At 31.8% G+C, this 288358-nt stretch overlaps 7 protein-coding genes across 16 annotated transcripts; 5 read left to right on the forward strand and 2 right to left on the reverse strand.

Annotated features, from left to right (window-relative positions):
* The first annotated feature begins 58737 nt into the window (after positions 1–58737).
* Positions 58738–74165, forward strand: LOC143062598 (uncharacterized). Its single transcript, XM_076234263.1, has 14 exons — positions 58738–59507; positions 60836–60953; positions 63987–64184; positions 64510–64546; positions 65230–65520; positions 65817–65861; positions 66146–66300; positions 66859–67060; positions 68230–68346; positions 69917–70071; positions 70321–70434; positions 71385–71499; positions 72303–72396; positions 72898–74165. Exons 1-14 carry the CDS (start codon positions 58738–58740, stop codon positions 73049–73051), a joined length of 2565 nt encoding a protein of 854 aa, XP_076090378.1. The 3' UTR covers positions 73052–74165.
* Positions 74166–88906: 14741 nt separating this feature from the next.
* LOC143065299 (calcitonin receptor-like) lies at positions 88907–173720 on the reverse strand. 5 transcript variants are annotated; one of them, XM_076238800.1, is made up of 14 exons: positions 173680–173720; positions 147453–147536; positions 143831–143992; positions 111116–111226; positions 110665–110750; positions 109938–110050; positions 104845–104971; positions 100047–100200; positions 98246–98312; positions 97355–97418; positions 96356–96435; positions 95863–95998; positions 92181–92222; positions 88907–89597 (listed from the first exon to the last, which is right to left on the reverse strand). In XM_076238800.1, the coding sequence occupies exons 3-14, from the start codon at positions 143907–143909 to the stop codon at positions 89451–89453; spliced, it is 1206 nt and encodes a 401-aa protein (XP_076094915.1). In that variant the 5' UTR covers positions 143910–143992; positions 147453–147536; positions 173680–173720; the 3' UTR covers positions 88907–89450. The 5 variants fall into 5 exon arrangements, with proteins under 5 accessions (XP_076094915.1, XP_076094914.1, XP_076094913.1 ...); XM_076238799.1 differs by having other exon boundaries at positions 173676–173695; XM_076238798.1 differs by lacking the exon at positions 173680–173720 and adding an exon at positions 167013–167067.
* Positions 168260–207722, forward strand: LOC143065297 (actin-related protein 5-like). Of its 5 annotated transcripts, none has more exons than XM_076238793.1 (20): positions 168260–168421; positions 186150–186272; positions 186911–186999; positions 188013–188117; positions 190510–190621; positions 191229–191324; positions 192102–192295; positions 192955–193071; positions 193442–193540; positions 194070–194153; positions 194628–194753; positions 196412–196564; positions 199497–199580; positions 199816–199924; positions 200714–200790; positions 201223–201317; positions 202256–202333; positions 202794–202911; positions 206643–206754; positions 207546–207722. In XM_076238793.1, exons 1-20 carry the CDS (start codon positions 168406–168408, stop codon positions 207719–207721), a joined length of 2163 nt encoding a protein of 720 aa, XP_076094908.1. In that variant the 5' UTR covers positions 168260–168405; the 3' UTR covers position 207722. The 5 variants fall into 5 exon arrangements, with proteins under 5 accessions (XP_076094908.1, XP_076094912.1, XP_076094911.1 ...); XM_076238797.1 differs by lacking the exon at positions 168260–168421 and adding an exon at positions 174961–175063; XM_076238796.1 differs by lacking the exon at positions 168260–168421 and adding an exon at positions 179868–180069.
* A 9382-nt stretch (positions 207723–217104) lies between these two features.
* Positions 217105–226263, forward strand: LOC143062599 (uncharacterized protein in xynA 3'region-like). Its single transcript, XM_076234264.1, has 8 exons — positions 217105–217302; positions 219087–219120; positions 219618–219840; positions 220477–220757; positions 221060–221200; positions 222074–222286; positions 223845–223960; positions 226095–226263. The coding sequence occupies exons 2-8, from the start codon at positions 219100–219102 to the stop codon at positions 226261–226263; spliced, it is 1164 nt and encodes a 387-aa protein (XP_076090379.1). The 5' UTR covers positions 217105–217302; positions 219087–219099.
* Positions 226264–227213: 950 nt separating this feature from the next.
* On the forward strand, positions 227214–232254 carry LOC143065300 (uncharacterized). The gene is made up of 3 exons (XM_076238803.1): positions 227214–228234; positions 229832–230123; positions 230817–232254. The coding sequence occupies exons 1-3, from the start codon at positions 227306–227308 to the stop codon at positions 231207–231209; spliced, it is 1614 nt and encodes a 537-aa protein (XP_076094918.1). The 5' UTR covers positions 227214–227305; the 3' UTR covers positions 231210–232254.
* A 4455-nt stretch (positions 232255–236709) lies between these two features.
* On the reverse strand, positions 236710–253894 carry LOC143065303 (uncharacterized). The gene is made up of 2 exons (XM_076238806.1): positions 253876–253894; positions 236710–238717 (listed from the first exon to the last, which is right to left on the reverse strand). The coding sequence occupies exon 2, from the start codon at positions 238713–238715 to the stop codon at positions 236892–236894; it is 1824 nt and encodes a 607-aa protein (XP_076094921.1). The 5' UTR covers positions 238716–238717; positions 253876–253894; the 3' UTR covers positions 236710–236891.
* On the forward strand, positions 240620–269575 carry LOC143065301 (uncharacterized). 2 transcript variants are annotated; one of them, XM_076238804.1, is made up of 15 exons: positions 240620–240688; positions 241347–241463; positions 253318–253419; positions 254564–254620; positions 257382–257459; positions 258100–258174; positions 258642–258722; positions 259106–259159; positions 262523–262582; positions 263314–263370; positions 263907–264285; positions 264656–264835; positions 265662–265951; positions 266475–267082; positions 267843–269575. In XM_076238804.1, the coding sequence occupies exons 2-15, from the start codon at positions 241396–241398 to the stop codon at positions 268214–268216; spliced, it is 2463 nt and encodes an 820-aa protein (XP_076094919.1). In that variant the 5' UTR covers positions 240620–240688; positions 241347–241395; the 3' UTR covers positions 268217–269575. The 2 variants fall into 2 exon arrangements, with proteins under 2 accessions (XP_076094919.1, XP_076094920.1); XM_076238805.1 differs by lacking the exon at positions 259106–259159.
* Positions 269576–288358: the final 18783 nt, after the last annotated feature.

The following is a 288358-nucleotide window of genomic DNA, read 5'->3' on the forward strand; positions in this document are numbered from 1 at the left end:
AGCCCATTTTACCGTCACCTGCAGTGAATGTGACGACGTTTCAGTAGTACTAGAGGTCGGTCAATTTAAAACGTACCCAAAATATCAAAATACAAATGTTTTCCCCTATATTAGCGCTGATGTTGTTTTATAGGAAAAGGGGGTCTATCACTGAGGGGTAGTACGATATACGACAATGATTTCCATTATTTTCTTTAAAAACAGAATTCCGAGAAATTTATGCGATTGGGATTTATTTTCGCAAATTCCCTTAAATGCGTACACGTGAACGTATCGGATACATTGTGTATTTTTAAATCGATCGACTTTTATAAAACAACATATACTTATTCAGCTATCAGCAATCCCTAGTTTCCTTGTACCGTATTAACATGGCTTGGTCAGATAAAACATTAACTGACTTTCCGTAACGAAGAAGACGGTCGTAATTTATAAAATGGAACTTAGTTTTGTTTAAAAATGTTAATTGATGTTAAGTTATAAGTTCATTTGTTATACTTTCCATGGAGCATTCGTCATAAATATATATATTCATTTTTGGCTCACCTGGCCCGAAGGGCCAAGTGAGCTTTCTTCATCAGTTTGCGTCCGTAGTCCGTTTTCGTCGTCGTCTTCGTCGTCGTCGTCGATCGGCGTCGTCTGTTAACTTTTACAAAAATCTTCTCCTCCGAAACTACTTGGTCAAATTTAACCAAACTTGGCCACAATCATCATTGGGGTATTTAGTTTAGAAAATGTGTCCGGTGATCCGGCCAACCAAGATGGCCACCATGGCTAAAAATAGAACATATGGGTAAAATGTAGATTTTGGCTTATATCTCTGAAAATCTGACAGGGTGTAAACTTGTTAATCAGGTCAAGATCTATCTGCCCTGAAATTGTCAGATAAATTTGACAACCCGTTGTTGGGTTACTGCCCCTGAATTGGTAATTTTAAGGGTTTTTTTCTGTTTTGGGTTATTATCTTGAATATTATTATAGATGAGATACACTGTAAACAGCAATAATGTTCAGCAAAGTAATATTTACAAATAAGTCAACATGACCGAAATGGTCAGTTGACCCTTTATAGTCAATTTTTAACAATTTTTCGTAAATCTTTGTAATCTTTTACAAAAATCTTCTCCTCTGAACCTACTGGGCCAAATGATACAAACTTGGCCACAATCATCTTTGGGGTATTTTGTTTTAAAAATGTGTCCGGTGATCCGGCCATCCAACGAAGATGGCCGCCACGGCTAAAATAGAACATGGGGGGTAAAATAATTTGTGTGTCTCATAACTCAAAGACCAAAGCATTTAGAGCAAATCTGACGAGGTAAAATTGTTTATCAGGTCAAAATCTATCTGCCCTGAAATTTTCAGATGAATCGGACAACCCGTTGTAAGGTTGCTGCCCCTGAACTGGTAATTTTAAGGACATTTTGTCGCTTTTTGTTATAATCTTGAATATTATTAAAGATAGAGATAAACTGTAAACAGCAATAATGTACAGCAAAGTAATACCTAAAAATAGGTCAACATGTCCAAATGGTCAATTGACCCCCTAAGGATTTTTTGTCCTTTATAGTAAATTTTTAACAATTTTCATAAAATTTGTAAATTTTTACTTACATTTTCCACTGAAATTACTTGGCCAAGTTCATTATAGATAGCGATAATTGTAAGCAGCAAGAATGTTCAGTACAAACACATCACAATCACCAAAACACAATTTTGTCATGAATCCATCTGCGTTCTTTGTTTAATATTCACATAGACCAAGGTGAGCGACACAGGCTCTTTAGAGCCTCTAGTTTCTATTTGACAATTGTTTTATTGTTCTATAAAGTAGGATCAACACTTCACCAGGCAACTTCGTATCAACGTCATGAATAATACACCATGGTCTCGAAGACTTAGTATAGATCCTGCGTACTGACGTTGTTTATCATCTGAATAACGTGTTATAGTATTCTTCTGTGTTTTTGTTAGATGTAGTTCTATTTGTTTAAATCTGATGAGTTAATATAAGATAGAACATGACACAGAAATTAACACCTATAGGTCACCGTACAGCCTTCACCAATGAGCAAATCCCATACCTCATAGTCAGCTATAAAAGGCACGAGATGAAAATATAAAACAATTCAAACGAGAAAACTAACTGCCTGATTTATGAACAAAACATGAACGAAAAACAAATATGTAACACATAAACAAACGACAACCACTGAATAGCAGGCTCCTGACTTGGTACAGGCACATGTATGCCTTTTTGTGCTACTTTGTTACATTTGTTGTTTATGTAGTGATATTAAGATGATAACACAATATTGACTGTTGTACCCCTATTTTTGACATTTTTACTCTTTGAGTATGTTTGTTTTGTTCATGCATCGTTGACAATGTAATGGAATTTGATGCGACTGTCATACAAGTGAGAGGTTTAGCTAGCTATAAAACCAGGTTCAATCCACCATTTTCTACATTAGAAAATGCCTGTACCAAGTCAGGAATATGACAGTTGTTATCCATTCGTTTGATGTGTTTGGACTTTTGATTTTGCCTTTTGATTTTTGATTTTCCTTTTTGAATTTTCCTCGGAGTTCAGTATTTTTGTGTTTTTACTTTATACATAGAGAATGTGGCGAGTTAACATGTTAGCGGGATCCCAACCCTTCCCTAACCTGGGACAGTGGTGTAATAGTACATCATAAGAACGAACTATATAAATCATTTGAAAAAGGCTTAACTCGTCCTAACCTGGGACAGTGGTGTAACAATGTAACATAAGAACGAACTTTAAACATCATTTAATTAGTCTTAACTCAGCAGATCATTAAGCCATTTTCATTTGGTACATAAATTTATACATAAATAAGGCCGTTAGTTTTCTCGTTTGAATGTTTTGCATTTTGATATTTCGGAGCCTTTAATAGCTTGCTGACTTTTTGGGCCATGGGCTTTGCTCCTTGTTGAAGGTCGTACTGTGAACCATATTTGTTAATTTCTAAAATCATTTGTCTCTTGGGGAGGGTTGTCTGAATGGTAATCAAACCACATCTTCTTTTTTTATATTTATTTGTCTTTAATGATATTACTTTTACTATTGAGCCTGTTTTTTGTGATATCCATTTGTCTTGACTCTGTACTTAGGCATTCATTCATACATTGAACGACACAATTATTTTGTTTCTACCTCTGTAACGTCAGACGCTTGATTTTACGTTAAAGTTAATGTTAATCTAGCCATGTGTCTGTCAGGGTAAGGATTTTTTCAAAGTACTTAAAATCTTTCAATTCTTTATGGGTTGATTTTACATATATAAATAAAATCGTATAATAAAAAAGGAAAATTAGTTTGTTAGAATTGATGTAGGCCTTTTCGTGCTTCTTTGTTACATGTGTCTGTTTTTATTGTGATTAAGATGATACCGCAATGTTGACTGGTTTATCCCTTTTTTTTTAATTTTTACCTATTGTGTCTGTTTGTTTTGTTCACGCATTGTTGTCAATATAATGCAATTTGATGCGGCTGTCATACAAGTGAGAGGTTTAGTTAGCTGAAAAATCAGGTTCAATCTATCATTTTTTGCATAAGAAAATGCCTGTACCAAATCAGGAATGATAGTTGTTATCCATTCGTTTAATGTGTTGAAGCTTTTGATGTTGCCATTTGATTAGGGACTTTCCGTTTTGAATTTTTGAGATAAATATTTTTGTGATTTCATTTTTTTTTTACTTCATTAAGCTCTATTTGGTGTTGATGCTATTATTCATGTTATTATTGATATTCAACTTTACTTAAAAATCTAATTATCTCATGTAAACTTGTTGATGTCCTAAAACAATTAAAAGAGGGACGAAAGATACCAAAGGGACAGTCAAACTCATAAATCTAAAACAAACTGACAACGCCATGGCTAAAAATAAAAAAGACAAACAGAAAAACAATAGTACACACGACACAACATAGAAAACTAAAGAATAAACAACACGAGCCCCACCAAAAACTAGGGGTGATCTCAGGTGCTCCGGAACGGTAAGCAGATCCTGCTCCACATGTGGCACCCGTCGTGTTGCTTATGTGATTACAAATCCGGTAAATAGTCTAATTCGGTAGGTCATATTCATGAAAGGGAAAGGGATTGTAGTTACGACGTAAGGAACATATCCGATATCATTTGTGAAACGGTTATTCCATAACGGTCAACCAACTCGTGATGGCGTCCGTAAAATTTACGAAGGGATGATTTCAACTTCACCATTTGGAATTCTTGGTTTAATAGCTTCCTTGTGAGCAGCAAACCTATTAAATTAAGTGTCATGCGCCCTGAAACTAGTATCATACACACATTTTTTTTGGCACAACATTCGTCGTTTACGTTTAATAACGCTATGCAATTTGGCTCCTTTTGATGAGAGCTTCTCTGAAGAGTCTTATGTAGACGAAACTCGCGTCTGGCGTATCGTTTTATAATCTTATAGTCTTGAGATATTTTAAACACTGCCACTTTTGGGGACGACTCGTAAAGTTTTTGGTCAAGGTAGTTTTTAATGAAGTTGAAGTCCAATCAACTTTAAACTTAGTACACATGTTCCTTATGATATGATATTTACTATTTTAATGCTAAATAAGAGTTTTACCCTGATTTCACAGTCCACTGAACATAGAAAATGTATCTGTCCCGTTAAAGAGATAACTGTATTGAATTTTCATAGTATATCAGTAGCCAAATAGTCATCAACTTTTTGCCATTTTCTGTTAGTAAACGGTAAAATACTCAACACATTTTTTTTCTTACCCCGGGTAGAGATTGCCATAGTCTATTTTGGAACACATTTGGGGGATTGTCAGTTTATAGTTCTCATCAACTTTGTTTTTTATTTGTCTTTGCAACACAAAAGCAACTGATAAATTAATGAGGATTAGTTGATATCCTTTTCGTAAAAAAAAAAAGAAAATAGTGTTGTTTTGTATCACATTTTTTTGTTTTGGTTCAACCAATTTATCTTTTCAGGTTATCATTTGCATCAAAGGACGATCACAGTGGTGTCCCTTTAGTTACGCTGAAAATAGTAACACAGTCCGGTGAAATAAAATATGAACATAGATACAAGGGTGCTGATTTGATTGTGGTAATTTTTCTATTTCATTATATCATTGTAGCTGCAAAAACGTTTCTAGTTTTTGATTTTAAACATCATATTACGTTAACAGCAGCTCAGTGCTCAGCACTCTGATGTTGACATGAATATCAATTATATGGTAATTTTTTTTATAAATTTAGTCTTCGCAAAAGTATGAATTATTAGACCTACTAAGGATTGTCTTATCCCCGGCGTATATTACTTTAGCTGTCATTGGCAAAACCTTTTGGAATTATCGGTCCTCAATGCTTTCAACTTTAAACTTGTTTTGCCTTCTAACTATTTTGATCTGTGCGTCACTGATAAAGTCTTATCTAGACGAAACACGCGTCTCGTGTATAAAATTATGAACCTGCTACCTTTGATAACTATTTACACCACGGGGTAAATGCCGCTGCTTGTAGACGTTTCATCCCCGAGGGTATCATCAGCCTAGTAGTCAGTACTTCGGTGATCATATGAGTATCAATTGTATGGTCATTTTTATATATTTTCTCTTTTCAAAAGTATGAATTATTCGAAATACTAAAGGTTTTTTTTATCAAAGGCATAACTTACCGTAGCTGTATTTAGCTTAACGTTTTGTAATGTTTAGTCCTCACGGCTCTTACGTTTGTACTTGTTTGGCTTTCTAAATATTTTGATCTGAGCGTCACTGATATGTAATATCTGGCGTATCAAATTAAAAGTCTGGTACTTTCTTTTGATAACTATTTTCAACAATTGATAAAAAGAAATAGGGCATTCTAATGAGAACCACCGATGACCCCCTTTTTGCCGACTTCTTTGTTAAATTTTATGAAGCAGAATTTATACAGAACTTACTTGGGAGGAATGAAAGTAAAACGTCACCAGTGTCTGAGCAGAAAGTTGATGAACCAGGAATATGTCAAGAACGTCTCGTTCTTTTTTCTGAAAAAAAAGTCATCGGGAGGCACCAAGATCTTGTTGATAAATTTTCGTATCAACTTCACAAATAATACAAGATGGTCTTGAAGTATAGATTATGGGCACTGACGTTGTATTATATTAACATGTCATAGTTATTTATTTGTCTTTACGAAAATTATTTTTACTGTTTAGTCTGTTTTTGGGTCCTCAATGCTCTTCAACTTTGTATTTGTTTGGCTTTTTAACTATTTAGATCTGAGCGTCACTGATGAGTCTTATGTAGACGAAACGCGCGTCTGGCGTATAAAATTATAATCCTGGTACTTTTGATAACTATTTGGTGAAACCATTTGACGGGACTCTCTACCTATGATAACTTTTTTATATATGTCTTTCATTTTTTGTAATGTGCTTTGTCTATATGCCTTTTGTGTTTCTTTGTTACATATGATGTTGTTCTGTATTTTTGCATCACGTCATTGTGTTATTGTTCTATACATTTTGTGCTTATGTGCTTTGTCTACTAAGTATATGCCTTTTTGTGCTTCTTTGTAAAATATTTCTTTGTTTAAATAGTGATTAAGATAATGTTATATTGTTGACTGCTATACCTGTATTTTTACCTATTATGTCTGTTTGGTTTGTTCGCACATTTTTATCAATATAATGAAATTTTCTGCGACTGTCATTCAAGTAAGAGGTTTAGCTAGATATAAAACCAGGTTTAATCAACCATTTTCTACATAAGAGAATGCCTGAACAAAGTGAGGAATATGACATGTGTTATGTTTTAGCTTTTGATTTTGCCATTTGATTTGGGACTTTCCGTTATGAATTTTCCTTGGAGTTCAGTTTTTTTTGTGATTTTATTAGTATTACCTGCTGTATAGGTGATTTCCTCTTAATAGATAATTCAATTTAAGTGACTATGTTGATCTCATCTATCAACATCGAACTTTAAATAGGGATACACCACAGACTTTTTAGTGTACCTTATATCTTGTCTTACATATAGAAATTGACAGTGATAGTTGGTTGTAGACATATTTAACGACAAAAGAAATTATATCTCCAGATTGATTTGCTATTCCAGAGCCTGCAATTTAAGTCATGACTTTCTTGATAGAGCGTTGCTGCTTGCAATGACGCTATTAATCCAAGAGTTCCAAGAGGTGAGATTGAAATTGTCCTTTCGAAACTTTAGAGATACCGTTACGAGTTGATTGACCGTTATGAAATATATGCTTAATAGATACACAATCCCGTCCTCTTTTAGTCATTTGACAAACCAAATTAGACTAATCGCTGGGTTTATTCTAATATGAGTATTCCAACTGTACCATGACGGAGTACCTGAGTTTTTCCGATTTTTTGGCGAGGTTTGTGTTTCGTAGTTTTTGGTTATCTGTGTTTTGTTTTGTATACTGTTGTATGCTGTTTTATCCCTTTGCATTTTCAGTTTGTTTTGGACTAACTAGTTTAAATACCCCTTTGGTATTTTTCAGCTCTCGCTTGAGTCTTTTCAAATCTTACGTCCTTAATAATTTTGAAAGTAGGACTTTATATACCATGGTGTTAAATTTAAAAAGTCTTTTTTATCGGGCTTGTGTTATGTTGGTTCATACAAATGTGTTCAGTATTAAGGATTACTCGTTCTAAGACTTCAAGTTATCGGGTGAAAGTCAAAATCACATGAACAACGAAAAAACAATTAAAAATTACCGGATTTCAGTACTTGTGACGAAATATTTGTCACTAAGATCTTATAAAAATTAATTTCCATCTAGTTATCTTTTATCATTATAAAATTGTCGTTCACATGAAACTACTTTTGAATGTCGTTTCTTTTTCTATTATTTCAGAATGCTAGTGATTGTCAAAACATAGTAGAATGCTACTGTTCGGAAGCAGATCGTAACAAATGTTACATGTCAACTTTAAGGTTGGATATAGACAATTGTTGGATGGGAGTCGCTATGAATGCTACAACAATCGAGACGTACAAGTTGGAAATAACATCTTACAATGGTGCCATGTTATCTAGAAAAACAATTAAAGAAGTTTGTACTTTCATTTATTTTTTGTGACCTAAAAAAAATACCAACAGTTTTAACTAAAGACGAGATCTGGCTGTTTTAATTATGCTTATTCAGTTCAAATTGTAGAATTTAAGTATTCTTCAATACACAATGTTGATGAGACGTATCAAAACTAGATCCTACTGTTAACGTTGATAATCTAAAATTTTAAATAAGTAATAATTATTTTCAATTATGTTGTATTAGTTTTGCCAGCAGTAAGTTTTTGAGAACACATATCAATGACTGTTTTAATTTAAACATAAATTAAGTATAACAACGAATGTTTTAACGATTTATTTTCTAATATTTTAGATAATAAAAGTGACAGATCTCAGTGGTATTCAAGAATGTAAGAAAATTTAAGATAAAGTATATTGTGTATGTCGACTCTATTACTAGTTGCTTTCTCATTCTGAGATTGAGGTGACTACTATTGATAATAAATACATTTATCAAGATTTATAAATATTTTGCACTGCTAATTTTAACTGATAAAAACATGTTAGTAAGGGTTCGAGTTAGGTCAAGTCTTTTAGAATATTTACAATTGGCAGAAATACATTAATTTTCAGAACCGTTGATTGTAAAAAATAATTCAATTTATCATTGCTAGAATTTTATGAATAAACGATGAAATCCTTTTGAAAGATACAGTAATAAAGTTCATAAAGAAAATATTAGTTATCTTGGTAAAAAAATAAATAGAGATTGATTAGGAAAGAAATATTTTTATCATATGGTCAATATCATTTTTTTTTCGACATCGTATTCTTGACTAGATAAACTTTATTGGCAAAAATGCCAAAATAATTCCGATAGGATGAAGATAACTAGAACGAAACACCAATGATTCAGGAGGATTAAAAATAATAGATTTAATATAAATGAGATGTTTTCCGGGCAAATTGTATAGTTCGTGGGGACAGAGAATCTACGTGCGATTGTTCGTCCGTCCTTGTGTCCGTCCGCTTTTATTCGTGGACTATTTTTACAAAATCTAAATTAAAAGAGGTTTATATAGGTAATGTCTTGAATGAGTTTGCAAAATAATGCCGATAAACTTTGTATATTTAGAACTTTAAAATGCGATGATATTCAAAAGTGCGATAGTCTACGCTAAAATACGATGGTGTCCTATGCTAAAGTGCGATGGTTGTTTGTTTGCTAAAGTTATATGGTATATCATACTTTTGAATTATTTTAAAGCACTAAACTTCATTTTCTAATCACTACGCATGAATCTCATTCTTTGTGCAGGTCTCTTTTTTATTAACTTTTTGTGTAGACCAAATGATAATGTCTAGTAGAATTGGTTGTCCCAACAATGTTTCATTCAAATTTTTCAAATACTCATATGGCAAGGTCACCAAATGTTCAGAGCAACCAAGATCTTTCAACAGATTTTTTAAAGGATTATTTGATTTTATGAAGTGTTACATATGTAAACCAAATTTCAATGTCCATTTAGAATGAGTCACTTTTTGCATTATGTAATTTATTTATTGAATACTGTAAATTCAGAAATTATTGCGATGTTTTTATTATTGCGAAAAATGCGACAGGGTTATAATCGCAGTAATTTAAACTCGCATTTTGATTTTTTGTATATGAATTAAAAAGGATTTTTCTCGATTTCGCAAAGATAAAATTTGGCAACATTCCAGCAGCACCTGCATACGGGGTATTTATCTCCCAATTGATATGATATTCCCCTGCTTGCATTTCCTATCATGATTTTCTTGATAGAGGGTTGCTGCTCACAAGGAAGCTATTAAACCAAAAGTTCCAAATGGTGAAGTTGAAATCATCCCTTCGTTAATTTTACGGACGCCTTCACGAGTTGGTTGACCGTTATGGATAACCGTTTCACAAATGATATCGGATATGTTCTAACGTCGTAACTACAATCCCCTTCTCTTTCATGAATGTGACCTACCGAATTAGACTATTTACCGGATTTGTTATAAAAGAAGGACGGAAGATACCAAAGGGACAGTCAAGCTCATAAATCGAAAATAAACTGACAACGCCATGGTTAAAAATGAAAAAGACAAACAATAGTACACATGACACAATATAGAAAACTAAAGAACAAGCAACACGAACCCCACAAAAACAAGGGGTGATCTCTTATAACATAAGCAACACGACGGGTGCCACATGTGGAGCAGGATCTGCTTACCCTTCCGGAGCACCTGAGATCTCCCCTAGTTTTTTTGGGGGGTTCGTGTTGCTTATTCTTTAGTTGCCTATGTTGTATCATGTGTACTATTATTTTTGTATGTTTATATATAAAAGAAGATGTGGTATGATTGCCAATGAGACAAGTATCCACAAAAGACCAAAATGACACAGACATTAACAACTATAGGTCACCGTACGGCCTTCAACAATGAGCAAAGCCCATACCGCATAGTCAGCTATAATAGGCCCCGATAAGACAATGCAAAACAATTCAAACGAGAAAACTAACGGCCTTATTTATGTAAAAAAAAATGAACGAAAAACAAATATGTAACGCATAAACAAACGACAACCACTGAATTACAGGCTCCTGACTTGGGACAGGCACCTACATAAATAATGTGGCGGGTTAAACATGTTAGCGGGATCCCAACCCTCCCCCTAACCTGGGACAGTGGTATAACAGTACAACATATGAACGAAATATAAAAATCAGTTGAAAAAGGCTTAACTCATCAGATGGACAAAAATACAAGTAGACGTGGCCGGGAACTTATACATCCCGACACAAAAAGACGCAATGAACAGATCTGAGAGTACTCGCAGTTATCTGACAGCTAGTTCAAAGCCACTCACAACTAATAAAAAATCATGCATCTAAGACTAAACAATCAATCCGTACACATCCAACATCCAATGGATTTAGTGTAAAGACATCATAAACAGCCAGAGAAAAACATGACATTGTGCAATGCCAAGTAACAGGTATCGACAGATTGTAGATCCATGAATATATATATATATGTATATAACATACTAGTAATATTTAGTTAGCTTTTAATTTACTGATAACAAAATCAATATTTATACCAATAAAAACAATATTCAATGATGTTGTTCGTGTGATTCTTTGTCAATTGTGTTCTCCTATTTATTTATATTGTAGTCATGTGTTGTCATTTTGATGTTATATTTCACATGGCCATAAAAGTGCGAGGTTTGGCATGCCACAAAACCAGGTTCAACCCACCATTTTTTCCTTTAAAAATGCCCTGTACCAAGTCAGGAATATGGTCATTGTTATATTATAGTTCGTTTCTGTGTGTATTACATTATAACGTTGTGTCGTTTGTTTTCTCTTATTTTTTAGTGTAAATTCACATTGCGATAAGACGTGTCACGGTACTTGTCTATCCCAAATTCATGTATTTGGTTTTGATGTTATATATATGTGTTATACTTGTTATTCTCGTGGGATTTTGTCTATGTGTGTTACATTTTAGTGTTATGTCGTTGTTCTCCTCTTATATTTAATGCGTTTCCCTCGGTTTTAGTTTGTTATCCCGATTTTGTTTTTTGTCCATGGATTTATGAGTTTTGAACAGCGGTATACTACTGTTGCCTTTATTTACTACAGTGTTGAATAGGTAACCTTTTAGAATAAGTTTATTTATTACATTGGTTGCAATAAATTACATTGATTTCCCAGTTAAATAAAAACCGATAATTTCACATGTGAACTAAACGTGGTTATTTCACTCTCTGACGTCATACAACGATAGTCGTTGTCAAGACATCGATAACGTCGGATCAAAGCAAATTGTGAATGCGTAGAAAAAAAAACATATAGTTCCTTACATTTTCTACATTAATTTCATAAAAAAGCCATTAGCCAATGTAATAAAAAGTATAACTAATCGAGGTATTTAAATATCAAAAATAAGACAACTTGTGACCGAAAGCCGCTATGGATGCAGCGCACTCGTTTAATCCATGCGTCGTTCGGTCACGCGTTGTCTTATTTTTGATATTTAAATACGGCGATTAGTTATACTATAATTAAATGAGCGACAAGTTTACATGGATCATTTTTTTTGTCTTTTTTTTTTTTGTTTTTTTTTTATTTTTAGCCATTGTGTTGTCAGTTTATTTTCGATTTATGAGTTTGACTATCTCTCTGGTATCTTTCGTACCTCTTTTATGACTGACAATAAGTCTTTTGTAGACAAAATGCGCGTCGAAGATACAAGATATAATTCCTCATAAACATGAGTAAAATTATTAAAAGGTGTGACAAGAAAGATGCCTAAAACGTGATCTTTTTCAGAAATATGACTTCACCTATAAGACAGAACGTAAAATTAAACAAACGAACTTGTGCTTGGTTTTTTTTCCGTTATCTTTTGACAGGTGCTTGTATTAGGTCTCCCTCAAAAATAGTAATAAAAAAAAGGAAATAAGTAAGTCACCACTTCTTCATAGTTATTACATGTTCCACTATGAATACGGATTGCCTGCTAATAAATAAACACCGCTAACCAACAAAGAAGTTAGTTATACTCTATCTGAATTGTGAAAAGGATGTCTGAAAAATGTTACTCTTTCTTTCAGATAATAGAGTTACAAATTTAAAAGTTGAAATTGTAACAGAATACAGTTTTAAAATAACATGGAAACAGCCAAGGTCTTGCTATGAAAGACTTGGAATGAAATTAATTGTAACAAATGAGGCAGGCCATTCGCAGGAACACAAAGTTTTCAAAGATGCAACATCATACACTGTTGGAGGTTTAAATGCATCTGCTACTTACATTATACATATGTTCACAAAGTATGGAACAGACGATTATTTTGAAATGAGTGACTCAGTTAACGCAACTATCTCGCTGACAATACCAATCAAAGGCTAGTATATTTTTCTATTTTCATATTGTTCACTGTTTTCATTAAAATATGTTTACGTTACATGTAAACAGTTTTGTATAGTTTATCAGTACTGTTAATGTATGGAACTATGTATAAAGAAGTTTTATAAAAGATTAATGTCCGTTTTAATTTCATATATTATGCTGACGTAAATACTCAAACATTTAAATGTGTTCATAGAATGTTAAAAGGGGACTTTGTTATTGGACTAGATGTCGTGTAGATAATGGTAACGTTTTGTCCTGCTAATAGTTATCAAAGGTACCAGGATTATAATTTAGTACGCCAGACGCGTGTTTCGTCTACATAAGACTCATCAGTGACGCTCATATCAGAATAGTTATACAGCCAAACAAATACAAAGTTGAAGAGCATTGAGTATCCAAAATTCCAAAAAGTTGTGCCAAATACGGCTAAGATAATCCTGGGATAAGAAAATTCTTAGTTTTCGAAAAATTCAAAGTTTTGTAAACAGGAAATTTATAGAAATGACCACATAATTGATATTCATGTCAACACCGAAGTGCTGACTAAAAGATTCATTATTTTAATTGTCTTTGCTATGACATTAAGCTTATTGACTTTTTCTTGCTATCCATAATAATATTGCTTCATTTGTATTTATTCATAATAATATTGCTTCATTTGTATATAGTTATATTTTAATAATAGTGCACCATTTATATCTATCCATAATAGTAGTGCTATATTTGTGTTTATCCTATTTATAATTTTTCATTTGTGTTCATCCATAACAAGTGTTTTGTTTGTTTTAATTGACTTTTTTTTGCTTAATTTGATCTTTGGAAAATTAGATGATATGATTCGTAAATTATTCACAAGAGAAATGTCAATATATCTTATTTTTCTTGAAGAATAAAGGCAACAGTAGTATACCGCTGTTCATATAGAAAACAGTTTATATCAAAAATAATTATTTTAAATGTTATTATTTTAACATTTGTATTATTTATACATGTGCATGCTTGCAGATATGCTATGATAAATGATGATTGTATTGATTTGTACCTATAACTTAAAATCCAAGTAAGATAAGTTATGCCGAATGAAATTTTACAATTGTGATAATGGTTATTATTGCATTTATCTATTTACAAAAAGCTTCGTTGAGTTTAATTGGTGCATATGTGTTTTCATACAAGATAATGCTATCAATAACAAAGTTTTGCTATCGGTCTATTTGATATTCAAAATAATTTCGGTTGTATTAATGCAATTATATTTTTGTTTTATTTATGATTCTTTACTTAATTTATGTTAGTTTCTTTCAAGGTACAAAGGAGTAAAAGGACAACAAAATAATATTCATATTTACAGAACCAGATTGACTCCTATATTGGAGGTGTTGCTAAAATAGTTTGGTAAGGATATGATTTAATAAAGTCAGACTATTTATTGAACGTGGAGATGTTAGATATACATCAACTGTGAAAAAGCAAGTAAATAAAATAAAATTATATGACCACAAGACATTTAACTGTATACTGTGTAACATCAAAAAGGTAAGAACATATAGTCATTGGAAAAATCTAACAAAACTCATAAAGATTAAAAAACATTACACAGAAAGCTAAAGATTGGAGAGAATGAAGGGAAGAGGCAAAGTCCTATGTATATAAGGTTTGAGTGCTCATATGAATCAAGCTACTATAACGTTTACTTATAATGATTAACTTTTTACAAATTGTTATTTAAACGGATTGTAACTCATGCCACATCTTCTTATATCTTTATGATATGAACCCGTATTTCAGTAAGTTCTTGCATCTCATTTATCGTAGTCCGAGATTACTCTGACGTCCAACGGCTGTTTTGCCAGACAGGCTGCGGCATTAAGACGTCAGAGCTCGTCACATATCAAAAAGTGGATATTTGCCCGTCCAAAATAGATGCGCTGCCATGTTGCTTCTGGTGCCAACCAACAGCCTTGGAATTATATAAATTGGGTATCAATTTCCATATTTAAACAGTTTTGACAGTGACCCATCGATTTCTGCATTTTGACTTTCATTTACAAAGATTATCACCTGACCGCGAGAAAAAAGTGATGATTTATGACCATAATCTAACACCTCGTTCATTTTCGATGCAAGTAATCTAAATGTCCGAGAGCTTCCGACTGTTATCTTGGTTTCTACTAAATGCTTAATATCGATCTCCTTTAAAGGAGGTGAAAATCGTGGTTGGTTACTAAATGTTAAATGCCTTAAATACCGATCTCCTATAAAAGAGGTAAAAAAAGCATAAATATTTGCATATTTACGTCTCGAAGACTTGGAACTCTATGTCCAATTGAAAATAAAAGTAAAAATGTCTGAAACGATGGGTCACTGTTAAAACTGTTTATATATAAGAAAATAAAGGGTGACGGTTAGGTGAAACTTACATAAGTGAAGAGAAAAATAAAAAATAAACACATTGATACCCGATTTATATAATTTCAAGGCTGTTAGTTGGCACCAAAAGCAACGAAGCCGCGCATCTATTTTGAATGTTAAAATAGCTCTTATTCTATTGTATTCTATTGTATTAAAACCTACCTCTAAAATATGCCAACTTTTCCATTTTATACTGTTACATTAATATAACACTCAAACATAAGATAAATTAAGAATGTGCTATATAATATAGCTTGTATTTGCCTGTGGAATTTCAGGGGAAATAAATCTTAATTACAAACCGTTCGTTACAACGGTTACTAGCAACGGTTTGTTAAATTTTTAAAGCATAATCGAGTACACACAATATCGTTTGTTATGAATAGGTAACATATCTACATAAAAATTATTCCAAGTTGTAGCTAAAAATCATCCAAACACTATTTATAATGATCATAAAAAAAAATTGGCATTAAAGACATATATGAATTAATTTCAAAAGATCAATGACGGCTCCCAGTTCGTACTACGGATGGTACGGTAGCAAATCGGGAAACCTCTAATGGGGGGGGGGAGGGTCTCTAATGCAAGTGTGTCATTTACGTATTTACAAGGACAACCAAGGATCAAAACATATGTCTTGTGTGTGATTTGATGGACTGATCTGTCTTTCTAGTGTGTTGTAAACAATGTGTTTTTCGTTCTTGTTCAATTATCTGTGACACCTAGTTTCTTTCCATGTCTCATTTGGGGTTTTTTGTCGTGAAAAGCATATTCAATGGACGTCATATTATAATTTTGAAAAACTGAGACAAGGTGATTTAATTACTGATTATAATTAAAAGTAACCAATCGGATTACGATTCAGGAAAATATATACAATAAATAATTGTATAAACATATGGAGCTATCAAAATCTTATCTTGAGATTAGAACTGTCAGAAAATTCCTAGGGAATAACAATCAGAAATGTTCAAAACTGTTCTAAGGTGTCAATACATATTTTCCTGGGTAGAAATGTAATACATAATCTGTTTTACGGTTAATCATCACAATCAGTTCAAGGTTTCAAATGCCTAAAACGGTTCCTAAATAAAATGAATAGCTGTTCGACCTGTTCGGATAAATTTGTATTATTTGTATATTACTCAGTAATCATTAAGAATAGAGATTCAAATAAGAATGTGTATCTAGTACACGGATGCCCCATCCGCATTATCTATGTTCAGTGGACCGTAAAAAAGGGGATAAATCTGTAATCTGGCATTAAAATTAGAAAGATCATATCATAGGGAACATGTTTACAAAGTCTCAAGTTTACTGGATTTCAACTTCATCAAGAACTACCTCGACCAAAAACTTTAACATGAAGCGGGACGAACGGACGGACGGACGAACGGACGCACAGACCAGAAAACAAAATGCCCATAAATGGAGCATACTAATAGTTATCAAAGGTACCAGGATTATAATTAAGTACGCCAGACGCGCGTTTCATCTACATAAGACTCATCAGTGACGCTCAAATCAAAATATTTATAAAGCCAAACAAATACGAAGTTGAAGAGCATTGAGGATCCAAAATTTCAAAACGTTGTGCCAAATACGGCTAAGGTAATCTATGCCTGGGATAAGAAAATCCTAAGTTTTTCGAAAAATTTAAAGTTTTGTAAACAGGAAATTTATAAAAGTGACCACATTATTGATATTCATGTCAACAACGAAATGTTGACTACTGGGCTGGTGATACCCTCGGGGACGAAACGTCCACCAGCAGTGGCATCGACCAAGTGGTGTAAATAGTTATCAAAGGTACCAGGATTATAATTTAGTACGCCAGACGCGCGTTTCGTCTACGTACAAATACTAGTATACATTGAATTCTGATTTGATTTGTACAAGATTGTGATAAATAAAAATCATAAGTCTTACATATATACTAATACATACATAATAGTTATCAAAGGTACCAGGATTATGATTTAATACGCTAGACGCGCGTTTCGTCTCAACAAAACTCAACAGTGACGCTCAGATCAAAATAGTTATGAAGCAAAACAAGTACAAAGTTTAAGAGCATTGAGGACCCAAAATTATAAAAAGATGTGCCAAATACGGCTTAAGTAATCTATGCCTGGAATAGGAAAATCCTTAGTATTTAAAAAAAAAACTTCTTTTGTAAACAGAAAATTTTAAAAATGACCACATAACTGATAATCATGTCAACAACGAAGTGCTGACTACTGGGCTGGTGATACCCTCGAATACGAAACGTCCACGAGCAGCGTATGAAAAAAGTGTAACCGGAAATAAAATATATGAAAAACCATAGTATTACACCAACCATGGAAGTATTATATTGACGCCATATAATACTTCCATGCACCAACCAACAATACCAAACTCCTCCAAGTGAATGTTCATTTCTTTTCTTTGTAGTTGAAGGAGACACACAGTACGCTTCCCACGGTTTCAAGACTGAAACAAGAAGCACAAAGAAGTGACACGAAGTCTGTTAAAACAATGTTTTAAATAAACTCGTTTATATGGCATTCATAAACATGCTCCTTCCAAAAATGCTTCCATGATGGACGAGAGTTATACCCGTAACGGGTAACAAACAATTTGATTTGATCTTCCAACTGGCCATGCTAATTAATTCTAATCAACTATACACACAACACTTCCATTACAAAACATTATCGTATCATCGAAAGAAGAACGTTTCATAAAATAATACCTCAGAAATGCGATTCATTGATAAAGTACGAAAATAACTTCAAACAGATATTGTCGTAGTTCTGAACATCACGATAATTTAAATTAACAAAACATATGAATAACGTTAGATTATTACAAAACAACGAATAGATGCTAGTGCAGGAAGACCGGACATATTTTAATTATACAGAACCAGAACATTAAATATGAAATGAACCCTTAACTGTGTGTAAAAAAGCATTTCAATTTTATACCATATCTCTTTGGTCGGTTTAGTTTGATTTTGTTGTAGTTTTTAGTTGTATTTTCTTTTCTTTTTTTATTGTATAAATTTTCTTTTTATCATTTCAAATATGTTTCAATAGCGATCTTTGTCTTGAAAACAATTTCATTTTTTCAATCGTTCATGTTTGTGTGTGTATATGTAAAATAATGCTTTCATGTTAATAATGGGATATACATATAGACATACCTATGGAACGCCAACACTGTCTTGTTATGACCATTTTCATTATATGATGTGCATTTACCTTTATATGATGTGCACTTGTCATTATATGATGTGCATTTACCTTTACATGATGTGCACTTGTCATTATATGATGTGCAAACACCTTAATATGACGTGCAAATATGCTTATATTATGTGCAAGTATCTATATATGATGTCCAAACATCTTTATATGATGTGCAAATATACTTATATGATGTGCATATATACTTATATGATGTGCATAAATACTTATATGATGTGCAAATGTTCTAATATGATGTGCAAACATACTTATATGATGTGCAAACATTCTTATATGATGTGCAAATATCCTTATATGATGTGCACATATACTTATACTATGTGCAAAGGTACTTATATGATGTGCAAACATCCTTATATGATGTGCATTTTCCCTTATATTATGTGTAAACATCTTTATATGATGTGGTTGTGTCATTATATTATGTGCTTGGCATGTCAGTTAACTGCTAGTAGTCTGTTGTTATTTATGTATTATTGTCATTTTGTTTATTTTCTTTGGTTACATCTTCTGACATCAGACTCGGATTTCTCTTGAACTGAATTTTAATGTGCGTATTGTTATGCGTTTACTTTACTACATTGGTTAGAGGTATAGGGGGAGGGTTGAGATCTCACAAACATGTTTAACCCCGCCGCATTTTTGCGCCTGTCCCAAGTCAGGAGCCTCTGGCCTTTGTTAGTCTTGTATTATTTTAATTTTAGTTTCTTGTGTACAATTTGGAAATTAGTATGGCGTTCATTATCACTGGACTAGTATATATTTGTTTAGGGGCCAGCTGAAGGACGCCTCCGGGTGCGGGAATTTCTCGCAGTGGCGGATCCAGAGGGGGGGTTCCGGGGGTCCGCACCCCCCCTTTATTTTGGCCGATCAATGCATTTGAATCGGGACATATGTTTTGCACCCCCCCTGCACCCCCCCTTTGCCCTGGGCTAGCACCCCCCCCTTTCGAAAATTCCTGCATCCGCCACTGTCTCGCTACATTGAAGACCTGTTGGTGACCCTCTGCTGTTGTTTTTTAATTGGTCGGGTTGTTGTCTCTTTGACACATTCCCCATTTCCATTCTCAATTTTATTGTAATCTTATATCATGTGGTTCGGTTAACTCCATTATATGATGTCGAAACGTCATTATATGATGTGCTTGCATCGTCGTTATGGTCAATGAACATGATTACGATTAGAATGATTACTGTCTACGTCATAACTGATTCCGATCTGCTTCTGCAGAATTAATATAAACCCGGATCAAATCTGTAGCTATCGTTTGGAAAATGGTTGAGATGTAAAAAGAAAAAAACCTTGACATGTTTGTTCCTCGATTTAAGATGAAAAAATACCACCAGATATTATTGGAAAATTGTCAAATTGTGAATTGCAAGGTTTAGTTTTTATCAAAGGGTCTACAATAATGAACATACGAGGTCTGCAATAATGAGCATACAGTTAAAGTTATTAATTTAAAGAAATGATTATTTCATACCATGCTCTATGCTCATTGTACTAGGCTTATATTTGACAATATCTTTATATCTAGCGTTAGCGGCTTTTTTTTTAAAGAAGTAAATACATGAATTTCCAGTATGTTCATTGTTTTGTAATTGATTTGCTGATCATTTTAGCTGTGGAAGTTTGTCTTTATATATCACTTTTCTGAAGAAAGACACAAAAATGGACAAAAACCGGACATTGATAGGGTAATGACTAATATAAAGGACCGGTCATTTGCAACCCTCATAAAGAGGGGATAGGGAGAAATTAGGGGAGACTTTAATTTTGATTTTTTTTTAAATAAAATGGTGGTATTCAATTGTTTATATTTATAGATTTGACGCAGTATAATGTTTTTGCGATGTGTTCGTTGTCCGTAAATACTTTGTTGCCAGATAAAAACTTTTTAGAAATAAGGGGCCAAAACGGCACTTAAAACAAGCAATTCTTAGGGTTTTTTGATATGCTGAATCTAGCAATATATTTAGATTTCGGATATTGGACAATATAATAGGTAATTGCCCAATTTCAACTTTTGAAAATCTTAGACCACATTTAGTATGTGTCACAAACCTATGATGTGTCAGATATTGAATAATAAATTAATTCAAATTCAGACCTGTATAAAGCTTGAATGGTTATATCCATACTTGCCCTAACTGTTTAGGGTTCGACCCTCATCGTACTCTTCCCCCCCCCCCCCAAACCCCCGTAAAAATTAATAGTTGACTCGAATGACGTCAATTTTACGCCTAGATCCGCTAGCCTCATCTGCTAAAATCTGAATCCTTATTTTTTCAACAAATAATTTCTTCTAGCAGAGTACGGTTTCATCTGAAACTAGTAATATTGAATAAAGGTGTGATAAATATCAATGAGACCATAACCGGCATATCCAAATTAAATTACAAGTCGCAAACAACTTCCACACTTGAAGTTCTAGATCCACTATTGACGTGCTATTTTAAACTTATATAATGCAAAAGGAATTTAATGCGGTTTTTTTGTTATTACGAACAAATGTATTGAGAAAGGTGTGTGTAATTGTTCTCTGGTGGGTTTTTTAGGGGGGGGGGTGAAAAGTTTCTGTCTTTGGAACGATTGTGTTTTTTTTCCCTATTTCACGGTAATAACTTGAAAAAAAAAATAGAGGAATTCCCATCTTTCCTACCCCGTCCGCACCACCAATGATGAAAATGACAATAATTATTATTTACTTATTTTTTAAATCTGTTCTTATAATATAAAAAAAGAAGATGTGGTATGATGAAAACTCTCCACAAGAGACCAAAATGACACAGAAATTAACAACTTTAGGTAACCGTGAGGCCTTCAACAATGATCAAAGCCCATACCGCAAATTCAGTATAAAAGGCCCTGAAATGACAATGTAAAACAATTCAAACGAGAAAACTATTTTGCTTTAGAAAAGGTTTCTCTATAAATAAGTATCAAGATAATAGGCAATAAAACAACAAAACTCATAAGAGCCAAAATGGGACCTTAAAATTTACCATAGAATATATTCGGACACATTGCACTAATATTTTTTTTTAATCTTTTGTAGTTTTAAAGATAAACACAAAATATTAAAAGTCACCGCCGTAAATCTTCACTTAGAAAAATTTAAAACACAACTCTCTATCTGTCAGAGACCACCTGGCCTCAGTAAACAAAAAATAAATACAGTGTTTAACTTTAATGTTCATTCAGACACAAATCTAATTAAATAACAGATATTGTGTGTCCAAGCTATGCACTCTTATACGCGGATCTGAAACCGATCCATTCTATTTTCTGTTTAAAGACCACTAGGATTCTCGGTTTTGTCGGATTTCTATACACCTTCAAAATTGTGAAGGCTGATTTTTATTGGCTGATATCTATCTAATATTTACTAGAACAGAAAGTATCAAAGGACTGAAATAATGAACATCGGATGACCGCAAGTTCTCGTGAATGGTCACACGCACTTGTCTAAAAGAACATCACATCTCAATACCTGTAAGTGAAGTTAACTTACAGAAATATATTTATTTCTGAGACAAGTTCGTGCGTGGATGATGAATAAATGACAGGGATTTCATCCTTATCGTAATCACAATTATATTGAAGGGATACAAATTAGTATACTCTGGTTTGTTGTTATATATTAAATTAATATTTGTATATAACAGTTACATGTATACATACTTTTGATCCAAATGCTATAGCATTCTTTTCTACTATTCTTATAATAGTGCAGTGCAAGTGCATGGTGAAAACTCTTCTGTAATAATTCGGATTTTCTAATAGTGTGGATTTATGTAGGCATTCATTTTTCCCGCATAAACGTTCTTGAGATATTCTTCCGCATGTGTTAACACAATTGTTCTGTACGTGTGCATAGATATTACTTACAAATGTATAAATATATTTCGTACGACGCAACATTTTCATATTATTAATTTAATATGTTTAACAAAAATGTTTTTATGAGTATTACTTGAAGCCGACAAGGACTGTTATTTTGCACTCGATTATGTCTGCGTTTTATACGATCGGTTACATGTACCAGTCAAAATCGAAAGTCAAATCTCTGTTGCGACAATACATCGAAATGCCCTCACGGTCATCGTGATGTGAACATGAAGTGTGGGCAGGAGGACGTGTTCTTCCTTGTTCCAGGACAAACATATTTTTCGACTTTAATGGAAAAAACTCTTTTAAAAATGATATGGTTATTTTTTTTTAATTTCATTATTGTTTTATTGTTTCTCTAATTTTCAACGGAAACAATTATTTTGATTCCCTTCTGAAAAAGATAAAATATCTTTCAAGAAACTTGGAATCAAACATTTACAAAAAAACATCCCCCCCTTCCCCCCGCAATCACCAAAAAAAATCAATGGTCAGTATATTAACCCTGTTTACGGAGTTGTATATCTGAACGGCTTTCCTTTTATATTACGGGTAACTGTTTAGTGGCGGTGCTTTCATGGTAGCATGTTAGCCTCTAGTGTTGCTGTTCGTAGGTTCGAATTCCGGCAGGGTCAAAACCAAAGATTTTAAAGTTGGTATTTGCTGCTTCCCTGCTAAATTAAGGAGTAAAATCAAAGACTTGTTCGGCTCGGAATCAGAATAATCTGTCCAGGTAAGGTGAAATGGATTTTTGTGAAGTAGCATGTTAAAAATCCTACTCAGGGTGTCGGTCTATTACAAAACAGGGTTAATATTCATTTCACATTAATATGTTCCCGTACAAATATGCACCTGTCCCCAGTCAGGAGACTGTTATTCAGTGATTGTCGTCTGTTGATGTGTTACATATCGGTATTTGTTTTTCGTTAATTTTTTCTGTACATAAATTATGCCGTCAGTTTTCTCGTTTGAATTGTTTACATTTGTCATTTCGGGGCTTTTTATAGCTGATTATGCGGTATGTGCTTTGCTCAATGTTGAAGGCCGTACGGTAACATATAGTTGTTAATTTCTGTGTCTTGTGGAGAGTTGTCTCATTTGCAATCATGCCACATATATATATAGTCTTTTATATATATATATCAATTTTCCGCTGGATGCAACCATACATTTATAATCATGTAAGTGTGCAATAAATGCATGAAAACATAATAAAAAGATGCAGCAAATGGCATGCACCGAGTTGAAGGTCCTCCCATATCTCCTCTTTTTTTTTGGGGGGGGGGGGGGCTCGGTGGCTGAGTGGTCCTAGTATCTAGCCTGTCAACACTTACATGTAGGTTGTGAGTTCGAATCCCACACTTGGCAGGTAAGCACGACTCAAATCTCAATTGAATAGAATTATTAGTTTTTCCTACCGAAAGTTCCTTCCGGGGACTTCGGCTTCCTCCATCAATATAAACTCACTGCCACGAATTAGCATGATACTGTTGAAAGTGGCGTGAAAAAGCAATCAATCAACAAATTAATCAACCAATTATTCATACCGGTATAATTAAATATGCAAGAGAGGATAATTTTGTAGCTATCGTTATAAAATATTTTTTAAATTGACTTTGAGATCATTGGTGTCTTTTGCCAGGAATAGAAATAAGAAGATATGATATGAGTGCCAATGAGATAACTCTACATCTAAGTCATAATGTGTAAAAAGTAAACAATTAAAGGTTAAACTACGGCCTTCAACACGGAGCTTTTACTCAAACCGAACAGCAAGCTATAAATAAGAGCCACAAACAATTTGTTTTATCATATTGTTAAAATGCACTGTCTCACTTTATCTTAAAAATGCACTTTCGCTTAAAAGATTAAAGATCTATTTCTAAAACGTAATAAGTTAACTGTATGCTCATTATTGTAGATCCCGTGTATTCAATATTGTAGACCCATCGATTAAAAAGGTTTGATCCGGGTTTGTATTAATTCTGCAGAAACAGAACGGAATCAGTTATGACGTAGACAGTAATCATTCTAATCATAATCATGTTCATTGACCATAACGACGATGAAAGCACATCATATAATGACGTTTCGACATCATATAATGAAGTTAACCGAACCACATGATATAAGATTACAAGCACATAATATATGACACAAGCACATAATATAATGACACAACCACATCATATAAAGATGTTTGCACATAATATAAGGGAAAATGCACATCATATAAGGATATTTGTACATCATATAAATATATTTGCACATCATATAAGGACATTTGCACAACATATAAGCACATTTGCACATCATATAAGGATATTTGCACATCATATAAGTTTGTTTGCACATCATATAAGTATATTTGCACATCATATAAGTATGTATGCACATCATATAAGTATGTATGCACATCATATCAGTGTAGTTGCACATCATATTAAGATGTTTGGACATCATATAAAGATACTTGCACATAATATAAGCATATTTGCACGTCATATAAAGGTGTTTGCACATCATATAATGACAAGTGCACATCATATAAAGGTAAATGCACATCATATAATGGCAAGTGCACATCATATAATGAAAAATGGTCATAACAAGACAGTTTTGGCGTTCCATACATACCTAATAAATGTTTATTAGGTATGTAGTTATCATACTGTCTTTCAAGGAATTAATGCGAAAGTTTAGGCTTTTTTATTAACAAAATGAAGATGTGGGATATGATTGCTGACGAGACAAAATATACACCAGGGTTCAAACAGATTTCAAATAACGTGAATGTATGCATTATAGGTCACCGTCTGAGAAAGACCCAAATCACACTGTGCATTCGTGTTTAAACGTCTATTTTAAATTGTGATTTTGATGGAGAATTGTCTCATTGGAACTCATATCACATCTTCCTTAATTTGTCTATTTACTGACATGAAAAATGTCAAACAATTCAAACGTAAAAACTAACGACTTATTTGTGACAATTTAGTTTACGAAAAACAAATATGATAGACATTAATCGTCGACAACCACTGAAATACAGGGTCCCGGATAGAGACAGATGTACAATTCTAATATGACGTGCTTCTTTAGCTTTGTAAAGAAACCATACTTTATTATCCAATAAAATTAGTTTACACATGCGAATATTGACTACGGCAGAAAAATGAATTTTATCAAATTGGTATACGCATTTAATGTATTTCATTAACTTGGGACACTTTCAAACACTAAAATATGATACACATTTTGTTACTAATACTTTTACAATGACAACAATGTGTTATAATTCGAAATTGACATATTTGACCTAGAAACCGAAACGTTCATTTTGGCTGTTTTAACTTCAAACCCCCTCCCTCTGAAAAACACGTTTCATCTATCCTGTTTAATAAAAAGGCATATATATAATAATTTCATTGAAAAATATGATCTGACGATAAAGTAGAAAATAAAGTATAGGTTAATATAACTGTTGTACTGAAATGACAAAATTGTTTCATATTTATGATAAAATGGATTGACCCTAGCAGGGAATTGAACCCCATTCTCCTATAAAAACAAAATAGGCGTAATTACCAATATACCACCAAGGTTTCCAATCCATTTTACAAATGCAACAAGATTTTCACTCAGTATTAATGTTAATCATCATGTAATACAGCATTTGAAATCGTCAGATGCACCAGAGACATATGTATATGGAAATATGTACATATGTCTCTGGATGCACAAAGGCGTGTCCTTTCATCAACTTTATAGGGTGTAGCTACCGCAAGTATAGTCCAAATAATTATGGCGTCTGGCAAGGCTATTTTTTTTTTTGGGACGCCGTTGTAGGAAGGCGTCCCAGAAAAAAATTAAAATAGCCTTGCCAGACGTCGTAATTATTTGGACTACCGCAAGTATAAATGAATCTCTGTCAAAGGGCCCCAAGGGCCAAGTCTCAAATGTCAGCACAACTTTTTCAAGGAATCCTCTATCAGATATGAACATATTTACCAAAGCTACACTAACCGGCGGAACATTTACAATTAATTTAGTAAATAAAGAACCTACCCGATTCTCCTTGTGCGTCAACCGCCATTGACAACTGACTTGAAAATGTGCGTGTCAGAAATTGACCTCAAAGAAAAAGACGTTGAATTATAACTTTTCTGTTATATTGTGACACAAATATTGTTTAAGTTAATAAATTTGTTAATTTCTGTTTCAATTTTAAATTTTAGAAATACAACTTTGCGAAATTAAACTGGTTTAAACTAGTTGGATAAAAATCGACAGGGAGGTTGATGGAAGAGCCTACACAAATACTGTACACCTTATACACAGCGAACATAGAAATTACCGTAATTGTCCTAATCAGAATCGAAATAATTGATGTCAGCTATACTTTATTTTAGTTTTAACATGGGTAGGCATTATATTCGTGTTATTTTAGCCCTCGCTATCGCTCTGGCAAAAATAATCACGAATATAATGCCTACCCATGTTAAAACTACAATAAAGTATAGCTGGCATCAATTATTTCTTAATTAATGTGGTTATAGACTATTAAGTGGCACAAAAGTAACTGAAACTCGTTTTGTAAATACAATTGTCAAAAGTGATTTACTGTATTGTTCAAAATGTTTATAATTTAACTATAATTTAACCTCTGGTGTTGAACGTAACACTTTGTCCTGTTCAAATAAAATTTAAAAAATGTATGTATACCTTACCTTTACCTTATTTTTTTAATCAATTTATTCCTAGAGCTCCGGTGCACATCAACGGGAAATTTTGTTTTATTTTCCTAACTATGAACAGCATTGCATCATGCAATTATGAACAACATTGCATCATGCTTTGAACAAACTATATACACTCATTTTAAGATCATTGTTCTTATTGAAGCTAAAAATGAATGCATAAAACCGAAAGATTTTTATCAGTTGTCCGTTGTTTGCCGAAGATGTTTTACTGGTAAAATCGTTTATACAAAAACAAATGTAACTAAATGTGGATAACCAAACTTTTCAAACACAGGCTTTTATTAAGTAATATTGACCGTGCATGCCAGCTACCAGAAAATCATATGATCAATTTGAACAAACTCGCAATTATAAATGGTAGAATCTTTCAAAAAGACTTCTTCAGTTTTAATGTTTATTTGGATATATTCAAGTGAACGATAATAGATTTGAGAGATCATTGTACATTCAAAACAAAAACAAACCCTACGCTACTTATTCAGAGGCGGATTCTGTCATTTTAAAAAAGTGGGTCTCAACCCAGGATAAAAGCATTTAAATGCATTGATCGTCCAAAAAAGGGGTTCCAACCCACGGAACATCCTCCAGCCCCCAACACCTGGATCCGCAACTGCTATTTAGGCTTCAGATTGTAGTAGGATGATATGAACAGTCAAACCGCATTGTACACAGTCAGTGTAATAACAATGAACTTGAGAATGCATTTACACTATTAAAATGTTATTCATTATTGATTAAAAACATTGTACCTTGATGGTTTCTTTTCAATAGATATATTTGTACATGCTTTTACACTATAAAAGAGGGACGAAAGATACCAAAGGGACAGTCAAACTCATAAATCTAAAACAAACTGACAACGCCATGGCTAAAAATGAAAAAGACAAACAGAAAAACAATAGTACACATGACACAACATAGAAAACTAAAGAATAAACAACACGAACCCCACCAAAAACTAGGGGTGATCTCAGGTGCTCCGGAAGGGTAAGCAGATCCTGCTCCACATGCGGCACCCGTCGTGTTGCTTATGTGATTACAAATCCGGTAAATAGTCTAATTCGGTAGGTCAAATTCATGAAAGGGAAGGGGATTGTAGTTACGACGTGAGGAACATATCCGATATCATTTGTGAAATGGTTATTCCATAACGGTCAACCAACTCGTGATGGCGTCCGTAAAATTTACGAAGGGATGATTTCAACTTCACCATTTGGAACTCTTGATTTAATAGCTTCCTTGTGAGCAGTAACCCTCTATCAAGAAAATCATGATAGGAAATGCAAGCACGGGAATATCGTATCATTTGAGAGATATATACCCCGTATGCAGGTGCTGCTGGAATGTTGCTACTTAGAAATGGAAATGTACATATTAATTTCAACACATTGTTTTGTCTACATAAATACATGTTCTAGCTCGTTTACGGTGAGACTTGTCCACATGTGAAACTGGGTTAACTCGAACAACACTTTGAGTATGTACGGAATCAGGCTATTAGGATTAGGACCAAAGTCTGGTCAGCTCGAAGTAAGAATATATAAAATGTCCGGGTAGGTTGACAGACTGTGAACTATAGCATGTAGGTCTAGTACAACACAGTGCATATCACATTTACATGTAGTTTGGTTATTGGTAGTCAAAAAAATCTGTCATCATCAACTGATCAAGAAAAAGGGCTGTCTGTAATATATTTGACTGCAATTTATTTACCAAAGCCCTGAAGTAGTAAGTTACATCACTCACAACTTAATTATACTCGAGCAAGTAAACGCTTGACATGATATTGTACAGATACAATGTAGCTGTCATTTGTAAAAGATCGTTCTGGTTATCTCTAGGCTTCAGTCCCTTATCGCAAATTGCTGTATATCTATCAAAATTAATATGTTTACTTCTTAGATATACCAATTTAATCTAAAAATCATAAGATGTGGTATGCTCGCCAATAAGACAACCGTCCACAAGAGACCAAATGACACAGAAATTAACAACTATCGGTCACCGTTGACTTCAACAATGAGGAAAACCCATACCGCATTATCAGCTACAAAAGTCCGCGAAATGACAAATGTAAAAACAATTGAAAGAGAACACTAACGGCTTAATTCATGCACACAATAATGAATGAAAAACCACAATGATACACAGAAACAAACGACAACCACTAAATTACACGCTAATGCGGTCTTTTACCTTATAGTAAGCATTGCCATAATTTGGGTATCAAATCGTAAGAAAAAAATCTGGTGTCTGCTTAAATTTTTGTAAAGACCTTTTCATGAGCCATTAAAGTCTTCTTTAAAAAGAAAAGTTGGAGCTATTCGAAAACATGATTTTCCCTGAATCGTAGAAAAACAGGAGTACACTCATCTGACCCACATTCATAAACCTGACCTGAGTACATCTTAAATACAATATTGCTTGGAATAAATTGGACTATTGCTGCATACAGAACAATTGAAAAGTTTAGAAATTATTTTTTGAGTATTGATGTTGTATAAGATGTGTTTGCTGGAAATACCTTCAAGAGTGTCTAAAGTATTTCCAACGACTGTATATTTTGGACTTCTATAATCAAATATGAATATTTAAACTTTACCTCCGAATGAAAAATAAAGTGGGGTATGATGTTTTTACATCTGTCTGTCCGTCCGTTCGTCCATCCACCAGTCAGTTCGTTCGCCCCATGAATATTTATTGTCGCATTTTTCTAAGGAACTACACTACAAGGATTCATCATTCAACAACTTTCTGTTTACCGAACACTGACATTGGGCAGTGGGGGTATCATCATTTTTTTATATGGTTCAAAAGTGTTTCTTGTTTATCGATCTGTTATACACATAAGACCGTTGGTTTTCCCATTTTAATGGTTTTACACTAGTCATTGTATGGTCCTTTTTAGCGTGCTGTTCGGTGTGAGCTAAAGCTCCGTGTTGAAGCCGTACTTTGAACAATGATTGGTTTACTTTTACAAATTGTGACTTGGATGTAGATTTGTCACATTGGCACTCATACCACATAGTCTTATATCTATGTAATTGCTGCAGTACTTCAGTTCGAATTTAAGTTTTTTTTTCTTCTATTAATAGCTTTAAATCATTCAGTGTACAATTAGAATAATAAATTAAAACTACTAGTATGAAATTTAAACAACTGTGAAAACGAAAATCAAATAAGGAAACATGTTGTATTTTCTAATTTTAGAATGGAACAAAGACTTGGTACTTTTATAATAGGGTAACAAATAAGGAAATAAAAACAGCAACTAAGCATACTAACAAAGTATTTGATCATATCTGAATACCAAAAAAGGAAACATTGTGGTCGATTCACATATACAGTATCGCTTCATGAATGGAACTATAATAACAAGGATATTGCTTTATCTAAGAGAACGTATACCTAATCGTGCTTATATATAAGATACATGTTTTAGTTAGATAAATGTCATGCATCTGTGCAGGGGTAGCACTGAAAGCATGGGATATAAAAGTAACATTAGAAGGAAGCATATTGAAACTGGACAAAACCAAAATTGAAATTCTCTATTTAGTTATCGTTAATTTTTATCTTCTCCATAGAACAATTAAATCAAGTTCTGTTTAAAATTTATGGATTAGTTTTTGAAAATGAAAGATGCGAGTGTTTAAACCGTAAAGACAAATTAGATGTTTATTTTATAACATGTAATGCAATTGACTTTCGAATTTCTAAAAATCAATCTCGAAATTAATGACTATTAAAACGTAAAATGACCAAAACATAAACAACAGTCAATAAAACATAACTTCGAAAACTAAAGCCTACGCAACACGAACTCCACCGAAACCTCGTGTTATTTTGATTGCAGATCCTCATCAATATGTGACACTCGTCGTTTTGCCTATCCAAGTACAAACCTTACAAGTCTCTATCGGTCGGTCATATTTTAAAGAAAGAACAGACACGGCTTCCTCTGCCTCATTTTTAGATGTATTCCTCGAATTTTACATACAAGGTCAACTCAGTACCAGAATCTACGACAAAAGAGGCGATTTAGATTTTGATATTATCAATTTCACCCGCCATAGTAGCAAATTACCAACACAAAACCATAAATAAGATGTGATGAATGCATACACAATGCTTACATATTATATATATAGCGTAAAATTATTATGCAAACGTATTCTGTCGTCATTACATCTGTACAATGTATAAATATTTACCCAATATATATATAATTGAAAATATTAGCTGCTTCGATAATTTTTTGAAAGGTTTAAATATAATACTATAGATCAAATTCTAGGTCAGTTTAGTTCCCACGGTGAACATATTTTCAACTTGTAATAAAGTTAAACACAATAATCATAGAAACTAATGTCATGTTTTATTATTAAAAAAACGATGTAATAAACCCCATAAGGAAGTATAAGTAGGAAAGTGAAGATCCATACAAGTGTCAAATGACTAGCAATATAACATTTCATTTTGAGAAAATTGCAAAGTATTAGTATATATGATCCTCATACATATAACCTTTTCATTTAAAGTTTTGTTTGAATATTACTGTTTTAAACGTATTCATGTTCTTGTCCCAATTGTAAATTGTAAAATTGTTAAATGATTTATTTGGTATGAAAAACGACCTGACTAATTGGATTAAATTGATTGAATGATATTGCACTAGAGTGAGTAAAGCGCTAGCAACATTTCTGTAATAGATCATTAGGCCTGTTGTAAAACTAAAATGTTGTCCCTATGCAATTCCAAATGCCCTGTCCTTCATCCCGGTTGGCCTTAAACTTGTCAAACCTGTTGTACAGATTAATGATTTCTTTCCAAAAATATTATGTTACAGTTGACACTGACCATACTAGCAACAATGAAATACATACTTTTTAGAATTTTCATATTTTAATACCTTTTTATATAATATGTGACGTATTGGGAAAATTATAACACAAAGCCACCCGAAAAAATGACGAAATCGAAGTGTAATTTTAAAGTATCGGAAAACAGGAAGTAGCTGCATATGGTAGATTTACGGTTATCAAGCTTCAGACCAGAAATGATATCATTCTTTTTCATAGAAGCCAAGAAAACTTTGACCAACATTGTCATTATCCAATGTCTTCCATACGGATGGTGTTGAAAGCCTAGTATACATGCTTCGCCGTTAGCTACGCAGGTTAAAAAAGTAAAATGTAAATACAAATATCAATGAATATTACAAATTGCATATGCCCTTAATCGGTGTGGTGTATGCTAAGTTTCACAAAAAGTCAAAAAGTTTTGAAAGCATTACTTCAAATTAAGAAATAACCACGTTTGTTTATAAATTTTAAAATATGTAACTTCATGCAAAAAATGTTTGCAATATGTTTGCATATGTATGTATCCTAGTTAAAATAATAAGTCTTCATTATATATTATGTATTATCAATCTACGTCGATCTGAGGTAATCAAAAGTCATATAAATTACCTTTAGAAACAACCAATTTCGGTTAAAAATTACTTACCGCATTAAGCATACCGTCGATAAATAAACTTTTTTATTCATAAAGAGGTATGTTCAATTTGTCCTGGATTAATTTTGCAAACGGAATCAATTAGAAATATTACAGATTTAAATATTTTAAATAATTTAGATGTATAAGGTGACGTAAGATAAATTCTATAAACTTATAATTAAGATGTTGACATTTGTCTTTTGGTTTTGAATGTTGTTGTGATGCCACAAATCTTATTTTATCTATATTGCATATTTATAGAAATACACACATTAGGATCAACAGAAATGTACCTCCAACACTCATGCAGGGAGGAATCAAATCCAATCATTTACAGTAGTTACTGTAAGCCATAATTATTGCAGTTTTCCTTACTTATGGTTTTGCATAGAGGTCAATTATGATGATACATCTTCAGAAATTTTCACTATTAGGCCATATTTTCAAATTCAAATAGCATGCTCAGACTGATATGAGTGTACATGGATAAATCATGTCACGGATTAAAAACTAGAACTTTAATTTTGAGTGAAACTTCCTAGTTGAGGAGTCTTCCAGTAGATTGGTGTCCAATACTATATAATCTAAATATAGAACATAAATAGAATATTAAAGAGTCCCGATATTTCAACAAAAGAAGTTGTGGTGCATTGAATTATTATTCGGATTAAATGTCCCTCCTACCTACATATAGAATTAAATACTTCCTGGTTACACCGAAAGCAGCTCTAGTATATCATAACCAGTGCAGTTCGAATGATAGACAACAATGAAGCCTCACATACTTCTTGTATCTAGTCTTATTTTCATAGTGATTTTTCAAAATGTTTCTTCATGGAGTGGGTAAGTGATAATATATAATAGATCATTTCAATAATAAAAATTATAATTCTCCGTAAACTTGATTCTCCAAAAAAATGTAAACAAATCATGTAAAAACTATGAAAACATTTATCTGCAGACATTTGTTTTACTGTTCAGAAGCAACATAAACACCTACCAATGATATAATATGATAATTAACAGACTCATTTGTCTTTGACATTTTTATTTTGAAACTATAAAACTATAACATTTTGTATAACGAGAAGTCATCACAAAAAGGAAGCTTAAAGGAAGGAAAGTAATAAAGAAAGACAATGCTGCTGTTTATTGGAGAAGATTACAAATATATTAAATACCCTCTTTTCCATCAATAGGAAAGCATACATGTAACATTACTTTCGTAAAACAGTTTCGTTACTTTCTAAAATCTTTTCACTGGCGTCAAAGTGCGTCATGAATGTGACAGCATTTGTCTGAACTTTTACAGTCAAATTTAGGGAATTCTATGTCTTTGTCTAAAATATTGTGTTGATAAACTTGTATAGGTCAAATGCTACATTTAAATTTATTCATATTACTCTTACTTTATTCTTCATTAACTTTCTGTTTTTAGTGTTTCCAGTTACATTCAAATTTATTCAACTTTTCAGGATATCGAAAAAAGATTCTGTGTAATTAATAAATAAATGTTTGGTACAAATAAACCTATTCTTCTGTTTAAAATCACCTAAAACCTCCTGATGAAATTAATTGGTTGAAGCGTGACCAGAAACGATTTATATATAAATACCTTTTCTCAAATCTTGTCGTTTAAAGGCTGATCATATGGAAAACAGTTGTTTTGTATCGTAGTAAGTTTATCAATTCAGAATTGTTATTTCGCATATTAAATGTAGTGTGGTATTTAATCCTGGACGAGATGAAAGGACAATAACCTTATTGAGGTTGGATCATGCTATTTTGGTTTGCGTGATTCAATTATAAACGCATGAAAGGCAAACCACTTGCGTTTACATCTTTTCCGCAATTCGTTTACGATTTGTAGGTGTTTTGTTTTTTTCTATGGATAAAACATTTTCGGCAGACATTTGATTTATTTTCTGTGGTGTTTTTCTTTTATCCTGACCGTGTGCGAAACGAATGGTCATTTTATTTTGTGGCGATTTCCTTAAAAGAGTATATATAGGAAATTTGTTGGACATTGAAATGTAATAAAATAAAAAAGAATAATAATCACCTTTAACAAATATCCTTTATATAATATTATAAATGGAAGTGTTTCTCTTTCAATAAATTTTTATGTTTGCTGTTTTTGCTAAATTATGTTTTCTTTAAAATTGTTACGACCAATGATTAATTCAATTAATCCTTAAAACGGCTAATAGTTTACTGATTGTATGTGATAAATGCCCTATATCAGAGGTAGGTTGATTGTCGATGAACATGAATGACGTGGAATAAAAAGAATAATAAAAGGGGGTCGGGAGATGAGGCACATAATAGATATTGAGAAATGATCAAGAATACATAGCCTCACTAGAAGATTTTATAAATGATAGCATTGGGAATTGAGCAGGAAATGTATAAAAACAGTACAACCCGACAAAAGAGCCTAAAATGATTTTGTCTTTCATTAACACAGAACGCCCTTAAAAATGATAAAATGTTTAAGTAAAGTAAAAAATAAAAACTGCTTCAAAATAATAATTTTAGAAAGCACAGAAGCTTCATAAGCTAAGATATCATGTGGACCAATTGATGGCCTTCGGCTGTTATCTGCTCTTCGGTAGGGTTGTTGTCTCTTAAATTTGACACATTCCCCATTTCCATTCTCAATTTTATTATACAAATTTTATCTGTAAACTTCGATTATCCATAATATATGAAAGTCGTCTAGAAGTCATAAAATAAAAAGACGGAGGTGTGGTATTATTGCCATTGAGACAAGCACCCACCTGAGTGAAAATGTGGATTTTAGCAGGTATAGGTCATCTTATGACCTCAAAAGATTAAATGTAAACGTTTGTATTTGGCACTCATGACACCCTATAATAAGCTGTACAATAAAGTTTTATAATCACATATAAAAGATTTGATATTGATAGCATTTATCAATTTTGACAGTTAAATAAGTGATCTTTAACAATTAAAGTCACATATGACCTACAACGTATATATGCATGTAAACGGTGTCTTAATTCTATTCTGTACTTCTACAAAGAACTAAATTTCTTTCCTTACAATAATGAACCTAAAAAAAGGCTAAAACAAATAATATTAAAAATTATCCTCTACCGACATTAATTATATTGGTTTGTATTATTAATAACATGATTTAGGAGAAATTGAACCTTAAGTTAATAAGAAGTTTAAGGTTTTACCCCTGACTCATATCTTAAAGTATCGATGACCCCTGTTTGATAACTGTTTTGTAATCAAACGAAGATCTGGAAGGTAATCATGCAGGTATAAATTATTCAAAATTTGTCCTGATACAGAAATGAAGAAATTCATATGGGAATGCGAAAATGAGTCAATGCTATCTCTTATCATTTTGATAGTGTCGTTGCGTATCAGAATAGAAACTACAAATACATTGTAACCTCTGTTTTAGCCCTGAGGGACAATATCCTTCCTTGGTCAATTTGGTTTCAACTATGATGTTATATTTCCTTACATTAGATAACTATAAAAATATAATCATATCAGTTTTATCTTGTACTAGTTTTACAATATATCACTATTTAAAAAGAGACTCGGAAATTTAAGTTGCATTTCTAACAGTGGGAATTCCAAAAATACAAGACTATTTGACACGTTGAAACAATATATCTATCTAAGTGTTTGAATTTTGGTTAAAACTTCCTTGTGATAGTTTACAACTATTACATAACACTCCAATAAACTGTTAACCAACATGTGAAACTATAGTATAATAAATTAATAAAATTTGCATCAATGCAGTATGTATGCATATTGTAACCATGCTCTACAATCGCATAGCACTATAATTACCTCATGTGGCCACCACATTCAAGATGAACCGATTGATCTTGTGGATTAAAGTGTGGCCTGTCAGAAAGCAATAATTCCTTTTTTAATTTTAAGATGGCAAACGCAGGAAGTTTCTTCAATCTTTAAAACTATATGGTTATTCTTCATAATAAGCAGTACGATGATGTTAGTTACATACTTTTATACAACAATAAAGAATAAATAAATGTAATTTTGAAAACAAAAACTAAGTGCCATTTAATTTATAACTTATTTGTTCAAGATTATGGCCGCATTTCTTTCTCACCAAAATTTTATTAACGTTGTGTCGCGTTTGTTTTTGTTTTCTAAATGCTACAAAAGTAGAAACACATACATCGTGTAATAATTCTTTACTGACCCTGTTTGAACTTTCAATAATGCATGCACATGTTGTTGGTAAACAGACTTTTTACAAATGTAGAAACAAATACTTCGATTAATCAGGTTAAAGTTGAAACAAATGTAGCGTGTATACTAACAAAAGTCAAACGACAAACTGCAGACGCATTTTAATCGTTTGCACAGTTTGTCAACGTTTATGTAAACTTTGCAAACGTATGTTTGAAAGAAACGATCAAAACGTGTGCGCTTAGCCGTTTGCATCGTTTGTGTTAGAAAGATATGCTTAGAAAGAAAGCTCATGAATAAAGTTTTAAGTAATGGCACAGAACAAAGGTGCATCCTATTTATATTTTAAAATGCTGATTAACGATTCAACAGGGTTTTCTTAAATACAAAATGTATATAAAAGAACATTAGACCCCGATAACATTCCTTAATAATCAAGAAAGTGTCTGTAAAATCAGTGTAATCACAGAAAATGGAGATTTGATTTACGTTTGTTCTTTGATATTTTATTTATTTATAGATATCGAGGCAATCTGCTTTTAAAAATGCGTTTCAATACATAAAGATATATTCCTATTGCTTACTGTTTAAAATACTGTATGCGTTTTTAATATTACTAGTAACATGGAAAATAATTGATTCATTGTTTAATTTAAGCGCCGTTTATTCCCCTTCATTGCAATCTGCGGATATATTACTGGACATTCCTGAGTATTGGCATGTAGGGCAGCAACACAGGTTCTCTATTTCGGTCTGTCTTTGCCATCTTTTCTATTGTTCCCCATGTTTTATTCATGGTCTTCAGTTCTCGTTCAACAGTACGTTACCTTTTTTTTTTTGGTCTTTCACGCTTCCGCCTTCCACCAGGAGTCCAATGTAACGCTTGTCTCAGGCACCCTCAGGAAGTACTTGATGGAAAATTGATTTCCCAATGAAAAACTAACGTCTGTAATTCGACCAAGGAAGTAGATTCACTTTGGTGATTTAATACAGGCATGCTTATATGGAGAAACATTCTTCGTATTGGTCATATTCTATTTAAAAAGATGTGCTTACTTCTCCGATTAAATGATATTATGTCCAATGTAACGCTGTTCTAGTAACGGAATTTCTATCTCCTCTTATGTCAAATCTTTTCCAACGCCTTCTCACTAATATTTTACCCATGATATTATGGTGATACTGTCTTAAAAGGTTTTCATTTTATACTTTGTTTGGGCAGAAAATGCAACGGATTCTTCTTAAGCTTTTGGTATGGAAATCTGACAGTTTGTTTAGATCGATTTCTGTCATCCTCCAGCATTCCGATCCGAACAAACAAGTAGATAACACACAACTCTAGTACAGTTTTAGTTTGGTCTGCTTACTGTACGTTGCAGGACATTTGTAGTCAGCACTTCGGTGTTGACATGAATATTCATATATGGTCCCCTTCTTTTAAATTTACTATTTCAAAAGAATAAATTTTAAAATACTAAGGATTTTCTTATCCCAGACATAGATTACCTTAGCTATATTTGGTACAACTAATTGGAATTTTAGGTCCTCAATGCTCAACAACTTATTACTTGTTTGGCTTTATAACTTTGTAGATCTGAGCGTCACTGATGAGTCTTATGAAGACGAAACGCGCGTCTGGCGTAATAAATTATAAGCCTGGTACCTTTGATAACTATTTGGTAATATCCGTTTGTCGTGACTCGGTACTTGTAAATCTCTTCGTTGTGTCGTTGTAAAATATTTTTTTGTATTCTCGTCTTTCATTTAAGCTAATGTGCTCTGTGTATATGCCTTTATGTGTGTTAGTTTTTGTTGTTGACATATGTGTTTGTTGTTACATTGATTAATATTATAGCACCATGTAGACTGCTGTATCCTTATTTATTTATTTTTTTAAATATTTACTAATTATGTCTGTTTGTTTTGTTCACATATCGTTGTTTATAAAAATGATATGTTAAGACACTATCATACTAGTGAGAGGTTTAGCTAGCTATACGATCAAGGTTTGTTCACCATTTTCTACTTACAAAATACCTGTACCAAGTCGGGGATAGACAGTTCTTATCCATTAGTTTGATGTGTTTGAGCTTTTGATTTTGCCATTTCATTAGGAACTTTCTGTTTGAATTGTCCTCGGAGTTCTGTATTTTTGTTAACTTACTTTTCATTCCTTAATGTCAACAATATAAAATTAGAACAAGTGAAACACAGCTCTAAGATCGTAACAAGGCTTTGTATTTTCTATTTAGGTTCCTCAAGAGTTTTATTCTCGTGTTTCGACCCCTCTTTTATTATGTTTTTGTTTTCTTTTTTCATTTTCAAACAAGCAAACAAACAAAAATTACTTAACCTAATCCAAATCCTGAGCATCACACGTACAACAGATAAACTATGTTATATGATAGAATATGCCATTGATATGGTCATAATTAAACTACTCATTGATAAACGTAATATATAAAAATAAAGTTTTTAAAACAGAGGTGTAAACGTACTGAAACCATAACCTAGCACAGACGATATGAATAATGTCCTGTTTTTCTCGATAGAATTTTAAAACAAATCCACAATTATTTTCATTTTATATTAATACTGTATCATATCCAATATTCGTAATTAGGAGATTAATTGGACGTTAAATAAAGGCAGCAGTAGTATACCGCTGTTCAAACTCATAAATCCATGGACAAAAAACAAAATCGGGGTAACAAACTAAAACTGACGGAAACGCATAAATATAAGAGGAGAACACCGACACAACACTACAATGTAACTATCACACACAGAAACGGACCAAGCATCAGACAAAATCCCACGAAAATAACAAATATAACATCAAAACCAAATACATGAATTTGGGATAGACAAGTACCGTGACACGTCTTATCGCAATGTCAATTTACACTCAAAAATAAGAGAAATCAAACGACGCAACGTTAAACTGTAACACACACAGAAACGAACTATAATATAACAATGACCATATTCCTGACTTGGTACAGGACATTTTTAAAGGAAAAAATGGTGGGTTGAACCTGGTTTTGTGGCATGCCAAACCTCGCACTTTAATGGCAATGTTAAATATAACATAGAAATGACAACATAATATTACAGGACTACAATACAAATAAATAGGAAAACGTATTAGACAAAGAAACACATGATTAATGAATAACAAAAAGCATCAGGTTTAAAATTTAATACGCAAAAAACGCGCCTCGTCCACACAAGACTCACCAGTGACGCCCAGATATAAAGATCGAAAGCGAAAAAAAGTACAAAGTTGTACAGCACTGAAGATCAAAAGTTGAAAAAGGTTGTGTCAAATACGGCTAAGTTTGTATGCTTGGGATAAGAACATCCTAATTATTTAGAACAATTAATGCTATTGCAAACAGTAAATTTTATCAAATGAATATAACAGATATACATAATGAAACTAAAGTATTAACTCATTACATAAAACAAACACGAATACATAATGAATGACCAACACAGAATAGACACACCCGACTCAGTCCAGGCCTCAACGCAGTAAATTATGAAAATGACGTCACATACGACGGTGAAAAGGCATTTAAAATTACGTCACATACGATGGTGACATACGATGGTCACATACGAAAGTGACAACAATATACAAAACAATGTATAGCTGTTTCGTATGGTGGCCGGTTAAGGCCATTTCGCGTTTTTCGCCTTTCATATTCTATAGGGCGCAATCGCGAAGTCGAAAATTCGAAAACGCGAAAAGGCGAAGTCGAAAACGCGAAAACGTGAAGTCAAAAACGCGAAATGGTGAAATTTTGTTTTTCTTTCCGATTGCGCGTTTTCGACTTCGTGAATACACATTTTCGCCTTTTCGCCTTTTCGCCTTTTTCGCGATTTCACGTTTTCGCTATTTCGCGATTTCGCGTTTTCGCTATATACATGTTATAATAACATAACATTTTTAATATTATTGGAGACAAGACTACAAAGTATAAGTCTTTTAAATGATTGTCATATACATTTCATGTCTGTGGTTTACTTTAAATATTTTCATAAATTAGACAATTCCTTTACATTCTTTGTTTCAAATACTCTTATACATTGTAGTCATCTAAAAGTCATTATATTTTTAAAAGTGTCAAATTTATTAGTTAAGCCACATTGTAAACTATAGGTTGTTTTTGTTGCTGTAATTATTAATATTTTGTTTATATACATCTATTGTTAACATGTGTATATTAGTAGATTAATTGTTTTATTCATGTAGTTGATATTGTATGTAGAGAACCTTATTGCAAATTAGTTTAATCTAAATGAGTTACTCTCTTTAAATAAAGATATTATTATTATTATTATTATTATTATTATTATTATTATTATTATTATTATTATTATTATTATTATTATTATTATTAATATTATTATTATTATTATTATTATTATTATTATTATTATTATTATTATTATTATTACTGAACAAATTTAAAAACAGATGCATGCGTATAAAATGCCTTTCAATATACAATTTGCTTTCTTTGTTAATCTGGTTTTGACATGGGGAGGATCGTTGTTTTTGTCTACCACATTCAACAGTATCTCCCTTGTCCCTTGGTGTCTTCTGTAGAGGAACAAATTTCTATCTTTGAAAATTTGAAAAATGGGAAACACATACTACATTTAGATGAATTTTCCCTAAATCCTGGTTACTTTTTGTTTAAATTAAAATAACATGCGACAGGTTTAGGATATCTTTGCTAAGATAAACCTACGACAGTTTTGAGGCGAGGTCTGGGATAGAGAATCATAAGACATGTCATTAGATATTGTAGTATCTTATGACAGGTCATAGGATTGCTTCGCAAAACCGTCCAAAGTTTTATTTAACAAAAATCTTATCTCTGCAATGTATTAAATTTTAATTTTTTTTCACACAGGCTAATTTAAATATAAACATTTTTAGATTCACAAAAAAAGAGCATGAAATGAAAGATTATGTATTTTAAGTAACCATGGCGATAATAATGATTTTCATTTATTTTAAGATGTCCAAACTATAACTTCCAGCAAATTGTATATTCAAAGGCATTTAATACAAATGCATCTGTTTTTGAATTTGTTCAGTAATTGTCAACAAAGAATGTAAAGAAATTGTAATAATTTATAAAATATTTAAAATACGTTACTGATATGAAATTTACATGAAAATCATTTGAATAACTTTTACTTTGTAGTATTATCTCCAACTATATTCAAAATGTTATGTTATAATAACACGTTTATTGCGAAAACGCGAAAAGGCGAAATCGCGAAAAGGCGAAGTCGAAAACGCGAAATGGGAAAGAACATGTTTTCGCCTTTTCGCGTTTTCGACTTAGCGATTTCGCGTTTTTTACGTTTTCGCACTATAGAATATGTACTAAGGCCGAAACGCTAAATGGCCTTAACCGGCCAAAATAGTTCCCTTCGCTCTTAAAAGATATAAATGAGCTTCTCATATATATCTTCGTGTTTCTTGTCACCACAATTATTAACTTTTTTGTTTTCCATACATTGTGCTTAATATTTGTCTTCCAGTGCATTCGATTTTGAGTATAAACAGTATATTTTATTTCTTTCAAGTTTTGACATATCTGGTCGTATATATACTATATTTATCTGTAAAGGTCTGTATATGTACGGAAAGCTTCTGTAGTATATGTCATAATAAATATAGCAAAAACACTTTTCCAGAATAGTACAGATACATTCACATACTAAACATATTGTTGTGTAATTCAATATGAGATCTTGTTGGTTGACAAATTCTAGCGTCTGATTTTGTCAGTGCTTATGGGGTTCTGTTTTTTTAGAAGGTTTTATGAACATTATATATGGAAACAATGTCAAGTTATGATCATTGTTTATATCAAATTTCAAATTTATTACCACATAAACTTCGGTTATCCCATACAATTTTATTTAAACACGTCGAAACAAATCTGCTTGAGTAGGACACATAAATAGAACAAGGGTTACACGTCAATATAACAATTTTAACTTTTTAAATCTCTTTGTTACTGTAAGATATCATCGTCAACGGATAAGTAAGCACATCTTTTTTAAATAGAATATGACCAATACTTAGATGTTTTGTACATATTAGCATGCCTGTATGAAATCACCAGAGTGAATCTACTTCCTTGGTTGAATTACAGATATTAGTTTTCCATAAAGAAACCAATTTCCATCAAATACTTCCTAGTCTTGATATAGTTGACATGAGACAGTGATATCCGAAAAGAACTGTCATATATGTCGTCTTAAATCTTGGAGTTCGATATTGTTTTTGATATGATAATTGATTTATTGGTCTTAAGTTGTTGCAATAGCCTTGTTGCTACAGCTTTCACAAACAAGATACCCTTATATATTAAGAATTTTTGTTTCATTTTTACAACGTTTTCATGAAATGTGGTATATTCTAGAAAGTAACTGTACAATTATCTTTTATTTAAAGACATTTATTTCACGTGGTCGGTTTTGATATGGTAACCTGTTATCTGTACAAAGCCTAAACGTAAGATTCGTTACATACCAGTTCTTTGCTATATATTACATATTAAAATCAAAATATTACCTTTTATGCACTTGTGCATGTTTATATGCCAGGTTACAAAGTTTTATGATAAGTTCTTTGGGTGTATAGTTAGGAAATTGGTTAAAAGAGATGAAAGTTTATGATGGATAACTATTTGGCCATCTGTGGAGTGCACGAATCTTTAATTTCATTCTTCAGAAATTCCGTGTAGCATTTAGTCAGACCACCTCCACATGGTTAGCTGCCTTGTCAGGCGGTAAGAACACAAACATAATTCTCTTTTGAAGTACATTACTTAATCTAGCAATAGACATAAAATGTATCCTGTTATTAGTTTGTAGATTTTTTTTTTCAAATGAGATATTCGCTTATCCACAATATTCATACATTTATTTGAGTATTCAAAAGATTTTTTTATCAGATATTTCCCGTTTACACCCGTATTTTTAATATATTGAATGTGCATTTTTAATCACCTGAGTCTTCGTTTTCAAACTTATTTCGAAGGAAAACGATATTATGTTTTTTTCAGATGTTGAGGTAATTGATAGTATTATTTTGTAAAAAAAAATGAGATAGCGACATTTAATCTGTTAATATCATGAGTATGTCATCATTTAAAAACGAGTCTTACCACGCATGTATATTTGCTTTAAATGTTGAGATGCGTGAATCCCGAAAAATTATCATATCTTATTTGCTTGACTTTTACTTATTTTTATTTTTTTCAGAAACGTTTGTAGCCGTCGTATTTGCGCTTGGAGATTGGAACGAAGATGTAAATATCGGACATGGAACGCGTAAGACAATCTTGTAAAACATAGCATTATGCATTTGCCCCATAATCAAGATAAGGTTTCAAAGCTAGGATGAGTATATATGAAAATCAGTATCTTTCAAAAGTCATATTATGACCAAATCATACTTATAAACAAACAAAACTTAATAATAGTTAATATTAGTAGTTTTTCTCTTATTCAGATTCCAATACTCTTTGAAATATGAAGCCTCATGATTCAAATATGAAACGTTATCAGTCTCGAGTGGAAAAATATCGTATCACACCAAAGCAGTGGAAGAATCTATATTTGAATTTTCTCTTAAAGTATGAACCTCTTATCAAAAAACTTTTTTTCTTATTGTTAGCCGAATTACCATAATCCTGAACTACGGATTATTTTTAGAATAGAGTGAGGTTCGTTTGATCGCATTTCTTCATTGGTCAATATTCAATGGACGTATTAAAATTTGTATGCTTTGTCAGCCATTACTTTAAAAAGAAATAGTAAGTTTATGTTATTATGAAATTTAATTGTCTAGTTATCTCTGGAATTCGCATTTGAGACGAAAATGGGCGACCCTGTCTGATGACGCCACATCGAGATAGAACACATCTTATTTGCAGAAGATGAGAATCAAAGGATTAATTTGTCTACGTAACATATCTTCTAAATATCATTAGAAAACAGATTTCTTCATCAAATCAGGCGCAAGACGTTACGTCTACACTGTCAACAGTTAAACTTTATCATGCTCGTTGTAATATATAAGTCTAAGAAACCAGTCCTTTGGTATTAATTGAGTAAGGTGATTCTAATAACACTGAAATTATATCAAATGATTTTCGTTTTATAAAATATTTTAAAGCAAAATATGGAGTTCAATAAGGACGAGTCTATCAAAGATTTGTCTTTCTAATTCGTTTTTCTAACACTATATAGGTAAATTAAAAACTATGTTGAAAGTAGGCTTCTTTTTTCCACGGTTTAATTTTACGCATAACTATGACATCTCATTTGTAATGTATCTATTGTGCCTGTTAGTTATATTTGATAAAATCTCAACTGTATCGTTGTCTTTACGGTTTTTTGTAGTCAATCAAGAATCATATTATGTATTGGTTGGACAAGTTGTGTGTAACTTTTATAATGTTTGATACTATATAGATACGTCTAAAACTTGAACATTAATTGTATCGAAAATGAATTTTGTACAGTGACTGTTAATTGTTTATAATTGTTTAATTTGAGTTTTGATAAATAAAGAGAGTAGCTTTAAGATTTTTTTGATATTCAGATGTTGTGCCTGGAAAACGGTGTGGGTCAGTTACTATCGCTATCAAAATTACTGTTGTAACGGCTGGACTACAAGTAATTATCAGAACTGTAATAGAGGTAATATAATTAACAATATGACCGCGGTTTGCAATACTGTTTTTGTTTTGTTGTATTTAAAGGTTTTTTATTTGCAGAATTATACATGTTGTATCTATGAACTTTAGGAAAACATTGCTGTTTTCGTAAGGGAAATGTGATCTTCGTAGGTACAACGGATATGAACAAGTTTCAGGCTTAAAATATTCAAACCAGAAATTATGTTTTTCCTTATTTATACTATGTAACAGAAAGTAGTTTTGTCACTATTGGGCTATTTATTAAAAATACCAAGGGACAATCAAAAACCATAAGTCGAATAAAAACTAGTACAATATACCTGGTATTGTCATTCGAGATAAATCTGTCCCTATAGATCTGCAGGTAAAGGATAGATAATTGCGGTATTGAATCGTGCGCTTTACAACGCGAGGTCAAATATCAATAAAAAAATAATGATTTTCAAACTTAACCAAAACAAATTATTTCAAAATGCCCGATATACATTCAGATGTTGTATTATTGCCAACTATCCAAAACAGTCCAAATAACATGGGTATACGCAATATTAGTTTGGCCGTCAACAATAAGCAAAAACCATGCCATTCAGTCAGCCGTCAAAGGCTCTGACATGATACAATTTGAAGCAACTCAAAAGAGAGAGAAATAAAGGCCTGATTTATGACAAAATAATGAATTAATTCAGATATACACCACATCTTCCTATACCTATATACAACAACCAACCACAACCATGGATTTACTGGCCTCTAAATTTGGACAGGCACACAGTTATTACCATCTCATTTGAACATAACATATGAACTGAAATCAACTGAAAATTCACAAACAATAAAAAATGTAAAACAAATGAAATAAAACACAATTCACATTAAGACAAAAGACGCACGGTACCGATTTTAAGACATCCTTTACAGTCTGGGAAAAAAATGACCTCAGATTATGACCCGAGAATAAATATTGTCACTCTTCTCTCGGTTACCCTCTCAGCTAGGTGTATTTATATTATAAAATTATTGAATCATGATGAAGTTGATACAATGACTTATCAACGCCAGAGATGTGCTATTCACCGAAGCTGACGACCGAGGATGAATGCCATATCTTTGGCGTTGATAAACCCGTTGTATCAACTGAAATCAAAATTTTAATATTAAACCTATCATGTGCTTTTGCAGATGCTAATTTTCATAAGTTGAAATATTCAATAAAGTTAACAAAAAAAATACATCAAAAACAAGAAGAAACTTCACATCAGTTGACAATGCTTTCTTCGGGACCAATCTTCTTTTTTACACTCTCAGCTATCTATTATTTTTTATATATTTAATATATGCAATACAACATCTTCGCCATTATGAAAGGAAGTTTTATAAATATTATATTGCAGCAATCTGTAGACCAAAATGTGGAAATGGAGGACAGTGTACTTCCCCAAACGTATGTAAATGTCCTGATGGTTTTGCAGGGGACCGTTGCTATGGAGGTACACATTTAAAATAAGATAATATTTTTAATAGAAATTCAATAAGTTTCACATGTTCTTGCATTGCATGTTGGTTTACTCCTTGTTTGTATTTAATTTAACAATTTTTGACAATGCAACTGTCTACAATTATGTGTCAATTACATTTTACCGTTTGTTTTTTAAAGCTGCTTTATGCTCGTATAATTACCCCTGCTACCCAGGAGACTGTCGAGGATCAAGTGGTACTGGATCATGTGTCTGTTCTACTGAATTTTCCGGAGAATCGTGTTTGAAAGGTAAGTTCTATTGATAAGTTATACCTCTTGGATTACGGCTTAATGTCCCGTGCATCTTTGTATCAACGACCTCCCGTATACGAGACAAGAACGCTCTACTTTTAGGTTTACCACGAGACCATCTCGTCTTATTTTCCTTTTTTTATACCCCCGCTTTGAAAAAAGGGGGTATACTGTTTTACCTCTGTCTGTCCTTCCGTCAGTCCGTCAGTCCATCAGTCCGTCAGTCTTTCAGTCAGTCCGTCCGTCCCATGAATATTTTTCGTCACATTTTTCTCAGGAACTACACTACCAGGATTTCTGAAATTTGGTTTCAGACTTGATATAAGTCAGCTATACTGTGTTATGCGTTTTCAGAGTCATCACTCAACAACTTCCTGTTTACAGAACACTTGCATATTTTAAAACTAAAAATTATCCACTTGCGGCGGGGGTATCATCAGTGAGCAGTAGCTCACAGTTTCACTTGTTTTATTACATGTACATGTATATAATTTCATATATTTCAATGTGAAATACATGTAGGCAGCTCAGTGACACTCTACCAGATTAAGTTAATAATCAAACATTTTTCAAAAGTAATATAAAAAATATCAAAGATACCAGGCTTGTTATTTGTTATGGCAGACGATCGTTGCCTCAATAAAAGACAATCTTTTATGATGTAAGGTGATTTTTACCATAGCTTGGGTTATTGTGCATACTGTCTTGTAAACTACTGTCCATAGAGAGAAATTTTAATAAGCAAAAAAAAATAAGTAAGATAACATCTCCAAAAAGGTAAATATAATGAAATCATCAGTTGATTTTTAGAAGTATTGCCCTAAAAAAAACTTTTTATGTTTTGGGCATAACTATTAGACGATGGAAAGAAACTGTAAACGATCAAAATCACCAGCAAGACACGATCAACAAATAGTTCATCGAATCCAAAATTGCCAGTCCACTTTTAATTCGAGTTAATGCATTTGAAAAATGATTTTACCCTTTTTTGTGCTTCGGGAAAAATTTAACAGAGTAAAAATTATTAGCAAAACGAAATGAAGATAAAAAAGAAATTTATGCATGAATTCTACCGTAGTCTTCTATTAAGGAGAGTAGCCATTGTCGAAGATGCACTCAGATCCAGATGAGCGACACAGGCTCTTCAAAGCCTCTAGATTTATGTTCGAAAAATATTGTATAAATAAGCAGTCTTTACCGTAATACATTAGTATCTCCTTTTTCAGTTGAAGAAGTGTCATTTAAACCTAGAATCAATCGCTGCAATGCAACATTTACCTTACACATGTACAATGAAGATCCAGAAAAAGCCATGGATAAGTATAGTTATTTTGGAGATGCTACGGAACTAGATGAGCCTTACATATTGTGGTCTAATCAACTAGATTTCAATATTTTGGATATGGCCATGGAAGTTCAGTATGATACAGACTATGATGGTACTCAACGTTTGCCAGATTATGTTTCGAGCATGGAACTTGGAATCATCAGTGCTAAAGTCGAAACTGAACATTTCAAATTAGGATCAGGTAAAGACATTTTAGTTTCATGTTAAGCCGTAGCAATGTCGGGAAACCTCATTTTTACAACGGATTACCGTGGAGGCATTCCGTTGTATTGTTGAAAGAGGAATTTCTATAACGTAACACTGGTAACCGATCTTTAATCTATAAATACGCAGACATCATCGAGTGCAAAATAATAATCCTTATCGCTTGTTAGTAATTCATTTCTACAATGAATACTCATAAAATATTCTTTTTAGAACATACATTGATAATATGAAAATGTTTTGTGATATAAACAACTCGTCTAAACATCAACCCAACAATGTTAGATCTGTCAATTTGCTTTCGCAAATTTTTTGTTCTTCCCTCGCCGGGATTCGAACCCATGCTACTGAGATATCGTGACACCAAATCGCCTCGCTGTAGCCGTCCCGCTAGACCACACGACCACCTGGGCTTCACAATAATAAAGCTTCCAGTGGCCGTGTGTTACCTTTCCTCGTCAGTTTTAATCTAGCGTCGTACTACAGTACATGATATATAAGGCATGGAGATGTTATAATTACAGATCAGCTCAATTATCTATAGTAAAGGATCCCACAAATTAATGCAAGATTTCTATAACGTAACACTGGTAACCGATCTTTAATCTATAAATACGCAGACATCATCGAGTGCAAAATAATAATCCTTATCGCTTGTTAGTAATTCATTTCTACAATGAATACTCATAAAATATTCTTTTTTGAACATAAATTGATAATATGAAAATGTTTTGTGATATAAACAACTCGTCTAAACATCAACCCAACAATGTTAGATCTGTCAATTTGCTTTCGCAAATTTTTTGTTCTTCCCTCGCCGGGATTCGAACCCATGCTACTGAGATATCGTGACACCAAATCGCCTGCACTGTAGCCGTCCCGCTATCAGTGATAACTCTACAACAGATTTATCCATCGGATCACCAGCAATGATGGTGATACATGGCTGTGTACATAATGTATATACAACTCGTCTAAACATCAACCCAACACTGTTAGATCTGTAAATTTGCTTTCGCAAATTTTTGGTTCTTCCCTCGCCGGGATTCGAACCCATGCTACTGTGATATCGTGACACCAAATCGCCTGCACTGCAGCCGTCCCGCTAGACCACACGACCACCTGGGCTCTAAAAAAAAGAGCTTTCGCTGGCCGTGTGTTACCTTTCCTCGTCAGTTTTAATCTAGCGGCTTACTACAGTACATGATATATAAGGCATGAAGATGTTATTGTAACAGATCAGCTAAATTATCTATAGTAAAGGATCCTACAAATATATATATGTAGGACTCTAAAGTGCGATAGAAACGCTAAAGTGCGACGGGGATGCTAATGTACGATGGTCACGCTAAAGTGACCATCCTCAAGAACTTGCGGTCATCCGATGTTCAGTACTTCAGTACTTTGATTATCCTTTAATGTTTACAAATTAAAAAGAACATATTACGTGTAACGTCAATGAGCATAACAAAAACTAATAATGATTCGCTTAAATTCATCAATGACAATTCAATTCATAATTTTTAAACTAGACAAAGTCCTTACTTGCTTGATGAAGAAAAAAAACACCTTTTCGTTTCAAAACATTTAAAGTGGGAATATAAAATAGCCTCAATAGTTGCATAAGAAAATATAACATACAAATCTAACCGAGGGCAGACTTGTCAATACGATAGTGTATTCAAATATATGATAAAGTGACATTTCAAAGTAATCTTAAAGGTGTTTTCGTATAAAACCTTTTTGAAATGGGAACAAGTTTTCTTCTACACATGTGCTAATCTTTGTTATTTAGAAAAAAGCTCAAATGATGTAGTTTAACATGAAAGTTACGTTCTGGTTAAATCATATTTTGTTGTGCTAGTAATAATTTAGCGTGTGATTTATGGTGAATACACAGCGTTCTGATATCAATATTAAAATCTTTCGAGTGTAATAAAATGATATACAAGACAATTTCTTTGCGTTTTCAAACAAGGGAAGTAGAAGATGTATTTGAAAGAACGACAAAATGGATGTTTTTTTATTCACAATTGTTAATCGTTTGACGGTGATGTTTGTTTGGAACCATCTTACCGTGTTAATATATCATGACACGTTCGCTATGTCCGTGTCTGTTTTGATGTTTTTAATTGACCTAATATATGTATTACTGGTATGTAATTAAGTCAGGTATTACTTTAAACCTTTATTTAATTCTTCCTCCAATACAAAGGTTTGGTTTGAAAGTTTATTTTAAACGGGACAGCTTATACTGGTTTTCAAAGGAGATGTTTTTTTACCGAGAAATACATACACGATCCTTTAAAATAAAATTATCCTAAAAGGTTATCAATTCAACATAATTATATCTTTGAATATTGCTTTAATTGATATCAATATTGATTTCGTTTTTAGTAAATAAAACAAACTAAATATTTTTTTATATATACATATGCATATTCATGGCTCTACAATCTGTTGATACCTATAACTGTGCATTCACACGGTTATATATTGTCTTGGACTTTAATGACGACTTTACACTAAATACATTGGATCTTGGATGTATACGGATTGATATATTATAATTCTTAGATGCATGATTTTCATATAGGTTGTTATTTGCTTTGAACTAGTATTTATGAGTACTCCCAGATATGTACTATTATCGCTATTTTGTGCATTTTTCTTTTGAACTTTTTTTGTGATAATTTTCATATCATGCTTCTCGCTTGAGATGGAAAAATTATCACTAGAAACTAAGGAGGCCACGTGGCGTTGCTAACGAAATTGACATGAAATTGACAACGTCGTCATAGTTAAAATAGCGATAAACATATTATCATTGGTCATCTCAACTCGATTGCTTTTCTCACTTTCGCTGTACCAGCTCAAGCGAGAAAATCAATCTCGTTGAGATGATCAACGATAATCTATAAATATAAGTTTGTTTTTTGTGTTGTTGGGTTGTATAAGTACCCTGCCACATTAATTATGTGTTTATGTTGGATGTATTTATGCTTTGTATCAATCTGATAACTAAAGTCCTTTACAACTGATTTTTATAGTAGTGTGTTATTATGTTGTACTGTAACACCACTATTGTCCCTATTCCAGGTTAGGGGAGGATTGGGATCCCGCTAACATGATTTGTCTTTGACACATTCCGCATTTCCATTCTCAATTTTATCTTGTTAAGAGTTTTTTTCCACATATTTTTGTTTCAACTAGTTGATGTTCAAATAAAACAAAAACAAACGCTGAATGGATTCCACATAAACACGATACAAAATAGAAGATAATAGAAAAGAAAAGATGAGTTACTTGTTCTAAGACCTCAATTAAACTTGGAATCGTCATGACAAACTAAATTTAAATGTGCTCCTTCACACAACAAATGTTATTTTTATGCGCAAAATCTCAATATAAATAAAGGCATCAGTAGTTTACCGCTTTTTGAAAATCATAAATCGATTGAGAGAAAACCAATCCGGGTTACAAACTAACATAAACTATACTGGAAACAAATCTAATATATTTCCAAAGAACATTTACACAACAGACAAATCTGTACAAATATACTGTAACTATGTACTGCTTCAAGAATATTAATTCGAAATTGTATAGCATAATGGTAGATTATGATTTTCAATATATAATTTCACAAAAATTGATTCCATTTAAGCCATCATTTAAAGACTTACTTTTAAGTGTATGCCAAATGCAAAATTTATGTCAATGAATTAAAAATACAAAATAAAAATATTCAATTGAAATTATAAATCTAAAACAAGAAAAAGAAAACTATTTTTTTTTATTTTTTATTTATTTGCATAACTTTTGCATTGGCATTCTTTGCACCAAACTAACAAAATCAGTATCGTCATAAAAACCATCCATACTGTTCATTCGATCATTTATTTTACATTTTCTTAATTAATGACATTCATTTTGAACTATTGCACAAAATTATTGTTATGCAAGATATAAAAATTAACGCTGTGATAATATAAAACCGAAGCAAGAAATATAGATGTAATATAATTCAAATGAGTGAGATAGTAGGATATAATGTATTTTTTAGGTGGTGTGTATAGTCGCGATAATAATGAAACATATACATGCAATGGACCAACACGCAACAACCCGATCAATAAAGAGGTGTTAGAGTGTAAGATGAATGGAACAAATATTATCAGAATCGATTCAGCTGACAGGTAATTGAATCTCTCTTTTCTTAATAAAACTAATGTATATTTTTTAGATTTCATCAGTTGCCATGTAAAAGGAAGGGTTAATATCTGAAATATGATTGCAACCGGTTTTTAAGTGTGTTGGTCATTAATATTTTCTAATTGGTCATTAATCATTAATTAGTCTAAGAAACAATTGTTATTTGAAATAAATATCCGTTTTCAATAGTTTTATATAATCAAATAGTATATCAAAACAGATTGTTTTGTTTATATAGGAAATAGATAAGGCCGAACATACACTAAATACTTTTATAATTACTCAGTTAGAATTTTCGAGATAATAAGTACACAATAGTTTGACTATTTTTTAAATTTCAAGCGTTTAACTTTTTGACCGGTCAATAGTTTCCAAATATTGGACCTTGATTAAACTATTATAATTCAGTAAAATACCGCGAAAGCCACACCATCGCGTTTCATCTTTTGTATCTAGGGTTGACGTGTCGTCCGTGCAAGGACGTAGCCTTAGCTTTTAAGAATATTTATTTAAGTAAACGTTAAACACTTTGGTTGGGTTTATGCTTTTTAGCTCACCGGTTTCGGGCCAATGTGAGCTAATGCCATCACTCGGCGTCCGTTGTCGTAAATTATTTCAAAAATCTTCTCCTCTGAAACTACAGGGCCAAATACATTCAAACTTTAACTAAATGTTCCTTAGGGTATCTAGTTTATAAATTGTATCCGAAGTTTTGATCCATCGACAAACATGGCCGCCATGGCTAAAAATAAAACATAGCGGTCAAGTGCAGTTTTTGGCTTATATCTCAAAAATTAAAGCTTTTATAGCAAATATGACATGGTAAAATTGGTCAATTGCTCAAGATCTATCAGTCCTAATTTTTTTAGACGAATCAAACAACCCATTGTTGGGTTGCTGGCACTAAATTGGTAGTTTTAAGGAAATTTTGCGCAAACTATTTAAAAAATCTTCTCCTCTAAAAAACTACTGGGCCAAATACCTTCAAACTTAAAATCAATGTTCCTTAGGGTACCTAGTTTATAAATTTATTCGAAGTTGTGATCCATCCACAAACATGGCTGCCATGGCTAAAAATAGAACATATGGGTCAAATGCAGTTTTTGGCTTATATCTCAAAAACTAAAGCATTTAGAGCAATTGTGACATGGGGTTAAATTGATGAATTGGAAAAGATCTATCAACCCTGATACTTTCAATCGAATCAAGCAACCCATTGTTGGGTTGCTGCAAATAAGTTTGTAGTTTTTAAGGAAATTTTTGCAGTTTTATATTATTATCTTGAAAATTAGATACTGTTGATATAATCTGTAAACAGCAATTATGTTCACCAATGTAAGATCTACAAAAAAGTAAAAATGACCAAAATTGTCAATTGATCACTTAAGGATTTATTAAAACCTTTAAAGACAATTTTACACAATTTGTTCATCAAGTTTGCTAACATTTAAAAATCATCTCTGAAACTATTGTGCCTAATACTTCTTAACTTTAAAAGAATGTTCCTTTTGTAATTGATGAATTGTATTCGAATTTTTTATCCATAGATAAACATGACCGCCATGGCTTAAAATAGAATATAGGGGTCAAATGCAGTCTGTGGCTAAAATATCTCTGAAACTAAAGCATTTAGAGCATATCTGTCATGGGGTAAACATGTTTAAAAGATCAAGATCTTTCATGACGGTAATTGTCAGACAAACCGAAAAACCCAACAAGTGGTTGCTGCCACTAAATTGTTTTTTTTTAAAGAAATTTTGCAGTTTTTGGTTATTATCTTGAATATAATGGAAGATAAAGATAAACTGTAAACAGCAAAAATCTTCAGCAAAGTTCTACAAAACAATTTATAATGACCAAAATTGTCAGGAACTTTTGCCCTTTAAAGACATTTTACACAAATTTTTTATGTTTTTTAACTTTAAAAATCTTCTCAAATGAATCTAGAATAAATTTTGTATTTTATTTCCTTGTACGTCAAGAAATATAGATAATGTGGTTAAAATGGAACATATGGGTAAAATGCATTTATTTGCTTTTGAAGAAAATATGACAGATACAATGATCATTTAAATGGCATTTTTAAGCCACTCATTAATATATATTGAAAGCAAAAATAATCATTGATGAAAGATTTAAGCAAAACAATAAGAGGTGAGCGATTCCGGCTCTTGAGAGCCTCTTGTTATATTACGATTATTGATGTATCCCCGTCATTTATTGCCTGTCGTCTTTTACGATTGTTCGATATAATAATACAGTTACTCACTGGATATTTTTAGAATAGTAAGTTTATGGTCCCCTTGGTTACAACAATTGCCCTCGGCTACGCATCAAGACAATAGTTGCACATCGGGGAAAAACACTAACTACAATGTATTTCACTCATACCCAGTCAATATGTATTCACATGTTGTCCATAAAGACATCACATTGTTTCTAAAATGTTGTTCTCACGGAACAAACATAGACATCGATATTTTCTATACACCAACTGATTCCAAACAATATCTGCTTTTTACATCATGTCATTCAAAACATACGAGAATGAATATACCATATAGCCTAGGTAAATATAGATTCTACCACTGCATCGACTGTGGTACGATATTTATCCACTCGCGACAGTTAAATTTTCAAATCTGTGTTGACATGTCAGCAAGTTGACAGGTCAATACGTCAGAATGACGATCGGTCCATAAGTCAACATCTAAATTGATAAGATGTCCGACAAGGCATGTAAACAGGAAAGCAAAAGTCGACGTGCAGACTCAGCGATGTGCTGGCCTGTTGACCTGGCGATCTGTTGACTTCTCAACCTGTTGACCTACTGACCTACATCCTGTCTACTCACTGGCATGCTTATTTAAGATTTATTGTCAACATGCTACTCTGTAGGCCTATCTATCTACTGACCTGTCAACCATCTGACATACTATGATGTCTCGACCTGCCGACGTGTTTACCTACGAGAAGTTTTCTTGAAAACAATCTATAAAAATGGATAATGTGTCAAACTATCGACATTACATCCTGTCGACTTGCTGACGAGTTGAATTTTTTATCCGTTAACATATCGACCGACTGATCGACATCCCCTGTCAATTCCTTGATCTGCGGATCAGTTGACCTAATGATCGATAAACCGATGAGCTTGTCTACCTACCAATCTTTTTCAAAATATTAATTATCAAACAACACAATACTACAATGTTGTGTTCATTAAACACCAGGATTCTTTTCATCTTATTAAAATTTATAAATATCATTTGCATTACTCTAATTAATTAAATAACATATATATATATATAGGAATACGCCACATCTTCTTATCCGTATATTATACTTGGGTCGCACTTTTGAAAAATATTTATCCCTAGTTACACTAGTTATTGTTTAGATCGCTTTCTATGAAGTAGAATACCAGCTAGGGTTACCCCAACATATAATTAAATGAACAAATCATTCAACCTTGAAAGCATCACTGAACATTGTATATCACGCGAAAACAGCCGTCATCCTTGAGGAGCGAATAATACGTTACAAGCTAAACTAACTGTCATTCAATTCAAAATATAATGTATACATTAGTTATTTTGTCACTTGAAATAAGATTAATTTTGGGATATATCACAAGCGTTATTATTCACGGAAATTTAGATCAGAAAGTATATATGTAGTATTTTAACAGAAAGATTTTAAAGTGTCGAAGAGAATCTATTCGAGATCGAGGTCGAAATTCACTATTATTCCATATTTGTATTATTTTAGTAGGTTTCTCCATATGAATTGGATTTTGAATAAAAAAGCATATTCACCTGAGAAATTGTTATTCACCGCGCTTAACGTCACGCGCTTTTACATGCAACGTTATGGTAAAATGTTGCATGTAAAAATTGTTTTGGTATATGTTTGTCATTAAATACATTTTTTTTCTCTCGGAATATGGAATAAAACAATTACTGTCTTTTGTATTGGTAAATATGGGGTTTCATTTACTTTTGAAAAACTGATATTCACTGAGGCCGACGGCAAAAGACTATTTACTGAAAATAAAATAAATCAAAATCTTGATTTATCCTTCATTTACGTATTCAAAAGCACTATTATAGTTATGTTGGTTAATTAAAAACAGCTAACATAATGACATAATTTATTACATATGACTGGAATACCTAAATATATTAATGTCTCTAAAACCAATGGTACTACAAATGACTGAAATGAGTGAATTGTGAAAATGGGAATATTGAAGCAATCTAAAGAATACTTTGAAGACTTGTCCCGTTATTTGTCATAAAAGTCTACTGTCAATGAGCAAAACCCATATCAAATAGTCAGCTATAAAAGGCCGCGAAATGAAAAATCTGTAAAACAATTTAAACGAGAAAAATAACGGCCTAAGTAACCCTCTTTGATATATTTCAGGTTTGTATTAACATTCAGTGCTACAGCAGGAGGATTTAGAAGACTACGCCATCGTGACACAGCTGAAATATATCCATATCAGTATTACAGTGAGAAAACTACGTCCAGTATAATACAATTTAATTTTGACTACGAGAGCCCAAACCATTGCATTGAAGAAAGTACACCATGTTCCGACAGCCCATTACACATGTCAGAGGATATAACAAAGGTAAAAGAGCAGCTTATTTAAAGATTAAACAGTAGAAGATATAGGCTTTTGGTATTTGAATTAATGAAAAATCAAGGTAACAACTCCAATCATGATATTTTCTTTAATATGTCTCTTATAAGCAAACAATTCAAAAGTATTATGCCCATATTGTTTTATTAAGGTAGGTGCAGAATAGCAAATCAAATACATAAAATTCTCTTGCACTCATTTGAAGCCGATGCTGATACAGTTTTTAAAAGTACCCGACGATTTCATCAACTCAGTATTTAGTTCTTCGACAATTACCATAAGCGACACATCAGTTTCACATTTTAATTCAAACCGAAATTGACCCCTATGTTCTACATTCGACACTATCAAACAGGGTATTTACTTTAGTTGCATTTTACTGTTTGAACGGGGAAATTCATTTCAATCTATATTCAAGTCAACCTTAATTAAATGAAAAAATGTTTTGACCTTTCAGTTGCCTTTTTTCTTTAAATATTTAGTATGAATAAGAAACAATTTTGAAATTTAGTACATTTGAAACTTAATCTTTACGTCAGCATTAATCAACTTCTAAACTTTGCCATTAAAACAATGGATGACATTAGACCAATTATATATCTTATTTACAATAAAAAAAAATAGTTGCAAACTAATGTTTTATTTTCTAATGTGTTACCTCTCAGTAAAACAAACTTAAATATTGAAGTTGAATGAAACATACTTTATATCAGAACAGTTTGAATCCAAGGTGGAATGGTTGGTCAGATGAACTGTCTGGGGTAATGAGGTATTCTTTTGAGGTTTGGAAAATGGAATATAGCAAAGACTTTAAAAATCTGAGAGAACCTTTAATTACCACAACAATCAATCCTGTGCCTGTTTTTATTCGAGAAGTTAACGTCACCAACCAAATTCAATATCCAACATTTCCACCAACAGAACCTGGAGTATATTCATGTATTCTGGAAGTCAGTGATAATGCAAATAATACACGATACGCAAGAAGATTTGTTTTATACGATAAAACATCGACAGTAACAACACAGCACGATAAACCAATAAAATGTACTACTGCTTCGTCATCAACTGGTTATACATGGCAAACTAATGGTGAAGACACTGTACAAATTTCCTGGAAAGACCATTTCATTAATACTGTACATGCAGACGGCCATTTTCTCAGTCCAATTAGTGCATATGAGCCACGATTAACTGATGGTGGTCGGAGAGACGACTACAAGAACATTGAGAACAAGTTTGATGATTACGAAGGCAAAATAACTAGAAATGGAATTGACAACGTTAATGGTATAGTAAAGTTTGAGTTTGCATACCAATCACCTACAGCAGATGTTTCTAATTTGAAATGGACGGATCTAAGTTTATCAGAGAATAGAACTGTGACGTTATCAAGTAGTCAAGACGGATTTTCACAAAAGTTTTGGGTTCGAGCAAGAGATGTTATCGGTAATATAAAAGAAGATGCAACAATAGTTTATTTTGATGCATCACCTCCTACAATAAGTCCCCCGTCTATTAAATATAATCTGGAAAACGGACGTTACGATTTTTCAAGCAGGCAAGTATTTTTTATTCTTCGTTATAGGTTTGCGACACTACAATGCATTCTATTACAAATTAAAGCAAAATGAATTAGCACAATACGCGTAAGCAACAGTACTCTCCTATGTATATGCGTCGGACAGCATGTGCATAATTTCAGTGTTTTCATTGATTATAGTGAGAACACAAAATATAAGATTTAATAATATCAGCGCTCTTTAACTTCGATGTACTTTCCAACCATGATGTATCCTGATTTGATTTTCATAACTATTTTTTCTTAAAATGTCCTGTACCAAGTCAGGAATATGGGAGTTGTATCTAATAGTTCGTTTCTCTGTATATTGCATAGTTGTTTGATTTTTGTTGCACTTCAGTGTTCTGTTGTTTTCTTGTTTTCCTCGTATAGTTTATTTTCCCCCTAAGTTTTAGTTTGTAACCCTGATTTGTTTTGTCTCAATCGATTTTTTATTTAAACAGCAGTATACTACTGTTGACTTTATTTAAGTTGGCTCTTTGTGTTTATCTTTACTAATTAACTTATATTTGTGCTTACAGTTTTAGGCAAATGTCATACTTGATAGTGACTAACTACAGATTTGGGAATGATAAACTGTAACGTTTAACTAGAAATACATGAAGAATATCACTTTCAAATTGTTATAATACTTTTAAGCTTCTTCGTTAGTTCTCAGGTGAGAAAAGAAAGACGAAAGATACTAGAGGGACAGTTAAACTTATAAATCGAAAATAAACTGAAAACGCCATGGCTAAAAATGAAAAAAAACAAAAAATAGTACACATGGCACAACATAGAAAAGAATAAGCAACACGAACCCCACCAAAGACTAGGGGTGATATCAGCTGCTTCGGAAGGGTAAGAAGATCTGCTCCATATGTGGCACCCGTCGTGTTGCTCATATTATAACAAATCCGGTAAATAGTCTAATTCTGTAGGTCACATTCATGAATAGGGAGGGGATTGTAGTTACGACGTAAGGAACATATCCGATATCAGCTGTGAAACGGTTATTCCATAACGGTCAACCAATTCGTGATGGCGTCCGTAAAATTTACAAAGGAATGATTTCAACCTCACTGAATGTCAATGAGTTGTCTCATTGACATTATAACCCCCATTTTATATCCTTATATCCGTATGGTAGAAGTTTTGAAATCGGTGTTTGATGTATAATTTTTTATATGCGTTGCCTATACCAAAATCCCGCGGTGTGAATACTATATATATTATACCTCTCAATCACATTTCAAAGTGTGTTTGATTTTGTATTCATTTTGAAGTTTTGATTCTAGTTATCTTACGTCTTCGTTTTTGCTTTTTAGGTTAACGTTTGTATCAAAGGATGACAATAGCGGTGTTCCCTTAGTCAAACTAAGAATAGAAACAAAGTCCGGTGAGCTAAAATACGAACATAAATACAGGGATGATGAATTGATTGTGGTAATATATCTTCATTACTTGATAAAATTTGCGATCAGAAGGTTTTTTGTTTATATTTTTGGCAAAATAGAATAATGGCATAGAAATTAACATGTTGCTATGAAACTGGGCATCCCGTTTGAATGGTTTTACACTAGTAATGTTAGGGGTACTTTATAGCTTGCTGTTCGGTGTGAGCCAATGATTTGTGTTGAAGATCTTACTTTGACATATAATGATTTACTTTTATAATTGTGACTTGGATAAATAGTTCTCTCATTGGCACTCATACCGCATCTTCTTATATCTATGAATTGGTAATTTGGGTTTATAAGATTGTAATTCTAAGTGCTTGGAATTATATTTTTAATTAGATTTGTGAAATTGTTCTTTACAGCTATATCAAAAAGTGATATAAATGTGTGTGTTTTAGAGTGGATTAATTATCATTAGATAGTTGGTGGAGTTATTTCCCTTAAAATTAAATGTCAATATAGAGGAAATACATCTTAAATCTAGCATAATATAATGTTAGGCAAAACAGCTTACAAAAAAAATCACGTAACTTTACTCTTACTTTAAAAATGAACACGTGTCTATTTAATTTTCGATGGAATCCCAAACGTAAGTAATCATATAAATACATTGTTAGAAATGTTACTCTCAGTACAAAAAAAAAATACAAAAAAAACAATGATACTGGTCAAGTATAAGCAATCCAGTAAAGCAAAAAGCTTTTATTTTTTGTTGAAATCAAATAAGTTTCATTATGGAACTTTTGGACCCTGATAAGTACAATTTCTAACAAATGATAAAATTTTAAAACATTATTAAATTAAGCATATTGAAATCGATCAAAGTTCAACTTTGCTGAAGTCAATGATCTCCTTAGTGTTTCAAACTAGTCAAAAACATTTTTATTAAAAATTTTAGCATTTGCTGCTTTAAGTTGGTTCACCAGAGAAAACATTATTACTTGGATAACTTTTGAGATAATAATACAATATCAAGCATATTTATTGAAAAATTAAATAACAAAACTACCATTTTATTTATAAAATTATAAAACATTCTTAACCATTTCGTAAAAAGGTTTTTAATCTATATCCGCAATAAGACATATGATCATCATATAGTTAATCTATCTTAAATAATCATGTTTAAATTCGTTAAGATTCAAGTGAAACCAGGGTTTGATATTAACTTTTCATAATCAGTCTACTGAAGAAAAAAAAAATTCAAATGAACTTTGTTTGGATTGATAAACTAGTAATTGTTTGCGCTTTATTGCTTGCAGTTCGGTGTGAGTAAAGGGTTCGTGTTAAAGGTCGTACTTTAGCCTATAATTGATTACTTCTTTTGCTTACCTTGCTCAAAGGGTCAAGTGAGCTTTTCTCATCACTTATTGTCCGTCGTAGGTACTTTTACAAAAATCTTCTTCTCTGAAATTATTGGGAAAATTAAACCAAACTTGACAACTATCATCATTTGGGTATCTAGTTAAAAAAATGTGTCCGGTGACCCGGCCAACCAACCAAGATGGCTAAAAATAGAACATAGGGGTGAAATGTAGATTTTGGCTTATATCTCTGAAACAAAAAGCATTTAGAGCAAATCTGACATGGGGGTAAAATGGTTTATCAGGTCAAGATCTATCTGCCCAGAAATTTTCAGATGGATCGGAGAACCCTTTGTTGGGTTGCTGCCCCTAAATTGGTAATTTTAAGGAAATTTTGCCGTTTTTGGTTATAAGCTTGCATATTATCATAGATAGAGATATACTGTAAACAGCAATAATTTTCAGCATAGTAAGATCTACAAATAAGTCAACACGACCAAAATTGTCAGGAGTTATTGCCCTTTAAAGTCAATTTTTAACATTTTTTTTGATTTAAGGATTTTAGGATTCTCTTACCCCAAGGAGTAGATTACCTTACCCGTATTTGGCACAACTGTTTGGAATTTTTGGTCCTCAATGCTCTTCAATTTTGCATTTGTTTAGCTTTTTAACTGTTTTGATCTAAGCGTCACTGAGGAGTCTTATGTAGACGAAACTCGCGTCTGGTGTATTAAATTATAATCCTGGTACCTTTGATAACTATTTTGTAAATTTTTGTTATCTTTTACAAAAATCTTCTCCTCTGAAACTACAAGGACAAATTTAACCAAACTTGTCCACAATCATAATTAGGGTATCGAGTTTAAAAATGTGTCCGATGACCCTGCCCGCGAACCAAAATGATGGACATGGCTATAAATAGTACATAGGGTGAAATGCAGTTTTTGACTCATATCTCTGAAACCAAAGCATTTAGAGCAAATCTGCTGGGAACAAAATTTTTCATTAGGTCAAAATCTATTTGCTTTTAAATTTTCAGACCAATCGGGCAACTTGTTGTTGGGTTGCTGCCCCTGAATTAGTTGCAGCTTTTGGTTATTATCTTTAATATTATTATTGATAGAGATAAACTGTAAACAGCAATAATATAAAGGAAAGTAAGAGCTACAAATAAGTCAACATAACAAAAGTGGTCAATTGACCCCTTAAGTAGTTATTGCCCTTTATAGTAAATTTTTAACAATTTTCAGAAATTTTTGAAAATTTTTGTAAATTTTTACAAAATATTTTCCACTTTCACTTCTGGGCCATGTTCATTATAGGTAGAGATAATTGTAAGCAGCAAAATTGTTCAGTAAAGTAAGATCTACAAATGCATCACCAACACCACCAAAACACAATTTTGTCATGATTCCTTCTGTGTCCTTTGCTTAATATGCATAGACCAAGGTGAGCGACACAGGCTGTTTAGAGCCTCTAATTAGTTTATACAGTATTTTTTTATTAATGAAAACTACTGCGATAAAGTATAACAATGTTACATGAAATTCAAATATGGTATTCGTTTTGGAAAAACTTTTATTTATCCGTCTCAAATTGTTTACCAGTTTATCTTTAAACATTGTGACTTGGATGAAGAGTTGTCTCATTGGCACTCATACCACATCTTGTTATTTTTGCTAATTTTGAATGTCGTTTTGATTCTTTTTGTTTAGAGCGCTGGTGATTGTCAAAACATTGGAGAATGCTACTGTTCGCAAGCAGACCGTAGTAAATGTTACATGGCAACGTTAAGGCTAGATATAGACAATTGTTGGATGGGGGTTGCTATGAATGCGACAACAACGGAGATGCACAAGTTATTGATAACTTCATACAATGGTGCCATGTTATCAAAAGAGGCAGTTGTGGATGTAAGTCATTTACAGTGGCAACACACCAACATCGACTGTTAAATATTGCCGACACTTGGTTGTTATATGCTTATGTAATATATACAACCAAATGTAATGTAAACAGCTAAATGCAAATCGAAAATAAAATTCAGATTTTAAACTAGGCACCAATGTTAGTGTTGTGTAACTAGTTTTTATTTTATTTATATGGAAATATTCATTTGTCACTTGCTATAAAACAGTTTCAAATATATTTTAATTAATTCTTAAAATTGTTTTAAACATGAAACTTAAGTATTGATATTAATAAGATATTATTGTAATACATTATAAAACATTACAGATCGAAAGCGTGACAGAACTCAAAGGTATACAGGAATGTAAGTATACACTAAAGTATACTGAGTATGTCAACGATACTTCAGTTGCTGTATTATTTTTCTATTGTTAATAATATTATTATTATTATTATTATTATTATTATTATTCAGATCGATGACGGCTTATACCTGTTTTTAAATTACCGTTTCAGAGTTTAAAAAGATAGATACAGATATTTAAAATATTTTAATGTTGTTTTGTTTATAGACTGTATCTGAAGAATGCATATATGCCATTTGGTTTTGATATAGTGTTTTTTTTTATAGTGATTAAAGTATTAACACAATATTGACAGCTACACCCCATTTGTTTCACATTTCTACCCCTCTTTTAAATTTGATCACACATCGTTGTCAATATAATGAAATCCTTTTCGACTGTCATACAAGTCAAATGAGAGGTTTTATTTTTCTGTTTGTCATGGCCATGGCGTTGTCAGTTGGTTTTTTTTCTATTTATGGGTTTGATTGTCTCGTAAGTTTCGTTGGCCCCTTTTTGATGCGTTTGTGATTCGAATTTTGCCATTTAATTAAATATTTTTGTTTGGAATTTTCTTCTTCTGAGTTGTTTATTGTAGTGATTTTCTTGAGCAGCATTAAAAACCCGATATTCATACCTGCTAAGCGAAATAACTTTTCTGCACTTTTACAAAGATATCTGTAAAACTTTCTTTTTATTATAGATTACGGTGTTGCAGATTTACAAGTTAATGTCTTAACAGATACCAGTTTTAAAGCTACCTGGAAACAGCCAAAGTCTTGCTATGTTAGACTCGGGATAAAACTAATGGTAACAAATGAGGAAGGCCATTCACAGGAATACCCAGTTTTCAAAGATGCAACATTCTACACGGTTGGAGGTTTAAATGCATCTGCTACTTACATTATACATATGTTCACAAAATATGGTACAGACGATTATTTTCAAATGAGTGACTCAGTGAACACAACTATCAAGCTTATAGGAAAACCAGGCTAGTATCATTATTCAAAAATTATTCAGAACTTATATCTCTTTAGTGATGCTTGAAGTCAAATTGTCTAATAATCCAAGAAACAATTACATTTAAAAGCGATGTATTCGAACGTTGTTAGAAATATATAAAAAAAAGATTACTGATAGAAAAACAAAAAAAGAATGAAAGTGTAAAATAGTTTTAACTGGCAGAGACGGGTCTAGTAAAACCTTTTGAAGAAACAGCTCACCGTTGTTTGGTTTCATATGAACGTATTAACGAAGATATTTTAACTTTTAATTTAATATTTACAGAATCTGGAGGAATAGGTGCTGGAGCCATAGCTGGAATAAGTGTTGGTAAGCATTATGTTTCATTCCACTCAATGGGTTTAATTTGAAACTACAAATGTAATAACAAAACAAAAGCAGTTGTTTATGTGTAGTGATTTATTATATTCTGGGTTAATCCTTCTGAAATTTCGTTTACTGCCTTATACTGAAGCTACACATTGATCTAGATGAGCAAGACATGTTCTTCAAAGCCTCCAGTTCAATTTAATACGCTTAGTTAAACCTTTTTTTCTATAAAATAAATATCGTATAGAAGTCGTGACTACCATGAATTATTTTGTCTATTGCAGGATTTATCTTGCTCATCCTAATTTTCATTATCGTCCTGATCATTTTGCACCGAACTGGACGTCTGACGAAGGCAAAGGAACAAGTTAATACCGGGTTTACCAAGATCAGAAATACTATAAAACTAAGAGATCCGGAATCGAAATCAGGTTATAACGTGAGTAAAGATTTGGAAATTTATAGTATGAATGACAGAATTATTTGAATTAAAACTGAATTAAAATACGAAAAGGTTTAAATTTCAATGAAGAAAACTTATGTCATACATGAGATGTTTTATTCCGAGTATTTTTCATTCAGGTATGTATTACTATATAAGTACATATATGAAAACTCATTATCTTACATCATGTCGATACTATATCCATTCTATTTGTACTGATTGATACTTAAGTCTGACTTAAGTCTGTTACAATCTGTTATATGTGTATGTTACTCAGTCGAGGAAAAGTCGGGGTTTTTTTTGTGATATAATTTTAAGCCGGTATGATTTTGTTGGCAATCCGGTAAAATCCTTACAAATACAAGTATAGGATTTATTTTCTCGACAAAATACGAGTGGCCACATTGCATTATATACGTTATTTATGTTATTATTATTATTTTTTATGCTTTTTATTTGTAAGGAATGCGTTAAACAATAATTCTTAGATTTTAGAAAGTTCTATGACAAATAACAAATTAAGACAATTTGTTCTAAATTATATTTTCACAGAACCGAGCATATTCTGGAGTTAACGAGGATGAATATTATATAGAGGGTGGCGTACATATTTCAACGAGCCAAGCACCTCTATCACGAAAGTCGATATCGCTTGAGTCAGAAATAACTCGTGGAAGATTTGCTATAATTTTTAAAGCTATTTATTATGGTAATAACAGAGACGCCGAGACTGTTGTTGCAAAGACCCTTAAAGGTAATATTAATAAGGTATCTCAGAGTAATAAATAGAAGACAGATTTTTTTAGTTATTCAAAAAACATCAATTTATCTTGAAAGAAGGAGATCATATATGGTTTTTGGAAAGAGAGAAAAATCTGATCAACGGAAAGTAACATTAGTAATCTGTCGCAGTATATTTTCGCAAAAATAATATTTTTTTTACAATTAAAATTATAAAAAGTTGATTCAAGTGTATTCTTTTAAAAATAAATCCAAGAGTTACCCGACAAATCACAATCATTGTATGCCTATGACCTTTTTTAACAAACCTGACAGGCTTAGTTTTGAACTTATAAGATTTAATTTTTCTGTCCATATTTACCCTTTCATTGGTCAATCATCAAAATGGAGAGCGACAGTCTATGCAATGTTCCTTCAAATGTACATATTGCACGTACATACATATTAATCTTGTGTCTGTCTATTCTAGTCACATTGCAAATACGTATCGCATGATTTATCTGATAATCGCAGATTATGTATTTCAATATTTAGGATAAGTACCCTCCTCTCCTCTATTACATACCCTGAAATTACGTGTGTTCGTTCTTTTGGAAAAAAAATGTAAACAATATATATCAGTTGTTTGTACTGCTTTTGATTCCATATGAATATACATCTTTTACTTTCTGAGCTTTAGAAAAATATGTTCTACTTTGATGGCTTATCAAAGGCACCAAGCTTATAATTTGATACGCCAGACTTAGAAATAAAAAAACAATATTTTGCTTGATTTTGCTTTGATTTTTAAAATAAATATATATATATATAATTCTGTTGGGGAAATATAATCAAACAAATTGCAAAACCACTACCTTCACCCTTGAATGTAAACAGTGAGTGAAATTAGAATTATGAATATTTATATACTGATTTTGCTATCGGTACATATAATTGCGTGTCAGTCAGCTCATGATAGAAATTTACTATTATAATACACATATCCTTTGACAATATAATTGTTCTGCGCATACACAATAATAGAATGAAGCATTGACTTGAATATTCATGATAGTTTGATGCCTAAAAAGTGTTTTCTCACATGAAAGAAATAAATTAATGTTGAAGACTGTTTAAAATGTATTTATTTGTGTTCGACTGCATATCATATTTTTCTAAGCCGACATTAATTTGAAATTGTAGACCAAGCAAATGATGATGATCTTAGAAAGATGAGGACAAAAATAAATTTCTATTCAACAAAAGTTGGTCATCACAAACACGTACTTGATTTTAAAGGATTTGTTGAAGACGAAGTTCGTAAGTTTACCATTTTTAATTAGTAAATCAAAGTAGTTCAGACAGCTTATGTGCTAAATATTTAAAGGTATGTGGAACTGCAACACTTTTAAAACATTTTGATTCTTCAGAAATGGCAAAAAGACAGAATGTAGTTAAACATGCAGTGTCAATTTTTAAATGGTTTACCATTATTTTATTTTAAAACGTCTCAAAAATATTTTACTGAAATTACCTCATATACACACATTGTTTTAATCAGTAAAGTATTTACAATTCTAATATGACGTTCTCCAAACACTTTGAGTATACACATGTGGTAAAATATGAATAAATTGTTTGGACTGTTCTAAGTGTACATCCATTTCATTCGGTCTTTCATGAATGAGCTACCCGACGTTATAGAACGATGACGCAAGAATATAAACATTTTACTGGAAACTGCAATAGTGCGTTTTTTTACGAAAACGGCTAATATTTACCCCCATAGGGCGCTTCGATCAAAAGAAAGTGTGGTATTTGTCTTATTAGAAAGAAAATAATTCATGGGGACTTGAAATTATACTGATTTGACCTTTATGCCGATAGTTTACCCCTGACTGTCGTTTGTGGTAAAATATCTAGCATAAAGTACCAATCCGTGGTAAAATCAGTATAAAGTCATGCCCCCATGAATTATTTCTTAAGTAAATAGAGTTTTAAATATCATTCAAGTCTTAATACACATTTACATTGAATGTTTAACTTAGTTTACTGATTTTTTTTTGATTTTTTTTTTCTTAAATATACAAATTTTATTTGTCATCATTTACAGTGCTTAGTTTTGGAACATTTTTAATATGTAATTGGCCATAGCAATATAATTACAAATGCACCCAAACTTTCAATAAGTATCTAACTGCATATATATGTATTTCGAATTCTGTTATATTTTCGACTGTTTAAGGTAGATCATAGGTAGATCATAGGTATATGTTTCTGGAGATAGAATTTTCTTATACTTTGGCAAAATGAAAATTTTGCTATGCTCCTTTCAAAAATATAAGGGATGGGTCACCGTGCTATTTTTTCAAGGTATGAGTTATTGGAAACTATCTTAGTTTACTTAAAAACACATTGTGCGCATGAAAAGAAAATGTTTTTTACTGAAAATATTACCTCAAATTTCTAAGTTAAAATATTTTTGATATTGCAATAACACTAGACTGATTGTGTATTGCGATAGTATAATCCAAGTTGGCAGTATACCATGAATCTACCTGAAATTAAGTTTTGTCTTCAGTTTTAGTAAAAAAAATATTTTCAGATTGTTGACCTCTTAATCTATGAATATGTTATTTGATCGTTGTTTTATTCTAATTTAATATATCTTTTTTGTTAATTTTGAGAATGTGTAACCGGCTTATTTAATATAGTCACATTTTCCCTTATTGAACAGAACATAACCAAACGAAATTCAGTCACTCCTTTTTAAATTGTCAACGTGACCTCGCTGGTCTCACTGACCACCGTTATAAAGCAAAAGTACATAAAGTCTCTAATCAACATTAAAAAAAAATGATCAATTAAATTGTGTATACTTAATACACAGGAGGGCCCTTCATGGTGCTAGAGTTTTGTGAGAATGGAAGTTTGAAGGATTACCTCAGAGATAATAAATCCAAAGTTAATGACGATATGACGGAGAGATTGTATCGGATATCATATGGAACTTGTATGGGCATGGACTATTTAGCCACAAACGGAGTAAGTGTTTAATTCATATCACTAATCGAAATTTTTGAATGAATAAACAATATTTAACATTTATGAACTGTAAATTCTATATAAATGCGTTAATCATGGTACCACTGACTTATGCAAACATGTAAATGGTTCCAGAAGAATTCTGAGATTTAGAGATTATTAAGGGCTGTATCAATACGCACCTGTTCATATACTAAATAATGTTACATGGCTTTTATTTGTCTAACGGTAGTATCATCTGTTATTTAGATTGTCCACAGAAGACTTGCAGCAAGAAATATTCTTCTTAACTTTTTATTAGAACCAAAGATAACAGGATTTGGACCAGACCCAGATGCTGATAAGGATAACGACGATGCTGGTGTAAGTGCATGCATTTATTTACATATGAAAGGATAACAGACAACGTCATTCAGTACTTGTAGCCTGAAACAGCAGGGTTAACTCTTTTTAATTAGGAACACAGTTCACAGGAAACACATAATTGAATACGGAAGACAAAATTCCAAACGATAAATGGAATAGATGAAAATAAATAATTAATGTTAATTAATACTTTCCGCTTTCAAATTGTCTTACATACATATTTATTGAATTTAAATTACATTGGGGATTGCTAAACCTAGATGAATAAAACGTCATGAAATCTAAAAAAAGATGTCAATATTAAAAAGAAACTATCATACAACTGTCATTAAAGTAAATTCTCAAAACTACACATACTACAATAGACATTTATTTGATATCAACTTTCGAGGTTCAACATTAAACACACTGCTTCCATTGTCATCTCATACAGTGGAAAAACAAAATCATGACAAGGTACACATTAGAATATACAAGAAAAGTTAGCACTTAACTGTACAACGATATCATAGATAACACAAATACTGTGCAGACAAAATATATTAAACGTTGTTTCATGGTATTAGGGAAACCCTAGCACTGAATGGCAGTGTGTGCAACTTTTATATCGTTTATTTTATGCAAATCATGTCAGCTTTTTCTTCTTCATTATATAACATTTTCATTGCCATATCTTAAAAAAGGGTAAGCTTTCTGTATCCGAAACTACTGACTTGATTTCAACGAAACGGTTCAGGCAACTCTCGTACATAATGAAGATATGCACCTTCATTTTATTATTGAAATGTTTTCTTTGAGAGAACATATTGCAAAACATTGAACTTTTCTACATCTGTTTACATTTGGAGGAAGTGTATATGTGATCTTTTTTGCTTTTGTTTTAATTGTTATTCCAAGTCTTCGAAAAAAGACTGCAGTATTAAAAACGTTCCTTTTAATATTTATAGGAAAGAATTCCTGTGAAATGGATGGCTCCTGAATGTATGTCAAGTACAAAGAAAGCAACAGAGAAGAGTGATGTTTGGTCTTATGGTATAGTCCTGTGGGAAATTTTCTCTATGGGTAACCTTGTTTTTCTTCTGTTAAAACGTTAAAATGAAAACATACTTATTACAAGGGTAAAACTGCCTTAAATGATAAAAAACTGAAACATAAAAGTTGTACATTTCTAAAAATAAAATAGAAACTTGATGGCTTGTACATTTTTGTTTTTAGAAATATAAACTAAAAAAAATATAACACAGAAATCTTGAAAAGAAATAGAAGAAGAATGAAAATCATACATTGTTGGGCTTTTTCCTTCAATAACGTATTCGCTATAACTAAAAGTCAATATATATTAGACTATGAAGTATATTCTTGATTTTACTTGTAATCAACATTTCATGCAGTTGATATTCTGACAAAGACAGATAAAAATGACATAAGAAACTTATTTTGTTATCAAAATTGTACATGTATAGAAGCAAATTATTAATGGAACAAACCAATATGATAGCAGTAAAAATATCTAAAATAAAAAATTAGTAATAAACAAATATTTATTAATATAATCAGTAGCGCAGAAAACAGCTGGAACCCCGTGAATCCCATATTGTCATTAAAACAAAGATAAACAACAGATACAGATATTGTATATATATTTGTTTTTTTATCCAAATAGCATTTGTCTTGCAATCATATTTTGCAATATGCCAAACTATCACAGTTGTGTCTTTCTAATATCTTGTATATCTTCTCTGTATATATTATAACTATTGCCCCAAAAAGGGTTATAACTTTTGATGTTCATGTGCAAAAATAAATCATCATAAAAAATAAATGTTCGCATTGAGATTTCAATGTACAAGTTTTCTTTTTTGAAGGCGAGACCCCATACCCTGATGTAAAAGGCCCACGTCTGCCAGACTGGCTCAGACAGAATAATAGAATGACTAAGCCGGAATACTGCGATGATCAGTAAGTAATGACATTTATGTGCATACATATTTTTGTCAACCTTTGACCTATTTTTTAAATATATTGCCATTATATCAGTACAATTAAGGTCATATTACTCACTCCTTGGTTAAAATCGAAAATAACATTTGTATCATTCACTCGGTAATGGCCTGACCACTAAGCATTACCGACGATTGGGTTCATTTTAATGTTCCTTTGGTATTTATTTTCTCTCTTATGTCTGTTTACTGAATACTTATAATAGGTTATAATTAATGGAATATGGCTCTCGGTCCATCTTATCAAGTCGAAATTTCCATAACCAAGTGTTGTCAAATTAGCATTTAAATCTGATGTTTTAATTGCAGATGTATCACAAATTCAGAGATTCAAATTTAAATATAAGGTTTTATTTATAGGTTTATCGGAATCGTGATTTAGATGTTATGTACTTTCCTACTGTGTTTGAACTATTTATTAAACATTTTGATATCATTTTGTTGTACTTTTATTATCCAGGTTTTACAAAATGATGAAGAAATGCTGGCAGTATGAGCCGAACAAGAGACCAAACTTCAAAAAGTTAAATACTGACTTAGCAAAGATGTTTTCGGAGGGCCCGGACGAGGAGTATTATTACAGATCATCCCGAATCTACGATAACAGAACATAGTTAAAGACGTTTAAAGAACTCTTTATCCCATGCTTGATAGATGAATTACGAAGAATTGAGATATACTCCTGACATGTGATATCTGATATACACTGTGATAGGATGATTTAAAAAATATAGACTTTGGTAGTGAAAAACAATTGTCAGAAATTTGACCTAATTGGAATAAAGCATGACAGTAGTATGATTTCCAATAACATTAGAAGACATCATCGTGTAAATAATGTTTGTGTAGACAATTTATCAGATCATATTGTAGAAGCTAACTATATACGGCCATTGTTCTATGATTAACATATACTATTACTACCTGTAACTTCTCTCAAGTCAAAGTAAAACTTGACAATAATCCTTTATTCTGTCTTGTTATATCAAATACATGTACTCCAAAATAAGCTGCTTGACAGAGTCGTAAGAAAGATAGACTTGAAATAACACAATATGCAATTGTGTTCTTTAAATTCAAATGAAGATGACATTAATACATGATGGAATGCCCAGCATTCAAATAACAACGACAAGTATGTTAAAAGTAAGATTCTGCTATAAAATATGAAATAATTTCAATATCTAAATACAGAAAAACAGTTTAATTGTGATTTATCCACGTGAACATGAAGAAATATGCAACAGTGTGGCTTTGGTTTGTTATATTTTTTTTCCAAGAATAGATGCTATTATTTAATTCATATTATCATTAGCATTATCAATATTGTTACTTTACTAATGTCTAATTGTAATCGTTATATGTAGCATACCCTTTATGGGCTAATAATTGATTTAATAGTATTTTTATATAAATAACGTTAAAGTATATAACATGACATATTTTGACAAACGTTGATTTGTAAATAAATAGAAGTTGTGTTTGATAGGTTAGTAATTTTTCTGGTAATGACCAGCGCATAACTAAAAGATATTTCAAATGTACTAGGATTTAAATGAGAAGATAATTTATTAAACTTGCTAAAATTTAATGCTTTTTAGTATTTAGAATTGTGTTGTAAGCCCAGTATGTAGAACTCTACTTTATGCGTTGTTTGTTTTATTTAGATAATCAAATGTTGTATTTAATTTTAGCATACATTCAACAATAAAGCTTTACTATAGACAATAGGTAATTTTTCACTCTTGTTTGCATGATATCTGTCATTTAGTCCAAATATACATATCCATATATAAATACATTTCCCCCACCTAAGTAGCAATATACCAACTTCACCTGCATATCGAATAAACATTATCCAACTAATTCGGTATTTAAGAGCTTGCATCTCCTATCCAGACTTTGTTATCGTTAGTGTGTGAGCAGAAAGTTAACAAACCAGGGATATATCAGAAAAAAACACTTCCCCTTTTCCTAAAAAAATTCATCGGAAGGTACCAAGACTGTGTTGATACATTTTCCGTATTAACTTAACAAATAATACCAGAAAGTCTTGAAGTATTCATTCTGTGTACTGATGTTGTTTATCATCTAAGTGACGTGTACTAGTGTTCTTTTTTTTTGTCCTTCGTACGGTTGCTTCTACTGTTTGGTCTGTTTTCGATGATATCAATTTGACGTGGCTCTGTACTTATGCATCCAGTCATTGAGTTGTTTGTATTATCTTTCATGTTTGCTTTACATATGTTCTTTATCCGTGTGTATTTATTGTTTCTATGATCTGACTCTGTACTTAAACATTCCGCCATTGTGTTATTGTTCTATTATATTTTTTTTGTATTCTTATCATTTATATTTACTAATGCTTTGTCAATATGCCCGTTTGTGTTTTGATGATTCATAATGACGTGACTCGTTTTAGACGATATACACAATAAGCATATAGACAATCCACAAGAAGTACAAGGTAAACTCTAATTTACATTCTGCCGAGGATATACATAAAACAAGTATAGACTATATTCTGTCATAATTGAAAGACAAAATTATTTTATATCTCTACCTGTGTGACGTTTACATTCTGATGTCGAACGCACGATTCTACAACAGAGTTAATGTGAATGTAACCATTTGGTTCCAGTACTGAATATGTCAATCCTTTATGGGTTGATTTAACATACAAATAAATACGAAAACAAAGAAGCATTAAAGGAGATTGTTAAATTTGATATGTGCCTTTTTGTGCTGCTTTGTTTATATTTAATTGTTTGTTTTTATTGTGAATGAGGTTATAACGCAATGTTGACTGCTGTACCCCTAATTTTTTACCCTTTATGTCTAATTGTTTTGTTTTGTTCATGATGCATTGTCAATATAATGGAATTTGATGTGACTGTCGTACAAGTGATAGGTTTAGCGCTTTAACGTCAGGTTAAATTAACCATTTTATACATAGACAATGCCTGTACAAGTCAGTAAAATGGCAGTTGTTATCTATTCGTTTGATGTGTGAGGGCTTTTGATTTTTCAATTTGATTAGGAACTTTCTGTTTTGAATTTTGCACGAAGTTTAATAATTTTGTGATTTAACTTGTTAATCTGCCTTTGTATGGAGTTTTATAACAGGGGAAACCGTAATTGTTCGATTATTCCTAAAAGCTTTGACGAATAGGTTTTCATGATAGATTTTGTACACAATATTGAATTAGCCAAATATCATCATTTTCACATTGTAGTTCGGATGTTGAAGACGGTATATAATTTTGATAGAAGGGTAGAAGTAGGATCCCTATTATCGTGAACTATTAACAAAATAAACACTGGTTAATATGCCGCAAAGAAAAAGAAAACTGAAGCAACGTTCTTGACGGGTCTAATGAAGTCTGCTATGACGACGGTGTTTTGTTTTTAACTACCTTGGTCACACATGAGGGTGTAGTACGGTTGGTAAGGTCTCATTATAAAGTTTTATTGTAATTGACCGAATGTAATAGAGGAACACATCTTAACTTAGATATCCAAAGAATTTGAACACTCCATAAATAGTTTATCTACATGTATTTTATGAGAAGGAATACGATCAAAACATAATGATTACAGAAGTATTAAAGTGAATTGTTGCAAGAAAAAGTATTCGTGTGTTGAATAAAGGCAACAGTAATATACCGCTGTTCAAACTCATAAATCCATGGACAAAAAACAAAATCGGATAACATTTGATGAAAAATTCAGCTAAACCCAGATCAAATCAAATCCCAGTATAACTTGTACAAAGTCTTTGTACGAAGGACGTACCGGTTCACTACTTTCACTTTCTTTTCCCTTCACTTGGTAGTCCGTCATTGTGTGCTTTAACTTTAGCCTCTGAAAAGATATACACCACGACAATATTTGGGCATGATCTAAAAGAATATTTGGGGTATGCAATACCGATACCAGTAGCAAAAAAAACCAGAGTACATTTACAGGTCAACGTTTACTCTATAACACATATGATATACAATATGTCAAAGTAAGTCGTCTTGAGTCAGGAGGATGAGTTTGAACTTTTTATGTTAAACTATAATGTGTCTTCATTAACAACTTTAGGAGAGAACACTTCAAGAGCTATGAAACGAATGATGCATTTGATTTTAGACAGACAGAATAAAAGAGCTTTAAGGTCAAAATTTGGGAAATTTGTAGTTTTAGACTTTCAGAGAAGATAAAAAACACAGCTTTAAAGTTGGTAATACATCAAATTAAACCAGCTTATAAGAACATTATTCTGGGAGTTTTAGTATTAGTTGCACTTTGGTTTGGATTGACTATTAGTAACTGATGTCTATTATATCGATGTTTTTTTCCGCATTTTTGCGCCTGTCCAAAGTCAGGACCCTCTGGCCTTTGTTAGACTTGTATGATTTTTAATTTTAGTTTCTTGTGTATAATTCGGAGTTTAGTATAACCTCTGTTATCACTGATTTGTTTAGGGGTTTGAATTGACTATTAGTTACTGATGTCTATTATATCGATGTTTTTTTCCGCATTTTTGCGCCTGTCCCAAGTCAGGACCCTCTGGCCTTTGTTAGACTTATATGATTTTTAATTTTAGTTTCTTGTGTATAATTCGGAGTTAAGTATAACCTCCGTTATCACTGATTTGTTTAGAGGCCAGCTGAAGGACGGCTCCGGGTGCAGGAGTTTCTCGCTGCATTCAAGACCTATTGGTGACCTTCTGCTGTTGTCTGGTCGGGTTGTTTGACACATTCCCCATTTCCGTTCTCAATTTTTTTTGTATCTATTGTTTTTATTTTTTTTATTTACGTGCTCTAAACTGATTCATTGATATGCGTCATTTTTAATTGATTTTAAACTTTTTAACACAACTTTCTGGATTAGATGAATGATTGAGCGCTCATAAATACACTGCTACATTCATTATGAGCATATCTACGTTTAATAGTCTGCAGTCTTATAGTTTTTCGTTGGTTCTTGTCTGTCATATTTGTTTTTCTTAAAACAAATTGCTTTAAGTTAGGCGGTTAGTTTTTTTCATTTTGAATTTGTTCAAATTTGTCTTGTCGGGGACTTTTGTAGTAAATAAAATTGAGAATCGAATTTGGGAATATGTCAGAGACAATAACCCGATCAAATTGCACGCAACAGCCTAATGCCCCTTATGGGTCGTTAACGCAGCGAGAAAGTCCAACACCCGGTGATTGTCCTTAGCTGTCCCCTAAATAAAATTGTGTACTATATATATTAGACCGTTGGTTTTCCCGTTTGAATGGTTTTACACTAGTAATTTTGGGGCCCTTTATAGCTTGTTGTTCGGTGTGAGCCAAGGCTCCGTGTTGAAGGCCGTACTTTAACCTATAATGGTTTACTTTTTAAATTGTTATTTGTATGGAGAGTTGTCTCATTGGCACTCACACCACATCTTCCTATATCTAGTTAAGTGAAAATGGACGTCACAGTAAACTCCAAACCATAGTTGAATGTATTTTTTGTATGTCTCATTAGCAAGTTACATCTCCTTTGTTATATGTAAAACTATGTCGATTGGCCGAACATATTCTGAATTTGAATTATGATATGGTATGAATGACAAGTGGCGCATATATGATTGCGTCTTAGAGCAGAATATATAATCAATATGATCACTATTTTGATTTCATCTGATGAAACAGGCTAAGCATTGTACGTGTGTATATTTTTTTTTAAAGATATGACTCGAAAATGTTATTCGATACTTATTGACTTGGTTTGAGTTGAAAAGTAAGTTTATTGTCCCCGAGGGTCAACTTTTGTCATGATGTGTAGCCGATGGCAATAATTGTATCCGAGGGGGCAATATACTCACTATTCCACAAATATCCAGTCAGTGAGTATAAAGTATCACAACATTTTCGAGTCATATTTTTTAAGAATATACACACATATACTATGTTCAGCCTGTTTTTATACCGAAATAGACAATAGAAAATAAATGTCAAAGCTATAACATCAACATTAAATGCAATAGGCAAAACGCGATGTCGTAACTCCCGCAATTTTACATATTCTCTAATACCGTAGTTGAAACTCCGCGAAATATAAAGATGTTTGCGGTCAAATAGTTTCATCGAGGGACAATTGTTGGAAACTATTGACCGGTTAAATGGTTAACGCTTGCATCTAGAAAAATAGTGAAAATAGCGTGTACTAATTTTATATATCAAATTATAATTAAACTAATAAAACGTGCTATATAAATTTTCACTTCTGTTCTCGTATTATAAAAAAAAAATACAATTTTATATTTTGTAAAAAATATTTCGGTACTCCTTTACTGTATACCTTACATTAAAACTTTTATTCATTTACCTGTATATATTATTTCATTTAGTGGCATTTTGTCCAAGGTTCTGGTTGTCTTTCTGATATTGTTTAACATCTCACCCCTTATTTTATTTTTTCGTTCAGTGTATGTTCGATATGTGTGTGTGATATGTTATAGTGAGTCTTTCTATGATGTGATGTCACACTATTGTTTCATGAAAGGGCGAAGGCTGGTACCTATTTAAACGTTTAAACCAGCTGCATTTGTCTCCACCTGTCCTAAGTCTGGCACTGATATTCAGTGGTTGTCGTTTGTTGATGCGGTTCATAATTATTTCTCGTCTCTCGTTTTGTATATGGATTAGACCGTTGGTTTTCCGGTTTGATTGGTTTGAAAACATTTTTATTTTGGAGCCCTTTATAGCTGACTGTTCGGTGTGATCCAAGGCGCAGTGTTGAAGACTGTAGCTTGACAGATAATGGTTTACTTTTATAAGTAGTTGTGACTTGGATGGAGACTTGTCTCATTGCCAATCATATCACATCTTCCTGTACCTATTTAAACACACCTTATCGAACAAATATATAGTTACGAAACTGTTTTTTAGACATAAAAAAAATATTTTTTTTGAATTATTTTAGATTTTTTTAATGAATCATTGGCTGGAGTTAAAAAGGAGGTTGATATCCCACATAACATGCTTAAGGTATTGCATTTTCCAAATTAGAAACCTGTAACCTTCCTTAGTCCTGTGTGGGTTTTTTATTAGTCAAGTGTTTTGTTCAATTTGCTGAACAAGTATACAGTAGAGTGGCCAACTGAAGCTCGCCTTCGATTATGTGATTTTATCGCTTCATTGAAGACTAAAGGGTGACCACGAGCTGTTTTCTGATCTTTGGACGAGTTGTTGTCTCTTTACTGACACATTACTCGTTTCAATAATCAATTATATAAATACTATATCTAAACGGTCTTTATCTTTTTCACACTAAAAAGAATGAATTATAACAAACAGAAAACAACTACTGCTTAGTATAGCGACCTTTAAAATCTAACTACTATAAGTAATTCACAATTGTCTAAATTTATAAAAATTGTTCTTTAGTGAGCAATGGCATTAAGGTACCAATTATTTTCTGACCAGATTCGCATTTACACGTTGTTATTTGTGATAATTCCTTACCTTCAGTACCATGCCAGCTAGGAGAAAAATTGCCAACCGAGACATCGGACAGATCAAACACTTATACCTAAAGATATAAGACACTGTTTGTATAGTTTCACCTTATAAAGGAATAATCTGTTTAGTTCTGAAGCAATATCCTATATCATCTATTCATATGATTCACATATGTTGCAGGGTTTATCGTGAAGATGATATGTGTCAAACTAAAAAGGACTTTAAGTTCAATACATAGTATTAATTCACTATACATCTTATCATGAACTTGTAGGAATTATTTAATTACTTTTCCACTTGTTTGCATAAACTCCATACTGGAAATAATACGATATTGAAACAAATTGTGTTGTCAGCTAACTTTTTAAGGTAATTTGGAATATGAATTGTACTTTTTCCAATCACCTTGATTTCGTACAGGGTTATGTTCGAAGTCATATTTGTCAAGCGACCGCTTCTGTCATCGAACTCAAATAAGTTGGTTAACATCTGTAGACGACAGAGGTAGTTTTGGTAAGCCGCTGCTCGTCCATTGTTAAGTATGAGAATGTCTGACGATTTTACAGTTTTCTTGAACTAATATTTGTTGACATTCGAATAATTGGACAAGTCTTTCTATAATTATCGTCAAAACAAATTGTTTGTTAGATTCAATAAATTTTAAAAAGTGTGGATAGAGAGTTGTCTCATTGGCACTCATATCACATCTTCCTATATCTATTAACATTATCTTTTAACTTCGCGCTCCACTATACAGTTGATAACCACTCACTGAATAAAAGAAAGTTCGGTGACTATGTTGACCAATTTATCCGATCGAACTTGAAATATCGGATACACTAGTTTAAGTTATGACTGCTTTATTTATTTATTTAAATTTAAAAATCAATCAAAACTTTGCGACCAAAAAAAACTATTTCAGCTTCAACACGGTGCACTTTCCAACATCCCAGAAGATCCTGCATATGGAATATATACCAATTATGATATATCCTCGAGAGCATTTTTCCATCATGATTTCCTTGATCATTTATAAGAAAGCTATCAAACCAAATGGTGAACTTATAACAATCCAATCAAATAAGTTACGGTCGCCATCACAAGCCAGCTGATCTATGAGTTTGACTGTCCTTGTGGTATCTTTTGTCCCTCTTTTTTTAAATTATGTTACCTAAGAGATTACACTCATCACTGGGTTGTCCTTGCATGAGCAACACGAGGGGTGCAACGTAAAGGCAACAGTAGTATACCGCTGTTCAAAAATTATATATCGATTGAGAGACAAATCCGGGTTACAAACTAAAACCGGGGGAAAAACCTGCGTACCCTTCGGTATTTTTTTTTACCTAGTCTTGATTTTATAGACATTTTGTTGTATAATGCTGTTTGATTTTTTTTTATCATTTTTCATTTTTTGCCAAATCATGGTTTGTCACACATCGAATTATAATCGGAAAGAACGGAACAACAGAAACAATGAACTGCAAAAAAAAAACGCCACCATTATTCTGAAATCAGTGTTTACGATGTAAATACTCGTGTACTGTTTGAAAGTTTACTATAAGGTCTTTAATTACAATATAGTTTCATCTACACCTTCAATCAGCAGTACATGGACAAAAATATGCCTCACCGTTTTATGTTTGTTTTGTTTGTTTAAAAAACGCAACCATTATTCTGAAATCAGTGTTTACGATGTAAATACTCATGTACTGTTTGAAGGTTTACTATAAGGTCTTTAATTACAATATAGTTTCATCTACACCTTCAATCAGCAGTACATGGACAAAAATATGCCTCACCGTTTTATGTTTGTTTTGTTTGTTTAAAAAACTATATCTAAATCTGAAAAACAATAAGTTTGTATTGGTGAGTGCTTTCAACAAAAATATATATGTAATATTCTGTATCTGTAATGTACTTCGAAGGTACCAATTCTGGCTTTTAGTTGACATAGATCAAAATATATCTATGATTTAAGGAAGTCGGCAACAATTCTGTGAGGATGTATATCTGACTGGTAGCATTGATTTTGTCATATACTGTTTTGAATTTTTAAATTTAAAATTTCTACTATTGTGTTTTAACAACCAAGGCAAAGATGGCCTTGGTCGTTTTTAACACAGCTGTTATGAATGTTTGGTTGTAATTAAAGTCAACTTTGATTAAGCTTTCCATTTTTTTCTATTAGGTGTTGCTTAGTCTTAGTGTTCTATGTTGTGTTTTGTGTACCATTATGTGTCTGTTACTCTTTTTCTTTTTTAGCCAAGGCGTTGTCAGTTTATTTTCGATTTATGAGTTTGACTATCCGTCTGGTATCTTTCGCCCCTCTTCTACTGATGTCTGATAACTAACCTTAGCAAAGATATTAGAGACAGCTAATTTTTAGTTCCACTTGCTCAACACCAGTACTGTCGACTCTGAAATCCTTAATGAACTATTTATTTTGCATGGTATGCGTCGGTCCTGACATGGTTCATTGAACAGCGATATACTACAGTTGCCTTTATTTATCAAATACTTTTCTTTTTAAATCACCATTGGTTACACGGAAAATTACACGAAACTGAGTTGACCAATCACTCGGACAGATCAATAAGGTTATATTTTATAGTATCATTTTAGGCAAATAACTACGACATGTTTAACTTTTACTTTCAAATATGTTTTGTTTCAGAGTTCTAGTAGTGCAGCGGCTTAAAACATATTTCAGACAAATTGTGCACATCATGCTTGAGCATGAAATTTGGCATATACCTTCTTTATCTATTACTCTTTTAATTCAGATAGGGAGGCATATGAAAAAAAAATGCCTCACTTCCGGTAAAATCCAAAATGGCGGACATCATACTTAAATCAACCCAATATCGAAGGCTAGCATGTGAAAAGGTGTTATTATGCTACTATCGTAATATTTGGTACAAACCTTTGTTATATAATACTTTTAGATATATTTTATAGAATATATGTCTTCAAAAGTCCTTCTTCCCGTAAAATCCAATATGGCGGCGTGGTACTTAAATAAGCTTATCTTTTAGAGAGGGTATTTGAAATGTGTTTTAACGTATTGCTTCTATCGTTAATGTGTGCCGGAACCTTTCGTTTGTGCTTCTCGTGGTTACAATTTATAGGTCATATGTCTTTAAAATCCCTACTTCCGGTAATACCCATATGGCGGAAATAGAAATATCAATTTTTATTCTAATATTCAACTCTTTCAAAATGTAAAAAAAATGTTTTTTTGTGCTCGTCATTAAACTTTTGGCTTTAAATTATCCTCAAAACCACTAATTCTCTATTATGTTTTAAATGTTTTAATACAAGGTAAACATTTCCGGGAAAAATATTTTGGCGTTAATTTCAAAGATGAATCCTCAATCCATATCCTCGATGTAGAGTTTTGGATAGATTGATTAAAACAAAATAAGGTCAATTTTTTTACTACAACATATTTAAAATTACTGCTATTTGGCGGCAAATATATGTTTATTCACAATCACCACCACCAGCACACAAAGCAGTGAAAGGGAGACCCGATTTTCCATATTTACAACAATCCTGGCATCCTTTCTTACATCCATGATGTAAAAGCTTCTGCAAGATGATTAGGCCTCAGAAAGAGTTTTTTTAAAGGGTTCTCATAAATGATAAACCGTATCATTTTCATTACATTTCTAACAGACTACATGGTCATGCATATTACTAAAATTGTATGGGAGCAAAATGAATAGTTGTTATCTTCTTTTTAATCTTGTGAATCCATTAAGGATATTCAAATAAAGTAAAAAAAAATAAAGAAATCGCATGAACTCAACTTAAGTCGAAATGCGTCTACAAATTTGATGCGACTGTCATAAAAGTGAAGGGGTTAGCGCTATAAAACCAGGTTCAATCAACCATTTTCTACATTTGAAAATGACTGTACTAAATCAGGAATATGACAGTTGTTGTCCATTCGTTTGATGTGTTTTATCCTTTGATTTTGCCATCTGATTTTGGACTTTCCTTTTTGAATTTTCCTCGGAGTTCAGTATTTTTGTGATTTTGCCTTTTTATATAGTATACAAATGTCTCGTGTTATGCATGCATTACATCATTAAACCGTTTTTTTTCAAAAGTGATTATTTTCCAAGGGTTGTTAAATATTTTGCGGTGGTGTCTTGCCATGGCTTTGTTTGGACTTGTTTGTTTGCTTTTTGGACTTGAATGTTTGTCCCTTATAATTTTAATTAACTATGTAGTTGTATTCAGGTATCGAAGATCAAATTTATTCGTTCATAGTGTGTTAGTTTACGTTTTTTGATTGAGTTAAGCCTTCCAATTGATATTTTATCGTGTGTTTTTCTATACTGTGACGTTATACTATTGCTTCAGAAAATGGAGAAGGTTTTGTATCATTAAAACGTGTAATCCCGGTGCAAATGTTTGCACCTGTCCTAAGTCAGGAAACTGATGAACTGTAGTTGTCGTTTGTTTATGTAATTTATACGTGTTTTTCGTTACTCGTAATTTAGATTAGACCGTTGGTTTTCCCGTTTGAATGTTTTCACACTAGTAATTTTGGGACCCTTTATTGCTTGTTGTTCGGTATGATTCAACGCTCCTTGTTAAAGGCCGTACATTGACCTATAATGGTTTGCTTTTATAAATTGTGACTTGGATGGAGAGTTGTCTCATTGGCACTCATACCACATCTTCCTATATCTATTACATTAATGCACTTTCAGAATCATACACATTAAGACACGACAAGCTCGATATGACGACCGTACCATTTGTGAAGGGCCGATTTCATTCGTTTTCTTTCCAGCGAATACCAAACGTTTTTAAATTGAGGATATTGCTCTCTATTTTGACACATGAAAACTACGATAGATATATTTTCAACCATTTCTGACGCTTTATACGATACAGTAAAAGTCCAATAACATCAAACGAATGGATAACAACTGTCATATTCCTGACTTGGTACAGGCATTTTCTAATGTAGAAAATGGTGGACTGAACCTGGTTTTATAAAAATGGTAAATGGTTTTCTGACAAAACTTTAGATTCATGATGAAAAAAAAAACTGCCAATAAAATGAACATGAAAAAGACAATCTATATTTTTCTAGCAATATACGAAAAACACAGACAGACACGTTCCATTAACATTCTCAAACTTCAAATTGTCGAATATCGTTCCAAGGAATAGCCATAACGGGTACTGCAATGTATGTAATTCTGGGGGGGGGAACAAAAATTGTAATATGAGCATGATCAACTAAAGCATTATGGTTGGAACTCTTAGAAAAAAGCAATTTATTTATCATCCTTAAATCATATAACGGTTGTGTTGATTGTAATAAAATTGAGAATGGAAATGGGGAATGTGACAAAGAGACAACAACCCGACCATAGAAAAAAACAACAGCAGAAGGTCACCAACAGGTCTTCAATGTAGCGAGAAATTCCCGCACCCGGAGGCGTCCTTCAGCTGGCCCCCAAACAAATATATACTAGTTGAGTGATAATGAACGCCATACTAATTTCCAAATTGTACACAAGAAACTAAAATTAAAATAATACAAGACTAACAAAGGCCAGAGGCTCCTGACTTGGGACAGGCGCAAAAATGCGGCGGGGTTAAACATGTTTGTGAGATCTCAACCCTCCCCCTATACCTTTAGCCAATGTAGAAAAGTAAACGCATAACAATACGCACATTAAAATTCAGTTCAAGAGAAGTCCGAGTCTGATATCAAAAGATGTAACCAAAGAAAATAAACAAAATGACAATATTACATAAATAACAACAGACTACTAGCAGTTAACTGACATGCCAGCTCCAGACTTCAATTAAACTGACTGAAAGATTATGATTTCATCATATGAACATCAGGCACAATCCTTCCCGTTGGGGGTTTAGTATCATACCATCATAGCATATATGAGAAGAACATAACCCGTGTCATGCCAACAACTGGTTTTTGAATAAATGTGTTTAGTTCCGATGCAAAGACCCTATAAGTGAATCAATATTAACGCCAAAATATGCAATCTTTAATGACCTGACAACAGTATCGTAACTATATCCCTCCTTAATAAGTCTATTCACAGGTTTTGTTAGTTTTTGAGGTGAATACTGACACCTTTGTGCTTTATAAAGAATATTTCCATAAAAAATTGGATGTGAAATACCTGAACGTATAAGAAGTCTGCATGTTGAGCTATATTTACGAATGATGTCCTTATACCGATGATAAAGTTTAGTAAATGTTTTGACTAGTTTGTGATATCGAAAACTCTGGTGTAATAATTTGTCAGTAATACATAAATTTCTCTCGTAAAAAACTTAAACACTTGTTACATACACGAGCGAATCGTACAAGTTGAGATATATAAACACCGTAAGATGGTGACAAAAATCATCTCTTTTATCATAAATTTTAGTATTCAGCTTTCCGTTAGTGATATAGATATCAAGATCGAAGAAAGGGCAGTGGTCATTGTTAGTATTAGCTTTATTTAAAGTAAGTTCAACAGGATAAATTTCTTTAATATACATACTGAAGTCGTCATTATTGAGAGCCAAAATATCATCCAAATATCTAAAAGTATTATTAAATTTGTTTATCAGATGTTGTTTCGATGGGTCTTTGCTTATTTTTGTCATAAATTGTAATTCACAGCAATACAAAAACAGGTCCGCAATAAGTGGTGCACAGTTAGTCCCCATTGGAATTCCGATAATCTGACAATATACGGAATCCCCAAAGCGAACAAAAATGTTATCTAGTAAAAATTCAAGGGCATATATAGTATCAAAGCATGTGCAATTGACATAGTTTTTTTGTTTATTGCTACTAAAAAAAGACCTAAAAGAGTTTGAACATATATATTCATATTCTGACTTTTTAAATGTCCATTTAATTAGGTGTGTGAATTGTTTCTTAATGAGAATGTGCGGCAATGTGGTATACAGGGTAGAACAATCAAAACTTTGAACAGATTCAAAATCACCAATATAAGCATGCAATTTATCAAGTACTTCCAACGAGTTCTTGACACTCCAAAAGTAATTAATTCCACTATTTTCGAAGGCCTTATTTGAACAATTTATTATCAGGTTTTTAATTGTACCAATTGTGCTGGTAAGAAGAATAGACAATTTAGGAGTGGAACAATGGCTTGAAGACGAAATAAATCTATATTTGTAAGGTGTTTTGTGTAGCTTCGGAAGCCAATACATAGTTAGGACTTTCATTGTATTTGGCTCTACTTGTAAAGCGGTAGCTAAAAGTTTATGTTTGTTACAGATGTCGTTTTCTGAAAATGGAGTTAGTTGGAATGTTGGAAAATTGGTGATTTCTTTTTTCAGAACCTCAATGTAAAATTTACGTCAAACAATGATAATATTATAAGCAGCTTTATCGGCCGGGACAAAAACAAATTTCTTGGCTAGTTCTTTTAGTTTATGTTTGATACGAGAACTAGGTTTATTGTGGTTATTGTTAATAGTAAAATGTTCCTTAAAATGTTGAATACGTATATCAACTATCTTCATTACTCAATTAAAAAAAGAGTTCAAAGATTTTTTGTCAGCTTTTTCCTGTTTTATCCATTTTATACAGTAAGTTTGGAGTGAGTCGTTGATGATATTACGACACTCATTTCAATTAATAATTGACGGGGGACGATATTTAGGTCCTTTACCGAGGAATGATTTTAACTCTCGGTCTTGAACGATGTTAAGATCTCCTGTTATAACATGGGAAATGGGTCCATAAATATATTCGGAGGTACTACAATTACATGAAGTAGGTGTATTTTTACTGATATTAACATCTTTACACAATTGACTATAATTAAACACAAATTTCCGGGTAGATTTCTTTTAAATATAACTAATAAGAGGTAGCTCAGTAATGTCAAAATTGTGATTGCGATTTGTTCTACGACCGTGAGAACGGTTTTTACGAACAGTTTTAGAAACTATATCCAAAATGTTAACGGAATCGGTTTTAGATATATTACCAATTCCCATGATATTATCATTAAGACCGAGAGGGTAGACTGTCTGTAATTTTTTAATCCAAATTAATTCATTTATTTTCCGTGATCGTACAAACTTTGAATGAGATTCTCCAGGCTGATTATTTATTACTTCTAAAGGTTGAACTGCTAAATATTTAAAAGGATGGTTGTGCTTCTTAAGGTGTTGGTAAATGATACTTTTGAATTTATTGGGTCTTTTAAAACGGTACAGATGTTCTTGAGTGCGTTTAGATAAATATCGTCCAGTTTCTCCTACGTACTGAATACCACATCCCGGTTTCTTTCATGTGTGTAAATAAATAAAACAGTTTGTTTTTCAAGTTATATCAGTTTCAAAATTCAAAGAAAATGTGCGACCATTAAACGTGGACCTTACCGTATTGTTGGTGGAAAGACGGGGACATGTAAGTCATTTTTTGGCATGACACTTATCGATAGAAGGGTAACCACGATTTTTATTGTTAAAAATGTTAGCGATGGTAGTATTTTTAGATAACCGATTTTGAAGATTGAGAAGTGTAGATACCCTTTGAACAAGTTTAGTATTTAATATTTTTTCCATTTCTAAGCTTCATAATTGTTTTTTGTTAGTGAATTATATAATAAAGGAGCAAAGACTTGCGTTCAGAATATGAACCAGCATACAATAATTTAAGTTATGTAAAATTGATAAATCTGTTCGGCTAAAAATGTCAAACGCTATCAGTATTAATTACCCGAAAATGATAGGGTAAATCAGGGTAGGACTGATGGCTGACTAAATAGTAGAATGGGGCTGAATATTGAAATACTACTTTTTGATAAATATACATAAAGTAATGAACTAGAGCAGTTATCGCTCGGACACACACTCCATAATCTAGTATATTATAAGAGCATAAACTTGAAGCTCGGGGAGGCACTCTACTGCCTCCACACGGCACTAAAGACAAAAATATTGATCAAGTCTTTAAAAATAACTTTATTCGGGGATTTGTTTCAAAGAAGATACAATACAGTTAATAGCAATTTCAATATGTAAGCATTACACAGAAAGACAGATGAGGAAAAATAACTTAATAATTTGATAATGTTTTGCTATAATATTTCTGAAACAAACAACACCGTGAGTACATATTACATATCAAAGTCATATATTCTGTAATTATCTTTGAATATTGTTTATCACATGAAACAGATAATTCGGAAATATATTTTGCAATTAGATAGAATTCTTTATACATTACAAATCAGTTCTATCCACAACAAAGTCGCCATTTTAGATGGGGCTGACCTTTTTATAATTATGTTGTTCATAGCTCAACATATTCTTCTTCTTCTTCTTTAGGTTTTCAGTAGTCATTCGTTGATCTAAAGATTATTTACTGCACTTAATGAAACACGGTCATTCACAAAATCGGTAGCACATTCTTTTTACTTACAGTTCACTGATTACTTTTATGCAATGATATCTTTGAAACACTGTCTTTATTGTCTCATTTGACTTCTGATCACGTGACCGATGTAGCAACACCGGACATGTGATCCACTAGGGTGTAAGTTGTCGTGCCTATGGTTGAAGGCGCTCTGTAACGGCCTTTACTTGTAAAGGTACTTTCCCTGTGAAGAGCCCATTTACGCTTTATAACTGTTATTACCTAAAAGATAACACGATATATAAGTCAAACAACTTATCTTATAATACGTATGTTCCGTCAAAGATAATCAGTGTACATGCATGTAGCATTAATGTAAATATGTAAATAAGTATACGTTGTCATGTTATTACTGTAGGGTTTTAAATGACATTATGCGCCACCATGTTGGTCAACTTACATTTCAGTAAATTTTGTAACACTTAACTTGTTCGCGAAACATTTATTACGTTTTCTCGAAAGTGCATATACTTCTTCCCTGCAGTGTATCTTGTTATTAAATGAAAGAATGTCAAGGTTTCCCTTATGTTTACAAATATGGCCCTTTGGTATACCCTCGGTAGTTAAGTGCATGACAAAAAGGTGTGTCTGTCTAGCGGTGCTCAAATACAAAACCACGTGGTGTTGGATTGATTGATTAATGATTGTTCTACGTCGCATCACCACAAAAGGCTTTTATTTAGTGTTTGAAGTGTGATATAAAATTCGAAGCGTCCTTTAGCGAATGTGTCAATAATTCATTACACTAAAAAAAAAAACATATGCAACAATTCTTTGAGGGAACAGTAGGTAGAATGTTGCTAGACGAAACTCCTGCTATTTTCAAAGTTGACCCATTTTGCCGAACATACCTATTGATTTAACCATTAATTAACTCTTGAGTAAGCATGAACCATACGTCAACAAAACGTCAAACAAGCACCAAGCATCAAGCAATGCTTTAGGGGGAAATGTATAAATAAATATTTTCTTATCCTTTAATCGATTTAGATATTGTCTGAATGTATTGTATTTTATCCATCTGATGAGTTAAGCCTTTTTCAACTGCTTTTTATCGTTCTGATGTAGTACTGTTACACCACATATACATATGTTTAATCCCGCCACATTCTCTATAAATGTGCTTGTCCCAAGTAAGGAGCCTGTAATTCAGTGGTTGTCGTTTGTTCCTTTGTTATATATTTGTTTTTCGTTAAATCTAATTACATAAATTAGGCCGTTAATGTTCTCGTTCGAATTATTTTACATTGGTATTTCATAGCCTTTTATAGCTGACTATGCGGTTTAGGCTTTGTTCATTGTTAAAGGCCATACGATGACCTATAGTTGTTCATTTCTGTGTTATTTTGGTCTATTGTGGAGAGTTATCTTTTTCACAATCATACCATATCTTCTTTTTTATGTCATGTTACTGGTCCATAAGCAATTGTTCATACTAGTTCAACAAAATAGACACCATACTTAACTCGAAACAAATGAACCAAAATTTTAAAACAAATAGACACAAGAATAACAAATGCTAGAGGTTCCTTACTAAGAGTAGGCATAAAAATGCGACTGGCTTAACTATGTTTGTGTGATCTCAACCCGCCCCTTATATCTCTGGCCAATGTGGTTATGTATTCTTAGTAGAATTACCCGTATGATATCCACAGAGAAATTTACGAACAATGTATTGGTTATGCTAGTTCATCGTTAGATTAAAAGACCGGCAATGATTCACAAGACATTTCAGATATTGTTTTATTTTTACGTGATGTCCTTTACCTCAGAGCGAAAATGAATGATTTATCTGTTTGTTAAAATTGTACATCCTCCGCCAATAAATGATAGGGTATACACTAATGACACAATAACCACAGGCACTTGTCTCAGAAAATTTTGTTCCTAAATATACCTTAATATTTTATATTAAGGTATATAGGGAAAAATATTTCTGAGACAAGTGCCTGTGACAATAACCCATGCCAAACAGATATTTTTCAACATGTGTCAGTTCTTATCAAGTCGCTTCGAGTATAAATAAAAGTTGCGAATATATTACACAGAAACTACTTTATACATGTAATTAACTAATAAACACCAAATAAACAGCAAAAAAATTAAAAACAATCACTAAGATGGCATATAAAGTCAAACACTAACTATTTATCTTATTATAAACAGGCGTGTGCATATTGGGGAGGGAAACAGATTTCCTAAGCGGTATTTGGCACAAGGTTTGTGTTTTGGAATTTCAGGTCATCAATGCTCTTCAGCTTTGTACTTGATTGACTTTCTAAATATTTTGATATAAGTGTCACTGATGAGTATTGTGTAAATGAAATGCGTATCCGGTATATCAAATTATAAGCATGGTATTTTTGATAACTAATTAAACTTAAAATGTGTTTGTATCTGAATTATATTAAAGAGAGATCAAGTGATAACTTATGCAGTGCGTTTTGATATAATATAAACAATAATCAAAGTGAATTATTTCAATCATTACAATATATATATCTCAAATAACTCGATTACTCATCATGATTGATCAGGAAAAGTATATATATTTTCCCCATTCAGACGACAAAATTAACAAAAATATATGCCTTGTGCATGTCTAACAGTTATCTCATTCAGTCTTTTAGTTAGATTGTCTTGAAGAAAATTTATCAAATAGTTACAGAATAGGTTCTAGTATCTCACTAACATAATCACAATACTCGTTTTGGGAGACGTTTAGTAGCAGTTAGAAATAAAAAGCAGTTCAAAGTAGGTTTTAATTATTATTGTCTCTATACAATATAAAGATGAATTATTTACCTCTCCATTGCAGAAGCAAAATATGATAGAAACAAACGCCCCCTGAAATATAAAACAATGATTTAATAGTTATATAATGTTTTACAAATGAAGCTGTTTTATGATATGCATCCTTTTTACTCAAAGCATAAATACGTCTGTTAAAAATCTAAAAACTAAAATATCACATTTACTGCTGTCGTTTGAAGGTTAATGGAACATGTATTCAATTTTAACAGCATAAAGCGTAATACAACTCGGAAAATGGGACTCTAAAGAATGATTATTTCCTTTCAAGTATCAATTATATAAAAATTCGTCTCTTCGTATCAATAAAACGAAAAAGAAATGAACAAACATCGAATTGGGAAGGAAGCACCTCCTAATGACAAACAAGTAGCTACTTCATCAATTACTGTTCAAGAAGATAGATCGTAAAGTGGAAACACTTTCTATGCATTAGTTAAGTTAGAGCAAGGTTAATTATTTTGTGAAAGCTTCATCATGGGGCTCATTTGGGATTAAGTCTTTTACTAACGTTGATTACTTAAAGTTTTGCTGATTGAAATGTAATTTGTTACTTTTTTATGACCTTTAGAAACCGTTTTTGTAGAATAATTCTATATGTCAAAATTAAGGACAGAAAACTTAAATGTCCGGTTCCCTGTTTGAATGATCCGTCTTCAAATTGTCAGACATACATCAATTTAGTGGTCATCAGATAGACCTCAATTATGACCAATCAAACAATGTTTCTCATAATGTTTGTTTAATAATTTATAGATGCAATAAAAATATGTCTGCGAGGAAAATCCTAAGACAACCATTTCGAGTCCTCTACGTTACCGACAATCATTACTAAAAATCATTTTTCCATCTTCTTGGACACACAAAAGTAACATTTCAACAGTGACCAAACAATTAAACTAATGTACATGCTTATGACATCAAGTACGTAGACAAAATAGATGTAGGTACATATTATGAACGTTTTGCTTCTTCTCACAAATTTGTTACATTGTAGTTATGTGTAGCCTTATTCTAAGAAAAAAATGTTTAAAATCGTATCATCGTTCAAATAAGTCTGTCTGATTTTGTTGTAAAAATTACACTGTATGAACAAATATCTAAAATATGGTTTGCTGACCCTTTCGGAACACTTGCGTTGTCGGTTTTACTTCCACATATTAATACATTCCATAGGTGACGTTACGATAACACTTTACAAAATATATTTCTTTCACGACATTTTCGTTTGTCTATAGTAGGTCTGTTTTTTCCATTAAAAGAGAACCAACGCAATTTTGTTTACAATTGTATTCTGTTGTTTACAGGAATCGAACTTGTCTTCAAGAGTATATTAACATGGCTTGACAATTGAACAAACAAGTTGTCTGTTGTCGAAGTTATGGGTTGTCTCACAGTATTGTTTAAAGTTGAAGAACCGTAATATAGCTCTACAAAAAAGGAGGTGTAGTATGATTTCAAATTTGATCAGAGATCAAATACGTGGATCTCAGCCATCCAATAACGTATTACGCTTTAGAAGGCTCCAACATGACAAAATAGGAAACAATTAAAACAAGAACACCGGTCCAGTTTATGCTAAATTAGTATCCGAAAAGCAGATGACAGCCATTTATTAAGGACAACTGAATCTCAGGCTTCTGTTTTGGGACATGTACATAAAGAATGTATAGGGGTTAAAATTAACAAGATTAAGCGCGATCATCCCGACACTAACCTGGGATAGCAGTATAACAGTACAACATAAGATTAAACTGTAAAAATAATTTGGTAAGGGCTTGACTCGATCATTCAATCTGCACGGAACCAAATAAAGTAAAAATAAACAGAACAAGATATGCCTTGCAAAACATACAGTTGAGATGACTTCAAACTTCTCATCAAATCTGTTAGAATCTGTCAAGAAAACTGTTCTAGATTCTATGTAGATCTGTCATCCTGACTAGAACAGTTCTAACCTAGAACTGATTTGTATATAAAAAAAAGATGTGGTACGATTGCCAATGAGACAACTGTCCACAACAGACCAAAATAACACAGACATTAACAACTATAGGTCACCGTATGGCCTTCAACAAAGAGCAAAGCCCATATCGCATAGTCAGCTATAAAAGGACCCGATATGACAATGTAAAACAATTCAAACGAGAAAACTAACGACCTTCTTTATATAAAAAAATGAAAGAAAAACTAATATGTAACACGTAAACAAACGACAACCACTGAATTACAGGCTACTGATTTGGGACAGGCACATACATAAATAATGTGGTCAGTTTTTTATAGAACTGATCCTCGATAGTCCTACCCAAGAAGAGCTTCAGACAATTCTACAGCTAGAACAGTTCTACGAATAGATCAGTTCTACGACAAGAACTGATTTTATACACAGAACAGTTTTAAGAACTGTGTGTAAATAAGTAAAAAAAATATATTATGATGTATATAAAAATACGATAATTATTACACTGAATGGTGACCAGTGAGATGCCCTAACTGCAGTGACGTCATTAAGAACTGTTCTACAATCCTGACAGGTTTTGTCCGATCTTCGGCTAGAACAGTTTAAGACAGTTCTGCTGACAGTTCTACGATTATGACTGATTTAGTCAGTTCCGCAGACAGTTCTACGGTTAAAACTGATTTGGCCAGTTCTGCTGAAAGTTCTACGACTAGAACAGATTTTGACAGTTCTATCTAGAACAGTTTTAGACAGTTTTTTCCTAGAACTGATTCTGACAGTTCTACCTAAAACTGGTTTGGTCAGTTCTACCCTGAACGGATTCTGACAGTTCTACTTAGAACAGCTGAAGGGTATAACTGTTTTAGGCAGAACTGTTCTATGACAGTGTAGAACAGTTCTATGGCAGATTTTTCTGACAGTTCTTTTTAGAGGTTAGAAGTGATTTTCACTGTACTTCTTAGCTTCACCAACATTGTATGATCTGTTTAAACATGTCGTTCGTTGCTGTATATCATATTTGATTTTCGTTTATTATTTTATACATAAACCAAACCGATAGTTTTCAATGTTTGAATTGTTTTACATTTGTTACTAGTATTTGTTATTTCAGGTTCTTTTAATAGAGACTATTCAGTATGCGTTATGCTCATTGTTGAATACCGTACGTTGACCTATAAATGTTCACTTCTTTGTAATTAGATCTCTGGTGGAGAGTTGATTGATCGGCAATTACACCAAATCTTCCTTTTTATAATTTATAAGTTACTTCGGGTATTATAATTAATTTGATAACACATTATTAAAATATTAAAAGGTTGCCACATACTCTTTAGTTTTAACTAAAGGGATAATCAGCTTACTCCTATTTCCATAAAATCAAATTTCAGACCAAGGATAACTACTATACGTTTGTTCTATATAAAGTACGTTGTTGGTTGGTACTTTCCTTAACAAGCAGGAATAATAATTATTAAACTTTAAAGCCCTATCCAGTCTAGACAATAGCGACTGGATCACAAAACACTATTAAAGATCTGCTGTCAATACTGAATTTCTAATCTGACAAAGTTGAATGGGATCAGCAAAGAGGAATCCGTAAAGTGCAAAACAATCGGTCAAATGACATTTTCAGACAATTACGAGTGCGGTAAAATAACAAAGTTGCTTCCCCTATACGCAACATGTCACATAATTAGGCGAGGAATAATTTACCTGTAATGATAAATGAAGTGCTACAACTATTAAGTAAACCTCTTCCCAATTAGATCCTTCGGCTGGTTTAATTGGGAACATTAAGTACTGTATACCAAGCAATGGAATAAGTATCAATGTTGCTCTTGTGGCTTTTCTGTTAAGTATAAAAACTTCGATAAATACTTAAATTATTTATCTATGAAACGTTCACTTTTATCTTGTCATAAAGAAAATGCATAACATGAAATAATAACCAAGCAAATTGATCTTGAATGTGCATTTAAAAAACTGACTGAGATAATGGTCGAAATAATTCACCTACAGTTGCATTAAATGAAAACTAAAATGCATACTTATTTTAATAGTTCTGTAATGTTAACGGTGTTGTTGATGTTTTGTGAAATAGACGGGTAATTGTTTCACTCATAGGATATAAAAAGTACGTTATTTGATTTTAAGTTAAAAAAAAAAAGGAAAGAGATAGTTTTTGTCTGTTTATTATTGTATCTACCTTGTCTGTCCTGCTTCTGGTATCTGTCGTAATTTTGTTATCAACAATCTCACTATATTGCACAGAAAAATCAAATTCAACTGTAAATAGCAAAATATCAATCAAAATGTTATGATCACATTGAAGCAAATAACTAATCATATATTTGCGACGTAGATATTAAGAGGTCAACCTCGGTACAGAAAATAAAAAAAAGGTTGTTCTGGCTTCAGGTTACTTACGTTAAGTTGGTGTAATAACATCTTTACAAAACTTGGTTAGAAAACATTGATCAATATTGAAGGCAGTGTGGATCAAAACTAAGGTTAAATTAACTCTATTTTGTATGGATTTGAGGCTTATCATCCATTTGGTAATCTTACTACACATTCGTATTTTGATAATAATAACAGTGAATGTAGACTTAAGGATGACATTATAGCTATAATGTTCTGACTTCATCTCTTATATTGATAAAATCTTGACCAACATTTATTGTGTGTGGATTAAACCTTAGCTGACGTTGTCGGTAGTATGAGTATAGTTTCAATAGGCCAGTTACGGGATACGGTTTTCAGACGAATTTGTCATGTGACTTCCATTATCACGTGACAGAAATGTATGCATTGTCATTTGCAACACATTTTGAGCAAACGGGTGAAAAAGATTGATTTTATATTGCACAAAATATATCGGAAATTAAAATCTTATAAGATGGTCATCCTCCCTCAGTCTTACGGCAATTAATTATTATATTACTAAAAAAATATCAAAGGTACCAGGATAATAATTTAACCCTAACTTACGGAACATAAATTATTTCTTTACTACCCTACAGAATGACGATTATGAACGTGCTGGAAACTTTTAATAGAGCAGGGATACATGCGCGCCTTCTATCTGGTAAATGACTCATAAAGGCGTACAAAATTGAAGATCTTTTCCGATGAAATACATGATTCCAGCAATGACGTATCAAATTGGGTTGAGACCTCATATGCTTTGTAAATAAATACTTACAAAAATAGAGGCTACAACTGGAGCATACATTATCCACTGTAATGTACTTTCTTGATGCCAACAGCTGAAAGAAGAACAACAATCGATCCTTAATTGTTATAGCAATTAAGGTCTGTGTTTATGATCATTTTTTTCCAATGTAAACGGCGTTTATCTAGGTCTGTATCAAACTAAGGATCTATTTATAGAAAGCACTACGGTATAGAGATTTTTTTACATTACTTAATACTTTAACAAAAAATCTGGAGTTAGGAGAACATTGATTTAAACTGGTCGTTACTGATGACGATACCTCAATGTGTGAAATGCATGGATACAGTATCCAAGGCTTTCAACTTGTAATTTGTATGTACTATATAAATGCAGCATTTTGAAATAACAATAAATTTAATAAATTAAAAAATCAAACTCCTTTCAATTTTTTTGTTTTTTGTTCATCGAAATCATGGCTTCCTAAATCAATTACAGATGAATTTTAAAATAATAAACTCACCTACACATAGCAAAATCGCTTAATGCAACTTTTGGTCGAAGGAGTCGCAGTCTCGATGAGAAAAGATATACATCTAACTAACAACTATTCGACCAGTAAAGCCGTAAAATAAGGTAACAAATCATTAGTAGTCTTGCAGATTAATTATATTTGGCTTGGGTTAATTGTTGTGGAAAATATAGAAATGATGAAGTCACCTCAGTTGCAAAATAACCATGAGAACCTCACATGATAAAAATGGCGCAATAACTTTAAAAAATCATTTTTACGTTTGCACGAGCAGACTTTAAAGTCTGTAGTAATGCAACAGATGTAATGTAGTGTTGTTATTGTATGTGTTTGCCTACTTTCTTCCAAGAAAAGCGAAATAGCTAAAAAGACATAACGCATATACCTACAGTATATTATCATCTTTGCTTGAGGCTCTCACTGCTGTATAAACTCCAACTAGCACAAACGGACACACTGAAAAGATATATTTTGTAAATTGAAAGAAATTGATTGGGTTTTGTTTTAATACAGATATCGCACACTCTTAAAAGAGACTTATCCTTTGGGGAAAGAAATATTATTGAAAATAAATGACTTGTAAATACGAACTGTAAAAACAGTAGATACACATCTAAAAGGGTTAGTCGATAAAAGGCTGTCACCAAACGTACAAAATGGGAGTGACGCTTTCAATTGTGTTCTTGTCAAGTTGATTTTTATTGATGTATGCACAAATGAAATAATATGAAAAGTTCAGTTTCTGAAAAATGATATTCGTCTTAATTTAAAAAGAACCATATAACCATTTTGCTTTGCTACTCACATCATTTTGACGTCACATGAGGATTTTTTTTGCTCGAAAAGATATATCTCCAAATGACGTGTAACGAGTAGAAATATTTCATACAGCGATATGAGATACTGTACAAATTGATAACAAAAATGTCATTTTTAAAGAAAAATATTCGTATAATATGTTATACATAACAGATGATGTTTTTGGGTCAACTTGACCTCAGTAAATATATGTTTCTCAAATTCAATGTGCGTTTAACCTTTATGTTATAACGTGGAAACATGTGACAAATAAGCTTCGACCTATTAAGGAAATTGTATTCTATAATTATCTATTAGCAAGAAGCACATTAAAAAGAAAGATATTAATTTCAAGTATATAAGTCCTGAACCTAGATTTCCCTGCAGATCATCAGATCACGGATGTGTCAAGTTAACACAATTGATTATAGTAGGAATTAACCCTAAATGCATTTAATGCACATTTCACGGCCAAAAATACAGAATTAAAACTGAAAATTACATCTTAATGAAGCAGATCTATATGTAACACGCTAAAGATACTTTGTCAAATTTAAAGTTCATTTTAAAAAAGTGTTAAATACAATTTGACTTGTGATATATGATCACTTTTTTGGCGTAATCGATAAAATCAGCAATGAATTCAAAACTACGTAAAGTTATCTATCACGCTTAAAACAAAATATTAGATGCATGAGTTTTACTATATACAAATAACAGAAGCAAACATCTATTATGCTTTAATAGTTTTTCGACCAATGTGAAACCATAAACTTTCATTTACAAATATGATAATGACGTGTTCAAATATATAGCTTTTCAGAATTAAAACTCTATAGCAAGTTTTATTGAAAAGTATTGAAAACAGTTGACGAATGTGTAACAGTTTGTTTCTATAATGAAACAAATTGCTCCTACACGCCCGCCTTTTTAAAGAACACAAGTCTGAAAACAAATAGTTCTTTATGAAATTATTGTATCTCCCCCTGCATAAATTAAGACGTTGCTATATATTTATATAGTTTTGCAAACTATATATTTTTGAACAAGATGAATTGTGGTACCAAACTATATTTATTTAAAAAAAAAATAGCAGCTCAAAGATGCAATTGATTTTAAGTAAAATAAATAGATTTTGAATAGACATAACTGTTCATGCAAACGTATTGTATACTTAATGATGAGACCTTGTTTTTGCGTTTTGTTTCTCTCTTCCAGACCAAATCAATCAATATGAATTCTAACCATCAAAGACGTATACACAACCCATTGTAGGCCTTAGTCTGTACTTAACACAAATTCATGAAGTACGAAAATTATTTCAATAATTATCTAAATATTCATTGTATATCATGTCATTTAAGATTGCAGAGGTACCATTGAAAAACTTACCCCAGCCTATAACGGTGCACACAATAATCAGCCATTTACCCGTAATAAACGTTTTCACCATTATAGTGTGAAGATAAACACCTTCACAGAACATCCAGGCAAAATTACTCACAACACAATATTGTGTAACAACGTGAAGCACAACACACCAAATCTGAAAAAGAAATTATCTGATATCTACACGGAAGAAATTGATATATTATAAAACACAAAGTGACAAAAAATTGTTTACTGCATTATGTATACATGTATATAGATTATAACATGGCATTATTCATATCAGATCCCTTATCAGCCCTAGGTCATGTTATCAGCCCGAGAGCCGACAATAACGAGGTATGATTTTGACCATGGGTTGATAAGGGGTCTGATATGAAAAATTACATGTTATGTTCTTTTTACCATATACTTCAACAGGAGAAATACAGACAAAAACTGTTTTTAAAACTTTGAAAAAATGTTAATTTGTTTTGCATTTTTTTAATAAAATATTTTCTTGATTTCTAATAATTTTTTTTATCCAACTTTGTTATGTTTTACTCAAAGAAACGTACCAGTGAAGTATATTTTCCGGAATTTGTCGAATGACGTCGAAATGTCATTTGATAACGTTACAGAAAAGCATGCGATGATAACCGGAAGCAGTTAATAACAAAAGTCATATCACACGGCTTTGGCAATTCTTCAAATTAAATGATAAATATAGAAGTACAATGTACAAGTTTTATCATTGGGTACAATTATACCATTATTTTTTATAAGTATATGTATATACATATATCTGTATGTTTTGTATTACTTGTGTCGTTGTTTTTGCCACGATCTCATTGACCTATAACCTTCGTCTTTAGTTGTGTTTGTGAGCAAGTATTATTAGTCTTTTTGTGTGTTTGAAAGAACAATGTACAGGTTTGTTGTATTTCTTACCACAATAGATAGCATGCTAGCAAACTGATAATTAGAACGGCGGAAGATACCAATGGAACATTAACAACTTACCAGGCGAAAAATATTTGACAAAGTCATGGTAAAGAAACTAAAACAGGGTACAAATGCAAAATTACACACAACACTAAATAAAACAACCAATACTGCGGAACACGGACCAAACAAAAAATCGGGGTTGGAATAAATTCTTTATTAGGGCTAGCGTTTCCTACTTAACATAAAGTACTCATTTTGTCATTTATGCAAATACAAATATGGTAGTTAGTCTCATAATTGGATGTCACAAACAAAGAAAACACGGAATTGTGTTTACGACCATTGGAACATATCTTTTCATTCTTCCTGTAAAGCGTATGTACATAGCATGTCTAGTGTGAACAAAGAAACAGATAGGCAAGACGATGAGCACTATTAGTTTTCATCGGGATGCAGATTGCTTGTAGCTGGAAACAAAAGTAAGCATTTATAATGATGTGGGTATCAGGAATACTAGTATTTAATGTTTGTTAAACTACACAATCTAAGTCATCCCTTTCTAAAACAAGATATTAATTTGATGTTCGTTATACAAAGTTGGACTAGTTATCTCCTATTGTAAACAAAAAGAAAACAACACATTATGTAAATTTCATTCGTTCGAAGCGCTTTTCTGGATTTACATTTATCAGGAACCCTAAAAGCCAAATATTCAAAAATTGAATAGCTATATGACCAAATATAAGTAAATAAAAACTAAGTAAATCAAATGTTCGACTACATCAATCAACGAAGCGACGAAAGCAACTGTGATATGCCTGACTTAGTACAGGCATTTTCCGATGGAAAATCATTGAGTTGTCGATTTAATATTCTGTATCAAACAGTAATTTGCCCCGTCTTTCGATGTATTTTGTGTCCTGTTTGTATTTTAATATTTTTTTCATTTCTTGCTATGACATTTGCAGTTAGTTTCTTTTACCTTTCTTTTAAACACACATACAATTTTATTCCGGATTTTGTCTACGTGGACATCAATATTTTTGTTATCGAGGTAAATTAAGGCAACAGTAGCACACCGTTGTTCAAAAGTAATAAATCGATTGAGAGAAGACAAACCCGGGTTACAAACTAAAACAGAGGGAAACACATTACTTATAAGAGGAAAACAAAGGAACGACAGAAACACTGAAGTGCAACAAAAACAAACGCTAATATACCAAATAAAAAAAGGACTATTTGATAACATCTGTCGTATTCCTGACTTCGATAAGGACATTTTAAGACAAAAGAAGTGGGTTGAATATGGTTTATGGCTAGCCAAACCTCTGGTCTTATGACAGTGTTCGGTTGCGATATAAAGGTTAATGTAACAGTTTCCATAGTCATGAAAATGAAAATTATCCTGTTTCTGCAATAACAAGGTCGTTTGAGAGATTTACCTTGCTTCGGATTTTGATCTTATTGTGAAATATTTGAGGTGTTTGTCGTATCTTGGTACAATGTATAGAGACGTAAGTTCAATTTAGACCAATAGTTTTAAAGGAGAAGATTTTGGTAAAAAAATTACAAAAATTCGACAAGGTGTGTAAAGTTGACTTTAAAGGGCAATAACTCTTTGTGAGATCAATTGACCATTTTGGTCAAGTTGCCTTATTTGTAGCTCTAATTGTGCTGACCGATTTTCCGTTTACAGTTTATCTCTATCTAGTTTGAATAAATAAAGGCAACAGTAGTATACCGCTGTTCAAAACTCATAAATCTATGGACAAAAAACAAAATCGGGGTAACAAAAAATTGTGGCATGCCAAACCTCGCACTTTGATGGCATTGTTAAATATAACATCAAAATGACAACATAATAATACAGGACCACAATACAAACAAATAGGAGAACGTATTAGAAACACACGAACAACAGATAACAAAAGGCATCAGGTTTAAAATTCATTACGTCAAAAACGCGCCTCGTCCAAACAAGAATTACCAGTGACGCCCAGATATAAAAGTTCGAAAGTCAAAAAAGGGGTGGGGTACAAAGTTGTACAGCTCTGAGGATCAAAAGTTGAAAAAGGTTGTGCCAAATACGGCTAGGGTTTTCTGCTTGTGATAAGAACATCCTTATTATATAGAACAATTTATGATTTTTCTACCGTAATTGGGAACTTCGTCCCCATATTATAATAACCAATATAATAACCAATAACTGCAAAATTTCCTTAAAATAACCAATTAAAGGGCACTTTCCCAACAACAGATTATCAGATGCGTCTGAAAGTTTCGGGGCAGAGATTGTGTTCGGGAAATCATTTTTATCCTATGTCAGATTTGCTATGAATGTTTTAGTTTCAGAGCTATAAGCCAAAAACTTCATTTAACCCCAATGTTCTATTTTTATCAACGACGGCTATCTTGGTTGATGGGCGGGGCCATTCGATACATTTTTTAAACTAGATGCACTAAGGATGAGTTAGGCCAAATTTGGTTTCATTTGGCCCAGTAGTGTCAGTGTAGAAGATTTTTTAAAAGTTAACAGACGGACACCAAGTGATAAGAAAAGCTAACTTGGCCCTTTTGGGACAGGTGAGCTAATAAAATTAGATGTTAATACAATTGACATGTGATGAGTTTTCAAGCAACGAATTTGACAGGTAGTTGGTTTTCTAACAACACATGATAGGTAAGGGGTATTCTAGCAACACTAAACAGGTGATGGTAATTCAAGAAACGCAGGTGACAGGCGAATAGTATTGTAAAAACACATTTGGCACATTTCCTAACATCACTTTTGACAAGTGATAAATATTGACAGATATTGGGTATTTTAGCAAAACTTGAAATGTGATTCATGTTTTAGCAACACTCGACAGATATTGGGTATTTTAGCAACACATTGGACATATTTCGTGTTGTCTATCAACACCTAACGGTTTATGGGTATCTCGCAATGAATTCTAAAAACATATTTAACAATTGATTGGTTTTGACAAGTGTTTTGTTCTAATAAAAAATGTGTCGTTCTCAGAGACAATCGAATTGTATGTTTTGTTTAGTAATCACAGTTTTATTTTCTTCACGAAGGAAATTGAAACTCACATTACTAAAAATCATTAATGGGCCTACAAATCGAGTTTTTTATATTAATCAACACTATACACAGATATTGACAAAAGATTTGATTAAATAATATAAAGTCACATTTGATAAACATTGATAGCCCTCATGGGAATTCTAATAGAATTTGACGGTAACCTTACTAAAGAAGGATCATTAGATGACCCAATAAATTGTGTTTTATAGGAGTAAGACCACGATTGATTTTCCACTCCGGTTATATATCAGATGAAAGTTTTATCGTTTTGTACAAAAAGCAAGAAACAAATCCTTAACTCTTTGTTTCTAAAACCTGTGCAATTCTCTTTTACGTTTGCCTATTTTTGTACATTGTGTTAAGATTTTATTGCTGGTAAAATATGGGTTTGCCATTTCTTATTCTTATCAAGTGAAAACTTTTGTAGCATTTGTATTTAATGACAATTGTACTGTTTAAGGTTTCAACCTAGCTAATAACATTTTGAAATAATTGATAAATTGTAAAACGTGCCAAAATAGACATTTAAAACCGATAGATCTTTTATGGCATCTGACGATTAGGTCATGTTGACTCACTCAAGATCCATTTTTGCTGAAATATTTTGCCTCTTAAGTTTTTCCATATCTACAACAGTTTTGTCCATAAAAAAAGCAAAAAACAAAATAAAGGATAAAATGATCGTCCAGAAACAATTTTATCATTTACACGGGCAGATGGCATTTCCGCTCTAGTGACATCACCGTCCGTTTTAACCAACACAATTCAGATTTGTATACATACCGGCTGATCATGGAGTACATCACCATCCATTATAACCAAAACATTATACAGGATGTACATAATGGCAGTCAGTAGATAAGAAATGAACAAATTTTTATGCAGAGTTATTCTGTCACAACGTAGTTGTCTGAAACGAAAAAAAAAAAGAGGCAAACGATACCACGGGAACAATTAAAAATCAGAATAAAACAGTCAATACAATAGCGGGAAAACGAAAAACGACGAAAAATTAAAAAAAAGAGCCATTATAATAACACTACACAGGAAAGTAAAGACTGATGAATATGAAACACCGAAAACTTGGTCGATTTAAAAAAAAAATCCGTTGTTTTGTTTGTTTTTTTACTACATTTAATAGTGATGTTTTTTCTTTCGTTCAATAAAATCTTTTTCTAACTACTTTTGAAGTTATGAGCAGTCAATTTACTAGCCAATCAACATAAGTTTTGACCTAACTTGAAAAACTAAACTGAAAATCTACTGATTATATGTATGGAATAAAAATAGCACTGTATAAGTTTAAGCAGACTGTTATGTTATCCTTATGTGAAACGTTCAAACCAAAAACAAATGAAACCAATGGATGTATATGTAGTCTAGATAAATTAACTGATATTGCAATGGCATTTACAATGGTAATCGTTTCATTTTCTTATATTCAAATTAAGATAAATTAAGCTGTAACCAAATTCAGAAAACAGTTCATCATGATATTGCCCACCCTTTTCAACGCATTATGGTGTTCGATCTTAATAAGATGTCACAAAAAGGATAAATTACTAATTGTTTTTCTTGAGTTGATTTCAATTTTATGTGACATTTAGTATGAGTAGACATACACGTTGATAACTAACAGGCTAATTGATTCCTTTATAATTAGAATTAATACAACTTGTAATATTTGGTACCTACGGAGGTTTAGGTCAACAACAGTGACTATAATTAAGGAAATTAAAAAGAAATAGGTAGGTAGATCAAATGAAATAAATGGGAAATATGCAAAATGAACATCACCAACAAGGAATAGTAAAAATCATTAGTATGATCACTTAGAATAATTAGGTGGGATTTACATATATCTTCTTTTAAAAAGTGGGAAAACATATATATTTTTACTTGTCAAATCATTAGAGACATACGGCAGAAAATATGCATTCAAATAAATTCTCTTTGATTCGTGTTCATATGCTTTCATGGTCAAACAATCATTGTTACAACCGCATTTGGATATAAGGAGATGTGATATGAGTGACAATGAAACAATTCTCCAAGCAAGTTACAATTTGTAAAAAAAATCTAATTAGTTTATTATAATATTTAGACAATAAACAGCTGTAGATAGCATTAAAGGGGAGAAGGTGACACTTGGAAACTGAAGTATAATAAAGGACAGAAGAAATATCTTGTGCTTAATACTTGTTATAGTGATGTTGGAGATCACAATGTATTGAATCTGTAATTAAGGTCTTTCCTTTTACAAAAGGGAAAGACCTTACTGTATTTCTTTTGTTTATTATTATTATTATTATTATTATTATTATTCTTCCGTTAAACTTTGACAAATTTAGCCGCGTTAACCGTAAGACGTGTCGCTTTCATATTCACACTTTGTATAGATGTCATGAATACCTATCTGGAACTCACCCTGTGAGTCGAAATATTTTGTCGGTTCGGAGTAATCCCTCCGAAACCCAAAAACCTTGTTATCGTTCCAACACCATAACCGTAATAGGTAGAAAAAAAACAAAGGGTGAAATTTGTTCAGGACCAGACCCCGGTTCTTCGTTACATTTGGATCGAAAAGATTCAACGACTCATTGGTAGGGTTATGCCCCTATGAAAATTAACCGGTGTCGGTTGGCCACCAAAACTCAAAAACCGTAAGTCGTAGACACATAGGATCTTCACCAATCATCATCATTTCATGTATCTTTAAAAAATACCTCAAGGTCAAATTTGTATGTTGACCTTGACCTTTGACCTAACACCTTGTTATGGGATAATCTCAGAAACCATTATACTTACAGAAGTTTTAAATGGTGGAAAATGTTTGGGTCATTATGGCGCAACTTTGTTACATTTTGACCAAAGAGATTTGACCTTTCTATAAGGGGCATAACCCCTGTTTTAGGTTTTTGAAAAGACAAAATCAGCTTTTACTGTATAACCAAAGGTCCTAGACCCTTGGGGTCTTCAGTAATGGCATTGGGGACCAATGACCTTGACAAAGGTCCAAAGGTCAAGGTCATGTCCAGATAGCGAATTTAGTGTTTTTAAACTTATTTAAAGGATTTTTAGTGTGTTTTCAAGCTTTTTAAGGTTGACCTTGACCTTTTCAATACATTCTACGTCTGTTGGAACATGTATTTTACATTAAAAAAGGAAAGACCTCTCAATTGTTCAAGAACAATTGACAGTTTAATTTCTATTTACTTTTTGTAACAACTATTGATACCATTATGGTCTCAATCAACTTAATAAAGAAAATCTAATTATTAAATGTGCAAACTTGGATAATCGTTTTGTGCAGGCTTGATCGTGTTACATCATAATAATTCTGACATTTTTTAATTATGAAATCACTTAAAGTATTATTTGGAAAAAAATTTCTTTAAACGTCCCGTTGTGAAACATTATTTTTACATTCCTTCAAAGAATGATTTCTAAGCGGTCTGTTCCCTGAAGTTTGTGCCATTCGACTGCAGTCCTATAGATCTGAATTCGAGCAACAAGTATATACATAAAATCAAAATGTTCGATTTTTTAGTTAGCGTTGTAATGATGTTTTCTATGTTTTTATTATGTAATTTGTTTGGAAGTTTCACGACAGAGAGGTTTGGCCCCTTCACCTTATTATTTTGATGTTTCACGACAGAGTAGAGACTTCGTCACTTTTCTGTAGCATTTATAAGGTTCTCAACAGAAAGATTTTGTTTCTTAACTGAGATGAGTGGATATTTCACAGCAGAGAGCTGTGGTCCCTTTACCTTATATAAGGATGATTCAAAGAAGAGCAATTTTACACTAGTACTGAAAACCCTCCTTCCTTGTTGTGTGCATTTTACATAGACAAATAAAATCGTATAATATAATCAAAATGAGGATGTTAATTTGATGTGTGCTTCTTCGTTACATTTGTTGTTTTTATAGTGATTAATATGATAACACAATGTTGACTGCTGTACCCCTATTTTTGACATTTTTAACTATTATGTCTGTTTGTTTTGTGACAATATAATGGAATGTGATACGACTGTCATACAAGTGAGAGGTTTAGCTAGCTATTAAACCAGGTTCAATCCACCATTTTCTACATTTGAAAATGCCTGTACCAAGTCAGGAATATGACAGTTCTTGTTTATTCGTTTTTGATGCGTTTTGTTATTCGATTTTGCCATGTGATTATGGACTTTCCGAATTGATTTTCCTCTGAGTTCAGTATTCTTGTGATTTTACTTTTTAGTTTCTTTTTGTAGTATTTGGGTGTAACACAGAAGAGAGGTTTTGGTACCTTTACCTTATTACTTGGATGTTCCACAGAAGAGAGATTATGTATCTTTTCTATAGTGTTAAGATGTTTAACAGTAAAATGGTTTTGTTTCTTAACTGAGTTATTTGGATGTTTCACGGAAGAGAGGTTTGGTCCTTTTAACTTAGTAGTTGGATCTTTATCGGCATATAGTTTTTGTTCCTTTACCTAAGTGCTTGCATGTGTCGCAGTATAGAGGTTTGAAGCTGTTGCTGAAATATTTTAATGTTTCATAGAAGCTATTTCGGTCTTTTTTCTGTAGTATTTGGGTGGTTCACAGCAGAATTTGTTTGTTGATTAACTTATTTGTTTGGATATTTCACAGAAAAGAGGTTTGGCTCTTTACCGTAGTATTTGGATGTTTCACAGAAGAGAGGTATGGTCTTTTTTCTGTAGAATTCATATAATTCACAGCAAAAATGTTAGTTTCTTAACCTTGATATTTTGATGTTTCACAGAAGAGTGGTTTCGTCTCTTTTCTATAGTATGTGTATGGTTCTCAACAGAAATGTTTAGTTTCTTAACTGCGTTGTTTGGATGTTTCATTGCAGAGAGGTTTGGTTCCTTTACCTTAGTATATGGATTACTCCCAGAATAGAAGTTTAGTCTCTTTTTGTAGTTTTTGAGTTTTTCACGGCAGAGAGGTTTGGTCTCTTTGCTGTAGTATTTGAATGTTTCACGGCAGAGAGGTTTGGTCTCTTTGCTGTAGTATTTGAATGTTTCACAGCAGAGAAGTTTAGTCTGTTTACCGTAGAATTTGGAGTGCTTACGACAAAGAGATTTGATCTCTTTGAGTAGTATTTGAATACTTCCCAGCAGAACGTTTTTGTTTCTTAACTGAGTTGTTTGGATGTTTCAAAGATTAACAGTTTTAATTCTTTATTTGGTTGTTTGAATAATTCACAGTAGAATGGTTTGCTTTTTAACTGTGCTCTTGGTTTCACAGCAGAGATGTTTTTTTCTCTACTGTGCTATTGTTGTTGTACTTCATAGCAGAGACGTTTACTATATTAAACAGCAAGGAAATTTGTTCTTTTTACTGAACTGTTTTTATGGTTGATAAACAGATAGATGTCAACATATTATATTCAGCTATAAAACGACCGGTCATTAACAGGTGTGTAAATAAATTAAACAGCAACTACCTTTTGTATGCTTATATACAAAATACAAATCTATCCAAATGCAAAAAAAAAACAAAGTTACGGTATAGGACAATCACTGGCATGATTCCTCATTTGGTTTGATTTATTTATATATAGCTTTCAACCTTGAAAAAATAAATTTTCTGACACATCGTTTTCAATATACTAGAAGTTTATGTGACTGTTATACAAGTGAGAGGTTTAGCAAGCTTTCAAACCAGGTTTAATCCACCGTTTCCTACATTTGAAAAATGCCTGTACCAAGTCGGAAAAACGAAAGTTATCAATTTGACTGTTGTGTTTGAGCTTTTGATTTTTACATTTGGTTAGAATTTTAAATTTTACACTGAGTTCGGAATATTTGTGATTTTTTTTTCTTTTTAGATTATATATAATATTTATATCATAGCACTACTTACCTAAATTTAAAAAATATAAATAATGATATCACCAACAGGGTTATTGATATAGAAAATCCAACAAGTGATATGTATATATGACGAAAAGCATTCAACACTTCCTTGTTTAAATCCTGCAATAATATACATTCTTAATATAGATAGAAATATGTATAAAAAGTCTACGCGTTCGAATTGAATATATTCTTTATACAATTTTTAAAATCATCATGGTTCCTCATCGGTAAATGTCAAATTGATGTGAAGATATACAGTAAATCATTTAATTGGATTTTTTTTAATAGCTACAAAATATATATGAGAGTGAAAGAATGAATGATTCAAAAGGCGCATCTATTTTTCAGGAATTTTAATCATTCATTTTGAATTTAAATGTTTATCTATAGTATGTATAAGTATATTTTAACTAAAGGCAGTCAAATACTATTTTAATACAATATATTAAACTATAAAACGCTACACAAAAAAATGTACCAAGTCAGGAATATGACAGTTGTTTGTCATTCGTTTGATATTTTGGAGCTTATGATTTTGCCATTTGCGTTTTGAATTTTTTAGGAGTTCGGTTGTTTTGTTTTACTTTGTATTATAAAATGTCATTAAGCTTAAAACGACCTATAGTTGTTAATGTCTGTGTCATTTTGGTCTTTTGTGGATAGTTGTCTCATTGGCAATAATACCACATCTTCTTTTTTATATAATAACATGTATTTGTATTGAGACAAACCTCCTCTATTTCTCTGGTCATTCGACATTTCATATAATTAGCACGTTCCCATGTCCCATTTTCTGAACAATTTTTATATGCTATTTCTGTAAATAAAAAAAAGAAAGCAACACATTATAAATTTCATGTCCGATGCACTTATCTGGATTTAACTTCATCATAAAAGCTCAGAGCATTAAAAAGACATGAAAACTAGCAAATAAAGGATACAAAATACAATCTGACAAATTGCATCGAGTAGGGTTACACTCAATTAAAACAAAAACAAAACATGTGTTTTGTGCTTCTATTTCAATTTCATCAATATCATAGACGTATATAACTATGTATATGAATATGTTCTATAACTGTGAGGCAAATCAGTTGATTTCTTGGAATCCTTTTATCGTCTGTTTTGCACCTCATTTTAAACCTGAATCCTTGGATAACAAATGGTTCTATTTTTCTGTACCTTTTGTGTTAAAGCCTGGGAGATAAGGACACGGTTTTGTCATTGCTGTACCAGCTCTCGTAAAATTCCAGCAGCCAAAGAAGTCCGAAGTAGTATTACAGTACAGATCATCTGAAGATAAAAATCACAACTCTATTTCTTCATGAGATTTAAATGTTTTATAGTATGTTGTATGTGGATAGTTGGGTTTAACACCTGAATTTTCTCTTTATAGAAATCTTTTTTGCAAACTTTCTTAGAGGTTTTTCAATACTTTCCTTTACGACTTACAAGAAAATATTAAGAAATATAAAGTCAAACAATCTATTGATACACTTTTTTTTCTTTTGATAATGATTACTAGGTAAGATTACCTTTCACATGTATCAACTAGAGATCATAATGACATATCTCATACCAGCTTGTCATCTCTAGCTAACTTTATCGTTATTATAAAACACATATTAAATAGAATATTAACTGACACGTCAATAAACTCATCATAGATACCAGGACTAAATTTTATATATACGCCAGACGCGCGTTTCGTCTACAAAAGACTCATCAGAGACGCTCGAATCCAAAAAAGTTAAAATGGCCAAATAAAGTGCGAATACCTGAGGTAGAAACGTCTAAGTATTTCAAAAATTTCAAAATTTTATAATATTAGCGTATTATCTTTAATGAGGTGATAGGTGTCATGTACAATTTGCAAGTTTTAACTTTAGAAAAATTATAAATGGCAGAGATTACTGCATCTTCCCTTGTTGAAAGTGATGAATATGGGGCATTATTTAACATATAATGAACCTTATAGTCATCAATGATTATCAGAAAAATAATCTGGCAACATAATATTGGAAGCATTTTAATTATTTAGATACTATTTCGGAGTGACTGATTCATATACAAAACAATTTTATATAAACATTTTATTTAACTTCCGTTATACACAAACCTTTGGGCCTACTGTTCAGCCATAAAAAATACAAATAAAAGGCATAATTGTGTTTGCTTTTCCTGCTTTTATGAAATACAAGGTTTAGATGCAGCAACTTATCAAGTATTGGCATTTATTAAAAGGATCGCTTCACGTTAATTAATCTGTATTGTTGTTTACTATTTCTATATTTACACATGTTGATTGTCATGGAAAATTCTTAAAACTACTGGCTCTGACATAACCATTCATACTGACTAAAACAAATTGTCATTCATTGATACCGAAGGAAGTTGTGATAAACTCAACCTTGACTTCTGGTTGTCAGCTTCAATCAATGTGCTTCTGATCAGCGAGTAAGGAATAAAGACTTCCCGCATTGACACGTTCATTACAAATAGTTGGTATTAGTTTATTACCCGGTACTGCACCTAACGATAACCTTAATTCATACCGACAGTAATGGAAACAAACACACTGACCAGTTGACAGAAGTACCAAGTACATCTTTACTTATTGAAAATATGTAAATTAATAATTACATTCAACTTTGGCACACAATAAGGCTCTATAAACATAATTTGTATGTTGTTCAAATATTTTTTAAAGATTTTACTTTCGTTTCAGTATGCTGCAAAGGACATCTTTATATGCATAACTTTTGGATGACAATTATTTCATCGCATATAATTTATAGTCAGGACAATGACTACAACTAAAGAAGCAGTAGTCTTCATGTTCCGTATAGTAAGGACAGTCGTCTTAGTTTATATTTCTATACTCTTTGAAATTTTAGTCATTTATGAAAATCTTCGATTTTGAAGCTTGAAATAGTCATTATATTGCGTTTATTTTGACGATTTTGGTGTCGTTTCGCTTATTATAAATTATCAAGACCGACTTATTTCTAATCGAAAACTGAACTTGATTGTAGCTCTGTAACGTGCATGTTTTATATTCATAGATATTTCACAGATTGTTAATTGATCGTACATCTTGGACTCAGAAAGGCACACTTGTATATTAATTTTAATTAATATTTAATATTCAGATGAAGTTAGACGAATTCTAAATGCATACAAACCTAAATAACCTTCCGATATACGACAGAGTTAGGTATAATGTTGCTTATTAATAGCGTATTGATCTGACATCTTGAAAATTAAAATGTTTCATCTTCAAACGCCAATTATAATGCACATTAACTCTCTCTTGATACATCAAACGTTTGTTCTCGCTTTTGAAGATTTTCTAGGTGATCTTTTACAATCCCTTAATCTTTTCCATTATTATTGTCAATATCTTTAACGACGGAAATATTCCATAGACACCCTCTGTGCATTACTATATTTCTCAGGTGGTTAGTAATGCAAGCAGTAACAGTTGCAGTAATGTTTAAGAATATAATGTGTTCATTACTAAAACATCGTTACGACCGGTATCAAAATGTCGTGATAAGAAGATAAATTTGTTTCATAGACAAGTATCAGTAAGGTATAGTTCAATGTCCAATGATTTAATATAAAAAGCATTTCCAATGCATCTTTTATGGTTATATCATTTATAAAATATTTATTACGAAGTCTTCATTTTTGGCAACCTATTAATCAAAGGGGATGGGTATACGAATACGAAAAAGCAACAAAAAAATATATGCAGTCATCTTGCAAGAGGTCCGCAGATTTCTTGAAAACTGTAAGTGATGATGTAAACAAAAATCCTTGAATCTTGTGTGTTTAGGAAAGAACTCAACGATTCGTTTATAGTATAACTTTACAATAATACTTTTATTAACTTTCTGTAAATCTACCTATGCACAGATTTATTTTGGCATAACACAATACCAAGCTTTCTGCACTTTTTATGCTATTGCAATATAAACAACACTGAAAAGTAAAGCCTTTTAACTTAATAATGACGCATTGTTTGGACACATTTATACCACTTATATTTTTTTTTATTGAATTGGTGAAACGCTTTCATATGAAAATATATGCCGTACATCTTTTACATTTTTAAACGAAACAATAAATTAGACGTGAGCAACAACTCGAAGGAAACAGTTTGCGTCATCAATATGCTATACATACATAATCTCGTGAAAGTTACCGATTGAAATTCAGTTTTGAAAACATTATGAATTTTATCATATCATGAAAACAATTTCTATGCACCATTATACAGAGTAAAACAGAACATAAAACCGTAGGAACTTCATGTCGAGATTATCACTCTAGCTGTTCATGCAATGTAGATATATATTAAAAAAATATTTCAAATACACAAACTGTAAAACAACACGTCAGATCACCACTTTTAATCACTTTTTGTTCTATTTTATTATAACTTTTATTATTAATGTTTGCATGATGTTTGTTTGCAGAAAGTGCAGTTAGGTGACTTATATTTTGGATACTACCTGCTGTATTTATATGCAAGAATTAGATGTATATTATAGTCCAAAAAATAACGCTTAGTAATGAGGAAAACATGCCTACTTCTTTAACAACGAAGGAAAACATATCTTGTTACAAATTCAAGCAAAATCTATGACCAACAAATATTTTTCAAACAGGTATCAACAAATACGTTAAATACTTTATAAAGTAATAGATTCATACCACATCAATCATTACGTACTAAGAAACATAGATCATTGGAGGGAGTGTACTAACAAAGCATACTTCAAAAGAATCATCGAGAATAACCATTAGCTTCAGTACTTAGGTCTTACTTTTGAACACTATTACACAATCTGTCTTCATTTCCATGCATATGCGCTAAAGAAGTGATATTTGATATGAATTGTTTCTAGTCATTGCCTTTCAGATTCAAAGTTTTTATTCCTGTCCTGTATGAACACGCCATATATGATATCAGTTGACTCATTAATCAATGTAATGTCAAATTAACAATCGTATCAATATTTACAGTCACACCTTATTTTACAAAAAAATAAAACTCAAATAATAGAAATGTTTCATACAAAACTTCTATAAAAAAAGTTGTAAGTCATTGCAACAGGTCGTTTTGCGTGTCGATCAACCTTAACTCGTTTCATCTTAAAATGTAAAATGTATGATAGAAATAAATAAAAATTCTTCAACGACATACAAACTCAACGACATACAAACTCAATGACATACAAGCTCAATGACATACAAACTCAATGACAAAAATAAATCTAGAGATCATCTTAAAAATATATTTAGAGTTCCACAATAGACAAGTGACTATGAAATATGTCAAAACAAGTTAACAGAATACATCTAATAAAGACTCTCAAAGATATATCATCAACAACAAATTATCCAGATCAGTGTTAAACAGAAGACTTTTACGAGGTCCCTGACTTAAATAAGATACATGCACATGTTGCGGGATGAAACTACTGCTTAGGGTATCTCCTTGCTATTTTTTAGACGTTATACCTCGGTAAATTGTCAATTTTGATTAAGTTTTCGAAATAAAATTTATTTAAACCGATACTGTGGTAGCCACACTTAAGTGTATTTATGGAAAATTGATTTTGTTCACTATATATTTTATACTGAAATAAACGAGTGATTAATACTTAGTAATGAAGCACAGCTTGTTTACTAATCGTTACAAGCTTATATATTGAAATATTTATATTTAACCGATTTTCAGGTCAGACAGAATTTGACCCATCCAAATATTACAAAACATTTACAAATATAACACTCAACAATATTCATATTGTAAATACTTTTTAAAGTCTGTCGTCAATAGGATTTGCAAGCCTTAAAATCAATTTCGTATATTAACCGTAAGTAATTCTTCTTTAACGCACTTGGATCTTACTTGCATTTCTATTTGCATTCATTAACAGAAGTTGATTATTCAAGTGGGAACTTCATGTTTGGTCTGCTGAACTTAATCTTTAAGATTCAGAAATAAATACCAATAAAGCGTTACCAGATATGTAATGGTACGTTTACCTTATTGTCCGATTGTGTTGATCAATTGGGTTATTACATGTCAAAAGACTTTGAAATAAATTGAAATACATGTACCAAATCAAACACTCATACGAAAATATCTAATCAATAGGAGCAGAAGTGAATTTAAAGATAATTTAATTTGATCTTTTTATGAGACCTACCTATCAAGCTTATGTAACTATACCTTAATTAATAGCTTTGGTTTGATGAGAAACTTTGGAATTCGGTTTTTATGTTAACATATTACTACAATGTACATTCTGCTTCAACACAAAATCGTAAGCCATTATATCATTCGTCACTTTTATCTATCATTATAAAATAACTAATCTTATCTGTAATAAAGAAAATAAATTATAGAGGTTATATTTGTCTTAAACTGCAAACAAAAAATAAAAGAAAGCAATTTATCTTTAAGTTAAGATAATTTGAGAGATTATCACTAGAACTGTTTTTTCTTAACAGAAAGAGAGTAATGAAATGCTTTTATTTAAAACAGAACAGAAAATAGTGTCTAGATAAAAGACATGGTATTTCAGGAAAAATTCTTGATTTCGCTTAATAGGACTTAAAAATCACACTATCGCCATGATACAACACAAAGTATGTCATTTGTGTTAGCAGTTTTCCTTTAAAAAGCAGTTTGTAAAACAATTTAAGGTATTTCTATAAAAACAAATTATGAAATTGTGAGATGACGGCCGAAAATAAAGAGACACAATATCAGACATACAACATGTTTGTTCTTTCTATTTGCTATCATATAACTGTGCATCTTCTGTTCACTATGGTAACGCAATTTCGTTATCTGAAATCGCTATCCTCTATAGCCGTGCCCCTACTATTAAATAAAGTTTCTCTGAAATCGGTGTCCTCTATAGCCGTGCCCCTACTATTAAATAAAGTTTCTCTGAAATCTCTATCCTCTACAGCCGTGACCCTACTATTAAATAAAGTTTCTCTGAAATCGCTATCCTCTATAGCCGTGCCCCTACTATTAAATAAAGTTTCTCTGAAATCGCTATCCTCTATAGCCGTGACCCTACTATTAAATAAAGTTTCTCTGAAATCGGTGTCCTCTATAGCCGTGCCCATACTATTAAATAAAGTTTCTCTGAAATCGCTATCCTCTATAGCCGTGACCCTACTATTAAATAAAGTTTCTCTGAAATCGTTATCCTCTATAGCCGTGCCCCTACTATTAAATAAAGTTTCTCTGAAATCGCTATCCTCTATAGCCGTGACCCTACTATTAAATAAAGTTTCTCTGAAATCGTTATCCTCTATAGCCGTGCCCCTACTATTAAATAAAGTTTCTCTGAAATCGCTATCCTCTATACCCGTGCCCCTACTATCAAATAAAGTAATACGTAATCGTTTTTAAATTTACTACCAAACAGGGGTTATTCTCTTGTTCTTCTGTTCTCTAACGTAACTGGCATATGCTCTTTGGTAAAACAAAACAAAAACTACATCCGTATTTCTGATGTTCACTACGGTAACTGGTGTCCAATCTTTTAGTTGGCAATCCTTCAGCGGTTCTTCTGTTGTTGACTGAAGTATCTGGTGGTATTTGTTTATTTATGTTTTTTGTTGTTTATTTGTTTTGTGTTTTATCCTACAGCCATGTCTTTGCTGTTTTCTTATCTAATGTTGTCTGTTCTTTTATTAGGCTATCCTACTTCTGTTATTTACTACAGTAACGCTAGGATACAGCTACATGCACTCCATGTTAGGTTAATAGCATATGTCATGTTAGACTGAATCCTAAGTGAAGGTTATCTTATTTTTTGCATTAATATTTTGCATTTATAAAACGATATATAATATCAGAATGTGTAATATGATATCATAAAATAGTACAGTGTAAGTATGTGATAAGACCATATTGTTTGCTCCATTAATTTGAAATTCAAAAAGAAATACAAATCTATCCAAGAATCTTCAAATGTTGATAAGAAATTAGTTTGTCAGATAGTAGTATTTGTATTTTAGAATTTTGTATTGCTTATCTGAATTAGGGCTTCAGTGTTCCTTATGAAAAACACCATTACTCAGTCTGCTAATACTAAAACCTACAACTGAAATGATAAATGGTCAAATATGTCATAGTGATACTTTTAGTGACTTTTCTGCACTAAAGTCTTCAGTTTATGTCAGTCTCATTATACATCAACAACGTAACACAAATCTGACAGTATTGATGAAATTAACTTACTTTGTAAGACAACAGGTTTGCTCTTATCATACCCCTCTTATTGTAACGGCAATTCTGTTTAATCACAATCTGCTACTGATTAATTGATGTGTAGACAAAGAGTAACCTTTTAATAAAGGAATCTTTTATGTTGAATTAACATAGGAGATTTAAGTAATACACCGTCTCAAATCGTGTTTCTTGTCAGAAAGTACTATTAGTTAGTATCATAGGGAATGAAACTGAAACACACCTAAGCTAAATAGTCTGTACCGGAGAAACAAAATCAAGACAATGCTATGTAAAGATAAATATTGTTTACAATTAGAAAAATATCATATATACAAATCATCACATAGTAGTCCACTACTATGACAGAGAGTGAAAGATGAAAAATAGCCACGAATTAAAGCATCGTATCAGCAGTATTCTCATCAGTTCACTGTTTACAAAACAATTGACGAGTTACCGGACACCATATCGATGAAACATTAAGTTAAATCTGATAAAAATATACATCATCTAAGTGTCCATAAACAACAGATGTCTTCTTATAATCATTGTTATATATCATTGATTAGAAGTTTCATAACTGCGCTGAAAATATACATTCAGTAATTGACATTAGCCGTACCTAGTATAATCCAATTGCAATAAAAAAAAGTTATTGCCGTTTCAAATACCATAAAACTTCTACATTGCAACGATTCAATTAAAAACGCTTAGCAATCATATATTTATTCTAACTATCAAGGCATGAAGACTAATGATTTCAAAAACGAATATATTCTTTATTTCAAACACACTGTTACCTTTTACAGCAAAAGAGTGTTCGTGTTTTTGGAGAACAAAAAATGAACATAGAACTGCAACAAAAGCAAACGCCATCATACATAGAAACGAACTACTTGATATAAAAGCTTCAATATTCCTGACTTGTTACAGGAATATTTAAGAAAAGATGTGGTTCGAACCTGGTGAAATGGCTAGCCAAACATCCCGCTTTATGACAATGCTAAAATATCGCTTAAATAACAACACTACGCGACTGAAATACAGCCAAAAGACACACAAACACAAAAACGTTTATCACAGAGAAAATACAAACAAATAATATAATAGTTGACACGACATGTAAAAACCGTATACTGGAATGGAAAGTTTACATGCATGTCTTTTTTCAACATTTTCAATGTATTAGCATCTCTGATATGAAACATGGAGGTCGCTTCTGTGAATCAGAAAGTAAAGGAAACAAAACATCTATTAATATTAAGTATCTCTAGCAAAGAGGAGTGGTTTGTAAATCAGCTATATTTATTCAGTACAACTTTAACAAAGTATGACAGATTAACCCCATTTCACATCCTGTTTTTTATGATAACAGTATTAATAATGCAAACAAATAGTAATCGTATTGATCTTCAATTTTAAGCTTAATAAACTTATCGAATTGATTCGCAACCTTGCACTTTAAAAATGAGTTATAAAAAGATATCGTGGCGCTTTTTTCGTTCTTTATTGTTGTTTGTGCACAAAAGTGAAAATATAAACCTTAAAATTCCGTGAAATTTAGTTTTAGTATAATATTGACATAAATATAAAAAAAAATCGGACAGATATAAAACCGTTAGATTCTGATACATTATAACATTTACCATGAGCACTTTGATGGAAATACTAAATTTTACCATAACAAGTTTTACTAGATTACATATTTTTGCTTCAAACGACGTATGGCACATACATGTACCAGCAATATAATATTTTATTTATGATAAGGTACCTGTATGCATCGATTTATTTTGGTTAATGGGTTTAGTCAATGTTTTATTAGAAGGAAATTGTAAATAAAAAGTAAAATCACAAAAATACTGAACTCCGAGGAAAATTCAAAAAGGAAAGTACACAATCAAATGGCAAAATCAAAAGCTCAAACACATCGAACGAATGGATAACAACTGTCATATTCCTGACTTGGTTCAGGCATTTTCTTATGTAGAAAATGGTGGATTGAACTTATGACTAAAAACTTGAAGAAAACTAGAGGCTCTCAAGAGCCTGTATCGCTCACCTGATTCTACTTGGGTTTTTGAAATCATAAAAAATATAAAATTTGGCTAAAAGTAACAACACTTGGCCAGCACCTCATAAGGAAAGAAACACTCATGCTATGTTTGATTTCATTCCATTCAGTGGTTCTTTAGAAGAAGACTTTTGTATGCATTTCCCATAGGGTCCTATGTTAAACTAAGTCCCCTGCTGGCAGCCATCTTGGATGATGGATCGGCTACAAAGTAACAACACTTGATCAACACCTTATAAGGAACGTTCATGCCATGTTTGGTTTCATTCCATTCAGTGGTTCTCTAAAAGAAGACATTTGTATATATTTCCCATAGGGTCCTATGTTAAACTAAGTCCCCGCTGGCGGCCATCTTGGATAATGGATCGGCTACAAAGTAACAACACTTGATCAGCACCTCATAAGGAACATTCATGCCATGTTTGGTTTCATTCCATTCAGTGGCTCTCTAAAAAAAGTCATTTGTATACATTTCCCATAGGGTCCTATGTTAAACTAAGTCCCCCGCTGGCGGCCATCTTGGATGATGGATCGGCTACAAAGTAACACCACTTGGGCAGCACCTCATAAGGAACATTCATGCCATGTTTGGTTTCATTCCATTCAGTGGTTCTCTAGAAGAAGTCATTTGTATGCATTTCCCATGGGTCCTATGTTAAACTAAGTCCCCCGCTGGCGGCCATCTTGGATGATGGATCGGCTACAAAGTAACAACACTTGGTCAGCACCTCATAAGGAACATTCATGCCATGTTTGGTTTCATTCCATTCAGTGGTTCTCTAAAAGAAGTCATTTGTATGCATTTCCCATAGGGTCCTATGTTAAATTAAGTCCCCCGCTGGCGGCCATCTTGGATGATGGATCGGCTACAAAGTAACAACACTTGGTCAGCACCTCATAAGGAACATTCATGCCATGTTTGGTTTGATTCCATTCAGTGGTTCTCTAAAAGAAGTCATTTGTATGCATTTCCCATAGGGTCCTATGTTAAACTAAGTCCCCCGCTGGCGTCCATCTTGGATGATGGATCGGCTACAAAGTAACAACACTTGGTCAGCACCTCATAAGGAACATTCATGCCATGTTTGGTTTCATTCCATTCAGTGGTTCTCTAAAAGAAGTCATTTGTATGCATTTCCCATAGGGTCCTATGTTAAATTAAGTCCCCCGTTGGCGGCCATCTTGGATGATGGATCGGCTACAAAGTAACAACACTTGGTCAGCACCTCATAAGGAACATATTCATGCCATGTTTGGTTTCATTCCATTCAGTGGTTCTCTAAAAGAAGTCATTTGTATGCATTTCCCATAGGGTCCTATGTTAAACTAAATCCCCTGCTGGCGGCCATCTTGGATGATGGATCGGCTACAAAGTAACAACACTTGGTCAGCACCTCATAAGGAACATTCATGCCATGTTTGGTTTCATTCCATTCAGTGGTTCTCTAAAAGAAATCATTTGTATGCATTTCCCATAGGGTCCTATGTTAAACTAAGTCCCCCGCTGGCGGCCATCTTGGATGATGGATCGGCTACAAAGTAACAACACTTGGTCAACACCTCGTAAGAAACATTCATGCCATGTTTGGTTTCATTCCATTCAGTGGTTCTCTAGAAGAAGTTCAAAATGTAAAATGTTAACGACGACGACGGACGACGACGGACGCCAAGTGATGAGAAAAGCTCACTTGGCCCTTCGGGCCAGGTGAGCTAAAAATGAACAACCTTCACTTAATGCAAAGATTTAGTTAGCAAGTGTGGCTGTTCCTGTAGAAAACTTAGTTCAAACGGAATAGCACATCTGAATGTTTACGGTAATGGTGATACTGAGCCCGGAAATTTAGATAAGATCAGGGTAAACTCATCAATCCCTCAAATCAAATTACTTTATATTTCAAAATGTGACCAATTCAACACTGTGATCTTTGAATACTGTTTGTATTGATATAAAAACTGATTTGAGCGTCGCTGATGAGTCTTATGTAGACGAAACGCGCGTCTGGCGTACTTAATTATAATCCTGGTACCTTTGATAACTATTTACACCACTGGGTCGATGCCACTGCTGGTGGACGCTTTGTCCCCGAGGGTATCACCAGCCCAGTAGTCAACACTTCGGTGTTGACATGAATATCAATAATGTGGTCATTTTTATAAATTTCCTGTTTACAAAACTTTATATTTTTCGAAAAACTAAGGATTTTCTTATCCCAGGCATAGATTACCTTAGCCGTATTTGGCACAACTTTTTGGAATTTTGGATCCTCAATGCTCTTCAACTTTTTACTTGTTCGGCCTTATAAATATTTTGATTTGAGCGTCACTGATGAGTCTTATGTAGACGAAACGCGCGTTTGGCGTACTAAATTATAATCCTGGTACCTTTGATAACTATTTCTTATCAGTAAATTAAAGCCATTCTTAATATCTTTGTTATGCAAATATGCAGATTCACAGTACTATATTCTAACGATATCTATATTTTGGCATTGCACAAGCTGACTGTTAACGACGTCTTTACACAAAATCCACAGGATATTGCATGGATATACTGATTGATATGTTAGTTTTATATACATGATTTGTTATTGGTTGCTATTGACTTAGTACTAGCTGTCAGTAAAAAGCAAAATCACAGAAATACTGAACTCCGAGGAAAATTTGTGCTATATTTCTGTCACGTATTATTGTCATTTCCTCGAGATTTTAATATTGTCATTTAGCGGGAGGTTTGGCTAGCCATTAAACCAGGTTCAATCAACATTTTTTTTTCTTCACTGTTTTGAACCAAGTCTTGAATATGTTAGTTGTTATCAAATAGTTCGTTTCAATGTATGTTGGCGTTTGTTTTTGTTGCACTTTAGTGTTCCTGTTGTTTCTTTATTTTCATCTAATAGTTCTGTATTAACCCGTATTTGTTTTCTCTTAATCGATTTATGACTTTTTAACACCGGCATACTACTGTTGTCTTTATAAAATATCTATAAATATATATACAAATGTAATATTCCAAATTTTACCTACGGCTCTAAATAGTTAACTTTCAGATGCTTTTTTGTGACTCCTTTTGTAAATCTCGTCCTCTTGCACCTATCATGTTATTGTTTAACCTTTTAACAAATGATTCTTACGCACCAACCTAACACAAAGAGATACTAATCGAAAGCTAATTATTTGTTCTTTCTGTTTTCCTAGGTCGTAAACAATTCATACGCTGCAATTTCCGTTAAAACCAGGGCCTCAAGTCAAGAATGAACATTCCTTAATTTCCAAAAATTAAAAAAAAAATGTCATTTACTGGTTCTTGATTTTTCTTAAATATTCGGAATATAATATGAACCTTATAGAGGAAAATACAAAACTTTCACTGAAAAGAACATCTTGTCAAATCTTTTACGTATCATTTTTAGGTATCTGTATTAAATGGGTTAAACATGCAAATGCAATGCTTTTGGTGATTAAATGACCGTTTTGTCATATTTGTGTTAGCAAATTGTCGTCAGTAAATATTAAAAGATTGTATACCCATGTATGAAGTGTCAAATTGAACACATTTCTTCGTTTGATAGCAAAATTAGAATGATTATATAATACTTTGTATACACAGCATTATAAGGTCAATTGAATTTGCCTTTCCTACAAAACAAATATCTCAAACATTGAAAACAAGTGCAAATTAGATTTTCTGTCAATTGGGTTAAAATCAAAGGTACACACATAATTTGTAATGTATTTACTATGAACTGTTGAGTACTTGAGACATACCCGTTAGGAATTTGTGTTCCTAAATGCTTTTCAACTTCGTACTTTAATTTTTTTAATTCGAGCGTCACTGATGAGTCTTTTGTAGACGAAACGGGCGTTTGGCGTAAATATAAAATTTCAACACTGGTACCTATGATGGGTTTATTCATATGTGCCCGTGAAAAGGCATTAACGGAAAGGGGAAAAGGAGGAGCAATATAGCACACTTTTGAGTAAAACTTTTTCAACTCATTTCACGTTTTGCTGATGCACCACTGCCAAATTAGGAGAATGCTGATACAATGTGTCATAGATCGAATTTATTGGTTAGGTGTATGTTCACTTGTTGTGTTCATATGTCTTTTGATTGAGTTAAGCCATTTCAATGGATATTTTATAATGCGTCTTCCTGTGTTGTGGTTTTACACTATCGTCTTATGTAAGGATGTAGGTTAGTATCTGTAAAAACGTTAAAATCCGTTGCATTTGTTTGCTATTGTCATAATTCAGGAACCTGATGTTCAGTTGTTGTTATTGTTGATATGGTTCATAAGTGTTTCTCGTTTCTCATTTTTTTTTTATTAGGGGGGGGGGGTATTATACCGTTGGTTTTCCAAGTTGAGTGGTTTGACATAAGTCATTTTTTCTTAATAGCTTGCTGTTTAATGTCAGCCAATGCTCTGTGTTGAAGACTATTGTCCCAGGTTAGGGGAGGGTTGGGATCCCGCTATCATGTTTAACCCCGCCACATTATTTATGTATGTGCCTGTCCCAAGTCAGGAGCCTGTATATTCAGTGGTTGTTGTTTGTTTATGTGTTACATATTTGTTTTTCGTTCATTTTTTTACATAAATAAGGCCGTTAGTTTTCTCGTTTGAATTGTTTTACATTGTCTTATCGGGGCCTTTTATAGCTGACTATGCGGTATGGGCTTTGCTCATTGTTGATGACCGTACGGTGACCTATAGTTGTTAATGTCTGTGTTTCATTGGCAATCATACCACATCTTCTTTTTTTATATTTGACCTATAATGGTTTACGTTTTCATACTGTGACTTGGCTGGAGTGTTGTCTCATTGTAACAGCATCTTCTAAAATCTATTAACCACGCCACATTCTTTAAGTGTCCCAAATCATGCACCATGCCATGTTTATTTTTTCGTTTATTGTATTGTTATAAAATATGCCCATAGTTTTATTGTTTGCATGAGTTCACATTTTTCGGTGCTTTTCATAGCTAACTAAACAAATCTAGAGAAAAAACAACAAAGGCAATGATCTCGTGTACAAAACATAACATTAAAAATGTTTACTTGAATCTTATTAAGAACGACGCAGTTACTAGCTGAACCAAAAGCTGTACGCGATACATACATTTTCTTTTCCATTTACCATTTCATTCCGTATTTCAAATGAAATTGTCCTGGAAATGGTTTTAACCAATTTTTCTATCTGGTTTGATTTTGAGTTTATGTTGACAGATCACTTCAACTGCTATAACTAGTTTATGTCTGAAATATCAGCACTTGTTCATTAAAATCAGGATCTGTTTTTGTACTTTCTACAAGATTAAAAGTTCGATTATTTCTTTGATTATGTCACAGTAACTTCCCTAGAAGACAACCACCTCGACACATCTCGTTAACAAATACTACTAAGATATGTATTAAATTGTTTATCATATGTTACTAGTGAAACGAAGTTTTAGCGAAATAACATTTTATTATTACGTGTGTCATGACCTGAAATCTAAGAGACATAAAAAAAAAGCAGGGAAAAGGAAAAAGAACAAATAAATGAAACATAGGAAAAGGAAGAAACTGAGATGACGAGGATAACATTTAAGAACAAATTGTTAGTATTTCTGCCAAAGGAAATTTCATCTTTACTTGGGTAAATATTAACCAAAGAGATGAACCTAAATATATTTCAAACTACGATATAATTACATTTAGAAATATAGCATACTGTGTCTAATATAAAGCCATCTGTCTTTTTAAATGACTTTTTTTAAGGATGGTTTATTTAATTTTAGTCAAAGATTAATATATAATATAAATATAATTTTCTGTGGTAATATCAGTGCACAATGATACATAATGAACTTATGCAAGGAGATTGCATGTTGCTATAATATCTGTTATAACAATATTACGGTATCAATTGTTCTGTCCCAGTTGCACATTTGATGCCTGAGTCAAAAGTAGTTGCAAATCCACAGCCTATTAAAAAAGGAAGAGCTTAGAAACAAAGGGATCTTTCTGAGTTGATATTTACTTTTCAATTAAGATATAGGCCGTCTGGACATTTACTTATAACGTATACAATAAAAGGCTTTGCTTATCATATCAAAAGATCAAATATTTAGGTGAGAGGTATCGCTAGCTATAAAACCAGCTTTTATTCACCCTTTTCCACATTAAACAATGCCTGCAAAAAGTCAGGAATATGATGGTTTCTAGCCATTCGTTTGATGAGTTTGAGCATTTAATTTTTCCAATTGCTAGGGACTTTCCGTATAGAAATTTTCTTGATTAATCTTTATAATGTCGGAGGGTCTTAGAGGTTCCGTCAGGGAGTTCTACTGACGGTAATAAATTTGAATCCCGAATAGACGGTCAAATAGTGCGCTTGTAATGGTGAAAGGTAATATAACAAAAATAATGAACTCTATAAAGAAAACATGCATCTTGATATTTCTACTTGTAAGTAGGTGTTTCCTCAAAACGATTACATTGGCATGTATGAAACAAATGTGTTTAGTCGCAATACGATGTTGTCAAAGTTTTAAGTATCTTTATATGGGCGGTTTACTGACATGAACATTTCATATTAATCATGTCAGAATTCCCTCGTTTTTGGTCTTCCGTAGGTATCTGTGGCATTTGTGCTCTGATTGCATTATCACATAGCTTTACTTTTGTATAATAATTAACTTCAGCTTACTCTGAAGACTTTATACTGAATATCTATTACTTCACTATTAAACTGGTGTGAGATGGGAGGGATATCTAAACACAATATGTCGAAATACGCATTGAATATGTATATAGATATAAGACGAGGTGGTATGAATACCAATGAGACAACTCTCCCGTCAAAGTACAGTTTTCAACAGTCACACCGAACAGCAAGTTATAAAGGACCCCAAAAAATACCATTGTAAAACCATTTAAATGGGAAAACTAACGATCTAATTTACATAAAAAAAACCATCAACAGACGACAACTACTGAATCCTAGATTACCGACTTAAAACAAATGCAGCGGGTTTAAAAGTTCCACCCTTGTCTGAATTAATAGTGTAACATCACAACATAGAAAGACACACTATAAAATATCAATTAAAATGACTTAACTCAATCAAAAGACATAATAACACAAGTGAACATACACTGAACGAATAAATTTGATGTTTGACACAATGTAAATATATGAATATCTATTTTTTAATACGTGCACACATGTATGAAAAAGGAATTAGTAATCCTAAATTATTATTTTCCTTTTAACAGATGTTTTAAAGCTCTAAGCATGTAAGACTTAAGGTTCGGGTATATCCCTTCAAATGAGTAATATCTTTGATTTTATTCAAAACTTTGCATGTTGCCGTTCTTTCAAGTCAGAACAGACCTTAATGAGTAGACAAAAATATGAGCATAAATACAAACTTAACCTCAACTAAAAATAATCAAAATTCGGGATATCTACCCTGACACTGTCTTTAAGACAGCACTATTGATAATTCTAGTATAATAAAGTGAACTTTTATTTCCATATTGTGATTTTGGAATATGATTGATTTGTGTTTGCCTTACGGTTAGGGGTAAATATTCCTGTATTCTAACAATATTAATTAAAATGATGATTCTAATCGTGAATACAAATTGATCATTTATTTTCAAGGACATGTGCAATGGTGATTTCTGATATAATGTATTAATGCCGTTGCTAACGTTTTTCACACCTTACTTTCATTTTTCATTTTAATGCAAATTAACTGGAAGCGCTGAGGGTGGTAAGATCTAACAGTAATGAAGTATACTGTTTATAATTCAAAGGTTATCCGACACTAGAATAACACGTTTTCTATAACAATAACGTAAATTTGTAATCTTTGGAATTGGTTTAGAGAAATCTAATTAATCTCCAATTATTCTAGGTTACTGTAAATAATCAGTGAATCAACCAAGACGCAATCCTACTGGGCTTAATTCTTGATTAAATACCACTTTAGTTTTAATTATAACATTCACTGTTACTCCTGTAGTACAAGGAGTCATAACGAATCGATTCTGAAGTTTAGTAAGGTGAATCGGAGATCTGATTCAATGAAGAAGTTGTTTTCAGCTCAGTGTCATTACCTCAGACAGATTGTTTAATAAAACCTAAGCTAACATATCCTGGGATTAGTTATATGACATAAGACATACTTCAATGCCAATCATTATTATAGAGACGTGTACTGTTAGTGTTTCCATCCGCTATTTTTTATTAAGTATAAATACATAAAACAAAATTTAAAAAAAAGAGAAATGAAAGGCGCCCATTTTGAGTTCATAGTTGTTTCAAATTTGCCTCCGACTGGGAATTGTTATTACTAAATATTCTCTTAGTATCAAAAATAGAAGTAGTCAGAACTGCTTTACACTAATTCAATGGAGGCACTAGCTACGAGATATATACAAAATATAAAGTATGATTTGGTTTTGTTCAATCATTAATGAAAGTGAAATTATAGTGAAATAAGTATTCGCTTTTAGCAGACAGTATGGTTCCATTTTGTCAAATCAGGCTACGAAACCTTAATGATGAATTATTCATTTGCTAGTGAATAATTCGGCCTGATTGAATCCATATTCATGTACGTCCAATTTAGGTAGAGTTATAACGCATGATTTGCGCGTGTTCGGTTATTTGAAGGAAAAGAATGTCAACATTGAAAGTGAAACAAAGGTAAATAATTTAAAGAATAATCTTATACAAGTAAAAACGATGATTGATGTATCTTAATTTTTCTTACCTATAATATGAAATTAGCAGATATCGAAGATCTTCGGAGATCAACTAGATAGTAAAATTAGATGGCGTCAAGACTAAAATACACAGGAAATAAAGTAACATATTATCAAGCCCAATCCCTGTAAATTGTTTATTTTAAACTATTTATAATTTTAAAAACTGTTTTCCATGGCTATATTAAAATTAAATTTGTGAACTCGATTCAAATCGGTGAACATTAGTTTGACAGCTAGTGACCCTTTAAGTGTAATTCAGAAATTTTCCGACTTTGTTTATCAAATTGTGTCCAAATCTAAAATAACAAATTCAACGGTAATGAATTATCTACATAAAAAGGTTTATTCACCAAATCAAACAAATAATGTAATTCGTGTTTTTCAATTTAAACTTTCGAACCTTAGAAATACTTATTTTAGCTATTATGAATTAAATCTGTTATGATAATGAATCTCTAATAATTCATGATGTTTATGTACAAAATTATATAAAGAGATTTACTAAATATTTCATTAACAATTTAAACACACCAAATTCAATTATTAAAAGGTACAACGTATCCGAATAAGTCTTTATAAATTGAAAATTTGTTATATTAATTTTTGATATACTGACAGTAAATAATTTTATGTTATATTAATTTTTGATATACTGTCAGTAAATAATTTTATAAGACATTTTAGAATGATTTATATCGATTATAAGTAAATTGCGATAAAAGATATTAGGACAAACAAACACAAAATGTGTTATACGAATGTCACGAGCTCACAAAACTTCACAAATTCGTTATTACAAGAATGTTCTCTGACATAAACGAGGATGTGCAAACACAAAGTTTTACAATTATATCGTTTGCAGTTATGAAATGTTTTGACTGAATGAGAACCAGTGACCTTTCAGTATCCAATCAAATCTTTACCTTCAAAGGTTTTAGTTGTTCTAGCATTGGTCCTTGCTCTAACTATTGACAATTAAAATCATAAGTGTGTAAACTGCTAAATTTTTACGGTTATTGTATCCTCAAAATTAATGTTAAAACCGTTAATTTCCCGACATCGTTTCTATTTCATGCAATAAAATATGACGTGAAATTCACCTGAGCTTATACGTGAAACACGTGAATTGAAATGCATATGGATCTCACGTGAACTTCACCATAGCATTGGTATTGGTCATGTTAATTAAATTTGAAAATTAAAGATGTTTTTAATAGCTTTATTTTGAAAACTTATTTAAATTTTCAAGTGAAAACACCGAGATTTTCACATGAGATTAACGTGAAACTAGTTCTCGTCGTTTCACGTATAAGCTCATTTGGGATGAAATTCGCGAGAGTGAAAATTCCCATGTGTTAAGCCTCGTATAGGATCTTACAATGGTTTTACCATGACCCATATATTTTATCACACAAATATATTTAAATATAAAAAAAGAGGATGTGGTATGATGAGACAACTATCCACAAGAGACTAAATGACACAGACATTAACAACTATAGGTCACCGTACGGCCTTCAACAATGAGCAAAGCCCATACCGCATAGTCAGCTATAAAAGGCCCTGATATGACAATGTAAAACAATTCAAACGAGAAAACTAACGGCCTTATTTGTATAAAAAAAATGAACGAAAAACAAATATGTAACATATAAACAAACGACAACCACTGAATACAGGCTCCTGACTTGGGACAGGCACAATCATAAATAATGTGGCGGGGTTAAACATGATAGCGGTATCCCAACCCTCCCCTTATCTGGGACAGTGATGTAACAGTACAACATAAGCATGGTTACATATACATTTTGTAAAGTATAAAAAAAATCTATCTGAGGACATACATGTATATACCGATGATATACTTATACATATGCCTGCAAACAAGTATAGAGGAAACCCCCTATATTAACTAGAAAAGATCCTATCCGAGGCTTTAGTAACGTCTTATCAAAATGCATTACAATCAGACCTATTTACAATATATTACAAGATGTAAGGAAATTGCTTCCTAAATGTCCCTTCAAGGAAAATAATTAACTATACATAAACTGACATACACAAACGTATTACTGTCGTATTTTAAATCATATTACGACTATTTAGACAGGGCCAGAACCGACTGCTGCTCTAGATTATATTGAATTCTGTTATGTTAAAATGTTTTATTTTCTCGTTTGGAATATAAGATGTTGTTGTGGGCAGACGTTTGAAATTCTCAGTTCTAATTTGTTTTTGTGCCGTTAGGTCGATGTCTCATATGTCTTTACTGAAAGTATTCTTTTTATTATATTCATATCCATATCTTAACATAATATAACTTGACGCGACGTCAAAATGGAGGACAACAAATAGTCATGACATGTCATTATATGACTTGACAACGATACGTAGTGCAACATGGCGTCAAAAGGAGGACAGCAGAACCATGACTAATATAATATGACTTGACTTTCATAGGGAGAACAACATAGTCATGACATATGGTTTGACATTAAAAGGTAGGGCAACATGCCATGACATAGCATTATATGACATGACGTCATGAAGGGGGCAACATTACCATGACATAAAACTATATGACTTGACATCAAAAGGGAGGGCAAAACGACAATTACATAATATTTATGACTTGTCGTCAAATGGAAGGGCAAGATAATCATGCCATAATAAAAATGATTTGAATACAAAAAATGATGGCAACATAGTCATGACATACTATTATATTGACTTGACGTTAAAAAGAAGAACAGATAACATAATAATGACACAACACAATATGGTATAATAGTTGAAATCTAAGTTAAACAAAATATTGAAAGTGAACAAAATCATGACCGTCTCCCCTTTCTAAAATCTATCGAGAAAAGCCTTGATTTTCATAAAGAACATTTTATAATTATCATAAGTCATTAAACGAGAAATGTCGTGTTTGATTAAAACAGTTCTTAAAAGGAACATTAACGACCAATATCATTAAACGATCTAGGAATGTGTGCCTCTTTCTTTACTTGTATGCTAGTCAATAACCAAAAAGTTTGATATCGACTGTATATGTGAGGTTATTTCGTACAATTATAGACTTCAAATAGATATAAACAGGCCTACATCATTTAAAAATTGATGAAAGCCTGATTGGATTTTTTTCTGACTGTCGACCATGCCATTTTATATGTTCTGTAATAAACGATACAACATAACTGACGAGATTGGCCAGACCAAACAAATTAGGCATCGGAAGTTTCAATGGATTTGTTTGAGAGTATTTTGCTTCAGATCATTGACCTAATAATCTACTTTGCAAATGTTTGTTAATTAGCAATAAAACTTAATAAACTAGTTTTGATATACATTTAGTATGCATGACATCGATTAAAACGGAATTACAAAGAAAATAGCTGCAATCTAATACATTTGTACGAAACTAAATGCACATAAAATCATCCAAAAGAATTTTTTGTAGACTCTTAAACATGGAAATATAATGATCACAAGTAAGCTATCTAGATTTAAGAGGATTTTCAAACAAGAATTATAAAAATTAAGCATAAAAAATATCAAATTTGAGGTTTTAGTTTGCACTATTTAAATACCATTACGTTATTATGTTTTTGTTATAAGATTTTCCCTTTTCGTCTAATTATGTCGTTAACGTGTTGATAGTAGTTTGATTTTAAATAAATATATAGTTATATATTTGTTAGTCTTGTATGATTTTTAATTTTAGTTTCTTGTGTATAATTCGGAGTTTAGTATAAGTCCATTATTACTGAACTAGTATACACGTTTGTTAAAGGGCCAGCTGAAGGTGCAGGAGTTTCTCGCTGCATTGAAGACCCATTGGTGACCTTATTTTCCTTAAAGGAACATTTAGGACGCTCCGAACTGATAACTTGCAACATCAACTTGACAGCTACTCACTGATACCATGAGACATCAACTCGCTGAATGATGTGACCAGCTACTTATTGGTATCCAGCAACATCAAATTGCTGAATGACGTGAACGGTTACTACAGATAGAGTTAAGTCGGTCTCATGTCTTGACTTACATCTAGAAATTGACAATGAGGGTCGGTTGAAAACAAAACTTTACGACAAAAGAGATGATTTCAGCTTTCCAATTGTGAACTTTCCATTTCTAAGTAGCAACATTCCAGCAGAACCTGCATACGGGTATATATCTCCCAATTGATACGATATTCCCGTGCTTGCATTTCCTATCATGCTTTTCTTGATAGAGGGTTGCTGCTCACAAGGAAGCTATTAAACCGAAAGTTCCAAATGGTGAAGTTGAAATCATCCCTTCGTAAATTTTACGGACGCCATCACGAGTTGGTTGACCATTATGGAATAACCGTTTCATAAATGATATCGGATATGTTCCCTACGTCGTAATTACAATCCCCTTCCCTTTCATGAATGTGACCTATCGAATTAGACTATTTACCGGAGCAACACGACGGGTGCCACATGTGGAGCAGGATCTGCTTACCCTTCCGGAGCACCTGGGATCACCCCTAGGTTTTTGTGGGGTTCGTGTTGCTTATTCTTTAGTTTTCTATGTTGTGTCATGTGTACTATTGTTTGTCTGTTTGTCTTCTTTCATTTTTAACCATAGCGTTGTCAGTTTATTTTCGATTTATGAGGTTGACTGCCCCTATGGTATCTTTTGTCCCTCTTTAACACAGATAAGATTAAAAACATCTGCGAAATCGATGTGACATTTAACTTAAAAAAAACTGTATTTCTCTATTATGCTGGTACGTACTATATTATACCGGCTGATTTTAATAAAAATAAACCCTCTAGCACCAATAATACGAAATGTCATTCTATTTCTAGGCATGTGATATTCGCTCTATTTTCTATAGATTAGTTAAAGTTTAAGTTTGTTCTTAATTGGAAATATTTTTTGTTTTATTCTATGTCTTCCAATTATAAGAAACTGCGATATCCATTTCTTAGGTATCCGGTTGTCAGACTATGTTTCCTTTTATACTAGGGAGCACCTGCCTTTTGATCTGTTCAGTAGCGCAATTAAGTAAAATAACTACATAGATAGAATTATTGGAAACACAGATGTTGCTAACAGTAAGTTTATTGTTTTATTACAGAGAGACTCAGCTTGTTATTAAGTACGACTAACATATATACCAGCCATCCTTGCTTCTATCCTAATAGCATCCATTAACGATTTGACTATGCAGTCACATAAAACTGTTAATTATAAACTATGTTCTTGTCAGCTGATGTCATAACACTGTACTTTGAATATGTCGGGGTAACTTTATTCAGGTCCCAAACTGTGCTTTGTAGTACGTCCGGATAATCTTATTCAGGTTCCAAATTTAGAAGTCAGTATAACCTTATTCAAAACACTGTACTTTCAATTATGTCATAATAACATTAATTATGACCAAACGCCGCACATTAAAAACGTCAGAACCACTTTATTCAGGGCCCGACACTGTACTTTTAAATAGGCCAGGATAACCTCAATCATGGCAAAACACCATACTTAAAAGTAGGGCGCGATAACTTTATTCAGGGTCAAAAACTGTACTTTGAAGAGGTCAGGTTAACCTTAATCATGGCGAAAAACCGTACATTTAAGTAAGTAAGAATAACTGTATTCAGGGTCCAAAACTGTACTTTGAAGAGGTCAGGATAACTTTAATCATGGCCAAACACCTTACATAAAAGTGGGTCAGGATAACTTTATTCAGGGTCCAAAACTGTATTTTGAAGGGGTCAGGATAATCTTAATCATGGCAAAAGATCATACATTAAAGTAGGCCAGAATACCTTTATTCAGGGTCCAAAACTGTACTTTTAAGAAGGCTAGGATAACCTTTATCTTGGTCAAACAACGTTTATTGAAGTAGGTCAGAATAACTTTGTTAAGGGTCCAAAACTGTACTTGGAAGTAGGTCAGGATAACCTCATTCATGACCAAACCTTTAAAAGAGAAAAATAAAGGTATGTCGAGGTTTTGTTATTTGTCGGGTTTTATCATCAACAAAAGTCTCTTTAACCCTTAATCGTATTTCCCCCTTCTAAATAAGAATTTGCACTAGTTGGGTAATTGATGCTATTTGTTATACACGTGTGAATCAGATTTATGTCTCTGTAGCATTTCTTATCACTTGCAATATTTTACATTGTCCGTTTTCATTGTTTTGCTGGAGAGCTTACACGATTATATTTTGTATCGATTTAATAAGGGTTTCGCTTGTATCAATACACTCGGTTGATTTTATTTGACAAAAGAGTTTAATGATAACTTATAAGTAATTTATAAATATCAATGATCAGACAGCGAGTCGCTCGGTACTTCATAATTCTTTAATTGTGTTTTCCTCATTATATATGCTCAATGACGATTTCTTTCAAGAAAATCGTCAGTTCTGTATGCATAAATAATGTAAGTATCCAACAGATGTATATATTTAAGTTCAAAGTGACATCGATGTTTGAAAATATATGTCAACTCAATTATTTTATTAGCTCGTAATAGAGTATGCCATTTTTCATCTTTCCATTAAAAGAATATTAAATAAAAAAGCAATAAAAAACGACTATGTTGGTTCTCCACTAATCCTGAAAATAATCACTGGATCGCCATTCAATAACATTACCATGACCATCAAAAAGGAATATAGCGTACGTATTTGTACTATTGAGAATTAAAACAAAGAGATTGAAACATTAGTTGACCGTCTGTTCATCTTATAACTGTATAAATTTCAATGGTATAATTGTATGCGAACAAGATAAAATTTCAAATATTAGTTTTATTTTTCTTAATGATAAAAATAACTTCGTACTCTTTGTTTTTAGAATTTACCGCTGTGTATACAGCATGATTTTGCTAGTAACGTAAAATCAAAATAACTGTTTCAGATAAAATTACTGTGTTCCGCTATTTTCAGTCATTTCCTGTTGCTCAAAGACAAGTGCATGTTTGTAAAAAACACAATAGCTATGCGTCAAGAGTTTTTGGAGTAGTTTTATTTTTTTGAATGAAGAACACCTTGTAAAAATTTAGGCACAGCACTATGCCCACTGCAAACCGTTTCTGCAGATGTTCTCGCTATATCTAAACCAATACAACATTCCTTTCTCAGTATTTCAGTTTTATTTTCTAATGAACAGGGCAGCGGGAATTACTTCAAAATAGAACTTTGAATATGAGAACCAGAAGGCCCACGTAATCCATATTTACTTCCTTTTAACGTGTGTATTTTTCCTAGAATAATGAAAGACTGGTTGACCGTCTTGGGAAAAATATGAACTCTTTAAACGTAAAACAGATTGAAGAATCAAAGTTTCTAAATTGGTCTTAACATCGAGTTAAGATATAAATGTAGGTGTCAATCGTGAAGTACACATCAGTTCTGATTTACAGTTCATAGACGAGTCTGAAACGTAAATTTAATAATCTGAAGTAATCTGCTTGACATTTTCACTTACATTCAATTTGTCTTTTTCTTAATAATTAATGTAGAAGATAGGGAAATGCTGTTATATCTTATACTAAGCGGGGATATACATCCATCTGTTTGTTAACAGAATACATAACACGGGTGTCATTCGGTTTAACGAGAGAAATGATCGTGAAAGAATATCTAACGGCGGTCAAGTATTGAGAGACGATCGTGAAAGTTCTGGTAACGGATCGTGAAAGACATTTAATCGAGAAGACATATGAAAGGTCAATACATATTCTTATTTAATTAATTACACAGACAAATTTACGACAAAATAAAACTCTCTGTCAAAATGGTTCAACATTATGATCAGTATGTGAGAATATCCAGTTTTAAATGTACATAGTTATTACAAAACAACAAAAGGCAGATTGCTTCTCGACATTTCAATGAAATGTAAACAAACATGATGTTTTCACAAATTCAACTAAAAAAACTACTTTAATACGAATAAGGGCATTCTATTTGAATTAATCAAATGGTTCTCATAGTTATTTCGTATAAACATAATCTGAAACTTGGCAAATAAAGAACTATTTACACAAAAATTGATTTTTCGGATCGTGAAAGATCACGTACCGCATTTTTGAAGATCGTGAAAAGGATCGTGAAAGATCTGATGCTATGAAGACGTTCAAATTATTCTTCAATTATATCATAATTAATATCTGTTATTGGTATTGAGAAAAGCTATTTAGGTCAACATCCTCAATAGCTTTAAGCTTTTCAAAGTATTAATATTTTCAGAAAATAAAATGTAAAATAGTTGGATGATTGTAGGATGAAGCTTTTTATTGTCATGTGAAGTACTCACTTATCACGATTTATAGGATACCAACATTTTGTATATTGGATCCTATAAACTACATGTCCGTCAGACAGGATTCACCTGACCCCGAATTTCCTTTAATATTTCATGGATGAAGATTCATTTTTGTGGTCAAGTCCGTATCGCGGATTCGTTAAGCTTTAGGATAACTGTCTGTTGTTATGATAGTGAGGTGTACATTTTCGACTTCTGCAAGGTTTCAAATAACATCGAACTCATTATCATGCATCATTCGGCAATGCTCTTTTTATGTTGTCTAGCCTTTTGGATATGTATCTGTAGGCTATAGTGCCATGGTATTTTCTGTATGGTGTACATGTCTGTCTGCATGTTTCATATATGACCATGATGACGTCAATTGTATTTGATATATTGAATGATAGTAAGATGTCTATGTCTGGCTGTCGGTCAGGGTTCATATACTATTGACCTTATGTTTCGAATTAATTGGCCAAGCATAACTTTTACATTTGTCATTTTCTAAGGCACTGTAAGGATCGGAACACATTTATTTGGTCTACGAGATATTTGTAGAGATCTGTATGTCATGGTTCATCTGACTTTGCACTCTTTTTATGAACCATTGACAATCATAATTTTAAAAAAAGAAGATGTGGTATGATTGCCGAAGAGACAACTATCCACAAGAGACCAAAATGACACAGACATTAACAACTATAGGTCACCGTACGGCCTTCAACAATGAGCAAAGCCCATACCGCAAAGTCAGCTATAAAAGATATGACAATGTAAAATAATTCAAACGAGAAAACTAACGGCCTTATTTGTATAAAAAAAAAATGAACGAAAAACAAATATGTAACACCTAAACAAACGACAACCATTGAATTACAGGCTCCTGACTTTGGACAGGCACATACATAAATAATGTGGCGGGGTAAGACATGTTAGCGGGATACCAACCCTCCCCCTAACCTGAGACAGTGGTATAACAGTACAACATAAGAACGAACTATAAAAATCAATGGAAAAGGCTTAACTCATCAGATGGACAAAAATACATTAAGCGCATTAAGCGCATTTGACACTTCTAGTAAAACCCCTGATATTATAGACGTTCCAAAAATTAACTCTCATAAGGCAGCAACCATTTGATTTTCTGGGGGGGGGGGGGGCATTGTTTTTTTTTTCTGTACAAACTTTTTTTTTCGCCTGCGACAAGTCGAAAACAATTTTTTTCTTTCAATTTTAGCATTACATATAGTGGCAGCTGAGGGTGAAACAAACAATTTTTTTTTCTCAGAATCAAAAACAAATTATTTTTTTCTCCAAAAACTGGAAACAAACTTTTTTTTCCAAAAAAAACCATAGCCCCCCCCCCCCCCCCCCAGAAAATCAAATGGTTGCTGCCTAAGTAAAGCAGACGAGACATTACAGCTTTTGCGCTCTGGTATTCTATAGTCTGTAGTATATAGTTAAATCAATCCACATTTGCGTTGTATATACAGAACTTAAGAAAGTACTGTTGAACAAAATGTTGGTTCTCGTTCAATCTCAAATTTCTCATGAAAGATGCTGTTTTGCTGTAATTTTTTGTTTGATGGATATCATTTTGGTTTAAACGTTGCATATCCATATTTATGGCTAAATAGTGTCGGTCTGCCTGAATTGCACTTGACCGATTCTCAGAGCTGAATTTTCAAACTTATTTAGAGACGTTTTTAGTTGTTGTTTTTTTTTAAACTTTCGAGGTAAAGTGTTGAATAATAAAAAAAAAAATAGCTTTAATGTTCATCCTTATCAAAATAGTTACAGGCTTCAACCAGTTGTAGGTTTATCAAATGGTAAAAGAAATACTGATTTCTGATTACTAGTAATAAGTCTAGTCACGCATTATCTTTCACGATCAAAATAATGCGTTGCCTGATCTTTCACAATCAAGTTTGATGGATATTCAACAAATTCAAGGTTTTCATATACAAATTAATGCTTTTAAGAGAAGAACATATCTTCATTTTACTGTACTATCAGATACACCAAAGATTAAATTTCAAATATATCACGATAAACTGAAATATGACCATTATAGGTGCAAAAAGAGTGGTATTTGTAATTAATTTCATAGACATGCATTGCGCCTTTTGTGTTTTTTCATAAAGTACTGCATATTTTCTCTATCTTATTTCACAGTTATGTTGAGGAAGTTAAACCATTTTGACAGACATATTTTTTTGTTCGGATTTGTTCCGCGTTTTGAAAATTAAGCGATTTTTTCAAAGATTCTGACCTAGAATTTTCATTAAATGTCTTTCACGATCCGTTACCAGGTTTTTCACGGTTTTTCACGACCGCCGTTAGATATTCTTTCACGACCATTTCTCTCGTTAAACCGAATGACACCCGTGGAATAGGGTTTATTCCCGATTGTCCAACTTTTTAAAATTTTAGAGTTCTGATTGTCCCACATTATTTTATGAAGTAAAATGTTCTTAGATAAACAAGGTAACTGTTGTTTGTTTTGCAAAATAAACAAGAATTAATTATTGCACATAAAATATTACTTTTATAAAAGTATCAAATATCAATTTTATAAAAGTATAAAATATTAATTTCATAAAAGTATGAAAATATTAACTTTATAAAAGTATAAAATATCAATTTTATAAAAGTACAAAATATTAATTTCATAAAAGTATGAAATATTAATTTTATAAAAGTACAAAATATTAATTTTAGAAAAGTATAAAATATTAATTTTATAAAGGTATAAAATATTAATTTTACAAAAGTATATAAAAGAAAGTCATCAGATAAAAACACTTTTAATATAAAACCAATATTATATCTCTGATTTATGAAATATATCTACAATGTTACGTTTAATATTTATAAAACAAATGTCAATACCACAATTTTGATAACATTTTCTTTGTAAAGTTTTCAAATAAATAAATAAATAATGCATGCAATTTAAAAAGGTATAAACTCATTTACATTCTACTCTCTATCTGGGAACAGTATAGCTAACAGTCAATTAATATGTTCCAGCATCTATATGAAATTGTTGATGGAGAAATGTTTCCACTAGTACCTTTGCAATTTTACTAGGGATTTCAGAGGACATGTTAACAACATTCTCTGCGCTATTGACGACTGCTAAAAAATCACCTGAACCAACAACGTTCTTTATTGATTACGAATCTGTTGGTAGATTTTGACCAGTTTTGTCTTTCAAATAATCACTATTAGAGATTATTTTACCAATATCCTTTTTGTCTTTGCCGACAAGACTCGTAACCAACTATATACAGAAGAATCAGACTTCAATAAAAAATAAGAAGATGTGGTATGATTGCCAATGAGACAATTCTCCACCAGCGACCAAATGACACAGAAATTAACAACTCAAAACATTTCCCAATTGTTCCACATTTAAACTTCCCAACTGTCCCACAAACATATTCCCGATTGTCCCACAAAATTGCATTACTTTTCTACCTGTAATTTCAAAAAGTGGGACAATCGGGAAGACACCGTGGAATAGTTATGACGTTTATAAATTCACTCGAAATCATCATATAATTTATACAATAAACATGATATATAACAGAACAAATGGATAATACTAGCAGCGTAATTAACATCTGATCTCTCAACAGGCCGTCCATGTAAAGTACTTTATATATAACAGTTGTTACAAATATTGTTTGATACAAGTTACATTATTTCTTAGCTTATATAAATCAAGATAAACAAGGATTTCCTTGATAGATTATAGTCATTAAACAAATAATTAATCTTCACAAGTACAAGTTAGGACTTTAATCACAAAAAAACAAACTGGTCAAATAATTCGAATGTCGAAATATATTCAATAAGGGACCGAGCAACACCTAGTTCATGGATTAAAAAGCATTGTTTGAAGGTCAGTCGTTAAATATCTTCAGACATTGCTATTTTTATCAAAATTATTACACGCCTCCATTTTGGAGTTATTGCCTTCATACGATTTTTATTTTGGCTTTCATCTTGAAAATTTAAACACGAAAATAGTAGAGAAAGAAAACGTTTAAATTTACAGTAAAAATGACCAGCAAGCCCATTGCTACGGGCGCATTACATTTGCGTGAATTTGGGGAGGAATTATTTTTCACGTTTACGCGCAGCTTTTGATCAAATTTGCGCGCATTAGAAATTTACATTGAGAAAACATAAGATTTAAATACTAAAACATTATGATTTTTTTTTTACATTTGAAAAGTTTGATACTTAGACGTATAGACGTCCGAAAAAAAACACAGCAGAAAAGCCATGGATTATGCGATGTGTTTAAGAAAATTCTGGCTCTACGTTTCAAATAAGTGACCTGCTTGATTACCCTATGAAACCAGCGTTATAAACTTGCTATAAAATGGGAGAGTTTTTGCCGGTGTCAAATAGCAACCACACCAGAGACATATGATGTGTCTGAAGTGACGTTCTAGTTTACACATTATATATGTTCATTATAAAACAACGTTTTGAAAGGGTTAAAAAATATCAAAAGTTGGTATAAACTGTAACAGATTTTTAGTACACATGCATACAAATTTACTGGATGTGTAGGTTGCACTTTGTAAATACAGCTGTTTCTCAAACCACGCCTCTTTTGGGGAGATTTAGAATATTCATAGAAAATTAATTTTGTTTACATACTGGTTCCCAGTTATGCATAGAGACATAACTTGGGAATGTTACCAGTAATATACATGTGCAATTTGTTTATATTGAAATCTGTGGTAACCTTTTATTCGAGGTAGGGGTAGTTAAGAAAATTAGTAGTAAAAGTGGTACAGTTTTAGCCGTAAAAGGAGTTCCTATGGGAAATTGCAGTCAGTATTTACAGAAATGCAACCTGTAACCGTAACTTTTTACTTCAAAAATTTTATAATAAGTGTTACTTACACAAATCATTCAATCAGAAACGTTTTTATATCTTAAAGCTAACGAATTGGAGGCATTCTATTCTCATGACATTGCTATATCCAATGGGTAGGATATCATGATTTAAATATCAGTAAATCAGGTGTTTTGGGTTTGCTTTTATTACCTGTGATTATATCATTGATACGGGGTGTTTTACTTAAATAACGTTAAGTGCTTTCTGAACGTATTTGCATTGTTTGTTTATTAATGTATTTTCTTTAATAGACTAAATGATATGGTATTATAAAAACTACTTATAGCGCGCCTAATGTCTATGTAGATGTCTCAAATCAGATATTATGTCAGTGTTTTGCTTTAGTTATATCATAACGTTAGTTTTAATATAAGAAATTTTGAGTATATTACAAATTTCTAATTTTAATCCAAATGTCTACTAATACAGGTATCGACATTTGGGTAAATTTATTGACACCTTTACTAGACTCAGGGCGGTTAGAGCTTGACTCATCGTATAGAAATTCGTTTTTGATGGTTGTTGACCAGGAAATAAATGTGGTTTTAGTTTGCATTAAGTTTATAACACAAACATTATGTTTTCGATATAATATAGATGTAACTAAAAAAAGACTCATTCAGTTTATGTCAGGCCGATTCTTTTGCTATTTTAAAGGATTAAAATATATTACCGTCAATATAAATGCAGTTTACAGCAGAATTAAAAAAATGGAAACCCTTGGTTTTGTGATATGTGCATTTGAAAATGTACGAGAAGATAATAAATGATAGATTGTTCTACAAAAAGTATAATTTCAAATTATTCACTAAGGGTGTATTTGAGATGAGTGTAACAATTACGAACATACATCGGTATTGCTTGGCTAAACATTGTAACATATAGCACAGACAAATGCCGTAAGTTACACACAACCCGTAGGAGACATGAATTTCTGTACCTTTATTTCTATACATATTGAAAATATATAAAATAGTGTTGAAATGGAGTTATCATTTCGACGATTATCTTAATATAAATCCAAAACGTTCATTTTAATCGTGTTTAAAGTTTAAAGAGCACAGATTAAACGTTGTCTTATTGCACAATATGATTTCATTTGAATGTTTTCAAAATATATATCAATTATTACGTATATCACAGCAAAGATAAAAATCGAGGATACTTATTCAATTGTTCAACATAAGAGAACAGATTACTACGAAAGAAGGTTTGAATTAGATAGATGTGCCAGATTAGATTGTACTCGGGTAATACTTTTCTTCAGACAATATATGTTTATTGTTTTGATACAGACTGCAATTTTCTAATTCATCACATATTTTATGTTATCAATACTTTATTCTGTTTATCATTCTTCAGCTTCATCACATCTTGAATTGTTGCACCAATGTTTTTTTTTCAGTATTGCATGCCCCAAGACTATTCATTAAACTAAATCAAGATCGTCTTTTATCTTTCTATGTAAATAACATCTGTACACAAGTTTTAGGAACACCAGTATATGTTAACAAGTTTTGGGAGAACCAGTAACTGTAAACCAGTATCAGAATGAAAATTCTTACCGTCATCTGGCGTCTTTACACAGCTCAATGAACTTTCCAGAAGTGCTTTTAAATGAGGATTGTCTGACAAATCCGACATTGTTCATTTAAAATAGTCCAGTAATATAATTTCACAGATTTATCCAGATACAACGTCTTCGTTCATTCTGTCAACCGCTGTCTCTGAAAAAGTGTCGGAATTTTATATGATAGAGAAATTAATACATATAGTCAATAGCTAGTTTCAATTAAATGTCAAAATAATGCTAACTAACCCGCTCATGTAAAACATTAGTTATACAATTTTAATATATCGGTTTGTAGAAATCTTCATTGTTTAATCATCTGATTTAAAATGCTTTATCAATGTTAGTTTTCCGATCAATTTCTTTTAACGGTAATATAATAAAAAGGTTTTCGTAATAAATAAAAAGAAAATTGTCTTATCTTTACTTTTTCCGAAGTTCTTAATTTGTAAAACAAATAATTTAACTTCAAATATTCTCACTTTTCCATGTAAAGAAACGAAACAGATTTTAACACTAATTTACATCTCGATCAACAAAACTCTTTTTATCGACTGGTCAGAATCAGCAGTTTTAAGTTGTCATCATCAATTATTGATTTGCACAGGTTGTGATCGGAAGATCTCAATCTACATCAAGCCAATCTCACATGCAACAAAAATCAGCATAATTATATCCTGTTTGATACATCGAGTACATCCTATAGTACTGTTATCATATAAAAAAAACCTTGACCGCTGGGCTGCTAATTGCTTAATGGCTATGTTTATTTGCAGTCAGCATAATTAAAATAGACGTAAACATTCACATATTAATGTGGCTTCTAAAGTCATCTAAATACTTTGTTATATAAAATAATGTGTGTATTTCATAGCAAAATATATAAACTACTTTAAGAAAATACATATAGTATTAAAACGTAATTTGTAACAGTCTTTTGTAAATTCAGTTTGTATTGACCATTTGCAAATTCCAGAGATAAAGAAGATTCATGACAACTTAAATTGTGACAGGTATTTTCTTTAGGTGTAAGTATATCATCAATCATACATAAGTGTCTTCTAAAATCACTTATAGTTCATATGATAGACATAGACTTAGTGATGGGTATATAATGACATTGACGCTCCATTCAATAATATAGCGTATTGAAGCTGAATAAGACTTAAACCAAAAAAGGCTTTATTTTAACTCTTAAGGTTAGAATAGGGCATAGTGAATAGATAATACTTGCATCTCACCATTAGATGTTACAACATGGACCCAGTAAACAGAGAAATGGGTAAAGTTAAACCTCAATTACTCGGGTAATCATATAATACGTACATCTTAACTCTAGAGGTTAGAATATTAAACCCAGTAAACAGATGGAATGTTTATCTTAACTAAAGAGGTTAGAACATGACCCCAAGAAAACAGAGAAATAGGTATATATTGCTCTTCAACTTCGAAATTCATTTGGCCTTCTTAACTTTTTTGGATTCGAGGGTCGCTGATGAGTCTTTTGTAGACGAAACGCGCGTCTGGCGTATATACAAAATCTAGTTCTGGTATCTATGATGAGTTTATTTATTATCAACTCCAGAGGGTAGAACATGAAATGGGCCCTAATAAATAGATGTTACGTTTATCGCAACTTTAGAGGTTACAACATGGCCGCAGAAATCGGATAATACGTACTTCTCAACTCTACAGGTTAGAACATGGCCCACAGAAAACGGATACTACGTACATCTTATCTCTAAAGGTCAGAAAATTCTCTCACTATATAATATAAAAATATATCCAATCGAACTAGAGATAAAGAATACTACAGATTAAGTTAAGTCTGCCTCATATCTTGACTTACATCTAGAAATTGACAATGAGGGTCGGTTGAAAACAAAACTTTACGACCAGAGAGATGATTTTTCCAATTATTAATTTTCCATTTCTATGTAGGAACCTTCCAGCAGTGCCAGCATACGGAGTATATATCTGCCAAATGTTACGATATTCCCCGGTTTGTATTTCCTATTATGATTTCCTTGATAGAGGGCTGCTGCTCACAAGGAATCTATTAAACTAAGATTTCCAAATGGTGAAGTTGAAATCACCCCTTCGTAAATTTTACGGACGCCATCACGAGTTGATTGACTTTTAAGGAATAACCGGTACACAGATGATATCAGATATGTTCTTTGTGTCGTATTTATAATACCCTTCCCTTTTCACCAATGTGACCTACCGAATTAGACTATTTACCGGATTTGTAATAACATACGCAACACGATGGCTGCCACATGTCAGTGGAGCAGAACTGTCCGTCAGGAGCACCTGGGATCACCCTCAGTTTTTTGGTGGGGTTCATTTTGCCTAGTCTTTAGTTTACTATGCTGTGTCATGTGTACTATTATTTAAAATTGAGAATGGAAATGGGGAATGTGTCAAAGAGATAACAACCCGACCATAGAACAAACAACAGCAGAAGGTCACCATTAGGTCTTCAATGCAGCAAGAAACTCCCGCATCGGAGGCCCCATAACAAATATCTATATTAGTTCAGTGATAATAGACGACATTATTGTCTGTTTGTCTTTTTCATTTTTATCCATGGTGTTGTCGGTTTATTTTCGATCTATGGGTTTGACTGTCCTTTTGGTATCTTTTGTTCCTCTTTTACACCAAGCAAACAGATAATACATACATCGCAACAAAAGAGGTTAGAACATGGCAACAAGAAAACATAGAATTAAGTATCTCTCAACTCCAGGTTAAAGCCTGGCCCCCAGTAAACAGATAATAAGTACATCTCAATTCTAGAGGTTAGAACATTGCATGGCCCCTAGTAAACAGATAATACGTACATCTCAATCTAGAGGTTAGAACATTGCATGGCCCCTAGTAAACAGATAATACGTACATCTCAATCTAGAGGTTAGAACATTGCATGGCCCCTAGTAAACAGATAATACGTACATCTCAACTATAGATTTTTCAACATGACACCCAGTGAACGGATTATCCGTATATCTCAACTTTAGAGGTTAAAACAAGTTTCCCAGTATACAGCTAACAGGTACATCGTAACTTTCGAGGTTAGCAAATGGTCCCTAGTTTACAGAGAATGTGTACATGTACATATAAACTCTAGAATTTATAACATGGCCTTCAGTAAACAGAGAATATGAACATCTTAGCGCTTTAGAGGTTAGCACACGGACCCACATATAGTAATATCTTTGAGTAAAGTTTATAGACGATTATTGTAATGGTTAAACAGGAAATACATTCCTATCGTATACACGAATATTCTATCTCATTATATATTATTATTTTTATGGATTATAGAAAAGCAATTTGCTTAAAGTCAGTTGTCTCGATTTGATTTAAAGATTTAAATACTACAGATTATAAAGGATTTGATAAATCATTTACGAAAATAAGCAAATATTTAAAAAAAAATGTTTTATTATAAAATTTTAAACCGAAAAAAGAATCAAATGCTCTCGGAACTTGTTTGTTTATTTTAAAGAATTGACTTTGTTTTTACTGGAGTATTATCCATGTAACCATCAAATCAAAATGTAATTTACAAACCAAACAACTTTTTTCTTATCTTTTGTTTTTTTCCTTACCTCTCATGACGTATATTGGTTCAATATTATATGCCGTGTGCATTACTCATTTGTATGATAGTGGATGTTTCCACTGATATTTTGCTGGAACATAAAGAAAATTATCGTCACATTTTCATTCAAGAAACTTTTGCAGCATGTCTTATATTGTACAGCATTTTACTGAAACAATCACAAATATATTACTAAAGGTAATAACAGTATTGCATAATTGAATAATCTATGACATTTTACACCTCATTGTTAAAGGTTATAAAAGTATTGCATGGATTGAATAATCTATGACATTTTACACCTCATTGTTAAAGGTTATAAAAGTATTGCATGGATTGAATAATCAATGACATTAACAGCTCATTGTTAAAGGTTATAGAAGTATTGCATGGATTGAATAATCAATGACATTTTACACCTTATTGTTAAAGGTTATAGAAGTATTGCATGGATTGAATAATTAATGACATTTACAGCTCATTGTTAAAGGTTATAGAAGTATGGCATAGATTGAATAATCAATGACATTTACAGCTCATTGTTAAAGGTTATAGAAGTATTGCATGGATTGAATAATCAATAACATTTACAGCTCATTGTTAAAGGTTATAAAAGTATTGCATGGATTGAATAATCATTGACATTTACAGCTCATTGTTAAAGGTTATAAAAGTATTGCATGGATTGAATAATCAATAACATTTACAGCTCATTGTTAAAGGTTATAAAAGTATTGCATGGATTGAATAATCATTGACATTTACAGCTCATTGTTAAAGGTTATAAAAGTATTGCACGGATTGAATAATCAATAACATTAACAGCTCATTGTTAAAGGTTATAGAAGTATTGCATGGATTGAATAATCATTGACATTTACAGCTCATTGTTAAAGGTTATAAAAGTATTGCATGGATTGAATAATCATTGACATTTTACACCTCATTGTTATAGGTTATAAAAGTATTGCATGGATTGAATAATCTATGACATTTACAGCTCATTGTTAAAGGTTATATAAGTATTGCATGGATTGAATAATCAATGACATTTACACCTCATTGTTAAAGGTTATAAAAGTATTGCATGGATTGAATAATCAATGACATTTACAGCTCATTGTTAAAGGTTATTAAAGTATTGCATAGATTGAATAATCAATGACATTTACAGCTCATTGTTAAAGGTTATTAAAGTATTGCATAGATTGAATAATCAATGACATTTACACCTTATTGTTAAAGGTTATAAAAGTATTGCATGGATTGAATAATCAATGACATTTACACCTCATTGTTAAAGGTTATAAAAGTATTGCATGGATTGAATAATCATTGACATTTACAGCTCATTGTTAAAGGTTATAGAAGTATTGCATGGATTGAATAATCAATGACATTTTACACCTTATTGTTAAAGGTTATAAAAGTATTGCATGGATTGAATAATCAATGACATTTACAGCTCATTGTTAAAGGTTATAGAAGTATTGCATGGATTGAATAATCAATGACATTTACAGCTCATTGTTAAAGGTTATAAAAGTATTGCATTGATTGAATAATCAATGACATTTACAGCTCATTGTTAAAGGTTATAGAAGTATTGCATGGATTGAATAATCAATGACATTTACACCTCATTGTTAAAGGTTATAAAAGTATTGCATGGATTGAATAATCAATGACATTTACACCTCATTGTTAAAGGTTATAAAAGTATTGCATTGATTGAATAATCAATGACATTTACAGCTCATTGTTAAAGGTTATAGAAGTATTGCATGGATTGAATAATCAATGACATTTACACCTCATTGTTAAAGGTTATAAAAGTATTGCATGGATTGAATAATCAATGACATTTACAGCTCATTGTTAAAGGTTATAGAAGTATTGCATGGATTGAATAATCAATGACATTTACAGCTCATTGTTAAAGGTTATAAAAGTATTGCATGGATTGAATAATCATTGACATTTACAGCTCATTGTTAAAGGTTATAGAAGTATTGCATCGATTGAATAATCAATGACATTTTACACCTTATTGTTAAAGGTTATAAAAGTATTGCATGGATTGAATAATCAATGACATTTACAGCTCATTGTTAAAGGTTATTAAAGTATTGCATGGATTGAATAATCATTGACATTTACAGCTCATTGTTAAAGGTTATAAAAGTATTGCATGGATTGAATAATCAAAAACATTTACAGCTCATTGTTAAAGGTTATAGAAGTATTGCATAGATTGAATAATCAATGACATTTACAGCTCATTGTTAAAGGTTATAGAAGTATTGCATAGATTGAATAATCAATGACATTTACAGCTCATTGTTAAAGGTTATAAAAGTATTGCATAGATTGAATAATCAATAATATTTACAGCTCATTGTTAAAGGTTATAGAAGTATTGCATGGATTGAATAATCAATGACATTTACAGCTCATTGTTAAAGGTTATAAAAGTATTGCATAGATTGAATAATCAATAACATTTACAGCTCATTGTTAAAGGTTATAGAAGTATTGCATAGATTGAATAATCAATGACATTTACAGCTCATTGTTAAAGGTTATAAAAGTATTGAATAGATTGAATAATCAATAACATTTACACCTCATTGTTAAAGGTTATAAAAGTATTGCATGGATTGAATAATCAATGACATTTACAGCTCATTGTTAAAGGTTATTAAAGTATTGCATAGATTGAATAATCAATGACATTTACAGCTCATTGTTAAAGGTTATTAAAGTATTGCATAGATTGAATAATCAATGACATTTACACCTTATTGTTAAAGGTTATAAAAGTATTGCATGGATTGAATAATCAATGACATTTACACCTCATTGTTAAAGGTTATAAAAGTATTGCATGGATTGAATAATCATTGACATTTACAGCTCATTGTTAAAGGTTATAGAAGTATTGCATGGATTGAATAATCAATGACATTTTACACCTTATTGTTAAAGGTTATAAAAGTATTGCATGGATTGAATAATCAATGACATTTACAGCTCATTGTTAAAGGTTATAGAAGTATTGCATGGATTGAATAATCAATGACATTTACAGCTCATTGTTAAAGGTTATAAAAGTATTGCATTGATTGAATAATCAATGACATTTACAGCTCATTGTTAAAGGTTATAGAAGTATTGCATGGATTGAATAATCAATGACATTTACACCTCATTGTTAAAGGTTATAAAAGTATTGCATGGATTGAATAATCAATGACATTTACACCTCATTGTTAAAGGTTATAAAAGTATTGCATTGATTGAATAATCAATGACATTTACAGCTCATTGTTAAAGGTTATAGAAGTATTGCATGGATTGAATAATCAATGACATTTACACCTCATTGTTAAAGGTTATAAAAGTATTGCATGGATTGAATAATCAATGACATTTACAGCTCATTGTTAAAGGTTATAGAAGTATTGCATGGATTGAATAATCAATGACATTTACAGCTCATTGTTAAAGGTTATAAAAGTATTGCATGGATTGAATAATCATTGACATTTACAGCTCATTGTTAAAGGTTATAGAAGTATTGCATCGATTGAATAATCAATGACATTTTACACCTTATTGTTAAAGGTTATAAAAGTATTGCATGGATTGAATAATCAATGACATTTACAGCTCATTGTTAAAGGTTATTAAAGTATTGCATGGATTGAATAATCATTGACATTTACAGCTCATTGTTAAAGGTTATAAAAGTATTGCATGGATTGAATAATCAAAAACATTTACAGCTCATTGTTAAAGGTTATAGAAGTATTGCATAGATTGAATAATCAATGACATTTACAGCTCATTGTTAAAGGTTATAGAAGTATTGCATAGATTGAATAATCAATGACATTTACAGCTCATTGTTAAAGGTTATAAAAGTATTGCATAGATTGAATAATCAATAATATTTACAGCTCATTGTTAAAGGTTATAGAAGTATTGCATGGATTGAATAATCAATGACATTTACAGCTCATTGTTAAAGGTTATAAAAGTATTGCATAGATTGAATAATCAATAACATTTACAGCTCATTGTTAAAGGTTATAGAAGTATTGCATAGATTGAATAATCAATGACATTTACAGCTCATTGTTAAAGGTTATAAAAGTATTGAATAGATTGAATAATCAATAACATTTACAGCTCATTGTTAAAGGTTATAGAAGTATTGCATTGATTGAATAATCAATGACATTTACAGCTCATTGTTAAAGGTTATAGAAGTATTGCATGGATTGAATAATCATTGACATTTACAGCTCATTGTTAAAGGTTATAGAAGTATTGCATGGATTGAATAATCAATGACATTTTACACCTTATTGTTAAAGGTTATAGAAGTATTGAATAGATTGAATAATCAATAACATTTACAGCTCATTGTTAAAGGTTATAGAAGTATTGCATAGATTGAATAATCAATGACATTTACAGCTCATTGTTAAAGGTTATAAAAGTATTGCATGGATTGAATAATCATTGACATTTACAGCTCATTGTTAAAGGTTATAGAAGTATTGCATGGATTGAATAATCAATGACATTTTACACCTTATTGTTAAAGGTTATAGAAGTATTGCATGGATTGAATAATCATTGACATTAACAGCTCATCGTTAAAGGTTATAGAAGTATTGCATGGATTGAATAATCATTGACATTAACAGCTCATTGTTAAAGGTTACAGAAGTATTGCATGGATTGAATAATCAATGACATTTACAGCTCATTGTTAAAGGTTATAGAAGTATTGCATAGATTGAATAATCAATGACATTTACAGCTCATTGTTAAAGGTTATAAAAGTATGGCATAGATTGAATAATCATTGACATTTACAGCTCATTGTTAAAGGTTATAAAAGTATTGCATGGATTGAATAATCAATGACATTTTACACCTTATTGTTAAAGGTTATAAAAGTATTGCATGGATTGAATAATCAATGACATTTTACACCTTATTGTTAAAGGTTATAGAAGTATTGCATGGATTGAATAATCAATGACATTTTACACCTTATTGTTAAAGGTTATTAAAGTATTGCATGGATTGAATAATCAATGACATTTACAGCTCATTGTTAAAGGTTATAGAAGTATTGCATGGATTGAATAATCAATGACATTTACAGCTCATTGTTAAAGGTTATAGAAGTATTGCATGGATTGAATAATCTATGACATTTACAGCTCATTGTTAAAGGTTATAGAAGTAGTTCATGGATTGAATAATCAATGACATTTTACAGCTTATTGTTAAAGGTTATAAAAGTATGGCATAGATTGAATAATCATTGACATTAACAGCTCATTGTTAAAGGTTATAGAAGTATTGCATGGATTCAATAATCAATGACATTTTACACCTTATTGTTAAAGGTTATAGAAGTATTGCATGGATTGAATAATAAATGACATTTACAGCTCATTGTTAAAGGTTATAAAAGTATTGCATGGATTGAATAATCAATAACATTTACAGCTCATTGTTAAAGGTTATAGAAGTATTGCATGGATTGAATAATCATTGACATTAACAGCTCATTGTTAAAGGTTATAGAAGTATTGCATGGATTGAATAATCATTGACATTTACACCTCATTGTTAAAGGTTATAAAAGTATTGCATGGATTGAATAATCATTGACATTTATAGCTCATTGTTAAAGGTTATAGAAGTATTGCATGGATTGAATAATCAATGACATTTTACACCTTATTGTTAAAGGTTATAAAAGTATTGCATGGATTGAATAATCAATGACATTTACAGCTCATTGTTAAAGGTTATAGAAGTATTGCATGGATTGAATAATCATTGACATTTACAGCTCATTGTTAAAGGTTATAAAAGTATTGCATGGATTGAATAATCAATAACATTTACAGCTCATTGTTAAAGGTTATAAAAGTATTGCATGGATTGAATAATCATTGACATTTTACACCTTATTGTTAAAGGTTATAAAAGTATTGCATGGATTGAATAATCAATAACATTTACAGCTTATTGTTAAAGGTTATAGAAGTATTGCATAGATTGAATAATCAATGACATTTACAGCTCATTGTTAAAGGTTATAGAAGTATTGCATAGATTGAATAATCAATGACATTTACAGCTCATTGTTAAAGGTTATAAAAGTATTGCATAGATTGAATAATCAATAACATTTACAGCTCATTGTTAAAGGTTATAGAAGTATTGCATGGATTGAATAATCAATGACATTTACAGCTCATTGTTAAAGGTTATAAAAGTATTGCATAGATTGAATAATCAATAACATTTACAGCTCATTGTTAAAGGTTATAGAAGTATTGCATAGATTGAATAATCAATGACATTTACAGCTCATTGTTAAAGGTTATAAAAGTATTGCATAGATTGAATAATCAATAACATTTACAGCTCATTGTTAAAGGTTATAGAAGTATTGCATGGATTGAATAATCAATGACATTTACAGCTCATTGTTAAAGGTTATAAAAGTATTGCATGGATTGAATAATCATTGACATTAACAGCTCATTGTTAAAGGTTATAGAAGTATTGCATGGATTGAATAATCAATGACATTTACAGCTCATTGTTAAAGGTTATAGAAGTATTGCATGGATTGAATAATCAATGACATTTACAGCTCATTGTTAAAGGTTATAAAAGTATGGCATAGATTGAATAATCATTGACATTTACAGCTCATTGTTAAAGGTTATAAAAGTATTGCATGGATTGAATAACAATGACATTTTACACCTTATTGTTAAAGGTTATAAAAGTATTGCATGGATTGAATAATCAATGACATTTTACACCTTATTGTTAAAGGTTATAGAAGTATTGCATGGATTGAATAATCAATGACATTTTACACCTTATTGTTAAAGGTTATTAAAGTATTGCATGGATTGAATAATCAATTACATTTACAGCTCATTGTTAAAGGTTATAGAAGTATTGCATGGATTGAATAATCATTGACATTTACAGCTCATTGTTAAAGGTTATAGAAGTATTGCATGGATTGAATAATCATTGACATTAACAGCTCATTGTTAAAGGTTATAGAAGTATTGCATGGATTGAATAATCATTGACATTTACAGCTCATTGTTAAAGGTTATAAAAGTATTGCATGGATTGAATAATCATTGACATTAACAGCTCATTGTTAAAGGTTATTAAAGTATTGCATGGATTGAATAATCAATGACATTTTACACCTTATTGTTAAAGGTTATAGAAGTATTGCATGGATTGAATAATCAATGACATCTTACACCTTATTGTTAAAGGTTATAGAAGTATTGCATGGATTGAATAATCAATGACATTTACAGCTCATTGTTAAAGGTTATAGAAGTATTGCATGGATTGAATAATCAATGACATTTACAGCTCATTGTTAAAGGTTATAGAAGTATTGCATGGATTGAATAATCAATGACATTTACAGCTCATTGTTAAAGGTTATAGAAGTATTGCATGGATTGAATAATCATTGACATTTACACCTCATTGTTAAAGGTTATAGAAGTATTGCATGGATTGAATAATCATTGACATTAACAGCTCATTGTTATAGGTTATAAAAGTATTGCATGCATTGAATAATCATTGACATTTACAGCTCATTGTTAAAGGTTATAGAAGTATTGCATGGATTGAATAATCAATGACATTTACAGCTCATTGTTAAAGGTTATAGAAGTATTGCATGGATTGAATAATCAATGACATTTACAGCTCATTGTTAAAGGTTATAGAAGTATTGCATGGATTGAATAATCAATGACATTAACAGCTCATTGTTAAAGGTTATAGAAGTATTGCATAGATGGAATAATCAATGACATTTACAGCTCATTGTTAAAGGTTATAGAAGTATTGCATGGATTGAATAATCAATGACATTTACACCTTATTGTTAAAGGTTATAAAAGTATTGCATGGATTGAATAATCAATGACATTTTACACCTTATTGTTAAAGGTTATAAAAGTATTGCATGGATTGAATAATCAATGACATTTACAGCTCATTGTTAAAGGTTATAGAAGTATTGCATGGATTGAATAATCAATGACATTTACACCTTATTGTTAAAGGTGATAAAAGTATTGCATGGATTGAATAATCAATGACATTTACAGCTCATTGTTAAAGGTTATAGAAGTATTGCATGGATTGAATAATCAATGACATTTACAGCTCATTGTTAAAGGTTATAGAAGTATTGCATGGATTGAATAATCAATGACATTTACAGCTCATTGTTAAAGGTTATAGAAGTATTGCATGGATTGAATAATCAATGACATTAACAGCTCATTGTTAAAGGTTATAGAAGTATTGCATGGATTGAATAATCAATGACATTTACACCTTATTGTTAAAGGTGATAAAAGTATTGCATGGATTGAATAATCAATGACATTTACACCTTATTGTTAAAGGTTATAAAAGTATTGCATGGATTGAATAATCAATAACATTTACAGCTCATTGTTAAAGGTTATAGAAGTATGGCATAGATTGAATAATCAATGACATTTACAGCTCATTGTTAAAGGTTATAGAAGTATTGCATGGATTGAATAATCAATGACATTTACAGCTCATTGTTAAAGGTTATTAAAGTATTGCATAGATTGAATAATCAATGACATTTACACCTTATTGTTAAAGGTTATAAAAGTATTGCATGGATTGAATAATCAATGACATTTACACCTCATTGTTAAAGGTTATAAAAGTATTGCATGGATTGAATAATCAATGACATTTACAGCTCATTGTTAAAGGTTATAAAAGTATTGCATGGATTGAATAATCAATGACATTTACAGCTCATTGTTAAAGGTTATAGAAGTATTGCAAGGATTGAATAATCATTGACATTTACAGCTCATTGTTAAAGGTTATAAAAGTATTGCATGGATTGAATAATCATTGACATTTTACACCTTATTGTTAAAGGTTATAGAAGTATTGCATGGATTGAATAATCATTGATATTTACAGCTCATTGTTAAAGGTTATAGAAGTATTGCATGGATTGAATAATCAATGACATTTACAGCTCATTGTTAAAGGTTATAAAAGTATTGCATGGATTGAATAATCAATGACATTAACAGCTTATTGTTAAAGGTTATAGAAGTATTGCATGGATTGAATAATCAATAACATTTACAGCTCATTGTTAAAGGTTATAAAAGTATTGCATGGATTGAATAATCAATGACATTTACAGCTTATTGTTAAAGGTTATTAAAGTATTGCATGGATTGAATAATCAATGACATTTACACCTTATTGTTAAAGGTTATAGAAGTATTGCATGGATTGAATAATCAATGACATTTTACACCTTAGGGACGACATCAAAAGATCAATGTAAGATAAAAAACTTAATTCAAATAGTTTGGGGGTGGGGGGTTGAACGGCTGCAAGATTTGGTTATCCGACATTGATTTTTACATATATCCATATGGGTCAATCAATTTTTCCCAAATTAAGTTAAGAGGGGGGTGGGGGGGGGGGGGTCAGTGAAAAAACTATGTGAATTAAGTTTTTTATCCTTCATTGAACTTTTGATGTCGTCCCTTATTGTTAAAGGTTATAAAAGTATTGCATGGATTGAATAATCATTGACATTTACACCTTATTGTTAAAGGTTATAAAAGTATTGCATAGATTGAATAATCAATGACATTTACAGCTCATTGTTAAAGGTTATAGAAGTATTGCATAGATTGAATAATCAATGACATTTACAGCTTATTGTTAAAGGTTATAAAAGTATTGCATGGATTGAATAATCAATGACATTTACACCTCATTGTTAAAGGTTATAGAAGTATTGCATGGATTGAATAATCATTGACATTTACAGCTCATTGTTAAAGGTTGTAAAAGTATGGCATAGATTGAATAATCAATAACATTTACAGCTCATTGTTAAAGGTTATAGAAGTATGGCATAGATTGAATAATCAATGACATTTACAGCTCATTGTTAAAGGTTATAAAAGTATGGCATAGATTGAATAATCAATGACATTTTACACCTTATTGTTAAAGGTTATAAAAGTATTGCATGGATTGAATAATCAATATTATTTTACACCTTATTGTTAAAGGTTATAGAAGTATTGCATGGATTGAATAATCAATGACATTTTACACCTTATTGTTAAAGGTTATAAAAGTATTGCATGGATTGAATAATCATTGACATTAACAGCTCATTGTTAAAGGTTATAGAAGTATTGCATGGATTGAATAATCAATGACATTTACAGCTCATTGTTAAAGGTTATTAAAGTATTGCATGGATTGAATAATCAATGACATTTACAGCTCATTGTTAAAGGTTATAAAAGTATTGCATGGATTGAATAATCAATGACATTTTACACCTTATTGTTAAAGGTTATAGAAGTATTGCATGGATTGAATAATCAATGACATTTACAGCTCATTGTTAAAGGTTATAGAAGTATTGCATGGATTGAATAATCAATGACATTTACAGCTCATTGTTAAAGGTTATTAAAGTATTGCATGGATTGAATAATCAATGACATTTTACAGCTCATTGTTAAAGGTTATAGAAGTATTGCATGGATTGAATAATCAATGACATTTTACACCTTATTGTTAAAGGTTATAGAAGTATTGCATGGATTGAATAATCATTGACATTTACAGCTCATTGTTAAAGGTTATAAAAGTATTGCATGGATTGAATAATCAATGACATTTTACACCTTATTGTTAAAGGTTATAGAAGTATTGCATGCATTGAATAATCAATGACATTTTACACCTTATTGTTAAAGGTTATTAAAGTATTGCATGGATTGAATAATCAATGACATTTACAGCTCATTGTTAAAGGTTATAAAAGTATGGCATAGATTGAATAATCAATGACATTTACAGCTCATTGTTAAAGGTTATAAAAGTATGGCATAGATTGAATAATCAATGACATTTTACACCTTATTGTTAAAGGTTATAAAAGTATTGCATGGATTGAATAATCAATGACATTTACAACTTATTGTTAAAGGTTATAAAAGTATTGCATGGATTGAATAATCAATGACATTTTACACCTCATTGTTAAAGGTTATAAAAGTACTGCATGGATTGAATAATCCTTGACATTAACAGCTCATCGTTAAAGGTTATAGAAGTATTGCATGGATTGAATAATCAATAACATTTACAACTCATTGTTAAAGGTAATAACAGTATTGCATGGATTGAATAATCAATGACATTTACAGCTCATTGTTAAAGGTTATAGAAGTATTGCATGGATTGAATAATCATTGGCATTAACAGCTCATTGTTAAAGGTTATAGAAGTATTGCATGGATTGAATAATCATTGACATTTACAGCTCATTGTTAAAGGTTATAAAACTATTGCATGGATTGAATAATCATTGACATTAACAGCTCATTGTTAAAGGTTATTAAAGTATTGCATGGATTGAATAATCAATGACATTTTACACCTTATTGTTGAAGGTTATAAAAGTATTGCATGGATTGAATAAACAATGACATTTTACACCTCATTGTTAAAGGTTATAGAAGTATTGCATGGATTGAATAATCATTGACATTTACAGCTCATTGTTAAAGGTTATAGAAGTATTGCATGGATTGAATAATCATTGACATTAACAGCTCATTGTTAAAGGTTATAGAAGTATTGCATGGATTGAATAATCATTGACATTTACAGCTCATTGTTAAAGGTTATAAAAGTATTGCATTAATTGAATAATCATTGACATTAACAGCTCATTGTTAAAGGTTATTAAAGTATTGCATGGATTGAATAATCAATGACATTTTACACCTTATTGTTAAAGGTTATAAAAGTATTGCATGGATTGAATAATCAATGACATTTTACACCTCATTGTTAAAGGTTATAGAAGTATTGCATGGATTGAATAATCATTGACATTTACAGCTCATTGTTAAAGGTTATAGAAGTATTGCATGGATTGAATAATCATTGACATTAACAGCTCATTGTTAAAGGTTATAGAAGTATTGCATGGATTGAATAATCAATGACATTTACAGCTCATTGTTAAAGGTTATAAAAGTATTGCATGGATTGAATAATCATTGACATTAACAGCTCATTGTTAAAGGTTATTAAAGTATTGCATGGATTGAATAATCAATGACATTTTACACCTTATTGTTAAAGGTTATAAAAGTATTGCATGGATTGAATAATCAATGACATTTTACACCTTATTGTTAAAGGTTATAAAAGTATTGCATGGATTGAATAATCAATGACATTTACAGCTCATTGTTAAAGGTTATAGAAGTATTGCATGGATTGAATAATCATTGACATTTACAGCTCATTGTTAAAGGTTATTAAAGTATTGCATGGATTGAATAATCATTGATATTTACAGCTCATTGTTAAAGGTTATAAAAGTATTGCATGGATTGAATAATCAATGACATTTTACACCTTATTGTTAAAGGTTATAGAAGTATTGCATGGATTGAATAATCAATGACATTTTACACCTTATTGTTAAAGGTTATAGAAGTATTGCATGGATTGAATAATCATTGACATTAACAGCTCATTGTTAAAGGTTATAAAAGTATTGCATGGATTGAATAATCAATGACATTTACAGCTTATTGTTAAAGGTTATTAAAGTATTGCATGGATTGAATAATCAATGACATTTTACACCTCATTGTTAAAGGTTATAGAAGTATTGCATGGATTGAATAATCATTGACATTTACAGCTCATTGTTAAAGGTTATAAAAGAATTGCATGGATTGAATAATCATTGACATTAACAGCTCATTGTTAAAGGTTATAGAAGTATTGCATGGATTGAATAATCAATGACATTTACAGCTCATTGTTAAAGGTTATAAAAGTATTGCATGGATTGAATAATCATTGACATTAACAGCTCATTGTTAAAGGTTATAGAAGTATTGCATGGATTGAATAATCAATGACATTTACAGCTCATTGTTAAAGGTTATAGAAGTATTGCATGGATTGAATAATCAATAACATTTACAACTCATTGTTAAAGGTAATAACAGTATTGCATGGATTGAATAATCAATGACATTTACAGCTCATTGTTAAAGGTTATAGAAGTATGGCATAGATTGAATAATCAATGACATTAACAGCTCATTGTTAAAGGTTATAGAAGTATTGCATGGATTGAATAATCAATGACATTTACAGCTCATTGTTAAAGGTTATAGAAGTATTGCATGGATTGAATAATCAATGACATTTACAGCTCATTGTTAAAGGTTATAGAAGTATTGCATGGATTGAATAATTAATGACATTTACAGCTCATTGTTAAAGGTTATAGAAGTATGGCATAGATTGAATAATCATTGACATTTACAGCTCATTGTTAAAGGTTATAAAAGTATTGCATGGATTGAATAATCAATGACATTTTACACCTTATTGTTAAAGGTTATAAAAGTATTGCATGGATTGAATAATCAATAACATTTACACCTCATTGTTAAAGGTTATAGAAGTATTGCATGGATTGAATAATCTATGACATTTACAGCTCATTGTTAAAGGTTATAGAAGTATTGCATGGATTGAATAATCAATGACATTTACAGCTCATTGTTAATGGTTATAGAAGTATTGCATGGATTGAATAATCATTGACATTTACAGCTCATTGTTAAAGGTTATAAAAGTATTGCATGGATTGAATAATCAATGACATTTACAGCTCATTGTTAAAGGTTATAAAAGTATTGCATAGATTGAATAATCAATAACATTTACAGCTTATTGTTAAAGGTTATAAAAGTATTGCATGGATTGAATAATCAATGACATTTTACACCTCATTGTTAAAGGTTATAGAAGTATTGCATGTATTGAATAATCAATGACATTTACAGCTCATTGTTAAAGGTTATAAAAGTATTGCATGGATTGAATAATCAATGACATTTACAGCTCATTGTTAAAGGTTATAAAAGTATGGCATAGATTGAATAATCAATGACATTTACAGCTCATTGTTAAAGGTTATAAAAGTATTGCATGGATTGAATAATCAATGACATTTTACACCTTATTGTTAAAGGTTATAGAAGTATTGCATGGATTGAATAATCAATGACATTTTACACCTTATTGTTAAAGGTTATAGAAGTATTGCATGGATTGAATAATCAATGACATTTACAGCTCATTGTTAAAGGTTATAGAAGTATTGCATGGATTGAATAATCAATGACATTTACAGCTCATTGTTAAAGGTTATAGAAGTATTGCATGGATTGAATAATCAATGACATTTACACCTTATTGTTAAAGGTTATAGAAGTATTGCATGGATTGAATAATCATTGACATTAACAGCTCATTGTTAAAGGTTATTAAAGTATTGCATAGATTGAATAATCAATGACATTTACAGCTTATTGTTAAAGGTTATAAAAGTATTGCATGGATTGAATAATCAATAACATTTTACAGCTTATTGTTAAAGGTTATAGAAGTATTGCATGGATTGAATAATCAATGACATTTACAACTTATTGTTAAAGGTTATAAAAGTATTGCATGGATTGAATAATCAATGACATTTTACACCTCATTGTTAAAGGTTATAAAAGTATTGCATGGATTGAATAATCATTGACATTAACAGCTCATCGTTAAAGGTTATAGAAGTATTGCATGGATTGAATAATCATTGACATTTACAGCTCATTGTTAAAGGTTATAGAAGTATTGCATGGATTGAATAATCATTGACATTAACAGCTCATTGTTAAAGGTTATAGAAGTATTGCATGGATTGAATAATCATTGACATTTACAGCTCATTGTTAAAGGTTATAGAAGTATTGCATGGATTGAATAATCAATGACATTTTACACCTTATTGTTAAAGGTTATAGAAGTATTGCATGGATTGAATAATCAATGACATTTTACACCTTATTGTTAAAGGTTATAGAAGTATTGCATGGATTGAATAATCAATGACATTTACAGCTCATTGTTAAAGGTTATAGAAGTATTGCATGGATTGAATAATCAATGACATTTTACACCTTATTGTTAAAGGTTATAGAAGTATTGCATGGATTGAATAATCAATGACATTTACAGCTCATTGTTAAAGGTTATAAAAGTATTGCATGGATTGAATAATCAATGACATTTACAGCTCATTGTTAAAGGTTATAAAAGGATTGCATAGATTGAATAATCAATAACATTTACAGCTCATTGTTAAAGGTTATAGAAGTATTGCATAGATTGAATAATCAATGACATTTACAGCTCATTGTTAAAGGTTATAAAAGTATTGCATAGATTGAATAATCAATAACATTTACAGCTCATTGTTAAAGGTTATAGAAGTATTGCATGGATTGAATAATCAATGACATTTACAGCTCATTGTTAAAGGTTATAAAAGTATTGCATGGATTGAATAATCATTGACATTTACAGCTCATTGTTAAAGGTTATAGAAGTATTGCATGGATTGAATAATCAATAACATTTACAACTCATTGTTAAAGGTAATAACAGTATTGCATGGATTGAATAATCAATGACATTTACACCTTATTGTTAAAGGTTATAAAAGTATGGCATAGATTGAATAATCAATGACATTTTACACCTTATTGTTAAAGGTTATAGAAGTATTGCATGGATTGAATAATCAATGACATTTACACCTTATTGTTAAAGGTTATAGAAGTATTGCATGGATTGAATAATCAATGACATTTACACCTTATTGTTAAAGGTTATAGAAGTATTGCATGGATTGAATAATCAATGACATTTTACACCTCATTGTTAAAGGTTATAGAAGTATTGCATGGATTGAATAATCAATGACATTTACACCTTATTGTTAAAGGTTATAGAAGTATTGCATGGATTGAATAATCAATGACATTTACAGCTCATTGTTAAAGGTTATAAAAGTATTGCATGGATTGAATAATCAATGACATTTACACCTCATTGTTAAAGGTTATAGAAGTATTGCATGGATTGAATAATCAATGACATTTACAGCTCATTGTTAAAGGTTATAGAAGTATTGCATGGATTGAATAATCAATGACATTTTACACCTCATTGTTAAAGGTTATAAAAGTATTGCATGGATTGAATAATCATTGACATTTACACCTCATTGTTAAAGGTTATTAAAGTATTGCATGGATTGAATAATCAATGACATTTACACCTTATTGTTAAAGGTTATAAAAGTATTGCATGGATTGAATAATCAATGACATTTACACCTCATTGTTAAAGGTTATAGAAGTATTGCATAGATTGAATAATCAATGACATTTACAGCTTATTGTTAAAGGTTATAAAAGTATTGCATGGATTGAATAATCAATAACATTTACAGCTCATTGTTAAAGGTAATAACAGTATTGCATGGATTGAATAATCAATGACATTTACACCTCATTGTTAAAGGTTATAGAAGTATTGCATGGATTGAATAATCAATGACATTTACAGCTCATTGTTAAAGGTTATAGAAGTATTGCATGGATTGAATAATCATTGACATTAACAGCTCATCGTTAAAGGTTATAGAAGTATTGCATGGATTGAATAATCATTGACATTTACAGCTCATTGTTAAAGGTTATAGAAGTATTGCATGGATTGAATAATCAATGACATTAACAGCTCATTGTTATAGGTTATTAAAGTATTGCATAGATTGAATAATCATTGATATTTACAGCTCATTGTTAAAGGTTATAAAAGTATTGCATGGATTGAATAATCATTGACATTTACAGCTCATTGTTAAAGGTTATAGAAGTATTGCATGGATTGAATAATATACAATTACTGTCTTTTGATGAGGTAAATATGCGGTTTTATTGACTTTTGAAAAATGATATTCACTGAGGCCGACTGCCGAAGTGAATATCAGTTTTTCAAAAGTCAATAAAACCCAATATTTACCGAAACAAAAGACAATAATTGTTTTATTCCATATTCCGAGAGAAGAAAATGTATTTAATGACAAACATATACCAATTTTTTTTACATGAAACATTTTACCATAACGTTGCATGCATGTAAAAGCGCGTGACGTTTAGCGCGGTGAATAACACTTTCTCAGGTGAATATGCTTTTTTATTCAAAATCCAATTCATATAAAGAAACCTACTAAAATAATACCAATATGGAATAATCAATGATATTTACAGCTCATTGTTAAAGGTTATAAAAGTATTGCATGGATTGAATAATCATTGACATTAACAGCTCATTGTTAAAGGTTATAGAAGTATTGCATGGATTGAATAATCATTGACATTTACAGCTCATTGTTAAAGGTTATAAAAGTATTGCATGGATTGAATAATCATTGACATTAACAGCTCATTGTTAAAGGTTATTAAAGTATTGCATGGATTGAATAATCAATGACATTTACAGCTCATTGTTAAAGGTTATATAAGTATTGCATGGATTGAATAATCATTGACAATTACAGCTCATTGTTAAAGGTTATAGAAGTATTGCATGGATTGAATAATCATTGACATTTACAGCTCATTGTTAAAGGTTATAGAAGTATTGCATGGATTAAATAATCATTGACAATTACAGCTCATTGTTAAAGGTTATAGAAGTATTGCATGGATTGAATAATCAATGACATTTTACACCTCATTGTTATAGGTTATAAAAGTATTGCATGGATTGAATAATCATTGACATTTACAGCTCATTGTTAAAGGTTATAAAAGTATTGCATGGATTGAATAATCAATGACATTTTACACCTTATTGTTAAAGGTTATAAAAGTATTGCATGGATTGAATAATCAATGACATTTACAGCTCATTGTTAAAGGTTATAAAAGTATTGCATGGATTGAATAATCAATAACATTAACAGCTCATTGTTAAAGGTTATAGAAGTATTGCATGGATTGAATAATCAATAACATTTACAGCTCATTGTTAAAGGTTATAAAAGTATTGCATGGATTGAATAATCATTGACATTAACAGCTCATTGTTAAAGGTTATAGAAGTATTGCATGGATTGAATAATCAATGACATTTTACAACTCATTGTTAAAGGTTATAAAAGTATGGCATAGCTTGAATAAGCAAAAACATTTTACACCTTATTGTTAAAGGTTATAAAAGCATTGCATGGGTTGAATAATAAACTTTTGAATTTTTGAAATACTAAGGCTCTTCTTCCTGAGGAAAAGATTACCTTAGCTGCATTTGGCAAAACTTTTAGGAATTTTGGTCCTCAATGCTCTTCATCTTCGTACTTTTTTATGCCTTTCTTTACTTTTTTGGATTCGAGCGTCACTGATGAGTATTTTGTAGACGAAACGCGCGTCTAGCGTAAACACAAAATTTAATCCTGATATCTATGATGAGGTTTTTTACAACCACTGAGTGGATGCCATTGCTAACGGAGTTTTAATTCCCCGAGGGTATCACCAGCCAAGTAGTCAGCACTTCTGTGTTGACTTGAGTTATCCTTGATATGTTCATAATTATAAATTAATTGTAAACAAAACTTCGAAATTTTGAAATACTTACTAATAGGTGTTTCTACCTCAGGAATAGATTACCTTAGCTGTATTTGGAATTTTTTTTTAGGAATTTTGGTCCTCAATGCTCTTGAACTTCGTACATTATTTGGCTGTTTTTACTTTTTTTGATTCGACCGTCACTGGTGAGTATTTTGTAGCCGAAATGAGCGTTTATCGTAAACACAAAAGTTAATCCTGCTTTGATGAGTATATTTATCATTTTATTGTTTATTGCAGGAATTAACTTAGCGAAGGCAGTTATTTTTAAAAGTTATATCAAAAATATTACATCACTTAAAGTTTATAAATTGTATAAACAATGGCATCTAAATTCTAATACCTTTTTTATAAAGGTTTTGTAACAAATAGAGGGATGGGATAAACTATAGCATGTTACACATAAAAGTAAAAGATTGTTTAAGTATTAAAGGAATTGAATAAACGATGGCATTCCACTTCTTATAATTGAAGGTAATAAAATCAATGCTGTTAAATCATTGCATTCGTATCCATTGGGAGGAGTGGCGATTTTCAAACCGCTGAGATGTAGCATTCGATGTTAATCAGCATATAAGCTACAATGATATAAAAAACAGTTGTCGAATGAACACGAATTTGATTATTCTTAAAGTCTGTGTAAATACTCAGTTCAAAATCATGATTGCAACTTCAGTAATGTTTAGCACTTACGAACTTCAATCGCCTAATCGTAATCTCGAAGTTTTCATATTATCATTTTCTTTGTAACTAAAATGTATACAAAAAACATATTTCAACCGAAATATTTTTTTATCTACATGTATGTGTATTTTCATGAATCGTATCATTAAAAGATAATTACTTACCAACAAAGTAAATAAATCAGACCTATTCGCCTATATCTTATTTATCATAAAGTAAACACTGCGTTATCTCAGTATATAAACATGTTACCTGCCTGTTTAATGACAACCAGCTACTTACAAGAATTCAGTGATTGATAAAAGAAAACATTCCTTTTTTTCCAAGACATCATTTGGTCAATTTAAAAAAACCGCATACTTACTGGAACGGTAGAGAGAAGTGTGAAGCGTTTTAATCTTAATAAAACGTTATCACCATTACAAGCTGGTTGATCGCTATAAAATATTTGTGTCACATATTACCACGGTTTACTTTCATTACCTTGTGTTTTCCGCTTGTGGTTACCACAAATATGGTCCTTTTTACCCCAAATGTGAGATTCCGAATGATATTATACCCAAATAGAACTTACAAGAGTAACACGATGGACGCAACATGTTGAGCAGGATCTGTTTTTCCTTCCGGAGCACATGAGATAACCACTAATCAATAAATAGGAGAACGTGTTTCACATGTGTTAATTTTCCCTTGAGGCGTTTTGTATAAGCTTAAAAACTTGTATGGCGTTGTTTATGTTTTTTGCAGTACCGTTTTCGTCTGAGTTTGAATGTCATATGTCTTTTTTCTTTTTCGTTTTATTTCATCGAAAGCTTGTATTTGCTTTGTGCGGTTGTGTGTCAAGATTACGTGTAATCTGCACGATGTTGAGACTATACTATGATATATAATGTATGTTTTGAGGAGGGGTTCTGTTTATAAATATGTGGGTTTCGTAAAAATGAAGCGAATGTCTAAAATAACTGAGAGGAATGTGATTTGTGTAAACGAAGCAGTTTATGAAACTTTAATACACTCATTTATACCAGCATTTATGTAAAGCAGACCGTAAATCACTTCTTTGATTTTAATCGCGGAACCAAGAATATTTAAACTATCTGTCGCCATATGTGACAATATTATGGACAAGAAGCATTAAATCGTTGGCAAAGAACAATAATTGGATTATTTTGTTTTTATATACTAGTAGTTCTATTATACATTCACTTTTCTAAATATTATTAATGTACTTATTTTTACACAAGAATTTTGTATCCATTGAACCGTACATGGTTAATCCTATTTAGTTAGTTAAGCTTACTTGCAAATGTATTGCTTTGGAATTTGATTGATCTTATGTGATGTAAGAACCGTTATAGTTTAAATATCGCGATATCTGTCTATAAATTTTATTTTTCCGTTATGTTTAAATACTATAGCTATTCATGTGTGGCTTTCTGATGTTTTCTGCTCTTTTGTCGGATTGACGTCTTTTGAGATACCCACTATTTCCATTCTCAATTTTACTCAGGACTAATTTATATTCCAAAACAGTAATACAGATCCCCATTGTGCTCCATGAACCTATATCAATGTAAGTTTTAGTTTTACAGACCTTTGTTTTACCAGTTTGAATTATGTGTCATTCAGAAATGTTTTCAGCATTTCAGTCCATGATACTATATCGCTTTTAGTTTTACAGCTTCCCATTTTACCCATATGAAAAAGGTTCAGTTCAGATATATATACTAGTAGCATTTAAATACATGACCCTATATATTACTGCAAGTTTCGGTTTTACAGATCTCCGTTTTACCAGTGTGAAAAGGTGACTTTCGGACTTCGAACCTATATCACTGTTTGTGGCTGTTTGTGCTGCCCAACTTTTAGTACACAATGATATAAATATAAGTTTCAGGAAAACAACCAACCAGGAAGTTTAATAGGCATCTGGTCGTCTAAAATTGGCGATATTAGACAAACAGGAAACAAGTGCAAATCTAACATTTCTAAAACGTTACTATATATATATATACAGGATGATAATATATAAATAAGATTTATTTATGGCATCGTAATCAACAATTACATTTCCGTAAAAATAAGGATTTGCTTCACCGTTTCAAGTTGAAATACGTTTTCTACAGGTATAAGCCTATATCAAATTTTATTCATTTGTGCTGAATAAAAATTCCGCGAAACGCTGTTTTTGTCTCTTACACCTAAAACTTGAAATCGCAGGTCCATTTCAAGCTAATAGGACGTCGTGCATTATTGAAAAAATCAGATGTCCCCGTTACATCGAAGGAAAAAATAGTCTGTTGTGACCTTTTCAAATCGGCAATGATCTTGCGTGTAAATAAGTCCATTGAAGTATCGTAAGTTCGTTTCAAATTGCATTCCTGCATGGTATGCCTAATAATTTAATTCCTGTTTCATATCACTTATCACACCCCATTCACTTTGATATATGTATACATATTTCTTCGTATTGGAAAACAACCATTAGGAAAAAAATCCTGTGTTGACAATTATCTTTGAACAACAAACGGACTTCGTCAGGTGTCATTTTCTTGTTCTATTCAAAAATCAAAATGTTGAATAAATATTGTCCCTGACGAAAGCAATTTTAATGGAATAAAAGAATTGACACGGACGTAAAGGGCATTCGAATTAAGAAAGTTTGGCAATGCAGAAAGTTTGCAGAAAGTTTAATGACATTGAAATAACATGGAATTCTAATCCTACAGCCAATACAATACAATACAATATGCTTTATTTCAAAAACACTCAGTCACATTGACATGTGAAACAAGAGGTAAATTACAAAATAATATCACATAGAAATGAAATATATAGAAAATTACTTTACTTTATATTATAATATTTTAGATAACTTTGAAATGAATAAAGACACATTTTGAAGTACGTTAATATTAGTCAATGACAGTAGTCCTTTCATTTTTGCTTCACTCGGATATTTCACATAGTACTCTGGAATGTGCTGATTTCTGATATTTTTTACTAATAAAGAATTGCATTCAAATAAATAATGGTCAGGGGCGTAGCTAGGCCAATATGATGTGTACGCAATGCCGGGGAAAGAAGTCATACGGCGAGGGGTCTGGGGGCCGCTCAAGGCCTCAAGAAGCTCTAGAGTAAATGGTGCAAAATCCTGCATTCTCGCGATTTCCTGGGACTGAAAATGACCTCACAGAAATCTTATTTTCATGAGTAACAAGTCAACTTTTGAAAAAAATAGAGAAAAAAAACTTCTAATGTGTAGTGGGTAGAGCCTATTTATATATTAGGGAACAATTAAAATATATAGTGCCACCACTATATATTTTAATTGCTACCTTATCAGTCTCAACCCACTATACATTCACTGAGAAAATCCAAATTTCTAAGCCTTAAAGGGTATTTTTTTTTATTGAGAAAATACATAAATAAATCGAATCACATTTCTCTGTTTTATTTTATAAGAGAACAAGCAGTCTTTCTTTTAGCTTTTAATTCTCAAAGTTAGTTCTGAAAGTCAATGATCCTTTCCTTTCCAGTTATCCAAAACCGTGTCTGTTGAAATTTGTTTTTCGTGGTATGTTTTTAATAGAACAAGCCCAGATAAACGAATGGATTTCATTGTATTTCTTTAGTCGTCTCATGGTACTGAAAGAGTCAGTGGCGGATCCAGAAATTTTCATAAGTGTGGGCCCACTGACTGACCTAAGAGGGGGCCCGCTCCAGTCACGCTTCAATGATTCCCTATATAAGCAACCAATTTTTTCCAAAAAAAGGGGGGCTCGGGCCCCCTGCCCCCTCCTAAATCCGCCCCTGAAAGTGTTCTATCGTTGCCGTCCAGACCGACATACATGCATATTATATGTTAAGTATTTTAAAGATGCCCGGGTATAAATCTTGTTTATTACATCATAGTTTGGAAACCTTTAACTATACATTTGTATATAAATACTTTTGAAGTCCCAAAATCCACAAGGAAAAGCTTCAAACTAAATCCGAGTTCTTTTTATCAACTTCCAAAAACGAGTCTTTTATTTTTACAAAGCAAGGAAAACAAGCACTTTGAATTTTGCACATGGAGAATAAGCACTTTTAATCTCGAGACACGTATAATTTTAAAATGATCGAGGCACCCATCTTGTACGACCGAACATAAAATAAAAAAGTGAAAAACACGTTGATCGTAAAAAAAAAAAACGGCGAATAGGTTGCAAAAATATTACCCTTAATAGCACATCACGTTTTATTTCATCAGTCATTTTGAAATCTTCAGAAAAGATGTCAGGGTAAGGAGGCATAGTAGACGCACGTATTGTATTCTGAAACCCCGAGGACTCAGCTATTTTAATTGTTTGCATCAGCAGCACAATCACGATGCTGGTCCCGAAAATGTAAAGAGAAAACTAGTTTCCGGAACGGAATATAGTTACAAAGTGACTATTAACATATTTTTATAACACTTTATAATTAAATATATTACTTAAGTTTTATTCAAACTAGATTTACCATATTTTTATTTTTGTCAAATTTTCGATGTGTACGCAACTGCGTTTTTGCGTACGGGTTGCTATTGGTATTCATTGCCAATTGCAGTTAAACACAAATTACATGTCCTCTCTTCTTTTGGAATGTTATACCATCTTCCTAGCTCTACTGGAATTTTTACATTACAGCATCTTAATTTTGAAATATATTTACGCTCGAATGGTGTTAACTTTAAAAGATAGTTTTCTAAGCTAAGGATTGTTTTAAAAAGTTCATAAAATTCTCCTCTGAATGAGTTGTCAATTTGACTATGCCATTGTTGAATGAATGAATCTTTTAGTTTTTCTGTTAGTACGATTTTTAGTTGATTTATATCTAATGGTGATTGCTGAGTCCAAACATAGCTTAATCCGGCATTGTCTAGGATCGATTTAATATAATCCATCCATTTGAAAGTGTGATCTTCTTTTAAGTTGAACATAATTTGATAAAGTATACTGCTCAGTTTATTTTCATTGGTGAGAAGTTTGTTCCAAAAACACACCATTCTACATTTTATTACGGTATCTATTGGTGTACGACCAAGTTCTCCATATGTCATAAAATTTGGTGTCGACGATCTAATATTCAACACATTCTGGCAAAACTGTAGATGGATTTTTTCCAACATGTAATTGTTTCCGAATCCCCATATTTCACATCCATATGTCAGAATTGGAAGTACAAGTGCATCAAACAGTTGTAATTGTAAGTCGACAGGTATTGAGAGGTTACGCATCTTTGTATAGAGACTAAAAAGAGCTTTCTGTGCTTGTTCGCTAAGACGTTTCTTCGCTGTTGCAAATGAACCATTGTAATTAAAGGTTAGTCCTAGATATGGATAAGAATCTTGAATTTCAATATACTGGTTAAATATTTGAAACTTTGGTAATGTTCTTGATTTCCGTTTGCAGAACACAACAACCTTTGTCTTCGATAAATTAACGTTTAACTTCCATTGGACACAGTATCTTTCAAAAACATTTAAGGCGTGTTGCATTGATTCGGCCGTTTCAGATATAATTATAGTGTCGTCGGCGTACAAAAGAACGAAAAGTTTAATATATATATGCAAATGATTGTGGCAAATATTTTCGATAACTTGCAAGTTCTGAACATCATTCTCAGCAAAGAAAGACTCCAGATCGTTTAGATAAACAGCAAATAAAAAGGGGGATAAATTTTCTCCCTGTCTCACTCCAATGTTACAGTTGAAAACGGCTGACACTTCGTTCCCATTCCTTACGCAAGATTTAACATCACTATACATACTATATATTACCTTAAAAATTTTCCCAGAAATATTCGCCTTTTGTAATTTTATCCATAAAGATGTATGAGAGATTGTATCAAAGGCTCTCGAAAAATCAACAAAAGTGCAAAAGAGTTTTTTTCCAAGTGCTTGATAAATTGATATTAATGAATGTAATACAAATATGTTATCCAATGTACTATAACCTTTTCTGAAACCTGTTTGAGCCTCGGAAATCAGATTGACCTCAGTTGACAGTTCCCCAAGTCTTTCATTTAAGATAGATGTGAAAGTTTTACCAAGACATGACACTAATGTTATTGGTCTGTACGAACTAGGATCATATATATTGCCTTTATTCTTGAAGATAGGCTTAATAATTCCCATTGTCCATGAATCTGGTACCTTCCCAGTATTTAAAACAATGTTGAATAACTTGTGATAGATGGTCAACATTTCCTTAATCGTATGCTTAATATGTTCATTCACAATACCATCATATCCGAAAGCCTTATTGTTTTTAAGTTTTTTGACGACTTTCAAAATTTCTTCTTCTGTGATTGGAGAATTTAAAATTCTGTTAATGTTCTCTGGTGGTACCTTTGTTAAATCTATGTCTGAGTTGTCTTCAATGACTTCATCTTGGCTTAGACGTTTAAAATGTTCATATAAGTCTTCAATTTTAACAGCATCAGTTTTATTTGATTTGTTGGTATTTATACTATTTAATTTTTGCCATAGCCGTTTTGTGTCAGATTTAGCCAGTTTTCTAAGATCTTTTGCGGTATTCATTTGGAAATCATTATAACTCCGATTTAGTTCTTTTTTATAAGATTTACTTGCTTCTTTTAAAGCTTTTTTTATTTTCTTTACTCTTTAAGTTCCCGTATCTTTGTCTAGCCTGATGAAATAAATTTCTTTTGCTCTTGCATCCTCTTTTATACCATGGTTTTTAGAGAAATAAAAGATGGACACTGACGATGAAAAGTGTGTTATTGAATAATATACTTATTAAATTAACCATAAAGAATAATTTGTAAAACAAACTCACGTACTACGCCATATTTACATGTTGTATAATGTCCATCCATGTCCATCGGGTCAGTTGTTCTGTCTACATACATAATTCTATGATTTATGTTGTAAAATTTGTTGTTCAAAGACAAGCGATTAATTAAATGCACATAAATACTAGATAAAAAGTTATTGAAACTATCATACGAAATAAATGCGCCAGAAAGAGAACAATTCATTTGAATTAAAATGTGTTTAATTATTTTTTAAAAGTCAGAATACCACACAGAAAGTTACAGATTGTACTAGCAAACTTTCAAAAAATTGTAAAAAAAAATATTATATAATTTGAATTGAAATTCAAGATCTAATATCGAAACCATTAAAACAATATAGAAGTAATTTATAGATTGTAAGTGTAATGCAATCCATTGGTGCGGGAATGATACGGTTTCAGTTCCAAAATTTAAAAAAAAATGTTATCTGTTTGTTCTTTGATGAATGGACAGCAAATAGTACTATCTAAAATATAAAGTAGACCACAATGTTCTTGTGCTAAACTTTATAAACGTCGAAGGTTTAATGAAAAACTGTCTAGTTTGAATCCTATTATTTCTTCAACTATGTCAAGACATCCACAGAAACACCTGCATTTCTATTTGTTTATCTTTTTCATCCAAAAAACAGCTGGAAAAAGTGAGAAAATAAAGCTGATTACCGAAGAACTAACATAACAATTACGTAACGTCTGATTAACTGTCAAGAACCTAGCGGGCGCCAAAAATTATGGAAATCGACAAATCTTTTTAGTTCAATGTATCCTAGTCGGATTTATTATATATTAAATCTTTTGTTTTAGTTCGTCTTTTACGAAAACATTTCCGTTTGACATAATAAACCCTTGAACCTTTTAGAACCGACGCTTCTTATTTCACCAGAGTTAAGGTCATTATTTATCTACTATCCAGAAGAAGAAAATACAAATCGGACCGCCAAGTTAACTGATTTCGTAAAAATCTGTTTGCTTTAAGTCGAAAAATTAATTCTGGGAACAAAAACTTTCATCCTTTCAAAAGATATCAAATGTTGTTGAAGAAAAACAAAACACAATTTGTGAAGAAAAAGACGGTTATATATATATATTACATGCAAACGTAAATAAATCTCAATGATTACCATCGTCAGACATGCTATTGTCGAAAAAGTCTCAGTGTATATCCCTTTCAGAAAAAAAAAATCGCCAGTTTCAGGTAATTGCATGCGTTTGCTTGTCTTGTGATTTGTATAATGATAAAATTATTTATTTTTCACAGTTGAAAACTTCAAAAGCGAGATAAAACCACGGCCAAAAACAAAAAGGACCACTCTATAGTACACAGAAACTAAACTAAAGAGCACAACCCACATCCATCAAAAACACAAAGGGTGAGAGGGGTAGGGATTGTGAGAAAATGCGTTCTTGAAGGTCAATTAGAAGGTCGTATTTCATTGAATCTTGGTGTTGCTGATGACAATATACAGTTCCGTACTGATTACTTTTGGGTAAATGAAAATCGAAGAAGAGATATAGGGATATTGAAACGACAAAATGAAGCTATAAACCATAAACATTCTATAATTGTCAATCAAATCATATGAATGACCGTATAACTATCAATGGGATAACTATCTGGAATTCTTGGTGATTCCTATGAGAATAAATGTTCTAAGCGATTTACGATAGATGTGCATGTAAGTTATAAAATAATGCATTTCTACTTCTCGAAGACAATTGTCATTATGACCAAACCTTGCAATGACATTCTATCTCTAATTCTTATTCAAATTATTGCGAGTTGAAAGTATTCGTTCATTAACGTTATTGGTAATGTATTGCTTTATTATGCTAATCTTACAATATATATGCATCAAATGTTTTACAAAGTTTGCTACATTGTACTCAAGATTTCTTTCAAGTAAATGGTATAATTAAACTTTTTCACAAACAACTCTAGGATTTTTTTCTCATGCCATTATAGACTTGACTATAAAACAGATATGTTCTAGTGCAATATGCAATAACATCTGATGTTAGTACAAAATGTGAAATCAGGCCGGGCCTTTCCCACAAACACTGGTTCGATGTCTTGTCTTGTTTAGGTCCAGAGATTATATCAAATCATAATACATAATTAATTCACCCATTTCATCTTTTTTGTTTTTTATCTACTGTACCATTTGAAGTTATTTGATTCATTCATAAAATGTCAGCGATAAAAATGTTGGGAAAATATGGACCTTAAAACACGATAATATAATATATGGACGTTGTCTGTCACTGATTAAGGAATGTTACTTGAGTGATACAGCAATGACAATGAGCACAATAACAGGGTATACTATTCCGGACGAAATAATGAAATAATTTAATTGAATCAAGTTCATGTTACATAACTCTATATAATTTTTACATGATGAATTACCTTAATTCCATTTAGTATGACAATTGTACAACAGATTTTTTTAGAACTTGAATTCCTCATTAAAATGTCTGTTATTGCTACAAACGATTGTCAACATGTTTACCATTAGGACTGATGTCTCCATTAATACTAGATGATATCAGGACTAGGAAGGTCAGATAACATCTAAACTCCTATTGTCCCTTTTCGTCCTTAGATAAATACGATACCTAGTTAATAGTTTTGGATTAGTTCTATTAATGATACCCGATCTCACATTCCATATGGGATATCATATTGTTCTATCAGTAACCGGACATGAATGTCAAAATGTATTTTAACCACTGTCAGCAGATAGATTCACAATGACTGTCAAATAATTCACAAAGGAAAATATCAGCTCACTTTAATTTTTACTGGAAAACAAGATGAACAGTTTATAAAAACTCCATATCGTAATCATTCGGGATAGATATGTTTAAAAAAAAAATACCATAAAAGGGAATAAACATAAGAGCTTGAATCTGCCAAAAAACATGACAATTTGATATGTATTTTTTACCTTCCCTTTACTTTTTCGGATTACGGTTTTTGTCAGTCTGTTATAATTTTCTAGATAAATAGCAAAATTTAAGAAAAAATGTCGAAACATCTTCATTCTAGAACAGTTACTCAAACCTACTGAGTTAGTACTAAGTGCTTGTAATGTTTGCTATTAACAGTTTCTGTCTATATAACCGTTGTAAAATAATCAAGATGATAAGCAAAAAAGTAAAAGCTGTAAAATTATCAAAAAATAGTATTTGAGGGCTAAAAATCCTAGAGTGAATAAAGCCGTTCGCTGGTGTTGGTCATATTAGCATTTTTGTACATCCTGTATTGCTGAAAATTTTGCTGTCTACCTACATGTATATATTATGTTTCAAGTATTCAAAACAATCTAAAAAGTCTAAAATAGTCTTACGAAGACTCTGAAGAACTCACGGAAGGAGTCGTCCAATTGTTTAAGACAAAATGTATTTTTGTAGTTGCTGAATTGCTGACCACGTGTGCTATTTATATATTGAACTTATCTGTTATAAACTTCAACGTTAAATGACAAAATACCTTTTGTAATGATTAGTCAAAAATCATTATTTAAGGGCGATCTTATAATAGTCATCCAATGTTATCAGGCATAGCATTTTATTTTGAGTTTGAAGCAGGCGTTTTTCCTGAAAAATCCGACAAATTCGTTCCTTTGGTATTATACCATTTTATTTTCAGTTTGAGCCAGGCGTTTTCCTGAAAAATCCGACAAATTCGTTCCTTTGGTATTATACCATTTTATTTTCAGTTTAAGCCAGGTGTTTTCCTGAAAAATCCGACAAATTCGTTCCTTTGGTATTATACCATTTTATTTTCAGTTTGAGCCAGGCGTTTTCCTGAAAAATCCGACAAATTCGTTCCTTTGGTATTATACCATCTTATTTTCAGTTTCAGCCAGGCGTTTTCCTGAAAAATCCGACAAATTCGTTCCTTTGGTATTATACCATTTTATTTTCAGTTTGAGCCAGGCGTTTTCCTGAAAAATCCGACAAATTCGTTCCTTTGGTATTATACCATTTTATTTTCAGTTTGGGCCAGGCGTTTTCCTGCAAAATCCGACAAATTCGTTCCTTTGGTATTATTACAGATTATTCATACTGGTGTTTTCAAAAGGCAACACACAGTACTGAACATCGTCTAATTCGCTGGAAATAATTGTTATAATTAATTATTGCATTCATAATATCATTACAAAGGTCGTTCAATATTCGGTCAGATATATATTTTATGAAGACATCTATTTTCTTTTGAATTATATAAGTATTCAAAAATCCTAGACAATCTGGTGCAAAAATCTACAATATTTAATAAAAATGTTCGTCTATATTATAAAAATCGCGTATTTATGCATGTAATGAGAAAGTCTCTACATGTAATAAAACAACCCATACAGTCTGACAGGCTCGATTTATTTGATAAGCGATATATATCGTTTATTTAATATTTGATATAGTCATACATTTTTTGTTTCATAGTTGAGTTAAAATGGTTTATTTGCAATGGGTAATATATATATTGGATATTTATGTTATTTTTATAGCAATAAGATATGTATTGGTTACATATGCATCCTATAATGATCTATAATGTTATCACAGCTTGACAACAGTCTGACATGTGATAGCCAAACGTGCATATTGTTTTATCAATTATCCGGTTACTTGAAAATAATTAAGACTTCAAGTTGTTGTGATACCAAATGAGACAGATATCCACCAAATGTCACAGGACAATGATGACAACATCGACTTTGGAGAACGTCGAATTCGTGATATCAATATCTTGGTATAGTGCTGACGTAAAACAATGACAAAGTATATATCTAAGCAGGTACACAGAGTAAACATTTCCATGATTGAGATTTTAATTGCTTTGCAGTCTAGATATGGTTTTCAATTATCGTTTATTCATTATCTGTTCTGCAGCAAAAATTGCGGTAAATTTTAAAGTCATATGAAACGAGTGACCGGTGAAAAATAATGTTATTCCAATTCTTGAACCAAAGCATACAAACATAATAAACTTAGTCTTCTGTGCACGATTTTATCATGCTGTGCAAGATTTTATCATTTTTTTCACATCGTATAATCGTCATTTTTTTTCAATCGGTCAGTGTTGTTGTGAAAAAATAGCAGGTATAATTAAAGTTCGTGTTTGACGCCGAAGTTTAACGATTGTCACTTGTTTTTCAACAATCAACAAAAAAACATGGATATTGAACACGTGTTTTTCATGTACAATCAGATAATAGTTTATTTTAAGGACATCGATCCATGCGTATTACGATCACCGGCTTTTTCCGAGATGGGTCACACTGAGGTCACATACGGAAAATCACATTCGGGAAATTGCTTTCCCGGAAGAATTAAAAGAAAGTAAACTTCTTCTAAGTGTGAACAAATTAAAAGAATTTTCTTCAGACAAAAGTGTATGTACATAAGTTTTATAATAAAAACTATCTATTGAGTTATACAAAAACATATGCATTATTTTTTTAATTTGAGATTTCTTATGACTTTAAGTTTATTTTTGTTCTGCACTTTCCATTATAAGATACAAACAAAAAAAAACATTTTACGCAACAGTCAAATTGCAAACGTACGTTTATTTACGAAACCGTAAATAAACGTACGTTTGCAATTTGACTAGAACAGAAATTAAAATGTCCAAGAAGTAAATTGACACTATTTCAATTTAAAAGTTAACGGTAGCTATTTGTGTGCACCAGAAGTTCTATTCTACAATTGGTGTCTCTTCAGTGACTCGAATGTCACATGTGGCGCAGGATCTGCTTACCCTTCCTGGTGAGGCATCTGAGTCATTGATTGTCTCTTCTTGTCTCAGAAAAAAATTGTGCTATATCAAGGTTTATAAGGGAAAAAATTCAGCTGAGCCATTGAAGAGGAAATTTTTTTCTGAGACAAGTGCTTGTAGAAAAAGATCTTTATGTACAATTTTACAATTTATCAGGACTTATATGTATTGTTTCATTCATTGAATTGATATTTAAATCCAATTAATCAATCAAAATTACAAAATAATGTTAAACAACGTTAATATAATTTCCGACAATGATGCATTCTGATAAATTCCGGAGATATTAGGCGAGTCCGGTATCTCAAAATTTTATGTGTTGTCTTTGTCAGCTACACGTTTTATATCTCGAATAATTTGCTATAAAATTTATGCTGTATGATAAATAAAGATTAGCGGAAAAATTAGATTTGTCGAGGCTCATTTGTCCGATTTGTCTGGAGAAAAAACCTTGTATTGGTCCAATTTAAGTGACTTCCACTCGTTACAAGTCCTTGAATTGTAAGTTAAATATGTCAGTCAGGTGCTGTCTGTAAAGAGGTCGACGTCAGTAATATGAGGCAGGCACTACCTGTGGAAGGGGACGAAGTTAGTGTATTATTTTTCAATACTACAATGTATAGTCGATTAGTCCGAGATAACTTTTACGTCTAACAGCTATTTTGTCCCTTATCAAAAATTAGATACAAGCCTGTCCAAAAGAGATGCTCTGTTTCGTTTCTTCTGGAGCCGACTCGTGTGGTCCGCAAATAGTAAAAAAATAGCATAAGGACCTAAGAACGATGGTTCCGCAGCCAGCTAACTCATGCAGTAATGGTGTTGAAATTATATAAATCGGGCATCAAATTGTTAATTTTTCATTTATCACTTCATTTATGTAAGTTTCACCTACCTCCCACCCTTTATTTTCTCCTATTTAAACAGTTTTCAAAGTGACCCATTGTTCATATATTTTAAAGTTCATCACAACAAACAGACAAATATGGCTGTATACACCTTATCGCTATTCCCGGCTCACCCGAGAAACGGTACCGCTAGAACTATTGATGTCATTGAACAATCACTTTTCCATTGTGGTGTCAGATATTTTCTATTATGATGTCAAAATTTTACTGTAACCTGTGTGATGTGCAGTAATGGTGGACAAATACATTTGTAGCGATAAGGTGTATTTATCTGTTTATATGACAAAAACTACTCTGAGTACAGACTTACCTGTCCAGTTAAAAAAGTCTTAAGGCCTGGCATCCACTAGATATATAAAGTTAAATGCATTTTGTGTTACAGAAAGATAGAAATCTTAATTTTGTACATGTACAGACATGACAGGTTTTTAAAACTTTTTAAATAGTTTTATTTAACTTAAAATTAAAATGCAAAAATTAAACAATTGCAAAGTAACCTGTGACTTCAAAACAACTATTTTATGAAAGTTGTAAAAACCACTCATTTAAGTGACAATTTAGAACACTATCAGCTGATAATTGATTTTCTGTCAAAATTTAAACATTTCAAAAGTCCAAGGATAAAGGGTAAAAGTCAAAGAAGGACACCCTATCCCCCTTAAAAAAGATTGATGATGTGGAACTAATAATTACTTCATTAGAATAATTTCAAAGTTAATTTTTGTCAATGATTTTTTAGGCAGTTAAGCTGCCTTATGCGAGCACCCTAGATTTGTGTTCTACCCAATAAATGCTGAAATATATGCCATTGTTATTATCTAGCTGGATGTTATGTTATTCATAACTAATTGGACAGTTTTTTCATACTTTTAATTCTTAATTACAAAAAATATGATCAGAAAAACCTGAAATGATCGTTGATTTATCCAAAAGTTTTGAAGTTGCACATAGGAAGTAGGGCACATTAGGAAAATTTATGTAGTTTATTATCCCCTGAGATTTTGGCTAAGCTGTCAAAGAACAAATGTATGAAATGTTGAATCGCCGAAAATTTCTAAAGACAAGTAGTTTAGTTTTTCCAAATGGCAAAAGTCGTAGGAATATTGTTTGTCGTCAATACGTAGTCAACTACGTCAGTAGTCTTAAAATAAGTTCCATTGTTCATGCTGTTGGCGGCAATTTTAAATCATAAGACGAAATTTTTGTATCTTTTCAATTTGGAGGCAGGGGTTCAATTAGCGGTTGTCCGAGGTCTGCTAACTTCCACTTTTGCAGTCGGACTTTCGACTTGCATGGTTACTAGCTACGCTCGACATGCACGACTTGAGAGGAAATAAAAAAATAACTTTGCAAACCTTTTTACCAAAGTCTCCTAATAAACGATCTCAAAACTTGTTTTTAGCATTATTATTCATGACAGCGATGTTTATTTTGTTCAACCGCTAGCTTTGTACAGAAAATCGCCGACAAATAATGTGTAAATTCGAGTAAAATTGTATCTGACAAAAACAACATTGAAAACAAAATGGCTGACATGAGAAGAAAATTCTAATATCGGATCCGATTCCGTAAGCGGATATGGGTAATTCCGGATTTTTGCGATCTTTGAACTTTTAAAAAATCAGACAGATGACAAAATACATCTTTGCATGGTAAATAAATATAAACACTAGAATTGAAAACCAAAAGATATATGTAAAAGAATGAAAAAACAGAAAATATTTTGTACTGAAAATGTGAGAAACGTACAATTAAATACACTGATGATGAAGTAGAGCAGAATATAATGGTGCAACAGTGCCAGCGTTCTGAAGATCCATAGGTATCCATAGGAAACTCAAAATTACTTTTTGACAAATTTTAATGTCAAAATCCAATACTATGTGAGTTTTTGTGACAGCTGGGAACAGTATATCTAACAATATATATGGTTCTGTTGACAGTATAAATTTTCTTTATCAGTAATAAATGTTGGTAAAGCAAGTTAGATGCTTTTAAAGTGTAAACATATTACTAAATGGGTATTTTTTTTCTCAATTTTGATGGGTCAGTTAAAATAGCGGGAAGTTTCTTATTTTACACATATGGCTAAGTATTCAGTATAGTGTTGTTAGTGTGTGACAACATGTATGATTTTAAAAGTAGCTGTTTCAATCTTAATAACATGATTTTCTGAAAGGAGAATGATTCTAGTTTAGGGTTTTACATGTAAAAAGATAGTTATTTAGTCAGAAAACATAAAATTAGACCTAAATAGCATGTTGGACAGAGGTTATGTTGGACGTAACAGGACATTGAAAAATTGAATATTTTCCTTTTATATGAAGGCCTAGTTAATAAATATATCAATTTTTCTCTAACAGTTCATAAGATCTTCAATTAAAGTATATCATTTTGTTAAATTTTTCAAAAACTAACTTATAAGTTGGAAAAATCTTAAAATATGTCGGACAAACGGGGACATTTTTGGATGAGAATTTGTTCCATTTGCATCATTGAAAGTCAAAAACAAAATCAAAACTATGCTGTTTATACTAATATCTACAGCTGGTGTTCCTCAGCAAGAGGTAAAATGGTTCATTATTAAATAAATGGATAAAACAAAACCATAAAAAACTGTAGGACAAAAATAGGACAGATTATATTCCCTGTCGGACAAACATAGGACAGAATTCATTAATTTACTGATCCTAATGGGAATTTAAAAATGGGCACCTCTTAAGAAGAGACTAGGAAGGGTCTGAGAACTATTTTTTAGTTTATGTGGACTTGTTAGTTGTTAACAAGGTTCTTTTTACTTTTAAAAAGCTGTTACGTCCAACATTAGAAGATTTTGTCCTACGGTTCGTCCAACAGAAAATTAATGGACTCTTGTTACGTCCTAATTTTCAAAATTATGTCAAATTTAGACTGTCAACAGTTTAAAACCTCTTTATTTTTCATTTATATGGTAGTATTTAAGGTTAAGTAATTGTCAAAGTAGAAGCGAAATTGATTCTGTGACTTGTGGTAGCCATTTAAGAGAATATCTTGGATGTTGGACGTAACATTTTTTTGGACAAATGTTGGATGTAACTTCCATCTCTTGGTTGGACAGAAAGAGTGTTCACCCCTTCAATGTCGTTGACCTCAAGTAAAAAGGAACAGTTGACAGCAATACCGTATGCACATCGCGATTGTAGTAAAATTTGTTGTCATAAACATTAAAAAAAACTTAAACTGAGTTGGCAACTTGCAAATGAAAATTGAAATGTTCGCCCGTAACGGTTGGACAGATTTTTCAAGAGTAAACTTTAATGACAATTCCTGAAAAAAATAAAACTTTCTGCTGTAACTTCATGATGAATTATCACATTTTAGTTAATAAGCTCAAGCCTCAAGATATTTTGTGCATTTAATTGCCCTCTATGTTACATAACTTATATTTCGTTTTCACATAGGAAGAAGACAGAAAATGTTAGTCCAACAACATGACCATTTAAAATTGTTTTTAATCCTTATTTTTCGATGATTTTTCATGTTTTAGTGTCCTTAACCTTGCCAACCCTATTGTTTTACCTGAAAATCCTTTTTACCTAGTTGCCATTCATACAAAAAGGTTAATAAAACAATTTTGATTTTGGGTCATTCGACCATGTCACAAAATAAGCATGCAAAAAATAGGGAATTCAACACTTCATTTATAAAATACTTTATTCAACAATAAACTTTTCATATGAGACTGTTTATATTATCTCTTCATCATGCAGTGAATTGATTAGCTACCTGCATTGAAACTCAAAATAATTTAAAATATGAAAAAAATGCATTTTTCTGGGACACCCATTGAAACAGCACTTTACTGAATACTTAGCCATATACATGTAGTGCAACTAGATTATATGATACCTGAATGTAAGCAAATTATATGTATGTGGAGTCCTTTGAGGCACTCTACCCCCTCCTGTTTGATAACTTTGAAACAGATGAGATCCCAACCTCTCAACCATATACATTCATGTATGGGACTATATAACTAATCAAATGAAATATAGGTGAAGTTCCTAGGGTCATCCACCACCTCCTGCTTCAGAACTTGGGAACAGTCAAGATCCTCACCCCTCAACCATATTTTTTTATGTATGGGACAATATAACCAATCAAATGAAATACAGGGGGAGTCCCTGGGGTCACCCCACCACTCCTGTTTTGGAACTTTGAAACAGTCGAGATCCCCACCCCTAAACCATATATATTCATGTATGGGACAATATAATAAATCAAATGAAATATAGGGGAGTCCCTGTGGGTCATCCCACCCCTCCTGTTTGAGAACTTGGAAACAGTCGAGATCCCCACCCCTAAACCGTATATATTCATGTATGGGACAATATAATAAATCAAATGAAATATAGGGGGAGTCCCTGTGGGTCATCCCACCCCTCCTGTTTGAGAACTTGGAAACGGTCGAGATCCCCAACCCTAAACCATATATATTCATGTATGGGACAATATAACAAATCATATGAAATATAGGTGGAGTTCATGGGGCCACTCTACCCCTTCCTGTTTGAGAATTTGAAAACGGTTGAGATCCCCTCCATTAACCATATATATTCATGTATTGGACAATATAACAAATCAAATGAATTATAGGGGAGTCCCTAGGGTCACTGCACCCTCATGTTTGAGAACTTGGAAACAGTTGAGATCCTCACCACGTAACCATATTATACTCATGTATGGGACTAAATAACAAATCAAATAAAATATAGGGGAAGTCCCTGTGGTCACCCACCCCTCCTGTTGTTTGAGAAATTGGAAACAGTCGAGATCCTAACCTTAAATTAAACCATATATTTTCATGTATGGGACAAAGGAACAAATCCAATGAAATATAGGGGAAGTCACTGGGCCCCCCCCCCCCTAAACCATATATATTCATGTATGGGACAATATAAAAAATCAAATGAAAAATAGGGGTAGTCCCTAGGGTCAGTCACACCCTCTTGTTTGTGTTTTGAGAACTTGTAAAAGATTGAGATACCAACTCCTAAACCACATTCATTTCTGTTTGTCATTTCAAAAAGATTGAATGACATACAAGGTCAATCTCATAGGCGTCACATATGCATATCACTTTGCTAGACATAACACCTGTCATTTTATTCCAAACTTAGACATCATGGACTTGGGTTGAAGGTGGGAGTCATTTACATTTACTATGGGCAGGTCAGTCAGACCTCACCTTTGATTCTTGTAGTAGTAAACATTTGTCTGATTTGTGTCTCATAACTTTTGTACTGTAGAACACAAACTCAGTTTTCTTTCCGTGAAAGCAAGTCCATTCATACTTTTACAAGCTCGTACTAAAGTCAACTTGAAATACTAACAGTCAGCTAATACGAACAATTACGATCAACTAGAAGAACTGCAATCATTGCGAATTTGTACCACTGCTGACTCGAGACTCATGACCATGAAAAAAGAATATACTTGATATATACGTTGCTATTGAAAACCTTGATAAAATATGAATTATTTGCCTTAATGATTAATTCATTAAATGAACATAAATGTACAATTATATATGAATGTTTAATGTTTGTTCTTTTAAATCTTTAAAAAAAAATTGAAGCATTGCCACAGTTTTTATAATTATGTTCGCCTTGGTTTTTGGTTAACTGCCTACAGTGCTTACAGCACTTTGATTTTAAATAACTTTATTCCTTTATTCCTTACCCAAAATGTGGGAAGGATAACATAGTTTGATTTTTTTTTCAGTTCTGAAAATGGCAGATCAGAAGAATATTTTTACATTCAAAGATGAAAGACCCCAACAATGTCCATCATTAGAATACAGTACAGATTTTTTACACAATAAAGTGCCATTAGTAATAGATAATGGTATGTTTTTGTATTTTCTGTTATGATACAATTAGATAACTTTATTTATTTTCTGTTATGATAGATAAGGGTATGTATTTTCTATTAAAATAGATAAGGGTATGTATTTTCTATTAAAATAGATAAGGGTATGTATTTTCTGTTATAATAGATAAAGGTACAATGTATATATTGTCTGTTATGATAGATAAGGTTATGTATTTTCTATTATAATAGATAAGGGTATGTATTTTCTGTTATGATAGATAATAGTTTGTATTTTCTGTTGATTAACATAGCAGTACTAGTTGTGAAAGATTTAAGTTGGGTACAACTTTTATAAGCAGTATACATGTTTTAAGATGTAATTAGAAAAAGAAGATGTAGTATGATTGCCACTGAGACATCTCTCCACAACTACACCTTTTCACTAGCAGGTCAGTTTCAGTAAACTACTTTCTGCTTTACTAGTGGTTGCTGTTGTGTTGCTTGTTGCATAATTTAATAATTGTTAGTTGCTAAACATTCAGTGACAACAATCTCATACATGTTAAGGACTATTTTTGAGAAACATAGATATCCCATTTGTGCAAATTTTATAGAATTTATATTTTAACTTTAAGTCAAGTTATTGACTTATGCATTGTGTATTGTGACAGGTACATATCAATGCAGAGCTGGTTGGGCCACCAGTGACAAACCACAGCTAATATTCAAGAATATAACAGCTAAACCAAGGGGTAAAAAGGTAAGTTGCAACTACAAACAGTGACAAAGTAAATTTTGGATTTATAAAAGCCTGGCTGTAAGCTTTAAAGCTTAATAAATGGTTTATAATTTAGTTAAATTCCTTTAATTACTGATGCACTTTTTACAAGTTTTTGTGCTTTAAGGGGAAACTATGAGTACTGTCATGAATGTGTATAGCCATATTTGTACATGTATTTAGTGAAAGCAAAACTAAAATTGAGAATGGAAATAGGAAAAACTATGTACCAAATATCATCAGCAAAACAAGATCTTATAAGTTGCCATGGCCCAACTCATCTACTGATTCCTCCATTACAAGTTATTTAATTACCTTAGATTAGATATTTAAACATATTTGTGAAAACTTCAGGATGTAGAGAAAAAGTATTTACAGTAAGATTGAGGAGCAATGAAAGAATGGATTATGTTAGACAACTTTAATATCAGTCAACTTCATGTAGGTGCTATTGTCTAGTCTGTGCCAAACTGTTTAAGAGTTTGTCTGACCGAAAAAAGAAATTTGAACTTTTCTACTATATATGCAACTAAAAAATCTTAAAAATTCTGTCTGACTGAATAATTTTTTATCTGTCATTTTGTCAGTCAGACAGAGTTTGGGATACACTTATCATGCTTATTATCATGTACTGACTTGAATTATCAGTCAGCTCCAAGAAGAAGTTTTGGCAAATTGCAAAAAGTATTTGGGTCTAACAAATAAACCAATTAACATGCACAACATTTTATATATATTTTAGAATGCACAAACATGCAAGTACTTTATATTGTGATAAAGCAAAACATATACAATAGCAATGTCTGAACATTTTTTGAGAAATTACTCCTACAATTTCAAATATAAAGAAGAGAAGAACTTGAAAATGTAAAGTGACCATAATTTAGAATTCCCAACTAGGGATCAATGCTTTAATTTCACAATGATTTTTCTGAAACATTTATAAAATTGACTATCATTTATGTAGATGTTAATTAACATGATATGTTTTACAGGAGACAGACACACAAGTAGGAAATGAAATAAATACAACAGAGGTTGCAAAATGGTTAATTAGGTCACCATTTGACAGAAATGTAGTGACATTGTATGATGTTCAGGTAGGTTAACACTTTTTTGAGTGCTATCTACTCAGATCAAATTAAACCTATATGAAAGCTCATAAAATAAAAATACAAACCTATATGAAAGCTCATAAAATAAAAATAAAAATATAAACCTATATGAAAGCTCATAAAATAAAAATATATACCTATATGAAAGCTCATAAAATAAAAATACAAACCTATATGAAAGCTTATTCTATATGAAATCTCATAAAATAAAAATACAAACCTATATGAAAGCTCATAAAATAAAAATATCAACCGATATGAAAGCTCATAAAATAGAAATACAAACCGATATGAAAGCTCATAAAATATAAATACAAACCGATATGAAAGCTCATAAAATAAAAATACAAACCGATATGAAAGCTTATAAGATAAAAATACAAACCTATATGAAAGCTCATAAAATAAAAATATAAACCTATATGAAAGCTCATAAAATAAAAATACAAACTGATATGAAAGCTCATAAAATAAAAATACAAACCTATATGAAAGCTCATACAATAAAAATATAAACTGATATGAAAGCTCATAAAATAAAAATACAAACCGATATGAAAGCTCATAAAATAAAAATACAAACCTATATGAAAGCTCATAAAATAAAAATACAAACCTATATGAAAGCTCATAAAATAAAAATACAAACCGATATGAAAGCTCATAAAATAAAAATACAAACCTATATGAAAGCTTATAAGATAAAAATACAAACCTATATGAAAGCTCATAAAATAAAAATATAAACCTATATGAAAGCTCATAAAATAAAAATACAAACCGATATGAAAGCTCATAAAATAAAAATACAAACCTATATTAAAATAAAAATATAAACCTATATGAAAGCTCATAAAATAAAAATACAAACCTATATGAAAGCTCATAAAATAAAAATACGAACCGATATGAAAGCTTATAAAATAAAAATATAAACCTATATGAAAGCTCATAAAATAAAAATAAAAATATAAACCTATATGAAAGCTCATAAAATAAAAATATAAACCTATATGAAAGCTCATAAAATAAAAATATATGAAAGCTCATAAAATAAAAATATATGAAAGCTCATAAAATAAAAATATAAACCTATATGAAAGCTCAAAAAATAAAAATATAAACCTATATGAAAGCTCATAAAATAAAAAATACAAACCTATATGAAAAGCTCATAAAATAGTAATACAAACCGATATGAAACCTCATAAAATAGTAATACAAACCTATATGAAAGCTCATAAAATAGTAATACAAACCGATATGAAAGCTCATAAAATAGTAATACAAACCGATATGAAAGCTCATAAAATAGTAATACAAACCGATATGAAAGCTCATAAAATAGAAATACAAACCTATATGAAAGCTCATAAAATAGTAATACAAACCTATATGAAAGCTCATAAAATAGTAATACAAACCTATATGAAAGCTCATAAAATAGTAATACAAACCTATATGAAAGCTCATAAAATAGTAATACAAACCTATATGAAAGTTCATAAAATAGAAATACAAACCGATATGAAAGCTCATAAAATAGTAATACAAACCTATATGAAAGCTCATAAAATAGTAATACAAACCGATATGAAAGTTCATAAAATAGAAATACAAACCTATATGAAAGCTCATAAAAGAGTAATACAAACCTATATGAAAGCTCATAAAATAGTAATACAAACCGATATGAAAGCTCATAAAATAGTAATACAAACCTATATGAAAGCTCATAAAATAGTAATACAAACCGATATGAAAGCTCATAAAATAGTAATACAAACCGATATGAAAGCTCATAAAATAGTAATACAAACCGATATGAAAGCTCATAAAATAGTAATACAAACCGATATGAAAGCTCATAAAATAGAAATATAAACCTATATGAAAGCTCATAAAATAGTAATACAAACCTATATGAAAGCTCATAAAATAGTAATACAAACCTATATGAAAGTTCATAAAAGCTCATAAAATAGTAATACAAACCGATATGAAAGCTCATAAAATAGTAATACAAACCGATATGAAAGCTCATAAAATAGTAATACAAACCTATATGAAAGCTCATAAAATAGTAATACAAACCTATATGAAAGTTCATAAAATAGAAATACAAACCTATATGAAAGCTCATAAAATAGTAATACAAACCTATATGAAAGCTCATAAAATATTAATACAAACCGATATGAAAGGTAGCCAATGGAAAATACTTATATGAAGAGTAACAAATTAAATTATAAGAAAGCTTATCAAAATTATAGATTTTAATTCTTATGAAACATTTATCTTATATATGTAACAACATGAATACTGAAAATCTGTTTTGATTATTTCTAAGAATGAAATATACTATTTTGGTTTCCAGGAACAAATATTTGACTATATATTTTCACATCTTGGTTTGAACACAGATGGGTATATTGACCACCCTGTGGTGTTAACAGAGCCTGTATGTAATCCTAACTACTGTCGTCAGCGTAGGTATCATTACTAACTGTTTTAATTCATATCATGTGGCTAAAAAAACTGTAATTTCATTCTTCCTTATAAAATCCTCAAATGGATTTCAAAATAAAAATTTTTTTTTTGGTATTGTGAAAACTCTCCACCAGAGACTAAAGAACCAAGATGTCAACAATTATATATTTTTACGGCATTCAACAATAAGCAAAACTGAAACTGTATTGAAAGCTGTAAAAGGCCCAGACCATGAGGTAATATGAAAAATTCAAAACAAAAAAATAAAAACAAAAAAATATATAAGTTTGGATTTGGTGGTTCTGAAAAAAAGAAATGTTATTACATATTAATAAAAATAAAATAAATAAATAAATGACTTATTTTATTATAGTGTCACATATTTGATCAGACATATATATATATACACAATTACATAAAGTGATAAACAACACAAAATAAAATGACCAAATATCCAGCCTTATGTAGACTTATGAGACACTTATGTACAAACATTTCTAAAACCTAAAGGTTAAAAAAATAAAGAAATCACTAAACAAGTCATTTTAGTCTATAAACTGTATGTATAAAATTCAAAATTAATACAGAATCTTTCCTTTTTTCCAGAAATGTCAGAGCTTTTATTTGAATGTTACAACATACCTCAAGTTTCGTATGGTATTGATGCCATGTTCAGTTTGTATGCTAACCATGACAGGATGGGTATGCATGATAATAATAGTTTCTACAATGTGTTAGATAAATATACTTTGTGAAGACAAGGAGATTTTGGATTTATGTCAATGAGTCTGAAAACCAATGTCTTGAAACATTGAAAGTTGTGAAGAGGTCGGCACACTAATTATAGCTAACAGATGTCTTCTGATATAAAGCAAAACTATGCATTTATATGAAGTTGGTATTAGGCTTTAAAAAAATTAAATAGGAAGCAGAAAATAAATCTCTGATACTATGAAAATTATTAGGCCAGACAAAAATGTTTGATATAATTTTCTAACAAGAATTGATGGAAGAATTGAAAAGAGAACAAATCACAAATACTTTTGATCTAAACTCTTGTTACACAAATAACCAGTCATTCATAGTGTTAAGATTTGTTGGGTACATGGTAGTCATTTAATATGCCTATACATATAATTAACAGTGCCTGGTGATGTTTCATAGCCTGACCGGTTTCGGTCCAAAAAGGACCATCATCAGAGGCAGAATGGTAGATTAATTAATGTTTGCACCTTATTTATATAGAAACAGTAATAGTGGTAATTGCCTGATCAAAGTTCAGTAAACGTGCATTTTGGTTAACCGATGGTTAAGAGTTAACCAGCAATTTAGTTACACGGAGGATCAGAGTTATCCGGTGGATTAGTTTAGGTTTAACTTATATGTTTTGCTTAAAAAATATGGTCTTTATCGTTATTACACCAAAGAATGCAAAATTTCACAGGTCATTAAAATAAAGTTTCTTTTTCTGTTTTACAGAAGATATTAATTCACTGATAGTGTCCTGTGGGTACCAGACTACACATTTACTTCCTGTTCTTGGTGGACGTCTGGACGCATCACAATGTCGACGGATTAATCTTGGAGGATATCACCTCGAAACCTTCATGCAGCGACTTCTACAACTCAAATATCCAGGACATTTTGCTGCTGTGTCGCTAAACAGGGCTGAGGTACCCCACATATTTTCTTCTAGTGTTAGCTGCTGTAATTCAAAATCACAATATTTTCATACTAAAAGTCTTTTTCACATATTCAATTGATGACTTTTGACACTTTTATTACATTTTGTTTTTGTACTATTATATTATTATATATGAACAGGAACTGTGATCAGCAAAATTGATCAGTATAATACCGAGCTCGCAAAATAAGTATTGGAAATCACGATGCATGTAAAATTAAATAAGCAGAACATGTTGAACCAGGCACATTTTTGAACGACTGAACGAGAAAAAAATAAGTAAAAACACTTTGAATGTGAAATAAAAAATGGCAATTATGTTGCATGAAAAATAACCCTTTACCACCCTCTTTGTACATTCAAAAATACTGTTGAGGTGTCACATATCTTTTTAATGTTTTTAAATATGCTATTGTGTTTCTGACTCTCTTTATTAAATTCTATTAATTGATCATTGATTTCTGTGATTTAATCAAATGTACATCTTGGAATATTATAGAAAGAAATGTGACCTTTTCGTCCCTTTATAAGATAAATATACATCTTGTAAGTAACAAATAAAAAAGTAATTAAAAAATATTAAGAACCAAGAAAACATAAGGACAAGTGCACTAAGAATAGTTAATACATATTATATTTTTTTATCAGGAATTAGTGAGAGATCATTGTCACCTAGCACCAGATTACAATGCCGATTTACATGAATGGGTTTCTAATGACTATTACGATGATAATGTACACAAGATTCAACTTCCCTACACTAATGTAAGTTATATCGAGAAAATACAGTGCACCAATGTAAATTACATATAAATAAAGTGTTAACCATTGGTAAGAGTAACTAGTAGAATAGATACAACTGTCCTATACACATCGTATACACCTTAAACTACAGAACACCCATGTAAGAACTGGTACAAAATTGATATACCGAACATACATGCCAGTCAAATATACACACAAACTACAGTCAATTATGTAAAGTTACTCCTTTACAAAAATGTAATTATCCCTTTGTAATGTCCGGTAAGTGTACACCTTTTACCCACTCTAACGAGTAAAGATTTGTTTACAAAATACAGTGCAAGTTATATATTGGGTATGATTTATTTTCTTATATATGTGATTTTTATAGGCCCCTGGAAACCAGCTATCAGCAGAGCAAACTAAAGAAAGAAGAGAACAACAAATAAAAAGATTAAAAGAAGTAACAGCAAAAAGAAGACTAGAAAAAGTTAGTTATTCTTATTGATGTTAGAAAATGTAGTAAAATTATGTAAAGTCATAGTCTCAGTTTTGATGTGATTGTGTGAGAGTAACTGAATGCCAACTTTACAGGTAAGTTACAATTAAGTTGGAATATTTTAAAAGGGAGAAGATTATAAGGAAACTATTTATAGCCATTAGTTTTAAGAAAAACAGACAATATTATAGCCAACAGAATAAGATAAAAAGACCACAGTCAACAAAAAGATTGTTTAAGATATTTTTTTTGCTCTTTTAAGATAACTTTTTGCTTTTTGCTAAAGTTGCACGTACTGTTAAGGTTAGACATGCTATTCAAAGAAAAGATGTCTTATAGTGGGAAAGAAAAAAATAACTAATTATGAGTGTTAGACATTGAATGGTTAGGAAAACTCTCACATTTTCATGAATGGTATTAGTGAGAACAAGTGCTTCCCTTTCCCTGTCATTTCTATACATTCTTATATTTTTTCCAGACTAAGCTTTTACCAAATTAATCAAATTTCTCTATACAACAGTTAGCATCGGAGGAACAGAAGTTACAAGAGTTAATGAGTATCCAGGAATTATTGGAGGATGAAGATGATGATGAAGCATTTGATGTAAGTAAATTATCTATAATTTCCACCACCCAGCACCCCTGAATAGAAAGCAACCAAAATCTCAAATATGTGTATATGTATGGATATCATAAAACTTTCTGATTATGAAATAAGAAAAAAAGATTAATAAGTATTTGTCCTTTAAATAGTCCTAGTTAACTATAACCATTTACCATAGTTTCCTAAGAACACACATTCTTTTTTTTTCTTCAAAAATTTTAATAGTTTGGGTAATATAAGGTAAGATGAAATAAATAAGAAACATTTTATTTCCTGTTTAAACTTGCTCAGATGTACTGATTTATTGAATATTAAGCTAATGAACAATATTTTATGTCATCCCATCAGCCGGAAAGAAAAAAATATAACATGCATATATGAACAAAATCAATAATGATCTTTTGAAAAAATACAAGCAATTATATACCTTTATATTGGTAGCTTGATATTAGATTTGCCATTCTATTATTACAGCGAGCTTTACAGAACACATCATTTGATACACCAGAAGAATTACAATCAGAAATAAACAGATTAACAATAGCAATACAGAGAAACAGAGCCAAAGTTCTTGGGATTGAGCTACCTCCAGCAGAAGAGGTAACAATGTGGTGATCAGGGCTCATGGTCATCAAAATTTGTGCTAGAAACACCAAATCCAATATATTGATAGGTTGAATTCTGAGTCTGAGTATAAAAATCACACTTTAAAGTTTTAAGACAAGGATTGGACTGAACAATTTAACCCATCATTTCTAATGGTGAAAAAATTCTGTTTTAAATATATTTTCTTTATTATTTAAATGTTGATGCTGAAACACAATTCAGATTCCAGTGTTTATATAAATGCTTTATTATTAAAATGTTGATGGTGAAAAAGAATTAATATATTGCTTCAGGAAATGTATTTTTTAAAACACTGATTAAACACTCATTACATGCATAATTGAAATAAAACTTAATATTATGACTGTACATTGAACTGAAGAAGTCTGGGTTTTTTTTGTCGAGCCTTCGACTTTAGTCGAAAAAGCGAGACTAAGCGATCCTACATTCCGTCGTCGTCGGCGGCGTCCACAAATATTCACTCTGTGGTTAAAGTTTTTGAAATTTTAATAACTTTCTTAAAATATACTGAATTTCTACGAAACTTGGACAGAAGCTTGTTTATGATCATCAGAAAGTATCCAGAAGTAAATTTTGTAAAAATAAAATTCCATTTTTTCCGTATTTTACTTATAAATGGACTTAGTTTTCCTGCGAGGAAACGTTACATTCACTCTGTGGTTAAAGTTTTTAAAATTTTAATAACTTTCATAAACTATCCTTGATTTGTACCAAACTTGGACAGAAGCTTGTTTATGATCATAAGATAGTATCAAGAAGAAAATTTGTAAAAATAAATATCCGTTTTTCGGTATTTTACTTATAAGTGGACTTAGTTTTTCTGCGAGGAAACATTACATTCACTCTGTGGTTAAAGTTTTTAAAATTTTAATAACTTTCATAAATTATCCTTGATTTGTACCAAACTTGAACAGAAGCTTGTTTATGATCATAAGATAGTATCAAGAAGAAAATTTTGTAAAAATAAATTTCCACTTTTCCGTATTTTACTTATAAATGGACTTAGTTTTTTTGCCAGAAACAAAACATTCACTCTGTGGTTTAAGTTTTTAAAATTTTTATAATGTTCTTAAACTATCCTGGATTTCTACCAAACTTAGACAAAAGCTTGTTTCTGATCATAAGATATTATTCAGAAGTAAATTTTGTACAATAAAAAAAAAAATTCACTTTTTCCGTATTTTACTTATAAATGGACTTAGTTTTTCTTCCAGTTAACATTACATACAGTCTGCAGTTAAAGTTTATAAAACATTTATTAGATTCATAAACTATCCTGGATTTTTTACCAAACTTGGAAGCTTTTTTCAATCAAAAGACAGTATCAAGAGGGAAATTTTTATTGATGTTTTTCCTCATTTTTGTTGAGTCTGCAATTAACAGCAAAAGTAGGCGAGACACTGGGTTCCGTGGAACCCTTACGAATTTTTTTATTATCATTGGATTGCTGCATCATTGACATATATATTTTCAAAATTTCTTCCAAACCGCTAAGGACAAAGCTATTTGTTGCTGTTTTTCATCTTGATATTTAATTACATAAAAGCACATGTCTCTGATAAATCAGTAGTGAAATGTTGTTGCTGTTTTGCTTTTAAAGTTTATACCTCTCTAGACTTATTAATTTTCAGCCTAAGAAACAAACAGTTTATGACCTTTTGGAAATTCCTGATGACCAGTTGTCTGCTGACCAGGTACTGACCAAGAAAAAACAAAGAATGTTGAAGAATGCTAGAGAGGGAAGGCTTAGAGCACAAGCTTTACAGATAGAAAAAAGACAAAAGGTATTTCATTATAGTTCAGTTCAAAGATCAGATGCTACTGGCAGATGCTGATAGGATGTTTTCACTTAGTGTCATTTATTTAGTACTTTTTTATGGACACAATATCAATAATATGTATACAATATTCATACAAATGTCCTTTAAAGTCATATGAAACGAGGGACTGGTGAAAAATAATGTTTATCCAATTCTTGAACCAATGCATATATATATCATAAACTTAAGTCTTCGTTTTTATCATTTTTTATGCAAATATATCAAATAATCGTCAATTTTTTTCTCTCTGTCTGTTTTGATGTCAAAATATGGCAGCTACTTAATTGTATTTTTTTTGTCACCTTATAGTAAACAATCAACATAGAAGCCTGGATATTGAGCATGTGTATAACATATACAATCAGATTATTGTTTATTTTAATGAGAGATCCATGCGTATTGCGATCACCGGAATTTACGAGAAGGGTCACACTAAGGTCACTTGCATACAGAAAATATGTTGGCTAATTGCTTCTTGGAAATAAGCAATTAAAAAAAAGTAAAGTTTTTCTAAATTTGGACAAATTAAAGAATTTCTTCAGAAAAAAGTATATGCACATAAGTTTTATAATTAAAACTATCCATTTAGTTATAAAAAAACATATTCATAATTTTTTTTTAATTTGAGGTTTCATATTGACTTTAATCACCATTTGGAAAGGCTTAAATGTTGTAGGTTAAATATACTAATTTTATTTGTCAGTATTTGAGTGAAGGAAACATTTTAAAATTTTCAAAAATGTTATGATTTTGTTTTAATGGCAGGCCTAACATTTACGAAATAGCCCAAAAGTGGTGCTTAAAAGTGGGGTTAAAACTAGTGTTGTCAACGGTTAACCGTTCGAACGACCGAATACCGAATACCAAAAACGCTAACCGGTTAACCAGACTTTTTTTCAATTTTGATAGAAATGATATGAATTTGTATTGGAATCATAAATAGTAAGGTTTTATTTAAAAATTTTCGTCGTGGTTATTAATTTGACAAATCAATTGTCCAGTAAATTGATTGCTATTGTTAATCCTAATAACATAAAATTAATTAAAACTTGTCTCTCAGCTCGGGGCATGATCTTAAAGACACATAATTAGTTTACATGTTTTTTTTAACAGTAACTCTAAATCAGTAATGCGATTTAATTTTTCGACTTACTTCATTATTTCGTTTCTGATCTAATATTGTGTAAACCTACATCTAAATGTGCAAACTCCGTCGTGAAGGGCTTAGTCTTACTTTAAAACGAAATGCTAACTCAAAAATTGTAAAATGAAAACCAATGTGAATGTACACAATGTATACGTGATAGTACGAGTAACATGCAAACAAAGTAAAGAAACAGGCCGTACAGTGATCTAATAATAGTTGTTAATTTCTGTGTCATTATGATCTCTTGTGGAGAATTGTCTCATTGGCAATCATACCACATCTTCTTTTTTTATATAATTCATCATTCAAATTGAAACACTCCACATCATTCTCGGTGACAACAAGTGAAAAGGAAAGAATAATCAGTTTCAGACATATTAAATTCTACGAGATCAAGAAGTTTTTTTTTTATTTTTCAATCTGAAGCAGGTAGACACCACGGGGGGGTAACTTCGATATTTTTTTGGTAGGGGTGTGCCATTTTTGCCTCAAAAAACGTACCCATTTTAATATAACATTCACTGAAATTCAGTACCTATAGTTATATAAATATTTAAGAAAAAATGACCTATACTTATATACAATATTTAAAATATGACCCATGCTTATATAAGCACTAACTCATCATCACATACCAGCTACCCTTAAGTTTTTATATATGAATTGACATCGTTTGGTGCATATTTATATATGATATGTAGATCATTCCCCAAATCAATATACAGTTATCAAACATAAATGCATTTTAATATAGGATGTCATTAAAAAGGAGGGTCATTTTTATATAAAATCTCGCAAAATTATGACCCATATTTTTGGCACATCCCCGTATACCCAATAATAGGAAGTAACCCCCCCGTGGTAGACACACTATAGTTGATACGGTGTAGTTGATTATTAAAAGTCAAACTTCGCCAGGAACCCACACAGACAAGCCTTAAAATTCCAGAGGACAAACTTCAATTCTAAAAGCGTAAATTTATGACTTGGATGAAAGGTTTTCAAATTGAAACTCATACCACATCTTTTATCTATATGTAGGGTACTATTGATAAGGGCTTTCAAGCACCAATTCAAACAACCGGTTAACCGGTTAATCGGTCGAACAATTATCCGAGTAACCGGTTACTCAAAAGTGTACGATTTGACAACACTAGTTAAAACACCAACAATCAATCACATTTACACACATCTTTGACTTATATATAATATATTATTTTCCCATTTGTCTTTTTGTCATGCTTAGGATACATTTGATTTTTATGCCCCACCTACGATAGTAGAGGGGCATTTTGTTTTCTGGTCTGTGCGTCCGTTCGTCTGTTCGTTCGTTCGTCCGTCCGTTCGTTCGTTCGTCCGTCTGTCCCGCTTCAGGTTAAAGTTTTTGGTCAAGGTAGTTTTTGATGAAGTTGAAGTCCAATCGACTTCAAACTTAGTATACATGTTCCCTATGATATGATCTTTTTAATTTTAATGCCATATTAGAGGGTTTACCCCAATTTCACGGTCCACTGAAAATAGAAAATGATAGTGCGAGTGGGGCATTCGTGTACTGGGGACACATTCTTGTTGTAACAATAAGTTCTGACTAGTTGAAAATAGTACATAAGAGGAATCCCTGTTGTTTCTAAAATGTCATTGTTGATACTTCCAATAAGTAACTGCTTAATACAGTTTTGACTATTTATCGAAGTCTGGACAGTTTTCTTCATGTCAAAAATGATGTTTTTGTCTTTATCAAATTTCAAGGAGATGGAAGAAGAGAGAAAATTAGAACAGAGAAGAAGGAAGGATTTCAACGGATGGTTACAGGAAGTGAGAGGGAGGAGACAGGTTTGTATTATCAAATTGTTTTTTATTGTTTGTGGATCATCAACACATTTCAATGAGCAAGGACTCAGTTATGTTTATTTTATGTTCATGCTTTGTATTGTTTATTTATTTCTCGTATATAATTCTAAAATATTTGAAAAATGATGCAGAATAAAGTTACAAGAAATTTATCTATCTTTGGTGTAATTTAAAATTTTTGAAACAATTTGAATATGATTTGATTTTTCATTTGCAGAAATTACTAGATGCCAGAACAGCAAGAAAACAGAAGAAATCAGACATGGCAAAGAGGAGGACATTAGCATCTCAACAGAGAATGAAAATGATAACACAGTTAGCTGCAGGTTGCTAAAATTTTTTTTTCAGTTTTAAGGATGTTTGCTTGTCATGTTTTTCGAAATCCTCTGGTTTTATGCATTTGAATGCCTTAAAAATATTTGCCCATGGACCCCCATTTTTCTTTTTATAAATCTTTTACATGTATAATTATAAGCCATTTGTAAAAGTCTTATAAAATCTTATTTATTTTTTAATAGTTTTTTTAGAACTTTAACTGGTCAATGATAAAGCTAAGAAAAAGAAAAAAAAAGAGAGAACATTTTCCTGCCAAAATTCCAATGGCTAATATCTCAAAAACAAGCACATTGACCCCTATATTTGTTTTGCTTTTTTGGTTCCTCAATAAGTCCCCTATCAATATATACTAGTGTTGTGGAAAGCTATTCATTTTGATTCTGAGCAGCAAACTTCCTTAATCAATTTTCTCTTTTATCACATTTATCATGAAGAGATCATGTAATTACTGACTTTGATATATATGTATGAATGCATGAATTATATTTATTTTCACCAGAAAATTCAATTGTTGACATAAAATGTGAACATTATGCACATTTTTAAATGTATTTAGCAATGTTGAAAGATGTGTATAGTGATAGATGATAAAATTGTGAATAGTATTGTCCTACAAGATTCCCATTATTTTTGTCAAATTGGGTACTTGGTGTAATTCTGATATTATTGTGACATTTTGTACAAGGTTCAAATGATACATGTAATTAGATACCTTTTATATTTTGTTGTGTTTTAAAAATTATATTTAGTGAATTCTTATTCTTTCTGTTATTTTGTAGGAGAGAGTAGTTCAGCAAAGAAGAAAGCTGATACGTTTGGACAGAATGATGCTGACTGGGATGTTTATAAGGAAATTGTGAGTTTTTGACATTGTTTAAGGAAGGGTTTGTAAAAATTATGTGAAACTTGGCATTATTACAGTGAATATTTTAATAGATTTATACTAGATTTTTTTTCAATTTTCAACTTTTCAATAAAAATAAAGTTTTCATTAGTTTTGCTAATTTGTAGAAATTAGAAGATATTTCCTTTCAATTGGAGCAATGGAATTGGTGCCCCATGAAACTTATCATATACAAATGGCATTACCATTAATCATGTTTAAATTTAATTCAAACTACATACAAAACACTGCTTATTTATTAGAGCAATTAAGAATAATGTTGTTTTTACACATTATGATTGTCACATGAAATGTTTATAAAATAAAACACCCAAGAAATGATAAGTACAAAGAAATGTTCAATATTATGTAGATAGTAATTTTGTTTCATGAAATGTTTTGCAGCATCCACAGAATGCTGACAGTGATTCAGAAGTGGAGGAGGAACAGATAGAAGAATTAGAGGCCATGTTGAGGGAACATGATCCAGAATTTCAAAAGTATGTGAACATCCAAATAACTAGAGTCATAAAATATAATATAAATTGATATGAAAAAAAATATTTTTAGGGGCTGAATTTTCAGATGTCCCTTGACAGCATTTGCTAGTATGGTCTTGAGAAACGATGATAGTCTGTCAGAAGGGGATGATAAATGGCTGACCCATGTTAAGAGAGAGTCATATCTTGTGTGCATAACAGACACCCTCTTAGATTTCGAAAAAAAGAGCAGGCTAGTGCCGCTACAAGGCAGCCATTTGCACCTGCAAAGTAGAAAGGGATTCTTAATATAAGTTTCAATTACTTGTTTCCCAATCCACTATAAAAAGATGTTTAAACCAATCAATGGATATAGTTTGAAAAACTTTGGTTCTTAACAATTGCAAATGTTAAAATTGTGAAACTTTAAAAATATATTGTAGACATTCTTAGAATAATTTATTCTATTAGATTGTCAAACATTATTCAATGAGTATCCAACAACAAATGCCTAAATATACTTAAATTTATTTATTGCATTCAATTTGACTTTTAATGTAAATTTAAAAGTTGACAATGCTAGCTAGTAAATATATCTTTTTCTTCTTGTTCTGACTTCATTTTGAAGTAACGTCTGTCATTTTGTCTTTGACAACATCTAATGTTATACCTTACATATATTATACACAATTTAATTGTGTAATACAATATCACATGATAAGGAATAATTCAGTTAATGTTCATTAAAATGCAAGGGAAGTAAAAAATAACCCTTAAGATATGGGAATATTGGTATTATTCATTGAAACCACTGTGGTCCTTTAAAATGATGCCATTTTTTTGGTGTACAATTTTCATTACAAAAAAGAGTTACTGGTATGACATTTTATATTTATACATTTATTTTTTATTTGATTAATCAAATTATCAGATTCAGATAATGATGCTTTATTTGACAGAGAATTAGACTTGGGAGGTTCTGAGGAATTTGATATTGCTGAATATTACAGACTCCACCTGGCAATAGAAAGAGTAAGGTAAGTGATAAAACTTATCCATTTGAAAAACTTTATATGTTCTCTTAATCTACATCTAAAACAATGCAAAGTTATTAAAATAAACAAGTACACAAAAAATACTGAACAATATTATAAAATGTACTGAATCAAAGATGGCTATATGTTTCTGACAGGAAGCAAGTACTTAACCTATTGATTTGAAATCATGATGTCCAGTGATGATCTTGATAAAGTTATGTTCTTATTTTAATAAAATGATGGAGTTTTGCAATCTTATTTGTATTTTGAATGGCGCTAGAGATTATAAATTGAAATTTTTGTGGCAGTTGGATGTCATAAAAATCAATATTTATCTTTTGAAAAGTAAGTTTTGTTCTTTTTTCACCTGGCCTGCAAGCTTTTCTCATCACTTGGTGTCCCTAGTCTGTCGTCCTTTTACAAGATATATATTACATATGTTGTTACCCTATAATTGTAGGGTACCAGAATTATTATTTCAGCCATCAATGATTGGTGTAGAACAAGCTGGTATTGTAGAAACCATGGACTTTTTATTGCATAAATATGACCAAGAAAAACAGAAACTGTTAGTTCAGGTAAATAAGCACAGCAGTGTATTGATTATGTAGATCCAAGAACAAAGTATTCAGGGTTTTTTTTTAATATAACATAATAATATGAACACTTATGCATCTACCTCCAGAAAAAATGATGAACCTTATGAAATGGTATGAGCAGTTCTTCTGTCTGTCCCGCTTTAGGTTAAAGTTTTCAGGTTAAAGGTTTTTGATTGAGGTAGTTTTTGATGAAGTTGGAGTCCAATCAACTTGAAACTTAGTACACATGTTCCCTATGATATGATCTTTCTAATTTTAATGCCATAGTAGAGATTTTCTCCCATTTTCATGGTCCACTGAATATAGATAATGATAGTGGGGATGGGGCATCCGCGTGCTGGTGACACATTCTTGTTTTAAAATATGTTTTAATCATGTTTATAAAGAACAAGAGTTTTACAGAAGTGCTCCTTCTTTCATAGCAAAAGAAATGTGACATCATTCATGATTTTATTGTGAATCAATGGAATTTTTAATAATACTAAATTAACAATGCAAACATAAAAACAAGCACACAATCAGAAGAAAAACACACAATTTGAATAATTTTTTTTTTCAGTTCTATTATTCTATATCTTTTTTCCAATTGCAAAAGCTATATATATATATATATATATATATATATATATATATATATATATATATATATATAAGAAGAACAAAAAATTTGCGAAAGCAAATTTACAGATCTATCATTGTTGGGTTGATGTTTAGAAGAGTTGTATATATATATATATATATATATATATATATATATATATATATATATATATATTAATTTAAACATGATTAATGGTAATGCCATTTGTATGTGATAAGTTTCATGGGGCACCAATTCCATTGCTTCTATATATACCTTTCCATATTGGATCTAGTCATGTCTCTCTGTTGATATCAAGACTATGGGCTAAAGCTTTCAGTCCTACTTTTTAGCTCACCTTTCCTAAAAGGAAATGTGAGCTTTTACCATCACTTGGCGTCCGTCGTCATCCGTCGTCGTCGTCCGTCCGTCGTTGTCGTAAACTATTTCAAAGATCTTCTCCTCTGAAACTACAGAACCAATTCAAACTAAACTTCATCTGATTGATTCCTAGGGTATCTAGAATAAAGTTTGTGTTTTAATTCCCATTTCATCAAAAAACATGGCCGCCATGGCTAAAAATAGAACATAGGAGTAAAATGCAGTTTTTAGCTTATAACTCAAAAACCAAAGCATTTAGAGCAAATCTGACATGGGGGGTAAAATTGTTTATCAGGTCAAAATCTATCTGCCCTGAAATTTTCAGATGAATCGGAAAAACCGTTGTTAGGTTGCTGCCCCTGAATTGGTAATTTTAAGGAAATTTTGCTGTTTTTGGTTATTATTATGAATATTATTATACGCCCGTCAAAATTTTGACGGGACGTATTATGGTATACAAATGTCCGGTGTCCGTCCGTCCGTCTGTCCGTCCGTCCGTCCGTCCGTCCGTCCGTCCGTCTGTCCGTCTGTCCGGCGTAAACATGTCGCACCGTAACTTGAGAACGACTTATCCAAATTTCATGAAACTTAATATAGTTGTTTCTTATGATGGTCAAATGATCTGTATACTTTTTGGTGATGATTCAAAATTTCATTTTTTGAGTTTTTGAGTATTTTGTAAAAAAGGGGGAGGGTTTTTTTACATGTCGCGCCTTATCTCAAAAACGATTTATGATTATTGCTTAAAACTTTACACACTTCTTTGTTATATTAATCTAAAGATCTGTATACTTTTTGGTGATGTTTCAAAATTTCATTTTTGAGTTATTGAGTATTTTGTAAAAAAGGGGGAGGTTTTTTTTTACATGTTGTGCTGTATCTCAAAAACGATTTATGATTATTGCTTAAAACTTTACACACTTCTTTGTTATATTAATCTAAAGATCTGTATACTTTTTGGTGATGACTCAAAATTTTATTTTTGAGTTATTGAGTATTTTGTAAAAAAGAGGAGGGTTTTTTTACATGTCGCGCCGTATCTCAAAAACAATTTATGATTATCTTGAAACTGTACACACTTCTTTGTTATACTAATTTAAAGATCTGTATACTTTTTGGTTTGATTCAAAATTTTATTTTAGTGATATTTGTAAAAAAAAAAACAGGGTGGGGGGGTTTCACATGCCCCGCCGTGTCTCAAAAACAATAAATGGTTATTGCTTAAAACTTCCTTAGAAACTATTTATGATTATTGCATAAAACTTCCACACAAGACGTCGGGCGTATCATGCGCTCATGGCGCAGCTGTTTATTATAGATAGAGATAAACTGTAAACAGCAAAAATGTTCAGCACAGTGATATTTACAAATAAGTCACATGACCGAAATGGTCAGTTGACCCCTTTAGGAGTTATTGCCCTTTATAGTAAATTTTTAACCATTTTTCATAAATCTTAGTTATCTTTTACAAAAAGCTTCTCCTCTGAAACTACTTGGACAAATTGAACAAAACTTGGCCACAATCATCATTAGGGTATCTAGTTTAAAAATTGTGTCCGGTGACATGGCCAACCACCCAAGATGGCCACCATGGCTAAAAATAGAACATAGGGGTAAAATCAGTTTTTGGCCTATAACTCAAAAACCAAAGCATTTAGAGCAAATCTGACAGGAGGTTAAATGGTTTATCAGGTCAAGACCTATCTGCCCTGAAATTTTCAGATGAATCAGACAACCCATTGTTAGGTTGCTGCCTCTGAATTGGTTATTTTAAGGAAATTTTGCTGTTTTTGTTTATTATCATGAATATTATTATAGATAGAGATAAACTGTAAACAGCAAAAATGTTCAGCAAAGTAAGATTTACAAATAAGTCTGCATGACTGAAATGGTCAGTTGACCCCTTTAGGAGTTATTGCCCTTTATAGTCAATTTTTAACCATTTCACGTAAATCTTAGTTATCTTTTACAAAAATCTTCTCCTCTGAAACTACTGAGCCAAATTATTCCAAACTTAGCCACAATCATCATTGGGGTATCTAGTTTAAAAATTGTGTCCGGTGACCCGGCCAACCAAACAAGATGGCCACCATGGCTAAAAATAGAACATAGGGGTAAAATCAGTTTTTGGCGTTTAACTCAAAAACCAAAGCAGTTAGAGCAAATCTGACATGGGGGTTAAATGGTTTATCAGGTCAAGATCTATCTGCCCTGAAATTTTCAGATGAATCGGACAACCCATTGTTGGGTTGCTGCCCCTGAATTGGTAATGTTAAGGAAATTTCGCTGTTTTTGGTTATTATCTTGAATATTATTATAGATAGAGATAAATTATAAACAGTAATAAGGTACAGCAAAATAAAACCTAAATAAGTCATCATGACCAAAAAGGTCAATTGACCCCTCAAGGAGTTATTGCCCTTTATAGTCAATTTTTAACAATTTAAAATTTGTAAATTTTCACTAACATTATCTACTGGGCCAAGTTCATTATAGAGATAATTGCAAGCAGCAAGAATGTTCACAAAAACACAATTTTGTTATGAATCCATCTGTGTCCTTTGTTAAGTATTCACATAGACCAAGGTGAGCGACACAGGCTCTTTAGAGCCTCTAGTTTGGTTTTGTATTTCTTTTTCTCTCATTTCTTTTTTCAATGTACTATCTTTTTTTATTGTTTTATAAACAAATCTATGTATTTTGATAAAAAATTATATCATCTTCTAAACGATAAGTTTTTTATTTATAGAATGTGTTCCTAACTGGTGGAAATGCATTGTTTGTGAATTTCAAGGAAAGATTAGAAAAAGAGTTGTTAGAGATGAGGCCATTCCAATCAATGTTCTCAGTTACCAGAGCAGGTATAATCACACAAAGTCTTAATCAATATTCTCAAAAAGTAAATATCAAAAGTAATGAGCTCCAAGGAATATTCAAAAAGGGAAAGTCAATTATCAAACAGCAGAATCAAAAGCTGAAAGACATCAACATAATGGAAAACAACTGTCATATTCCTGTTTAGGCCGTACAGTGACCTATAGTTGTTAATTTCTGTGTCATTTTGGTCTCTTGTGGACGGTTGTCTCATTGGCAATCATACCACATCTTCTTTTTTTATATTGGTACATTTTATTATGCAGAAAATGGCTGCTTAAAAGTGGTTTTATAACTAGCTACATGTTACATGTACTAGCTCAGGTATTATCACAAAGTCTTTATAATCAACTTTCTTCTTACCAGAGACAAAGCCATAAATGATAGGATCTTGTTTTTAAGACAGAGGGTAGGGATAAGGGTTCTGAAATATTTTGAAATTTAAAAACCATGTTTTCTCAAGACAGGGAACCTTACCATTTTGAAAGAAGGGACCTTTAAACATTATTTTGCTTGATGGGTTAAATCTATGGAGCATGAACATGATAAAGTTGCATTTTAAATGGTAGCTTTAGTTTTCTTTCTTTACAAAAACTAAACTTGTACAGATAAAAGGTAAAGGCAATCAACAGATTTTTTTGAATTTAGGTTGAAAGCCATAAAGCTAGATATCAAAAGCTCTTGAATAGACAAGTGTGCTATTTTAGACATTTTTTCCTATTCTATATCTATTATTTTTGTGCTATATCACCAACATTATAACTGGTTTTTTTTGTAGTTGATCCAGTATTAGATGCCTGGAAAGGAGCCAGAAAGTTTGCCATTTCTCCAGACTGTTCTGTTTACAGTATCACAAAGGCTGACTACACAGAAATGGGAGGAGAATATCTCAAAGAACATTTCCTATCTAACAGATACTTCCCTTCTCCTGTATCAATAAAATTGGAAAAATGATGCAATAGTTTTTTTCTCACTTTGTCAAAGTTGGAAAACACAAAACTTAGGTGTGCTGTTTTGGTTACAGCAGTGCAATAAAGTATGAGTTTGTGATTACATCAGTTTAAGGGGAATCACTAGTGGTATAACAATGATATTTGGTATGCAGTTGTAAAAGCAATGACGCATCTCAATTCTATGTAGAATATTTGGCCCTGACTCCTCATTGTCTATGGATTTTAGAACTTTTGCATAGTTTTAATGTTTAAGTTTGTGATTAATCTGTTTCAGATCTAGATGAACCTTTAATTGCAAGTAAATTATATTTGGTATGCACTTGAAATAGCATTTGCATTTCTCATTTATATGGAGATTATATGGCCCTACACCCTTATCATGGTTTATAGACTTTAGATCTTTTGCACTGTGTAAATAAGGAAATTATTGTGAGGTTTTTATTAATGTGAATAATGCAACTTTGTCAATATAGCAATAATATAAACTTGCATTCTGATATCTAATATACACATTTTTTTATATCAGTACGGAGATTTTCCTAAAAGCTTACATGGTGAAATTCTGTTAAAGTGTTTGGGTTAGTTTAAGAACAGAAACAATTATGATTTGACAAAAAAGTGAGACAAATCTCTATATTACAATTGTTGCAATGCATTACCATGATTTCCAAGTGAAATAAAATTATAATATTTCAAATGTGAAATATATCTGATTATTTCACTCCTCTGACAATGTATACATTAGGTGTTGTGGAGATGTTGATAAAGTTGCATCATAACACAGTTGAGAATGTGTTGAAAAGATATAGTTTGTCAGTTTGAAAAATTTGAAAGGGTTCCGCGGAACCCAGTGTCTCGCCTACTTTTGCTGTAAATTGCAGGATCAACAAAAATGAGGGAAAAAATAAAAATATTCCGCTTGATACCATGTTTGGATTGTAGGAAGCTTCTGTCCAAGTTTGGCAAAAAATCCTGGATAGTTTATGAATCTAATAAATGTTTTAAAAACTTTAACTGCAGACTGGATGTAATGTTAACTGGAAGAAAAAAGTCCATTTATAAGTAAAATACAGATACACAGGTACAAAATATTAACAAAATTTCCTTCTAGATACTAGCTTTTGATCATAAACAAGCTTCTGTCTTAGTTTGGTACAAATAAAAAATAGTATAAGAAAGTTATCAAAATTTTTAAAAATTTAACCAGAGTGAATGTGTTGTTTCCTGGCAGAAAAAAAGTCCATTTAAAGTAAAATATGGAAAAAATGGATTTGTCATTTTACAAAATTTACTTCTGAATACTATCTTATGATCATAAACAAGCTTCTGTCCAAGTTTGGTACAAACCAAGGATAGTTTAAGAAAGTTATTAAAATTTTAAAAACTACAACCACAGAGTGATGTAATGTTTTCCCGCAGAAAAACTAAGTGCATTTATAAGTAAAATACGGAAAAAATGGAATTTTATTTTCACAAAATTTACTTCTGGATACTATCTTATGATCATAAATAAGCTTCTGTCCAAGTTTGGTAGAAATCCAGGATAGTTTAAGAAAGTTATTTAAATTTTAAAAACTTTAACCACAGAGTGTATGTAATGTTTTCCCCGCAGAAAAACTAAGTCCATTTATAAGTAAAATACGGAAAAAATGGAATTTTATTTTCACAAAATTTACTTCTGGATACTATCTTATGATCATAAACAAGCTTCTGTCCAAGTTTGGTAGAAATCCAGTATGGTTTAAGAAAGTTATTAAAATTTCAAAAACTTTAACCACAGAGTGAATATTTGTGGACGCCGCTGACGACACCGACGACGACGGAATGTAGGATCGCTTAGTCTTGCTTTTTTCGACTAAAGTCGAAGGCTCGACAAAAATGGGAAACAAGTAAAATAGGAAAGAAAAAAATATTTTTCATGATGCCTCTGTATTTGTAAAAAAGTAAAACAATATATATACTAGTCAACAAAAGAAAGGATACACGACTTTTTTTTTCAAATTAAAGATGAAGTTTTCCGTTTATAGGACCAATATTGAAGGTAGTAATATAATTCTGTTGAAAATTTTTTTTTTTTTTTTTGCCTTCATGACGTCATTTGGTGAAATTTACATTTTTTTTTACAAAATTTACATAAAACAACAATTTTAAAAACAGAAGTTCCAACTAATGATGTCAACCTCTCATTTAAAGTTAACGACAATGTTTGCCATCAATTCTTTTTTTTTAAATCGTACAGTTTCTTTGTTTATTTGTAGAGCAAAGTTCGGCCCCACAAGAAATCGTTAAAATGTAAACATTATCAATTGATTTGCCATTGACAGTATGTGTAAAGTGAAATTAAAAAAAAACGTTAACAATCTTAAAACTTATCCGAAACGTTCCAAATTTACATTGTGTTGTTTTCATATTTAAAACATTGATTTGAGACGAAAACATTTTTTTTTCTTTTTTTGCATTTTTTGAGATTTCAAAAACCACTTTTTTTACCAAAAATTAAAAAAAAAAATGTGAACCCATTAATTACAATATTAACATAACTTGATTAGCATATTAAATATTTTTAAACAAATTTTTAAATTCATTTAGTACTTAGAAAATTATGTGTCGATTTTAAGTCCAACTTTCCCCAAAAATAATTTGCACCCTATGATCGTTTACACGGAATTTAGTTACTTTCCGACAGGTTTTCATTTTCATTATCACATGTGCATGCATTGCAAATGAAAGCTTTTTAAAATAGTGGATCTCATTTTGTTTTAGTTTTAATACTTTTTGATAAATTTTATTCTGAAGTCATGTATCATTTCTTTTGTTGACCAGTATATATCATGTTTAGGTCTTCCATTTGTAAAATGGGAATAGTTATCAAAGGTACCAGGATTATAATTAAGTACGCCAGACGCGGAAAACAGTATATTTACTGTAAAACAACACAAATGTCTTCACTAAAATCAATTCTTCATAGGGTTGGGTTCCTTGTTCTCTATAAACTCTAGTTTTCACAACTCTAGTATTTTACAAAACATTTCTAGTTACAACTATAAATGCTCTATTGTATAACATGCACAAAATAACTTTTTCACAACTGTATCACTGTGTTTCTGTCTGTCCATCACATAACATCTGATAACACTTTCCAAGGACCTTCAAATCAGAGCTTCCTCAAATTTGGAATCAATTTTCATGTGAGCATTCTATTCTGTGTGATGCATTTACAGATTCATGGCTTTGTTAAAAAGTTGATAATTTTTGTCCCAGGAACTACATATATGATCTTCATGTAAGAATGCTTTATTGTATGATGTATTTATAGAATGATTGGTTATCCAGCTTTTGTTTATCAAATACTTATATTTTCTTACACTAAATATCCTTTCTAACAAATTTTAGTCACCTTTTTCTAAGATACTGAAAGTCATAATTATGATGCATATTCATATGTTTATGTTATAGATGTCAAACAGGATTTTTCTACCTTTATACTAAAATGTCCTAAATTTTTGAAGATGGACTGCAGGCTGACAAGTCCAGACAAAAAACAACGAAAATCAATGAAACAGACTACAAAACATAGCTAACTTAACAACAAACTGAACAACACAAACTCCATCAAAAACTTGTGATTATCTCAGGTGCTGTGGAAGTATTGGCAAATCTAGCTCCATGAGGGAATCGTGGTGTTGCATCTGAAGTTTTATTATTATTGCGTATTTCAATAATAAAAATCTATTATTTGACGAATATCATTCAGTAACTTGTAATGTTTATGAAAAACAGTTATCGACAAATATAGATATTTTGGCTTTTGAAGCGAGAAGTATTACTGTTCAAAATTATTTTGTAAGTTTCAAGAACACTTCTTTGTGGACACATAAATAAATCGAATCTCCATATTTGAAAGAGCTTCCAGTCCTAATGGATTCAGTATAACTAAACAAACTGGTTACCACAGAGATGTTCGTAAACATGAAATTTATGGAATAATAAATTAAAAAATACTGAATTGTCCCTTATAGAGATTTGCACAAAATGACAGAACTGTTTCAGAATAATATCGAAACAGAAGCTAAGCATATGTGTTTGCCTCTGGGAACCTGCAAAAATATGTCAGAATTTTAGATTGCCAGTGTTTACACATGTACCTGTGTGTATATATTGTTTTGTTGGGAAATAGCTATCAAAGGTACCAGAATTATAATTTAATACGCCAGACGCGCGTTTCGTCAACTTGAGACTCATCAGTGACGTACAGATCAAAATATTTATAAAGCCAAACAAGTACAAAGTTGAAGAGCATTGAGGACCCACAATTTCAAAAAGTTGTGCCAAATACGACTTAGGTAATCTATGCCTGGTATAAGAAAATCCTTAGTTTTTCGAAAAATTCATAGTTCTGTAAACAGGAAATTTACAAAAATGACCATATAATTGATATTCATGTCAACATCGAAGTGCTGACTACTGGGCTGGTGATACCCTAGGAGACAAAACGTCCATCAGCAGTGACATCGACCCAGTGTTGAAAATAGTTATCAAAGGTACCAGGATTATAATTTATTACGCCAGACACGCGTTTCGTCAACTTAAGACTCATCAGTGACGCTCAGATCAAAATAGTTATCAAGCCAAACAAGTACAAAGTTGAAGAGCATTGAGGACCCAAAATTCCAAAATGTTGTACCAAATTTGGCTATAGTAATCTATGCCTGAAATAAGAAAATCCATAGTTTTTCGAAAAATCCTAGTTTTGTAAACAGGAAATTTATAAAAATGACCATATAATTGATATTCATGTCAACAGCAGTGGCATCGACCTAGTGGTGTAAATAGTTAACAAAGGTACCAGGATTATAACTTAATACGCCAGACGCGAGTTTCGTAAAAATAAAAGTTCTTGTTTTGGCTTTCGAACTTTTTTCATCTGAGCGTCACTGGTTAGTCTTGTTTGGACGAAACGCACGTCTTGCGTATTAAATTTTAAACCTGGTACCTTTTGTTAGCTATTATTTGTGTGTTTCTCTGTCCTATATGTTCTCCCATTTATTTGTATTGTAGTCCTGTCATGTAATGTTGACATGTTACTGTTATATTTGACATAGCCATAAAAGCGGGAGGTTTGGCATACCATAAAACTAGGTTCAACCCACCATTTTTGTCTTAAAATGTCCTGTACCAAGTCAGGAAAATGGCCATTGTTATATTATAGTTCGTTTCTGTGTGTGTTACATTTCTTTTGTGTCGTAGTTCTCTTATATTGGATGCGTTTACCTCAGTTTTAGTTTGTAACCCGTATTTGTTTTTCTCTCAATCGATTTAAGAGTTTCGAACAGCGGTATACTACGGTTGCCTTTATATATAGCGAGGATTTCAACTTTTTTATGGATATTGTCATTTGCCTCATTCATAGTTCAATGAAATTCAGAATGCTTAAAACAATAGTTTTATTTTGCCGTGTGAATTTCTGATTTATCACCCGTCATGCGCGTGTTATAACAAATCCTGTAAAAGTCTAATTCGTTAAGTCACATTCATGAAAGGAAAGGGGATTGTAGTTACGACGTAAGGAACATATCCGATATCATCTGTGAAACGGTTATTACATAACGGTCAACCAACTCGTGATGGCGTCCGTAAAATTTATGAAGGGATGATTTCAACTTCACCATTTGGAACTCTTGGTTTAATAGCTTCCGTCTGGCAGCAAAACTCTATCAAGAAAATCTTGATAGGAAATACAAGCACGGGAATATCTTATCAATTGGGAGATATATACCCCGTATGCAGGTGCTGCTGGAATGTTGCTACTTAGAAATGGAAAGTTCAAAATTGGAAAGCTTACCGTCAGAAAGAATTCATCTGACCTGCCTCGTTTCATGTACCAGTCCCCAAGGTTAAGATTCTGACAATTAGTTCCATTTTTTTTGGAATTCAATAAGTCAACTATGATTGGTTTTTGGATTGATTGTAAGATTCACATGTCCGCTTGTCAGGTTTCATTAGACCTTGACCTCATAGCCAAGGCGGTTTTAAAACCAACACGTTTAAGCAACATATTAAATATGTGTTTTGTCAATATTCGAAACCTTATCAGTAAAGTAGAAATACCTCCTGAAAGCAGTGACCGGGACCTTATCAAAATAATAGTCAACACCGGGCCAAAATACACAAGAAACCATCTAGAAAACTGTATATAAAGGAATACAAACAGGTCTGGAGTCAAACTCTAAAACATTCCAAGAAGTGAACAAACAAAGCAAGGTAGCAGACATGATGGAACTCTTAAGACCACTCTGAACGATGCAACAGAAAAACATATCCCATTCAAAATGACATCACCAAGATGGACCTTGCCATGTATGATTACACTGAAATATGACATCTCATCCTTAATAAACAACACCTACACAATAAAGCAAAAAAAGAGAAGACGATTGCAAGGAGAAATGGGAGTAATTTAAAATCATACAAACATCAGTAAAGGATAATATACACACAGCCCATGATGAATATGTCGCTAATATACTTACAACTGTTGACGAAGAAACTCCAAAATGAAATGCTTGTTAGAAGATAATGTACAAGACAGCCAATAGTTCTTGTCTTACATAAATGGGTAAAAAACGCTCGCTTCACACAGAAGGAAAAGCAAATGTATAATATTGTGCCAACAAAATAAACCCGTATTTTCTGATGTTGACTTCAACCAATATATCGATGTAAATTATTACACCAACAAAACATTTAGACTACAGGAACTACCAAAATCTTCACACACTCCTAAGAAGGCTATTGGATGATATATTGGCTCTAAATAATGACGACTTCAGTATGTATACTAAAGAAATTTATCCTGTAGAACTTACTTTAAATAAAGCTAATGATAACAATGACCACTGCCCTTTCCTCGATCTTGATATCTATATCATAAACGGGAAGCTTAATACAAAAATTTATGATAAAAGAGATGATTTTTCATTTCCTATTGTTAATTATCCATTTTTAGATGGTGACGTTCCCTTGTCACCATCTTATGGTGTTTATATATCTCAACTTGTACGATTCGCTCGTGTATGTAACAATGTATTAGATTTTAGCGAGAGAAATTTATGTATTACTGAAAAATTATTACACCAGGGTTTTCGATATCACAAACTGGTCAAAACATTTACTAAATTTTATCACCGGTATAAGGAAATAATTCGTAAATATAACTCAACATGCAGACATCTTATACGTTCAGGTATTTCACATCCAAAATTTTATGGAAATATTCTTTATAAAGCACAAAAATGTCAGTATTCTCCTCAGAAACTAAAAAAACCTTTAAATAGACTTATTAAAAGGGGATATAGTTACGATACTGTTGTCAGGTCATTAAAGATTGCATATTTTGGCTTTAACATTGATTCACTGATAGGGTCTTTGCATCGGAACTAAACACATTTATTTCTTTAAAAAAAAACAGTTGTTGGCATGACACGGGTTATGTTCTTCTCATATATTTTATGATAGTATGATACTAAACCCCTAACGGGAGGGATTGTACCTGATATTCATATGATGAAGACATAATCTTTCAATCAGTTTAATTGAGGTCTGGAGCTGGCATGTCAGTTAACTGCTAGTAGTCTGTTGTTATTTATGTATTATTGTCATTTTATTTATTTTCTTTTGTTACATCTTTTGACATCAGACTCGGACTTCTCTTGAACTGAATTTTAATGTGCGTATTGTTATTCTTTTACTTTTCTACATTGGCTAGAGGTATAGGGGGAGGGTTGAGATCTCATAAACATGTTTAACCCCGCCGCAATTTTGCGCCTGTCCCAAGTCAGGAGCCTCTGGCCTTTGTTAGTCTTGTATGATTTTAAATTTTAGTTTCTTGTGTATAATTCGGAGTTTAGTATGACGTCCATTATCACTGTACTATTATGCATATTTTAGGGGCCAGCTGAAGGACACCTACGGGTGCGGGAATTCTCGCTACATTGAAGACCCATTGTTTGCCTTCGGCTGTTGTTTGCTCTATGGTCGGGTGGTTGTCGCTTTGACATATTCACCATTTCCTTTCTCAATTTTATCCATATAACAACACCTGGTATAGTTAATCAATCTCAGAAAATAAACCCAAGTAGAGCTACAGGACCAGACAACAGGCAATGTAGAATCTTAAACACCGGAGGATAATGTTGCACCATAACTACAACTTATATATTGCAGATCTTTGAAAACAGGAGAGAAACCAACAGATAGGGCACTTGATAATGTAATACCAGTATACAAGAAGGGAGATACGACTAACCCTATATACAACAGGTCAGTTTCATTAACATCAGTATCCTGTTAGATTTTGGAACATATAATCTCGCCAAAAACGAATCACTCAGATTTCCGATATGGAATAAGACAGAAAACATCAACAGCCATCTGAATAGAAAGCTAGCGTTCGAATAGGAAACAAACCGTTCTAATTGATGGACTCATGTCTCACTCAGCAACTGATCGATCAGGCGTCCCATAGGAATCAATCCTTAGACCATTGTTATGTTTTGCTTTACACTAATGACAGTGGGAACAATCTCAGTCTAGGAACAAGTATAAGACTATTTGCAGACGATTGCTTGATGTACAGAAACATCCAATCTTCTACATATACAAATATCTTGCAGGGCTAGAAAGTTGGTCTCTAGATTGGAAAACGTATAAATCCCAACAAGATTCATGCACCAGATAACCAAAAACATTAGGGAAAATCACTCAATCATATTATATCCACAAGATTCAAATATAAGTTACACTCATAACCTATATCTTCGAATTCAACTTAACAATTAAGTAAATTGGAATCACAACAAAAGAAAATAAGGCCAATATACATGTGAATTTTATAAGACAAAATTTACACACTGTCCCGCACAACATCAAGAAAACAGGTATACATGGCACTAGTGAGACCTCGTCGTGATTATAGCAGTTCAGTATTGGACCCAAATGGGAGAAGGGTGTGTATATAATTAAATGGCATAGCACAGTGCAGCGATTTTCATATCAAGCGTCTATGAATACCAATCAGGATCTATGACAATTATCCTGCAACCCATAAGAAAGACTCCAAATAAACAAGTTAATAATATTAGAATAAATCATGTACCATCATGTTGCTGTAGACATACCATAATACTGCATGTCGGATACTAGACGAACAAAACACTCTCACTACATGTACATAATGCAGCCACAATGCAACACTGTGAATAATCAAAACAGTTTCTAAAAATTCAATCTTGGTATCTATGATGTGTTTATCTACCCCCGAACAATTAAAGATTAAATAAAATTATCTACCTGACAACATTGCTATAATTGAAGATCATAACATTTTCAAACAGAGACTCTGATCTAGTTTCCATTCAGCAATGACCAGAGACATAAGAACACAACTATATTTCATTCATCATATTTTTAATCTGCGCCGAACACTATGTAAATACACAATGTTAAGTAGATGATATAACATCACTGTGATGGATAAGTTATCCTTTATTTATTAATGGTACAAGAAGAAGCGTCCATGTAAAGGTAAGTTCGTTTGGCCACACTATCAGAGACTACACGTATAAGAAAAAACTTCATCTATTGCACGGTTTACATGTCTGTAGTATGACAGGTTTCATCCGACACTAGTTTATTTTAAATTTGAGCTCTTAACCGACTTGGAAAAGAATGTCTACTTATTAATTGAAATTGGGCTTTGTACTAGCGATGCTTATTTTTAAGTCCATTGTTTGGGATTTTGTGAATTTGTTTGTTGTTTTGGGACTTATTTCAGATCTGATCAGATTTAAACAAAACTTATCACTGACACTCGAACCAAAGGCAAAACCAATTATCTAGTTGAAGATCATTGAAAACAAAACAAAAACTCTAAAAGCTCTTCCTTCTGAAAAATAAAGCTTAAAATAGTTGACTTCACCACTACTTCCGCCGGATAAGTATTCCACAGGGAAGGTTTAACTGTCTTTCCTATCAGGGTTCATCTGCCCTTGTCCTCAGTTTCATGGTTCACTACTTGTCAAGCTTAATGTATCGACATTATGTCTCTCATACGTCATAAGCATTGGGGCAAATACATTCGGTATTCATTGGTCAACATTTTGTAAGCATTAGGTCAACTATGTCTGGTGAGTGACGTTTTTTAATGTGCATAAACCCATCTGACAGGGTTTATTTTACCTTTACCTTATTTTCATGGATCTTGACAATGTTCCATTTTTTGTGATATCTGTATTAAAAATTTTCAATAAAACTCAATCATGCTCATTTTAGCAAGCGATATATCTTGGGGTGTGAACTCTGAGTATGTCATAAAATGAAATTACGTGATAACAATTGTATGCTTATGATAACAGCAGTAATATTTACAATCCAATAGTTGACCTAGCTTTTGACCAAACTACTAAAACAATACATGATGAATCAGTATTATCAATACAGATAAAAAGATGAGAATAGAAGTATTTTAAGAAACTATCGTAAACAGGTATGAATCTTTTTCACAGTCTGAATAACAGCTTGGAGTATTTCTAGTGAAGGTAAATCTAGAGTGCTTTTGACGACGGCAATTTTGAAGTGTTGATTTCATTTTATGGATGTGCAATTCGTGTTAGAGAGACTCAAATCATCTCTTCCTGTTGACAATGCGAACCCTACATATTGAACCGGTCATTTTTAAAAGCTGTTTATCATTTTATACTTGTAATATCCACATTTAGTAGATATTTTATTTTGATTTTTTGTACAATTCTAAGAAATGCCTTTTCAATATTTCAATGTTTATAAAACCTCCCACAGGTCAATTTGACTTTAGAAGGATTTGACTTTCTTTGAGGCTCTATTTGGTCATATAACTCTTCAAATAATTCGTTTCATACACACTAACCGCTTCAAAATTTGGCTTTGAGCCTTCCAGATGAGGGTAAATCCATAAAATCACTTCGGTCGCATGCAATCTATAACGCTTTGTTTTGATTACGTAAAACAATGTATTTACAATACTACTATTGCCTGTATTTCAAAATTAAAGGTTAAACAAGGATAGAGGTAAAGATATGACGAACTCGTAGCTTATAAATATGACATGCGACAGTTACTGCTGTTAAATTAAACAAGGTCAACACATTTGGCTTATAATTTTAATGAAGCAAATAAAACAAAACCGAACAACAAAGAAGATCGGATATTCCAGAATTGTAACGAAGTGCTATGTAAACAAAAGTAATACCACAGACAAATCTTTTAACTCATAATTATACATGTATATGACCAAAATCGTTCACGAAGTTTGATTATTATTTATCTTTCAGAACATGAAATAATATGGCAACAAAAACGTCAGTGGTAAGTCTTTCTTGTTTCGATAAAACAGCATAAAATGCATCGTATAAACAGAGCTAACAAATAGATGAGACCAGATAACATAATAACTATAGGACACCGAACAGCCCTCACAAATAAAAAAAACCCATACCACAGTCAACTACAAAAGGACCCGAAATGACAAATGTCCTTAAATCCACAAAATTGAAAAGTTTAAAAAGTGATATAGCTATCATACTTCAGGTCTTTTTTTTCGGCTACATACTCGGCTTTCACATATTTGGTTTTGGGCGTTAGAGATAACGGTAAATCCAGAAAAGTGCTTCGGACGCATGAACGTTATAAAGAGTGTTTTCATTTTTTAAAAGACAGAGACTCAATTGTTTTTGAAATCTTGGATATTCAAAACCAACTAGCATACAAAACCAAAAAATAAATAAAATTAAACACCCAAAATACCTAATATATTGCCTAATGCCATTCAAAATACCTACACAATTCTAATTATACATTCGAAGATTGAAGGTGCTGATCTTGTGGGGCAAATCATAGAATATGATGGACAAATAAAGCAAAAGGTGATACAAATCTATGATCATATAAAGAAGTTCATAGAAAGCAAGGAGTTCATTGGAACAGACGTAGAAGATGAAATTAAGACAGAATTCGGTGACATATTGGATAATATTGAAAAACATAAGGAGAAAGTAATGGTAGATGAATGTCCTATAGTTATAGCAGGTAATTGATGATTTATGTTTAGATAGACTCAATATATAAAAAAGAAGATGTGGTATGATTGCCAATGAGACAACTATCCACAAAAGACCAAAATGACACAGACATTAACAACTATAGGTCACCGTACGTCCTTCAACAATGAGCAAAGCCCATACCGCATAGTCAGCTATAATAGGCCCCGATAAGACAATGTAAAACAATTCAAACGAGAAAACTAACGGCCTTATTTAAGTAAAAAAATGAACGAAAAACAAATATGTATAACATAAACAAACGACAACCACTGAATTACAGGCTCCTGACTTGGGACAGGCACATACATATATAATGTGGCGGGGTTAAACATGTCAAGGTTATTATAATGGATAGGAATGATTCAACGGTAGATATTGAACACAATACTCCCGAAATGTGACTTTTTGCAATTTGGTATCAGAATATAAAGATTAAGCTGATCAGGTCAATTTGACTAGAGTTCTCGAGATAGACGAGGAGAGTTGGTGGTTGGTGACATCTTTAGTAATTTCTGATTCCTCCTTTTCAACTTCCGAAGCAAGGTTGTCGGCTGACTCCTTTTATGCCTCTTTATGCATGATATATTTTAAAGAATAATAATAATTGCTTTAAACTGCTTAGGTGAGACGTCTGCAGGAAAAAGTAGTTTTATCAATCTGCTTTTGGGAAAGGATATCTTACCATCACAGTTACTGTCATGTACAACAACAATCTGCCGACTGAGGAACAGTGACACAGTTGGCATTGCTGTAACGGATGAAGACGATAAAAAGATAAACATTGATGTCAATTATGTTGATGACAAGGACTTTAGATTACAGCTGAAGAAATACGTCAGTCGGACATCAGATCAAGAAAACTACAAATATGTCGATATCAGTTTGCCTTTACCTTTATTGAAAGTAAGATTGTATACTGTTGGAAGTCAGGTTATTTAATGACAACTCTATGTTACTGTTATCAATTCGTCTGTGTCTACAGTAATAAATAATTCAGTCTTTTTAAGTTAAACAATATCATTTTCACAAAGTTGTAACTATAGATATAACTGTAAAAAGACCTATCAAAGTACTTTAAACATTATTAGAAATATTTCACTTATTAACTTTCAAACTTACAAATTTTCGACTGCCATGAATCTGCCCTTTAGATGTATCTAATCAAGGAAAAGGGACTCTCAAATGTTTTTTATCTACTCCTGCAGAGTCATACATTAATCATAGATACACCTGGGATTGGTACTAGTCCAGAATTGAATAATCGGCTACTAGACTTTTTACCAAATGCAATGGCGTTCATTTACATAATCAACAGTAGTAATGCAGGTGGCTTGCAGGGAGATCGGGTAAGATTAGCCACTTGTATTTAGAGAAAAAGGAAATAAAAAAAAACACCGAACTCCAAGGAAATTCAATGTCCCTTAACAGATGGCAAACTCAAAAACTGAAACACATCAAACGAATGGAAAACAACTGTCATATTCCTGACTTGGTACAGGCATTTCCTTATATAGAAAATATTTGATTAAGTCTGGTGTTATAGCTAGCTTAACCCCTTACTTGCATAACAGTCGGATGAAATAGAGAATGAAGGATATAAATAATGCAGGAAGCTACCGTGATAAGATGACGAGGAAATATGGTAATATCACGAAGGCTTGCATACAGTTGGTAAGATGGAGGTGGCTTACAGTGGAAATCTGTTAAGTTGTAGAAAATCGACAGGTTAAGCGAAACTCGTTTTGCACGGTTCCCATATTGTGAATCCTGACAATTAAATATTTCATAAGTGGTCAAATAGCAAATCAGGCAACGACTATACTGGTATAAAATTTAGGACCGCACCATGTCGGTAGTGAGTTCAGGTATGATTTGCATCGAGACAGTTATCCACCAGACTTACAAAGATGGTTATAAACAGAACTGAGCGCTTATAATCGGATAAAGATCTCTATAAGCAACAACACTCGTTCATGGTGTAGACTTATAGAGAGATTTGACACTGAAAAACATTTCACACATCTTGTCAGTTTTGAACAGCGGTATCTTACTGTTGCCTTTATTTGTTAATTTGTTTATGCTGGGTTTTTTTCTTTTTTTATGGACATTTAAAATGACAACTAAGGTATGTCTGTGTTTGATACGTATCGTGTGTGAAATTTGTATGTATAAGTTAGCTTATAATTTTGCATTAATATCGTTTATATATTTTTAAAAAGCTTTTAAAAATCTTCGAAAGCCAAAATGATAGAGTGAAACGTACACGGATGCAAGAGTTTGACACCAAAACCACCATATTTGTATGCAACAAATGGGAGCAAGTACCAGAAGAAGAAGAAGAGGATGTCATGAACTTTATTTGTTCTGTCTTAAAGGATAGTTGGCCAAATTTAAATGTTGAAGGACAAATATACAAGCTCAGTGTGAAAAAGGTAATTTACTTCAATTGAAAACGGCTTTTTAGTTATCAAATGTTCATTCAAATACTGTTAATGTATAGTTAGTAGATAAATCTCTCTCGAGACTTGTTCAAAACAGATATTAACAAGATGTTATTTTCAAAATACATCATACAACATTAACTGTTCAGTTTTTGTTGAATATATATACTTTAGATATTTTTGCAAAAATTTACTATAAAAAGACATCTAAATTACTATGTTATGGGATAATTCCTGACTCACGGTGGTATGCATAAGTAATAAATGACAGAAATTGTTCACACTTTGCCAAATGTAGTATATATTGTGATATGCTTAAAACTATAGTGAACTTGATAATTCACTGAGCTTTTCTTCAAGCTACAGGTTGTGAAAAAAATGACTAATTTTGTATGGATTGTACACACAAAATGACATAAGGTGAATAGAATGTGAACTTAATGATAGAATTGATAAATAAAATACAAGAAGTTAGCTCCCAGAAAATGCTTTTAGAATATCAATAGAAAAAATAGGGTCGCCGTACGTTTTTTCTGCTAAAACATTAAATTGCATGTAGATTTCTTTTAGACATGATACTATTTAAGAGTTACCTCCCTTAATACGACTCTAATAAATATTTGAAAGTCAAGCTGTCATTTGTTTAAAAATTCTTTAGTATGAAATGAAATTCTCATTTTCGTTTTTAATTTTTGCATACAACTTTATTTTGCTGATATTATTTATTCATCCATTCAATTATTATAGTAATTCTATTTTTTGCTTACCTGGCCCGAAGGTCCAAGTGAGCTATTTTCATCACTTGGTGTCCGTCGTCCGTGGTTCGTCGCCCGTCATCCGTCGTCCGCCAACTTTTACAAAAATCTTATCCTCCCAGACATCGCTAAAAATAGAATATAGGTAAAAATGTTCATCAGGTCATGATCTATTTGTCCTGAAATTTTCAGACAAATCAGGCAACCCGTTGTTTGGTTGGTATCCTTGAATTGTTAATTTTAAGGACATTTTGCAGTTTTTGGTTATTAACTTCAATATTATAATAGATGGAGATAAACTGTAAATAAGGCCGTTAGTTTTCTTGTTTGGATTGTTTTACATTGTCATTTCGGGGCCTTTTGTAGCTGACTATGCGGTATGGGCTTTGCTTATTGTTGAAGGCCGTACGGTGACCTATAGTTGTTAATTCCTGTGTCATTTTGGTCTATTGTTGAGAGTTTTCTCATTGGTAATCATACCACGTCTTGTTTTATATGTACAGCAAAGTAAGATCTACAAATAAGTCAACATGACCAATATAGCCAATTGAGCCCTTGAGGAGTTATTGTCCTTTATAGTCATTTTTAAACAATTTTCGTGAATTCCAGGGGAAATAGTTGTCTTGTCTTTTCCCGGTTACCTCAGAAAATCTTCCGAATTTGAGAAAGTCACGAATTTTAAGCTTGCTCATCTGTCATTTATTTCATTTTGTCCATTCTGTACAGTAGGTGTTATATTCGACCTCATCAGTCCCATCTGAATTATTTTAGTACTTGGATTTTTTTTTATACAGGAAAGAGATAGAAAACGGGAAGGGTTGGAGTTTACAGAAAACTTCAAACGTTTGATGTCTGGAATAGAAAAGTTAATACCTGCCAGTCTAGAAACAAGAATAACAAGGCATACAAGGTAATTTACAATGGTACAACAGAAGACAGAAAGAAACAAGTTTTCAGCTTATTGATTCGTTGAGGTCTCGCTCCTTTTTAGGTCTTGTGATAACGTTAGCTTTGCTTTCAACTTTGTTTTGTATCATAATCAATCAAATTAAGGTCATCACTCAAGAAATTTTACGGTCGCCATGATGAGCTGATTTTCCATCATCAGTGTGTCAGACATTATATCTGATATTCTTCTTCAGTCATTATGACCAGATATGTAAACATTATTCATTTTTTGTTTTAATATTGAGGCTGCTTCATAAAGTACATTCATACCGGTTTGTTCGTTGGTTTTATTGGAGCTACGTGTACTTAAGTCGGTTTTTATCTCAATACTTTCTATTTCTGCATTTAAGTTATTCGCTGTCTTAACAGCGTCTTCAATGGAAATATCGCTAGCAAAAACAATATTAGATTTACTGTGTCCTTGTTGAGCAAAAAATACAATGCCATCCCTTTTGTTCCTTTCAAGTTGGAGGAATTACAGTATGTCTTACTTATTATCAGGTAAAAAAAATGATACATTGTCAAAAGTGATAACAATACAAGAGACTTTCTGTCACGATAATTTTAACTACTCCTAAATGCCAAATTATACGCAGATTGATCAGTGGATTTTGGTCTATATGCCAAGTATGTGGTCAGACATGATGCGTGATACACTGCATTATTGAGCAAATTATCGTGCTCTATTCGATTAGTCATTTTATCGTCGCATGTTGTTAAAGCAGCATCTTTAAAATTGACTAACCTAGCAGATGAAATTGTATGTTATTTTGTCACCCATTATGAGACATTTTTTTGCAATACACTTTGATGTATCGTGATTATTATTTTCAGGCACCAAACAATTAGATAAATCGGAATTTATATCTGGTGTTTCCTTTTCAGTTTAAGAACATGATACTGATTTTACATTCTGCTTACTTGTGTAGCTTTTATAACATGACCTATGATACCTAAATACTGTAATTTACTCAAATAACTGAAAAAATCATCACGTCTCTTTTCTGCAGCAATTATCAGATTCTGTTGATGTTTTATCAACAGGAGGATCGCAGATAATACATTTGTCAACACAAACTTCCACTTTCCTTTTTTGGCATCTAGCGGGACTAGATTGTTCAATTGTCCATTTGATTGAATAAAAAACAAATCAAACACACCTGAAAACCAAACGAACCCTACAATGAAATTCACTATCCCAGTTAAATTCAACAAAAACGAATAAACAACAATCCAAACAAAACAAATTAATCACAAGGCTTCGGAAATTATAAAATGAACAAGAAATAGGCTTGAAGATGACTACAAATGCCCCTTGCTAAATCGCTAAATGTGACTATAACTAGAAACCACAACAATGTCGGTAAATCTGTGACGAATACTCGGACTTGAAATCGGAATAAAAAGCAGACATTTAGCTAAATATTTATCTTATTAGGAATTAACTCCAAAAAGCAAATCGGGTCGATTGAAGTGTTATACGGCGGCTTTACTGTTGTGCCTTTAAAATACTCCTATACTGCACGTGCAAATTATGGTAGATGAAAAACGACGATTTTTCAGTGTTATTTTCAACCATTTTCGTATGCATTTAGCATTATATTTAGGACTATTTGGAAATGCCCTTACATTGTATGAAGTTCAAGAATATCTGTATTTACCAATTACATTCACGAATTATTTTTTAGAACGGGTTTGTTGTGAAATTTGACTACCTAATCAGCAGTGGGGTATTCGATGCAAGTTGGGTAACGTCAGTTAAGGCTATTTTTAACGACATTTGTACCACATTTAATATTTATAACGACAAACATTTTTCTAAAGCTGAATAATCGAAAGACAATTTAAGACCTTAAAATTCCATGAGGTATTTAGGTAATTTAAAATCGTTAACCAAGCGACTTTTTCAACATTCGCCGCTCCACTAATATGTTCGAGCGTTTGTCAGGCTTTATGGACTTCTCGTTGTTGAACTATGAGTTCGATATTTTGGTTCATATTGTTTTCCCATGGAATCAAACCATGATTTCATAGTAAAAAAGAACATGTTAATTTGTATATGTACTTGTCGTTTTATTTCAATATTTGCAATACAGGTGGCAATCTATGATAATGCAGAAGATATTAAGTAGAACTATATCTCGGATACGTTTATCGAAAAAGACTAATGATGAAAAGCAGGCAATTAAAGCACGCATCGAAAACCAAGTGAAAAATGTGAAACCACAGCTTAAACAGGCAAGTATAATCATTGACTTTGAATAGTTTACAAGTTAATGTTAGTGTTGAGTAAGTTTCAAAGGAACCACGTTTAATACGTCATTGACTTTGAATAGTTTAGAAGTTAATGTTAGTGTTTAGTAAGTTTCAAAGGAACCACTTTTAATACGTCATGGCATTTGGTAAGTAGGTAAAAGTAGCTTTAATATTTAGTTGCCCATGCAAACTCAGTCGTGGTTCATTCATTGACTTTGAATATTTTGCATAGTTTACATTTGTAAATATGGCAATGTTATTTTTAATCATTTTCATTAAAAAATCAAAATTTATTCCTTTATTAGTAATAAGGATTTTTCTTTATGGCATGATTCTACCTTTACCTTATGAATTTTGGTTAAAAAAAATCTGTAAATGAATGGATCTGATGTAGAGGCTTGTTTGTTTTACTGGTTTGGTAGTGAACATTATGTACTAACACATGAAGCCACAAGTAGTTTACTGATGTTATATTTGAAAAAACAAAATTAGAGACTAGTTCATCGATGTTCATTTTTGTTTAAATTGATATAAAATTACAAATAAAGGTAAAACCAAAATCTGAGTGAGTCATTCAACAACCTTGAACTTCAACAAGGACGAGACAGGGTGCATCGACAGGGTATGAATATTAAACTATTTACGCAACATTCAACACATGAATTAAGACTCAAGTCGATACTCTACCACATAGAATATGAAAATTTGGGAGTTCAGATCGGACAATTTATGGGGGGTTTCTTATGAACTAAGACATAGAAAAGTCTCTCTTTAGTTGAGACCAACACATATCGTATAGAGAAACATTTAGTATTTATGTCAAATATATCAATGTCATTATTAAAGTTTGCTATTTTTTAATTATTCTACCATTAAGACGGTTTTAGTCAAGGTTATACACAATGTGGAGACTAAGAATGGCGTAACAATCATGTAGATATTCATCATATTTTAGATAAAAAGATCCGTTATTGAACAGGCCAGTGAGAAATGCGCATCAATATCGAAAGAGTTGTACAGATACTTGAATAAAAAAGAAACAACGGACCGTATGTTCAAATTTTCTGTCCACGAATATCCAACTGGAAGATATCAATGGTTTATTAAAGAGAAAGCCAAAGATCTTATTCTTGGTAGGATTAACGCTGAAATCCGTGAATGGTGTAGAATGAACATGGTAGAAAACATAAATGTAGAACTGAAAGCAATTTTACAGGAAAGCTTTAGTACTTTTCATTCAGAAATGGAAGAAGGGAGAAAAGAGTTAAGTGAATTTGAAATATCTCTTGATAAGAGATACTCCTTTGACAAATGTACTCGGGATAGAAATTTTCTTGACGATTTTGAGGATACTGTTTTATCTTGGCCCATCTTGCCAATAGCTTTCCCATTGTCTTTCGTTATAACAGCAGTTCTTTCGCCTCTTTTGATACCATTGGTAATAAAAGATGTTATTGATAAGCTTGATCGGCATGGGTACAACGAAAATAAACAGGAACAAATGCAGAAATGGTGCTTAGAATTTCTTAAAGAATACAACCAACAAAGTATACAGAAGCTGATAGAAGAAACTTATCTTGATGATTTTATTACAAGAGTTAAGCATTTAACAGATTATGTTATACCGAAACGAATTGAAGCTGATGAAAAATATATTCATCACATCATAGAAGACCTGCGTAACTCTAGTCTAATCAGTCGGCAATACAGGCCATTAGAAAACAGGTGCATGTTCATACTGGGAATGATAATGTTGTTAGATATGGATTTAGAGTTTTCCGGTTTCAAGCATTCGGACGAATATATCGGAACTCATAATACTGCAGATACAGAAATTGGTAGAGGAGCGTTTTCAGATGTTTACTCAACAGAAATTCTCATAGCAAACAAACATAAGAAGGCAGCCGTTAAAACTTTTAGGCAACCGTTAGAGGGAAACGAAGAAAGTTACATTCAGCTAGCAGAAGTTCATAATTTAAGGTAATTACTATGATTAAAGGGAGATGTGAAGGATATAATACAACAAACGAATATATACTAGTAGTCTACAGTCATAAACAGTTCAAAAAACGGTCGTCTAACAAAACTAAACAAAATGACTATGATACATAAATAAACAAAGGACTACTAGCAGTTACTGACATGCCAGCTCCATACCTCAATTAAACTGATTGAAAGATTATTTCTTCATCATATACATATCAAGTATAATCCCTTCCGTTAGGGGTTTAATGTTATATCATCATAAAATATATGAGAAGAACATAACCCGTAGCATGCTAACAACTGGTTTTAGAATAAATGTGTTTATTTCCAATGCAAAGACCCTATAAATGAATCAATAGGGTAGAAAATGATATTTTTGTGCTTTATAAAGAATATTACCGTAAAAAATTGGATATGAAATACTTGAACGTATAATATATCTGCATTTTTCTTGCCATTAACTTCGCGTTGTTCAAGTTACTCGTCGTTTTTCTTCCGAATCGGTAGAACTGCGCCATCTAATTTTATTTTTTATTTTATCTTATTTATTGTACAGAACCTCGCACTTTCTTTACAGCCTTTATAACATTTGACGATCACATGCAATTCACCCTGCACTCACAGTATTTTGCTTTGAATAACATTCTAGCATGAATACTATATCGAATTAAACAATTATGCATAAATGGTTTTAATGATATAGAAAACATAGCTTATGATATGATATCAGTGACTAACGACTTATTCCACAATGTTTAACATTTTACCTTTTACACCTGTTTGTTTTAATCACGCGTTGAAATTAAGATTACGGAATTATTTACGACTGTCATAGTGAAAGGATTATGTAACTATAAAACCAGGTATAATCCAACATTTTCTACATAAAAATCATGTCTGTTCCAAGCTAGGAATATGACAGTTATTCTCCGTTTGTATGATGTGATTGATCTTTTGATTTTGCTACGTGTTAAGGAAATTTCCGTATAGAATATTTCATTGGAGTTCGGTATTTTTGTTATTTTACTTTTTCTCAAATTAAATTTCAGTACCAGATCTTTCAACCTTTTTGGTAAATGCTACATTTGTATAAATAAATGGTAAGAAATGGCTGATTGAATCATGTTGCTATTCGTTTGTTTCTCTGTCCTCTATTTTCTCCCATTCATCTGTTTATTTATTCTAACCCTGTCGTGTCGTCATTTTAATGTTATAATTAACACTGCTATTAAAGCGGGAGGTTTGGCATGCCACAAAACCAGGTCCAACCCACCATTTTTTTTAATAAAATGCCCTGTACCAAGTCAGGAAAATGGCCATTGTTACATTATACTAGTAGTTCGTTTCTGTGTGTGTTACATTTCGGTGTTGTGTCGTAGATCTCTTATATTTGATACGTTTCCCTCAGTTTTAGTTTGTAACCCGGATTTGTTTTTTCTCTATCGATTGGTATATTTTGAACAGCGGTATACTACTGTTGCCTTTTGTTAACTTCAACCTGTAAAAAAGCATGGTTTTCAGGTAAAAATAGGGAAAAAAAATATGCAAATAAATTAATTAATTGAATTACATTGTACTATATCTTTTTTAGACGGTTTTGCCATACAAACATCGTAGAACTGTATGGTATATCATACAAATTTGACAAAGAAGGGACAAAATATCTTCAGATTTTTATGGAGCTATGTGACTACAGCTTAGATGACATTATTTTTAACGACGCAAATCGTAGCTGGAAGCCGTGCTGTATGTTTGAAAATTTAGAAGAATGCCAAGAAGCATTCAATTTTTTCATCACGATATTATTAGACATATGTCGTGGCCTTTTGTATATTCATAACAAAGGATTTGTACATCGTGATTTGAAACTATCCAATATTCTGGTAAGCTTATGCGATTATCATTTAACCAAATCATTAATTTTGCATAGCAAATGCAAATGCGTGAATACGCCAAATCGAGAGAAGCCTGTATAAATTGAAACAGTATTGTTCATGTAATGTCACATTTGGGCAATTTATTTACATGAAGCAAATATTTAAAAAGACATTTTGTATTTAGCTTAACCTTAAAAAATGAAAATTCTAAACGAATAGTCCGTAAGCAAATGGCAAAATCAAAGACTGAGACACATCAAATGAATGGATAACAACTGCTATTTTGCTGAATTGATACAGACGTTTTCTTTTGAAGAAAATGATGGTTATGTAGATAATGGTTGATTAAACCTGGTTTTATAGCTAGCTTAGCCTTATAAATTGATTCCTGATTATGGACGATATGTGGTGTGCCACAAAATCATGTGACATAGACAACTATTTAATGCATCTATTGAGCATTTTGTATTTTTATTTTTCGCTTCAAACCAAATATTGGAAAACTTTGAATATGAAACGTTAAAGAAAAGGCCACCGAACCTTAAGAAATATTGTTACAGAAAATTATTAAAAATTGACGTCTGGAACCGAAGAAGCATCGTATCATTTGTTGCTAATTACACTTACAAATTTAACATCAATTTGATATCAACTTTCTATCTAAAAAAATAAAAATTATTAGTTTTTTTTATTTTACAGATAAAAGATGGGAGAGTAAAGATAGCTGATATGGGCGTTGCCAAGGAGGTTTCATATATCTTAGGCACATTGACTGGTACACTAACTACCATAGCACCTGAAGTATATCGCGGAAAGCTTTACGGAACTGAGGCTGACATATACAGTCTAGGAATCATAATGTGGGAAATGTGGTATTGTGAGGCAGCTTATTCCACAATGGAATATAACTATTTAAATATGCACGAGTTTGCTGATTGCATAAAAGAAGGCAAACGCCCGACTTTCAACACTAGCTTTGCGCCTCCATCTGAATTGAAAAATATGATTGAAACATGTTGGAGTCCAAATCCAAGTGTTAGACCTTCAGCAGAAAACGTTTTTGTGGAACTTTCTTCGTTGGTGAGATTATGATAAAGTTTCTTGCATGCTTAATTATTTCTGTAATGCAGAATTACTTTATATAGACTTAATGTAACATTTGAAATTTTATTGTAAAACTCCAAAAACTAATATAATACCTTCTTTTAAATATGATGTTATCCAATGTATTAGTATTATACGAATAAGGTCTGTCCTTATTATTTCATTTTCACTTTCTTTTATGAAAATCTTAATATATTTTCCAAACAATACGGCTTTTAGTAGTAATGTAATTTCAAATGAAGATCATTGTCATAGAAAATATATCGGACATTTTTAAAACTAATCTAAGTTGTATGCTATTTTTTCTTTAAATTAATTACTTGTATCTTACACGTCGAATTCCTTTACTACATTTAAGTAAGCAATGTATTTTGATTTTCACCTAGAATTCGACATAGATGATCGTTTGTGAGTTATATTTTAGGAAGAAAGAAATTACTTCAATTTTCAAAACTGTGAAATTGTTTTACTTCAAATTGTGAATTTTAATTTGTTCGTAGCTATGCTTCAGTTGCCATTATAAACAATGTGTACTTTCCTTATTTTGGACAATATCCAAAAGTTACAATGTCCTGTAAAAATTTCGTTGGTAGATTGTTACTTCTTATAATTGAAATTAATATGTTGTTCTTTTATTTGGCTTCTGTTGTTTAGTCTGTTTTTGGTGGTGTCTTTTTGGCGTGGCTCTGTGCTTACACATCCCGTCATTGTGTTATTGTTCTATGATAGTTTTTTGTATTCTTGTCTTTCGTTTTTGCTAATGTGCTTTGTCTATATGCTTTTTGTGTTTCTTTTTAAACATATGATGTGGCTCTGTACTGACATGTATACATCCCGTCATTGTGTTATTGTTCTATGATAATGTAAGGATTATATTTCAATTTGCTGGTGTGCTGTGTCTGTATAAATAAAGGCAACAATAGTATACCGCTGTTCAAAACTCATAAATCCATGGACAAAAAACAAAATCGGGGTAACAAACTAAAACCGAGGGAAACGCATTAAATATAAGAGAAGAACAACGACACAACGCTAAAATGTAACACACACACAGAAACGGACCAAGCATCAGACAAAATCCCACGAGAATAACAAATATAACATCAAAACCAAATACATGAATTTGGGATAGACAAGTACCGTGACACGTCTTATCGCAATGTGAAATTACACTAAAAAATAAGAGAAAACAAACGACGCTACGTTAAAATGTAACACACACAGAAACAAACAATAATATAACAATGGCCATATTTCTGACTTGGTACAGGACATTTTTAAAGGAAAAAATGGTGGGTTGAACCTGGTTTTGTGGCATGCCAAGCCTCGCACTTTAATGGCTATGTTAAATATAACATTGAAATGACAACATAATATTACAGGACTACAATACAAATGAATAGGAGAACGTATTAGACAAAGAAACACATGATTAATGGATAACAAAAAACATCAGGTTTAAAATTCAATACGCCAAAAACGCGCCTCGTCCACACAAGACTCACCAGTGACGCCCAGATATAAAAGATCGAAAGTGAAAAAAAGTACAAAGTTGTACAGCACTGAAGATCAAAAGTTGAAAAAGGTTGTGTCAAATACGGCTATGTTTTTATGCTTGGGATAAGAACATCCTTATTATTTAGAACAATTAATGCTATTGCAAACAGTACATTTTATCAAATGAATATAACAGATATACATAATGAAACTGAAGTATTAACTCATTACAGAAAACAAACACGAATACATAATGCAAAGACCAACACAGAATAGACACACCCGACTCAGTCCTGGGCTCAACGCAGTAAATCATAAAAATGACGTCACATACGATGGCGAAAAGGCACAAAAATTACGTCACATTTAAATTTATGAAATTTCTGAAACAGCAGAAAAATGAAGTCACATATGAAAAACTATATCTCAAAAGTAAGATAGAATTAGGATCGATTAAAGATTATAATAGAACTAAATACTGATATTGCATTTAAACACAATGTATATTGCAATACTTATTAATAGCAATTAACTATAGTATATATATGTCCAACTTGAAACGTAAATTATCGTACAGATTACGTTGACCAAAATTAAATCTAATAAATGAAGGCGGTGATTATTTTTTCTTTCCATAACACATAAATATAATAGAAAAGACGTCAACACATTTGACAAAATCCGATGAGAACTACAAATATAACATTAAACATTTAAACTAAATACATGAATTTGGGATAGACAAGTACCGTAAAACGTCTTCTAGTAATGCGAATTCACACTCAGCAAAACAGTCACAATCGAGAATAAGTCACGTTTGGTAATTAAAAGATTAGACGACATAATGACAAACCACAATCTACCATGTGGTAAAAATGTCCTTAGCTAGTTGCCTTTTTTGTTTCTTTGATACATGTGACGTGGCTCTGTACTTTTATATCCCGCCAATGCGATATTATGCTATTGAAAAATTTGGTATTCTTGTCTTTCGTATTTGCTTATGTGCTTTGTCTGTGTGTCTTTTTATAATTCTTTGTTGCATGTTTCTTTGTTGTTATAGTGATTAAGATTATAACACAATGTATACTGCTGTACACCTATTTGTGACATTTTTACCTATTGTGTCTGTTTGTTTTGTTCCCACATTGTTGTCAATATAATGGAATTTGATGCGACTGGCGTACAGGTGAGACGTCTGGTTTGCTTTGAAACCAGCTTTAATCCATCATTTTCTACATTAGAAAATCCTTGCACCAAGTCAGGAGTGTGACAGTTGTTGTTCATTCGTATGGTGTGTTTGAGCTTTTTATTTTGACATTTTATTAGAGACTTTCCGTTTTGGATTTTCCTTGGAGTTCAGTATGTTTGTGATTTTTCTTTTTTTTATCATATATTTGTAATTATATGATTTAAAAATATCACTATTCTACTGCTTTAACTGCAGAAATTGTAACAGAATAAATAAATCAAGATGCTTCATAAAAAAAAACACTACTAAAACTAAATAAAAAGGGGTAACATATTGAAAGAGTAAAACACATTTATCACATTTAAACGACACACAAAATTAATGATTAAGAACAAAAATACAGTTATATACCATCTATTTATTTATACCATACATAAAACAAAGATCATGTAGGAAAATGGAAGTTTTTTTCCGAGTCACTTATATGACAGTTGTTTTCCGAGTCAGGAATATGATAGTTATTTTCCGAGTCAGGAATATGGAAGTTGTTTTCCGAGTCAGGAATATGGCAGTTGCTTTCCGAGTCAGGAATATGGCAGTTGTTTTCCGAGTCAGGAATTTGTTTTCCAAGTCAGGAATATGGCAGTTGTTTTCCGAGTCCAGAATACGGCAGTTATTTTCCGAGTCAGGAATATGACAGTTGTATTCCGAGTCAGAAATAAAACAGTTGTTTTCCGAGTCAGGAATATGACAGTTGTATTCCGTTCGCTCCATTGGTTGAAATAGTTTAACGTTAACTTTGATTTTGTTAGGTTTTATAAACTCCCTCTACTTTAATTTACCTTGGAGTTCGGTATTTTTGTGTATACTTTCTATATACATTACATCAGTACTAGAACATCATATGAATACCCTTAACCCTTCCGGAGCACCTGAGATCACCCCTAGTTTTTGGTGGGGTTCGTGTTGTTTATTCTTTAGTTTTCTATGTTGTGTCATGTGTACTATTGTTTTTCTGTTTGTCTTTTTCATTTTTAGCCATGGCGTTGTCAGTTTGTTTTAGATTTATGAGTTTGACTGTCCCTTTGGTATCTTTCGTCCCTCTTTTAATAAATATACACAAAAACGATACGTTATAAAATTTTAATATATAGCATAAATGAACAATGAATACAAGAATATTTCAAACGTCTAGGTAAAATGAAAGAGAAAACAAAGTTTGAATAGAATATGCACTCGCGAGAATATACTTTTGCAGTGTCTTATGAACTATGCAAAGAAAGAAAATAAAAATCTGCCTCAAGAGGATAAGCAATCTTTATAAATTGCGATATTGGAAATTAATGAATAAAATCAAATGTATCTACTGAGTTCCACCCCAGTCCCGGTTATTGTGGGGTTTTGTGTGTTCAAACTATAGTGGTATGCTGTATGTTTACCTTTCTTCGACTTATAGGTGTTTGGTATACAACTTTGTGTCTTCTAAATGATTTTATTCTACTGAAATCAATTTGACCGTTTCAATGAAGTATTGTAACAATGGCACCTTCACATTTGTTCTCCACCTTCTAATTGATTCAAAGGGCGGTTTGAACACAATATTTGTGATAATTAGCTTTGACGTTAGTGGGCTGATAAGTATTGAATTTATTGAGGTGTAACCTATCACAGTTATCATAACTTAAAAAAAACAGTTTAATATTTGTGTTTAAATAAAAGAAGATGTGGGCCAAAAGTAAATTAGACAGAAAACAAACGACAGCAAAAACGGAACAACATCTAGAAGGCAACACAAAGTATTCAACAATGGAAATAGTAAAGGTATCTATTCAACATGTCAAGCTGTAAGTTTTCCAAAAGTTGGCAGAAATTTAACAGAAACAATCAAACATAGGTCGTTTATACCCACTTCTTACAAAAAATGATGAAAAAGCATTGAAATATACTTCAACTAATGACGAGGTTCTAAAATTAGGACAGGAACTTATAAACAAAAATATATAGAAATGTAGCGGAATTAATAACAATAACACCCGAAGCGCTTTCTGGTTTTATTTTCATATCGAATGATTAACCCCAAAACTTTGAAACCCAACTATGTATAGATGGTCGAAGACTTGAAACCCAACTATTATAGATGGTCGAATACTTGAAACCCAACTATGTATAGATGGTCGAATACTTGAAACCCTACTATGTATAGATGGTCGAATACTTGAAACCCAACTATGTATAGATGGTCGAATACTTGAAACCCAACTATGTATAGATGGTCGAATACTTGCTACATGACTAATAGGAAAATAAACTTAGTCTGGCTGTTAACAAAAGTATAAACTTAGTATGGCTGTTAACAAAAGTATAAACTTAGTCTGGCTGTTAAGAATAGTATCAACTTAGTCTGGCTGTTAAGAACAGTATAATTATATCCATTGTCGATAAGTCTATTAAGCCAAGCAGACAGATATGGGCGACAGTTTAACCACTGTAAGCTAGTTTGATAAACAATATTACCGTTAAAAGCTAGATATGAAATAAACTCTTTTCTTACTGGAGATGACACGGGAGTGATCATAGAGTATTTAAAATTATGATATAAATAGACGTACGCAGATATTCCTTTACCCAGAATTCTCAGGGCTGGAAACTTGAATAGTAAAGATAGTTAGATAATTAAAAAAACAAGATATTTGTAGTCAAAACCGTCAAGCATGAATTTAAGAAGTTATAAGAAAATATCAAAGAGAAGCTTCAATCAAAGGACAGACAAAAATAAAAAATCAGAAGTCAGAATACTTAAAATCGATCAACAAAAGAAATGTTTTTGTAAAATTAAAATAGAACATTACTTATTCTTAACCAAATATGTTTATATTCTCGCGAATGTCAAAACAGCTACCTTATTACTGGACTATTAATTTCCATTGGATTTCAATTATTTTAACGTTGTGTCTACCATGTCAAATACGTGTTTTAGCAAATGACTACTCTAAAATTTGAACTAAGTAATCAGGACTCTGTGTGTTGTGCTTCGAAATGCATTTTCTGTAGAAGAAAAAAGTTGATCCTGAAATGTCTGTCCAGTTTGATTGAATTCTAATATCCTGTTTTCCATCCACATTAACATGGTCACAGTCTGAATTCCCCTCGGTAACAAACATAGATCTAAAAGTAAGAACCGGAAGCAGGGATTTCTTTTTGAATTGAAAATTACTTATAGTCATAGATGTTTCAAACATTTTCGAATTCAGGACTAAAGATGCATTATTTCCGTCATAATAATAAATATCCATTCGAAATTGTTTTCCGTGAAAATCAATATGGCGGATGGCAGAAAATGGACGGCGTGAAATAGGATTGGTTTCACCAACAACCAAAGATGATCCAAAAGGAATCCAATCAACACCAGGTGGCGTAATAGGTAAAATTCGAACATTACCATCCTGATATATGACAAAAATCTGACACCAGTTAATAGAATTCCATGGGACAGGTACATATATACGTAGGTAGTCAGCGTTACTAAATATTTTACCCGTTTCCATTACCCTTACTGTCATTGTATCATTATTCTGGGGCCACCAAAAGTCTTTGTCTACCCCTTCTAGGAGTGAACGTTCGTTTGAAAACATAGTAAAGGGGATATCTTGACGCACGTGTCTCTTCTCTATGGACAACCTTTTAACTATCAGAGAAGTTGTAAAGTTTTCTGGTAAAATAAAACTGATATAGTTTGGAGATGTTGACGACCACGTGAAGTCTGGAACATTCCATGTATGTTGTAACTTATCACTAGAAAATGTAATAGGCGATGATGATATCCATCTTGTTGTTCTTCCGTAATGAGAGAAAATAATATCAGTGTCGAATTTTATGGGACTAACTTGCAAATGGATATTGCTACCAATTTCGCTATTCACAGAGTCCGTTATTGGTCCTTCCAAATAGAACTTCAATAAGATAGTACGTCTCGACAAATATCTAGCCTCTCGCAAAACGAACCCTTTCGAAGTAAATAATGGCTGTCCTAGTGGATAGTTCCTGACACTAAATATTACAGATTCAGTCTGCTTGCAGTTTTTGAAGTCATGAATCTTGGTATTTTCAAAAGAGTGGTATGCAGGATGTATAGCGGTTACTTTTAATACTTTTGCTTGTTCGTGATAAATAGGGATGTTTATATTATCCACCTCTGCACACGTGGTATTATAGTTGTTATTTTTCACCCTTCCAACCACTGAAGAATTTAATTGATTTACATCAACTTTTGGTAGGTTTATACTTTCTAAACATATTGTGGAACACTGAAGAATATTCTTGGTTATATAAATTCCTGAAAAGTGAATCAGAAAATTATCAATAAAAAAATGGTCAGTGTCGGCGAACATTTTCTTAAAAGTGAGAAGGTGTCGTCCTGATAGAAGATTCATAGTAAAATTCAACCCTACACATGGTATGGATTTTACTTCACTTTTCGTTTCTGGCAATTCAAACGATGAGATATCATTTTCATCTACAGAAACTTGAAGCTGGCTCATATTTCCTTTATAATACCCGCACACTTGTTGTATAGTCACATAGTTGTCTTCGTTTAAACAGAAGTAAAAATTCAAGAGATCTTCACTTCCAACAAGGAGAGATTTTTCCTCTGCAATTTGTATGGTTTTGAAGTCAATGTTGTTCTGTGTGAGAAGGTGATTCTCTGCCTCCAGTTGGATCGTAGTAGCAGAAGTAGTTTTGAATTTGTCCAAGAAACTTAAGCCGATACACAGATAATACCAAGTCCACACATTAAAATTCAGCTTCATTTCTGGAAACAGAAAAAATATATAAAACAAAGATTTGCATTAGTGGTTAAAGATATAAACTTGCTCTTGGTATGAAAAAAAAACATAATCTAACGATTTATGAAAGTAAACACTGAAGGAAAACTTACCAATCGACAAGTATCTTGTTGTCTCTACTCACAAGTACATAGGGTGTATACGTTTTACAATCATATTACCTTCGATTGTATTACATTATTATGCTATAACATTCACTCATTATTTTTTAAATATAAAAAAAATTATATACAACATTTTTCAATTAATATCTGGTGGTCTTGCAACTACATTTTTTTTTTTTTATGTAATTAATGGCGAACTGTTTGGGTTTCTAATATCATTCACCGTCAGAAATTCACATTTTTATCTCGAGCAGAATATTTTCCAGCAAATTATTAGCTTGGAAACAATCTTCTATTAAATAAACTGTTACCAAAAGTTAGGTTTTCCACCACAAATCGGACTACAAATCATCAAGAGTGAATAGGGGACTATAGTATGGTCACTTTTGCCCCGCTTATGACCGATAGTGAAAACCTTGCGAAAAAGGTTTAGCCGTTCGATTGTTCAGGAAATATAAATACATAGCAATGTCCAGTCAGAAAGGGGTGTTCATTTTAAGAAGTAGAAATGAAGCCAGGAATGTCATATTAACCAAACACATTGTCATTCCGCCAATGAATTTGGAATATGCTCCTCAATCTCTTAATCAGAATAATCACGACTGAGTGTGACTTGAAATCATTAAGTAATGATAATAGGTTTAATATGAAGCAGATTTGTCAATATGTTGCATCTAACGCTCGGTGTAAATATAAAGACAAGCAAAAACCCTACTGATTTGGTAAAGAACATAGAGCAGGACAAGACTCAATAATTTCTTATTTCCTTTGTTTTAGTTGATTTTTTGTTATCTCTTAAGTGTCACAGGGGAAGCTTTGTGATTTAAACATTTATAAATAGCTCCACGTGTGCATGTACAGCTCCAAACATGGGAACCAAATCAAAGGTGCCTTTTGGTTATATCTTAATAGTTATGTGTCAAATCCAGTGTTGATACAGATATTAAATAGTGCTCTTTAATCAAATCACAATTAATTCATACGATTGAGAGATAGGACTTTTTTTATGCCCCACCTACGATAGTAGAGGGACATTATGTTTTCTGGTCTGTGCATCCGTTCATTAGTCCTTCCGTATGTCCTTTCGTCTGTCCTTCCGTCCTGTCGTCCCGCTTCAGGTTAAAGTTTTTGGTCAAGGTAGTTTTTGATGAAAATGAAATCCAATCAACTTGAAACTCAGTACACATGTGCCTTATGATATGATCTTTCTAATTTTAATGCCAAATTAGTGTTTTTGGCCAAAATTTCACGGTCCACTGAACATTAAAAATTATAGCGCAAATTTCAGGTAAAAGTTTTTGGTCAAGGTAGTTTTTGATGAAGTTGAAGTCCAATCAACTTGAAACTTAGTATACATGTTCCCTGTGATATGATCTTTTTAATTTAAATGCCAAATTAGAGTTTTTACCCCAATTTCACGGTCCACTAAACACAGAAAATGATAGTGCGAGTGGGGCATCCGTGTACTATGGACACATTCTTTTTTTATTTATTAATTAATTTCAGATGGTTTTTTTTTTATTCTGCGTAGCTCGTTTGTTCGCACTTCTTTTACGTAAATTCCTCATTTCCATTAGAAAAGTAAAATGTAGATGTTACATTAACGGACACGGTTATTTTTTATTTTCAAAACCATATACATACAAAGGCCAACAATGGATTGATTACTCGAACATAAAGGGTAAATATAGAATTTTTAAATCGTAATTTAATTACAAAACAATGGAATACTAAACTTGTTTATATCAGATTTACAAGGGACAGTGATTTTCTTATGTTATCAGGTTACCACTAAAACAGTGACGAATTTGAAGTTCAGACGACCGCTGAAAGGTAAAAATGTTGATAGTTTTTAAGTAATTAATCAAATACTTTTTTGATTAGAAGGAAAAAAAAGAAGTAAAACTGTGGTTTTGGAAAATATTGTAACTTGTTAATTGCAAGAATAATTCTAACGGAGAGCGAAGTCTTAGTTTTTATTGTAACTTCATTTGGTGTATTTCTTATTTGTAAGGCAGGAGAGGGAAGATTATTTATACATCTGTCTTTCGTACGAATATACAAACTACTGTTTTTATAAAAAGTACTACATAACTGTAATATTATTATAAATGTCATATTAGTGTAAGCATAATTGCAAACAACAATGATTTAAAGGGAAATCCCCATAAATGTCTTACAAAATGTATCGCTCTAATGCACTACAATATCAAATTCCAACCTAATATATATACCATTTGCTATTTCTACTATACTATAGTTATATTCGATCTAAACGTTCAATACTGTACATGATTATGTTCTATATATATATTTACAAAAAGTGTAAGATGTGGTATTCAGATTAAGAAATGAAATATTCATAACAATTTTAATTATATTATTTCTAACTAAAATTGTATGTTTTATTAGTTATCTAACATCTAGGTACTAAATATACCGATAAAGCATTATACATGTTGCAATTACCAATAATATTAATGTTTTACAGATGTACTGTTGAATTCGTTTTACTTTTGTGATTACTATAAAATCAAGAAATGTCGTCAACAAAGAAAGTCAAATCAAAACAAATTATCGAAGTCACTGTAGATCAGCCCAAAGAAAGGTAACTGTTTTCGGCTATTGGTACTTTACGGAACGGAACGGAACGGAACGGAACGGAACGGAACGGAATTTCATTTAAGGTATCCAAAGGGGGCATTTATCAAAATTTCGAAAAATCTTTAGAACAAAACAAACTTTAAAATTTCTGTGTTTTACGGTTTTCCATATACAAATAACACAAATGTATACTTAATCTCATCTTCACAGGTGATAATGTAATAATGTATAACATCGGGAAATATTCTGTAGATGAATATGTCGGATTGTCCTGATAAATTATCATGAAATTAACGCATTTGCAAGTCATGCATTATGATATCTAGACTGACCTCACGTCGTCCTTGATTAGAGACAGTGATCAAAATGAATCTGATTTAAACTTTTTAATTTATTTTTCCGTTCCGTTCCGTTCCGCAAAGTACCAATTGCTCTGAGGAATTGGTATTTAACGGAAAAAACGGAAACAGACATCTTTAATGTAATTAAAGCAGTATGATAAAAAAAAATTGTCTGACACCTCTTTTTGCATGAGTGGTATGTGTTTTAGATAGCATTTTCGACTTGATCAATAATAAAAAATTTAACACAAAGGCAGGTTACACAATAAGTCTTTCTCCTTCCATTATATTTTAAAAAAGAGGCCTTCAACAGCCCGTTCCGACGATGATTAGAGACAGTGATCAAGTTGAATCTGATGTAAACTTTCTAATTTATTTTTCCGTTCCGTTCCGTTCCGTTCCGCAAAGTACCAATTGCTCTGATGAATTGGTATTTAACGGAAAAAACGGAAACAGACATCTTTAATGTAATTAAAGCAGTATGATAAAAAAAAATTGTCTGACACCTCTTTTTGCATGAGTGGTATGTGTTTTAGATAGCATTTTCGACTTGATCAATAATAAAAAATTTAACACAAAGGCAGGTTACACAATAAGTCTTTCTCCTTCCATTATATTTTAAAAAAGAGGCCTTCAACAGCCCGTTCCGACGATGATTAGAGACAGTGATCAAGTTGAATCTGATGTAAACTTTTTAATTTATTTTTCCGTTCCGTTCCGTTCCGCAAAGTACCAATTGCTCTGAGGAATTGGTATTTAACGGAAAAAACGGAACAGACATCTTTAATGTAATTAAAGCAGTATGATAAAAAACAAATTGTCTGACACCTCTTTTTGCATGAGTGGTATGTGTTTTAGATAGCATTTTCGACTTGATCAATAATAAAAAAATTAACACAAAGGCAGGTTACACAAAAAGTCTTTCTCCTTCCATCGGTAATTATATTTTAAAAAAGGGGCCTTCAACAGCCCGTTCCGACGATGATTAGAGACAGTGATCAAGTTGAATCTGATGTAAACTTTTTAATTTATTTTTTCCGTTCCGTTCCGTTCCGCAAAGTACCAATTGCTCTGAGGAATTGGTATTTAACGGAAAAAACGGAAACAGACATCTTTAATGTAATTAAAGCAGTATGATAAAAAAAAATTGTCTGACACCTCTTTTTGCATGAGTGGTATGTGTTTTAGATAGCATTTTCGACTTGATCAATAATAAAAAATTTAACACAAAGGCAGGTTACACAAAAAGTCTTTCTCCTTCCATCGGTAATTATATTTTAAAAAAGGGGCCTTCAATAGCCCGTTCCGACGATGATTAGAGACAGTGATCAAGTTGAATCTGATGTAAACCTTTTTATTTATTTTTCCGTTCCGTTCCGTTCCGCAAAGTACCAATTGCTCTGAGGAATTGGTATTTAACGGAAAAAACGGAAACAGACATCTTTAATGTAATTAAAGCAGTATGATAAAAAAAATTGTCTGACACCTCTTTTTGCATTAGTGGTATGTGTTTTAGATAGCATTTTCGACTTGATCAATAATAAAAAATTTAACACAAAGGCAGGTTACACAATAAGTCTTTCTCCTTCCATTATATTTTAAAAAAGAGGCCTTCAACAGCCCGTTCCGACGATGATTAGAGACAGTGATCAAGTTGAATCTGATGTAAACTTTCTAATTTATTTTTCCGTTCCGTTCCGTTCCGTTCCGCAAAGTACCAATTGCTCTGATGAATTGGTATTTAACGGAAAAAACGGAAACAGACATCTTTAATGTAATTAAAGCAGTATGATAAAAAAAAATTGTCTGACACCTCTTTTTGCATGAGTGGTATGTGTTTTAGATAGCATTTTCGACTTGATCAATAATAAAAAATTTAACACAAAGGCAGGTTACACAATAAGTCTTTCTCCTTCCATTATATTTTAAAAAAGAGGCCTTCAACAGCCCGTTCCGACGATGATTAGAGACAGTGATCAAGTTGAATCTGATGTAAACTTTTTAATTTATTTTTCCGTTCCGTTCCGTTCCGCAAAGTACCAATTGCTCTGAGGAATTGGTATTTAACGGAAAAAACGGAACAGACATCTTTAATGTAATTAAAGCAGTATGATAAAAAACAAATTGTCTGACACCTCTTTTTGCATGAGTGGTATGTGTTTTAGATAGCATTTTCGACTTGATCAATAATAAAAAAATTAACACAAAGGCAGGTTACACAAAAAGTCTTTCTCCTTCCATCGGTAATTATATTTTAAAAAAGGGGCCTTCAACAGCCCGTTCCGACGATGATTAGAGACAGTGATCAAGTTGAATCTGATGTAAACTTTTTAATTTATTTTTTCCGTTCCGTTCCGTTCCGCAAAGTACCAATTGCTCTGAGGAATTGGTATTTAACGGAAAAAACGGAAACAGACATCTTTAATGTAATTAAAGCAGTATGATAAAAAAAAATTGTCTGACACCTCTTTTTGCATGAGTGGTATGTGTTTTAGATAGCATTTTCGACTTGATCAATAATAAAAAATTTAACACAAAGGCAGGTTACACAAAAAGTCTTTCTCCTTCCATCGGTAATTATATTTTAAAAAAGAGGCCTTCAACAGCCCGTTCCGACGATGATTAGAGACAGTGATCAAGTTGAATCTGATGTAAACTTTTTAATTTATTTTTCCGTTCCGTTCCGTTCCGCAAAGTACCAATTGCTCTGAGGAATTGGTATTTAACGGAAAAAACGGAACAGACATCTTTAATGTAATTAAAGCAGTATGATAAAAAAAAAATTGTCTGACACCTCTTTTTGCATGAGTGGTATGTGTTTTAGATAGCATTTTCGACTTGATCAATAATAAAAAATTTAACACAAAGGCAGGAGGTTACACAAAAAGTCTTTCTCCTTCCATCGGTAATTATATTTTAAAAAAGGGGCCTTCAACAGCCCGTTCCGACGATGATTAGAGACAGTGATCAAGTTGAATCTGATGTAAACTTTTTAATTTATTTTTTCCGTTCCGTTCCGTTCCGCAAAGTACCAATTGCTCTGAGGAATTGGTATTTAACGGAAAAAACGGAAACAGACATCTTTAATGTAATTAAAGCAGTATGATAAAAAAAAAATTGTCTGACACCTCTTTTTGCATGAGTGGTATGTGTTTTAGATAGCATTTCGACTTGATCAATATTTAAATAAACAGCTGCGCCATGAGCGCATGATACGCCCGTCGTCTTGTGAAAAAACATAAATCTTTTTTGAATAACACAGGGTTGTACAGGATGTCATGCTTAGTATATCCTGACTCATTCCTTATTCCCGCTCAATAGGAAGATTGTACAAGATGTATTTGGAAACCCGACGCAACATTAGCCTGTTAAGTTTTAAGCAATAGAGATACAGCGCAACATGTGAAAAAAACCATCTCTTTTTACAAAAAACTCAATAACTCGAAAATATAAAAATGAATCATCACTAAAAAGTATACAGATCTTTAGATTAATATAACAAAGAAGTGTGTAAAGTTTTAAGCAATAATCATAAATCGTTTTTATACGACCGCAAATTTTGAAAAAATTTTCGTCGTATATTGCTATCACGTTGGCGTCTGCGTCGTCGTCGTCGTCGTCGTCGTCGTCGTCGTCGTCGTCCGGCGTCCGAATACTTTTAGTTTTCGCACTCTAACTTTAGTAAAAGTGAATGGAAATCTATGAAATTTTAACACAAGGTTTATGACCACAAAAGGAAGGTTGGTATTGATTTTGGGAGTTTTGGTCCCAACATTTTAGGAATTAGGGGCCAAAAAGGGCCCAAATAAGCATTTTCTTGGTTTTCGCACTATAACTTTAGTTTAAGTTAATAGAAATCTATGAAATTTTGACACAAGGTTTATGACCACAAAAGAACGGTTGGGATTGATTTTGGGAGTTTTGGTCTCAACAGTTTAGGAATTAGGGGCCAAAAAAGGGCCCAAATAAGCATTATTCTTGGTTTTCGCACAATAACATTAGTTTAAGTAAATAGAAATCAATGAAATTTAAACACAATGTTAATGACTACAAAAGGAAGGTTGGTATTGATTTTGGGAGTTTAGGTCCCAACAGTTTAGGAATTAGGGGCCAAAAAGGGACCCAAATAAGCATTTTTCTTGGTTTTCGCACCATAACGTTAGTATAAGTAAATAGAAATCTATGAAATTGAAACACAAGGTTTATGACCATAAAAGAAAGGTTGGGTTTGATTTTGGGAGTTTTGGTCCCAACATAATAAGGGGCCCAAAGGGTCCAAAATTAAACTTTTGTTTGATTTCATCAAAATTGAATAATTGGGGTTCTTTGATATGCTGAATCTAACTGTCATGACTGTGTATGTAGATTCTTAACTTTTGGTCCCGTTTTCAAATTGGTCTACATTAAGGTTCAAAGGGTCCAAAATTAAACTTAGTTTGATTTTGACAAAAAATGAATCAGTTAGGTTCTTTGATATGCTGAATCTAAAAATGTACTTAGATTCTTGATTATTGGCCCAGTTTTCAAGTTGGTCCAAATCGGGGTCCAAAATTAAACTTTGTTTGATTTCATCAAAAATTGAATAAATGGGGTTCTTTGATATACCAAATCTAACTGTGTATGTAGATCCTTCATTTTTGGTCCTGTTTTCAAATTGGTCTACACTAAAGTCCAAAGGGTCCAAAATTAAACTTAGTCTGATTTTAACAAAAATTGAAATCTTGAAGTTCTTTGATATGCTGAATCCAAAAATGTACTTAGATTTTTTTATTATGGGCCCAGTTTTCAAGTTGGTCCAAATCAGGATCTAAAATTATTATATTAAGTATTGTGCAATAGCAAGTCTTTTCAATTGCACAGTATTGCGCAATGGCAAGAAATATCTAATTGCACAATATTGTGAAATATCAAATTTTTTTTTAATTAGAGTTATCTTTCTTTGTCCAGAATAGTAAGCAAGAAATATCTAATTGCAAAATATTGTGCAATAGCAAGATTTTTTTTTAATTGGAGTTATCTTTCTTTGTCCAGAATCAACTTAAATCTTTGTTATATACAATATACAATGTATATTCACTTTTTACTACCAACTGATAAATTAAAATAATCTTTACCATTCAGTGATAACAAGCAGTTTTTTTACATCTTAATATTTTATGATGTATTCAAATGAGTAGTTATTGTTGCAAACTCCATTAGAAATTTTAATTGAGATTAGTTTTGGAATAAGGGAAAGGGGGATGTGATTAAAAAAATTGGGTTCAATTTTTCTCATTTGAAATTTCATAAATAAAAAAGAAAATTTCTTCAAACATTTTTTTGAGAGGATTAATATTCAACAGCATAGTGAATTGCTCTAAGAGAAACAAAAATTTTAAGTTCATTAGAACACATTCATTCTGTGTCAGAAACCTATGCTGTGTCAACTATTTAATCACAATCCAAATTTAGAGCTGAATCCAGCTTGAATGTTGTGTCCATACTTGCCCTAACCGTTCAGGGTTCAACCTCTGCGGTCGTATAAAGCTACGCCCTGCGGAGCATCTGGTTGAGATATGGTGCGACATGTACCCCCCCCCCCCTTTTTTTTTACAAAGTACTCAATAACTCAAAAATAATATTATGAATCATCACCAAAAAGTATACAGATATTAAGATTAATATAACTAAGAAGTATTTAAAGTTTTAAGCCATAATCAAGAATCGTTTTTGAGATACGGTGCGACATGTGAAAAAAACACACCCCTGTTTTAGTTACAAAGTGTCGTAACTCAAAAAGTTGTAATCTTATTTTCACAAAAAAGTATACAGATCATTTTACCATTATACGAAACAACTATAATAAGTTTCGTGAAATTTGGATAAGTCGTTCTCAAGTTACGGTGCGACATGTTTACACCGGACAGACGGACAGACGGACGGACGGACGGACACTGAACATTTGTATACCATAATACGTCCCGTCAAAATTGACGGACGTATAAAAAATAACACAAAGACAGGTTAGACAAAAGGTCTTTCTACTTCCATTGGTAATTATATTTTAAAAAAGGGGCCTTCAACAGCCCGTTCCGACGATGATTAGAGACAGTGATCAAGTTGAATCTGATGTAAACTTTTTAATTTATTTTTCCGTTCCGTTCCGTTCCGCAAAATACCAATTGCTCTGAGGAATTGGTATTTAACGGAATCGAATGGAAACAGGCATGTTCTTGCTCCAAATCCGGAATTGTGGTTACCATTTTTGACTCTAATTTTTGAATCATCACTTTACTTCCTACTTGTTTTGAAAACAACTTGAGATATACTTTACATGTTATTTCCTTACTGTCTCGTAACGTGGTAAGCTTTTTATATCTATAATATTGTCATATATATTTAATTCTAACCACGTAAACGTTTTTTATGAGAAATCCCTATCGTAAAGTTAAATTTTTTGATATGACATGTGTATAATTTTCCACGCCAAATTTTAAATCTATGGAACGCCATTCGGGACATTTATGTATAGGTATACATGTATGGCATGCAATTTGGGATAAAATTTGTAAATGTGTTATATGTTTTTTGGGTTATTTTCATTGTATTTTTGAGCTGATAAAAATGTTGTTTATGCTTTATTGATGTTTTGATCATATTGTAAAGTTGTTTATTTTTTTTCTTTCAGTTTTTACCATACTTCTTATTGGAATGATGTACTACGCACCTATTGGATGTCATTTTCGGTGATTTATGCGAATAAAGTATTAACATTCTATAATTTGTTGGTTATCTGGTTGTTTACCCTAGAAACAGCACAAGGCATCTGTAATGTAATAAAATAGGTGCGTAGTACATCATTCCAATAAGAAGTATGGTAAAAACTGAAAGAAAAAAAATAAACAACTTTACAATATGATCAAAACATCAATAAAGCATAAACAACATTTTTATCAGCTCAAAAATACAATGAAAATAACCCAAAAAACATATAACACATTTACAAATTTTATCCCAAATTGCATGCCATACATGTATACCTATACATAAATGTCCCGAATGGCGTTCCATAGATTTAAAATTTGGCGTGGAAAATTATACACATGTCATATCAAAAAATTTAACTTTACGATAGGGATTTCTCATAAAAAACGTTTACGTGGTTAGAATTAAATATATATGACAATATTATAGATATAAAAAGCTTACCACGTTACGAGACAGTAAGGAAATAACATGTAAAGTGTATCTCAAGTTGTTTTCAAAACAAGTAGGAAGTAAAGTGATGATTCAAAAATTAGAGTCAAAAATGGTAACCACAATTCCGGATTTGGAGCCAGAACATGCCTGTTTCCATTCGATTCCGTTAAATACCAATTCCTCAGAGCAATTGGTATTTTGCGGAACGGAACGGAACGGAAAAATAAATTAAAAAGTTTACATCAGATTCAACTTGATCACTGTCTCTAATCATCGTCGGAACGGGCTGTTGAAGGCCCCCTTTTTAAAATATAATTACCAATGGAAGTAGAAAGACCTTTTGTCTAACCTGTCTTTGTGTTATTTTTTATACGTCCGTCAATTTTGACGGGACGTATTATGGTATACAAATATTCAGTGTCCGTCCGTCCGTCCGTCTGTCCGTCTGTCCGGTGTAAACATGTCGCACCGTAACTTGAGAACGACTTATCCAAATTTCATGAAACTTAATATAGTTGTTTCGTATAATGGTAAAATGATCTGTATACTTTTTTGTGAAAATAAGATTACAACTTTTTGAGTTACGACACTTTGTAACTAAAACAGGGGTGTGTTTTTTTCACATGTCGCACCGTATCTCAAAAACGATTCTTGATTATGGCTTAAAACTTTAAATACTTCTTAGTTATATTAATCTTAATATCTGTATACTTTTTGGTGATGATTCAAAATTTCATTTTTGAGTTATTGAGTACTTTGTAAAAAAAAAGGGGGGGGGTTACATGTCGCACCATATCTCAAAAACGATTTATGATTATTGCTTAAAACTTTACACACTTCTTTGTTATATTAATCTAAAGATCTGTATACTTTTTAGTGATGATTCATTTTTATATTTTCGAGTTATTGAGTTTTTTGTAAAAAGAGATGGTTTTTTTCACATGTTGCGCTGTATCTCTATTGCTTAAAACTTAACAGGCTAATGTTGCGTCGGGTTTCCAAATACATCTTGTACAATCTTCCTATTGAGCGGGAATAAGGAATGAGTCAGGATATACTAAGCATGACATCCTGTACAACCCTGTGTTATTCAAAAAAGATTTATGTTTTTTCACAAGACGACGGGCGTATCATGCGCTCATGGCGCAGCTGTTTATTTAAATATTGATCAAGTCGAAATGCTATCTAAAACACATACCACTCATGCAAAAAGAGGTGTCAGACAATTTTTTTTTATCATACTGCTTTAATTACATTAAAGATGTCTGTTTCCGTTTTTTCCGTTAAATACCAATTCATCAGAGCAATTGGTACTTTGCGGAACGGAACGGAACGGAAAAATAAATTAGAAAGTTTACATCAGATTCAACTGGATCACTGTCTCTAATCATCGTCGGAACGGGCTGTTGAAGGCCCCTTTTTTAAAATATAATTACCGATGGAAGGAGAAAGACTTTTTGTGTAACCTGCCTTAAATTTTTTATTATTGATCAAGTCGAAAATGCTATCTAAAACACATACCACTAATGCAAAAAGAGGTGTCAGACAATTTTTTTATCATACTGCTTTAATTACATTAAAGATGTCTGTTTCCGTTTTTTCCGTTAAATACCAATTCCTCAGAGCAATTGGTACTTTGCGGAACGGAACGGAACGGAAAAATAAATAAAAAGGTTTACATCAGATTCAACTTGATCACTGTCTCTAATCATCGTCGGAACGGGCTATTGAAGGCCCCTTTTTTAAAATATAATTACCGATGGAAGGAGAAAGACTTTTTGTGTAACCTGCCTTTGTGTTAAATTTTTTATTATTGATCAAGTCGAAAATGCTATCTAAAACACATACCACTCATGCAAAAAGAGGTGTCAGACAATTTTTTTTAATCATACTGCTTTAATTACATTAAAGATGTCTGTTTCCGTTTTTTCCGTTAAATACCAATTCCTCAGAGCAATTGGTACTTTGCGGAACGGAACGGAACGGAAAAAATAAATTAAAAAGTTTACATCAGATTCAACTTGATCACTGTCTCTAATCATCGTCGGAACGGGCTGTTGAAGGCCCCTTTTTTAAAATATAATTACCGATGGAAGGAGAAAGACTTTTTGTGTAACCTGCCTTTGTGTTAATTTTTTTATTATTGATCAAGTCGAAAATGCTATCTAAAACACATACCACTCATACAAAAAGAGGTGTCAGACAATTTTTTTTTATCATACTGCATAATTACATTAAAGATGTCTGTTTCCGTTTTTTCCGTTAAATACCAATTCCTCAGAGCAATTGGTACTTTGCGGAACGGAACGGAACGGAAAAATAAATTAAAAAGTTTACATCAGATTCAACTGGATCACTGTCTCTAATCATCGTCGGAACGGGCTGTTGAAGGCCCCTTTTTTAAAATAGAATTACCGATGGAAGGAGAAAGACTTTTTGTGTAACCTGCCTTTGTGTTAAATTTTTTATTATTGATCAAGTCGAAAATGCTATCTAAAACACATACCACTCATGCAAAAAGAGGTGTCAGACAATTTTTTTTATCATACTGCTTTAATTACATTAAAGATGTCTGTTCCGTTTTTTCCGTTAAATACCAATTCCTCAGAGCAATTGGTACTTTGCGGAACGGAACGGAACGGAAAAATAAATTAAAAAGTTTACATCAGATTCAACTTGATCACTGTCTCTAATCATCGTCGGAACGGGCTGTTGAAGGCCTCTTTTTTAAAATATAATGGAAGGAGAAAGACTTATTGTGTAACCTGCCTTTGTGTTAAATTTTTTATTATTGATCAAGTCGAAAATGCTATCTAAAACACATACCACTCATGCAAAAAGAGGTGTCAGACAATTTTTTTTTATCATACTGCTTTAATTACATTAAAGATGTCTGTTTCCGTTTTTTCCGTTAAATACCAATTCCTCAGAGCAATTGGTACTTTGCGGAACGGAACGGAACGGAAAAATAAATTAAAAAGTTTAAATCAGATTCATTTTGATCACTGTCTCTAATCAAGGACGACGTGAGGTCAGTCTAGATATCATAATGCATGACTTGCAAATGCGTTAATTTCATGATAATTTATCAGGACAATCCGACATATTCATCTACAGAATATTTCCCGATGTTATACATTATTACATTATCACCTGTGAAGATGAGATTAAGTATACATTTGTGTTATTTGTATATGGAAAACCGTAAAACACAGAAATTTTAAAGTTTGTTTTGTTTTAAAGATTTTTCGAAATTTTGATAAATGCCCCCTTTGGATACCTTAAATGAAATTCCGTTCCGTTCCGTTCCGTTCCGTAAAGTACCAATAGCCACTGTTTTCTACTAAGAACTTAAGCCCCAGTCACACTGTTACGTTTCAAGAGTTACGTTTTACTATGTTTTGTAAGCGTAGCGAAACGGGAATATACGTAACGAAGCGTATCGAAACGTTGTGATCCTTTGTTCAAAACGGGAGCTGCTCCGTGTGTTTTGAAAATTCAACAACAAACGTCGCGAAAATTGAAACGTAGTTGAAACCTAGTAAATACGTATCAAAGCTAGGCGGAACGTAGCAAAACGTGCTTACTACGTATTGAAAAGTTTCATTGCGTTGTGGAAACGTGGGTCTACACGTACTAATACGTAGCAGAACGTGAAAAGATCGTTGCACAAACCTAGCTGTCAAAACAACGGGACATTTTTATTCAAAACGTAGTTGAAAGGTAGCATTTTAAAACGTAGTAAAACGTGACAGTATGACTGGGGCTTAGATTATTTACACGTCTTTTAATACAAAAAGGGAGTTTTAATGTCTTAAACCCAGTACCGGTGCGCTTCTATGTTAATAAAATAAATGTTAACATAAGAAAACCCCATGACTGGAGATGATACGGAATTATAGAATACATGACATTAACCATATTAACGGTACCTTCTTTTTTCAGTTTCAAATATGCGGAATTTATGCTGTTTTTAAAGAATGCGATTGAAGGAATATGTTTAGATTTTCCTTCAAACAGTTGAAAACATATAAAGTGATACTCAATAAGAGATCCTTAAGTTTGGCAATCAAGTATTTGATGCAATACAAATGAAAAACCACAGAACCCTTAGCTCAATATAACAATTAGAAGATTTAGTATGATAACCAATGATATCAGCTAAAAAGGGCCCAAAATAACAAATGTAAAACAGTTCAAACGAGAAAACTAACGGTCTGGTAAACTTACTATACTATCAATACATTCGTATGTTACAACAAGATATAAATATTACAAACTTTCTTCTGTTATAAGTTTTCTACATTTGAATGTCTGATGTGTAATATATTTTTCCAGACCGTCCACACAGATACATTTGAATGAACAATTTTCGATAGATTTGGAAGACTTAACATACAAGAAAACAAAAGAGTCTACGAATGAAACCACATTTGACAGGTAACTTAAAATCATTTTCTATATTTATTCGTCTTGCAACTGGTACGGATACAGGCTTGCTATATAATTTGTATACAATTCGCTAAGTTAAAATTATTATTTCTTTAAAAGGTCAGGCGACATTTGTAATACTTTTATAAAAAAAATAATGCAGAGTAGATAGTTAGCTTCTTTTTTTAGAAGCGAGAACAAATTTATCCGCACTAAGTTATATTATGTGACGACTTACATTTCATTGCTGAAATGCTTCGGTACTGACATCATATTTAACGTACCTTTCTTTAATTCTCCGTTAGTGAAATAATTTAGAAATAAAGTAAACAGCAAATAATTATTTTCATTTTAAATTTTGTTGAACTATCTAAAATTTGTCTACGTGATCTGCATTAAATAACTTAATATGTTTTATATTGTAGTTGTTGTCATAATACATTAATAAAGTATATGTATGCCTACCTTTCAGTGAAATATTAAGAACTGATCACTTGTCTTTTAATATTTCTTAAGCTTTTGAGTATTAGATCAAATTAATGTGATTCATACACCTCCCACTTAATAAGACAAATACAATTAACATTAATTTCATATACTTTGTTGTTAATAATCATAAATCTGATATTGATATATAAATTTTTCGGGGCGTTGTCATAATTACGTAATGGTTTGAAACCACTTTGACGTTTACAGGAAGCTTTACATAATAAAAGTCCACGTATATGCAGTAAGTCGTGAAGATATAAAAATTAATGAAAACAATGCATATTTGACGCCTTCAAAGAAAAATGAAAAAAAAAATGTGGGAAAACAAATTGAACTGCACACACAATAGACCACTGACGATGATTGAGGTATACATGTATGTGCAACAACTTGTCGTCTGCATTAAACTACAAATCTTAATGACGTATCTAGTAAAAGGGATGAAGTTTAAAAAGGAACTAATCCAAACTAAAATTAAATCACTCATGCAGAAACAATGATTATGAAATTAATTAAACAGTTTGTATACCACAAAGCAAAAAATAATATTTTGTATGTATAATGTTTGTATTGGCTATACATGAGAATATATTTTGTTCGTAAATCTTTCTCTGCACTTATGTATGTTTCCTTATTTATTAGGATTGTCTAAACTCTTTTACAGGCAATCAAAATCAAAGGAAACAAACTATTTAGAAGAAATAGACGATGGGCCAAAAAGGTACGAAATTTCATTTAACACAGCGGACTTCAAGGGTGCGCTTTCAAATATCATTTTAACATAGAGGACTAAAAGGGTGCACTCTCAAATATCACTTAACATATAAGACTCAAAGGGTTCGCTCTCAAATTTCAGTTGGCATAAAGAAGTAAAAATACACAAGCACAAACATCACTTACATATATGTATATAAGAGTATATTCTCAAATATTACTTTACATAGATTAAAAAAATAGAACGATCTCAAATATCATTTAACAATAAGTTTTTGGTGTTTCTTTATTTCGGCATGGAGCATCATTGAAGAAACGTGTATTGTCGGAATGTCCATCTGATGTAGTACACTTAGTAGTGTTAATGTTATTACGTAAAGGACAAATAGGATGAGATCAAGATCACGTTAAAACATTAAGGAATAGAAAGGTATTATCTCAAATATCCCTATATGTAAATAATGTATTTTTTTTTTATCATAGTTCACAGAACAAGAATTTTTCCGTTTATTTTACTCATGATCAATATTTAAAGTCAATCCTATACAATACTATATAAATAACACATAGCTGAGAGGGTGATAGAGCAGATTGTTACCCCGATTAAACATTGTCAACTGAGGCGAAGCCAAGGTTGACAATTTCTTTTCGAGGGGTAACAATCTGCTCTATCACCCTCTCAGATATGTGTTATTTAATTTATTATACTGAATGTTCTGTTATTACTGTCGATTAAATTTCAAATTCAAAGTAAAACCATCCGTATTTAATAAAGCACACACTTGATCAAGCGTCTCCGTGAAGGGTAATAGAGTATTTGCCATAGGATAGAGTCGTATTTAATAAAGCGCACACTTGACCAAGCGTCTCCATGAAGGGTAATAGAGTAAATTAACACCCTCGTATTAGCCAATCAAAATCTGGCATTTTAACATGAAGTATAATAAAATACAATAATAATTTATTAACGTCTCACCGTCAATAATACAGTTCTTATGCAGCAAAAATACTGCAATCTGATTGAATGACTACCCCGGTGTAAATATAACATTATACAATTATTGACTTTTGATGAGGTTGATACAATGATTTATCAACCCCAAAGATGTGATATTCACCAAGGCCAACGGCCGAGGTGAATATCACATCTGGGGTTGATAAATCATTGTATCAACTGATATCAAAAGTCAACAATTGCTTTATTATATGACTCTTTAGTTCTCAGTGTCATTTTCATATTTTTAGATTGTGAAATATATCCTTGGTTAGATGGTATTTTGCCTAGACTGTTTTTATTTTATGCTTGGGTTTGATTTTTAGGCATATTTAATTCTGTAAAATTAAAACTAGAAGAATATTGTATCATTTCAATTTTTAATACTACTGTCCAATTCATTGTTTGGCAAATTCTCGAAATCTTCAGGTAGATTTTTCTCTCTTAAATAAGATTTAAATGTCCTCACGCTAGAATCTGTTGATCGGCGAGTATTTTTAGAATCCTTTTCTATCAAAATCTTCTTAATTTCCTCATTATTTAACGATGGAAAGCGTTTTTCAATAGCTACTTCTGCTGCTCCAGCCATACTTTGTTGCCGGAAACATGTAACTGTCGTCTGTTAGATCGAAACGATTTTATGTCGAGAGCGCTGATTGGTTGATATTTATTCGGTCGTCCAATTAAAAACCATTTTATTTATACATCCCTTAAATAGCTAATAAGAATTCCCCGTTTCTATATTTAGGTACACGGACGCTGTTCCAAATCTTATATTAACCTCTCGTGATTTTTGCCGCGGTGAATATAATGTTTTACCAAAGAGGATTTCCTATGCTTTTAGCCAATGAGAAAACAGAAAATTTATAGTCATATAATAATGAAAAATATTACGCTGGAAATTTTTCATTACCTTTTTTTCAATTTTACATCCTGGTTTCAAAATGAGTAAAGGAATTGTTCATAAGAAATAAATTCGTTATCTTGGTGTAATCAGGGGTGTACGGAATTTTACACCGTTGTTGAAAATTCATACACCCATTCAGCTGCGCCTCAGGGTGTATGAATTTTCAACAACGGTGTAAAATTCTGTACACCCCTGATTACACCAAGATAATTAATAATACGCGTTTCACATTATAAAAGTAAATCTTTTTAAAATTATTAATGCCATTCTAAAAGAATTATGAGAGACGGATTAAAAGGAACTAGTATTTACAAATTTTCAAAAAGCAATTATAAAACAAAAGTTAAATCCTAAAAGCATATTTACGTCAATTATCGGTATAAAAAACGTTTTCTACGGTCTAAAATAAGCTAGTAGGTTTTGGCACATTTTTGTATCACATAAATATTATCACTCGCTAAAATAAATGTAAGTTTCAAAGAATTCGGCAATATAGACTAAAATTTTCGTTTTCAAAGTTTAAAATCTTATACAGTTCGTCTCTAATATCGTCGTACAACGGACATTCAGTCAATACATGCTCCTCGGTTTCAATTTTATCGTCACAAACAAAACAAGTTCTTTGATCTATTGGAAGACTAAATGAAAACGGTGTAATTTGGACTAAATTGCACATTTACAGTAATTGTTGGTGTAATTTGGACTATATTACACATGTACAGTAATTGTTGGTGTAATTTGGACTATATTACACATGTACAGCAACTGTTGGTGTAAATTGGACTATATTACACATTTACAGTAATTGTTGGTGTAATTTGGACTATATTACACATGTACAGTAATTGTTGAATGTGTTAATTCAAGGTTGACAACCAGAAGTGACTACACAAGTATATGTAGTATTGATACCTTAGATCTCAAACCACAAGATGTCGCTGAACAGTAAGTAGAACCTTTTTAAAGTCTTAAACATATAGTCTTTTTCTTATGCTGACCTCTAAATGTCTTGTATGGTTTTTGTTTGTTGGGTTGCTGAATTATTGATAATATTATCGAGTTCTAACATTCAATTATTATTATATAATACCATCGTGAACTATCAGTCAATTACAATTGGAGACAAGAAATTAACCGGCAATGATTTCAACTCCAGTTTATTTACCAATGAGGACTAACATTCAGCCAGCACCTGTGTCTTTTACTCCATGAAAGTCACTATCGGGAACTAGCAGTCAACAAACAGTAACATCAACTTATCGAAACTTTGTTCTGAGACTAGTAGCAATCAGAAGAGGCATTTAATTAGTGGTTTATACCACCAGAGACTAAAAGTTAACCGGCAATTGAAATTTTCCAAGTGGAACAAAGTGCCATATCATTCAAAAATGGGAACAAACCATCACAGAGAACGGACAGAGACAACAATATTTTTGAAGCAGAAGAAAGATAAAATTAACATTTAGTCCAAAAGTATATTAAAATCAGTGACAAAAAGTTGACATCTGGTATCAGTATTTTAATGATAATAAACATATATTGTATTTTATATTTCCTATAATTTGATTGTTTTCCTTCTCTTCAGAAAAACGATTTCTGCAAACCTTGGAGAAAATGTCAATCTACCGACAGAACTTATTGAAGAAGATCATTGTGCTATGTGAGTCAGTAATGAACATAATTACTATTTCTTATTTCAAGTCTGTATTTTGAGTGACATTGAAAGCTAGCTTGATCCCACCCATACTGTACTTTAAATGAAGTAAGAAGATAACTAGAGGATAAAACAAGTATAAGATACGAAGAGAGAAAATTAATATATAAAGATAAACAACAGGCAAGAAATTACTAAGATCTCCACAAGATTATTGGAAAACTAGTCTTTTTTATTTATTGGAATATTGCGAGCGTTTTTTCCCTCCAAAATTAGAGTTATTAATATGTAAAATTTAAGAACTTCTAAACATGGAAAAAATAATTACTTCTTCAGAAGTTAACAAAAAACAGAAAATGAAAGAAAGAAAAACATTATTGTTAGTGAGCAATAACAAAACATACAGAGAGAGGTAAGATTTTTGACTGAGCCTTGACATGGATATTTAGAGGATAATTTTTCCTACAATTTAGCTCTGCAGTATCCCCTGGAAAGTCACACACAGAACATATAACTGAGAAGAAAAGAACAAAAGATTTTACTTCAGAATCAAGGTCAGATATATACATCATTATATTTATAACAAAACATTGTTTATGACTTGTCAGTATGGTATCATATTGATAACTGTCATTTCTAGCAAGATCAGTCACTTGTTTCTCTATGCTTTGCAGGTTAAGCTTGCAAAAACATGCTTAACATAAGTAAGTTCGATATTTACTTCTGAGAGTGTCCAGTGTCTGATATTTGTGATATATTGCGAAATATTGAATTCGTTGTTTAAATTTTCTACCGCACAATTTGATCAATAGTTATGTTATCACTAGCTGTTATTGCCAATAATATATATATATACATATTAATTTTCGATTGTTATTGATAATCCGAAATGAAAAACATGTACAGAAGCTTAAAATGCAAGTTATATTTTTTTCAGAGCCCGCAGCTTAAACAGATCAACAAAAGTGAAAACAAAGGGTGACGATAAAAGGTCAGTTGACTTACAAAACTTAACTACAAAAAGGACGACAACACGGCCGACACTCGGCTAACCGAGAGATTGGTAGCTTAATCTTTATTGAGTATGCGGCTATATCGGCGGTTGGTTTGTTAATCGGGTTGGCTAAAGTCTGTTAATCAGGTGTTATCGACAAAATCATTGAAAGTTCAGCATGTTTCATCGTATATCTTTTTAAATATACTTTTATCATAAAAATTATTTATGTCTGACAAAACAATTCAATGCACTGAATCCAGTGGTGTAGTTATTTTTTTCTAGCTTCCATAAACGATCTATAAAATGAAAATATAAAAAAAAAGATGTGGTATGATTGCCAATGAGACAACTGTCCATAAGAGACCAAAATGACATTTACAACTATAGGTCACCGTACGGCCTTCAACAATGAGCAAAGCCCATACCGCATAGCCAGCTATAAAATATATATATATATATGTCCCGATAAGACAATGCAAAACAATTCAAATGAGAAAACTAACGGCCTTATTTATATAAAAAAAAATGAGAAAAGGCGGGTTACTCATCAATAAATTTATACACATTTTACACACACAAAATGTACACAAAATGACACGTTGGTTGAATTTACTTGCATGCAATATTTTGAACATTGAAAAAAGACAGGCATTATGTTTGTTAAGCATATTAATAGCATTGTGTGCAAAATCTACACGAAAATCTTTATTTTGGAGACATTAATCAATTTTTATTTCAAACCTGGTCTGTTAATGGGTCGGTATATAAAGCCCGGTCTGTTAATTGGTCTGTTAAGAGTTATGAATGACAATAAAAGTATAATTTTATTGCTATATGGGGTGTTATCGGATCAAACGGGATAAGCTCAAGACGAGTGGCTAAAATATACGGAAACAACACGTGAACAATGAAACATAAAATAAACGGAAACAACAAATGAACAATGAAAAATTTAGAAAATTGAAATTGAAAATTAATAAAAATGGTTTCAAAAAGTGTAATATTAAAGTAATATAAATTTCATCCAAGAATGGTTGCATATATCATGTGGATTCTGTTTAATTGTCATGAATGACACCAATTTGTCTTCTACATTGGTAACCAGTATATAAATCAGAGATAAACGTCGTAATGTAACTAAACATCAGTAAGTAAAATATATTGAGATGCTAGAGAAAGAATAGAGAAAGAATAATGAGTAAAATAAATAAAATCTAGAGAAAAGTAACATAACCTGGATGGAGACGCAACATATAGAATAATAGATAATGAAAGTAGATAATGATGCATTGCTTAAAAGAGAGAAACAATAATAATTGTTTAAGAATACAGACATGAAACATCCCTGTGTGTTTAAACAGTAACGGATTACGATTTACTCAAATTGGTGATAAATGCTAGAGGTTTACATGCAGACAACTGCAGTTCCTTTGTATTTATGTAGAAAGGAACTAAACGGAATAAAATGAATTAAAACTTAAGACCAAATATAGCTGTATTCGCTCCTTTCCAATTACTTCTTTAGAATGATTTGTTAAAAACATAATTATGATTAAGTAATAGAAGAAAAGAATCAATTGAATGATGCTGACGAATTAGGGTTTAACGTCAATTAAGTGACAAATAGCATGTGAATATTAGAACAACAACACGTTATATGTACCCTGTGTTGTATTAGAAAGACACACAAATTAAGGCTGATTGAAAACGTTAATAATAGACTCATGCATATTCCAGCGGCCATATTCACGCTATATTGAAGTGACACACCCTTCAATAAAATGCAAAGAAAGTCAAAATAAAAATGTTCTTACTAGAAGGATACTGTTGCACCATATTGTCATTTTTTTTTTTTTTACTCAAGAACATCTCAATCCTAGTTTTTTCAACGGGAAAATATAAAGGTTGCAAAACTATTGTCGTGGCTAAATAACTCTTAACTGACACAATTCTAATTGTCCAACCCATTAACAGATTTTTATTCCCATAATTTTCCATAAAACGTGCAATTATTCACGTTATATTACAATTATGAATTATTTACTAATGTCAATTTATTTTTTAAAACCAATGTACTATTTTGTGTCCTTCAAAAGATATCTAAAATTGTTTGTTTTCGCCTTTTATTAAAAAATTCCTATGCGTATGAGCATAAATACTGCATACTTGCGCGACGCCTTTTAGTTTTACTAAAAACTGCGTTGACTATAAAATTTTTTCACAGGTGGAAAATGTTCTTTGATATATATCATTTTGTCAGACACTTTTCTTTTTTTGATTTGGTTCTTATAATATGTCAAAAATTTGTATATTTAACAGAGTTTAACATTAAATTGTGCGTTTTACTTTAAACAGACGTGCATGTATAACCAACCCGATTAACAGATCAACCGCCCATATAGCCGCATACTCAATATATATTAACCGACCAAACTCTCGGTTAGCCGAGTGTCGGCAGTGGACAAACTCTTTATTATATTACATATACATTACGTATTTCAAGTGCATCAATTAATTTCTAAGGGCCCATTGGTCACTTATTTTTTTTATCAATTAATTTCAAGATATTTACTAATTGTGATTTGAATATGCATTGGTAAGACGTGAACTATGATACATAGTGCACTATGATATTTGATATCATCATCATTTTATCTCTGATTGATAGTTAATCTGTTGGTTAAGTTACCACATCTTCTTGTGTTATATAAATCATACTCTGGTGGATAAAATTCTCATTCAGCAATCACACTCCATCTCCTTATTATTACGTGGATGTAATGCGTCATATATTCATATCAAATATGAAAACTAAATCAACCAAACAGCACTAATGGTATTGAGAACGATATAAAAAAACAACGATTATATTGAGATGCTTGTTAATTATTTTTTTATCGCCACTTTTAGCAATCTAGGCTGAAAGTTTTTGTTGTTGTGAAAGGACATCGGAATACCTAGAATAAAACGCACATCGCTACGAGCGGGATTCAAACCCTTAGCACCAGGGTTGGCAAGGGCCCATTGGTCACTTATTAGACCACTCAGCCAACGAGCTTCCTTTAAGTACATTGACAGAAATTACACATAGATCGTACTCATTCGTGTACTTGGCAAAAGCAAACAACATTCAACTTGTCAAATAAAACGTTACGGTAGTTCATCAAATCTGTTTATCTCCACGAATGTAATTGATCTAAGATCAACTAAGAATAGTCATATTAACTTTATAATTTTAAAAATTTACGAAAAAAAGTTAAATGTATCTGTCATAATTATATATATCTGTAATATTTGCACTGCGTGAATACTTTGTTGTTGAGAATATGTCATAATATACATATACAAATACTATAGGAATAAGAAAAATGATTCAAAGGCAAAGACATCGAAGAATAAAGGAAAAGAAGACGACAGGTTTGTATCATTCTTGTTTGTCATAATCTTTGCTCATTCTAATGTGTGAAGGCAAATTATTTGTCAATGCCTGTATAGCTAGCATTCAATTTGGATTATAAATTGTAATCCCTAATAGAAATTTTTTTTATTATCTCATTTTCAAACATTTTTTATCAATAAGTGTGTTCATTATAAAATTTAAACCTCCCGTAAAATATATGAAAGCTGACATCAAAGTTTGGGATAGGACATTTTGGGTTAAAACGTAAATTTTTGTTCAGACAGAATGTCAATTAAAAAGAGAGACAATATACTTTGTGAGCAATCGAACTTATAAGTTCAATGGAAACAAAGAATAAACACGGATTGAAACGTAAAACATCAGTAGTTTGAGCTAGCAACCTTTTCTTTATAAGTTCACTAAAACTACCGGAGATGTTTCTTTTAAAAAAATCAACTCTTGAAATTCTTTGATTGTCGAAAGTACAAAAAACATTTAAGACGTCAATCTAAAGTTTTGTAGGAACTTGACTCATTAATTGATTGCTGAAACGCACAGTGGCAAATATTTCAAGCAAATTCAGGACGAGATGTTGAACTTATAATAAGACTTGGATTACACAGCAAAAGAACATTATATAAAAATATTTGTATTTTATCCTTATAGCTATCATAAAACAGACTAAATACATTTTTATAAACAGACGACTAAATAAATTTTTATAAACAGGCTCTTTTTATTTTTACAGAGTCAATTTGGAATGCAGTATTCTTTCAAGAAAAGAAGAACCGAATGAAACTAGAAGGTATTTAATCAACTGAAGCTTTTCTATTTTTTTGGCTTCTAAAATGTCAAACAATCCTTAAAGTCAAGTTTGCTCTCTTCGCAGAATATCTTACGATGAAAGTTGGTCTGAAGTTACACTGAAATTTGATTACTTACTAGTATACGAAAGTAGTTTGTTTTCCTTCGTTTTTGAGTTTTCAATTTGTACTATCAGGGGGAACAGATTTCCTATTGCCCCCTGCGCGTAATCTAGTTTAGAACCATTTGAATTTAACAACAAAACAATACTAAGAAAAAACTATACACACTACAATGTAACTCAACAAATATGAAGATTGAACTTAAAGAAACCGAAAATTTCAAACCGTTCACCACAACGTCTCTAAATTATCAAAAATGGTAGCAGTCTCATTTAATGTTGCCCATGCTATATTGAATAAATAATTTGAAGACAATTCTTCAATTTCTCCTTTCAAGGAGAGTAATTAACACATATTCTCAATAGGTTGATAGTTATTACCAAACGGATTTCTTTTACTTCTATTATAATTACAGGAGTGTTTATAGAACAAATGACGCAGGGAATGGAATCGAAATCGTATTACCATCGTACCTTCTCCCTGACGACCATTATTTTGAATCAGTGGTTTGGAACCCAGAACAACGTGGTCTATTCCTCAAGGAAAACAGTTTCTCTCACCAAAATAGGTTTAGAACAGATATATTTCACATTTACAAGAGAATACCCAAGGATGAACAAAAAACAAAAGGAAATCCCAAATCTTTATATTATCCTGATATTGACTCGAGCAATATTACAGTTAAAGTACATATACCAGAACTAAGCCAAATGAATGGACTTTGTCTGCACTTCAGAGCGCATGTGCGATCCCGAAAACAATGGACTATCGTAGATACACAGTATCATCATCAAGTAAGTCGAACTGTTAAAATGTTTCAGGAATCACATTTATCTTATCATTAATTTTAAAACAAGACAATAATTGAGAATGGAAATGGGGAATGTGTCAAAGAGACAACAACCCGAACGTATAGCAGACAACAGCCGAAGGCCACCACTTCAACACGGCGAGAAAATCCCACACCAGGAGCCGTGCTTCAGTTGACCCGTAAACACTAATTGATACTACTTCAGTAAATGCAAACTTAATTGAATATATCTTTTAGTTTATTTGGAAATACTTTCGACCTACATAAGACAAGCTTATAGAAATTTATATATCTATTTTAATCAAAGATTTGCCAAAAATATATGGCTTTGAATATTTGTGTGTGTATTTTAGGAAGGAACAGTAACATTTAATTGTAACCAAATGGATTCATTTTGTATCATATCAACTCCAAGAGAGGAAACCCACACTGTTACACCAGATGGTTATGAATATGTCTCAGAAGCCGACAGTAGAATACACGTAGATTTCCCTCTCGGCGCAGTATCACAGGATGAAACAGTAGATTTCAGGGTAGGTATATTCGAAATGAAAAATAAAAAATATAATTTGATAACATTTTATTCAAACATAGCAAAACATTACAAAAGAAAATTACATTGATGATCCCAAATTGTGGTGCTGACAGAGAAACTGAATATCATTTCTTTATTTTATGCAATCAATCATTATAAAACAACTGGTTTAAAAATGCATGTTTGAAAATGACAAAGCTTTTACAGCTTCATTGATTTAAAAAGATACAACACTCGCGAGCGCCAAACATACATGCGTACTCTCTTAACATTATGTCACATATGCCACGGAGATATTCTAGTGTGCACCTTATCATGATATGTCCACTTTTGATGAAAGTAAAGATATCTTGTATATTTGAGAATCCGGTGAATTTATAAATCTGTCTATACAACCCTTATATACGAGTTATCTCAGTTGTACGAAATTTCGTCAGAGCAACACTGGTTATCTCTACACATAATTTAGCGTATTCTTCTATTTGGAGACTGGAAGTTCATTAAAGAAAAGTGTTTTATCTCAAGGAAAGGGGATAATTATTTTCAAAATGTTATCGCTTATTTATTCAAAGCTCAAAAAATTAAATTATAGTTTTGCAATTCCTAAATTTGATTCGTACAAAATCTCCTTTTCTGAGTAGAATATTACGGAATTAGCGCTTACAACTTTATATTCAATCCAACACCAAAAGTTAGCTATGATATACACAAGGCGGTTTATGTTCAGCAATGATCAAATATTTCTCCATTTTAAGTAATGTTACTTTTTTGAACTTATACGTATATTTAAGTTTTGATGTATAATTGCTTGTGTTTTATTCTAGGTTATACCTTTGAATAGAGAATCTATGGCATGCAAAATAGAACGTAATCCTCGAAATTGTTTTATCTTGGCTATATCTGAGTGTCTAGCTGTTCGTCATTCGGTTGTATCTTTTAACAAGCCTGTTGATATACAGCTTCCCGTTGATGACTTACCGGGCATTGATAGTCAAAATGTTGATTGTAAATATGGAGTCTTTAAGAGAAAGCACAAGGGGAGTTTCTGGCTGACAAATCTGGATGTAGAAGAAAGAAATGGAATTCCTACTATCTCCGTCAATAGTTTCAGCGAGTAAGTGTGTTACTTTAATAAAATTACATAATATTTATTGAGTCCTACGTTTTATCACTTCATATCACAGCATCCTTACAATTTCAGGTTTGAGGATAAACTGTTTACAAATGTCAAAGTTAAATTAAGTCAGTGTCTTTAGATTTCGTTACAGCAATATTTTTTCTACCTCAGGCATAGATAACATTAGCTGTATTTGGCAACACTTTTAGGAATTTTGAATCTCAATGCTCTTCAACTTCGTACTTTATTTGGCATTTTTAACTTTTTTGAATTCGACCGTCACTGATGAGTCTTTTGTACACGAAACGCGCGTCTGGCGTATATATAAAATTTAGTCCAGGTATCTTTGATGAGTTTATTTACCATTAAAGGGACCCGGTAATGCGTGAAATATAGTTTAAAAACACACTAACTTCAAAGTAAATATAATTTTGTAAAGTTTTATTTATTACTACATGTATGTGCATTTTGCAAATGAAAATAGATTTTGATAAATAAATGAATATTTTTATTGTTTTAGATACGTGATCTTAAAAGTTAGATCTGACATGTTTAGTAAACTCCAGTCGTTGCTGCCAGAAGAAATCGAAGTAGCTATTGGCGATAAGATGTGTTGTAAGATTTTGATTTTCGTTAGCAACAGAAAACCTAGTAGCATTTCTGTGATTCTGGAATGCTGTACCAAAGATAGCACGGAGGAAGTTACTCAGCGCAGACGTCAAATGGGATACGAACTTTTACGACAATGTCCAAGTCCAGATTTCTTCTTTCCTGTCAATCAGAGGATCCGGGTAGACGTCGGTGGGAGATTTGCATTGACAAAACATATTGGGAAAGGGTATTATTTTTTAACTTTTTTTCCAATAGCTGCCGATAATTTCATTTGTTTTCCTGTGGAAAGATATAACGGTATGGAAAGTGCCGTGTATGGTATCATATCATTTAAAGAAGATAACGGAACAAAGAAAGATCTACATGCTATTCATTATGACCCATGGAGTAGTAGAGGGAGACCACAGGGGAAACAATTAACAATGGCGGGATCACGCAGTGCTCCAGTATCACGGCAAATGACAGCAGCGTCAGACGACGTTAGGAAGAATAAGGACGATGTCAACTTCGATGAAAGTAAGCATCCTTTACATTTTTATGTAAACACAAAACAAATTTATATCGGTACAAAAATATCAGCTGAGGTAGTGAGGTAATAGTACAATTTTGGCGAAATAGATATAAATGCATCCAAATTACGAGCTGCTTGCGTTTATTTTGTCAGCATTACAACCATGATAACCTACTACAGACATATTTAGAGATATTTTTTTTACAGAGGCTAACCTGTACACAAATGATTAAATGTTAAATTTTAACATGCTTACGGATTTAAGACAAATTATTGTGTTTTGGTTTACCAACCAGAAATTTTGATACAATGAACATGTCAAAAGGTAAAATCACAAATATATTGAACTCCGAGGAAAATTCCAAAAGGAAAGTCTCGAATCAAATGGCAAAATCAAAAGCTCAAACAGAGCAAACAAATGGATAACAACTGTCATATTCCTGACTTGGTACATGCGTTTTCTTTAGTAGAAAAGGGTGGATTAAACCTGTTTTTATAGCTAGCTTAACCTCACACTTGTATGACAGTCGCATAACATTATTATATTATATTGACAACGATGTGTGAACAAAACAAACAGACATAATAGGTATAAATGTATTAATATAAAACGTATGTCAACAGAGGATTCCACGAATTATGTTGTATTTGGATTCAAATAGTATAAATACATTATATGGCGTTATTGTGTTCTTTGGTGTGGTTACTGATTTAATTGTCTTAACTGTTTTGATATTAATTAAAGAAAGTTTCCTATTATTTTAGTATTCTTCTCGGACAAGGGCCTTCTTGCTGTAGCGCAGGCATTGAGTCCAGATTCAATGTTCAAAGTTGTTATCAATTTGGATATGACGAAAGTTCAGTACGAACAGATTACCAATGACTATTCTGCTTTAACTACTTCTTCTCGACATTTACAATTATTAAAAACTGCTTTAGAAATAAGTAGTAATGAACCTAAGATTCAGCGTCTGACGTCATCTCTACGTGATTCAGACGAAACCAGCATTGCAGACAAGGTGGAAGAACTGTATTATGAAAAGATGAGACTTTCAAGGTCAAATTTAGAAAGAAAGGCAACTGTAGTTACGATTAAAAGTGACAGAAAAGAATCGGAAAAACGACAGAGTGATTTGTAAAATGCATGAGAAAAAAAGTTCGAGATTTGTAATTTGCCGGTAAATTTGTCTTATGATTTTAGAGTTAGTTCTCTTTTACCGTCTGACATTTGTGGAATACGGGAATAGGAAAAATATTGTAACGTATTTTGATAGGTTCGCAGCTTTTAATTATTGAATAACATCAATACAAATCAATCATTTTCAATAAAGAGATTGATTTGCTAAATGTTAAATATCAGAAAAAGTATATATAAGTTGTGCTTTACTTTTAATGATCCAAGACTTTTTTGTTTTTAGCAAAACCTGAACGTGTGTACATGTAATAGATAGTGAAACTATTTTTAACTCTGCAAAATAGTATAGAATATGTAAGATATAATGCTTTGTTATTATAAAAGTATATGTTACAGTATGATTTTAATTGAAGTAGGTTCGCCTAAGTATCTTTCAAAATTGTGTTTGTAAATATATCAATGAGATAAACATAATAAATCATCCGAAATAATATCAATTTAAATTGAACGCCACATATTATATTTAATTTGGTTTATATAATTTTTATTACTACACAGTCTGTAATGGTCACATTCCTTTACCTTTTCAAAAATCTTAAGTTCTAGAATAACATTTATACCAGTTTAAATCGGAGGGTGCTATTCAATTTGGGATGCTAAAGTACGCATCCACGTTCAATTACTTAACCTGATGCAGTATTTTTTAATCATTATCAAACTGCTGATTTTTTCTAAATATACTTGTCTATATCGCACATTATTATTTTTGTTAGAATCTATGCAGGCTCTATTGTGAATAACTACGTCGGATAGTTGTCTCATTGGTGAACAAACCACATCTACATATAAAATCATTACAACTCTTTTTACGATTATTTTGAAAGTTTGGGAGTCTTTTAGTGAAACATCAACCTTCATTGCAAAATTGCTGCTTAAGAAACTAATCAAGTTCCTCACCATTTCTGTGAAAAATAAATGTCAAATTATTATTTCAGACAAAAATTGAAGCACTATAATGTATTAAACTCATATAATTGAAGTATAATAGAACTTTGTAATTGCATGTAAATGTTCCTCTCCAGAAGTGATGGTCTAACGCCATGTTTTTTTATCTTGATGAACTTTATTCTTGGTGGTGAATCTTTGATAGTCCCTCATGAATTGACTTCTTGTCTAGACTTGAGTTATATAAATCTAGACATGCTGAATACAATATGTTATTTCTTGAAGCACATATATATTTTGCATATTTGTTTCATTGGTTGCTATTTTACATATATTCATATGATTATATTTTGTGAAGCTTCAGATCTTTTTTTAAATAAAGGCAACCGTAATAAACCGTTGTTCAAAAGTTTTCATAAATCAAATCTGGGTAACACACTAACACCGAGGGAAACACATCAACTATAAGAGGAAAACAATGGAACAACAGAAATACTGAAGTGAAAGAAAAACAAAATCCAACAAATATAGACACGGACTATTTGATAACAACTGCCACATTCCTTTCTTTTCAGAAAAAAAACCCTCCCTTTTGACAAATAGTCTGAACATGCATGCTTGTTGCATGTTTCAGCGGCTGTGATGGTAATTCGGGCAATACCATTGGCCATTTAGATTTGAAATTACCACAGTTGTGCCTCCGCTTGCGTATGACTAACAGGACAAACTGTGTTACATCATTTCATAATCATAACTTCGAAGATAATCAAGATAGGAAACATCACGCAAGACTCCATCGTACACTTTAACGTTCCTGGCTTCCATAACATCGAATATACTTCTCATATTTATTACGATTATGTCATATTCCGTGTCTGAAACGAGACATAACGATTTGATTCGTATACTACTATCATTAAATAGAAAACAATTTAAAAATATGAAGTTATAAAAACCCACAAAACATATTCCACCGTCAAATATTAAAACATCAATATACCAATGTTAAACTTACAGCATTTGAAGATCTGTGTTGGGTGAAGCGTTGAGGATCCTAGCCTTTTGAATATGAAAATTTAAGTCTCGAGTAGAAAAATATCGTATCAAACACAGAGGAGTAGCTATGGATTGTTTAATAGAAGTACATATTCGGTCTACTTCTTTGCCTAAATATGCAAATATGTAAACAGACATGCATTTTATGTGAATGTCTTTTTAATTATAAAAGAACAATAACTGATTTATTGCAGTATCAAAATGTTTAAATAAATACCAAATATTCGTGTGTTAAGAATATTTTTAAACTTAGCAATTTAAGCGTTAAATAAAGGCAACAGTAGTATACCGCTGTTCGAAATTTATAAATCGATTGAAAAAAGAAAATCCGGATTACAAATTAAAACTGAGGGAAAAACATCAAATATAAGAGGAGAACTACGACACAACAGAAACACAACACTAAAATGTAACACACATAGAAAAGAACTATAAAATAACAATGGCAGTTTTTATACTAGAATAATAGTGATTTTTTACCTATCATGTTTTATTTCAATATTCTATCTAATAGGGGTTTTTTTTATTCACAAAACATTGTTATTTTCATGAATAATATATGCAAATTTGTGCAATTTTTCTACGTCTTATAGCTTGCAAAAAAGCACGGTGACCCAAACTTTTTATTATATTTTAAATCTTCTTTGCTGGGGGGAAATGCATATGAGCTCCTTTAACATGTACTTTCAATGATTTCAAGAGCTCTTTGGTGCAATTTAAAACATGCAATGTTTCGAAGTGGTGCATATTCAGGGTTGAAAATCCTGCAAATTATTTCTCTCACTTCGCAATGCACCCTCAGAGAAATGATTTTTAACAGGTCGACAGTTTTAAATATCCATGCACCTTTTCTACTGTCCATAATTGTTAAAGTTCCAAAGAAATGAAATTTCAACATATGAATAATAACTACAACTCTGACATAAAACTAGTTGGAATCTAATATATTCTGTATCAAACTATTGACTGGTATATCTGTATTTGACTTGACTACTGAAACTTTAATGTAATTTAAGTCATTGGTTAATTAAATATTTAAAATAAGTGTTGTTACGTGAAGTTTGTTTTTATTATTGCATCATTCAATCGATTGAGGCATTTTGGCGCATTGATATGACACTATACTGCACTGATAGGGATTTACAACGACGACAGATTGGACGCATCAATAACGCTCTCATGAATATCCTTTTCCCCCCGATTGTCCTTTAACAAAAGCGTCTTTATTGCTATGTAATAAAAATGTATTTTTATATGAAATATCCGGAACAAAATATTTTATGTTAAACTTCGCTTTAACCATTCAATTCAAACATTAAAAGTGGAAGCGCTGACGGATAAAAGTCTATGAAAAGCAATATTGATATCATTATAATTATACCTCATAATAATGGGTATAATAAATGTCTTTTAAGGATTTTCCGCAACTTAAAAGTAAAGACGGAGATATTCTCGGATCCAGTAAATGAATTGACGCTGAAAGCATGAAACTGATTAGAACTTAACACTCTTTGAAGTTCTTTCATTTAAGTGTTTACTAACTCGTTAGCAAGCTTTGAAGAAAGTTCATTAAGAGCGTTAAATTATTTCGGTTGATGACTTATTATCTTTGCATGAAACAATAGGAAGGGGGACATGTACGTTAAGCGTTCGCTGTTAAAAACATATTCTTTTTCTGTTAGATTTTGGTTCCTCATACGCCAGCCGAAGACGGACGAAATGTGACACCCAGTCGTCCGTCCAACTTGTTTGGCAAGTCTAGTGATAACTTAAATATGCATGAACTAATACTTACTTTATAAACAAATATAAGATGACAACCAGTAACCTACCGAATTTGATGATTTCAGAGTATGAGTTTCATAATAACTGAACAAGCATCTTTAATTTTCACGTGTTACACAATAATCAATGTATACCCTCGCGCATTATGATGAAACTCATACAAATTGTTAGTTTCTAGAAGGATAAATTACTGTTGTTCAGATTTGCAAGATTAAGCCATTCCAAAGTTAATTGAACATTAATCTAAAACAATAGGCAATTTTTTATGACTTTGTGAAAACTTCAACTTATTTTCATCAAATCAAATAGAATGTTTTGACTATGTCATTATTTAAATTTTTCCTTCGATTTTTACGACTTCATATGTCTCACGATAACTTACAAATTTTGAATAGCTTCAATGTACCTATAAAAACAAATGTATTTATGAACAGGCGTGTATTGCGATACTGACGTAGAGATATTGCTGTCGTCTTCTTTGCATGTTTCTTCATTTAACATTTTCGATTTATCAAACGTTAATTATTGTGAGAATTCTGGTAATGAGAAATGACTGATAAGATTTTGTAAGTTGAAGGAACTTTTTCTAAATATATTTCCCATGCAAACTCGCTGCAGTTACCCTTAGTGTGCATTTCGATGTACAATCCCAAATAAAAATTTGACTGTTTGACGCAAGCAATACATAAATTATAGAAAATTTCTGATTAAAATGTCAGAAATGATGGATTATCCAAATCGTTTTATGTTTAAGTATTTTGCAATACACATTTCATTATTTTAGAACACAAATGTTTTTGTTTAGTGTTAACACTTCTGTTGTCTTTGAACTTGATTCATATAAGTCATAAAACTCATTAACCAACTGTAGATAGATATAGGAAGATGTGGTATGAGTGCCAATGAGACAACTCTCTATTCAAATCACAATTATAGAAGTAACCCATTATAGGTCAAGGTACGGTCTACAACACGGACCCTTGGTTCACAAAGAACAGCAAGCTATAAAGGCCCTCTACAAAATTACTAGTGTAAAACCATTCAAACGGGAAAATCGACGGTCTGATCTATATTAAAAACGTGAAACGAGAAACACTTAGAACCACATAAACAGGCGACAACAACTGGACATCAGATTCCTTACATGGGACAGGTGTAAACAATTGCAGCTGGAGTAAACGTTTTACTGAAACAACAGCATAACATCACAACAAAGAAAGACACAATATAACATATCAATTGGAATGACTTAACTCAACCAAACGTATTTACGCAAATAAACACACAATGAATGAATAAATTAAATATGTGATACAATGTAAAAATACATATAGGGGGAGGGTTGAGATCTCACAAACATGTTAACCCCGCCGCATTTTTGCGCCTGTCCCAAGTCGGGAGTCTCTGGCCTTTGTTAGTCTTGTATTATTTTAACTTTTAGTTTCTTGTGTACAATTTGGAGTTTAGTATGGTGTTCATTATCACTGAACTAGTATATATTTGTTTAGGGGCCAGCTGAAATACGCCTCCGGGTGAAAGAATTTCTCGTTACATTGAAGACCTGTTGGTTACCTTCTGCTTTTGTCTGCTCTATGGTCGGGTTGTTGTCTCTTTGGCACATTCCCCATTTCCATTTTCAATTTTATAGCAAACAAAAATAAGGGATGAATAAAAAAACCTTCCTGGCTAGTAACAGACAAGAACAGTTTTTTGAAATTATGATGAACATTTCAGAAGAAACAAATCGTTTGTTGTAAACAAATGGTACAGGAAAAGGGATACATAGAAAAATAAAACAAATAGTTGTTAATCAGGGATAAATACTATATGGAGTGAAACAGTTTTTAACCTGCGACTTCGAGCTATGCAATCTACCATCCTGACGGGGCTGACAAAGTAATGAAAAAATTAACAGATGATAAATGTAGACAACCAGAATATACATAGTATTGACAAATAGTCAAAGGTAGCAGGATTATAATTTAGTACGTCAGACGCGCGTTTCGTCTACACAAGACTCATCAGTGACGCTTATATCAAAATATTTATAAAGCCAAACAAGTACAAAGTTGAAGAGCATTGAGGATCCAAAATTCCAAAATGTTTTGCCAAATACGGCGAAGGTAATCTATGTCTGGGATAAGAAAATCCTTAATTTTCGACAAAGTTAGATACGACGTAAAACCTGTATATCACGACTTTCCAAAATTCAACTATTTAAAGAAAATGAAGCTGAGCAATTTCTGAAAATCAGAGAAGCAATGAAGCAGAAGTCAACTTCTGATGATAATCTTTTATACAAATTAGACTCTGATTGAACTCATAAATGCAACAACTATGTCACTTAATGTGGGAGCATGGACTTTTATATGAGGCCACATTTGTATATCTAAATTTTGAAAATTAAGCCGGAGCATTTCTTTCTTTGAACTCTCTCCCAACTGATCATTGTCTCGCTTATCGTCACCGTCACATCACTCTATACTAAATTCTGCCATTAGAATGGTATTGAAACCAGTAACGTAATCTGGAACGCTTACTGCACCATACACGAAGTACCTAAATGTTAAGTCCAACTGTTGTTGTAAATCAATTACTTTGAGGTTAAAGCAAGATGAATAATAGTCTAAATCAATCTATCATATAAAACGGTGTCAGAACATTGATTAAGTCTAAGCTACTATGTAAAAATCTTCTGAACATATACCTTTCGGAAGTGTGACTTAGTAAACAATTATTTTGTTATTTTCGAAGTCAATGCAGAACGCTACTTCCGGGTTTTGGAACAGCAATGGGAAAACATTGTTTCGTCCTATTGTTATGGGCAACGTAGAACAAGAAAATTTTCAATACTTCTCTTAATCAACATCTCTCGAGGTTCCATATTATCGACGATATGAAAAGGAATAATACCCAATAACATCATATAAGAATTTAATGTGATCATCCAACATTCAAACGACGTTAATCTCCAAATTCAATTCTTTTATGAAATTTCTGCATCTAAAATCAAATTTCAATATAAAAAAGAAGATGTGGTATGATTGCCAATGAGACAACTGTCCACAAGAGACCAAAATGACACAAACATTAACAACTATAAGTCACCGTACGGCATTCAACCATGAGCGAAGCCCATACCGCATAGTCAGCTATAAAAGGCTCCGATAAGACAGTGAAAAACTATTCAAACGAGAACACTAACGGCTTTGGTGCAGAAATATTGGTACCGTCTATGTTATAACAGATCAACTAAAAAACTCCGGGTTAATATTTGTGCTATTTTCTTATTTCCTAAGCACTGTGAGAAATATAGTTCTCCACTCGAGACAGTTAAATTTTATTATTTAAAGCGCGAGGCTTGCCGAGCTTTTTAAATAATTGAAATTTAACTGTCGAGAGTGGAGAAATATCGTAATACACGAGTTATAGTTTTGGAATCTGTTTCTCTGATGATTTTTATACTTCGTTTTTAAAGATTTTTAGAAACTTGTGTTCTTTATATGCGACGTCACCAGGCATGGTCGTCTTTTTTCATGACGTCAAAATAGATTTTTCACTAGTGAGGAGAAATATTTTTCTCACACCGGTCAGGAAATGTAAAATAGCACAAAAATAAGAGAAAAATATTTATCATCTGTTTTCATCAAATGATTGGTCGAAATTTAATTATGACGTTAAATTTTCTTGATTTCCACTGAATGTCCTATTGTGGCGTCCTGAAAAAAGGCGACCATGCCTGATGACGTCACATATAATACCAACAAAATATTCTGCAAATCTATGAAAAGGAAGGATTAAAATCATTAGAGAAAAAGATTACACTACTTTAACTCGTGTATGGCGATATTTCTCTAGTCTCAACAGTTCAATATTCAATATTAAAAAGCTCGACAAGCCTCGAACATTAAAAAATAAATGTATTGAGTGGAGAAATATCGTAACACATTTGTTGTAGTGGTGGAATCAATATTTTACATATAGAGGTATGTTGCAAAACGTTATAAACCAAACATTCAAATCTTGAGAGATGTTGTACAATATTATAAATTGTACGACGTTATATATCAAACACACACATCTAGAGGTACAATGAATGTACGTAGTAAATAAACATCACAAAACGTGTGAGAATTGAAACAATAAACGTCTAAATTATATAAAATTAACATAAAGATACACCATAGAGGTTATCAATCTAAATACCAAAACGTATGCATATGAAGGTTTACAAAATTAACCAAAAATACACATCTAAGAATCAACAATTTAAAAATGTATGTTCTCAGTTTTTAAGTTAATGATATCTAGATGATTACTTTGGGTGAATTTTGTACAAGTACCTCTCCCACAACGCTAGAATCAAAGAACTACAATATAGACATTATAAAACTACATCCCACAAAGATCTAAGATAAAGCTTCTTTTCTATAGACAATACAAAACTATCTCATACAAAACTATCTCATACACAGTGCTAGAATAAAGCTTTTTCTTTATAGACATTAAAAACAAAACTCGAACTATCTTACAGTGCTAAAATTAAGTATTTCAATATGACAAAAATATTACAAACAAAATAATTTAGTAGAGAAAGGTCCATTGCAATATTATATTGACTTAATAAATCACTGATTTGTTTGTGTCCGAATTAAGCGATAAAAGCAAAAGAACATCGATCTGAATTGCATCAACTTTAAACAATCATTGGGGATATCGACAAAATTGGACATTCTAAATGATGAGCAATGATGTACATTTTTACAATTTGAGAGTAAAATAATAATTTAAATATAATGCCATTGTTTTGAACAGTTGATTCTTGAATATCAATATAACCGCGCTCAAGTACGTTTGTCCTCTTTTAAAAAAAACACCTATTATATATTTTGCGAAAGCATTTTCAAAAGTGAGTATTGACATGAAGCTCTTTTAGTTGATTTTTCAATGGTTATTTTTACTATTTAGACTTGAAACATATCTGAAATCAGTGTCATAAACGCGGATAACTAGAAATGTTTTGATGTTTTATCTTAAACTTTGTCTACAGTATACATTGCAACAGAAGTACATCTATTTTCAAACCCTTATATTCATTACCAAAAGAAAAATATTTAAGAATTGAATGCTTCTTTTTGTAACTTCATTGGGGTGTAAAAGCGTTGACAGAAGTACATTTTGTATGAAGCGCGGAAGCGCTTCATACTAAAAATGTGCGCACGGTCAACGCTTTTACAACCCTATGAAGTTACAAAAAGAAGCATTCAATACTTATAATTACATTTTTTTTAGCTATGATCATGAAAACTCGAATTTTATTATAGTTTTATTTAATTCACCTGTGCATTTCATTGTGGGACCACGTGTTATCATGAATGAAAAGTTTTATTGAGCAATGCAATTGCTTACGGAATAACACGTGATGTACAGTTAGCCTATCAGAATAAAGAATCATAATGAAACATACATCTAATGTAATTATTTAGTTAAACACAGGACCTTCAAAAACAGAACCTGTCATACGGATCTGAACTCATTCAACATTTAAAAAATAAAAAAATAAAGTACAATAGTAAATTTGCACCTTAGACGAGCATACTAGTTACTAAAGTTCCAGGATATCGAAACATGTTTCTAATGAATTAAAACAAGCCACATCATACCAGTAAGGCTTGACGTTGTGTTGAATGTACATAAAAAGTGTATGGAATATGTATAATGTGCATGCTTTTAACTTTACAATTTGAGTTGTAATTATCATTCAAACGGTATGTAAAAATGGAAGCTGACAACGGGAAAACTGAATTCCCATGGTTGTCTTAGGTTTTCGACTGAAGCCGTACAGTTCTGTAAATGCTATAAAACAAATTAATATATTACAGTTTCTGTAGAACTTGTTTATTTCAGATTCATAAGTTGCAAGCACCTGCAGTGATGGTTATTAATTGTCCGCAGATAATTAATACATATAAAAACACAACAGAATGTGTTTTTTTCTGAATTATAAGCCAAACAAAAACCATCTCTTTTACATGGGGTTGTAGATATATTGTTGTTTTAAAATTTCCATTGTATAACACATAGATATGTTTGTGCATCGACTACCGGTAGATATTCGAAGTAAACATGAAATTTGTCACACACTGCATAAAAGTAATCAATTTATAACCACAATCTTTAACGGTTTTCGAAGTACTTTCTTGTATTAAATCATTCATGAGTTACTTCCTAATTATAATTTCATATACGTAATTGTAAGTCTGTTTGAGCTGAACAAATATAACAGGAAAAGGACAAATTCACTGCATCGGGTGCGATTGTGTATAATAAATTTCTTTTCTCTATCCCGACTGTGTAAATAGCATTTCCTTAAAACATAACTAATGTTAAACAAACAATTAACCATATAATTACAATATTTCCTTATGGAAGTTGATAATGATGCCACTATATGTTGAAGATCTACAAAACAAAGCAAAGAAATCAATCCCGAGTATCGTCAAACTAATGAATATTTAACATATCTTGTGACTAAGTCTTTGTTTTATAGATAACTGTTCTTTGCCAACTTTAGATATCCAAATTGCAAAATACTACAAATAATGATTTCAAGTGATTGTGCTGGATTAAGTTTCAAAACACCTGAGAAGAACGCCAAGGTAAGGTGCTATTTGATTTATTGAATAATATATAAATTATTTCAAAATATATTTCCTTCTAGCTGTGGCGTATTCATATCATGTAAAATATCAAGGACCATTCATGAAGTTAATTAACATTTTTTCAGAGTTATATTTGACATTTCTGCCATTCATGGGAGTTAGGTGACCGACATTGAACAAACATGTATTTTTAACACATGTCATATGATACATAAGCATTCATCCAAGCGAAATTTGATTTTTAAACATTCTTCCAGCTCTCATAAATTGCCTAATATTCAATTTTGCAATGTATTTTTCCACCTGTTACTGTCGCTTTTTAAAAACTTTTGTTTGCCCGACTCGCGTCTAATTCTATCGACCCTGGTTTCTTCTCATTGTCGATTGCATATAACCAGCGTCTTAATCTAAAAACAATATCAATAAAAGCATTCTGAAAACTGTCAATTTTTCCAGCCGATGCATAATTCTTACCACTGTGGATTTTTCTAACAGATGCATAATTCTTACCACTGTGGATTTTTCTAACAGATGCATAATTCTTACCACTGTGGATTTCGTCAACCCTTACCTAATAGTTATTAAAGGTACCAGGATTATAATTTAGTACGCCAGACGCGCGTTTCGTCTACTACATAAGACTCATCAGTGACGCTCATATCAAAATATTTATAAAGCCAAACAATTACAACGTTGAAGAGCATTGAGGATCCAAAATTCCAAAACTTTGTGCCAAATACGGCTAAGGTAATCTATGCCTGGGATAAGAAAATCCTTAGTTTTCGAAAATTCAAAGTTTTGTAAACAGGAAATTTATAAAAATGACCACATTATTGATATTCATGTCAACACCAAAGTGTTGACTACTGGGCTGGTGATACCCTCGGGGACGAAACGTCCACCAGCAGTGACATCGACCCAGTGGTTTAAATAGTTATCAAAGGTACCAGGATTATAATTTAGTACGCCAGACGCGCGTTTCGTCTACATAAGACTCATCAGTGACGCTCATATCAAAATATTTATAAAGCCAAACAAGTACAAAGTCGAAGAGCATTGAGGATCCAAAATTCCAAAAAATTGTGCCAAATACGGCTAAGGTAATCTATGCCTGGGATAATAACATCCTTAGTTTTCGAAAATTCAAAGTTTTGTAAACAGGAAATTTATAAAAATGACCACATTATTGATATTCATGTCAACACCGAAGTGTTGACTACTGGGCTGGTGATACCCTCGGGGACGAAACGTCCACCAGCAGTGGCATCGACCCAGTGGTTTAAATAGTTATCAAAGGTACCAGGATTATAATTTAGTACGCCAGACGCGCGTTTCGTCTAAATAAGACTCATCAGTGACGCTCATATCAAAACATTTATAAAGCCAAATAAGTACACAGTTGAAGAGCATTGAGGATCCAAAATTCCAAAAAGTGGTGCAAAATACGGCTAAGGTAATCTATGCCTGGGATAAGAAAATCCTTAGTTTTCAAAAATTCAAAGTTTTGTAAACAGGAAATTTATAAAAATGACCACATTATTGATATTCATGTCTGACAAATCTGGTTTCTACAAACCATTGTCTAAATTAACTGTGGATATTTCTCAAACCCATTCTTCACGTCTGATAACTGTTGTTTTCACCCATCCATTGTCCACGTCTGATAACTGTTGATTTCGCCAACCCAGTGTCCACGTCTGATAACTGTTGATTTCTTCAACCCAGTGTCGACGTCTGATAACTGTTGTTTTCACCAATCCATTGTCCATGTCTGATAACCGTTGATTTCTTCAACCCAGTGTCCACGTCTGATAACTGTGGATTTGACCAACCCATTGTCCATATCTGATAACTGCAGTTTTCACCAATCCATTGTTTACTTCTGATAACTGTTGATTTCTTCAACCCAGTGTCCACGTCTGATAACTGTTGATTTTACTAACCCATTGTCCACGTCTGATAACTGTTGATTTCTTCAACCCAGTGTCCTTGTCTGATAACTGTTGATTTCACCAACTCTTGTTGCGTAAACCCCTGAGGGTTTACGCAGTATATATTGGACGATATCTGTAGTCTTTCGGAACACCGGATGTTATTCGGAACACTTCTGTTCTTTCTATGACCACCTTTCAAATACATGCGCAATAGCTTACTAATCTGTTGAATAAGCATTAGCATCTTAACTGAAATTTATTATGATATAATATTTCCTTGCACACGATTACAAGCTGCTATAATATTAACTTACATGCGTGTATTTTAATTAGAGTCAAAGTCAAAGTCAAAGTTGAAACCAGATGTGTTTAGATATGAGATAAGATTTCATGTAAACAATGCGATTTATATTCTGAACGAGAACTGAGACTACTATAACACATATATGTGTTATAGTAGTCTCAGACGAGAATAATTAAAAATAAAATCTTTAAAAAAAGTATTAGTAGCATTTCAATTTAGATTTTAAGTTTAGGGAAGATGTACATGATGTAAAAAGCAAGCTATTTATTTTTTATACTGAAATTAAAGGGAAGTCTTTCTTGCATATGATTAAATTACAGTTATTTTTTGTGATTAAATATTGCAACTTTAATAAAAATTGGTTATTAAAAATGTAATTAAATAGATATTGAATATGAAAAAATAAAATAAAACGGAAACCTACAACTAAAATATATTTAAAAAAAGTACACTTGACTATGCAAATGTTTTGTCGTTTTCCGTTTGTTAATACAATACATGCAAACATTAATTTGTTTCTAACTTCAACCTGTTTAAACGATTAATTTTTTTCTACGTTTATAAAAAGTATGTTTTTCAACAACATGAGCATGAATTATTGAAAGTTCAAATAGGGTCAGAAAAGAATTATCAAACGATGTTTCTACTAGAACTGTAGCAGTTAGAAAATAACAACAAACGCCTCAAAACGTTTTCAAAACTTTAGTAAAAACAATTGCACCCTAAAATCAAAGTACTGAAGTACTGAACATCAGAGGACCTCAAGTTGTGTTGAATTATTGATAAATGACAGGTGTTTATATTGTACCTACCAGACAGATATGTTCACCATACAATATAGTACAAATATTAAATATAATATGCTATCATATCTGAGATACTGACTTGAACTAGGAAACTTAACTTTGTGAATTATCAATGATTACTTGGTCAAATGAGAACTGTTAGATTGGCATTATGACCATATAGTTGCACACATACAAAGATCGTTAGCGTATAACTTATAATAGAGAATCAACATAGCAAACAATTCTTCGAGTAGCTATATAGTCACTCACTGAACTATGAAAAAGAGGTTCAAGACAATCATATCAAAACAGATAAATTGTAATATTGTGGCTAATTAGAAAATAAAGTGGGGAAAAATATATTGTTTTGGCGAAAGAGGTGGCGAAAAAAATAATTGACCCAGGGGAAACTTTGGGGCTAAAGATACCAGATGAACAGCAAACTCATAAATGGAAAATAAACTTACAATTCCATGACTAAAACTGAAAAAGACATGCATACAAATAAAAGTACACAAGAAACAACATAGAAAACTAAAGACTGAGCAACACGAACCCCACCAAAACAGGTGATCTCAGGTGCTCCGGATGGGTAAGCAGATCCTGCTCTACAAATGTTTGTACATGTAGTATCCAGGTCTTTTTTCTGAAACATTTAGCTTTTGGATCAATTGCTAATTAAATGGATGTCAACACAGCAAGATTACTATCCCTTATTCTAGATTTTTGTTGCAGTCAACACAAACTCTTTAAATGTTCATAAATAGCTTCACTGAGTTACATTTGTATCTTGGTTTTATTGTAACACAGTCAATCATTTATCCATCATATTTTTTTTTAATTAGCAGCTATACATGTACATTGTAGGTTCTGTTTTCTAATTAGGTCTTTCCACCTTTCCATGGAAAGACCTATTGATTTTGTTCTGATTATTATTTTTTTTTTTCTTCCGCCTAATTTTTATTCTTGCGTAATTTTGTTGTTTCAAAAGATGTCGCATAGATATTTGGAATATGATTTCGTATAGTTTATACGCTTTAAAACTGACAACCGCGCAGTAAGAGTTATCTCCCCAAACACTGTTTTTCTTGTGGCCACTACTCCTTCGCAACCGCAAAAGATTACGACAAATTTATTTTACCAAATTGCTCTTATATCTTCAGGATTCGAGTTTAGTTTTAACCGAAGCTATCCTGATACTCCATATGAGAGTTATTCCCCCTTATGTATTTGATATAAGTGATTTGCATTTCTAACTGGTAAACCATAAGTGATAGAGACCTAGGGTCTTTTAATTTGAGATCCTTGGTCCAAAAAAAATGAAAATTAGGTCAAGGGTCAAGGTCATATTCTAAATTTTTTATTTTGGCTTATTTTTACTTATTTTCAAAACCTTATAACATATCTACATCTTATTTTCACTAAATTGTTAGTTGCGACATGCCGTTACTTATAAATTTTGGTTGAAAGGGTGCGCTAACAATAAATAGGAGTTTTTGCCCATCTTATATTTAGAATTATGCGTAAAGTCATATAACTCATTAACCATACATAATAAAGACCTAGGGTCTTTTGATTTGAGATACTTGGTTTATGACCTTGAAATTGAGGTCAAGGTCATAGGTAATTTGCACGTTCTAGATTTTGACCTTTGCTTTAAATTCATATTTATATATTATAAAGCCATAGGAACTGACATTTTAGATTGATTTTTAATATTTTGATAATAAAATAGATCTTCACTTGTGGAAAGACCTTCAATTGTTCTTTGAACAATTGGTTTTTAATTATTAAATGGTTCATTGTAAATATTACAATGAATTATATGTAGATAGCCATTTGCTAATGATGGCATTTTTGTTAATTGAATATCACAACATTTGGATAGTTTTTCAACTGTTAGGTTTTTTTTAGCTCACCTGGCCTAAAAGGCCATGTGAGCTTTTCTCATCACTTGGCGTCCGTCGTCGTCGTCGTCGTCGTCGTCGTTAACAATTTTTCAAACATCTTCTCCTCTGAAACTACTGAATGGATTTGAATGAAACTTAAAATGATTGTTCCTTAGATTATCCTGCACAAAGTGTGTGCTTCGATTTTTGATCCGTCAAAAAACATGGCCGCCGTTACTTAAAATAGAACATAGGGGTCAAATGCACTTTTTGGCTTATATCTCAAAAACGAAAGCATTTAGAGCAAATCTGACATGGGGTAAAAATGTTCATTAGGTCAAGATCTATCAGCCCAGAAATTTTCAGATGAATCAAACAAACCATTGTTGGGTTGCTGCCACTTAATTGGTAATTTTAAGGAAATTTTGCAGTTTTTGGTCATTATCTTAAATATTATTATAGATGAAGATAAACTGTAAACAGCAAAAATGATCAGCAAAGTAAGATCTACAAATAGGTTAATATGACCAAAATTGTCAATTGACCCCTTAAGGGGTAAATGTCCTTTAATGACAATTTTTCACAATTTGTTCATATTTGCTAACTTTAAAAAATCTTCTCCTCTCAAACTACTGAATGGATTTGGATGAAATTTAGCATGATAGTTCCTTAGATTATCCTGCACAAAGTGTGTGCTTCGATTTTTGATCCGTCAAAAAACATGGCCGCCCTTACTTTAAATAGAACATAGGGGTCAAATGCACTTTTTGGCTTATATCTCAAAAACGAAAGCATTTAGAGCAAATCTGACATGGGGTAAAAATGTTCATTAGGTCAAGATCTATCAGCCCAGAAATTTTCAGACGAATCAAACAAACCATTGTTGGGTTGCTGCCACTTAATTGGTAATTTTAAGGAAATTTTGCAGTTTTTGGTCATTATCTTGAATATCATTATAGATAAAGATAAACTGTAAACAGCAAAAATGATCAGCAAAGTAAGATCTACAAATAAGTTAAATATGACCAAAATTGTCAATTGACCCCTTAAGGGGTTATTGTCTTTTAATGACAATTTTTCACAATTTTTGTAATACTTTATGCATTAGGTCAACTATATTTGGTGTATGAAAATATTTTATGATCTATATGTCGGTTACGCAGGTTTTATTTGAACTTGACCTCATTTTCACAGTCCATTGCTAAGTTTTAAGTGTTTGTGTTTTGGTCTCATTTTCTTTATTTATAAACAAAGTCATATATATTTGTAATATTGAAGAATTGTTAGCTGTACATGTTTGCCTGGCATGGTTCAATATGTTCAATAAGGCATTGTTTACCAGGTGAGCGATTCAGGCTCTTGAGAGCCTCTTGTTTACTTTGTTCTGGATTTAATACTTTGGATACCACTGGTTTAGAAATGTTTAGCAATGAGAACATTTTGCACTATACATATAGAACACAAATACCATATGAATGTGTCGGTCCTTTGTAAATATAAGAAACCTGTAAAACAGGCCTTGTAATTTTTTGGTGTATATCTTGATTTCCCGATTGTACATTGATGTGGCCATTAGTTTTCTTGTATATATTGTTTAACATTTGACATTTCATTGCTATTTCTAACTGATTTATGTATAGTTTTTTTCTGATTGTAAAATGTTGTATGGTTATAAGCTTTATTTCTTTTTCATCATTTTGTCTAGAGCTGGTGTCTGATTTATACCAATCATACCTCCCTTTTCTTTTTTTATGAATAATGACAACAGTTTGGTTTTAATTTTCATTTATGTATGTACATGTAACAATATAAAACAGTATATACATGATATGTACATTTATAATCTCATTCCATCATTAATATTGGTCATTGTCGGTATATATTTATCTTTAAGTTTAACAATGTACTGTGAAAGAGCTATCTTCTAACAGATACTTAGTATATAATGGTTATTGTGAAACCACTGATTCAAAGGACAATTTTCACTTATTGCCCAAAATAGCCTAAACTATAAAACTCCAAAAAGTTCTCAATTTGGTTCGTAATTTGGGTCTATTTCAAAAGTCTTAACACTCAACATGCTCAATAAATCAGTTCTTTTCATAAAAGTACATTTTATGTTCCAAATTTGTCAAAATGTGATGATTTTGGGCAATTTTCAGACCTGAAAGCTTTAAGCCTTTAGGAATAAAGATTTGGCCGCTACCTACATGTACCATCCAAAATGTTTTGTAACCAAAAGAATCCAAATCTGATATATATAATTCATCAATATAAAAACTTTTTAGATCTTGGATGGCAGCCAAGTTTAATTATGCCAAAAACAATTAAAGTTTTACCATAGTTATCTGTGGTATAATTTTCACAATTATTCAATGGTTTTGTTGTGTCTGATTTTCGAATAGAAAAATAAAGAACGGTGCCGCCTAATTTTTTCAAGTAACATATGAACAACAGAGTCAGTGTGGGGCCACTAAGCTAAACTGCCCGCTTTGCACCAGCCAATATAAATGAATGCCTAGGGTGGGAATCGAACCCACATACACCAACTCTGTTGTCCCTATATTTTTTTTAAAAATAAACAAAAAATTGTCAAGAACAAATTTAAACTTATAGCGCTCATAGGTTTGTCTCAATAAAGATTTGCATAGTTTGCTCATGCAGTATCCCAATATTGCTCTCAATAGTATAAATAGGCTCATGTGTGCTCAAATAACCATTTAGATTAGTCTTAATATTGATATATATCTAACTCAATTGAGTAGATCTAGCTCAAATTTTACTCAACATATAACTGATCATATTTGCTCAATTTAAGATCTCATGGGTGCTCATAGATAAAGTTAACTGATTGTATTTCTCATAGATATAACTAATCATATGGGGACGAAGTCCCCAATAACAGTAGAAAATTCAATAAAAAAAAAAATTCGGGAAAATTTCCCGAATTTTTCATTGTACTAATGAACTCAAAATCGTTCAATTTTTTTTATGTCATGTTTTAAAATACCGGACCTGCGCAGAAATGTACAATATACTTCCTTTTTCCGGTCTCGTTTGTATGAAACTTTGAGTAAAATATATATTTATCAGTCTAGTATAAAATAGGAAGGAACGCGCAATACTTATTTCATTTTTAATAATTCCTTGATATGAAAAAACGTTACCTAATGATAGCGTTTCTTGTTTACATTGCATATGACGTCATAATTTAAATAACGTCACAACTAAAATCCCTAACAACAGAACCAAAATCGGAAACGTTACTGTATTTCCGTGTCTTTTTTTTGACAAATAATTGAGTTACAAAAAAATAATTCATACAGACTTCGTCCCCATTTACAGGTAATGCCTGCCTCATATTATTTGCTCAATTCAAGTTCTCATATGCACATATGCATGTATGTGTGAACAAATGTCTAATATAAGTTACTAAAATTTGACATGGATATGGTTACACATTTAAATAACATAATGCTGTAGAGAATGATAAGCACAAGTATGTCATCAAATTATCATATAATTTTGGCGATACATGTCATGTATGGTCAAAATAATACAATACTACAAGCTAAGGAAGACTTAAAAAACAGGACAGTTAATCTATATTTATATCTCCAAAACTGTAAGGTTTCTCCCAATATATCTATAGTAATTCAGTAAATGTGATTAACCCAAATTCTGACATTTCAGTGTAAAGTAAGACTCTTGATTTTACGAGCAAGAGTCTTTATACACTCAAAAAGAGTCCAACTCTATAGGAAGAAGTAAAAGTCTTCTCTGAATACTATATAAACAATAAATTCAACCAATAATTATATATTAGAATTACTTACATAGACATAGTCAAAGTCATTACAAATTCCGCGTATTTTCCAGTCAAGGGGACATATTGAGGATATTCACATATACTAATGCAACAAACTAAGTCGGAGAAGGAGCTTCTTCTTCTTCCAAATCTTCACATCCTTTGTAGGACAACCACACCGTTAAGGCATGTAAAACAAAACCCACCACCATACAAGTAGGAATATATTTACACTATAATTTGAATAATTCCATCCTCCACCGCTATATACAGGAGCGAAAATCCGAAACAGTATCTTAAAAACAGAAAATAGTTCCGTGTGTGTGTCCAAGTGATCAATCTACTTGTTATTTACGAAGAAAAGAAATTTAACTCAAAAAATTGTTGAGATCTTTATAAAAACAAATTGTTGTTATAAAAAATACACAAATAGTAACCTTATCTTTAAAGGCCTTGCAGGTTCTTGTTACTCCTACCCAATCTGCTGGTATTTTCAAAATGGCTGCGGGGGACGTGACCTGATAATTTATTTTAATATTATGACAGATTAAATTTTCCTGGTTTTGCTACGTTAATATTATAGACAAATATATGCTACAAACGGTTTAAAAAGGTTACTCCAAATCAAATAATTGAAATATAATTACCTTTCTGTGTATAAATGTGTGAATTGATTTCCTCTCGATTTTCTACACGCTCGCTCTTGCCCTCTTGCGCACTCGTGGTATTCATCCGCAACAACAATTTTTTGATATTGAAGATCGTTTGATTAAAATACAAATATTTCTAACGACAAAACATTTTCATATTATAAATTTTGCATTAAGAAAAATTAAAAAAACTGAGTATCCATTGAAAACATGAATTTAAAAGAAGTGATACGGAATTTTATTCTGCACTATATAGGTCCGCGGGTCTATAATGTCGGTTATTATTCCAAAACTAATTATATATGCATCTCTTTGATCTTTGCGC

This window comes from Mytilus galloprovincialis, chromosome 2, assembly GCF_965363235.1.
Source record: "Mytilus galloprovincialis chromosome 2, xbMytGall1.hap1.1, whole genome shotgun sequence".
Classification (NCBI taxonomy): Eukaryota; Metazoa; Mollusca; class Bivalvia; order Mytilida; family Mytilidae; genus Mytilus; species Mytilus galloprovincialis.

Bases quoted from the DNA above. Each gene is read 5' to 3' on its own strand.
- LOC143062598 (XM_076234263.1), top strand. From the start codon at position 58,738: ATGGAATATAGCAAAGACTTTAAAAATCTGAGAGAACCTTTAATTACC. The intron at 67,061-68,229 runs GTAATATTAATA...TTGAAATTGTAG, and splicing joins TGTTGCAAAGACCCTTAAAG to ACCAAGCAAATGATGATGAT. The intron at 70,072-70,320 runs GTAAGTGTTTAA...TCTGTTATTTAG, and splicing joins ACTATTTAGCCACAAACGGA to ATTGTCCACAGAAGACTTGC.
- LOC143065300 (XM_076238803.1), top strand. From the start codon at position 227,306: ATGTTCAAATTTTCTGTCCACGAATATCCAACTGGAAGATATCAATGG. The intron at 228,235-229,831 runs GTAATTACTATG...TATCTTTTTTAG, and splicing joins GCAGAAGTTCATAATTTAAG to ACGGTTTTGCCATACAAACA. The intron at 230,124-230,816 runs GTAAGCTTATGC...TTTATTTTACAG, and splicing joins TGAAACTATCCAATATTCTG to ATAAAAGATGGGAGAGTAAA.
- LOC143062599 (XM_076234264.1), top strand. From the start codon at position 219,100: ATGGCAACAAAAACGTCAGTG. The intron at 219,841-220,476 runs GTAATTGATGAT...TAAACTGCTTAG, and splicing joins ATGTCCTATAGTTATAGCAG to GTGAGACGTCTGCAGGAAAA. The intron at 220,758-221,059 runs GTAAGATTGTAT...CTACTCCTGCAG, and splicing joins TGCCTTTACCTTTATTGAAA to AGTCATACATTAATCATAGA.
- LOC143065301 (XM_076238804.1), top strand. From the start codon at position 241,396: ATGTCGTCAACAAAGAAAGTCAAATCAAAACAAATTATCGAAGTCACT. The intron at 253,420-254,563 runs GTAACTTAAAAT...ACTCTTTTACAG, and splicing joins AATGAAACCACATTTGACAG to GCAATCAAAATCAAAGGAAA. The intron at 263,371-263,906 runs GTATTTAATCAA...TTATAATTACAG, and splicing joins GAACCGAATGAAACTAGAAG to GAGTGTTTATAGAACAAATG.
- LOC143065297 (XM_076238793.1), top strand. The intron at 196,565-199,496 runs GTATTTCATTAT...TCAAATTTCAAG, and splicing joins AGATAGAAAAAAGACAAAAG to GAGATGGAAGAAGAGAGAAA. The intron at 199,925-200,713 runs GTTGCTAAAATT...GTTATTTTGTAG, and splicing joins GATAACACAGTTAGCTGCAG to GAGAGAGTAGTTCAGCAAAG.
- LOC143065299 (XM_076238800.1), bottom strand. From the start codon at position 143,909: ATGTCGGATTTGTCAGACAATCCTCATTTAAAAGCACTTCTGGAAAGT. The intron at 97,419-98,245 runs GTAGGTATATGC...TTCTTCTTTCAG, and splicing joins AGCAAAGATGATAATATACT to CTGTTGGCATCAAGAAAGTA. The intron at 92,223-95,862 runs GTAAATTATTCC...TTTATATTTCAG, and splicing joins CACTTCATTTATCATTACAG to GGGGCGTTTGTTTCTATCAT.
- LOC143065303 (XM_076238806.1), bottom strand. From the start codon at position 238,715: ATGAAGCTGAATTTTAATGTGTGGACTTGGTATTATCTGTGTATCGGC.